The sequence below is a fragment of the Coccinella septempunctata genome, chromosome 7 (assembly GCF_907165205.1).
Source record: "Coccinella septempunctata chromosome 7, icCocSept1.1, whole genome shotgun sequence".
Taxonomy (NCBI): domain Eukaryota; kingdom Metazoa; phylum Arthropoda; class Insecta; order Coleoptera; family Coccinellidae; genus Coccinella; species Coccinella septempunctata.
This window is the reverse complement of record NC_058195.1, coordinates 2,365,890-2,654,247: the sequence shown is the minus strand read 5'-3', so window position 1 is coordinate 2,654,247 and position 288,358 is coordinate 2,365,890. Positions and strand designations below refer to the sequence as shown.

The window sequence follows — 288,358 nt, the reverse complement described above, 5'->3', positions numbered from 1 at the left end:
AGATGAAAGGACTTCATCAAGTCTCGTTTCTACGTCTTTAAATTCTTCACGCAGCTAACAGTGTGTGATCTATGGATGAGCAGTTTATATATATTACTTGATTCTTTATTGACTGTTGGCTCACATTGTCAACTTTTGCCATTTCAAGAAAAAGTGTCATATATCAGTAAATATTACAGATATTCAGCAGAAAGTGAAACCAACAAAATAGTTATGTCTTCGTATTGTTGTTTTATAATGGCATCGATGCTGTTTTTCCATAAAATCAAAGCTACAAGCTACACATCATTAATCAAACACATTCCAACACGAGAAAACGATTCTTTTCGACACCAGCCGACACTGTATCATTAATTATCGCATAACCGGCAAAAGCTGCGATATCTTCAGATCGGATTTAATGTCACACATTCCTCGCGTATTACAAAAGATCATCAAAACAGAGCTAATGAGAATGGTTTCCTGTCTTTGGCTCCGAGAAGTTGGCCTTTATTTTAGATGTCGTGCAATAAATTACCCACCTTGGAGATTTTATAAATGTGTGTGATTCAATAAGAACACGGGCCACTGTTTTGCAATCTTTCGGTGGTCTTCTTTATTGAAATGCTACTCGGATGCTGGATAACTCCCAAAATTAGGTATGATGTTGCATGAAAGTTTCAACAATAGGCGTTTAAGTTACAGGGATAAGGATTTGAGTGATTCTGACAAGTAATAAGGAAGTAGTAACGAAAAGTGGCTGATAAAATATACTAAGTGACATAGAATATAATATTGAAAAAAAATTTAAACAAGAATATCAGAAAATAACATTTTCAACGTTACGCCTCATTAAAGTGTATGCTCACATATACACATCGATATCATCAAACGAAATATAAGCAAGAACTGCCGAATATGGCTACAAATTTTATCAATTAACCTCAGATATTTCCAGTTTCTCATCAAGATGCAATTCCGGGGATTATAAATGAAAATTATCCACGAGAGACCTGTTACTGACAAATCTTCACGATATCTCACATAAATAAGATTTCGGTTGATAATGGTAACAAGTTTCTGTATATTTAATTAAGCTTTCAGCATCGGTAGCAAGGATTATTCACTGACCATAAGTTCGCCGGAATTATGGAGATCCCAAATTGAATATCTGCTCGCTCCTGACTTTTTCAATGATACCCATATAAAGACTCAATTAAATGATTATTTAGCTGTGCTTAAAACTGAAAACCGTTATGTAAACATCAAGGAAAGAATGAACACTCGAATGGACCTACTAGAATCATTTAATTTTCAATCATACAGAGTGAGCAAAAATAATTCAAAACGTCATTGATTGAGATATCGTTTACAGAAGTATTGATTGATTTACTTCAAATATCGAAGAAAGTAGTTATTCATCCTATCTGTGTAATCTTTCAACCAAATACATTTTCATCTCATTTTTATCAAGGATATCATGAACTATTCGAATAGAAACTGTAGAGGATGAACTGTAGCTCAAAGGTAAATAGTTACAGAGTTCAACTCCTTCTATGTTGTTCGATATTTTGGAATGTTTCTTGAACGCACTCATTACTGTTGTGTACGACATACATGGGGACTGTTTTCTAATTGCCATCCAATTAATTGGAAACGAATTCGATACTATAAATGACACTAGTGGATACTGCTCTACTAGTAATCAACTCGATAAATTTTAAAACATTATAATATCGACTTCAACCGTGCATATTCAAGCGATCGGTGATTTATTTTATTGGTTGAGGTGCAAGAATTCATCTTGATAAATGATACTGACTGGAGTATAAACTGGGACATGAAAAAACGATTAGGAACTCATAAAACTGAATTTAAGTCTTGTATAAAAATATTAAGACTTATGTTCACATTCCCACAGCTTTTCAAGAAAAAGGTGAGATTTGTTCTTGTTGCAAGATTGATATCGGTGTGAAAAGGTCAACAGATACAAGTTAATGATGAGTATTTGGATAACCTTCGTGTGATATTATCGAAATTAGATTCTACATACCTATAGCTCTCAAAATCTTGTGTTTAAACGGATGTTTTTTATGTGAATTGAACAATATAGAAGACACAATCAATTTGTACCTCATCAAAAACTAAACCAGAAAATAAGAGATCAAATATTATTTTGTGAAATCAACAATATTCGATCCTTAGTAGTAGTGTATTGGATATATCTTCATCATCTGTTGTGATAAATGTGACCACTCGTATATAAAATTTGAATATTCATAATTTCTCTACATGGTATCAACGATAGAATTTATGATAAAATAAATAATCTTGTTTCATCACACAGGCCAATAGATATGTAAATTTGGCCGTATTTATCCTTCAAACGGTTTGAGGTGAGATATTTCTTGATATGAAGGAGTTTCTCACTTATAACTTCTTCTTGATTCACATTAATCTTCCTCATCAGAAAGAAGGAGAACCCAGACTTAGTCTGTATTTGAAAGCTGTCAGATTTCATTATGCCACCCTGTATATACCAACAGTAGGTTCATTCACGTTTGCACTCGTAGAATTTTCAAGACACGCTCGGTTGTAATTTTGAGCGGTTAAAAACCTCTAACGATATATTGAAATTGATCTTTTGTATTTGCATTTATTATAATAAATCCGAAAGATAAATGCGAACTGAATAACACCTGCTGATGAGGAAGTGCTCCCAATGGCGCTGCTGGATGGATTTTTGAAAATTCCAAGGATCATAATATTATCGATCGTTGTTAACAGTAATGACAATATTCCATCATTTTACAAGGCTTCCTTGTTTCTAGAAGACGCAATCTGTTGGAAGCGATATTTCGCTTCGGGAAAAGATATATCAGGGAGGTATCCAGTGAATTTGAACTCAGACCAGTGAGAATATTTAAATGTCGAACCTGACCTTCTATTCTAACCAAAATTTTTATTTGAAATTCTCATTCATTCATTGCTGAATCTCGTTACCGAGAATAAATCTACAAGAAGACTCAAAAACCAGACTATCAGAGCAATCAAACTGATAATTTCTTAGGGCTACTTGTGACTGTGAGCCCTCCTGTGACTGAAAAGACCCAACCGTGACCTACAGATCCTTCCACACTCCAGGCATGCATGGTCACCAACCAGATCTGGCCGCTGCTGTATTCTTCTCGAGTCTCCATTATATCTGTGGACCAAAGACCTCCACTGTGATCTGTTCAACACTAGTTGTTCCCAGTTATGATTGGTATCAACTGATTTTAGGGATTGATGCAGTATATCCTTGAACCGCTTATACTGGCCTCCTGGTTTCCGAGCTCCCTCTGTGTCAGAGCTACTCTGAGGACTCCTGTGTCGTGCATCCTCAGAATGTGGCCGCTCCATCTGAGTCGGGCCCTCGTTACTTGAGTCTCGATTGTTATACAACTCGCGCGCTGCAAGACTTCTGCATTTGAAAGTTTGTGGAACCATCTAATGTGCACTATTTGTCTTAGATGACGTTGTTGCGTTTGTTCAAGCTGTTTAATATGTCGCCTGTAGGGCGTCCAGCTTTCGCTTCCGTATAGAAGCGTTAGGGGGACCACTGCTTTGTAAACAGCTGTCTTGGTCTTCAGATTGAGGTCGTGATTTTGAAACACTTTGTCCTTTAGCTTCCAGAATGCCCGTAATGCTGAATTGATACGGTTGTGTATTTCCGTGTCCAGGTTAGCCCTGTATTGTATTGTTGTATTTAGATTCTGAAAGATCAATTATTTCTGTAATAACTCTGGAAATTTCATTTCCAACCGTTTGCAACCGTTTGGCAAATCATCGTAGATCCAAATGGTATACATATTCTAAGAGAACAACTCTTTTATAGTGGCAAACCTTGAAATTTTATCGATCTCTGTGCAACTGCTAGGTCTTGACCAATATTTAAATGACACCTATTGGAGATTTTTGGAAGGTCATCTTTCGACAAGCCTATCTCCCATAAAAAAAGTCGTAGATCTAAATGTGATACATATTCTAAAAGAGCAACTCTGTAATAGTACATTTTCTTCTTTCTCCTCTAAAAGAGCAACTCTGTAATAGTACATTTTTCTTCTTTCTCCTTTCAACATTCGGTTGGATTCTTGCAGTTTGGGGCCGGGCCGGTCCTGCTTCAACCCCTTCGCGCCGTCAGATCCATCACAAATCCACACGTCAACCGCCACTGCCTCACTATCGGCGAAATCCTGTTCCCGAGGCCGATTCAGATCTCCGAGCGATGAATTCGATTAAGTTTGCATTTAATCAGGGTATAAACAAACGTCAATTAGAACTGAATCCAAACCCGGATAGCATCCGGACTCTCCGGCTTCATAAATAAACCCTAGGCTGAAATTTTACGTACTCGGTATCATCAGTCGTTGCGTAACGGCAAATTATAATAATGTTTTTCGCTCCCGGTTCTCCTAAATCGCATTATGAGAGGCAGCAGTCGTTTGTGTCAACGCGCGCTCAGCGAGCAGCCCGAGCGCAAAACGCTGCGGGAATAATTAATTCAGTCACCACTTCTGACTGGTATAATTTCATTTCCTTATGGGAAGACGGAAACTCAGTCGGTGTTTTCAGTTCACTTTCAAAGGGGTAATCTTAAACGAAGTTAACTCTAAGGGGTTATAAGTGGCGGCTTGAAATGTTTGTAACTTCGGAAATCTCTTTGAAATGTTCCATTTCCGATATTTTCGATAACTGTGTGATACTCAAAGAAGTTCAATCTAACAAATAGAACTTAATTTTATCCCACATTTTTCTTCTTTATACAGGGCGTCAATTCAAAAACTTGCCAGGCCAATTATGTGGCGACAAGGATGTTTTCAGAGAAAATGCTGAAACAGGCCAATTTTTACTCGAAGGGGGACATATTTTGACCAGAATTGTAAGCTGAAATCTCCTCAACCCTAGGTGTAGGAGCTATCACCTCTAAATTCTCAATAGGGTATAGGGGGTGAGCTATACCTCAATTGAAAGATCACTTGACCCTCTAGATGAATACTATGTTTCGCAGATTATTATTGAGTCCTTGAAGTAGGTACAGAGGGTGACAATGGATGTTTTCAAAGAAAAAGCCGAAACAGGTCAATTTTTAAAGGGATCGGGACATATTTTAAACAAAATTGAAAGCCAAAATCTTCTCAATCTTAGGTGTAGGCGCATTCACCCCTAAATTCTTCATAGGGAAAAGAGGGTGAGCTAAACCACAACTGGAAGACAATATGTCCCTCTAAATAATACTATTGCCTTCCAATTGAAGTATAGCTCACCCTCTATTCCCTATTAAGAACTTCAATCCCTACACCTAAGATCGAGGAGATGTTCCCTTATTTTCTCTGAAAACATCCTTGTCGAGTTATAATTGACCTGGCAAGTTTTCAAATTTTCAGCCCCTGTAACTTCAAGGACTCAATAAGAATTTATAAACCATAGTGTTCATGTAGAGGGTCAAGTGATCTTTCAATCGAGGTATAGCTCACCCCCTATTCCCTGTTGAGAATTTAGGGGTGATAGCCCCTACACCTAGGGTTGAGGAGATTTCGGCTCACAATTCTGCTCAAACTGTCCCCCTACGAATATAAATTGACCTGTTCCGGCATTTTCTGTGAAAACATCCTTGTCTCGACGTAATTGGACTGGCAAGTTTTCAAAGTGTCACCCTGTATATATAATGGATCCATCAGACGGGGAGAACGGGTTTTCTTCACTGGGGTTTTTCCCTAAACTCTTATATCATATGCAAAATTGTATGGTACCCGGTAATGCTAGCCCCTGCTCAAACTGTATCTCCTACAAATGCTACAATTTCTGTTCCATCATTTGTCGGCCAATTCCAGTCACTTTTTCGACAAAGCAGCACTTCCATACCCAACAACACGTGACTTCGGATTTTTTTCCAAACCCAAAAGCAACAATAGCATCTGTTCAGTCACGAAAAGTAACTGACGAATCAATTACCAGGGTACTCTCAACCCACCATTCTATATCAATCAGATCAATATCGCAGCAACATTCTTCGATTAGCGGTTTCGACATGAAACTTTTACCTCTTCGATTCTTCATAAACGATCGTCAGTCATCATAATATCCTAAGTGATTATCTAGTTTAGGAATCTGTTCGATAACCGTAGAGCTTCGTTCTTATGGAGCACAGACGCACGACCATATAAAATTTGAACAATTGAGCGGACGTACCGAAAGAACAAGTATCAACTTTCACCGCACACATATCTAACCGCCCTGGCCGTTTATTTTTTACCTGTCCATGCCGTATTAGAAGCACGGCGCGTGCTGAAGAAAGGACTAATTATTTTTAATGGTCTTTTATGTAACGTGATACAGTTTTGCCGGATGGTTGTATTCCGTCCTGCAGAGATCATTGGGTCTTGTACTCCTCACATCGTCATAATTGTACACTTAGGAATGAGAGAGAATCGGCGATTACTGACATCGGAATTTCAGACTGAATCGAAAGCATTAAATGAAAAAATTTCCACCATTGAATTTTGAGGAAAAATTGGTCTCTTTCTATGAAAAGAGGCCATGCTCATAGGCAACAAGTCTCTTTCTATGAAAATAGGAGGAGACTTGTTGCTTATAGGCAACAAAAACAGGAAGAGGCTTTTTCCTTATAGTCAACAAGTCACTTTCTAAGAAAATAGGAAGAGACTTGTTCCTTATAGGCAACAGGTCTCTTTCTATGAAAATAAGAAGTCTCTTCCTATGAAAACAGGAAGAGCCTTGTTCCTTATAGGCAACAAGTCTCTTTCTATGAAAATAGGAGGAGACTTGTTGCTTATAGGCAACAAGTCCCTTTCTATGAAAACAGGAAGAGGCTTTTTCCTTATAGGCAACAAGTCACTTTCTAAGAAAATAGGAAGAGACTTGTTCCTTATAGGCAACAGGTCTCTTTCTATGAAAATAAGAAGTCTTTCCTATGAAAACAGGAAGAGCCTTGTTCCTTATAGGCAACAAGTCTCTTTCTATGAAAACAGGAAGAGGTTTTTTCCTTATAGGCAAAAAGTCATTTTCTAAAAAAATTTGAAGAGACTTGTTCCTTATAGGCAACAGGTCTCTTTCTATGAAAAAAAGAAACTTATTGCTCATAGGCAACAAGTCTCTTCCTATGAAAACAGGAAGAGCTTTGTTCCCTATAGGCAACAAGTCTCTTTCTATGAAAATAAGAGACTTGTTACTCATAGGCAACAAGCCTTTCTATGAAAATAGGAGGAGACTTGTTGCTTATAGGCAACTTCTCTTTCTATAAAAATGGAAAGAGGCTTGTTGCTTTTAAGCAACAGCATTTCTACGGAAATGGAAAGAGATTTGTTGCTTTTAGACCACTTCTCTCTCTATGAAAATAGGAGAGACTTGTTACTCATAGACAACTTCTCTTTCTATGATAATATGAAGAGACTTATAGGCAACTTCTCTTTATAAGTAAATGAAAAGAGACTTTTGTTGCTTATAGGCAACAAGAGACTTGTTGCTTATAGGGAACAAGTCTCTTTTTATGGAAATAGGAAGAGACTTGTTGCTTATAGGTCTCTTTTATTTATATGAAAATAGGAAAAGAATTTTTGCTTATAGGCAGCAGACCACCTCCTGAAGGTCGTGATTATTCATCAGAATTCCCAGAAAAATTCTCACGATGATCCTTTATTCGAAGCCGTCGTGGGCGGTGTCCCTATGGACAGAACAAGGCAAACTCGCGGCAGAATTATACGATGATACAGAATAATGACAAACACGTCGACGTAGGAGTCGGATAAGTGTGATGCTCTTTTCTTTCATTCACGGATAACATGATCGTTATTGCATCGGATTTATGTAAAGTTTATGTGAATCCCTCGGAGTTCTGGAGATATATCAGGTCCCAGATACGATATCGCTAAAGGTTATTGGGTAGATAAAACGCGAGAAGACCTTTGGTGTCTTTTTATTTATTTTGCCCGATGAAGACCCCAATGAGTCATCGCGAAATTGTTGGGCAACGCGAACACTGGGCGGAGGTCGTAATGATAATTTACCTGAAACATATTTTTTGGTGCCACGACGTTAATATTTGTGACCTTTCATGATATTAATGGGGATCCAGAGGTATTCGGTAATTTTGGGAATTACCACATTGATAGTTGGTCATTTCTTCATTCAATTTAATGATCTTGAAATTTTGTGATTAACCAGCAAAATTCTAAGGGGATCTCGAGAACTATAGCAGCTAGAAGAAAATGGATGACACATTTACCATCTCTTTTTCACAGAAACAAAGTATGACCAGATGAGAATGAGAATATTTTGACCATTTCTCATTGGACTTGCTCTCCAAATTCCGAGTCCATCAACAAATAAGCGGTATTCATCAAACAACCGTATCCAAGCCGAGCGAAACATAAATTATTCATCAACAAGAAACGGTAGATTATTAATATACAGGTATAACATTTCGTAAATTAAACGATTATCTTATTTCGAGTACCTACTCGAATTTCTCAAGTGCACAATCAAGATCCGATCTTATCCAAGATGAACAACAACCAGTTGCGACGTTGAAAGTCGCCAATTAAAAACGCAACTTATCCCCGTCCCGACGATCTTTTGTTTTGATCGCCAACGCCGAAAAATCGACCGATAATTCCTCGTTACATCGGTAATTACATCCAGGGAATAATCAATGAAAATTATAGGTGACAGTTAACACCCAATTAAATCGGATTTCTTGGTCCGTGTTCAGCGGCCATTCTTCATCATTTCCTGGGCGATTTGTCAATTTAATGCGCCAGTTTGATTGAAACGGGCACGCCGTATAATTCGGCGATACGTTGGGCAATAAAAATCACGAAAGATGTCCGGAGGGGTTCGAGAAATCACTCACGTTTTCTTATCGAAGAAAATCGCTCATTACACGTGGTTGAAGATACGGGAGAAATGGCCCTATAATTGGTATCGATGCGTAATTACTCAAAAACGACATGCGAAAGTTGATTTATGGATTGTTTGTTACCCCCACGGTCGGCGTTTTCAAGCTACTCTGTGTAAGACAACATCCGATTGCTACAACATAAAAAAGCGTTCATCTAAGACTCAAAAAACAAGGTTGACCTCGAAAAACATCCCTTGAAGGATAAAGGCAATACTATATTTTGGAAAATATACATTATTTTCAACATTAAGAGTTGACACTTAAAGTAAACAGCGCCTGGCTACTAGTCATTGATGAGACGACTTTTAAACCAATTGGAAATGGGGGAGGTGAATGAATTTCGGAATAAATCTACAAAAGAACAAAAAAAAAGGTGTGAACCGACTTATACTTTTTTAGGGCTAATTGCAACTGTGTGCCCTTCTGTGACTGAAGAGACCCAACCGTGACCTACAGATCCTTCCACACTCCGGGCATGGATAGTCACCAACCAGATCTGGCCACCGCTGTATTCTTCTCGAGTCTCTATTATAACAGTGGACCAGAGACCTCCACTGTGATCTGTCAAACGCAAGTTGTTCCCAGTTATGATTGGCATTAACTGATTTTAGGGATTGATGCAGTATATCCTTGAACCGATTATACTGGCCTCCTGGTTTCCGAGCTCCCTCTGTGAATTCTTCGTACAGAGCCATTTTGGGGAGGCTTGTGTCTTACATCCTCAGAATATGGCCGCTCCATCTGAGTCGGGCTCTCGTTACTCAAGTTTCAGTTGTTGTACAACTCGCGCGTTGCAAGACTTCTGCATTTGAAACTTTGTGGAACCATCTGATGTGCATTATTTGTCTTAGATGACGTTGTTGCGTTTGTCCAAGCTGTTTAATATGTCGCCTATAGGGCGTCCAGCTTTCGCTTCCGTAAAGAAGCGTTAAGAGGACCACTGCTTTGTAAATAGATGTCTTAGTCTTCAGATTGAAGTCGTGATTTTGAAACACTCTGTCTTTTAGCTTCCAGTATGCCTGTGATGCCGTTGTGTCTAGGTTAGCCCCAGTCTTTTTAAATTAGGGACTATTTTACAGTTTAAAAAGTGGCATTGTTTGATGACAGGCATCAAAACACGCTCACTATGGAAATCCTTCAAGGAACGAATATAACCTTCACATTTTCCGCGAAATATTGGTCAGCAATGATATACTGAACAGATTATTATTCCATTGGAAATAATTCCTCAACGCTCCAAGGAAATGACATGACACCGGTATGAAATTTTATCTCTTTATGAATTCCTCCTTTACTTTTTCAATTATCGACGCCAGATGCGATCTTTTATTGCCACCATTATAATAACCGACGATAATCAATAAACGATATTAATGTTATCGTAAATCAAACGATCTTGTATAACCCCACATACCGATGTTATAATTTTTATTGTCCGTGTCCGAGATCTGCGCACGGTATAATGAGATACATAGATACTGAAACGGCTAAGAGGTTGATAAGGCCCCACCTTTCCTGTGTGTGTGTTCATAGAGAGGCTGGCGAGGAATTTGCGAAAGGTCAAATGTTTCCTCGATTCATTGTAATTCATACGAGCGAGATGTGCTCATAAATGGTATTGAAATTTCATTGAAATCGATCCTTCGGTGTGTGCATAGGGCGCATAGAGTGTGGATATAATTGGTTAATTCGATTTCAGATAATTGAAATAGTTACTTTTGAAAAAATCGTGATGAGATCAGGGGAGGAAGTTGCTTTAATTGGATTATTCAGTTTTTTCTATGCTTCAATAGGTACGCATTCACAGACCCTATAGCAAACTATAATTTCAGAAATTAAACTTTCGCTACGATTCATTTTATTGATGCACAGCTAAATTTTTCTATGAGAATTATAACTGATAACGTATTCAATGTTTATTAGTTCTTTTAAACATTGTACTGCCCCATATTCGTAGGAACTTCGCTAGCAGCTCAGAGAATCTACAGATAATGCTGGACACCTATAAACATATCTACGAAGCTTTAGGCCTTATACTCAATATCGACAGAACCAAAATCCTGGTAAGTCCGCCAGAAAGCCTTCGAACAGATATCAGCCTGGAGAATGAAACTCTGGAACAGGTCGAGCAGTTCAAATACTTGGGAAGCTTCATAAACACTAGGGCTAACGCAGACACGGAAATACAAAACCGTATCAATTCGGCAACACGGGCGTTCTGCAGCTAAAGGACAGAGTGTTTCAAAATCACGACCTCAATCTGAAGACCAAGCCAGCTGTTTACAAAGCAGTGGTCCTCCCAACGCTTCTTTACGGAAGCGAATGCTGGACGCCCTACAGGCGACATATCAAACAGCTTGAACAAACGCAACAACGTCATCTAAGACAGATAATGCACATCAGATGGTTCCACAAAGTTTCGAATGCTGAAGTCTTGCAACGCGCGAGTTGTACAACAATTGATACTCAAGTAACGAGGGCCCAATTCAGATGGAGCGGCTATATTCTGAGGATGCAAGACACAAGACTCCCCAAAATAGCTCTGTATGGCGAATTCACAGAGGGAGCCCGGAAACCAGGAGGCCAGTATAAGCGGTTTAAGGATGTACTACATCAGTTCCTTAAATCAGTTAATGCCAATCATAACTGGAACAACTAGCGTTAGATTTTCCTAGGAAGATCAAAACCAGGAACTCTATTCGAGGGATCACCAAACAATTCTTGGTTGAAAATAGTGCAGGTACTCCATTCAGACTGCCAAATGTCCTTGTCCCTCAAATTCGAATCAAGGAAAGAGTTGTACCATGAGGGTTTACGCGACTTCAGTCTGGGAATCTTATATTGTGAAATATAGGACAGAATTGGAAATGAGTCGGGAAAGGAGTGGAATGTATTCCAAGAATTTATAACTGCTATATGTCTTCGAATATGGGATGGTACAATGTTTGAAAGATGTGGTAACCATTGAATAGGTGAAGATCTAATAGTTCCAGTAACAATTCTTCTAGAAAGATTCAGCTGAGCATAAATTTTTTGCCCCTAGGTACTATTAACCCAAACAGGGCAACAATATTCGACAATCGAAGAGACCAAAGCTAGGGCTGCTGTTCAAAGAGTTGTTGCATCAGCACCCCATGAAGTACAAGCTAGTTTATGCACGATATTATTCCTATTATGCGTGGAATCCTCGTGTGAGAGACGATAAAAGATGGTAGTCTGCTTTTTTCAAACAGTTTCTGGACAATCCAAGAGAAGGTATCAGAAATATCATCACTTTCGTAGGAAGAAGATTCCGGGTCTTGAACAAAAAGCAGCCCAACCCAAAACAACTGTAACGTTTCATCATGTCCAACAAAAACATGATTGGTTTCGACTCCGACGATTCTACACGGGACACTAACGCCAACCGCACTTCGTTTTTCATGTCAAGGTATCTAACAGTACCTTTTTTTTCCTCTGCAACATTGTGCATGATCCTCTTTGTCAACACGACGGAGTGAGGAAACCCAACAGACCAAACGGATTGCAAGTCACTCCGATCGGCTTTCCCCAATTGCGTACAGACCAACACCTTCACCTGGAAGCTGCGAGGAAGAATCGGTAGCAGAGAAAAAAAACGCCGATACGTACGACGAAAGTTACGCGGGTAATCAGACCGCGTCTGTAGAAATTTCGGGCGATGCCAGATCAACTAGATCGGATCTTTCCATTTTTTTTTTCGTCGATGATGTTAGGACACCGATTCTCTAATGGCTATCTTCGGGCGTTGTTTGGGTTTCGTCATAATCGAAAAACCTCCCGAATTGATATCGGAATAGAAAGTACGGGCATTTTTGCGGTTTCGTCAGCGTGGGTCGCGCTGCCGTATCGAGAATTTGATGATTGATGGGTGGTCGATTGAGATGTGTATCGGATTTGCCGGAGGTGAATTCAGTGGTTTTTTTCTGGGTAGCTGATTTGAGAGGTTCGAATTCTGATAGTCTGACTCATCAATTAGCCGAATTAATGATGAAATAATACCTTCATTGATCTCCACCTTTTTCTATTAGAAGTGACTAGCAATGGAGTTCAATTATTTTGTCTAAATTCATGATTATTTATTTCTCTATTCTCTGTACGATGCAGATTTAAGATTGAACGGAAGCCATGTGGCACGTTTTTCTTCCACATGAAATCAGGAAACAAGGAGCCTTCCTATCTATATAAAGGACTGAGGGGGCAGTCTTGGAGAATATCCTACATATCAATAGATCATGAGAAAGTTGGAACGCCTATCACGCAAGCAGAAGGAAGAATAATATAGGAAAACCCATAAGACAACTGAAGATACTACTCGAAGATCATAGAAGTGCACATCTGCACTCTGCGTACTTGAAGGTTGAAGGTTTGGTATGAAAATAAAGGTTTTCGAATACGCTGAATCTATTGCGACCAATTTTGAAAGCCTATCTCCCTCCGTTTAGATTTTCATCTTGGAAATGGCATTTTTCGAAATTTGCAAATTTCAATCTGCGATATCTCCTGTTATATTCGTCTGATCGAATTGGGATTTCCGGTTATATAATCAGCGTTGCCTAGGCTTTCATCCTAGCAAAAAAACTCGATCTCGAAAATCTCGATTTTTTTGGGTCAAAAATGAGCAAGGGTTAGACCCCCCTAAAATGACCTATTTGCTACTCTGTCTGAAAATCAGGATGTTCTATTACTGTCTTAGGATATGGAATACATAGAATTTGTTTTGAAGATTCGAGAAAACCGAGCAGTTCATGATTCGAAAGAGAATTGCACTCCAGAGAGCTCTTGGAAGTCAACTCGAAAATGAAAAGTGGAAAAACAAAAAAAATTATTTTCTCCTAAACAGTGTCAGATATTGGGAAGTTCGGTATGAAAATATAGGTTTTCGAACACGCTGAATCTATGGCGAGTAATTTCGAAAGCCTATCTCTGTTCGTTTAGATTTTCATTTTGGAAATGGCAATTTTTCAAAAATCGCAATTTTCAATCTGCGATATCTCCTGCTATATTCGTCTGATCAAATTGGGATTTCCGGTTATATAATCAGCGTTGCCTAGGCTTCCACCCTAGCACAAAAACTCGATTTCGAAAATCTCGATTTTTTGGGTCAAAAATGAGCAAGGGGTTAGACCCCCCTAAAATGACCTATTTGCTACTCTGTCTGAAAATCAGTATGTTCTATCACTGTCCTAGGATATGGAGTGCATAGTATTTGTTTTGAAGATTCTAGAGAACCAAACAGTCGATGATTCAATAGAGAATTACACTCCAGAGAGCTCTTCGAAGTCAACTTGAAAATGAAAAGTGGAAAAACAAAAAAAATTATTTTCTCCTAAACAGTGTCAGATATTGGGAATTTTGGTATGAAAATATAGGTTTTCGAACACGCTGAATCTATTGCGAGCAATTTCGAAAGCCTATCTCCGTTCGTTTAGATTTTCATCTTAGAAATGGCAATTTTTCAAAAATCGCAATTTTCAATCTGCGATTTCTCCTGTTATATTCGTCTGATCCAATTGGGATTTCCGGTTATATAATCAGCGTTGCCTAGGCTTCTATCCTAGCACAAAAACTCGATTTCGAAAATCTCGATTTTTTGGGTCAAAAACGAGCAAGGGGTTAGACCCCCCTAAAATGACCTATTTGCTACTCTGTCTGAAAATCAGTATGTTCTATCACTGTCCTAGGATATGAAGTGCATAGTATTTGTTTTGAAGATTCTAGAAAACCAAACAGTTGATGATTCAATAGAGAATTGCATTCCAGAGAGCTCTTCGAAGTCAACTCGAAAATGAAAAGTGGAAAAACAAAAAAAATTTTTTTCTCCTAAACCGTGTCATATATTGAGAATTTTGGTATGAAAATATAGGTTTTCGAACACGCTGAATCTATTGCGAGCAATTTCGAAAGCCTATCTCCTTTCGTTAAGATTTTCATCTGAGAAATGGCAATTTTTCAAAAATCGCAATTTTCAATCTGCGATTTCTCCTGTTATATTCCTCTGATCCAATTGGGATTTCCGGTTATATTATCAGCGTTGCCTAGGCTTCCTCCCTAGCACAAAAACTCGATTTCGAAAATCTCGATTTTTTGGGTCAAAAATGAGCAAGGGGTTAGACCCCCCTAAAATGACCTATTTGCTACTCTGTCTGAAAATCAGGATGTTCTATCACTGTCTCAGGATATGGAGTGCATAGTATTTGTTTTGAAGATTCTAGAGAACCAAACAGTCGATGATTCAATAGAGAATTGCACTCCAGAGAGCTCTTCGAAGTCAACTCGAAAATGAAAAGTGGAAAAACAAAAAAAATTATTTTCTCCTAAACAGGGCTAGATATTTGAAATTTTGGTATGAAAATATAGGTTTACGAACACGCTAAATCTATTGCGAGCAATTTCGAAATCCCATCTCCCCTCGTTTAGATTTTCATCTTGGAAATGGCATTTTTCAAAAATTGCAATTTTCAATCTGCGATATCTCCTGTTATATTCGTCTGATCCAATTGTGATTTCCGGTTATATAATCAGCATTGCCAATGCTTTCACCTTGCTCAAAAATTCGATTTCGAAAATCTTGCTTTCAGACAGAACATCTTTCTATAATTAAAAAATTGAAATGAATAATTGGTTTTCACCAGGCTCACTAATCATTATTGAAGCCACCTCTACCGCTACATGGGGCATACATTAATGTAAATTAATACATGTCATTTCAGAAAAACAATAATTTTACCCTGAAGTCTCCTCTATCCATTCACATATGCACATTACGCAGAAGATTTGTCTTCCAATTAATCTAACCAGAAGATGATAAACCTCTCAGTCCATAAGTTATGAAACCAAATGGCCTAAGTACATGTTAAGTCCGAGAAATCTCATTATCTGACGATATTAAATGAGATGCAAAGTATGTGTTGAAATTCCGCAAAACGGAAAAGATATTTCCACACACATCGCGGCGAAACTTGTAATTACCATTCATCAAAGACGGCAGGGTGTTTAGGTCCGTTATTATATTAACATAAAGAGGTCGCTTCTGGCGACCAAGCACGCAGGAGAAACACAAACCAGCAGCCTTCATAAATGTATCGATCTGATCCATCATTGTTAGAGTATTCCTCTCTTTTGAGAGCCTGAAATCTGGGAAATGATGCTGTCGAATTTTTCAGAAGTTAAAGTTCACAAACTTTAACTTCTAGCTTTTCAAGAAAAACCCCTAAAAACGAATTCTGCCCACCCTGTACACATTCAACCCCAACACTTTTATGTCACTCAGTTTGGTGGTCCATTTTCCATTACAAAGTAGGATATAAGAGATCCTGAACATATTTATATGACTTATACACAGTTTCTTCTGTAGACAGTGTATAACTTTCATTACCATTTTACAATGATGGTTACAATCTTCAGTAACATATCAACGGTACAAGTCTACCATCAACTAGATTTATTGAATCATTATCTGAATATAGCCCGAATCTTTGTATTTAACATATTTTACTCGCTTACATAGTATCGCAGGATACCTCAGGCCAAATACTGTCTTAGTCTCTGGCCATAAAATGAGGATAAACCCATCCTAAACCAGCACGCGAACTCCAGGACAGGATGTTTGCATGTTTTCCGCTTTCTATCCTGAGCATGAAAGAAAATTTGAAGTACTTAATCAATGACAGTTTATCATATTTGATTCATTGAATGGGCGTACATTTCACCAATCGTTCGATGTGCAATCTTGACCACGATCCAAGATCAAGATCTATTCAAATGAAGAAGAAGAGGCTTCGCAAAAGAAAGAAATAAAAAATAACATATTCAAGTACAAAAAGAAAGCAAGACTTGGAAATTTAACAAAAATTTCAATAATTCAATACTGTCCTGAACACTCAAACGTTTTCAAATGAAAAATTACTAAAATTCTCTGTGAAATATACTTACTTATACACTATCTTTATACAAAATAGTCGATTCAAACATATTTCATCCAGAAGGAAATATATAGTGTTACTGTGGTTTAAATCACAATAATGGACCAGGATTCAGCTGAGAAAAAGTCGCTCAAACCTTGAGAGACTACTCTGATTGAACCTACGATGCCCCTACGGTCTGCCATAATATTAAACGTAACTAGATTGTTGGTGTATTTCCTATAATAAAAATGATTTCAGTGGAATAGCTGCGCAAAATATACGACTGGACGTAATTCTCTCATTACCATGGCCCAAAGGAAAACCAGAGCAGATGTTCAGCATCATAAACATTCCAAGACAGTTGTTTCGTAGTTGTTTCTTAGAACATCCTCAATTGAAGTCGCAAAACAACGCATGGAGTAAATTATCACCGTTTATCGTCACTCAAGGAACAGCGCCAATGAATTGCTCGAATTGAATGAACAGAAAGAATTGCTAGCTTATTCTACAATGAAAATTTCTATCACGAACTTTTACCTGCGGTTTGTTTCTGCCTCAATTAAAGAACAGATTCCTTTTTTCGATATTAGTAATCTTCCTGAATTAATCTATTGATTTCAAACAATATGATTTGATAGGTGACTACTAGACGCTTGATTGTCTATTTTTTAAGCCACTCGCTTGCTTAGTCAACAACTAATTAGATCTATAGATATCTGAAACAGTGGCGATTTCAGGAGTGATTTAGAGGGGAGAAGCAACCCTTCTAATGATATATCTCGAAATTCCATCAAGCTCGGAGCAACTGTTCGATCTAGAGGAAGTTTCAACTGAATCCAACATTTCGGGATCATCTTTAGAGGAATTAATCTTCCAGGAAAATTATCATAGATCTGAACGTGATACATATTCTGAAAGAGCAACTCTTCTAGTAGAAAATCTCAGAACTTAATCCATTTCGGTACAACTGTTGGGTCTTGAGGAATTTTTAACTGAACCAAACTTTTTGAGATTCTTTCGAAGGTCATCTTTAAAATAATTTATTTTCCAGGAAAATTATCTTAGATCTGAACGTGATACAAATTTTGAAAGAGCAATTCTTCTAATAAAAAATCTGAGATTATTTATCCATTTCGGCACAACCGTTGGGTCTTGAGGAAAATTAAACTGAACCAAACTTTTTGGGAAATTTTCGAAGGTCACCTTTAGAGGAATTAATCTTTCAGGAAAATGATCATAGATCTTAACGTGATACATATTCTGAAAGAGCAACTCTTCTAGTCAAAAACCTGAGAACTTCATCCATTTCGGTACAACCGTTCAGTCTTGAGGAAGTTTTAACTGAACCAAACTTTTTGGGATTCTTTCGAAGGTCATCTTTAGAATAATTTATTTTCCAGGAAAATTATCCTAGATCTGAACGTGATACATATTATGAAAGAGCAACTCTTCTTGTAAAAAATCTGAGTACTTCATCCATTTCGGCACAACCGTTCGATCTTGAGGAAGTATTAAATGAACCAACTAACCAACCAACTTTTTGGGAAATTTTCGAAGGTCACCTTTAGAGGAATTAATCTTCCAGGAAAATTATCATAGATCTGAACGTGATACATATTCTGAAAGAGCAACTCTTCTAGTAAAAAATCTGAGAACTTCATTCATTTCGGTACAACAATTCAGTCTTGAGGAAGTTTCAACTGAACCAAACTCTTTGGGATTCTTTCGAAGGTCATCTTTAGAGTAATGTATCTTCCATGAAAATTATCGTAGATCTAAATGTGATACATGTTCTATTTTGTGTTTTAACCGCTTTTCAGTCCATTTTAAAGACGAACAGTTATGCGGAATACCATCGTGACCCCCGCAAACACAACTCGTACTTTTCACTAAATCCTGACGCAACCTCCTAGACCCAGCCGGCCATAATTCCATCCTGAAATGATCCACATTCCCGTACGTGCAGAAATGCAAATGAGGTCGTAATTATGGACCGCTCAGTCACGATATACGCAGAGATATGGGCTGGAAGCTTTATTAGAGACGGTTTAGAGCCAGTGTGGTGGTCTCAAAGTTGGAACAATGACTGATACGCCCGGTACACCCTGTCAGACAAGATTTGCTTTCTAACAAACGGGCGAGGCCGCTCAGCCTACGCAATAACTACTTGGTACCTCTTTGCGGCGCAAGCCGACCACTAGCTACCATTGTGGCCGACCTGCTACCACTTAATACAATAGCCTTCGTGCTGATTACCTTTCTTCGTCAATTTTTTCGCCCGGCTCATTGTTTGGGCCGTTTGCCCTCAAATGCTGGGCGTGCTGTTGGCTCGCGGGCATGTTCAAATCACGACCTAATGGTTTACGTGAGGTTTATTTATAATGCGATAATTTCAATTAAATTGAGGAAATTGAAATCGATATCGATAAACGACGGAAAATTGGCGTTGGCTGTAATGGAATATTATTTGCCAACGGTGCTCTGCTTCTCGTGTCTTTACGACTCTCGATAATGGAGATTAGGTACTATTTGTTGCCTCCGAATTGGTACATCCTGATGGTTGAAATATAGCAACAATAGCCTGGAAATTCGTTGGATTATTGATATTCGTTTCCTTCGTGAATAGCCAACAGATCCAGAAAGTCTGTAGTTTAGTCAGGTGCGACCTATTGTGTCGCTCATCAGAGCTGTTTTCACAACTGCGTCATCTACAGCTTGCTCTCCAGCTCAAGAAGGCTAAGTCCTTATTACTCCTATAATTTCCTCCTCCAAGATATCTCTGGCGCAGGCTTGCAATGACCAGGCATTCCGTAAGCCACAGAATTAGCATTCGTTAGTTTCTAATGAGCCCATTTCCATCATATGCTTCCTAAGGCGACCATATCCTGTGAGTAAGCCATTGAGGAGGCGTACCTCACTCAGCTGAGTTACAAAAACTTCCTGGATCTCGCAGTTTCAAAACTCCGAAGGAACTTCCATTCCTGGAAGATTTCTCCAGAGTGTGTCTCTTTGGTGGCTTCTTCATTCTCTTGAAACTATTTCTTATAGGTCCATTTTCCGTTATCATAGAAAGGCTCAGGGCCTGTAAGTGGCGTTTTTGCTCGTTTCCTTCGATTCCAGAGTCACCATCAGGATACCAGACTAAAGGGTCTTGTTGTTCTTGCCTATTTCATCAACTTTTCTTGGGCACACCCATATCAGTTTTGAGTAGATGACATTATTATTATTATTATTTGAAACCAGGTTGTTTTGGCTTAGTTAGCTACCATGTAGATCTTTTATTTTCTTCCCTACTCATTCATAAGAACTGGAACCCAAGGAGTTCGTCAATGGTGTTGATAAAACCTTTGGGACCTTGGCTGTTACCTCGTGAGTATCCAGGACCGATTTCCCCATATGAATGGTTCTAAGGCCAGCCAGATGTGGACACTTGCATACCATGTGTTCAGCTGTTTCTGCTTCTGGTGCACAGAGACTACAAATCTCATCTGTTGACTTTCCCATACGGTACAAATAATATTTGTACCTACAGTGCCCTGTCAGTAGTCCCTCCATCACCCAAAGCTCTGCTCGTGACAGCTGTTTTTGCAAGTTCATCGACTTTCTCATTTCCTTCAACACCACAGTGCCCTGGTACCCATAGTAGAGCCACTTTGTTGTCTCTGGCCAGTTGCTTTATGGTATTGAGGCACTCCCATGTCAGCAGACATAACTGGCAGTGTGATTTCAGGGTCCTCAGTAGATGACATAGCAGTTCTCTGCTTTGATAATGGTTTGCGAACCATCTGCCTATCATTTAATGCTTTTATTTTTAAATTTTGTGTTTTCTCATTCTTTTCAATCACATTCGCACCGTTTAGAATGAAAAATATCACCTTGAAGCAGGAAGACTTTCGAAATTTGAAATATTCATAAACTGGCAACGCCCGCTTATTGTTCTGCGTAACTGAAAACAAGAAATGAAAAAATAAAAAAATAAATTCAAATCAATGCGAATATAATTTCAATCGCTGAATATCCATCAGCACCCTGCTGGGGAGGAAAATGAATATCTCTGTTTGAAATTCTTTTCCACACTTGAAAATGACTCTTATTGCACCTTTTTTTCTTCCTGATTCCACATTTCAGAATAATTCATCGAACACTCCTCCAACTGTCAAAGTAACATATTCACTAGCTAGGACATAAATATTATAAATTTGTCCCCGAAGGAATGTCAAAAATCTGCTTTGTTACGAGAACCAAGCTACGTACGATGAATATTTCATGTGACTCATTCTAGAACACCAAACGGTCAATAAATCATAACCAAGGAATGAAAATTCGCATTGAATACTCAAAATGTTCAACTCAAACAGACTTCCTTCCAACTAATCAATTTCTGACTGTATAAATCAGTGGAGAGACATTTCCAATGCACTGGATTCCAAAAGGTACCTTGTATGTCAGGTATTGTGATCTACCGTACCTTGTACTGTCATGGGTCTTGTTTTATCAGACGATAGATAAATGCGTAAACTTTTAAAGAATTGAAAATGTCGGTGGATTTATAACTTTATCCAACCTGTGATATTTCCATTAGGTTTCTGTCGTTCTATTCATTGCAATTTGCATAATGATCATTATTCAGGATCAATTTTGCTCGATAATGTGTGAGTATGGCAATTAGGATCATATACGTGATCCAACAGTGATAAATATTGATACTGTGCTGACTATTTGGTACTTTGGCACTACGCACTCGATTTTTGAGTACTTCACTCAAAGAATATATTCCTAATCCTGCCAGTAGACCATTGAAGTCATAGCATCAGTGAGTTAGATCTACCTGCCTGTCTCCTGATCCACTTCCAAGGTATTTGTACGTTCCATATTGTTTTGTATCATTATTTTATTTGTATCGTGGAATGTAATCTCAAGGAAAAAGTTTTTTATGGTCCTCATATTCATATTTTAAGATTTGGCATATCCAGAATGATGAAACAAGGCTTCATGGACAAAATTGAATTAGGTTATCAATGAATCAGTTGAGAAACTCTTGGTAAGAGATTTTGGAAGTTTTATTTCTCTTTAAATACTATTGAACCATGAAAAGGCGTTGTTCGTACAGTATACTACGTACATAAACTAATCCTCATCTGTCAGTTGTCAAACTGTCTTTCCTAAAGGTTGGTAACACCTCACAAATTGCGGAAAGATGTGAAAAAAGTCAAGCAGCTCCTAATAAGTTCGAATCGACAATAGTTGATAAATCTAGGAGCGATGATGAGCAATAAGAAGTCAATACTGAATGCTCTTCTACTTCTTGTCTCTATAAATTGTCACCCGTTGCTTCTGTACAAATTGTCAATTTCATCGGCGGTGCAGTCACACCGGTGAAAGTCAATTAATAATAAATTAGCCAGGAAGCGGTAGTGTGAGTTTAAAAAGCATACGGTAATTAAGGAAGCCTTCCACGTAAATTGGCTCACAATATTCAGTACTAATGAGAGGATTTCAACTTTGCGACCGTGAAAATTCCGTACGCTTGATTTTACACACATCGGTCGCTCATCGAATATCGAGCAAAGATGATACGAAATGAGTTTTTTATGGATAAGAACCGGAACGAAAGTTCATCGAGAGATGCGACTATGCTCTCTGGATATTTCGATATCGAAATTACGCTCTCAAATTCGATTTTTATGCTCCAAGTGACGGTGTGCAGATGTTTATACGTATGGTTTGTGAGAGGATGCAGAGGTATAGGCTGGGTAATTTTCAAGAAAGTTATTTCGGTTGGAATCAACAGAGCAGTCCAATTAGGCGTGAAAACTCTAACTTCCTGAGCGAAGATTTTAGAGGAGGAAGATAGGAAACGCCCTTATAGGAGGATGTATTGATATCTGGTTAGCCTAGACCAGTTCCATGCAAAAAAAATATTGCGTTACCATAGCAAAGAACAATAACTCATTAGAAGTGTCATGTGAAGTTTGAGGTCATAAAAGTAAACCAGAGTTACTCAATAAATTAAAAGAAAGAAGAATGAGTATCGAGCCATCATTAAGTACCTGTATTTAAAAGGGTTAAGAGGTAAGCAGTTTACGAAGATATGCTCAATAGCCTTGGTGATCAATGTCCTTCGTATGCGACCGTGAAAAATTGGACTGCAAGCTTCAAAAGATGTAAATTGCAGGTTCGATGTAATAAATGTGTCCAATTTAGAGGAGGATATGACGAGTAACAAAATATTTTGACATTAAAATTTTTTTTGGTTCTATAGAAGGCTAAGAATTTTTCACTAAAGAGATTCTGCTCTTTTCGAATCTTTAGAACCGAATTATGTGTCATAAACACCACTATTTCAAGGGATCCTTTATAGGTGTAAAACTTTAAGCGTGCATTCAAATTTAACGTAATCTATTGGAGTGTATTGAACTCACAGAATGTGAAAATGACAAATTTTCTTCGTCTACCACCTTCTCACGGTGTTCCATACACTTAATTATAAATTCATAACGAGACCGATTCCCATACCGGATTCACAAGCACAAACCCATAATCATACAGCGATAAAATTTCTTAGCGGTGACAAAAAATGCTTCCCAAACAAGGCAGTCCAACCTCAAATAGCCAAAGAGCGACCGTTCCAGTGTCACTCCATAAAACGGTATCAATTATAGCAGACAATAAAACCATCATTAGGTGTTAGAGTCGTGTTCTCATGCTCATTAGCAATGGACTTATCCTCATAAGCAACACTTCCATTCGCTAACAATGAACATTATAATCATAATAAATAGTTAACTTTCTATTTTCCGGTACCTGTACACCATTGGTCTATTCTTAGTTAAGCAGCAGGTAAGTTTGCAGTGGGGAGGTATCATAAGTGTCTGTATTCGCTAAATGTTGAGCGTGTGTGGGAGGCTTCAATTTCAAGTGAAGATGGTAGGGAAGACCAAGGAGAAAGGACGTGTGATTATTCAATTATTGAAGGTTTCGCCTCTATTGGTTTCATTCTTGGCGTTGGGATGGCATGGTGACAAATCTGACGTTTTTCAATGGTCTCCACAATTTGGTAAAAGATGATAAAGTACTAATTTATGAGTTCAATCATCCTACAGTGATTCTGCGATTAATTTTAACGTCTCAAATTGGCTGTTGAGAGGTTCAGTGAGTGGTTGTCAAATATAATTTGTGAGATACTTGAGTATCTTATATTGGGATAAGTAGGTATAATGAATATCAATAAGTCTGACTTTGCTGAAGTAGCAGGTTGGTTCTTTGAGCATGAGGAGGCTTCATACGAGGATATACTGAAAAATTCTCAGCCTGCTATAGAACCAAACAAAATTTAAATGTCGAAATATTTTATTACTCAACATATTCTCCTCTCAACAGCGAACCTCCAACGTCTCTAGACGTTTCTTCTTGCTCTGCAAACCAGACCTCCACAGCTTTTATTACCTCCTCGTTGAAAGAAAATTTACGACCTTTTAAACTTTTTTTCAGTTGAGGAAAGAGATGATAGTCGGTTGGAGCCAAATCTAGTGAATAAGGGGGATGTTAAGGGTAATTCAAACGAATTTTTGCATGGCAGCATGCAAACCTTTGGATAGCATTTTGCAGCAATTTTTCTCATACCCAAATTGACGTGAACTATATATGATGATACCATTCTTATTAAATATTCAGTGCTTCAGATATCCGTTGTCCGTGTAATGAACTGCATCGATATTTTCGGGGACTGACACAGAAACTGGCATTCTCGATCGGTCATCATCTTCAATGAAAAATTTACCTCTTTTGAAGTCCAATTTTTCACGGTCGCATACGAAGGACATTGATCACCAAGGGTATTGAGCATATCTTCGTGAATCTGCTTACCTCTTAACCCTTCTAAATACAGGTACTTGATGATGGCTCGATTTTCACAAATTCGGTGGATATCTTCTTCCTTTTAATTTATTGCGTAACTCTGGTTTACTTTTTTGACCTCAAACTTCACACTGACACTTCTAATGAGATATTGTTCGTTGCTATGGTAACGCAATATTTTTTTTATGCAAAGAACTGGTCTAGGCTAACTAGATATCAATACATCCTATTAAAGTAGCGTAACTTGTTAGCTTGTTTCCGTTAGGTTTACAAAAAAATGTTTAATGCATCAACAAACACCTATTGGTGAATGAAAGGGCAGAAGGAAGAAACAGGTGATTTCCTGACGTAACTCTTCTGTCGATTGGCCAAAATCATACCCGTGTTTGGAAATTACTACCAGAAAGATTGATCTCCCTCGTAAACGAGGAATTTGTCCTCTTATAAAAGCGCTCAGCATCTTCAAGAGGAGTAAATATATCTTGGACGAACAAGCAATGAAATAAAATTCATGTTTCGCAATAAATATCAATCGTCGGTTTATGGAGTGTCAAACATAAAATTTCTACCGGACAAGCCTCTTTTCGGAGAGCCGAAGCGCGCACGACCCACGTCGTAAAATAAAAAGGATACCCTCCTTATGCGAAATCAAAAAACGATATCCTTATCGCGCTATAAAATCTTTCGTTTTGCGACTTGGAAAAAAAATTGCTCGAACTTCGTTAAACTTCACTCAAAACGGAATGTCATAAAATCGCATTTTAATTAATCTAGGTCGGACTGGTTCATTAAATGTTACTACACGAAAATCTCCATTTTACCTTTTTTTTCCATCGGGTATACATAATGAAGACATAAGTTGTGGCTCGCAAACAAGACAGCTTCCTTCTGTACAATAAATTTGAGATATTCCGCCGATAAGAAGTTGCGCAACTTTCCAGAGTTATTATGTGTAATAACGAAATTATACGTATCATAATTACCCCCTTCACTTCTGAAAAATTGGACGAATTTCAACTTTTTCTTATAAATCAATGACAGTCGTGTTGTAATTGAGGTGAACTTCCCTTCAAAGTCCTACCAACGATGTATCTGCGGGTATGATTGATGTCAAAGTGATACGTGATGAAATGAAAGGAATGAAGTCAAAAGGTGAAATGATTGGTGGAATTTTATCCAAGGAAACTGTTTTTGAAAAGGCTTCAATGTGTTTTATTCACCCAATCGAATTCACATCAATTCTCTACCGAAATCGAATCGTACATGTTTTCAAGTATACGTCGCACCAGCAATTCCGAATGGTAAACAAATTTATACCCTACAGGTGGTCCAAAACGATCCTCATTAAATAATAAAATGAGACGGAGGGCAATTATAGAGAGAAACGCTTCAACACACTGTCCAACAGAACCGATCGGCTTTTTGCCAACACTATTAACAGTTACACGGCTACTTAGGATGGAAATAAATCATATAATTATATCAATTATCGAAGTTAGAATAACTAATAGTAGGATTCTTTGCAGAATCCAATTCTCCGTCGGGGTTTTATTCAGCTCAGCTGGTTTTCACTTTTGTTGGTCTTTCCTGGCTTAAATCAGATTTATCTACTCAAAGATTGTCGTGGATTTCATGTGTTTCTTCATCTGCTTGATGAAAATTGCGGAAATTTAGAAATTCATATCACTCCGAACACATGCATCTTCAAAAAACATAAATATCCTTGTCGTTTGGATAGCAGTTTATTCAGGCATGAATATTTTATTTGTACATTGGAACCTTGTGTTGGAATTCACGAACAAATCAAAGATACATCGCTTCTGTTTGGGAGAAAATCAAAGTAATAAACCAATTTTAACTGGTCAGCTTTTCCAAAGCTTAACCACACCCTCAATCAAGCCGCCTTCGTTCAGACAGAACTCTGAAAACATAGCCACACAACCGTCCTGTTTTTAATTATTATATCCAGCGATCCCCATTTAAATGAAGCCCGTAAACAACCCCGACACAGGCGTGTACCGTTCTTTCTCTATCTCAATTCTAAGCCGCGTCTTGTGCTCACTGGACCAACAAAACACCATCGAACAGCTCAGATAGCTTATCTCAGAAATTACGACAGCAGCGACTTAATAGATGCTAGCACGCGAATACAAGGAAAATCTTGGCGTTACACAAAAGAGAAAAGCGGGCGAGAATTGAAAAATATCTGAAATTGCAAGATGTTAGGAATGTCTGTCATGAGGACAGTGTCGGTACCACGTCCTGGATCCATCTCCTAGAGCCTTTTGAAATACACCCTCATTTATGATAAGAAATACCAAATAAGTATGCTTGAATTGCTCAATGATTCCGGTATTCGTAGTGTAGAAATTCGCTCACCAATAGCCAACAAAATCAACATCTGCCGTATTCACCATCCGGAAGAACTTAGGTCTCATCCTACTCGAGATTTGGTTCCAATGGAGATTGTGAGTGCGAAAGAGACAGGGAAAGATACAGAAGATTGTTTAGAGCAAAAGGCAGACAGAATTTGCTACTTAAAGTTTTTGAGAGCAAGAGCATCTTCATCTCCCACAACTAACTAGATTTAGATTTTTGGGAGGGTTATATTTCATTGTGACCTCAAGCTCTATTTTGCCCTTCCCTCAGTTATTCTTCAAGTTTTGCTTCGCTTGCATTCTGTAAGAAGGTAGTGCGGAGTTTCTTAATATTCCTCATAAAAACCCTGCATCAGTCAGTTTATGACATGCCTATTCCCATGAGGTGGCAGCATCCTATGGCTTTTCAGAATTGTTTAGCCCTTGAAGATGGCGCCAAAGTGTCTTACTTCTATTTACTCTCATCTGTGCAACTCTTCTATTCAAGACAGACTTATTCAATTGATTTTCATGGTGCGTGCAATGGAAATAAAAAAGTTAACCTTGACTGCCTCAAATTCATTGGTTCGTGATTACTTTCTTCAAAATTGTACACTCCTGAATTTGTTGCACTACTTGTAGAAGTATAGTCTTTTAAAGCAGAAGTATCGTAAATGACTCTCGTATAGTTTATTAATCCAAATTCTTGGAAACAGTTGGATTGTCAGTTGAGGAAAACTCTGCCTTGCAAATGAGTAAACTAACTGTGAACTTCTTTTCCTATGCTAAGCACCTGCCTCATACAGTTCCTCCCTAAATAGGATAGAATACTGAAATTCTACCTGCTGAATCTAAGAATTACCTCCATGTCATCTCAAGTGGAATCTCTCGATAAAATCAACCTGAAGATAGATGAGAGGATCAATTCAGAAACCATGAAGGTCTTCCCTTATCATGAGGAATTTGATCTCAAAGAAAAAATGGTATACAATATCTGATTTATTAGTATAATCACCTGATTTTTAAACATAGACTGTTTTTTCTTGAAAGCTTTGAGGAGATATAAACTCTATGAATTCTGGAGGAGTATTTTAACAGTTATAAGTAGTTGGCACTGGAAATGAACTGCATGTTTAATCTTTCTGAATGAAAATGTAGCTTTTCCCAATCTCCATAGTCTATAGGTTATTACATGAAAGCTAAGGCTGAAAAACTCGTTTTTGTCTAAGTGTATCGAGTGAGTCCTTACACATTTTGATCTCCTCTTGTTCTGTACCTGAAGAATAAACCTAACGATCAGTTATTCTTAAGGCTAAGGAATGAGTAATCAAAACCAACTAATGGAGGAAAACCAGATCTAGTCTGTTACGCCACTGCGGCTTAATCTGCACAAGTATGTAATAAATCGTTCATCCGAGCATAGTGGGTGAACCTAGTCGCAGAGATCAGTTCCTGCTTGACCACTATACGCCGCTTCACCTAACTAGAGCAGTTCCACACACTTGGTCATTCCTACCATACACTCCCGGCTTAATTATTGCGGAGTCAGTAGAAGGATATAAATAAAATTCGAATTTCTTCGAAAACCTCACTGATCTATCATCGTTACCGGACGTGGAACATCGAAGTATGGCGAGTGGGATGATGAGCAACATTTATTCTAATAAACGGCGGCTTGTAGATTTATTTGAGACTGACAGAGTCGACTGAGGGACTGGAGAACTGGTTGAGGGGTTTTGGAATTTTTGTCGATCATCAGAGCGGTCCTATAGGCCATATGTTATCCTCGTCAGCTTGTGATGGACGATATGAAGAATTATGGCCTTGAGAAACTTTGATTACGTGCAGAAGCTGTTGAGGAATGTCTGGTTTTGATCTAGATCTTTTCAGGTGATACTCGTATTTTACAATATTGATAACTTGTAAAGTTTACTCTGGTGCTAACTCAGTTAGGGCTAAAAAACTTAATCTCCGAGATATTCTTTGGTTTTTGCCCATAACATCTGAACTAGGCGGTTTTGGACCAATAGGTCCATTGTAGCGTGGTTACCTCGGAGAAAACTTATCTCGAGCGCCAGCTATTCTTTTCACTAGGAAGAATAGCAAACCTACCAGAGTAGCTGCTAGTCGGAGACAGAGTTCGCTGTTATCTAGGGTGGTAGCAATAACGAAGTAGTCAAAATCAAATTATGTACTAGTTTATTCACACCTTCGGAAACTGATTATATGTACAACAGAGATATGTGTAGGTATGAAATATGAGCGAATCTATCATCAAACACACATTCGGGAAATTCTATCCGGTCACAAGCACTTTATAAAGTTTATACCGGGTACAGTAAAAAATCAAAGGTTGTTCAATAAAATGCGCCAACCAGAACTAACGAAATTAATACTAAGGATGACCTCGCGAAGTGAAATGACTTGCTATACGGTATCGGGATGTAATTGTATTTCTCCAGAATGAAAGGAACACAACCAGGGCGGATCTATTCGAGACTTTCATTCGCTACGCCAAGGGCTATAACGCTCCATGACTGATAGCGAAGAAAAGGTCTATTTTTTAGCGCATCTACGGGATTTCACTGACGACGAGCGGTATCTCTTATTCTCTTCCCCAAGGGCTTACGCGCCATGACTGATAGAAAAGAAGAGATTTCGGATTCCACACTTATGACGCGGACAGGGGGGGTTGACGGGACTTTCCCTTCAGTACCCCAAGGGCTTACGCGCCATGACTGAGAGCGAAGGGAAAAGTCAGACTCGCGAAACAGGGTAAAGTACGACAAAATATAACAGAAAGCGATACAGTACAGCAGTGTCAAAGAAGTAATCGGTGTAGGTCTAATTAAGAAACTGAACGGTAAAGACGGGGACCTACCTCCTTTGTTTCAGGCACTCGCGGAATGCGAAGAAAAACAACGTTAAACACAGATAAACGTTTTTTTTTTTTTACATATACTCTGCCTATCGGAATGAATGTACTGAATATTTGAGAATTAAATATTTTCAAAGGCGGATATATGAAATGAAAGGAATGCACTTAAATGAACTCCAATTTTCCTCGGAAAACTGGGATTCATTAAATCATTTTCAATGTTGAACAGCAAAGAAGTAGACTTCGGTACCAGAAAATGCAACGACAGGGATAGAAGGTTCCTGCTACAAGGTGGACAACTTTAAAAAGCTCTTTCAGAGCAGTGCCATAGTAGTTTTTGATGACACCAACAAGATGAATTAGCGATAGTGATGCTGAAGGATGAAATGACAACCAAGGAGATCTAAATAGAGCAGGCTGATGTTGTGATCGACTAAACTGCTGTCTCGGTTGACAATAAGCATAACAGTGTTCTCTTAGGGTCAGCTAAATGCTTGGGGGGTTTCAGAGGAAACCCTTAACTAGTAGAAGAGTGGAAAGGGTGCTCCACGACTTGAATAATTATATTTTGGGTGAAAAATCGCTCAGTTTATCATGTTGGACCAAAAACCAAGAAAAATTCGAAAATTATACTCGATCAGCTCGTTTTGAGAGGCAAGAAAACTCAATTTTTTTTTCTTCAACATCGAAAAGGGAGAAGAATGATCTCATCGAATTGTAACCGGAGTTCAAATGCGGATTTGAATATGTATAGTTCATGACAAATTATTGATTAGTAGCGTGACAAATTCATCAACCGCCTGTTCCCAAGAAAACCTTGTAACTCTTATTCATAACTGTCATGACACTAGGAATTTTCATGTTTTTCCTTACACTGTCAAGGATTAGGATCCTAGATCTGAAAACTAAGAAAGCGTATCGACTATTGACTGTAGATTGGGTTTTACAGCTACCGGATTCCTTCAATCGAATTTCCAGAAGTACAATTCCATCACCAATTTTTATTGGAACAAGGATGCTTTAATAAACGCTCTGTAATCAATCAATCTGATCTGCGTTGGAATATTAGGATCGAATTCATGAGATGAAGTCATCAGTACTACGATAACGAACAAGAAAATGCATCGCGTTGTTGGAATATTCATCGCATGTCGGATGTGTGTATTAATTAAAAATTCTATGTGTAAATTAGAATGCAATTAATGCACTGGTGCTCGTTAGCCGATTGATCGTCAGTTGTCCTATCGATAAAAATGGGTGATGGGGTTTTTTCCACAGGGTTTATCCCATATATTCATTATGATATTCACATACCTGATTTTAGTGGCATATCTGTGAAATAGGTGTACAAATTCATCGAAACGGGAAGATCTCATGAATTATTCATTTCGGTATTTAAAGATGGGAATATTGGAATAGATTATTCAGGTTGAATTTTGTTATTAAAAGTCAACCTTTCGACCTTACTGCCTGACCAGAGTCGAACATCTTCATTTCCATACGTATTGGATGATAATGTCAATGACATGGATTTTGATGATTTTCCGAAATAGAAGTAGTTTGGCAAAACGTTGAGGTCTGCTAGAATCAGTCTTACCGCTTTCAAGAGTGGAATATTTCGTTAAAAAATCAATAGGGATGATATATACCTACAAACCATTCCACTGTGTAGATTTTCATCTTTGAATTGGCGTTTTTCGAAAACTGCAAATTTCCATCTGCGATATCTCCTGTTATATTCGTCTGATCCGATTCGGATTTCCGGTTCTGTAATCAGGGTCGCCAAGGCTTCAATCCTAGCACAGAAACCCGATTTCGAAAATCTCGTTTATTTTGGGTCAAAAATGAGCAAGGGGTTAGACCCCCCTAAAATGACCTATTTGCTACTCTGTCTGAAAATCAGGATGTTCTATCACTGTCTTAGGATATGGAGTGCATAGTATTTGTTTTGAAGATTCTAGAAAACCAAACAGTTGATGATTCAATAGAGAATTGCACTCCAGAGAGCTCTTCGAAGTCAACTCGAAAATGAAAAGTGGAAAAACAAAAAAAATTATTTTCTCCTGAACAATGTCAGATATTGGGAAGTTTGGTATGAAAATATAGGTTTTCGAACACGCTGAATCTATGGCGAGTAATTTCGAAAGCCTATCTCCGTTCGTTTAGATTTTCATCTTGGAAATGGCAATTTTTCAAAAATCGCAATTTTCAATCTGCGATATCTCCTGTTATATTCGTCTGATCAAATTGGGGTTTCCGGTTATATAATCAGCGTTGCCTAGGCTTCCACCCTAGTACAAAAACTCGATTTCGAAAATCTCGATTTTTTGGGTCAAAAATGAGCAAGGGGTTAGACCCCCCTAAAATGACCTATTTGCTACTCTGTCTGAAAATCAGGATGTTCTATCACTGTCTTAGGATATGGAGTGCATAGTATTTGTTTTTAAGATTCTAGAAAACCAAACAGTTGATGATTCAATAGAGAATTATACTCTAGAGAGCTCTTCGAAGTCAACTCGAAAATGAAAAGTGGAAAAACAAAAAAGATTATTTTCTCCTAAACAGTGTCAGATATTGGGAAGTTTGGTATGAAAATATAGGTTTTCGAACACGCTGAATCTATTGCGAGCAATTTCGAAAGCCTATCTCCTCTCGTTAAGATTTTCATCTCAGAAATGGCAATTTTTCAAAAATCGCAATTTTCAATGTGCGATATCTCCTGTTATATTCGTCTGATCCAATTGGGTTTTCCGGTTTTATAATCAGCATTGCCAAGGCTTCCACCTGAGCATAAAAAGTCGATTTCGAAAATCTCGATTTTTTGGGTTAAAAATGAGCAAGGGGTTAGACCCCCCTAAAATGACTTATTTGCTACTCTGTCTAAAAATCAGGATGTTCAATTATTGTCCACGGATATTGAGTGCATAGAATTTGTTTTGAAGATTCTAGAAAACCAAACAGTTGATGATTCAATAGAGAATTGCACTCCAGAGAGCTCTTCGAAGTCAACTCGAAAATGAAAAGTGGAAAAACAAAAAAAATTATTTTCTCCTAAACAGTTTCAGATAGTGGGAAGTTTGGTATGAAAATATAGGTTTTCGAACACGCTGAATCTATGGCGAGTAATTTCGAAAGCCTATCTCCTTTCGTTCAGATTTTCATCTTGGAAATGTCAATTTTTCAAAAATCGCAATTTTTAATCTGCGATATCTCCTGTTATATTCGTCTGATCAAATTGGGATTTCCGGTTATATAATCAGCGTTGCCTAGGCTTCCACTCTAGTACAGAAACTCGATTTCGAAAATCTCGATTTTTTTGGTCAAAAATGAGCAAGGGGTTAGACCCCCCTAAAATGACCTATTTGCTACTCTGTCTGAAAATCAGGATGTTCTATCACTGTCTTAGGATATGGAGTGCATAGTATTTGTTTTGAAGATTCTAGAAAACCAAACAGTTGATGATTCAATAGAGAATTGCACTCCAGAGAGCTCTTCGAAGTCAACTCGAAAATGAAAAGTGGAAAAACAAAAAAAAATATTTTCTCCTAAACAGTGTCAGATATTGGGAATTTTGGTATGAAAATATAGGTTTTCGAACACGCTGAATCTATGGCGGGTAATTTCGAAAGCCTATCTCCTTTCGTTTAGATTTTCATCTCAGAAATGGCAATTTTTCAAAAATCGCGATTTTCAATCTGCGATATCTCCTGTTATATTCGTCTGATCAAATTGGGATTTCCGGTTGTATAATCAGCGTTGCCTAGGCTTCCACCCTAGTACAAAAACTCGATTTCAAAAATCTCGATTTTTTGGGTCAAAAATGAGCAAGGGGTTAGACCCCCCTAAAATGACCTATTTGCTACTCTGTCTGAAAATCAGGATGTTCTATCACTGTCTTAGGATATGGAGTGCATAGTATTTGTTTTGAAGATTCTAGAAAACCAAACAGTTGATGATTCAATAGAGAATTGCACTCAAGAGAGCTCTTCGAAGTCAACTCGAAAATGAAAAGTGGAAAAACAAGAAAACTTATTTTCTCCTAAACAGTGTCAGATATTGGGAATTTTGGTATGAAAATATAGGTTTTCGAACACGATGAATCTATTGCGAGCAATTTCGAAAGCCTATCTCCTTTCGTTAAGATTTTCATCTTAGAAATGGCAATTTTTCAAAAATCGCAATTTTCAATCTGCGATATCTCCTGTTATATTCGTATGATCCAATTGGGATTTCCGGTTTTATAATTAGCATTGCCAAGGCTTCCACCCGAGCATAAACACTCGATTCCGAAAATCTCGATTTTTTGGGTCGAAAATGAGCAAGGGGTTAGACCCCCCTGAAATGACCTATTTGCTACTCTCACTTAAAATCAGGATGTTCTATTACTGTCCTCGGATATTGAGTGCATAGAATTTGTTTTGATGATTCTAGAAAACCAAACAGTTGATGATTCAATAGAGAATTGCACTCCAGAGAGCTCTTCGAAGTCAACTCGAAAATGAAAAGTGGAAAAACAAAAAAAATTATTTTCTCCTAAACAGTGTCAGATATTGGGAAGTTTGGTATGAAAATATAGGTTTTCGAACACGCTGAATCTATGGTGAGTAATTTCGAAAGCCTATCTACTTTCGTTAAGATTTTCATCTTAGAAATGTCAATTTTTCAAAAATCGCAATTTTCAATCTGCGATATCTCCTGTTATATTCGTCTGATCCAATTGGGTTTTCCGGTTTTATAATCAGCATTGCCAAGGCTTCCACCCTAGCACAAAAACTCGATTTCGAAAATCTCGTTTTTTTGGGTCAAAAATGAGCAAGGGGTTAGACCCCCTAAAATGACCTATTTGCTACTCTGTCTGAAAATCAGGATGTTCTATCACTGTCTTAGGATATGGAGTGCATAGAATTTGTTTTGAAGATTCTAGAAAACCAAACAGTTGATGATTCGATATAGAATTGCACTCCAGAGAGCTCTTCGAAGTCAACTCGAAAATGAAAAGTGGAAAAACAAAAAAAATTATTTTCTCCTAAACAGTGTCAGATATTGGGAATTTCGGTATGAAAATATAGGTTTTCGAACACGCTGAATCCATTGCGAGCATTTCGGGAATCCCATCTCTCTTCGTTTAAATTTTCATCTCGGAAATGTCGTATAGACAACATTCTATCCATTATATTTAGTAACGCCATTCTGTCATCTTGTTGCTCATTCGAATGGGATGATCTTAGGAACCCTCCTATATTACGCAACTCCATGCTGAAATTCCAGTTTTCCTCCATCGAAGATAGAACGATCGGCGAAAAAATCTCAAACCTCTGCATCACAGCGACATTGAGTCAGACGGATCCTCTGCATCGCAGCTTCCGCAGTCTATATTTAATCAGCGGCAAACGCCCATTCAAGGATCCAGAACAAGGTTTCCGAAGAAGTCCGGCATAAATTAATACGGATAGGCCGATAATAACAATCGGTAATCAGCGAGAACAATAAAATTATAATAATATTAGAATAATCGTATTCAAAAACACGGTTCTAATGTCCGAGCCACGCAAATACTGCTGCCGCCGTATTGACGTACGTCTGTATTCTGGTTTTTCAGACTATTTTATGGGCGGTAATATACAGGACCTGTCGTTCACGTAACGAACTGGTTGAATGATTCGGTGCACATTTTTAGAATTGATAAACACACAAATTTTCGATGAATTTTGTCTATATATTTTGGTCTACACCAGGCTAGTCATCATCAGGCTACTCCCTCATGGACATTCCAAAACTCAGGAGGGCTGCATATTTAACCCCTGTTGAGATGACACTGACAGTTTAAAATCAACATGAAACTGTTAGTTGGAGTTGGGAATATCTCTCAAAGGATTTTATCGAATTATTCAAATATATATACACTGCGCAAAAAAATTAACGCACATTATGGAAATCTCAAATTTATTCTACAACTGAAGGTGTTCTCAATGATAATTATTTTTATCAGAATTATGCATACATATGTTATCCACTTTCAACGGTTTTCTTCAATACAGATGTTTTTTTCCAGCAGGAATAAAAAAAGATTATATTATCAGATTTTGAATGTATTGGCTCCATTCTAAAATCAGTTGTTCTCGATCAATTCTAGTGATCAATAGTTTTTCTTTCGTTTGATTTTCTACACTCGATGGCTATGCAACGCGAAACACGCAATTTGACCCAAGAGGAATGTGCCCAAGCGGTAGTTTTGCGAGAAGAAGGGTGGACATACACAAGAATTGCAGAAAGGTTTGGACTTTCCCATACAAGTGTGCCCAGAATGATGCAACGATTCAGGGAGACAGGTGTGAATGTCCGAAGACCAGGACAGGGTAGACCACGGGTAACAACTGCCATTCAAGAACGTTACTTGAGAGTTTCTTCGTTGAGACATTGGTTTGCCTCCTTCAAATGCAGCTTGAGCAAACTCATGAGGTGCAAATTAGCACTCAGACAATAGGAAATTGCCTCAGAGAATATGATTTAAGGCCTCGTGTCGCGGCAAGAGGCCCAGCTCTTACCCCAGCCCATCGAAAGCGCGTTTGGATTTTGCGAGAGAGCATATCCATTGGGAAGAGGCCGATAGGGAAAGAGTTCTCTTCAAAGATGAGTCTAGATTCTACCTCTACCATTGTGATCGACGTTTCCTTGTATACAGACGTCCACATGAGAGATATGCTCAGTGCAATTTCCTAAATACTACTGGTTTCGGGGGAGGATCGATTATGGTATGGGGTGGAATATCTTTGACTGCTCGCACAGACCTAGTGGTCGTTGATAATGGAGCTATGAATGCTGATAAGTATATAAGGAACATTCTTGAAGAGCATGTAGTGCCATTTGCCCCATACATTGGTGAAAATTTCATTTTTATGGACGATAATGCCAGACCCCATCGTGCGCGCATCGTTCAGGAGTACCTCGAAGAGGTTGAAGTCTCTCGAATGGAATGGCCAGCAAAAAGTCCAGATCTCAATCAGATTGAGCAGGTTTGGGACAACCTCAATAGAAGGCTGAGAAGTTCAGAAAATCATCCAGCTACTCTTAATGACTTAGGAATCCAACTCGGAGAAATCTGGGAAGGATTAGATCAGAACATTTTAAGATCACTCATTTTGAGTATGAACCGTCGTTGCCGAGCTGTAATTAACTGAAGGGGTGAAAATACCAAGTATTAAATCACTTATCAGCATTTCAGTATTTTGAAAATTGTTCATTTCTCTTCTTTCACATAAGATTCGGTGAAATCCTGAATTTTTCTTCCATTTAATGTGTCTTGTATCTTTCAAAACCTTCCCGAGAGAACATAAAAAATAAGTTATAAAGTCAATGTAGAGTTAACTTTCATTAAAATTGAGATTTTCAGAATGTGCGTTAATTTTTTTGCGCAGTGTATATGTAAAAGTCAAGGACTCTGTGTTCCTATATATGGGTCACTTATTTCTGATTTGTTTCAATGTAGGATTTCTTCCACAAAACGAAGAGTTTGCTGTTGAAAACGATAATTTAAGATGCCGAAATTGAACCAGAAATAGAAAAATCGGCGAGGTTCAACTCAGTCGAACAACATCAGTAACAGCGACGTAGAATCTAACCTAGCCACCTCTGAAGATGTTAATCTCCGCCAATACCCAAATCTCGCCTACCAGAGAGACACATAAAAAATCGATAAATCAAACTCGTGAAGCAACGAGCGAACTACTCCATATCCCATTTTCGACACACCCAAAACCGAATCTAATTACCCGCCCGTTGGCACATCCTGCTGGTCGGTAGCAGCGCCGCCGTCCAAGACTGCCTTCACCAGGAACTGACCACAGCCCCGCCAACACTATCACCGCTGCGAAACAAAACCTAAACGGTATCAACTCGGTTCATCCGCAAAACACTTTCGATCTCTAAAACGTCAGATCTGGAGCAGTGTCTTGTGTACTCTTAGCCGGTGATCATCAGTCGCTTTTCGACCGCTGTTGTGAACGCACGCTCAGCCTGCTACGTACCTGCCTCGTTCACGTGCACGTCATTTACGTAACCCCAGACTGATAACCGCAAGTTCGATGGTGATAAGGTTTCGCTCTTGGTCGAACGTTGAAGTCTCCGCAGTTTCGCGCCTTAACCGGCATCCATATCTCCTCGAATTTACACTGCAACTTCGCTAAATGACCGTACGCGACAGTATAAGTGATCATCCCATAAATAATTCCCTTTGACAGTGCGAAATCTTGTATTTCCCAAGACGCTGGACCTTTAAAACCTCGACCTGTGCATAAAAGTGAACCACTATTACATGAGCTGAAATATCATCTTGGAGGCGTGGTGTTGTTGAACCTGTGAACTTGTTAACGGATCATATCCAGATAAACAGACTCTTGTAGTGTGTCTTACCGAGACTCGTTCAGGTCTTGACATAAGTGCTTCAATTAGAAGGTGTTTCGTTCCTTGTCGAGAGTACAAAAAGGATTATTGACTGATGTGGTTTGAAACTGTCGCAATCGATTTCTGTGCCTTGTATTGTGCCGGAGAGATTTCGGTCCAGATGAGATTCCAAGAGTGCCCAAAGTAGCTCTTCTGTGAAATCAGATAAAGGTGAGTCAGCTCAACCATTTCAACCCACAAAACTGAGATAACCTGAAGAATTTACTTGCAAACGAAGTTTATGAAAAGAGATGAAAATTCTTATAAGATACCCTCTTTGACTGCCAATTTCAAAATCAATTTCGAAGATACCCTAAGTTGCATTTTCACTCGGACTGAAGTTAGCTCTCGAAATCATTTTCTTTCGACCCAGTTCTGTAGCAAACCGCAAAATAATCTCCATCTCTGCGTATTTTCGAACCACATCAAAATTGCGTACTTTCATCATGAACTTGATAAGAAGTGAATTGGGATCGAAATCAAATTGATCAAACTTTCGTTCTTCTCACTTTCGACATAATGATAGGAAAAATGCTGTGAAATGTTACACAAAAGAAATCATTTAATGCTTGATTTGGCGCACGATTGACGGTTTATCGATAGATGCTCTTGAAAAAACGGTATTGAAATGATTTCACGCACCAATAATGCCGAAGAATATGCATCAGTATGTAAAAAGCGATTGGGTACGCAATAAACAATTTATTGTTCTTTGGGAAATGCCAGCAGATTTATTGGTCTTCGTCTTATTCAATGTTGATTTTCGCGTTCTACCAAGCGTTGAAGTCACCAAGAGTTCTTCATTTACCATGCGGGAAAATTCCCAAAATGCTAAGCGATTCTTAGATGTATAAACACTGATCGGAAAATACAATGATATCACTAGGTACATCTCACGCACAAGCATCCTGTTCTTAACATTTGTGTCAACTATAAACATCCGTAGCGCACATAAATAAAAATGGCAATTGTCATTAAAATTCACTGATTCATTTTTTTATATCCTGTTGTCACATTGATCACAGTTAAGTGGTCAGTCTTTTCATGTTTGAAGATCATTGGAGTGATCAGCGATCGAAATAAGTATTGATTTATGGTACTGAAAGGAACTGTAAGTTATAGCTCATGTTGTTGTGGTTTCTGCGAGCGGTCAAAAACACTGGGCTCATTTTCAATGATCAGTTGCAACTTATCTCGAAAATCATTGAAAATTTCCCGTATAAAATGCAAGGATTCAAGATTTTTTCATTAATTTGAGTATTTTCGATATTCACAATACTGTTTTTCATTGGTCCATAAAATAAGGATGCAATTGCAGAAAAATGTTCAATTTCTATTAGTGGCATATTCTCTATCTATTATCCTAGGTTAAATCTGTTGTTAATTTCAACGTAATTCATTTTTAAATGGTGTTTTTTTGATATGCCTCTTCATTTCGCATGATATGATCATAATAATATTCAATATTTTACTATGAACCTCGTTATTCTCTATTTATTATAAGTATTGCAAATTAGTTTTTTTTTCTAATATTGTATGGATTGTTTTTGAGCCAGATTTAAAAAAAAAGTGGTGGGTACTGAAAATGTTAATTCGAAAAATATTTTGCGAACTTGGGAAATGAAAGCAGTTGAGGATTCTTTTTCATTTGAATGATCATTCCTTCATAAACAAGGATTCATGAATCATTTTCTCTACTTCTGAGGATTTCCATCTATAGTATTGTATTTTTTCGAAAATTTCTTCTTGACTTTTATTGAGTGGGTACCATAACTTGGGGTTGAGTAAAACCCTATAGATATGCTCTGGATCAAATTTAAAAACGAAGAGTGTATCCGACATCTTATTTAAGAAGCCACCTATGTAATAATTCGTTTTGAAAAAAATGTCAGATTGCGCAGCTCTTAATTGTCGACGTCTTTTACGTAATAGCATCGATGATTTTTAACGAGAGTTCAATCTTCCACGTTATCCGTTTAAGCATATCGCCATGTTTCGACAGAAGTTACATAAGTCTTCTTCCTCTAAAACGGTCCATTTAGGTGATTCTGTCAAACCGTAGATGAACTGCATCCTGTCGACAGTTAGGCAAATTGAGTATTCTCAGGAGAAACTTGAAATTCATCTAAATCCGTTCAAATTTCCGGTTTTGACATCACGTGAAGACATAAAACAACCAAGAAGAATGGTGATCGAGAATTTTATTACCTTGCGAAGTTTTTGTGGAATCCTATTGGAAATTTCGCAATTGCATATAATGATCATGACCTATGAACGATTTGTGCATAGTTTACGTTTTTATGTCATGAAAATCAGACACTCATCATTTCATAAAATAGCATTACCTGCGCATTCGCCACTTTGTGACATTTTTCAAGAATTTCTTAGGAATATGTTCTATGATGCAATGTTAAGCACAACTTTGAAAATTTGAGAAAATGGGGAAATGGAGGAATAAATCTATTAACCCAAACGGGGTTAAATATTCAGACACCCAAAAAGCCAAAGCTAGGGCTGCCGTTCGAAGAACAGTTCATCAGCATCCCATGAAGTACCAGTTAGTTTATGCAGGATATTATTCCTAGTTTTCAACTTCAGACGTAAATTTTCCAAATATGCTTTGAAATTCAGCGAGGAATCCTGCTTAAACCCTAGATATTTTGGATTGAAGTTATGTTCCAAAATGTTCCTGCTTAGATCCAGATGTGTTTCAGATCTTCAATGTTATCATTTTGAAGAAACTTTTGGAATGATCCAGTCCTTCACAATTTAGCCTGATTGTTCTTCTTTCTGTTTTATTATTCTTTTGAAATTGTTTTCTGCAATATGTGCATTTTCCTAGTCTTAGGGAAACCAGGCTCAAAATACGTTGTTGTTTCCTTCGTCAATCATATGACATCTTTCAAACGATGACAGGACATCTCAGTGCTTCTTCCTGATAGCAGTAACATCTTTATTCGTTGGTTTACATCCATGTTGAAGGCTTAATCTTTGAGTTGTCATATACGTAGAAACTGGAATACCTTTATTGATCTGACAACAGATGTACAAGAAGCTCTTGATACAACCCAGGGAACCTTTATTGGTGAAACGTTCAGGATATGACTGGGTGTCTCTCGTAGCCAACCAAATTCCACCAACAGCCTTCATTTTCCCCAAATATGGAAGAAGACATTCTCCACACTCCAAACCATCCTCTCCATCCACAAGGTTCCGGACATACCGACACGCCGAAGGATTATTAATCCGATCCGCCGTACAGAACATGACGTCAGCACCGAAGAGATGATACTAGACATCGTCGACCTTATCAGAAATCTCGTTAACAGCCATAACGGACCCTGTGAACCTGACAAAGCGACCAACGAAGAGTGAATTCGGTCTTAATTAAAAACAATCAGCCCGCGATGGTAACCGTTTGAAGTCGTGATGTTGGCAATATTGTAATAAAGATGGCGTAAGCGAGGCGCGCGAACACGACGGTCGTAGTAGGCCGATCTATGAATTGAACGCGTGTCGGTTCATTAGGGACGTCACGTGCCACCTCTGACCTCTCTCGAATCGCTGGTACACGGCGTGGTTCGGCTCATTGTTCAGGAATTGCAGATGGTTACGAGTCTACGTGCCGTCATACCAGCGCAGATGGTTTTTTCTGGTCGACCGTGTCTGTTTTGACCCCAGGTCTAGGGTACTTATGGCTCTTGTTGTTGCGAGACTTGTTAAAATAATGATTTTCACTTTTTTTCCACTCTACCTACTGAAAGGTTTGTCACCTCTAGAAGAGTTTCAGACGCTGGTGTGCTCCACAGTATGTCAGTTCAGTAAGACAAAGCCTTCTGGTAGTTGTAGATGTTTGGAACGGTCCATTCAGAAGCGAAATGGTGGTAACATTTCACAGTCCTAGTGTTGCCGGCGGATCTGGAAGCAGATGGTTTATAGTTTGCTGAGTGGGCTACATTTCACTTCGACCTTAAGTCTATTCTGCCCTCCACCAGAGCTGTTTTCAAAACTGCATCATCTAGAGCTCGCCTTCCAGCTCAAAAGTTTCAATGAACTCCAGTGTCTGAGAGGCGTTTTCTCCTCTACCTTACAGAATATACACTCGTCAGTTTCTGCAAGTCCCATTCTCCTAATATGCTTTCCAATTTTCTGTGGGGAAGCCAGTGAGGAGGCTCAACTTATTCTTGCTCAGCTCCAAATACTTTTGGAGTTTTAAAACTCTGGACGAAGGATACAGTAGGACATTTCTGGTCTCTCCATTCTCCAGAAATTATTTGGTACCTATAGGTTCATTTTCCTTCACCACAGAAAGGCTTTGGGCCAGTAGGTGTCGAATATGTTGGCCTTCTGGTTCCTTTGATTCCAGAGTGACCATACTGAAGAGACCTTGTTATTCTTGACTATTTCATTAAGTTTCCTTTGACATTCCCATATCAGCTTTGAGTGGATCACATGGAAGATCAGTGCTCTGGTAGTAGCTTGTCTATCAGAATGGACCACATTCTTGATAGTTTCTTGATGTCCAGGTATATGTCTACGCATCTTTTGATTGCAAGTATTTCTGCCAGCGCCAACCTCTGTCGTGGTTTTGAATAATCTGTATACCATTCAATGGAATCAGATGCCTAGTGAAAAAAGTGGAATGTAATTTGTAAACATGTGCTGAATCGACAGCTACTCTAAGAAGATGTACTGAGTCCTTCAAGGAAATCTGCCGGTTTCCCATTTTGATGTGATTCTATTTTTATGCATCTACTCCACTGATTCATCTATCTGAGCACAAATGAATAAACATGGAAAGCTTTTCTCTGGGAAGTTGATGATCTCAATCCAGAGAAGGTATTTGAATAGATATGGTAGGAAGGAAGCTAAAGAACACTCGCTTTCAAAAGCTAAAACTCGTGGAACTGTTGCTATTTTCAACCAAGTTTATGCTGTCATCAACTGAAGAACTCTCTAGGTACTTACAATAATCTCTAAGTTCCCGAATAGCTTGATGTGACTTTTTCTATCTAACAAACAACTGCCCTGGATCTTGCCTGGACTTGGTGTTCGTTGTTTTCTTTGCTCTCTCTGACCAGATCCATCAGATTGATAAAACTCCTCATGTTCTTGATGGTGATATATCATTCTCTTCATCAGTAGAGCATGTAGTCTTAGACTATGTGTGGAGAAAAATGCTATTGAACATCACATTGTTCCAGTGGCTTCTACAGAAATTTCTAGGACAGATCTTGATATCTACTAGAAGGTGTTTGACAACGTGTTCCACATAAGTTAACCTAATCAAGATTTAACATCTGAAGGGTTGAAAGTTCTTTAGTAGGAGGAAGAGACATGTTAGCGTTGAGGAGGTGGCTGTGAAGACAGCTCTCAGGGTCTAGGAACAGTTACAATGGAGCCATACCTTCTTAGAAAATCGTGTTTCGATTTTGAAAACCGGAAATTCTCACTCCTTCGAAGCTTAAAACTCGTGTGATCGTGTCGTTCGTGCCATAAAAAAATCCTCCATCGCTCCGTAAAAACCGTGGAGCGTTCACATGGTCTCCGACCGCGAGCAGAGTGAGTTATTCCATATTTTCACATCGGGTTTTATTACGCAAAAACGCGCGTACAATTTTTTCGTAGGAATGAACCAATTACACCGTTTTCGTCATGGGAAGAATTACTGGCATAGAAATTCTCGGAGTATCTGGAATTGTGATGCATGTCTTTCCTGATTGAGAAGATGGTTATCTCGGGCTCTGGAAGATAATTGAGGAATTAGTTTCTCCACATTAGATGCAGGAGATTGATTGATTTCTAAACGCTCTTAGCTGCTCTGTTCGGAGAAGAGCGACAATTATTGTTTTTTCCTCGGAAATTGTTATATCGCTGAGTGGTTCACGGGAAATGACAACAAGAATCGAATTCTGACATCTACGAAAAATCGAGTGACATTTCACAGAATTAAATTATTTTCTATCGATGATCAGAGAAAATTATCTGAACTTTGACCATCGATGTCAGTTCGTTAACGTCAGTTTTGACGGAAGTATGAAAATGAAGAAGTTATGGTGCATTTTCGCATAAAAGCATAAGGAACATCTTGTAATGTCTGCATAGTGGATCAGGTAAGCGTGTATTCACTGTGACATGTTCGATACAATTTTGGTCTGGAGGAGCAAAAAATGTCTTCTACATTTAGTTTTATCTTGGAAATTCCGGACACTTTTCCAATTAGCAACAGCCAAATTGAAAGAGCCATTACATAGTCCAGCAAGAGGTTTTAATTTTCAAGCCGCTACCACCATTAAGCGGTAAACACAATGGCTAATTGTTCTTGAATTCTTCAGAGGACAAATTGCGAATCTGGAGTTTGCTTAATCAACACTTTATTCTCTCAAACAATATATGTTCCCGCAATTGTTGAATACGTTCATTTATAACGTAATAACCAGCAGATGATGATGTTGGCTCATTTGTTGGGTCTTCAACACTTTATCTCCGCGTTAAGGGAGCCATAGATCAAAAGAACTGTATTGTCTTGAGGTTATTGTGAAGCTTTTGAACTGAGGAATCAAATACAATGAGTAAAATGAAAGTGTAATGTTGAAATTTGCTCGTAGATTCAAATGAAAGTGAATCAAACACTTTTAGTGTTCAAAAATCGATCTCAAAACCAGATTAGTTGGGTCTGCACAATCTCGACGTGTATGGTGCCCTTAAGGCCCTACTTTTTGTGGGCAGTATTAGGTAAATGAAGGTCAATTAACGCACAGCGTGTTCACAACAGCGCCGTATTCAGGGTCACACTAGTGTGTTTCTTGTAGTACGGTAACAGTACGCGTTGTCGACGCATTATTGTTACAAAATAAATCATTGTCTCTTCTCGCGGATGGCCTTTAATTGGATCACATCATTTATTGTTGATTCCCAGAGACGATCTTGATCTAGTTACACTTCTGTTGGGTCAGTAGATGTGATGGGTTGGGACATATATGAATAATTCATTCGAGAATTTTTTTATATTGATGGCGATCGATGATTTCATTCATCGCGTTTACTTGATAATGTATTTATCACTTCGAGCTGATGCTATAGAAAGGAATGAAGTTTATTCTTGATATAATTCTAGCGTCTTTAGGTTCTATATTCTTCATTTAATTTAATTCACTGTCCATTATACGATAATGAAGTGTGATTTTCGCATTCAATAATATATTCAGCTATCACTATAATTGAGGATCTTCCCAAATACTATGATCGAGATTTGAATTGCAAATTCGAAATTTTTAACGATAATAATTATTAATATTGTCCTCCACTCTATCATCAAGGAAGAGCAACGAATTTGAATAGTGAATTTCATGCTAAACATTCGAATACGTAGGTTGCTCTGATATTTCACTGAATATGCAACAAGTAAAAGTCAAATTTCTTGGCTAAATCCGTAGAATAATTGAATTATATGCTTCAGATCCAGACCGATTGTCATCCTCTCCGTCGTGCTAGAAAAAAATAGACGAAAATGTTACACTTTCTATATAATTACGTGTTGACATGTCCTGTCCCGTGTAAGAAATAACTGTCGTTTAATTTGAACCGTGAAATTAAGCGAAAGTGCATTGTATTATTATTAATTTTTTGTTTGATGTACGTAAGATCTCCGAGGCGGATGTTGTCCTTCATGGTGACGTGACAGACATGAAGATTTGAATAATTTATTCATAGAAGAACGAACTTGATGGTACTCTATTGTTTCATCCCAACTCGGGAATTGTTCCTTTATTGATTGTGATGAAAACTGTGGAAAGCATCGAAGATTTCGTGATCCCTAGATGATCCTAAAAATCCACCGAAATTTCTGGAGAAATATGATTTTTAATTATGATTTGGTGAAAGAAGAACAAGTAATTACAATCTCATGAATCTGTAGTTCAATCCTACTCCTGAGCACAGAAGGTTTTTATTGAATCGTCGTTCATTGTGAATTAAGAATCTGGAGAATATTTCTTTGCCCCATTTTTATGGATAATGAAGTCTTCAAACTTTTCAAGCACAATATTTCGAATAAGGAGGGAAGAAATCACTTGATATTCTGCATCTTTGAACACAAACTGATCAAGTTGAACAAATCGAAGAAAAAATTTATTTCTTACAAGACAATTTGACGAATCGAAACTTTCAATTCCATTCATATTACTATGTCGAACACAAGCTGTATCTAAAAGTGTTCGCATTCTTCGTTTCGTTATTATTGATGTAACCCATAATGAAGTATATTGGATGATTGAACGACTTCATTTGTTATTCTCGAGTATACTCTTGGCAAGAAAGACGTTCACGATTTTTTAAGCGTGGTATTTCAAGAGGATGATATAACAATGCTGTGATGAGTATTATGACTCGTGAAACGAAAAGTAATACTATAAGTGATGGGGAAATCTACTATTCGGATGATGACGGACCCTGATGGCGTGATTTTGAACCATTAAGACCATAATGAAGTTGAGGGAATCGGAATCTGAAAAACTACGGGTATTTTGAAACAAAAATTTTGATGTTGATGATGACTGAAGAAAATTCTTGACCCTTACTCTTATAAGAAGTGTGGAAGTCCGTGTTAGAGGATGTATTGATATCTAGTTAGCCTAGACCAATTCTATGCATGAAAAATATATTGCATTACCATAGCAACTCATTAGAAGTGTCAGTGTGAACTTTGAGGTCAAAAAAGTAAACCAGGGTTACGGAATAAATTGCAGGAAAGAAGATGTCCACCGAAATTTTGAAAATCGAAAAATTGGAGTATCGAGTCATCATCAAGTATACCAGTATTTAAAAGGGTTAAGAGCTAAGCAGATTTACGAAGATACCCTTAATACCCTTGGTGATCAATGTCATTCGTATGTGACCGTGAAAAATTAGACTGGAAGCTTCAAAAGACGTAAATTTTCCATTGAAGATGATGGCCGATCGGGAAGGACAGTTTCTGTGTCAGTCCCCGAAAATATCGATGCAATTCATGACATGATTTTATCAGACCGTCGAATTGAGCTAAAACGGATATCTGAAGCACTGAATATTTCATACGAACGCGTTCATCATATAGTTCACGTCAATGTGGACATGAGAAAAATTGCTGCAAAAGGGATCCCCAAATGTTTGAATGTTGACGAAAAGCGTGCAAGGGTAGAAGCATGGCGTTCAATCTGTGCTCGATTTGAAAACGATGTAGACTTCTTAAACAGAATTGTTACTATGGATGAGACTTGGGTACATTTTTACGATCCAGAAACAAAGTAACAATCGATGGAATGGCGACACTCTGGTTCTCCAAGACCTAAGAAGAATCGTGTTCAAAAATCTGCTGAAGAAGTTATTGCTTCAGTTTTTTTGGGATTGCCATGGAGTAATCATGATTGATTTTTTAGATAAGGATATAACAATATTCGGAGATTACTATTCGACATTACTGACCACTTCTCGAGAAAAAATTGAAGAGAAAAGACGCGGAAAGCTATCTGAAGGTGTTTTGTTTTTGGAGGACAACGCCCCTGCACACTAATCTTATGTTGCCATGTAAAAAATTCGTGATTTAGGGTTTGGATTAGTAGAACACCCCCCTCGTTAACCAGATTTGGCTCCATCCAACCATCATCCCTTTCCTCAACTGAAAAAAAGTTTAAAAGTCGTAAATTTTCTTCTAATGAGGAGGTAATCAAAGCTGTGGAGGTCTGGTTTGTAGAGAAAGAAGAAACATTTTTTTGAAAGGTCTAGAGACGTTGCAGGTTCGCTGTAATAAATGTTTCCAATTAAGAGGAGAATATGTTGAGTAATAAAATATTTTGACATTGAAATTTTGTTTGGTTCTATAGTAGGCTGAGATATTTTCAATATATCCTCGTATAATCGTATAGATTTGTCACTTCCCTAAGTTTTCAGCAAGCACATACAATCTAGTCGGTCTAAAATTCCTCGTAACGACAAAGCAAACTTCGCAATTTCCTTAGAAAACGCTGTTCCCTTTTCGCCTCAATAATGATTAATGCTTTCGCATTTTCTCTCATTAATAAAACCCCAGGTCGGCACGTGAACTTCGAAATGACACAAACACACAAAAAGATCCTAATCCTGACCCAAATATTCCCGCAACGTCGTTTTGAATAAAATTGCAGTCGTTTAAAAACGCCATCAAGAGGCAACAATAGAAGATGCCAGTCCAGTTCCCATACAGTTAAGTAATTCACTTTTCATATTCCCATGCACGGTCGTAACAACGTTTTTAAGCGAATCTGTACACAAATAGGACTATGCATATAATTAGAATGTATTAAGATAAGAGGGACGTGAAAAATTAGCAAACAGAATAATGCAATAATGCTATCTTAATAGCTGTCATCTCTTGGGGTACGAAATTGTGACAGCGGGCGTCTATCAAAGTCAGACTACCGGCCTGTCTGTATTTTTCGGCATTGGTGTTGTGAAATCCATAGGTGTCAGTCGGTCCTTCTTTCACAGCATTGTTGCTCGGCTTCCAAAGATCGTAGATAGAGGTTTTGATTGATCGATTCAATTTCGAGCCTGTGCGATGCGTTGTTCTGTCTTTGAAACATCTGGGCTGTCAGGAACTTCCTCAAAATCTAATTTTGTATGGAACAAACTAACAAATACGAGGATATATTGAAAAATTCTTGGTCACGAAACTTCTTAGGTCTTGGAGAACCAGAGTGTCCATCGATTGTTGCTTTGTTTCTGGATCGTAGAAATGTACCCAAGTCTCATCCATAGTAACAATTCGGTTTAAGCAGTCTACATCGTTTTCAAATCGAGCACAGATCGAACGCGATGCTCCTACCTTTACACGAACTGCATCGATATTTTCGGGGACTGACACAGAAACTGGCCTTCCCGATCGGTCATCATCTTCAATGGAAAATTTATCTCTTTTGAAGCTTGCAGTCCAATTTTTCACGGTCGCATACGAAGGACATTGATCACCAAGGGTATTAAGCATATCTTCGTAAAAATCTGCTTACTTCTTAACCCTTTTGAATATAGGTACTTGAAGATGGCTCGATACTCCAATTTTTCGATTTTCACAATTTCAGTGAACATCTTCTTTCTTTTGATTTATTGCGTAACTCTGGTTTACTTTTTTGACCTCAAACTTCACACTGACACTTCTGATGAGTTATTGTTCGTTGCTATGGTAACGCAATATTTTTTTTATGCATGGAACTGGTCTAGGCTAACTAGATATCAATACATCTTCGTATATGAAGACAAGAATTTGTCGACTTCAGTTTCATTTTATAAAAATTTGAAACAATCTGATAATTCTTTCTTTCTTCATTGATAAAGTGACGATCATATTCATTGTGAACGGAGAGACTATACACAATGAGAATCCTATAAGGGGGAAAGCTATGATTCTGTCTGATTATGGACATACTAATCACTTGATTTCATACTTGAAAGATTGACTGAAATGGAATGCGTGAAAACTGTGATGATATGCGTGCTCAATTGTTTCATTACCGCTATCTGTAGAGCGTATCAGGTTAATTACAGTTGGCAATATGCTTCACCAAGTGGAAAAATGCTTTAATTCGGTATCATCCTCAAACGAAGTGCTAATTACATTGTTTGATGCACTGTTGATAATATCGTAGCGCTTGAATACATTCTCAAAGAGGAGAAATACATTTCATGTCGTGATTCTGGAGGTTAATCTTACACATCTTAATGCACTCCTAGAGAGTTGTAGCACCCTCATAATAACCCTACCTGTATTCATTAAATTGTTTCCTAAAAATTTGGACAAAATCTGAATAAATGCGTGAGCTTATTCATTGTAAAGAACATAATTTATGCTTTACTGGTTTCGAAACGAAATTCCCCAACATCAGTGGATGAAATTTGAAAGACATCGATACTCAGATGAAGTGGATAACTCCATGGTTAACCTAGTCGAAACCATCAATCATTAATCTATCATTATTCAATTAAACCCATATAATAAATTCACCGAAGTGAAAATATTTACGCTGATTTACATATAATTTTTAATGACCTTCATCCAGTAGTTTACGAGACCACTTTCGACATTTATGTCACCAAGAAGCGGTTCTTTCATATTCAGTGGTTATAACTGGTCCGGAAATGGAATTTTCGCTGCATAAATATATAGAAGCGCCTAGAAGAACAATTTTTTAGTACGCTAGATGACCAGAGAACTGCGTTGGATGATTACCATTCGACTCTTAATGATTCAACCATTGGTTAAGTGAACAGACCTCTTGGTGACCAATAAAACATATTTATGGTCGAATTGCTGATGGCTACTTGTAGTATTCGAAAAACTGAATAAACGTCTACCACTTCCTCTGCTAAAATCGCCATCAAGGCCAGTTAGTGTCATATTGAAGATACACACCTATTTTAATAGGTCAGCTAGACAGCTTTGAGAGTATGATAAATTTTCAACCGTTTTCTGTTGATATTCTGCGAAATAATTACAGGGAATCTTGCTGATTATTCGAAACCATGTAATTTCAATAATAATTCATTATGAATACAGTATGTACGATGATAATATCAGGAAATTACTATTAGATTCCAACGTAGCTATCATTTTCTATTGTCATGATAAAGTTGTATATCGATTTGTATAACATTCTTTGACTGTTCATTCATTTATGTGAAATCTCGTTATATGGAGATGTGGAGCGGTAAAATACTAGAAAATTTTTTCAATTAGACACCCCTTCATTCTCGAAAAACTGGAGTTTGGTGAGTTATAAATCAGAGGCGACTGTGGGATACATTTCCTTCCATAGAACTTCAACAGCAGAACGATAACTTTCAGTCACAGAACATCAACCTCAAAAATTCTTACTCGACGACGAATTTTTTTGAACTCACCCTTCTTTACGTAGTAGTTCAGTAGTTTTTGGGTGAAATATTCCTTTTTTCTGCCATTTAAATTCGGAAGGGGACTGGAGCAAGGTGACTATTCGAAAGAAATGGAAAATTTTCGTGGAAGCCAACCATCAGAATTGACCAGAACCAAGACAAAATGTTTCCACGTAACACTCGAGGCAGAAATTTCTCCTCATGACCATCTCGAATAATGAATATTATAACAAAAAAGGTTGCTTGTTTCGACTTATCTACGGTCATGATCTCCATGGACCTCCAGAAGGATGTGAGCTCCTCTTCGACGAAATTAAATTAAACCACCTACGAAGATCACGATTCCACATTTAGAGGTCCCTAATTGCGATATTAAAGAAAGCTGAATTGCCCGGTTCGGGAATGCGCCATCTGTGTTATGTAGATTTCGGGTTTAAACGGTCGTTTTGTTATAAAGATGGGAAATTCTTGGACTGACCATCTTCGTTGGCCCCTAGTAGGTGGGGAGAGACCTAATTTATGGTTTCTGATGTGTATAAATCATCCTTATCAGAAGGAGAGGTCAGTGAAGGTTAACAGATTATTACTAGAAGAGTTGCTCTTTCAGAAGGTATATCACATTGAGCTGTAAGATGATTTTGCTGGAAGATACCTTACTGACACAGCATCGTGCTAAAAAACGAAATTCTTCGAAGACAATCCATAAAATTCAGTTGGTGTCTGTACTAGGATGTATTGATATCTAGTTAGCCTAGACCAGTTACATGCATAAAAAAAATATTGCGTTACCAAAGCAACGAACAAAAACTCATTAGAAGAGTCAGTGTGAAGTTTGAGGTCAAAAGGGTAAACCAGAGTTACGCAATGAATTAAAAGAAAGAAGATGTCCACCGATATTGTGAAAATCGAAAAATTGGAGTATCGAGTTATCATCAAGTACCTGTATTTAAAAGTGTTAAGAGATAAGCAGATTTACGAAGATATGCTTAATACCCTTGGTGATCAATGTCCTTCGTATGCGACCGTGAAAAATTGGACTGCAAGCTTCAAAAGAAGTAAATTTTCCATTGAAGATGATGACCGATCGGTAAGGCCAGTTTCTGTGTCAGTACCCGAAAATATCGATGCAGTTCATGACATGATTTTATCAGACCGTCGAATTGGGCTAAAAACGGATATCTGAAGCACTGAATATTTCATACAAACGCGTTCATCATATAGTTCACGTCAATTTGGACATGAGAAAAATTGCTGCAAAATGGATTCCCAAATGTTTGAATGTTGACCAAAAGCGTGCAAGGATAGAAGCATCGCGTTCGATCTGTGCTCGATTTGAAAACGATGTAGAATTCTTAAACCGAACCGTTACTATGGATGAGTCTTGGGTACATTTTTACGATCCAGAAACAAAGCAACAATCGATGGAATGGCGACACTCTGGTTCTTCAAGACCTAAGAAGTTTCAATAATCTGCTGGAAAGGTTTTTGCTTCAGTTTTTTGGGATTGTCATGGAGTAATTATGATTCAATTTTTGGATAAGGGTAGAACAATAACCAGAGATTACTATTCGACATTACTGACCACTCAACAGGAAAAAATTAGAAAGAAAAGAAGCGGAAAGCTATCCTAAGGTGTTTTGTTTTCGCAGAACAAAGCCCCTGCACACAAATCTCATGTTGCCATGCAAAAAATTCGTGATTTAGGGTTTGAATTACTTGAACAGCTCCTTATTCAGCAGATATGGCTACATCCGACTATCATCTCTTTCCCCAATTGAAAAAAAGTTTAAAAGGTCGTAGATTTCCTTCCATCGAGGAGGTAATAAAAGCTGTGGAGGTCTGGTTTGCAGAGCAAGAAGAAACATTTTTTTTGAATGGTCGAGAGACGTTGCAGGTCCGCTGTAATAAATGTATCCAATTAAGAGGAGAATATGTTGAGTAATAAAATATTTTGACATTGAAATTATAACATTTGTTTCGGATATATCGATGTTGGTTAAAGAAAGAAACTCAACAGACTTCAAGACTCTCTGAGGAGAAAACTGCAATGCTATTGGTGTCATAATGAAGATGAAAAGTAATTTTTGCTAGGTGAAATCGTAAGCGATCTTTCCATGCCAATATTCTAGGATAAATCATTCGACCCATACAAATTTAAATTGGAAACTAGAAAAGACCTCGTCCTACATCCTCCAAGTCATGTGTACTGCCCTATATCAACATCGAATCGGAACTTCAAGGTGTTACTAGCACGATCCAATTTAATGTTATCGCTGCTCCATTAGAGTTTCATTGCATTTACATATACCACCCAGGCGGTCTAGGAAACTTATTTGGTAAGTAATTCACAATCAATCTCGCAGGAATCATTAGCTGAGGCCGCGTAATGAGACGTTATTGGCCACGATACAGATCCAATTGACAATTATCTGGAAACGGTAGCAGATGGTGCCTCCGGTCTTCTTCAGCACGTTAATTAATGGGATCTGCATTTCAGCGAGGTTGGATAAGGATAAGGAATGCCTACACCAATATGTTACAGTTGGATTGGTCTTCCGTCCATCCATCTTCGGTTTTTTCACGGCAGCTAGGGGAAAATTTGCCGAGGACGCAAAAATTCAGCTTCGTTAGTGTGATCTGGGAAAATTGTTGGGATTCTGTTCGTCGCTCTTCGCGGAAGAATTAGCTGGAAGGCCCGATTCAGCTCTGTGTTTAATGAGGGGGTTTTTTCGTGAGCCATTTCAGACTAGAAGTGATGCGACATCGTTGTGTTTTATGAGCTGTGTTGTTATACAGGGTGTCCCAGGATTAATGAGATGAAATAGGTTCAGAACCTCGAAATAGGACCCAGGAGTATGTCTGAAAACGCTCCGTTGGAGAGTTACGTTACTTCAAAGATGCAGACTAGGCGAAAAATTTTTGTAGCATCAGTATTTTAGGAAATGAATCACTTTCAGTGGAAAATTTCGAAAAAATTGGTCAACTTTGGGGAGCTGTAGCAGCCAGAAAAAGAAAATTAAACACATGCTGATTTTTTCCATGATAGATGGATCTTTTTCTAATGGAAAATTCTATCTTTCATTCATCTACTGCGAACAGTTTAGATTTCATGATTTTTTCTGCGAAGGTCCAAATTTTCCAATTTTTCATCGACCATAACTTGAAAAATAAATTTTTAAAAAAATATCTGTTCGCATATTCGTCATCTTCGCCCTCGAATTAGTCGACAGTATAAATTTGGTTTCGATCGGAGACCAAAAATTTTTTTCGAAAAAATCGCAAATTTTCCATACATGTATGGAAAATTTGAAAAATTTTCGATCTTCCCAATTTTCACCAAAACTGGATTATTTACTAAATCCAGGGCGTAGATCACGAATATGCAAACAGAATTTTGCTGAAAGCATTAGTTTTCAAGTTATGGTGGATGGAAAGTTCGAAATTTTGGACCTTCGCGAAAAAAATCACAAAATCTGAACTGTTCGTGATAAGTGAATAAAAGTTGCATTTTTTCATTCGCAAAAGATCAACCTACCACCAAAAAAATCAACATATGTCCAGTGTCCCTTTTCTGGCTACTACACCTTCTCAAAGTTGACCAATTTTTTCGAAATTTTTCACTAAAAGTGATTTATTTCCTGAAATACTGATCCTAGGAAGAATCTAATTGAATATTCGTGATCTACGACCTCGAATTGATCAAAAAAGGGCCTGAATCGATATAGGTCGAAAAATAAAAAAAAATCGAATATTTCGTCTGCTACTTGTGTTTACCCGCGTTCCACCACTGAAATTAGTCCGAAAAAACAATTATTCATTTAGCTATACCGACCTGGGTCATTCTACTGACTAATTCTAGGTCGTAGATCAGGAATATGCAATTAGATTTTTTCTAGGATCAGTAATTTGGGAAATAAACCACTCTGCAGTTTTTACTTTTCTGTATCTTTTCTTTACTTATATGTGTGCTCATAGGGGCGGCAAAATCTTAAGCTGACGCAGGCAGCCTATACCCTAGGAACGGCCCAATTCTAAATAGGACCAAAATGAATGAAATTAGGTAAAAATAGAGGAGCACCCAAAACTAATTTTCCCTAACTACGATATGTGTAACTGTACCCATTTTCCTACCATGAATAACTTCCCAACCTTCACCTGACAATTGATATTACACCCGAATGACTAGGAAAAAATCCACTTCCATTGTTCCGTTTCACCGTATGGAAGAGCAGGCGTTGAATTCAATTACATCGAAACTAATACGACAAATCTCACATATTCATGAACGTATTGACAATGTAATATTTGTTTGACTAGGGAGCGCGTGCATAGTAATGGGTTCATTCAAAATTATTCAAATTTCGAAGAGTGGGCCCGAGATGAGCAACATTCAGATTTCGAAAGTGCTATGGTACGTTGAAAGAATAAATTCAATTCGATATTAAGTGAGATGCTTTCGTTGTTTGATAGTTGCGTAAGGTCACTCCTACATGGGAGAATGCAGAACGAATCTGCTATTTTTATATCAGTTTTTGCCGATCTGATCGCTCTTCTAACTACATTACTGCCCCCTTATTGTATCTGCAAAGATTCACTTCTAGGGCAGGACTAAATATGATTAACCTTCGATATTTACAGGACAAATAAATGTCTAACTCGAATTTGCACTACTTATTCTGATATTTAAGAGTATTATATCGAAATTATCATAGCCTCTTCAGGTGGGTTCATCAAATTCAGTTGTTGAATGAGAATTGATAAAAAACAATGAGCAAATCATACTCCATCCATTCCTTGCATCAACTGAAGAACTGCCATTTGAAAAACTCAACTTACCCCAACTTCTGTGTGTTATTTCTTATTAAAATTCTTCCGAGCTTCATAAATTCAATTACTCTTATGGATTTTATGTAAGTTTCTTCTTCTGATAGGATGTCAAATTTCAAGTTGAAACTGTGTCCTATAATCTGAAAAATAACGATTTCCTAAAATTCAATGATTTTTCCCAGAAAAGCAATGGTTGAAGCAGAAGAATCAGAATTGAATAATCATGTAAAAGAATCGAATGAATTACGAAAGACTACCGTACTGACATTTGAGCTGTCACAGACCACACGTAAATCCGATAAATCTCTGTGGTCGCAATCTATTATTTCCAATATTTCATACCCGAAACTTAAAAAACCCGAAACAATGCTGAATGCCAACAAAGGACAAATAATTTCCGTATAAACAAATATAGACATAGATCAATTACGACCTGTCGAGTGGTGAAAGCCACTTTATGCACAGAATGGATTAAACCGTCTATGTTTCGCGTAAAAACCGAAGCTTTGTGTCTTCCGAACAAAGAACGCTAGGTGCTAATAATGTTAATATATCGGAGGTCTTTATTCGGTAATTGATAAATAGTTTCGTCTTCTATGACTTAAGACGTCCATCCGTCTTCATTGTGTTGATTGATGAAAGCCCGAGGCTTCTTGAAAACGGCAATGTGTTTCGGCTCGATGGTACACGTTTGTGGGAGGTATGAAAGTGGAGCGAAATGCGTTCCTAGCTCGTAGATAATTCGTTCATAATTCAGGAGATGTGAGAAATGAGCGTGGAAATTGCTCGGAATCGAATATCAATTCCTGCTTTGTACACCATTAATTTCACGATTCGTTCAACACTTCTATCTTCATCGTCAGCCCCACTTTTTGTTGGTATTAAACGTGGTTCTACTCTGTGAAATGTTATATAACTATTCTTTTCGAAATGGTTCATGCTTAGAAATGTTTAGCACTGGGTTTAACACAGCTAGGACCAAAAATAAGTGAAAATTCCAATAATTTCCAAAGAACCTTGAAATCTCGACATTTCATAGAGCTCTGTACAACCTGTCTTTCGGAAACGAAGACTTTTTCTCTTAAAATTACTGAAGGAATCTCCTCTTTTCGTTGGTACCTGCAATTTAGGAACATCCTGTATATTGACCCAAATTTGCACTCCAATATCCACTAACTGGATTGATGTGGCCATCGAGTTTACGAAAATTAGGATGCTTCACCAAGTGATTCGGTATATTATGGTGATTATTATTCATATTATAATAATATAGTAGACATAATCGAAATTTAAATAATTTCTTTTTTGTAGGTGAGAATCAGGCTAGGAGAGTATCAAAGTGAGTGAGTATTGAAAGCAGAATTTCGTATCTACTGAAAGTTTTATGTAGAATGTTCTATATGAGAATATCCTTCCTCCAGAATTGAATGAATTTGAAGTTATGGTCTCTAAATACTCATAAAATGGGTAAACAGCTAGAGATAGAATCGATTGAATTAAAGTTGAGGTTAGATGTTCAGTGGTTAGTAAGGTGCAAATGATACAAACAATAAATTCGATTCAACGAACATAGTCGAAAGTTATCAGCAACAAGAAGAAAAAAAGTATCAGTAGAAGTCCACTGTTTTATGCGAAAATCACCAAGCATCATTTTTTTCGTTGTTGGACGTTGTTTAATTATTTATACACTATTTCCATCGCCATTTGGGGAGAAATTGAAAAGAATCAGCTAGTGGTCAAATATTTTGAACAAGAAATGTTATATCGTCGGATAACTCTCCCAAAAGCACAATCAGTACAATAATTTCGTGAATCGTTTGGACAAAAATTCATCCACGTGGTTAACTGATGGATATAAATCAAAAAAGGGCATCGGCATTGGCATATATGGACCTCAACTGAGAGCCTCTAAAGCTCTGGGAAGTGAACCCTCTATTTTACAGACCGAGACACTGGCTGTTTACGTATGCACTCAGGAGTGTCTTAAAATGAACCTCAAAGAGGTGGTGCATATCTATATCACCACGGACAGCCAGGTCACGCTAAGGTCAATGGAATCACACTGTCAGAGATCTCTGCTGACATGGGAGTGCCGAAATACCATAAAGCAACTGGTCAGAGGCAACAAAGTGACTCTACTATGGGTACCAGGACATTGTGATGTTGAAGGAAATGAAAAAGCCGATGAACTTGCAAAAATAGCATCAAGGTTAACACCTGCTGAACCTTAGCCTTTTTGTGGGCTTGGAAAAAATCAATATAAGGCAGCGGTCCAAGAATGGGAGTTGAACAACAGAATAACCCTCTGGAGAAACACTTCTGGACTTACTCAGTCAAAGAAATTTGTGATGATTTCACCGACCTACACCAGAAAACTGTTAAAGTGGTGGGTCTGCTGTCAAATCATTTGTACCGTATGGGAGAGTCAGCAGATTAGATTTGTAGGCTCTGTGGAGCAGAAGCAGAAACAGCTGAACACATGGTATGCAAGTGTCCAAAACTAGCTTGCCTAAGAACCATTTATATGGGGAAACAAGTCCTGGTTACTCATGAGGTGACAGCCAAGGACCCTAAGGATGTTGTCGGTTTTATCTACACTATTGACGACCTCCATGGGTTCCTATGAATGAGTAGGGTAGAAAACAAAAGATCTACATGGTCGCTAACCGAGCCACAACGATCCCGGTTCAAATAATAATAATAATAAAAGCACAACCAAGTTGCTGAATTCATGGGAGCTCAATGTGGTCGATTTTCACCATTGCCTAACTCCAGATCCACTAGAGACGATCCGCTCTCAAAGCGTTGAGAATTTATTGGCATAAGTTGACGTTACGAGTAGAACAGCTCGAAGATATCATGTTCCCTGTCACATTTCGCAGATAGCCAATAACGCCTGAACGACATAAATATAATTTCACATAAACCGCGAAAGACGTTGTACAACGCACCTCTCCGATCTGCATTCATCTCACATACACACACACTCCAGCGTATAATCGGCAAATGTAATTGAGATATTCAATCGGAAATATCACGACGTCATAAAGCAGCCAAAGACATATCTGATTGCGACTGAAATCATAAAAATCTCATCGGAATTAATCTCATTCTAGACACGCAGCGCAGCTTTTCTATCTTGGAGTTTGCTTATTAAGCTAATGGCCTATAAAAGTCGTTAAGGCAGCCAGGTCGATAATATAGGTAGCTGCGGCTGTTAGTCCGTATACTGCCGATATATTTACGATGGTGATTGGCACCTCGGTCCGCTCTTGATCGACTATTCCGGCCGACTAGATGTTTCTAACTTTCCCTGTATGTTTTCGAAGAATGATACGCTTGTTCCAGTGTACCAACTATGGCCGCGTAGATTGTACTATTTAAATCACCTGTGTCTTGTTGCGAGGTTATAGGGTACGCATTGGGCTCTTGAAACACCCAATCTGCTCTGCAGAAATCCGTTCAGAGGCGTGCCTGAGGGTTTGTTTTGCGCCTAGAAAAGTTGACCTTCGAAAAATTCCCAAAAAGTTGGGTTCAGTTAAAACTACCTCAAGACCGAACGGTTACGCCGAGATAAATGAAATTCTCAAATTTCATACTAGAGGAGTTGCTCTTTCAGAATATGTATCACATTTAAATCCACGATAATTTTCCTGGAAGATAAATCACTCTAAAGGTGACCTTCGAAAATTTCCCAAAAAGTTTGGTTCAGTTAATACTTCCTCAAGATCGAACGGTTGTGCCGAAATGGATGAAATACTCAGATTTTTTACTAGAAGAGTTGCTCTTTCAGAATATGTATCACGTTCAGATCTACGATAATTTTCCTGAAAGATTAATTCCTCTAAAGGCGACCTTCGAAAATTTCCCAAAAAGTTTGGTTCAGTTTATACTTCCTCAAGATCGAACGGTTGTGCCGAAATGGATAAAGTATTCAGATATTTCACTAGAAGAGTTGCTCTTTCAGAATATGTATCACGTTCAGATCTATGATAATTTTCCTGGGAGATTAATTCCTCTAAATGTGACCTTCGAAAATTTTCCAAAAAGTTTGGTTCAGTTAATACTTCCTCAAGATCGAACGGTTGTGCCGAAATGGATGAAATTCTCAGATTTTTCACTAGAAGAGTTGCTCTTTCAGAATATGTATCACGTTCAGATCTACGATAATTTTTTCGGAAGATTAATTCCTCTAAAGGTGACCTTCGAACATTTCCCAAAAAGTTTGGTTCAGTTAAAACTTCCTCAAGACCGAACGGTTACGCCGAGATAGATGAAATTTTCAAATTTCATACTAGAAGAGTTTCTCGTTTGGAATATGTGTCACATTTGAATCCACGATAATTTTCCTGGAAGATAAATCACTCTGAAGGTGATCTTTGAAAAATTCCCAAAAAGTTGGGTTCAGTTAGAACTTCCTCAAGATCGAACGGTTGGACCGAGATAGATGAAACTTTGACATTTGTCACTAGAAGGTTTGCTCTTTGGGAATACGTGTAACACTTGTATCTACGATGTCTTTTCTGTCATCGTCAACATCATCAACACAGAAAGCGGACCTAAGGACATACTACCACACTACCTGCGCTCTTAATTGTTCAACATCTATTAACTTTAGCATAAACATTCTATTTTATTTGATAGATGAAGCTCAAATGCCTTACTTCACTTTTTGAACGTTATTCTTAGGGACAAAGAGTGTTGAACATTCTACAGAAAAAACAGTACAATAGCTCTTGACTTCAAGTCAAACAATACCGTGTGAAGCACCTAACTCAAAGATCCATTTCGCCTCAGTGCCAGATAAATGCGACATCGTCAAATTCCATTGGTCGATCGAAAAAACCGGAGCATTTCTCTGACAACTCACTCCGGAAAAGGAACTGCCATCCACGTCCATATCCAAGGCATCGATAGCGACCGGATCGTAAAAATGCATCAGCGACTCGTCTGAAATATTCTTCTCGGCGCAATATAGTCGACGCGGAGATGAACCGCGTTTCCTGAAAACCGGAGCAAATGTTTCATCGCCGATCCCGGCAGTACGTCATCTCAGAACACGGTCCGGGTAGCCCTACATGGCTCAGAGTGTTTATGGAGTGTGAAAAATATCATAAATTAAAATTTCCGATCACCGGCTTGTCTGAGACGACCACAATCGGCGTAATCTCGCATGAATGATGAATCTAACAGAGCAGCGTGTTCAAGTTTAGTTAGTATAGTGAGGAAGTGCTGCAAAGGGATGTAAGAACAAGAGCCACAACTGTCTCACAAGATCATCTATACTTCATTCAAATTTATTTTAGCAGTCGGTTGGCCATGAAATAATTTTCTCAAGTTTTTATAACTAGAACGAAGTTAGGTTGGCACTCATGAAATGTCGTTAACGTCATAACGCCGTTGCCACAACTAATATCAATTTTTATTACGAAAATGCCGAAAGTGATTGAAAAAAGAGACAGGGTTTCAGGAAGTGCTATTTTGAATTCAGGTCCGCTCATTCAAATAGTTATACCCTGATATTCTAAAATCCACAATACGTCAGACGGTAGCGAACATATTTAATGTGAGAGAATTTATATAATGTTTCATCTGAATCTAAACGACTTATATTTCAGCTGGATATTTCCACAATCAGAAATATTGTGAATGAAGAGGATGACGGAGAATTTCCTTCTATTGGGAGACCCAAAAGTGGTGGCATTTGAGAATTTTATGTTTGAGTGAATTAATGCGAAAAATTAACTACAGGATTTTCGAAATGTCATCGGAGAATAAGTTCCCTAAAATGGATTTTTCTATTTTCCATTTGACTTGCCCTATACAATGTAAAAATCTTAAGGTACTAATAAATACCTAATTATTATTATTTCATCAATGTATTAAGATGAATAGCCACAAATACGCGCAAGTTGCCCTGTTACTTGTTTATTCATGTGAAATTTTTGTTCAACGGTAAAGTTGCATCTTAACTTAAAAACTTCCTTCAATTCCTTTTACTTATATTGATGTTAGATGATTTTTGTTGAAGAATTTAACATTCTTGTAATTATCTGTTAATTCCTTCGGGAGATACCCATTCCCAACCACTGCAATATATGCATTGCATCTTCGGGTTAATATTTTTGAAATCTACAAATGATGTAAGCCAAAGAAGATAACGAACATTAACTCTCCTCCAGCTAGTGCATATTATGATATTGTACTGATCTATTGTATTTTCCATGCGAATAACTGGATTTGGTATGCCTTCTATCAGTTTGTATAAACTTCAATTATGTTCGTCACATAGGCTCCTTACAAAATCCATGATTTCGAATGTGCTAGACTTTTCATCGAATCATGTCAAAAAGAAACGATACTGCAGTTACTGAGTGATTCATAGACACTTCATGTTGTTGACAGTTGACAGTTGAACGAAAAGTGAAATTCCTAAGAGATTGTCAGTAGGTCGTAAGAAAATGCCCCAAACCCACTGATCTACCTTCCATCGCATCCTGCGCCGTTCTTCATCAAACAACCGCCATTAATCATTAGCTTTCAATAGTGCATCCACCTTGGGCGCCATTTTTCCCGTCCAATTTCCTAGTAACGTCCCGACGATAGCGAAATAAAAATTACATAATGCGAGAGTATTATCATATGAACAATGATCCCAGTACTGCCCATAATCGAGTTGACGCCTAAATCAAATGTTAATTTAAACAGTCTAGGATGTCACATTTCAAACGCAGTTCGAATTACATTAACATATAATATGTTGTTATTCTTATTTAATAACAATGCCGAGGTGTGATACAGCCCTAACCGAGTCATGGCCTACTCGTCCTCCACGGGACAGGGGTATAACCCGTCGATGACATTTGTCGATCTCTCGATGTGGGTAATTTGCGCATAATTTTTGTATTCTGTGAACGAACGAAACAATGAGGATTTTTTCGCGGGTGGAATTGAGAAATCGCCGGTTGTACCTACATCGGGATTTTTGCAGGCGTCAAGAATGCGAGTAATTAGTATCAGTATAAAATCGATTCCGATGGAGATTAAGTGGCAGTAATTGCATGACTGGCCTCAGACTGGGTTGATGTGGAAGGTAGGGCGTAAAATTGCTACGTACACTTCGCTATCTCGGGAATTCCAACTGGGATCATCGATAGTGGACTGGGAGAAGCAAAACTTATATACTATGAGCAGAAAGAAATTTGAAAGGTGCATAAAAGGTCTGAAGGTGCTAAGAAAATCGAAACACTGCCAAAGGATCTGTTTAAGGACGATGAAAATCGTCAATTATGAAGAGGGCATCATTTGAATTGCATATTCGTAGACATTTTCCTGTGAAGGCTCTAACGGTACTGCAAAACCCTATACCCAGAAAAGAATAAAAGGAATCCAGAAGTCCTAGACCTTATCTTGAATAAAACATTCACCCCTCACTGAGAACCCTTGGATCTTACAGCCAGGTTCCTCTGCTGACCTAGGAATGCCTCTTTACCATAAGCAACTGACCAAAACCGTTTGAAGACTTGGAGAAAGTTATTCAAAGCTAAAGAACCTTTTGGAGGGGTTGAAAAAGAACATTACAGGCCGGCTTCTCAGCATTGGTAAAGCACAATAAGACCATCCTCTGGATACACCTAGACTCTTCCATCACAAAGATTCGTCATCCTATATCAAGAAACTTCTGCAGCCATCAAGAGCTGAGTTTCACTTCATAATGAGACCGCTGACAAATGACATGGGCATGGGCAATATGCCAACTCTTAAGCTACGTTTTCAAGGACATCGTCAGGTATGTGAACACCTTTAGACCCTAAAAAAGACCCAGTTGGAACGTCCACATTCTGAAGGGAGTAGGAGCTGTTAACCACAATCAGAAAAAATATGGTTTACCATCTTATATAAGAAAGCAAGCCTGATGGCAGCTTCTCTGAGTCTAAGCCCACATTGAATCATATTACAGGTATAAATCACCCTTGAAACTGATACATATATCCCAATTAATAAAACTCCTGATCCGTTAGAATAATCAGTACAGTTCATTGAGAATCCTGAAGGGGGCAGAATGAAGACAAGCCCAATGAAAAGTATTTATTGCACTTCGAATCTTGCAGTCTTTTCCAAATACTTTTCATGTAGCAGTGGTTATAAAAAATCTGAACAATAAATCTTCCTAATACATTTCTTATCTCGAAATTCTTGCTTCTGGATTCAAGGAGCGAAATAGAGCGATATTTCAAAAGCCACTTAATAGGCAGTCATCACTTCGTTCTTCTATTCTAGACAATATATCCCCAGGTTACTCGTTCTGTATCTAAAAACCGAGCTCAGCATACATAATTCATCGTATGTCAAATATAATAAGGATGGTATGTTAAATTCAAATTGATGCTGCCTACTATCTTCCATTGTATATGTAAATAATGGTTAGATTTCCATGTTTGAAAACACTTTTATTATCATTTTAATGACGGGATCCTAGGGGAAGTAACAAGCTGGAGCCAGGGCATTATCTCTAAATGGATCGTTATTTGATCGCATAGTCGAGTGACATTTGTTTGATTGATATTTGATCATTCTGGGATGATGGAGAAGAGATCTAATAGGATAAAGTATTCAGAAATACCACAGGAGCAATGACCACTCTCCGATTTGTCTTTCGGAATTGATCTGCATCAATTCTAGATTTGTTTTGAATCTCCAATTTTGTGCCGAAGAAGCTTCGTTGAGAGAATTCGACTGTGGAAGTTCGATTCAGACCTCAAAAACAGTTATTTCCACTTCTGAATCGCAGTCGTGTGCACAACACACTTGTTATCCGACTTCGGCCAGTATATCGTATAAAAGAAGTAGAGTTCTAATCGGAAATGACAGCTTTACAAGAAGGAAATTCCGTAGAGAGACAAACGGCTTAATTTATGTCGACTGTGAGTCGTTTTTGTGAACTACCAAACGGTCTATTGAACACGAAGCAAGAAACAGAGACCTCTTGATTACGCAGCATCCAGCCTTCGTTGACCACGAGATATTTCCGAGCATAAAGAACAATTTTGGTTCTTCTTTGACTAACTAATCCTCTGAATACCAATATGCCCAACAGGATAGTCTTTCACGGTCCCAGAAAATCATTCAAACAAGAAGGATCGTGTTCAAAAACTAACAACATAACGGGCACCTCATAATTTAAAAGCGTCGATCAATTTCTTGTCCGAAGCACCCATACAATGGGCCTTTATCTTAGCAGCAGCACCTGTCGTGAGATGCGTTCTCGATTACTATACAGGTTCTCTTCCTTATAATCTTGAGCAAACAAATCTCGGATTAACTCGTTACTTTTATACGAATCGATTACGTGTAAAACACGCCGATCGCATAGTCCAATTTCACGCAGTGAAATTGCGGCCTACTCCATCCATCTCGATTATTATTTATTCGGAATTTTTCTAGAGCCGACATGATGGCACGACGTGCTCTATAATTTCAGCTAATAGATCATGACTTCTTGGGTTTTAAGCGAGAAGTTATAGACTTTCGTGCGGGCTTGAGGTTGGAAAGGAAAAATTTATGTTGGATTGATGTTTCTGTCACAAGAATGGCTATTCGAAGAGGCTTCATCGCAAGAAGTCACGATGCAGATAAAAAATGGTACTGGAGATGAGTCTGACCCATTCGAATAACTCCCAGAACTCCTGTTTATTCCACAAAAGTGAAAAAAAAAGGGAAAAGGTTATCCACCAGTCAACAAGCTTCATAAATACTAGGGCTAACCTTGACACGGAAATACAGAACCGTATCAATGCGGCATCACGGCCATTCTAGAAGCTAAAGGATAGAGTGTTTCAAAATCACGACCTCAATCTGAAGACCAAGACAGCTGTTTACGGAAGCGAAAGCTGGACGCCCTACAGGCGACATGTTAAACAGCTTGAACAAACGTAACAACGTTATTTAAGACAAATAATGCACATCAGATGGTTCCACAAAGTCTCGAATGCAGAAGTCTTGCAGCGCGCGAGTTGTACAACAATTGAGACTCAAGTAACGAGGGCCCGACTCAGATGGAGCGGCCACATTCTGAGGATGCAAGACACAAGACTCCCCAAAATAGCTCTATATGGCGAATTCACTGAGGGAGCCCGGAAACCAGGAGGCCAGTATAAGCGGTTTAAGGATACACTACATCAATCCCTAAAATCAGTTAATGCCAATCATAACTGGGAACAACTAGCGTTAGACAGGTCACTGGTTGGTGACTATCCATGCCCGAAGTGTGGTAGGATATGTAGGTCACGGTTGGGTCTCTACAGTCACAGGAGAGCATACAGTCGCAATTAGCCCTGAAAAATTATAAGTCTGTTCGCACCTCTTTTTTATTTTTTTTTCCTTTTTCTTTTTGTTTTTTCCCTTTTTTCGTCTTTTTGTAGATTCATTCCCGGAAACGGGATATAGCAAATGAATGAAATGAAAGTCAACAAAGTTTTATACTCAATAAAATAATGTAATAATAAGGATAATTAGGAAACAAGTTTCTTCTGAAGGTACTAAGGAGATTACAAGTTTTTTTTAGCGTATATGGACCTAAACTGGGAATCTCTAAAGCCCTGGGAAGTGTCTTGAAATGAACCTCAAAGGGGCGCATATCTATATCATACAGCCAAGCCACGCTGAGGTCCCTTGAATCACACTGTCAGAGATCTATGCTGACTTGGGAGTGCCCTTATACCATGAAGCAACTGGCCACAGACAACATAGTGACTCTACTATAGGTAGCAAAGCTTTTTGATGTTGAAGGAAATGAGAAAGCCGATGAACTCGCGAAAAGAGCATCAAGGTTAACACCTGCTGGACCTGAGCCCTTCTGTGAGCTTGGAAAATACCAATCTAAGGCGGCAGTCCAACAATGGGAGTTGAACAACAGGATAACCCTCTGGAGAAACACTCCTGGAGTTACTCAGTCGAAGAAATTCGTGATGATTTCACCGACCTACACCAGAAAACTGCTAAAGCTGTCACGAGCTGAGCTTCGGGTGATGGTTGGACTGCTGAGAGGACACTGTCGGTACAAATATCATTTGTACCGTATGGAAAAGTCAGCAGATGAGATTTGTAGTCTCTGTGGTCCAGAGCTGGCGAACATATGAACCACTCATATGGGGAAACCGGTCCTGGATACTCACGAGGTAACTTCCAAGGCCCTTAAGGATGTTGTCGGTAAAATTAACACCTGCAAGGAAGGTGTAGCTTCAAAATAACTCAAAAAGGAGTTTGGGTCATGGTAGAAACGACTGAATATAACACCAAACCTCGGCCAAGTTCACCGTCCGCAAAAAGCTCATTTGCCATAATCACCACGGAAAAAACGCAGGCGAACATCCCGATAATTTCACGGTTTCTGAATGCGCCTAACGGCCAGACCTATCAGCGCGGTTTCTACGACGAAAAAACGAGAAAACGAAGACCAGAGTACCCCAGGCAAAGAGATCGTTGCGCGGGACGCTAAAAACAGACCAAACGTTCGACTAAAATCAATCGAAAGCCGTTTTCTCCGGGCGCTGCTGTCACCGCATCTTATCTCTCGGAGAAATATTCAATCTTCTCCTTTTTTCCGGTACAGTTAACCAACCGCCTTCCCTCGTCCTCCGGTCTAACGACTTCGATTCCTTCTGTCGCCGAGCGGCCGTTAGACAGAAACAAAAGACGTTCGCAATAAATATAATCGATAGAGAACTAGATCATAGATTTAGTATCTGGTCGTGGTGGACGTACGTTGGTTTCTCTTTCGTTAGGATGCGTAGAAATGCGACTGAAAGTGGAGCGTTCGGCTCCTTTACGCATTGCCGATGAGCTTCTTCCTCCTCGTTGCATCACGCCAGATCGAGTTTGCTCCAGTTTCTCGGATTTTTCATCGGCCGCTGGACCGCGGTCGTACGTGGGTTCACTTTCTTTCCCATGTTGGTTTACGTAAGGAATTTTTTCGATCGGGTCCATCTGCGTCTTCCTTGATGCCCGAAAAGACTATGAGGAAGTCGAAGACCCTATTTCTTCCATTCCGAAGAGCCTTCTAAGGCCTTCTCTTCTCGAAACAGTCGTCACATGTAGTGATGAAAGATCAGGTGACCCATCACAGGAAGTCCATGCAGGTTCTAGATTCTAGAACCTCTAGCCCTTAAGATCGATTGTGCCCTGCAGAGTTTACAGCTCTCCATCCAATTCCAGAGTTTTAAGGTACTCCAGTATCTGGGATAGCTTCCATGCCCAAAACATGTTTTGCGTTGGCTTGCATTGGAGGAATATTCTGTCACTAGGTAATCTGGAGTTAATTTTGCTCTCCACTGAATCTGCACTCATCAGTTTCAATTAGACTAATCGTCCTTAAGTACCTCATTAGGTCCCAATACCGTATAAGGTATCCATCGAGGAAGTGCAGAATATTCTTGCTACAACCTACATACTTCTTCGACTTTGACTGGAAGAAGTTTGTGCTCGTTTTCTGGCAAATGTATAGTCTGTTGTTATGTTCTGTTATGTTATGTTCTGTATGTTACTGCCAAATTCGTTTGTTTTTCGTCGACACTCCTATAACCTATAAAAGATTGGTGGCGTGTCAACATAGTGGTTTGATCGCAGCCTGACTATCAGAATCAGCTACCCCACATTTCCCAATGTTTCTGTCTAGGTTTATTTCCACAGATCTTTATATTCAATAGCAGGAAAGACACTGAGAGACGAACCATAGCAGGAAAGACATTCGGAAACAGAGAGGAACGACACAATCAAGATAACAATCAAGGACATAGTTAGATGAGGAAGAAAGAGTAGAAGATACTGGAACGAACATATGGAGAGAATAGAAGCTAACATATGTATACAGTAAAGCATGGTAAACCACCAGGCAGGCGTCCCCTAGCAAGACCAGCCAAACGATAGAGAGACTGCTGGCAGTCTACTTTCTGGAAAAACCAAACTCGAACAGGTCATCAGGTCTCCAGGAAGCTTATTTTCCTTATCGTCTTTAGCCAGGGAGGCTCAGGCTCTCTGATTCCTTATTCTCTCATCACTCTTACATTCTTTGGATATTCTTAGGTTGGCCTCATAGGCTAATCTATTCACCACAAGATGAAGAGATCTGTGAAGGTTTCCTGTGCCCTAGTTGGGCATGTTCTCCTATCTCCAGTGATGCAAACACAGGCTAACATTTGTAGTCTATCAAGGGTTTTTCTCGTACTGTATTATTTTGCCTATTTGGGACACATACCCAAATTCAACCAGCCAGATTTCTCCACGTTGTCAAGGTAGCTATCCCAAAGAGGGTAGATGGTAAATCAAATTCTCTCTCTCTACATGGCCCAAATCAGATTAGGACTTGAACACTCTGTTTTTTGGACCTCAATAGTGATAGCAACCCTTGAGCACCACCCAGGAAAGATCAGTGCATCATATTCCATATTCATTTCGATATTCAGGGTCCTGCCCTGTTCAAGCTTCCAAGAACGCCAGATCCGTCGAAGCTCGTGATCAGATATACAGAGTGCGAATAATACTTCGATGGACATATCACGATACCATTCCGTTTTCGGATCGCAGCCCATACTGAATCATAGAAGTACGACGAAGGAACTCTGGCTTAGACTGCCATCCATCTCCAGAGGAATTTCCTCGATTGGACGCAGACCAGGAACACCCATTACGACACGTTAAAAATCCCAAATTAATTGCATCCTGCACGTAAGCGATTTAATTCTAAATACGGGGTTGGACCGAACATGCTGCTACCAGACGGTGCGGCAAATGGGAGATGTGACCTTTTATGGCGGAGTTAATTATAATTTTTGAATGCCATATTTAATAAAACCGCTCTTACGTTAACCGCGCGCGGACGATGGACGCGGACGGGTCGTACATGCGGAATGGGATCTTCTAGATTGACAGGGATGGGCTGGCGCACACGAATTCCTCAAACCAGCGACTTATCACGACCTTAGTCCAAATAGCCGTCACGTTTCTTGCCTAAATTCGTATTTCTTCAACCTGTCATATATCACAACTCAGAACATTGTTTTTGACTAATTGGATGTCGTAGTTTACGAATCTGCAATTAGTTTTTTTCTAAGTTCAGTTGTTTGGGAAATAAATCACTTTGAGTGGAAAATTTCGAAAAAATTGGTCAACTTTGAGAAGCTGTAGCAGCCAGAATAGAGGCACTGGACATATATTGATTTTTTGGTGATAGACTGATTCTTTGCAAATATAAAAATCCAACTTTCATTCACCTACCGTGAACAATTAAGATTTTATGATTTTTCCGCGAAGGTCCAAAATTTCGGATTTTCCATCGGCCATAACTTGAAGAATAATCTATTCAGGAAAATTCTGTTTGCATATTCGTAATCTACGCCCTCGATTTAGTCAGTGGTGCAATTTTGATGGCGATCGGAGAAAATTGATTTTTCCTGGAAAATTTCCATACATATGTATGGAAAAATTGCGATTTTTTTGAAAAATATTTTTTGTCTTCGATCGAGAACCAAATTCATACTGTAGGCTAATTCGAGGGCGTAGATAACGAATATGCAAACCGATATTTTTTAAAAAATTTATTTTTCAAGTAATAGTCGATGGAAAATTCGAAATTTTGGACCTTCGCGGAAAAAATCATAAAATCTGGACTGTTCGCCGTAGTTGAATGAAAATTGGATTTCGCTATTCGCAGAGGATCAATCTATCACCAAAATAATCAATATAGGTCCAGTTCTTTTTTTCCGGCTGCTACAGCTCCTCAAATCTGACTGATCTCAGAGAAAATCTACCAATAGCATATTCGTGATCTACGACCTCGAATTAGTAAAATTCATGAAAGATTGAGCGGCCATGCCGACCCTGCACTTTTCCTCATAACACAGGAGGCATTAATAATAGATTATCCACTTAAACGCTGTATTAAATACCTGAATGGGTGCTGGATGAATACCTGGCATTATGTCAGTGACACCTAGGTGGAATGATATTCTAAATTCAATGCATTTGTAATTACCGCCTGGGCGAATTTATAGGGAAACTGGCCAGATGAAAACAGTTATGTTGGTATGATGGATATCCGTGCAAATGATACCATATTGTGATTTTTCTGTATCAAGTTCAATGGGCCTTCTTATGCCCATGGCAAATCAATACGTCTGTGGGTAGAGAAGATTAACGATTACTGAAGATGGTTTTAGTTGTCACCCTGTATGGGTGTTTTCTGTGTGACAAAAATTCGTGAGTGAGATGAACGATTTCAGAGGAATACATCCATGTCTTAAAACAGTTGGATCTAGAAACTCATCTGTGCAATAATGCCGAATAGATATTTTTCTAATTTACGGTCGTGTTTTAACAATCTAATCAATCAGAGATCGTTAAGGCGGCTTCAGTCGAGGACTAGAGTTGATAGAATGGGTCGGGCAAACCGGTTTCATGTTTTACAATTCTCATTATCAGTTTCATTCATTCAGTAGTAGGGAACAATAAGTGGAATTTGCTTTTTATTATGCTGTGTCGTAAAATGCAATTGGGGATAGAAATTGAGTTTTCGATTATGTAATCGTGGAGAACATACTGAGAACCACTTGTTTCGGTGATAAGAAATACGTTCACACGTAGGCTTATTGTAATTCCAAAGGCTGCACAATATTTTCACTTGTTACTTTCATCAGTTTTTCATGTCTTCATTCAATAAATGTATTTGATAACTGAAAGTTTTATTTTCTGGTTGAATGGGTCTCCAAAAACTTACACGATTCAGCTTAATGATTTTCTTCTCTTCTTCTTTTTTGTTCTTCGTCCATAATTAGAGGTTTTTCGTAACTTTTGAGAAATTTCAAGGATTTGAGAGACAAATGGTACTCTATTTCGTATTCACAGCTTCGAAATACATATAGGCAGTTGCATTTCGCAAAATAAACAGGTTACTTCTTTCTTCTTTTGCGTCAGTGTTATTATTCTTCGAGAAAGAATCTTTATCTAGTTATAACTGTTTATTTACTTGTATATGTTACCGGCAATTTGTATAATTTAGGTATTCTATACAATGTCTAGGCAATGTATAGAATGCCTGGGTCATCTAGGCAATGTATGAAATAATACGAATGTGTTTGTCCATTTCATACTTTACCCAGGCATTGTATACAATTCCTAGGCATTATATAGAATGCCTGCTGGTTTGCTGGGAATGTATGAAATGAAATGATTTAGGTGTGAATTCATTGTCTTATCAGAATGGGTATGTCCTATTATGTTTTGGGATATGTAATTGTAATTATTTTATGTTTGAAACATTTTTTTTTTCATTTCCTCTTTTAATGGGAGAGTGGAGAGATAGAAATCCTTTCTGAACACACCTTATTAGGTTGTCAGATCCTAGATGATATCTTTAATATTCACTCTTTAATTAAAATGATAATCAGAGACACTTCTTGATCCCTCTTCAATGGGATCTCACTTTGAACACATTGCCTGCTAGGCGTTGAGTCTTCTATAGAATGCCTTGGCAATGTCTGTAACGAATAATATTTCACACATTGTCTGACCTTTTCAGGCATTGTATATAATGCCTCGGCATTGTATAGAGTGCCTCGACATTGTATAGAATGCCTAGGCATTGTATAGAATGCCTCGGGATTGTATATAATGCCTCGGCATTGTATATAATACCGAGGCATTGTATATAATGCCGAGGCATTGTATATAATGCCGAGGCATTGTATATAATGCCGAGGCATTGTATATAATGCCGAGGCATTGTATATAATGCCGAGGCATTGTATAGAGTGCCTCGGCATTGTATAGAATGCCGGATTTTACAGATACTGTTAGTTCGTTGGAACTCTGGAGCTATATATGACGCAATCAGTTGCGTCAAATTTCGCCAAGCACATCCTGCGGCCGCATACTGCAGAGCACCGAGCGTCATCTTCGACCGCCCATAGAAAAAACGCCCGTTACCCGTTCCTGGTCGCGGCCGTAATATGAAAATGTTGTAAGAGATAAACAAATTGCAAGCGGAAGTGCGAAGCGTGATTTGTTAGCATCTGACCTCGAGGAGCGCGGCAGGACTTACGGCTCTAATAAAGCGAAGGAACGGTTGCACATGACAGGAAGGCGAGCAGATTGAACGGGCCGGGCGGGGTACGCCCAGGCCCCCATCACGAACGGACACGAATACCGCGGGTGCACTGGACCGCGCGCTACATCGCCCCGAACCGTCGGGGTTGCCATGTGGATGGATAATTCTCGTTGGGAAACGATTTACTTGGTTGGTTCCTTGTCAGCTTGGGTGTCTGGAGATGTTTCAAATGCACCGTGCTCTTCACAGCTTTTCTTCACAAGATCATACTATACAGGGTGTTTTCCAAGGTGAGGCTTTTGGTTGACAGAAGATAGAAGTCATAAAGATAGGTCATTTCACCGAAAATTGTCTCTATTTCGATGAATCACAAGTACATGAGTGTGGAAGGTGACTCCGGCATAGAAAAAACGAAACGAAACATGACTTGACAATGTACATCCGAGTTTATCCGATTAGTTGCATCAGGTCACTTGAAAAATTGTATTATCCTGTGACTCGGTGTGAATACAGTGTAAAAAATGGGTACAGTTTATTGAAAGTGCTATTATTGTTACCCTATTTCACCCCATTTTTAAGACGATCGTTGAAGGGTTGAACTGGAAGAAGATTGTGATGACCATTGTGTGAGACTTCGTGAATAGTTTAGACTAATTTTATTGGTGAGATTTTGTACTGATATTCTACTTTCTTACACTTGGTCCTGAGGTTTTTTGGTGGTTGAGTCAGTCATAACGAGATAGGTTTCTTCCCATAATTCAGATTACAAATAATCTAGAGTTGCCTTAGGATCTACTTCAGTAATCGTTCCGAATTTTGTTCTGTATAGGTTATTTAGGGTGAAGCGCTTGATTTTGACCAGTTCTGCCTTCTCCAGAAGAAAATAAACCTTTAAATACACCCTGTATAGCTAGTCAAGTTTGATCTCGAGCTCTATTCGGTCATTCTCTGGGTACTAGCCATGTAGAACCAAGTTTCAAATCATAAAAAAAGAATTCGTATCCAGAAAAATTTACTAAATTCGATTAACTGATCAGGGCCATATCAGAACTATGTAAAATAGTTGGTGGTTTCGAATACCATGAAGGATAAAAGACTTAGAACTCCCTCCAAACAAAAAAATCATGGGCTCACATAATTTGAACAAAAAAAGGTCAGAACCACTTAGGACATTCAGATCTCTACCTTCTAACCTAACCTAACTGTGGGCTTACACGCTTTGAATGATTGACGAAAAGGAAACCCTTTAGGAAAATTCTGCAAGAATGCTCAACATAATCGAGTCTCTGAATCAGGATGATTTTTGGTACATGGTTGCAAATTGGTGAATGCGTCAGGGTCAAATCTGTTGTGGATTTGGGTACAGGAAAAATGTATTTGGCATCTGTGATCTGTAACAACGATGAGAAACTCTGGCATGAGCAGCTTAATGTCACTCTCATCGGTACAAAACAAGTATTGAAAAGTACGAGCTTCTACCTCTAATCCAAATCTCGAATTGGTTTCACATTTTCATTATTGATACTTCTTTGTCATTGTATCAAGATTTTGATGTCTTATTAGATCAAAAGAAAAATATCATGCTTGGACATTCAAAATTAGATATTTCCTCAGCACTTATATTCGAAGTATAATGCCCTTGTTCAGTTTTCAGTAGGATGAGGAACTATTTATTTCAGAATTTACATAACTGGAATGAAAACTACTTCTGTGTAAGAAAATCCCAACAAACGTTTCAATTTTCCACCAAATTTCATTTAAAATCTAGGGTCAAAACCCAATCATTCACAAATTGCAAATCATACAACTTCTCGCATATTTTTCTTAAGATAACGACAAAGTTTTGTTTGTTGCCCATTCCCAATTGTATCAACAAGATTGAATCCACAAAATTAAGCAATCTATAACTAGGTACTGTCATGGAAACCAAGTAATCAGTAATAAATGCAGAGCCAGTGGAGATCCACATAATTTTCTGTGGCCGTGGGCGATGAAACTTGCGCAACACACAAGTAGTCTTACACTTACGGACGTGTCCGTAAGTGGACAAAAATAACCTACGCCTCCAGGCCTGATCAAATTAATTTGTATAATTGATAGAAATTGGACATTTCACAAGCTTCCAATTCCTCAATAGGGAGCATTATAATTGAACGAAAACTACCTAAACTGGCCGGTGATTGTTTTGCAATTAAAACTGGAGCAGATTCTAGACCTGGCGAGGAAATAATTAATTACCCGATTATATAATGATAAATTATACGACTGTTCTCGCTTGTCGAAGATGGATCCATCTATCTTGGTATTTTTGCTTGCGTTTTCCTGCTATATCTAACTGAGGAATGAAGGCATTAAGGTAATGATTTTATACCAGGTTATCCCGAAAAAGGAACACATGGAATGTTGATGAACAATCGTGGTATGCTTCTTATGATGTAAATATGAATAGATAGCCGAAATAATTGGTCTAGGCTCAAATACCTACAATTTTTCCTGCTATTCTACACGCTTTTCAAAATCTTCGATATTCCTCACATAAAAATTCCATTTATTCACGTTTTTTTGTTTGGGAACTTTGAATAGTTTGTGAATTAATAATTTCCTTCAACACAGGGAAGTGATAAATTATAGGTAACCTCATGATTTATCGATAGGATCTGTGAATCTGTGAATAACTATCTTCTACGCCCACCGTCTATTTTGTGGAACGCCCACATCGAGATCTTCTCCGTTTTGCGTCCATTCATCAATATACAGAGAGTCCAAACATCGTCTTCTAAAGGTTATCGTTCATTCGACATGAAATTTAAATCGGTTCTAAGCGTCATAAGTCACATCAAAGGTTGTAAAATGCCTAAATATCAATTGATTTTCCATCGGCCCACACGAAACCGATCCACATGTACGAAGATTGAGGTTATGTTACGGAGGATGAATGACGGCCCAACTGACACAAGAACAAATGAAGGTTCAAACATGACAAATTGACGGCCAGGCCGCCTATAATAACGTTTCATTATCAATTTCGCTGAATTATCGATTTCGGAATTCGAAAATTGCGGTGTGGGTGTTAAGATGTTGATTTAATGATGGGGAAGATGTTCTTGAGATCCAGGAAACGGAGAAGATGATTTATCACTCTTACGTTAGAGTAAATTTCTGCTGCAAACCGATTATGCTCCACCTTATGAGCAGGAGTCGTTCAAGTTTTGAAAAAGTTAGTTGAGACGAAGTTCATAACTCTGGAATTTAAAAATTACTCAACTCAAGGCTATCATCACAGGCTCCTGTCATAAATTCAATAGTCGTTTGAAAGAATCATGGCAGTTTGCGATAATATTGTACATAACCTTTTGATCTTTTACTTGAAAGTAGTTTTGCTACCTTCAACATCAATTGAATCATCATATAATGAGCCAAAGTATCATCCTCTTGTGGCTTGACGTCTCTACTATATGGAGCAATCCATGAAGATCCTGTAGAGTACCCCTACCAAATTTTGAGTTGATCTTCGAAGTCGTGCAGAACACACAACACCCATCACCGATAACTTCCACATTCCCAGATCGCAAGAAATCACGAAAATTAATACAACATTTACTGTTGGCAGAAGTGATAGGAAACCCGTTATGTCAGCGAATAATAACCATAATAATCACCCCGCGACTACGTGTTCTTGTTTATACCACTTTAGGTTTACATTTAATTAAGATTTTATCGTCATTATTATCCGTAAAAACGGCCAATGGTGTAATTGACGGTGAAGCGTCTCGATCTATATTACACTCTGTCTAATACGAGCACATATTCGTATAACAGCGCTGGAATAACGCAGAGAGCATATTGGAAATAGAACTATTCGGTTAATTACTGTTATTAAGGGGTTATAGAGTGCACTTCATCTCGTTTGATCACATGGTATATGCGAAACGATTCTATACCGTCCAGCGGAGGCGTAATCAATTACTGGCCCTAGTTTGGCGATTCAAAATTCAATAAGATCAGTCGACAGAAGAGTCTTAAGATGCCCGGAAATCCACCTTCCATGGTATCTTTCGATAAAATCTCCGTTAGGCTAATTACAGCGACGGTTCATGGTCAAACCTAGGAGTACAGAAATTCAGATGATTCCTAACAGGTTATGGGCCCAGGAAATTGGATTCAATCAACATGAATTTAAGATTTTACCGTCTCTACAACTTGATGGTGCTGAAAGGCTCGTGCACTTGCTTGAGTAGTCATTGATGGCTCAGAAACATAGGAGAAGCCATTGAAAATGAGTTGAGATTGAGGCTAAAAAACGCCCAACAAGAACCGAGGGATCTGTAAAGCCCTTTGGAGTGGAACATATGTTACATTCTGAATGGAACTTAACAGGTCGAAATCAGGACGTCGAAAGAAAGCCACTCCATCGAATAAGAGTAGATGCCGACCACGGTTTCTGTTTATTTCGATCCAATGTTTCATGAGGATGATCGTGTTGAGATTGTTGGAGCTCCTGGAGGCTGAATTCGAAGAGTCCACCACTGCAAACCAGGCCCGGCCAATTTACCCGACCTCTCGAACAAGGCAAAGAGATGCACATTCTATGCTTCCGAAAAGCAATTACTCGGCCGAGCTAGCCGTCAGATAGGCGGCGTACGCTGAAAAATGACGACTTATTATTACATCACGAAAAGGTCAACCTCAAGGCGCGGTTCGTCGTGAATCTTGTGATACTTTTCGGCGTTAGGCTGCCGTTAATTAGGAGTTCTGGAGCGCGAGGTATGCAGAAACTGACCTTTAGACACTCGGAGTCGCACACGACGAGAAAACGCTTTGATTTAGTGGCAGTTGATGGCAGGAAAGGGGTCAAGCTCCACGAACGGGGCTTCTCGACGCTGAAAACAATCATTGGAGTCGGTTTCTCAAAGATATGATATCATAATATTTATGTCGGCTTGCTCGAGGACGATCGCTGATGGCTATTGGCGCAGCCGTGGATTCGAAGTCTTCCATATCGGTGTAATGATCTAACCTCAGACTTTTACACAGTATTATAGGTACTATGTTGAGAAAAGCTGACTGGAGTAGTTGTTATTCAGGAGACTTGGATCTAAAGAGCACGATGAGACAGTATTTTTTTTTGAATACTCATGAAAATTGTGGTAGCAAGGTTATCATCAATCGTACATTGTCATTTGTTTCTTTCCCTTCGCTCTCTTCCTCTTCTCTTGCTCAATTTGTGTCCCAGCAATACATTTATGTACGTAGTAGAAGGGGAGGCGACGATGCCAAATCGGGATATACTCGATCGACCTGGTGGATTTTGAAGATTATGAGGATATATTGAAACATCCTTAGCCTACTATAAAACTGAACAAAATTTCAATGTCAAAATACTTTATTACTCAACATATTCTCCTCTTAATTGGATACATTTGGTACAGCGAACCTGCAACGTCTCTAGACCTTTCAAAACAAATGTTTTTTCTTGCTCTGCAAACCAGACCTCCACAACTTTTATTACTTCCTCGTTGGAAAAATATTTTCGCCTTTTTAAACATCTTTTCAGTTGAGGAAAGAGATGATAGTCGGATGGAGTCAAATCTGGCGAATAAGGGGGGTGTTCTAGTAATTCTAAACCCTAAATCACGAATTTTTGGCATGGCAACATGAGATTTGTGTGCAGGGGCGTTGTCCTGCAAAAACAAAACACCTTTAGATTGCTGTCCGCCTCTTTTCTCTTTCATTTTTTACCGTAGAGTGGTCAGCAATGTCGAATACAATCTTTGGTTATTGTTCTACCCTTATCCAAAAAATCAATCATGATTACTCCATGGCAATCCCAAAAAACTGAAGCAAGAACTTTTCCAGCATATTTTTGGACACGAAACTTCTTAGGTCTTGGAGCACCAGAGTGTCGTCATTTCATCGATTGTTGCTTTGTTTCTGGATCGTAAAAATGTACCCAAGTCTCATACATAGTAACAATTCGGTTTAAGAAGTCTACATCGTTTTCAAATCGAGCACAGATTGAACGTGATGCTTCTACCCTTTCACGCTTTTGGTCAACATTCAAACATTTGGGGATCCATTTTGCAGCAATTTTTTTCATGTCCAAATTGACGTGAACTATATGATGAACACGTTCGTATGAAATATTCAGTGCTTCAGATATCCGTTTTAGCCCAATTCGACGGTCTGATAAAATCATGTCATGAACTGCATCGATATTTTCGGGGACTGACACAGAAACTGGCCTTCCCGATCGGTCATCATCTTCAACTCTACTCTAGTATAGGCTAACTAGATATCAATATATCCTCGTATTCTGAAGAAAAAACTTTTCTAATGATAAAAAATCTCAAAATTTCATTGACCTCAGTGCAACCTTTCGGTCTTGACAAACTTTCAGCTGACCCTATCTTTTTCCGAGTGAAAATATTGAATTTCCTGTGAAACATCGAGAGTTAGACCAACAGAAACGAGTGATCCTGAAGCAGTTCTCAGGTTCGCCGGAAAAAATCAAGAATTCAAGGCGTTGCTTCAATGAATCGACAACACACAAGACCCATGAGTCCCTCATTCCCAATCAGTAAAGCTCGGCGGTCTGAAAAAACCGAACCACGCTCTTCACACAATCAAGTCTCGGACAAATCCCAATCCGACGTTTTTCTCAAGCGGGCCCCGTCCACCATCCGAACCCTCGTTAACCAACCACCTGACCGGTATACTTAATGGTCCTGCCGGTACTCCGAAACGGGGTAACCCACCAAATTCGACTCGTAATCGCCCCATAAGACGATAATTTAATTCTGACCTCGGGACCATATCGTTGTATGATGTCTTGTTCGCGATTTTTTTACTGCCGTAGCGCCGGGCGCAAACATCCTCGGCATCACGAAGAACAAGACCGTCCCGGTCATCTGTGGTCGCTCACAGAGCGCTGTCTCCGTCGGTGATCTCTCAGAAGCAGTTAATTAAAATTCGGGAATTCAGCTGTTAAATGTTATTATTTCAGGGAACTTGCAACTATGTGAACGATGCCGTGAACGTTCTGTGATCGAAACGTCTTGTGTATTCATGATTTCAGCTTTGATAAAAAGCGGCATGCCAACATGAAATCAATAATGAAATGAACGTCTCTTGCAGTGTTATTATGGGCTGAATAATAATTGAATCTCGCTTTGTTAACTAGAAGACCGTGCAGTACGCGGTACCGTCTCTATCTTCCTCTGCATCGAACCTGTTCTTCTTCTTTCCCGCCGGACGTGTGTTATCTGTGCGCCCGCGATCAGGGATATGATTCCAACATCATCATCGACGTCTAACGATGATTTCTTATAGCACGAAATCGAAGTGATTTATTCGTCAGGTTGGCGAATATAATTTAGGGCGTAAAAAAGGTACCGCCTTCATTTTCGTCGAGGTACGAGTTGTGCCGCTCTGTCAAGGTCGAGTAAAGAACGAAACCATGGGCATCTGCTCTTCCTGATTGTATTTGGAATGCTGATGGTTACTTTTGGAGTGGAACAGCTTTCTAGATAGAATCATAAGACATAACCTAACTAAAATTATTCGACAACTTAACCTAACCTAACCTAACCTAACCTAACCTAACCTAACTAAAATTATTCGACAACTTTTGAAAGCCTTTTACAAGCTTGCTGACAGGATGAAATTGGTGCTGAACGAGTTACCGACCGAGTCGAAAACCGTTCGAAACGCGTCTTCGGTAAATTGGCATACCCATGACCAAATCTGAGTGACGCATTTGTTTCTAACTCCTGCAACGCCATGCCAAGTCGATTGTTATTCCGTAAAATCTAACAGCTCGGTCGAGCAAACCGTCTCATTAGACAAAATGAGCGAACGGCCAGCGTCAACTGAAATATATACACGGTGGAAGTCACAAATCAGCATTAGTTTCAGTTAATGGTCAACGGGCACTTGTAACACGCAGAGAAAGTGGTTCGATTTACATCAAATAGCGGCATCTCATATGTTATAGATCCATCTATATTTCAATGGTGAGAAAGTAGAGCTGCGCTGAAGAGATAAGAGAGCAGCGGTGCGTATTTGGGCATGCGACAAGAGCCAGTGAATAGAAGTCGTTCAGCTTCCGGACTTGGAAAATATTTAATTAGCGGCTATTTGAGTTTCGGAACAAGGCGGCTTTGCTAAGCGGCCACCGGAAGATTTGAGGAATTATTGGTTGGATTTTATCGACCAGAATACGGGGTCGCCAAGGTTTTGAAAAATATAAGGGAAATCCCTTGCAAAAGTGCCCAAAATGGCATGGTACGTTATGAATTTTGGTGCTCAGCTGTATGAGAAGGCTCTCATACTCCCTTGCCTCCTCTGACGAGCCGCCCTAGTTGTCAAGGTCCTGAAGCGTTTCTCCCACAGATGTTCCATAAGAATCCAATCGCCTTCCATATATTCCCTCATCTAATCATAGATTTCCGAGCATAGATGCACTGGAAACCTTGAACGTCAATAAATCACAGATTCTTTCTCGTGATTGATATCGCTGGAGCCCAGATGGGAAGTAAGCGATTCCTCGAAAATCTCGAGAGATAGAGAAATGAACGAAAAGCTATCTAACATCGACTCCTACCATTTCAGACCGTGTTACAACAGGTCGTTAGATGAACATTCCTGGCACGAAATCAGACCGCTTGCCAACTAGGGTTCGAATAGGAGACATTCCTCTTCTAATTAAATTGAATTGTCCACATCTTCTCGCTCGTTCGAGATGCTGCTCACAGCCTGAGAGTACGGCCATAAGGCGGAAGGCAATCTTGCCAATGGTGAAATATCTCCGACCAATCAGTGGGTGGCAATGATAAAATTAAGTTGACTCAAATTGAGCGGTACCTTCTTAAGGGAAAAGGTAATCTGACTGGTGTTGCCCGTTTTGGAAAGGTATCTAGTTTCTCTGGAGAGAACGCTTTTAAGGCCTGAATTGTTAATTCGTACTTTGATTGAAGAGTTTTTATGCCAGCTGTGCTACATGTGTGGCGAAAACTCTATCACGAGTTCCTTAAAAATGGTGAAGAGTCAAGAAAATCTGTAGACTTCATATAAATCTCCTAGATCATCCCTTCATTCTCCTTAAACTTAGATTTTTTTTTATGTGAATATGAAGCTTCGTTAACTCCCTTTCTGACGCATTCAGTGTATGTACTTTGAAGTTAGTATAAGGAAATCCGGAGGGATGCATTTTCGACCCAGTATTTCTTCATAGAAAACTCCAGCATTTCAACGTCATTTTTAGTAAACATTGTGTATAAACACCACACTTCTCTTGTAGGACTGTGTACCTGCTACCTATAATCTGCAATGTCTGGTCCAAAATCTGTATCCTCTGTGTTTTAAAGCGGTTTTCACGTTGTTGACTTAACCTATCTGCAACTTTGGAATGCTCCGGCGCAGCCCATAAACAACTGAATTCGAATAGAAACGGAGTAAATGTCCAGAGAGACATTTTACTCTATTGCATCTAATTGGGTGGATTTGAATGCAGCGACGGCATGAAGACCGTTTCTTCGAGGATTCCAGATAAATGAGAAGATTACCATATAGAGCGCGCGCAGACAACAATCTGCGCCTTTCTGTTCACCAAATGTCATCCGGCACATGTGTGGGCGTAGAATCGAGGTCCGTGTTTTGTTACTTATCTAAAAATTGCCGGAGCGTGTGTACGGATAGTTCATGTGTGCAATTGTTTCCTCTATTTGCGGATTATTAATGGCGGACGTTTAATGGAAATCGAGAACGGTTCTGTGAGATATGTCTGGTCGGTGTAACAATGGAATGGGAGACGCCCAGTATTATCGGTCGGTTTGATATCTAGATGCTATAGAGATTCAGATAGGAAGGCATGGAAATGCTCAATCTGAAACCATCGATTGCAAACCATGGTCAATGATCAGTTGGTGCGTATTCTCACAGAGTTTTGGAGGAATAACGTCTTCAGATGAAATACGAAAGATGTTGATCACCAAGGATATTAAGCATATCTTCGTAAATCTGCTTACCTCTCAACCCTTTTAAATACAGGTACTTGATGATGGCTCGATAGCCCAGTTTTTCGATTTTCACAATTTCGGTGGACTTCTTTCTTTCAATTTATTGCGTTACTCTGACAACTCTAATGAGTTTCCTAAGTATCGCTTCCCATCATGGAAAATTCTTCTTCGGAGCCTATTTCTCTTCCCACTCACCTTGTTGAATGTCAAGCTCGGAGAATACCGCGCTCTAGTACTGGAACTAAACAGCCATATTGCCAGTAATCAGGTCACGATGACAGGAAACTGTCAACCAGTTGCAGCATCCGATACTCCATATAAGTAACCAGTTGAAAACCACAACGTACACTCCAATAGAAAAGTTAATAAGACGCTCCGTACAGAAGATTCATGGTGCATAGGTAATTATTTCCTGTTTTTAACTTGTCAACCTACTTCATCCAATTTTATTGTGGCAAAAATGGTCTGGCAGACCAATTATGTTAACCAGATGTCTCGGAAGTCACTGTTCTGCCCATTAAAGATGGAAATATAGTCTTTTCGTCGTTATGGGGGTATAAAATATGCACGGACGTATATACGAGTCTGTTGAAAGGTAATGGGTAACAGTTGGTGTATGAAAAAAGTCTTCTGAAATCGTAAATAACTGTGTTTACGCCGATTTCTCAGAAGATTTCTTGGGAAATCAACCGCGGGGAAATATGACTCGATTATTAACATATAAAGTCTCATCATGAGATGGTCCAAGGATCAGTGGTGTACTTGATCCATTTGCCCTCATAACAGGTTAACAAATCCCTGCAAGTTTCACAAAAATGAGTTATTTTCCCAAGGATTCACGAAATATTCTTACTTTCAGTGTTCAAATTAGAATTTTCTTCCATTTTTTTTAGCGCAAGATGAAACAGCCACCATTGCACAATTCCCATCGACTTATTCATACCCAACTACTTCCATGCCCATACAGATTGATAAAACGCAAACCTACACGTCTCATTAATATTAATAAATTCACCCAACGACGAAAATTAAGTATCACTTCTATGCAAAGCGCGGCTTGGCGTTGGTCAAAGTTCAGATGAAGATGAGACATCTGCGATGACGATGAACTAAACCTGACGGCACAAGTGAGCCATGCACGTGCCGTATAATTATTCAAATCCATTTATTGATGAGGCACCCGCGACAATTTGAATAATTACCAGCGGATTGTTCTGTGTGCACGCAGAGATTTATCTGCCATTGTTTGATGAGATGGAAATGTGTTGATTCTGGACATTGGAGCGAAAAGTTCTGGATGATACCTCACAGTTTCTAGAAAGGGATTTTGTACAAGAGTTACCAGATTCGAACATAACCCATTTAACCTTCGATCTCCACATAAACGAATAAATGAAGCCTCAAACTGAGTTTGATGATTCTTGATGGCTGATGGTGACTAGCTTCAAAACAGAGAGGACTTAATTGCCGAAACTTCACAAGCGAGTAAAGTGACGCAAAACGCATCTGATGTTGCATTTCCGAAGAGCTAGTTAAGATTCTTACATAGGTAATGAGTATACTAGAAATAGTTTGAAAAAACAAGGCATAAAACACAAAATTACAGAAAAACTAGCTAAATCTGTACACTACACATCTGTGGATCTTTTAAACAGAGTTCAATTCACCCATTTTAACCGTAGATTCTTGAGATCAAAACAAACTCTTTTTTCTTCTACCATTTTTTCCGGTTCAGCGCTGATAAAAAGATATATACTTCATTCAATTTTATTTTAGCAGTCGGTTGGCCATGGAAATTTGACACATTTCACTCTGTGTAGTACGAAAATGTGGGGTTATGAAGCTTGTCGAAACATTTTTGGGTTTTAAATCAACGCTATGTTGCCCGTTCTACGTAAAAGTTTCTGTTATTACGTATTTTATAACAATGTCGAATCTCTTCGGAAAATATGTGACGAACATAACTGAAGTTTATACAAACTGATTGAAGGCATACCAAATCCAGTTATTCACATGGAAAATACAAGTGATCAGTATAATATCATAATATGCACTAGCTTGAGGAGAGTTAATGTTCGTTATCTTCTTTGGCTAAAGTTTGAATAGGTTACATCAGTTGTAGATTTCAAATATATTAACCCGAAGATGAAATGCATGTGATGCAGTGGTTGGGAATGGGTATCGCTCGAAGGAATGAACAGAGAATTACAAGAATGTTAAATTCTTCAACAAAAATCATCTTGCATCAATATAAGTTAAAGGAATTGAAGGAAGTTTCAAGTCAAGATGAACTTCATCTTTGAACAAAAATTTCACATGAATAAACAATTAACAGGACAACTGGCGCGTATTTGTGGCTGTTCATCTTAATACATTGATATAATGATAATAATTAGGTATTTATTAGTACCTTAAGACATTTACATTGTATAGGACAAGTCAAATGAAAAATAGAAAAATCCATTTTAGGGAACTTATTCTCCGATGACATTTATCGAAAATCATTGTAGTAAACTTTTCGCATTAATTCACTCAAATATGAAATTCTTAAATGCCACCACTTTTTTGGGTCTCCCAATAGAAGGAAATTCTTTGTCATCCTCTTCATTCACAAACTTTCTGATTGTGGAAATATTCAGCTGAAATATAAGTCGTTCAGATTCAGATAAAACATTATATAAATTCTCTTACATTGAATATGTTCGCTACCGTCTGACGTATTGGATTTTAGAATATCAGGGTATAACTATTTGAATGAGCGGACCTGAATTCTAAATAGCACTTCCTGAAACCCTGTCTCTTTTTTCAATCACTTTTGGCTTTGGCATTTTCGTAATATTAGTTGATATAAGTTGTGGCAACGGAGTTATGACATTAACGACATTTCATGAGTGCCAACCTTACTCCGTTCTAGTTACAAAAACTTGAGAAAATTATTTCATGGCCAACCGACTGCTAAAATAAATCTGAATGAAGTATAGTCATTTTAAACTTTCATAATCAGCTGTGCCAGCCTAGGAAACACAAAATTACCTCCATAATAACTAGCCAAATCTGTGACACTACACATTTATGGATCTGAAATAGAGTTGTATTCAGCCAAAGTACACAATTTTCCAAATTTCACAGATACTTTTTAATTTTTGAATTACTCGAAAACGGCGCATTATACGAGAAAATATGAAGAATACTTTTATTTTACAAAACGTTCATATATTCAATAGATATCGTCCAACTTAGTGCAAGAGTTGGGTTCTTTGAATTTTTGGCATTTTTATGTTACGTAATGGTCATAATAAGAGTACTGGAAGACGTGGGTGATATTTGGTGTTCGAAAAGGATTCATCAAATAAATGAAAAACTATATTCCGAAACTCATTTAATTCGATCAAACCGTTTGTGAGATAGACCTAAAAATAACATTTTTTATGGTTTTTCAACAGCCTGTATCTTTTGAACCGAGCCGATTCGAAAAAAATGCTAAGGGAAAAAAGTGTTTCTTTTGACCTCAAGAATCTACTGTTAAAATATTCGTACGAGTCGAATACAGTTGTAGTAGGGATATCACATCGCACAAATATAAATTTAAAAGAAGAGATGTTAAAACTGATTCTTGTGTATACAATTTCCTCATTGGCTTCAAGAGATGCTCTCAAATAATTCCAGTGCAGCTCATCAACCTATCGATCTACAACCGTCGAAAGAGGCAATAAAAAAGAAACTAGCCGTCCCAATGCTCCAACCCGGACCGATCCAGATCTCAGGGGCCATAATTCAGAAAAGCGGCGTGAACAAACTTTATCTTTATCTCTGTCGTTAGCGCTATTTCTCAAAAAGGCAAGAGTGAAAGGCTCGTATGCACAGCCGCCTACGGATTTCTCGTCAAAAGGCACGTGGAATGAGCTCTATATAAGAGATGTCATTATTACAGTGATCGAAATCATACTTTATCGCATAATCGTTAGACTGGCGTGGCTTTCTTTGCCCGGAGTCAAATGTATTTGGACGAGCGGACCTCTACGAGGCACGAGTCGACGTCGGGGTATTTTTTGCCGCCAAAATGCACGAATTCCTCGGGCTGTACCTTGAATTATTCGATGTCATTACGAAACGACCGCAGCTCGGTCAGAATTCGGAGCATCCGGAGATTGCGTCTTTGACTCTGCAGCCAGGAGATCGAAACAGACCAGCTTCGAGAAGATGAGAGTTGATCTTACGGGAACAGTTCACGAAAATTTTCTAAATCATCGAAAATTGACCGATATTCTTCGTGGACTAGCTCGTCGATCACTGGGCCATTTCAAATCGCAATTATATATACAGATCTGCCAATTAAGAGCCGCTATTTGTGAAACTGCCGCACCCAATGAGGGCCTATAAATCTATTGACGATTACTTCTGACGTAAGTGTATCACTTTCTCGTTTTAATTGCCTATTCCGATGTTTATTAGATATTTTTACGGATCCTTGTATTTCGAGAGAGGAGACGCTCAAAATGGTTTAATGAGTATACTTGATAGTGCTTGGGCGTTGCTTATACCTGTATCGTTTCCTTGTTTTCAATTTCGCAAGGTTGTTTTGGATCGGATTCTTCTGAGAAGAAGAACATACTTTACTAACTTGTTATCAAGCCAAAAAAAGTGTAGGTATTTTCGGTGAAACCTAAAGTACAATAGTATTAGAAGATAGGGCATCCGATTGTGAAAAGTTTGACAAATACGTGGATGTATTGATATCTAGTTAGCCTAGACCAGTTCCACGCATAAGAGAAATATTGAGTTACCATAGCAACGAACAATAACTCATTAGAAGTGTCAGTGTGAAGTTTGAGGTCAAAAAAGTAAACCAGAGTTACGCAATAAATCAAAAGAGAGAAGATGTCCACCGCAATTGTGAAAATCGAAAAATTGGAGTATCGAGCCATCATCACGTACCGGTATTTAAAAGGGTTAAGAGGTAAGCAGATTTACGAAGGTCTGCTTAATACCCTTGGTGATCAATGTCCTTCTTATGCGTTCGTGAAAAATTGGACTGCAAGCTCCAAAAGAGGTAAATTTTCCATTGAAGATGATGACCGATCGGAAAGGCCAGTTTCTGTGTCAGTCCCCGAAAATTTCGATGAAGTTGACAGTTTCGATGACATGATTTTATCAGACCGTCGAATTGGGCTGAAACGGATATCTGAAGCACTGAATATTTCATCTGAACGCGTTTATCATATAGTTCACGTCAATTTGGACATGAGAAGAATTGCTGCAAAATGGATCCCCAAATGTTTGAATGTTGACTAGAAGCGTGCAAGGGTAGAAGCATCGCGTTCGATATGTGCCCGATTGTAGACGATGTAGACTTCTTAAACCGAATTGTTACTATGGATGAGACATGGGTACATTTCTAAGATCCAGAAACAAAGCAAAAATCGATGGAATGGCGACACTCTCCAAGACCTAAGAAGTTTCGTGTCCAAAAATCTGCTGGAAAAGTTCTTGCTTCAGTTTTTTGTGATTGCCATGGAGTAATCATGATTGATTTTTAGGATAAGTGTAGAACAATAACTGGAGATTACTATTCGACATTACTGACCACTCTACGGGAAAAAATTAGAGAGAAAAGACGTTGAAAGATATCCAAAGGTGTTTTGTTTGTGCAGGACCAAGCCCCTGCACAGAAATCTCATGTTGCCATTCAAAAACTTCGTGATTTAGGGTTTGAATTACTAGAACACCCTCCTTATTCAGATTTGGATCATCTCTTTCCTCAACTCAAAAAAAAGTTTAAAAGGTCGTAAATTTCCTTCAAACGCGAAGGTAATAGAAGCTGTGGAGTTCTGTTTTGCAGAGCTAGGTAGTGGGCTAAGATTTTTTCAATACATCCTCGTAAATGAATTACTGTCAGTAATCAAACACTTGGGAAGAATAAATCCAGTTTGGTTCAGAACACATCAACACTAAACACTAAAAAATTCCAATCCGAATAGTTGAAAACCTGCTCTCTTATGTTATTCCTATCAACAACCATTTAAGCTATCAGCATACAAACCTCAATTTCCATATTGGCTCATAAAAAAACCGCTGAATGATATCCAACACCTAATTAAGCAGAAGCTACAACCCAAAGGTGTTCAACGACCAGATACATCAGTCAAACATTCCAAGATGCCGACAATGTACCATCCATGAATCCAAGAATGTCACAGTATACGTACATATGACTGTTTAGACATATAAAAGCGTTGTACCGAAGACTTGGAGTGTTGTTATCTCCCGACATTATGTCCTTCTTGTCACGTAAAAGAGATATTTTCGAGCCATGACGTTTTATTTTATCCCTATGCCGACTTCCAGCTCTTCTGATAAGGTTCTTATGGGAATAACAATTGTGAAGATAATGTTTTATTGTCTTTTTGTCTTAGTTTTCACCGCGGCAATGTCTGTGAACGTATTAAGAAGTGGATTAACATAGAAATAGCTCAATTTCTCGAGTGATCGTGAAATAAATAAATTTCCACACGGAGAGTGTCGTGAATTCTTGTCGATTCCCACCACAAGTGGTAGAAGAAGAAGAGAAGCTGATCTGGGGTTTTTCGTGTTCTTAGGTTACAGTTTCATACCTCTCGCGTCATAATCCCTACTTTTCAATTGGCATAACTGCCATATTTCTAAAATTTTCGATTTGATCATTTCCAGAACCAAAAAAATCTATAAATTCCCCTTGATACTTCATGTTGGGCAGCCTATGTTTAGCAATTGTTGTTGATGTTCGGTATATTCAACATAAATGGTCCAATATTATACTCGGGCTTGTCCATCCTCAAACTAACCAGAGGTTAATAAAGCAATTTCCGCTAACACATCCATACCCATACCGTCATTGTCTCTCACTACCATCCATGTCATATTTCAGCACCACAAGGCAAACAGCGTTCCTACAGGTACCTCACAATACCGCAATGTATGATATTAGCCAGTTAATAATTCATCGACATTACACGGTTACATTGTTCTATGACTCTGACCGGTCACAGAACTCTTCAATTAAGTAGAAGCTGTAATTACGAATGCCAGGAGGCATCGGTACTTTATTATTGCCTGGATGGGCTGATTTGTGAGTGAAGTGGTCGGTGCTGTGATAAGAAAGACGCTTACTGTTGCGTCCGACGATGTACTTCCCCTACTCACTCGGGGTCATAGAATAAAGATGTAATTTACGATTCTTCTTCTATCGATTGGACTGGTAGATAAGGAGCCCAGGTGTGTGTGGTGATTGCTTGGTCGTAATGGCAGTATCTTCCACATTTCTGCACAAAATGAAGTGAAAGGTTGGCGATGGTCCAATAGAAGAAGAGAGAGGGAAAATAACCAATATTATCCACTGTTCATGAGTTAGTTTGATTACCAAGTAATAACACAAAAAATATTCAGAACAATCCAAAACTATTGGCTTGTTTCAACATCAATTACAAATGTGTCTGTCCAACCTAACCTCTATCTTTGACAACTAACTAACCTATATATCACAGACGGACGCCATTCATTATTCGCGATATAAATGTCAGTAAACCACAGAAGTAATCCATTATACCGTCGCGTTTGGGCAATATTGCCGAAACGAGACTAGGAAAAAGTCAGATCGAAGCAAGGTACGATGTCTAATAACGAAAATAATGGCCGCGGGGAACGATAAAAAGGCCGAAACAATGCGTGCCTAATGGGTAAAGATGCCAGTACGAGATAGAGGACGCGAGCCTTGTTATTAATTAGTAACAATGAAAAAGAAGGCTATTTATTGAAGGAAAGCGGCTCGGCGGAGGTTTTGTGATACGCCTACCACGATCCACGTACGATCTCATGAATTGAGGCAGATTTTCGAACGAGTAAGCCGCCCGAAGTCAGATGGGTTTGACTAATTGCAGTCGATTTATTATCTTGCAGATGAAGTGTGTTTTGTCTTCGGGGATTGATGGTTGTTACGCAAGGTTATTGTGATCTTTCTTTGATTATTTTCGGCTTCTATGACTGGCAGACGAGGTTCCTTTGCGATGCCGAAATATTTGTTATGACTGTTTAGTATCTAGTACCAAATACTTCCAGTGAAACGCTCATGACGAATATACTGTACAGAAATATCGAAAAATATGGAAGATGATCGTTTTTTATGGAAATAAATACTTCTGCAGAAGACGTGATTTAAAAACTTCCATCAAACAAAATCTTCTCGAGATATGAACGATAAAAGGCATAATAACACTATAATAAACTGAATAACAAAAGCCATAACTGTCAGTATAAAAATAAATGGCTATCAAAGAAGTTCGATGTGTCTCCCTAAAGAATATCTTTGGTTAATTACTCGAAAATCATGAAAAAATCCTTGAAGAATCACTGTCTCAGGCTTTAGAAATCAATAACACAGCAACACTTTAAACTTCTGAAGTTAGTCGCAAATAGCAGTTCGAGAATTCGAGAGAGAAAGAGAAATCTAGAAATTAAGTAATATCTGGAATCACTATAGGGTGAAGTTTACCTTCACCCACCTGAAGATACTATTGCAAGAGCGAAACACGTGTCGGGGGTTCAAAAACTCATTTTGTGAATATCGTATGATCTGTTTCAAGTTAAATTCTCATGATTGTTGTGCGTGAAACACCAGATATATCGAACAATTTCCTAGTACTCAAGGACGAATCCATTGCTACATGACCTAAGACAGCCACGTCCCTCGCTTCGTCTCTTTCATGCACTATATCGACCCGGGTCGTTTTTATTTATATTATCATTATCATTTATTTTCATTTCACGAATATGCCATTAGATTTTTCCTAGGATTAGTAGGTATTTTAGGAAATAACTCACTTTTAGGGAAAAATTTCGAAAAAATTGGTCGACTTTGAGGAGCTGTAGCAGCCAGAAAAGAGGCACTAGACATATGCTGATTTTTTCGGTGATAGGTTGATCCTTTGCGAATGATAAAATCGAACTTTCATCCTTCTAGCGCAAACAATTCAGATTTCATGATTTTTTCCGCGAAGGTCCAAAATTTCGAATTTCTATCGACTATAACTTGAAAAATTAATTTTTAAAAAAATATCTGTTTAAATATTCGTTATCTACGCTCTCGAATTAATCGACAGTATAAATTTGGTTTCGATCGAAGGCAAAAAATATTTTTTTAAAAAATCGCAATTTTTTCCTTACATATGTATGGAAATTTTCTCGAAAAATCAATTTTCCCCGATCGCCATCAAAATTGAACCACTGACTAAATCGAGGGCGTAGATTACGAATATAGAAGCAGAATTTTGGTGAATACTTTATTTTTCAAGTTATGGTCGATGGAATATTTGAAATTTTTGACCTTCGCTGAAAAAAAAATTTCGAATTTTCCATCAACTATAACTTGAAAACTAATCCTTTCAGCGAAATTCTGTTTGCATATTCGTGATCTACGCCCTCGATTCAGTGAATAAACAAGTTTTGGTGGAAATTGGGAAGATCAAAAAATTTTCAAATTTTTCCATACATATGCATGGAAAAATTGCGATTTTTACGAAAAATATTTTTGGTCTCCGATCGAAATCAAATTTATACTGTCGACTAATTCGAGGGCGTAGATAACGAATATGCAAACAGATATTTTTTAAAAAATTTATTTTTCGAGTTATGGTCTATGAAAGATTGGAAAACTTGGACCTTCGCGGAAAAAATCATGAAATCTAAACTGTTCGCGGTAGATGAATGAAAATTGGAATTTTCTATTCTTAAAAGTTCTATCTATCCCGAAAAAAATCAGCATATGTCCAGTTCTCTTTTTCTGGCAGCTACAGTTCCTCAAAGTTGACCTATGATTGATCCATTACTACATGACCTAAGAGAGCCACGTCACTCGCTTCGTCTCCTTCATGCACCCTCTTTCTGTTCCCAACTGACGCAGTAGCGTCAAATTTTCATTTTCAAGTCGGATAATCGGATTGTTAAGTTTTCCTTGGACTACACTGTATAATAACTTGTTCTCGACCGCTTCATCGCCGGTAATATATTCATTACAAGCGGCCACAATGGCGACAAATCCCTCTCTCAGCCCGACCAACTACATCACACCATTTTTCAAGCTATCGGCGTCGCCTAGCGCAAAACACCGAAACAATCAAGACCAATCGACGCATTCGTAGAAAAACAGTTTTCTTACGGCCGTATCGGGGTACATCGTACGGCTATTAGCATGTTAGTTCTATTTAGCGTGTTATCTACGGATCGGAGAGCAGAGCTACGTGCTCCTAACGGAATATGGACAATTTGTCCATGTAGGTCTGGCCTGGTCACGACTTCTCTATCGGCCGTCCGAGCCACCAGCGCTGGGTGTGGGTGCCTGACAGGACAATTTATCCGCTACTTCCGCGTATAGATCGGCTTTCGCATTGCAACTGGAGCTCAACGCTTGACCGACGACGCGGACGGGATGAGGTGTCGAAGAACCTATGCTGGTTTTTGCCCTCTTTCGAGGACCGACGTGAAAAGCGTTGCATGTCGTTCCAAACGGAGCTGGCCACGTTTATCGCCGGATTCGACTCCGTTGGATTTTTTCTGTGGAATCTGCATGCGGAGCCGTCTTATCAAGTTAATTCAGTCATTGCTGAATCTCGTTACCGAGAATAAATCTACGAAAAGACTACTTACTTATTTACTTAGGGCTACTTACGACTGTTTGCCCTCCTGTGACTGAAGAGACCCAACAGTGACCCACAAATCCTTTCACACTCCGGGCATGGATAGTCACCAACCAGATCTGGCCGCCGCTGTATTCTTCTCGAGTCTCCATTATAACTGTGTACCAAAGACCTCCACTGTGACCTGTCTAACGCTAGTTGTTCCCTGTTATGATTGGCATCAACTGATTTTAGGGATTGATGCAGTTTATCCTTGAACCGCTTATACTGGCCTTCTGGTTTCCGAGCTCCCTCTGTGAATTCGCCGTACAGAGCTATTCTGGGTAGTCTTGTGTCTTGCATCCTCAGAATGTGGCCGCTCCATCTGAGTCGGGCTCTCGTTACTTGAGTCTCAATTGTTGTACAACTCGCGCGCTGCAAGACTTCTGCATTCGAGACTTTGTGGAACCATCTGATGTGCATTATTTGTCTTAGATGACGTTGTTGCGTTTGTTCAAGCTGTTTAATGTGTCGCCTGTAGGGCGTCCAGCTTTCGCTTCCGTAAAGAAGCTTTGGGATGACCACTGCTTTGTAAACAGCTCTCATCAAGTTAGGGGTTATCCAGTGCGGAGAAAATGTATTTAAATCCTTACATAAGTCTGCGTCTGTATGTTTTATGTGTGTGTAACGCTCCCTATGGTACATACGCTGAAGGAGGCAATTTTGAAGTGACCAAAGCTGAGGCAAAAACTATTGGGAGATGTTGGCATTCTGTTCACATAGTGAGAACCATTCATAAATTTCAGGATGGTTTTAGGCCTGTACATACAGTTTCCGAATCTGTTTTGAATTGAGTTGTGAATTTTAGGTCAATCTGACATATATACGGGGTGAGTCTTTGACTCGTACAAATATTTTAACAGTAGATACTTAGGGTCAAAAGAAACACTTTCTTCCCTTAGCATTTCTTCCGAATCGGCACGGTTTGAAAAATACAGGCTGTTAAAACCATAAAAAATGTTACTTTTAGTTCTATCTCACAAGCAGTTTTATCGAATGAAATGAATTTCGGAATAGAGCTTTTAATTTATTTCATGAATATTTTTCAAACACAAGATATCACCTACGTCTACCAGTTTTCTCATTATAACCATTACGTACTATAAAAATACCGAAAATTGCCGATGTAACCAAGAGCAGTGTAAGTTTCTAGACGTCTCTCTACCAGATTGAAGGTTCAGATAAGAATAAGGACTATCGTAATGAAAAACATCAACCAAATAATAAATAAAAGGCGCGGAATATAAAGAGAGAACCATTAATCAAGTGAGGAAAGAAACAAACAGACTCTTCAACTTTTTTTATGTCAATAGGGAAATTAAGTTCCGTTTCTTCCTTCGCAAAAACCGAGCAATTCTTTGGTCCTTCATCAAGTCGATCACGAAGAAATGTAAAATGCAGATTGGTACTCTGGAAAAATTGCTCGGTAAAAATACCTGTACTAATTCCAAATCTCGTACACATGGTGCGTGGGCTCTGCTAACCGGTAAAAGCAAGCGGTTAGACAGTTCAACTAATGTTTTTAATGTCTTCGGTTGCTTGTTGTTTTTATTCCTCTAGAATTAATGGAAGTTTGCCGCTTTATCGACCGTTGAGATCTCCGGGTATTAGCTCTATTGTTCGTTGGCGCATTTTTCACGCAATCCGTTTCTCTGGCTAGAATTGCGTGTGCTTTTGGTTCGGATACATCCTTCCTCTAATCATTCATATTGGTCAACACAAGATATCATAAGTATCCAAATAGGCAACGGAATTCTAAGGTTATCTTCTGTCTGTCTTATCTTCTATGGCTGATTAAAAGCTGAAGTTTCAGCACCAGTGAGTAAATTTGCAAACACGACAACATTTAACGTCTAGTTCTCCCAGGTATGATTATCCCAAAAAAATCGTGGTCACCTTTAAACAGCGGAGCCATCTTCTATCTACGGATCAAACCATATGAAGAAATATCAATAAAACTACTCCAATACATAAATTGCCAAGCTCGAAACAATCCATCAGGTAGGGAGATTGTAGTCCGATACCAGCAAGACGTGAAGCAACGTAGCTCATCGTAGCGACAGCGAAAAAATGCGCTAAACTAGATAAATGAAACTGATATAATCCAGTTATCCATCATTTACGTACAAGGAAGTCTCCGGTCAGGCTGGCCGTTGAAAAAAATGAAGTGGGGAAAATTGATACGACAAAAGAGTTGCAAAAAGCTGGACGGACAGATCTCGGAGCGCATCAAATCGAACTGCAAATTAACGATTCGAACGTGTTTCAGGATGTTTTCCTACATAACCGTTTCCAGATAATTAAATTCTGAACGTCTGCTATCTTTTTGCCGGCCGACTTATACATAACTTTGATAACAATATCGTAAAGAAGATCATAAGAGATCGTTTGTAATCTGTGATTGAAGCTGGTTCTGGCTGTGAGGTTTTTCTATGGTTATTGGCGATGGGACGCTCGAGATAGCTATGAATAGCGCCTTCATCCTCTGGTGATCTTGACTCAGCGGTTCTGAAACATTCGAACGGAGTTCTTCTTCTTCAGAACAGTATGGGTTATGCTCATCGTTGTCAGAAAGAATTATATTTGATAACCCTTTTTCGAGAGACACTTACCAGTGACGAAATGGCCAAGAAAAAAAGCCTAGAAAAACCTCCAGTAAGATGCTGGTCAGAAAGAAAGACTGAGAGGTTGGAACTCCCATTGCAACTTTGATTTTCACGAGAATTTTCTAAGACCAAGGATCTAGCCTCCTAGATACTGGAGTTCATAACAACTCTAGTGGATTTGGAGAGCCAATTATGGTACCAAAACAGCTCAGATGTGGAGGCCACAATGCAGCTCTGGACACTTGCATACCACGTATTCAGCTGTTCCTGTTTCTGATCCACAGAGCCTACAAATCTCATCTGCTGACTCTCTCCCATACAGGTGACAGTGGCCTGTCAGCAGTCCCAACATTACCCGAAGCTCAGCTCGTGACAGCTTTAGCAGTTTTCTGGTGTAGGTCAGTGAAATCATCAAAAATAACTTTGACTGAGTAAATCCAGGAGTGTTTCTCCAGAGGGTTATTCTGTTGCACATTGTTGCACTTATATTGGTATTTACTAAGCCCACAGAAAGGCTCAGGTCCAGCAGATGTCAACCTTGATGTTTTTTAGCCAGTTCATCGGCTTTCTGATTTCCCTCAACACCACAATGCCCTGATCCCCATGGCAGAGTCACTTTGTTTTCTCTGGCCAGTTGTTTTATGGTATTGAGGCGCCCATGTCAGCAGAGATCTCTGGCTGTGTGATTCCAGGGACCTCAGCGAGGCCTGGATGTCCGTGGTGATATAGATATGCGCCCATTTGAGGTTCCATTTAAGACATCCCTGAGCGCATACGTAAACAACCAGTGTCTCGGTCTGTAAAATAGAGGGTTCACTTCCCAGGGCTTTAGATATGCTCAGTTTAGGTCCGATGGTTTTGCCAAGAGGTTTAAGTCCAATTGATTAAATATCCTCATATGTCCAACCCAGTTTCCAGCATTCCATGGATATTTTTATTGCTTCTAGTAGGCTTCATTTGCTCACATGTAGGTGTAGGAGAGGCAGATCAGGTACAAGTACAAACTCTCAGAATAGTCTTCAACAGACTGAACTGGGATGTTGTGACTCTTCCAGAACGTTGTTTTTCAGCCAGTCAGCGAAAAACCTCTGTCAAATCCATCATCAAACGATGAATGGTGAACGGAGGTCACTGAAACAAAACCAGCGTGTTCCACGAAGTAATGCAAACCAAAACAGTTGGTACCTTTGCCAGTTCCGCCAACTGCGCGATCTCGAACCTCATCAAAGGCGCAAAACCGCAAAATTCCTTCCGACAAATTAACAACCTCCACCTACCTCGGTCGACACTGGGAAGAATTCAAACAGTTCTTCCCCGGTGCGCGAGAAACTTACGGCGTCCCTGTCCTATTCCGTACCGCTGGGACTCTGAAAAAATGACAATTAGAAGGCGTAACATTGGTTATTGGTTCTTCTCAAGATTTACAAGTTCGATGCCGAGCCAGGAATGGACACGATGGGTTGTTGGATGTTCTTTTACGGTTAGCACGTCAATTAGAGGATATAATCTACGATTCCACACGTTTCACCGTGTATACGCGACGGTATTCGGAGCGGACATGAAATTAGAATGGAGGTTTCGTTGGGGAAAATATAGATTATGCCATTTGTTAGGAATCCCTGGATAAGTGGGTTTGGATGTGAAAAATTATATCTTATTCTTCGTTGATGGCTCTCAGCTAGTCAAATATGTTATGCTTAACACTGAATTGCACTAGATAAGTAAAAACGTTGAACGTTCATTAGTAGAAACTGTTTCACGATATCTTTTGTCTTGAAGATATAAGAAAATTTTGCGCCATAACTTCTTTACTCTCAACATGTCTTATAATGTCTGGTTTCTTGTTTCAGGTCCCCCATTTGGAACTCCCATGAGTTTGGTGGAAACGGGCCTTCCTTGGCTCAGATACCTCCCGCCTCTACCGATCACCCTACCCCTGACAATGAGAGAAAAAGATTCATCGCCGCGCAAGATGCTGGTTGCCTCCGGAGGCCACAGCTCCCCAAAGCAAGCAGCCACCTACCCTCTATCCGTCAGAGTTCCTCCAGGCGACGATATGCCCTTCGACCTCTCCAGAAACACCAGATCTCCAGGACCTCACATGTCCCCTGCCGGCAGACCGCCACCAGGTCCGCAAGAGAACGAAGAACAACCCCTGGACCTCCGGATGGACCACAAGAAATCCCTGCTGATGTCCAGGAGGCAGGTGGAGGACGAGAACAGAAATCTGATATCGCCCACACCTAGCGAGAACAGCATGAAAGATGAAATCGTTGTGGAAGACAGGAAGAGTCCAGTTCCCAACAATTTACCCAAACAGTTCTCCCCACAGATGTCTGGGTATCCAGCGATGCTGTTTCCTCCCCAGCCCATTCATCCCATGATGTTGGAGGCTATTTATCGGGTACAGGGTGGTGAGAAACTACCCCGCCTATCACTGCCGTATTCTAATTCGTCCCCAGGGTACCCACAGAGGTTTCCATTTCTAAGTCCAAACATGTTGAGTCCTCCTGTGAACCAAGTTCCTTTCGATCTGATGAGAAACGCCCCGCAACCACAAACTCCTAAAGTGTTCGATACCAATGGTGGTAAGCTCAAAGACAGATACGCTTGTAAGTTCTGCGGTAAGGTGTTTCCAAGATCGGCCAATCTCACTAGACATTTAAGAACCCACACTGGAGAACAGCCTTATAAATGTAGATATTGTGAGAGGTCATTCAGCATATCCAGCAATCTCCAAAGACATGTTAGGAATATCCACAATAAAGAAAAACCTTTCAAATGTCCCCTGTGCGAGAGATGCTTCGGACAACAGACGAACTTAGATAGACACCTGAAGAAACACGAAGCTGATGGTCCAACCATCCTAGACGAACGTAATATGCAGAGGAGGCAGTTGAATAGGAACCTAAGCGAGGAATCTTGCTTCGAAGAGATAAGATCCTTCATGGGAAAAGTGACGGATGGTAGGTTGCTCCAACATTTTCAACCAAACACCAAGTTGCCCAATTTCCCACTCAACCAATCACCAAAAGTCTTCAATGTTGCTGCCAATGGGTTTGAAGAAAACGCAACATCGCCCGATGAGACCAAAAGAGATTCATCGTATTTCTCCGATAAGGACAACTTCTCCTCCAGCTCTTCCACGGGATCAGAGTCTCCTTGTGCGAAAGAGGAGGAACAGACTGTGAAAAGTGACGATCGGAGTAGTGAAGAAAAGGATGAGAACTGCAATGATAAGAACAACAATACATGATGCAAGTGATCTGAATTGTGCCGTTTCTAGTGAGTTCCATCTAAAGCTCAGTCGGTGGATTTTATAATATTTATTTTTCTTCATATTGAAAGATAGATACTGATGATGAGCATTGACATTTAAATGTTGTTCAAGACATAGTCCTTCCTTTTAACCCAGATTACAGTGAGTTATGCTTCGGATCTGAGTCATTTCCTGCGAAAATGAAGAGTTATTGAAAACTGCCAAGGTTCTGGTAGATTGGACGTGAATCTTTTAAGAGCATCACGTCAATTCTAATAGCTTTTGAGTTATGTGTGATTCAATTACACTCAGATCTCGAGAATATCTTGAATTGCTCGGATATCATGCGTTTCCCATGGATATTTTGCCACGGATGTGAGGGAAAGTCATAAAATTGATTTATATCCTTGTTGTGAGAATGTCGTTGTGGGTTCTTATTGGTTATTAATGATTTTATAATGAATTTACTATGGGACATGTCGATGATTTATGGAAAAATGCAATTGTGGGTCGAAATTCAGAGCATGAAGTTCTAAAAAATTCCTGTTTGAACTGAAGTCGTTTGCTATTCGATTCAACTCAACGATCTGTCTGATTACGTCCTACCTAGATCATACCAATAGTCCCATTGGCTACTAGGCACTATTTGAAAACGAATTTCCAATTTTTGCATCAAAATTGATTGTAGGAACTCAAAACAATAACTGATTCAGTCAAGTATCAGAAGAGCAAACAAAAAAAACTTGCCTTAAACTGAAAAATTCATCAAACCATCCAGATATAAGCTTGATTTCTCATAAATGAAAATTTGGTGGACAAGACTCACAACTTTTGGAATAATCACAAAACTCCTGAACCACAACTCATGTGGAAGAGTGCACCTAATTGATTTCTATATCAATGGATGTAATGTGTCTGAAAATCCAATTTTTTAAGATCAATAATTGAAATTTGGGTGACCTTCCAGGATTACAGGCTGGCTCTACTAGATCGTTCCTCTACGTCACAACGTCAATAATTGGATCTCCAAAAATGAGGTCAACAGCACAAAAACTTCTACGCTTTTGCTACCATCAATAATGCCACACCAATTTTTTACCACGCTCGAATCTTCCGTACTCCAGATTCGTCATCTACAAGGTCCTCAACGATTTCAAACTTTTTTCCAAGTCGCCCATACCTTCAAAAAAACCCCACAAGGTGTTTGTGGCACGTTTCTAGCGAAAGTCGAAAATTTCAATTATGGTGTGCTTTGGCCCGAAACGGGAATTTATTTTCATGTAAAAAATAATGTAGATACGATTACATTTCGTCTATCTCATCTCTAACGCTCGCTTAAATTATATGGTAGTTTTTTTTCGGTTTTATTAGCCTTGATGAGACTTGAATGGTACTTGGGCTGAATCTGGTGGAGTTTTAATGTCCATTCCATAAGTTTCAATAAAATCTATTTAAGGGTTTCATCAAATCCCTCATATGAGCGTAATTTCCTGAAGGAAAACCTCTATCTGATGTAGTTTCGCAAATCGGAGATTTCCAGCATTACCATTGTATCCTCGAATTGATATAAAATTCACGTTTATGAAAGGAAACTGAACGAGAACTGGCAATAATTATAATTCATATGATTTGAACTCGATTTATTACATCCTTTGTTTATCCGCTTCATTAGCTCAATATAGAGGTCGCGTCCAGTCTCTTCAAGTGCAGTTTCACTTATAGAAGAAATTGTGCTTAATATGTTGGCTCGAATCGCAATTAAACGAGAAATTAACACACTTATGTGGAAATAATCCGTTTCCTGCGTTTTTTTGGAGAAATTCAGACAGCATTTTCCCACGAATCTTAACGTTACTCAAGAGCAATAAAAATTTGCATGAACATGATGTCAAAAGCATGATGTTTCGAAAGGAATGTCTGTCATTTTGGACTACTGAGTTTCTTGAAGCCATTCGACAATATGTTTCAGTTCTAGGACCAACCTCACCAAGATAATGATTCGAAATCCAAGAAAATACTGATAAGATTCAAGAAAAGTAGTTATCATTGAAAATTGACATCCATATGACCCAAAAATTGATCCAATCGACTCATCATGGCTTTGAATATCTTATTTAGGATTATTAACTTCTCGAGTTTAAAACAATGGACAGAGAGAGCAACTGCCACCAAACTCAGTTGTTCCCTCTCAACACCAGGAGTTTGTAACTCTCAGGTTACCCAATAATGAGCAACGAAAGCTGTTTTTTTCCTTATAGTGTATAAATGTTTCCCTACCAAATTTGTTGTTTGTGGTTTTTTAAACCTACATAAGCACATACTTCATACAATATTTACAAACGAAGCTTGGCCTTTAGAAATACTAACACACTTTCGACAATAGTATCTTAAACATTAGGTACCTGCATATGTCATCTCTCCGTTCTTCTCCTTTCTTCATCTTCATTCCATTTTGAACTCAATCTCTCTCCTCTTCTTGTCACACTTACTACCTCAATTCATTCTTAAATGGGTTTCTTTAAATCTACTCTTCATTTTTGCATTCTTCACTTCAACTTGTTCTTCTATTTCTATATCTATCCTTTTTTTCTCTTCTCTCTTCATTTCATTCTGCTCACCATCAACAGATGATCGAAATTCAAAAAAATTTGCATGAACATGATGTCAGAGGCATAATGTTTCGAAAGGAATGCCTGTCATTTTGGACTACTGAGTTTCTTGAAGCCATTTGACAATGTGTTTCAGTTCTTGGACCAACCTCGCCAAGATAATGATTCGAAATCCAAGAAAATACTGATTAGCTTCAAGAAAAGTAGTTATCATTGAAAATTGACATCCATATGACCCAAAAATTGATCCAATCGACTCATCATGGCTTTGAATATCTTATTTAGGATTATTAACTTCTCGAGTTTAAAACAATGGACAGAGAGGGCAACTGCCACCAATACTCAGTTGTTCCCTCTCAATATCAGGAATTTGTAAATCTCAGGTTACCCAATAATGAGCAAAGAAAGCTGTTTTTTTCCTTATAGTGTATAAATGTTTCCCTACCAAATTTGTTGTTTGTGGTTTTTTAAACCTACATAAGCACATACTTCATACAATATTTACAAACGAAGCTTGGCCTTTAGAAATACTAACACACTTTCGACAATAGTATCTTAAACATTAGGTACCTGCATATGTCATCTCTCCGTTCTTCTCCTTTCTTCATCTTCATTCCATTTTGAACTCAATCTCTCTCCTCTTCTTGTCACACTTACTACCTCAATTCATTCTTAAATGGGTTTCTTTAAATCTACTCTTCATTTTTGCATTCTTCACTTCAACTTGTTCTTCTATTTCTATATATATCCTTTTTTTTTTCTCTTCTCTCTTCATTTCATTCTGCTCACCATCAACAGATGATCGAAATTCAAAAAACTTTGCATGAACATGATGTCAGAGGCATAATGTTTCGAAAGGAATGCCTGTCATTTTGGACTACTGAGTTTCTTGAAGCCATTTGACAAAGTGTTCCAGTTCTTGGACCAACCTCACCAAGATAATGATTCGAAATCCAAGAAAATACTGATTAGCTTCAAGAAAAGTAGTTTTCACTGAAAATTGACATCCATATGACCTAAAAATTGATCCAATCGACTCATCATGGCTTTGAATATCTTATTCAGGACTATTAACTTCTCGAGTTTAAAGCAATGGACAGAGAAGGCAACTGCCACCAAACTAAGTTGTTCCCTCTCAACACCAGGAGTTTGTAAATCTCAGGTCACCCAATAATGAGCAATATAGTGTATAAATGTTTCCCTACCAAAGTGATTTGGTAAATTTTCATGTTTTTCAAGACTTTCAACAAGAATAACGGTATTTCTTCGAAGTAGCTTCTCGCCTAGTCTCTTCTACCTTTCTTCCTACATTTGCATACGTTTTCATATGGGAAACGCATTTCTAGCGGAAATAATTTCGCAGCTTTTCCCGAACGAATCCAACGTCGCAAAAATTCTCTCTTTGTGTAAGCCAGTCTCACACATATAACTTGCGTTCGCAAAAACCGAAAGCCATAACTCATACGTGGCAGTATATTGTGAGGAATATTTGATATCCGTTCCCAACGAAGATACAGATCTCTCTTCTAGCGGCACGGTGTCTAGGTCATAACTTGTCACGAGTAAAAAGCGGAACTTTGTATTTATACGCAATTACTTATACTTTATTAGGGTATAGTATGTGATGAAGTGTCGGTTGTAGGGACAGTCTGTGACGGACTGATCTCTGTATAGATGGATTAGGGCCCGTTTTGACGTGTTTATGGAGCTACAAAATCGAAATGCGTTTTTCAAGTTGTCTGAAGATGTGTCAGGATTTTCATTAGGAACTGGATTAATTAATGTTCTCCAGTTTTTCACGCCTGTTTGAAGGTAGAAAAAGTTGAAGTCTAGAAAAAGGTATGGTTGAAAGCCAAATCATAAATATTCTGTCTAGGGTAAATGCCAGAGTGAATAATCTTGATATTAGGTACAGGGTGAGTCCTTGACTCGTAGAAATATTTTAACGGTAGATTCTTGGGGTCAAAAGAACCACTTTTTTCCTATACCATTTTTTCCCATTCGGCCTTGATAAAAAGATATAGCCATTTTAAGTTTTCTCAATTAGTTAAGCCACCCCTGAAAAAGCAAAATTATTTTCAGAATAACTAGCTAAATCTGTGACACTACAAATCTGTGGATCTTTCAAACAGGGTTGTACTCAGCCAAAGTGCCCAATTTTCGAGATTTCACAGATACTTTTTTATTTTTGAACATCAATTCACTCGAAAACAGCGAATTATACGAGAAAATATGCAGAATACTTTTATTTCACAAAACGTTCAAATATTCATTAGATAGCGTCCAACTTAGCTTCAAGAGTTGGGTTCTTTGAATTTTTGGAATTTTTATGGTACGTAATGGTCCTATTCAGAAACCTGGAAGACGTGGGTCATATCTTGTGTTCGATAAAGATTCATCAAAGAAATTAAAAAGTATATTCCGATATTCATTTCATTCGATCAAACCGATTATGTGAAAAAACCAAAAATCACATTTTTATGGTTTTTCAACAGCCTGTATCTTTCAAACCGAGCCGATTTGGAAAAAATGGTAAGGGAAAAAAGTGTTTCTTCAGACCCCAAGAATCTACTGGTAAAATATTTGTACAAGTCGAAGATTCGCCCTGTATAATATCCAGATTTGTTAATTTGGCCTAAATTTTCATTCTAGGCCAGCTATTATACCAGGTGTTTTTAAAGGTGAAGCGTTTTCGACAGAAGGTAGAAGTCAACGAAATAAATCATTTAACCAAGAATTGTCCCTATAAAATATTCAAGATGGCTGAGCTACAACCCCTAGAATTTCGACAGAATTTCGAGTGAGAGACTGTGAAATGTGACTCCAGCATCGAAAAAACATACGGCTTGACAATGACTGGTTCAGTACTTCCAAGCTCTATATTGTAATCAGGGAATTTTCAGAATTTTCATGTTGTTGTTCCTAAAATGCCACAGTTATCTGAATTTTTGAACCACCTTGTGAAAATACTCAGTTGGCTTATTTGTTGCATGTGATATGAGTTGTTGAAAGCTTCGATATGCTGATAGTCTTTCATTATTATATTTCGATCAATTTGATTTCAAGACTGTTCTGACCTGCGGATGCAGCGCCGAATGAAACGCTGCGTTTCCAACGAAATAGGAAGTAGAGATGAAAAAGTAGAATAAGCGCGACCATATCGGGTTTTAATAAATCTAAAGTGTTAGGAAACCGCTCCGCTAATTAACAATATTAACATCGGAAATTAAATGTCCCTTACCGTTCTACGACGGTCGTAATGCCTCTAATTGCGTCCAACATCAGCTTACAAATTATCCCGGCTGGAATTATTCGGAATCAGAAGTTGATTACCGCTTTAATTCCCCGTAAAAATGGACTTTTTACATAGGTTTCAATACAGCGGTAGCGTAACCGATTCTCACCTCTAGGCTCATCAAGTTGGCTAGATGGCCAACGGTTGTCGTAAAAAGATCATCTATAAAACATCGAAGGCGCGTTCGTCGAGAGAAGTTGAAGGTTTTGTTCGATTTCATTCTACGTGATGCTGATGTTTCCTTCGGTGAAGTTTCGTGGAAATTCATCAAAACTTGATTTTTCAGTTTCATCTCTTAATGTGCGAAAAAAGAGTTGTTTTATCATTTCAAATGGTTCTACGGCTAAAATTGATACTTATGGCAGAAATGGACGGATTTTTAACTCATCCAACACAGAAATAATTAGAATAGTAGAATTACCGATGATGCTATTCCATTGTCGAGATCAGATTACGATATATAGGTTAAGTCTTTGACACTTACAAATATTTTATCAGTAGATTCTTGAGGTCAAATGAAATACTTTTTTTCTATACCATTTTTTCTGATTCGGCCCTGATAAAAAAATTTAACGATTTCAAGTTTTCATAATGAGCTGTGCCATACCTGGAAAAACGAAATGACCTTCAGAATAACTGGTTAGATTTGTGACGCTGCACATCTGTGGACCTTTTGAACAGAGTTGTATTCAGCCAAAGTACCCAATTTTTCAAATTTCACATATACTTCTCAATTTTTGAACATCAGATTACTCGAAAACGGCGCATTATACGAGAAAATATAAGGAATACTTTTATTTCACAATACTTTCAAATATTCATTAGATAACATCCAATTTAGTTTCAAAAGTTGGGTTCTTTGAATTTTTGGTATTTTTATGGTACGTAACGGTCATAATGGGAAAATTGGAAGACGTGGGTGATATCTTGTATTCGAAAAAGATTCATCAAATAAATGAAAAACTATATTCCAAAATTCATTCCATTCGATGAAACCGTTCGTGAGATAGAACAAAAAATAAAAAATTTTTATGGTTTTTCAACAGTCTGTATCTTTTAAACCGAGCCGACTCGGCAAAAATGGTAAAGGAAGAAAGTGTATCTTTTGACCTCTAGAATCCACTGTCAAAATATTTGTACGAGTCAAAGACTCCCCCTGTATAGGTTAGCGTAAATTTGACGGAAATTAAGTTGATAACGAACGCAGAGCGCTGTGGGGCACACCAGTTCGATCAATAAATTTCACTCGAAAATGTTGTCGGTAGCTCCTATAGTTTCACATATAAGCTATAGGGTCTTTTTCGGCGGACACCCTGTACATATGTGACCATGGCCGACTAATCCTCGATCTTCATGGCGTAAACCGCCGTCAGTTACAAACTAATACGCAAAACTAGATCGAATGCGTTCTTGCCGCCTCTGAAAAGTGCTCGAGAAAGTGTACGATGAGACCCTAATCAATTAAGTTACCGATTAATAACCATCGGATGCAGGAACTGACGAATTGAATCATCATCCGATTTCTAATTAGTAGGTGTACCTGTTTCGGTGGATCCAATCCCGGCTAATTAAATTCAAATAGCTCGTAGCGCTTGGAACGTTTAAAGGAGCCCTAGGGCTGACATTTTTCCATCAATCAAAATTATCGACAATTCGGTGATTTCACCAGAAAGGAACTAACTTTCTCTGGTGCGTTTTGACGGCAGATTCAGTTTCAAAAACGCAGGTGTCCTTTCTTATGTAAGGATCGCTGTGACATGATCCGACATGCTTGACAGGAATATCGAGAGTTAAATCCTTCATTAAGATTTCAGATCCTTTTCTATTTCGTTTTGTCATCTTTCGTTTGACCTGTCATGTTCATCGCCTTTTTATTTCTTTACATAACACATGATCAAAATATTCATATACGAGAAAAGCTTTGCCATTAGAACTACCACCTTTCCAAGATTCTTTTCTTGAACTTATCTCGCTCTTATTTTCCTTCCTCTCTTCTCCTTTCTTCATCTTCATTTCATTTGCTGCTTAGTCCTTTTTCTCTTCTTGTCACACTTATACTACCTCTTTTCTTGAATTGGTTGTTTGTGATTTTTTAAATATATATTATGTAGCTAGTAAATATACTAGCTACATAAGTACATGAATCATACAATATTTACAAACGAAGCTTTGCCTCCACAAATACTTACACTCTTTCGAAAATGGTTTCTTGAACATTAGGTACCTGCATATGTCATATCTCCGTTCTTCTCCTTTCTTCAACTCCATTCCATTTTGAACTCAATCTCTCTCCTCTTCTTGTCACACTTACTACCTCAATTTATTCTTAAATGGTTTTCTTTCAATCTAGTCTTCATTTATGCATGCTTCACTTCAACTTGTTTTTCTATTTCTACATCTATCCTCTCTTCTTCTTCTATTCTCTCTTCATTTCATTCTCCTCATCATCAACAGATGATCGAAACTCAAAAACTCATGCATTTACTGGTTTTTTGTGCTTTTGTGTTATTGTTTCTTTTTGGTCGCATTAGAGTGTGAGTGATATGTTTAAACCTTGTATAGATTTCATATTCATCCTTTTCCTTCGCATTTCTTATTCATTTATGCATGCTTCACTTCAACTTGTTTTTCTATTTCTACATCTATCCTCTCTTCTTTTTCTATTCTCTCTTCATTTCATTCTCCTCATCATCAACAGATGATCGAAACTCAAAAACTCATGCATTTACTGATTTTTTGTGCTTTTGTGTTATTGTTTCTTTTTGGTCGCATTAGAATGTGAGTGATTTGTTTGAACCTTGTATAGATTTCATATTCACCATTTTCCTTCGCATTTCTTATTCCTCCATTTCTTCTGAAAAACTATTTCTTCGCTTTTTGTTGCTTCTCCTTCATTATTGCACCATTAATCCCATACTCTTTTCAATTTTATGTGCCTTTGAAGTCTATTCAGCTCCTAATTCTTCGTTCTAACCCAATGACTCACTTTTAATTTTGTGAATTGCAAAAATAATCAATTCAATTTTGGCCAACGATTTGTGCAATTGCTACCTCACATCTTTCTGCTGTTATTCTCCTTATTAAATTTATGTCTATATGTATAATCTTCCCTTTATACAGGGTGTGGCGTAATGAATGGATAATATGGTGCCTGCGGGTAGAGGACCTTATGGCGGTTCAGAAAAATATATTTTATATTCGGTAAAAGTCCCTTCATTTTCGAGATATTGGAGATTTTCGAAAATTCAAGAAAATCACACCCTTCGCCACTCGTTTTGCAGGCAAGACTCCAAATGAAGGAATTTTTTCAAACTGTTTTTTGGATAGTATTCTTGAATAGATGCGCTATCGAATGTAAATTATTATTTTTGGGGTGCATGAATAGTTTTCCATAAAAAAAAGATCTAATTCAAATTTTCCGTTTTGCTCATTTCTTTTCTTAAGTTCAACCCAGCGTGGTGTGAAAAATAATATGGTAACCTCAGTGCCAAAGCATGAGAAAACATGCCCGTTTCACTGAGATTCTGAAATGGTATAACTCACTCTATTTCCACCATTAAAAACAAAATAAATTTCTATTACAAAGAGTCAGACAGAGTTTGATGTAAGCCTTTTTCTTCATTTTTAGCAACTGAAATGGGACTTGCAAGCAGAATAAAGCAATTATTCATAAGAAGTTGTAAAGCATCTAGTAGAGCTTCTGATGCTCACTTTGAACACTTTTTGTAGAACTCGATTCAATTAAACGATATTTTAAAATTGGTTTTTTTCTCTCGTATTCTTTCATTACTTAGCCCTATTAATATAAAGTTAATAGTTTTTAAGCTAATTTCAAGTAACGAAGTGAATTTGAGCTTTTTTGTAATTGAGAAAAAAAGCTAAAAATTAATTCCTATTACATTGAGTCAAGACCTTTGTTACAAACATGCTGAAATTTAATTCATAACTTGAAATTAACTTGAAAATATTGATTTCACAAAGTTGGGCTTCAATATCGTTTCATTGAATAAAGTTTCACAAATGATGTTTGAATTGGCCACCATAAGTTCTGATACATGCTCTATAGTCTACACTTTCTAATGAATCACAGCTTTATTGCATATCAACAATTTTAAAATAAGTATCGTTTCATTGAATTGAATTTCACAAAAGATGCTCTAAGAGGCCACCATGAGCTTCAGTTCATGCTCTATACCTTCGTTTTTTCCTTCATTGGCTCTCAGGTAACCATATTATTTTTTAACCACTATAGGTTGAACTTATGAAAAAAAAAATAAGCAAAACGGAAAAGTTGAGTTAGATCTTTTTTTCATGAAGAACTATTTATGCGCCTCAAAAATAATGAATTACATTAGATAGATCATCTATCTGGAAATACTATCCAAAAAACAGTTTGAAAAATTCCTTCATTTGGAGTCTTGCCTGCAAAACGAGTGGCGAAGGATATAATTCTCTTGAATTTTCGAAAATCTCAAATATCTCGAAAACCAAGGCTCTTTTACTAAACATAAAATATATTTTTCTGAACCGCCATAAAGTCCTCTACCCGCAGGCTCCATGTTATCCATTCATTACGCCACACCCTGTATATTCATTTCACACTTCTCTTTCCTTCATTATTTTCTCTTGATGATTCTTTTCTTGATGTTGACTTTTCATTCTTTTTTCCAATTCTTTCAACTTCACTCTGCCCTCTGCTGGAAAACGAGGGAACTTCACAGATAGACGTGGAATCAACCAGATATGAATGCATCCGCTGCACCAAATATATTCACCTTCACTTCATCAATGCACACATATACATATTAATTTAGTGCATTTTCTTGGTCACAACTTGTTCAATCGTGAAATTCCTGATAACCTATCAGGAAGTCGTAAATTCAGGTCCGGATTATCAGATCCGCATCATTACCTATATCAGATCAAGATCGTCTCAGTCTCTCAACACTTTCGCTCATAATCAATAATGAGCTCCCATCTGCGAAAAATGTCCTCCGAGCCCGATTTAGGTGTCCACGAACGGAACCATAAAATGCAGAATGATCCGTCGCGATTTCGAGAAAAATGGCGTACTAGCCTGGATCTAGGTGTAATTAGAAATTTCACGACCGAGCTCCAGTTAATAAACTGCAATAATAAAGAAGTGACTGCCTTGGACGTGATTGAAACTATGCGACCGTTCCTGAAGGCGTTGATTTTATTTGCGGTAGCACTTCGGATTACCGATTTAGGTTAGTGTTGCGTTAAAAATTAACATACATCATTAACGCGGCGTGATGGGTTGGTTTCCTGTTAGTTTGAGTGCCGCATTTCAGCCTAGGCGGATCAAGGAATGTCCAACAAGATTCTCTTGAGGCATTCTTATAGGCGGGAGCTTAGAACTTGGAACCAAACGTTAATTGCTTTTAGCTCATATTCTGTTCCACAACTATGTTTGTGTCGCTTATCTTGTTTTCTATCGATAAAACAGTTTTATATCGTTTGAGCAATTATTATCATCCTCAGAGTGATGTAAATCTCAAACAACCGAATCATCTTCTGTGCCAACAACACATGAATGAGACGTTATTCCTGACCATACTCTACGACGGCAATGGTCTTCAAGAGGTCACCATGAGTGCCACTTGTAAGTCATAAAAGCTCAAGTGGACCAGTTTCTTGAAGATAGAGGAAGTGGGTGGAACTAACTGTGCTGCAGCCTTAAGGCTGTAGTTAAATATTGATTCAGTCCGTTTTCAGTAACTCGAATAATAGTAAATATGACTGCAATTTTGTACAGGAGGGTTCCACATGACTGAAGCCTCATATTTCAATGAAATTTCTACTGGCTGTCCTAGAAAGGATGGATTATCCTGGAACACCTCATAGAGTAGCTATTGGACGCTCTGAAGAAAGTCCTTTCCATTTTTTAATGTGAATTTTCAGTTACAATCCTCCTCTACTTCATTGTCTCAAATCTACAATCATTCGTAGCTTGCAATATTGCAAATTGCCTGAAGATTTAAAAGTTACCGTGCAAGGTTGCTAAAATGGCTGGTTAGTGTACCTACATCTGCTAGGTATGGATAATTTCATTCGTTCAGAAGCGTTGAATCAATTAATGACTCATCAGAAATGAAAGATATGTTTGTATTGTAATTTATTCGCCATAAATAATCACCGTTAATATTTTCATCTTTGTCATAACCGATGATACCTTCTTAGATGTTGAATCTGATGAACATTCCAACAGTTTAATGGTTTATTCCTCACCTTGGAGGAAATAACAAGTGCGCTTTTCGTAGATTCAAGAAATTTTCTCTTCTCCTCCTTCTATAGTATAATAACTCATTTATATTATCCTTATTTTACATTTTATCCAACATTTCAACTTCAACAACAATACTTTCAATCTTCTCTATTTTTCTCTCTCCTAATTTCTATTCTCTATATCTTAATCTTTTCTCTTTTGATAATTTTTACACATTTTCCATTTATACTTTCACTATTATTCATTTCTTTCAAAAATCTTTACATTCATTGTAATAAGCTCATCCTTCTTCTTCGGCCTCCCAGTTTTCTATCGTATTTAATTCCTTGTGATACTGTGATACTTTCCAATTTAAATTGATCTACTTTTGTCCTGAAAATAACACATGAATCTCTTTTCTTTCACCTTGCTTGTAGAATATGTGAAAAATTGGGCATAACAAATATTCTTTCATCTGTGAGGTTTCAAATTCCATCTTTTAATGAATTATTTATTGACGTTTCAATGTTTCTTGACTTCAACTGATTATTCTTGAGTGTACGACATGAACTTGACATATTTAGATCTCTAACTTGGACAAAACCGTGTGAAATTACCTAATCACCATTCTATCGCAGCTCGGGAATTTGATCGTGTAAAGTTACAACTAATCTGACTTCAATTAGGCCCAAATGAATGTGAAACGAAGAACAGAAGGAATCCACTCGAATTAGTGGCTATATTGAAAAACTGGTACCTACATCTAGATGTGAATTAAATTATCAACTGGAGGTTTGTTCTTCGGCGGTGGCTCTGGACATAAAGTCATTTTCCCAGGTGTATAAATATCCACTTAATTCGACCAATATTACATTGCTATAACCCATAATTTATAAACCATTTGGATGTTAATGCAATGTCATCGCGGTTAACTGTAAGATCGTCTTTACTTAATTCTAGTGTATCTGGTGTTGGCAGTTCCCACAAGTGGAGCTATGAGGAATCCTGTTGATAAATTGGTTCGTTATGGATTTCTCGGTTTCCAGTTTTTTCTCGGGATCTTGATCGCTGAGATTTAATGGTCATTAGGTAGAGGAAAATGTTTACTTCCCATCTATCAACATTGCGCATAGATCACATTGGGATATATTCTTCAAGACGTTATCAAAATATGGGTTGCCAAGTAGATGTCTTTCAGCTCGATTTCTAGATCTGAAGGAATTATTCCTCTTTTTATTTTATGTCCAGAAAATAACATAGCTATAATAACAATTTTTATGGACTTTCTCCTTGTTTAATTCTACAAAAATCTCTCCAATACCTTGTTTTCTACTTCACTACTAATCTTTGACAACGAATTCCTTCAAACTCCTGTTATACCATCTTACTCTTAGAAATTGATTTTTCTCTATACTTCATATCATCTCATAATTTCTTTTTATATTTTTCTGATCAAACTCTCTTTATATCTACCCGAAAGGATTTATTTCTATTTTATTATTTAATTCTATAAAAACTTTCTAATTTACGAAAATAACCTTCAGAAAATACGATATTTGTTCCTCTGCTTCTACATTCTATTATGTTTTCGTTAATAACAAGTAATAACTTTCTTAGCTCTATTTTTTTTTCTAGTAAATACTTACCTAAATACTAAAAACATATTCTCTCTACACTATTCGCTCTTTATTTACTGTTCCCAATGATTAAAACATATTTGAATGATTGTTATTTTCTTCAGTATATCTCTCTATAGTTTTCTACTATACTTTTTAATAAGCTCTTCTTCCTTTCAATCTTCTCTACGTAACTATCTTTTCTTATTTCTTCTGAAAACCTTTTTACTCAATCTTGCGAATATCCTTCTTCAGTTCTTTTCCAAATTATCCTGTTGTTTATGTCTATAGACATTTATTAAGCCACTATGATGAACTCCAAAGATATCTTTTTCTCATTTAGAATACTTTCTATTATTTGCATCAAAATTTTTCAGATCTGATCTTCAGTTTTGTTTCTTGCACTACTGTTCATATATGAGATGTTCTCCTTAATTAATAAAAATGCTTATTACTTCGACATTTAAGAAGGTCTTGATATTTTCATACGTAGAAAGCATATTCCCCATGTACACGAAGACATTCTCCAATTAAAAACTCGCCGAGATGACATAAACAAAAACAAGAGACCTACACCCAAAATGTTAATTGGTAACCTCGCCTCATGAAAAACCAGTAGCATTTTGGAACATCGACAGATTAACTTGACGTGTCAACTGCCACTTTATCGCTGGTAATTAATCACCCATGCTGATGCCTTAAAAGAGGAAGAATTCCTTTTTTCATATACACGGTCATCAATTTGACTGATTAAAAATCGCATAAACTGCAAGAGAAGACGGGTGTTTATGGGATATACAGCTCCATTTGATGAAGAATCAGATGTAAAATAACGGTTTCACGAATAATTTCAAATAGATTCTTCAATCCAAGGAACCAATTCTTGTGATTGCTCCTTCAAAGTAAAAGTTGCGGCCAATATCAGTCACAGTCGAAGATCTATAAGAATGTTGCAGGCCCCAGCATTAAAATTCCTTCAATCGTTACCGATTTGCCATCATTCACGTACACAGAACCGGGGGCGACAACTAAAAACTATACGAAGCATTAAATAATAGACTATCTTGCAATCAGCGGTGAAACGCGCTTTCGTTATTAGTTCACAACGTTGCCGCCAGGGTGGGCGTTGGCCTCGGAGCACTTCGTTAGCCTGTTCGTAGCTTCTTGAAATTACATGGGGAGTGAAGCGAGAACAAAGCCTAAGCTGGAGAAAACTCACAGGATTTGAAGACATAATTGGGGTTACTATGATATGGCATAAGCTTAGGGGGGACTCTGGGGATGCAGCCCCCCTGAAGATGCCAACAATTCAAGTTATTACCTAGTGCAAAACTCTCACCAAATCTCATTATCGATTGGATCAAATTCTGGACGGAACCATCCACCTCGAAGACACAAATACGTGGTTGGGAGAAAAGACAAGTACCCCTCTACCTTGTGGCCACGATAAATCCCATCGACACAAGAATATCGCCCGATAAGAAACTCGGAATCGGCCTCACCAATAATGTGATATGCGATTCTAACGCCCTCCATTATCTGCCTCGTAAAACTCCGAGTTTGTTACCGACATTATCTCCTGGAATAACACAGGTTGGCAGCAGAGTCAATCACTCTTCTACCTACAGTAATACCGAAACAATACTTCATCATCTACTCTCTATCGCGGTTAGCCATGGTGGGACGTTGGCGAATAACGAACCTTGTTTATGTCATCTGATTCTAGTGGAATATACGTCGTTCGTAGCTTTGCCTGTGGTGTTTCATGTTTCAGGATTGCTTTCGTCAAACATGTTCATATCTGGGCAAGGAGATCTCTGCCCTAAGGTTGATTCGCGAATGAGAGAAATTTAATAAGCTTGGAAGGGTCAATGACGATTGCCAAGGGTGTTAAATTGCTTTCAACCTAGGGGAATGGATATTGACCAAGTCGTTCGTGAACTTTTTGGATTATCGTCATCGACCTTCACTACAATCTCATATAAAGTCTCTCATGCATCTTCAATTCTCACATGGATCAAGGTGCACAGAGATCACGTTGGAAATAGCAGGATCATGAGTATTAATGGCCGGAAAAATGTACTCAGTCACCTAGGAGTAAATTATTGGACCACTAATTAATCTTATGTGTACTTTCGTCTTTTTGGTAGATATGATGTCGCCAATAGAATTTAAGGAAGAAGGGCGACAGGCATTTTTGCTTGACCTTGAGCGTCATGACCCTAAATATATTAAAGATAATTCCAAACATTCTAGATGTGCCAAATTTCAGCTTGAAACAGTTCAAACACCTCTTGTCCCATGTAAATTTTTGAAATCTCTTCTTCTCTCCTGCTTTCTCCTTGGTTCTCGTTTTTTATCTAACTTCGTCCTTCCATTCCTCTTTAAATTCAATAAGACGAAACTGTAAAATGTGTTCCATCCATTCTGATGAAAGTTCCATAGGCAACCTCTTCCATTTTTTACTATAGTCAGTTAGTAGTTATAACCCTCAGCGATTGTGATGAGGAATCTAAATCAACCAACTAGCTTTCTTGTGATGTTAATTTCCGTACAAACTTATTCTTCTCCTTCCAAAGCCATAAGATGGTATCATCTCAACACTTCAGTGACCATTTGTCTTCATGTCGCTTCCGAAAACATCCCACATTCAATCTCCTGGCATAATGAGTAGAAAGCGTAGTAACAAGCAGTTTTACTTACACTTTATCCTCGAAATCACGTCTGTGCTCCAAAAACATCGATAGTAACATCAAAGACGCCGACAAAACACGTGAATCTCGACGGGTCAACACATCATAACCTCTCTTAACTGATAAACGCCTCCAAATTCACAAAGTTCAACTGTCGAAACCGCTAAAGGTCCACGGATAATTGACGTTCACGACGAGAACAACAAAAAAGTGTTAAAAATGAGGCATTCGAGGTGAGCGAATCAGATAAAAGATGCCGTTGTTGGTACATGAAGAAGAGCTGCGTGGAAGATCAAAGGGAACATGCCGTAATTGTACCGACATGGGAGATGATGTCTCCTGACTCTCTCGTCTTGTTTCGTACCTAGATCTCACCGTATATGGTCAATTTCAAGACGCAAATTTGAACTCTTCCTCAGCTATGAACTCAGATATCAAAGACTGAAGAAATCAATGGTTAAGTTCCTTCAAATATCCAAATTTATTGCCTATAAAACACAGTTGAAAACGCCAGTATCGCAGGACAGTTTATTCCGGAAAAATATGTGGATAATTCCATTTTGAAATGTGTTGTCTTATCGGAATGAGATAAGGACGATCTTCCCAGTAGATTAGCAAGAGTGGAATGAATATCTTCAATTGGAGATCTGCTGATTGTACCAACTTACATTACTAGTATACTAGACCCCATCTAAGAACATTAATCTACTTGAAAATGATTTACTGTAAGTCACCGTCGGATATTGGTAGAAATGAAGGGTAGATTCTTCGCAGTAGAAGCTTGTCCAAAAGGTATCCCCGCTGTTTTACAAGAATCTGTTGATGTTTATCGAAAGCCATTATTCAAAACTTTTTAATAACAGCGCTGTATAACTTGCATTGCGGCAATACTTCCATGAATGCAATCTTGATGTGATTTACAGCTGAAGTACTAGAAATACGTGTTTCTTGTGGTTGTATATGACTTCCGATCATCCATCAAAAGAGGATGTTTTCATTTCCGATATGTGAACATGCAAAAAGCAAATAGCTCAATAACAAAGAAGAAAAATGACAGAAAAACATAAAATTGTGTGAATACAAAAATTGGCATCAGACGTATAGGATTTCGTCACTTCTCTCTCCATTTTGTAACATTCGAATTTAGCGCTGACCGTTCAGTTTTTCAACCTGACTATCTCCCCGACATCTACGCTATTATAAAAAATAAAACCATAAAGATAAATCTGAGTTGCTGGTTACATATTACACAGACCATGTATAGTATTTGAACGGTGGGCGTCAGTGTAATGGCTATTTCCTTATGGTGGAGATTTGCATTTTCAAACAAAAAGCGACGAAAAAACCACTTTACGACCCTATCGGGAAAATTGCTTACAACAATGGCAATGTCGAATACATGAATGAATCAGTATAGGGGCGTTTTATTGATCTGCAGGCACACCCTGAGATCTTATCTTACATCTACTGTTAACTGTGCGATATCTCAAAAATCCCATAACAAAATGTCACTTCATATTCCAGTCACAATATGAAACAATATAAAATATTAATTCGATTCAAAGAAGAAGATCTGGTCTTCTTTTAGTTCATCCAAAAGATCAGGAAAAACAAGTTAAATTTTTTCAGAAAAATATGCCCATTCGTATGTGAAATATGACCTTTCAGCGATTGGAATGCAATAAAATAGGTTTTTGTGAGATTTGAAGATGTCAAGGAGAATTTGTTCCATATTCAGAATAGACAATTTCAAATATAGACCAAGAAGATTCCTAGAATCTCATTTAACTATATTACCATAACTCGATTACTCCCCAAAGATGTTCTCACATAAATTTCAAAATATAATGCAAACTAATGATGAAAGAACTTGTGTTTTCCAGCATGGGATAAATAATCAAATTGAAATTTGCCATCTTATGTAGTGAATAATATACCTCTTTCAAGTCCATCCATTTCAAAGCAAAGTTGTTGATTATCAACAACGAATAATTTTATTTGCGCCATCTTATCTGAGCAGATATGAAAGATAGGTGCTTTTTTAACGAAACACCCTGTGAAACACAAAATTACTAGCAGGAATAGCTGCTGGTTCCTTTTTTCTTCGAGAATGTTATTGCAGATCGAAAAATCTACCAGAATTTCAAAAAATCAAATTTCTCAATTGGTATTTAATAATTTCACTAATTTGATTGAATTTATTACATTAAACTGAGGCAGTTTCCATTTTCTCTTCATTAGTTCTTGATTATTTAACGTTACTCAGTTTCTGTACAACCTAATTGAACCAGGAGATGACACAGAAGTCCGATATTCAATGACTATCAGTATTTTGTATTTGATTGTTCCTTACTTATTTCAAATATGTAATGAAGCGTCTTGCCTATTTTCATCTTCTGTCGACAGTGCTCTCGTCCAAAAACTATTTTCGATTATTCACAACCAAAGTTGATCATCATAATTCCTTTCCCGTGAAATTTTTGAACGACAGCATTCTCAACGATATTTCTAAGAGCACCTCCTGAACAAACTGGACAGATTTGCACATTGTCTAACATATTTTTAAGATGAATCCTTGTCTAACATTCATTTCTTATTTTAATGAAGTGTACTACGTTGTTCCTATATTTTTTTTCGAATTTTATGCAGAAGTGCAATTTCTTCTTGAGTTACCTTCGATTGTCTCATGTCGAACACGAGTGAGATAGTGACTTTTGTAAATTATTGATACTTGTACAATTGTTAGGAAATAGAAATTCTTGTAAAGACTTCTCGCCATAAATAAAACGAAATATTTTTAGAGATTTTTTTAGTCACATATGGTTACCAAGTTTTGAGTAAATTGTGTAGAGAGCTCGATGACGCTCTTTTAGTCATGTAATAAAAAATTGTAAATATAGGGAGAGACGAAATTGGTAATGATGATAGTTTGTTACAAATAAAGATGCAATATTTAATCTGTATATTTTCTGTTTTATATAATTCGAATAAACATCAATAATATTTAGTAATTTGGCTGTTTTCATTTCCTTCCAACTGAGTTGAAGTATTGAGCAAATCACATGCAAGATATGAATTTCATTTTGCAACTTTGTACAAGTTTCCTCTTGAAGAAAGTGAGATGTCTCTAGTGAGAAGTCATTCATTCATCATTCATTCATTCATAGCTGAATCCTGTTACCGGGAATAAACCTACAAAAAGAAGAAGAAAAAAAAAAAAAATTTGAACAGACTTGTAACTTCTTAGTGAGAAGTAGGTAAGTATCAGAAGACCAAAATGCTACGAATATTCCTTAATTTCGTTATCAAAGGGATCAAGAACTATTTGAAAATATTATGCCACACACAAATATGAGATGAGAACTCATTATTTAACTGAATCAACTGATACTCTGGACACCAGATGCCTGTTGTCGGACATAGCTTGTTTTCATCCCAGAGATGCCCAAACAAAATTGATTTTTTTATCATTAAATTGAAATGGTAAACGAATCCAGTATTTGCGTATAAGGTCTATTCGAAGGTGAGTTTTCGTGGCAGAAGGCAAACCTCATCAATATGAAGCCTTCTACCAAAATCACCTGTGTGTAAAATATATATCATTTTAAGAGTAGAGAAACCAGGATCAATTGCAAAATCAATGATCTACGAAATACCTGCTTATATGTTTGAGTTGATACCAAAATTTGCGTGTATCGTGAAAGGGAAGTCAACAGTGTAGAAGAATTGAGATGGAAGGGAGAAGATTAGGTAAGTTTCCTGGAGTTTGAAGTAACTGGGGATGAAAGAACACCCAAAAATAATCAGTCTCGCATTCTCGCATAACAATATACGTGACATTCTCTGAATCAGGATTCGACATAGTCTCATTTCTCTGTTTATCACACAATCCGCCATTTTAGATGAAACGTTATGATTTGTGAAGTCGAAATGAGAGAAAGCGTCATTACAGTTTATCTGCATTGAACCGTTTACTCGTCACTAATCAATAATTGATCATAAAATAATTAATTATATAAATCTTCTCTCTCTCTGACGATTCTGGTCTCTGTAACACAGCGAGAAGGAAAAGTCCTCCTCATCATCGAAGAGAGAATGTTGTCGCTAAACCAGGGCGATACGCCGTGTAAACAAACAGTGGAACAACGCACTCATATCCCTTCGAATAAAAAAAAAGATACCGAGTAAAAGTTGCCTTGGTCAATGAGTGGACGCCTACGATGAAAGCGAAGACTGAATTTCCGAAATAATATTCCAGATCGTACTGACAAGTGCTCCATAAATTTTATGCCCGCTTTAATGTTGGAGATTTATAACGATTATTGTACGCCGCTGATGACCAGTGGCTTGTTGGAAGTTAAAGCGGATTTAGTGGAAAAGAAAGTGATTTACGTTGAAGATCTGATGATAAATTTGTCCATTTTTTTAGTGGAATGGAAGGACAAAACAATGTGAAATGCACTCACGTGAAGTCAGGGTCACCCATCCAGGTAACAAACCAGCCCAAAGCTTCGTTGCTCCAGGAGAAAAACGGAGGGTGTTGATTCTTCCAAAATTATCCTTTGGTCCATCTATCGTCATCAACCCTAGACTAATCTTCTTCAGATACAAATTACGAGGGTTGGTATGATGTTTTTTCCACAACGTATTGTACGACGATGAAATGTAATTCCAAGAAACATATTGGAACATTTTTCTAATGAATTCATCAAGAGTCATTCAGTTTTCTATGTCACTTGGTATCGAATATATCCTCGTTTTGACTTGATTGCTGACACAGATGTGCTCTATTCGTTTTTATCCGTCGACCGTCGTCTTCAATTTCAGCCAGATTGCAAGCGACCCTGCCCATCTAGAAGATTTGCCATATCACAGCGAGCACAGCCTACTTGATTTGAATTTATTACGGTGTGGTAGGTGTTGTAACTGGAATCTATAAGTTTACTCAAGGTGATACACTTTTCTCGATATGATATTCTTTGCTAGGATTCTTGATTCTCTATGAAACTCTCGTAGTTTTTCTAAAGATTGGCGCGTTGATAGAAGGTGGTTTGGCCTTAACATTTAAGAAAATCGCTTCTTATGTATACAATTAGTTGGATGTTTTATGGCATTTCTCGCCATTTTTTCGATTCCGCTTCCTGAGAATGATAAAAGAACGATGGCTGGCGTTTCTCTATCGGTAAAGTTGATTAACTGGTCACCTTCGGACGGTTGTTCTGGTTTTGTCGAACGATATCTGGTTCATTACTTCTAATGGAGGAAAACCTTTGAATTCATCGTGAAATTTCATTCGATCATTTCCAAATTCCCAAAGATATGCTTATTCCAACCATTCCGAACCTAAATTCGAAATACGCAAGATGTACTCTACAGGGTGACTCTTAACTTCTACATATATTTTATGAAATAATGGGAAGAACCCAAGTTCAATGAATATTTGACCATTTTCGAAAACTTGGTTGGGTACTTTGCAACTCTGTTTAAAAGATCCACAGAAATGATATATTGAAAAATTCTCAGCTTACTATAGAACCACACAAAATTTCGATGTCAAAATTTTTTATTACTCAACATATTCTCCTCTTCATTGGACACATTTATTACAGCGAACCTGCAACGTCTTTAGATCTTTCAAAAAAAATGTTTCTTATTGCTCTGCAAACCAAACCTCCACAGCTTTTATTACCTCCTCGTTAGAAGAAAATTCACGACCTGTTAAACTATTTTTCAGATGAGGCAAGAGATGATAGTCGGATGGAGCCAAATCTGGTAAATACAGGGGATTTTTTTGCATGGCAACATGAGATTTGATTGCAGGGGTGTTGTCCTGCAAAAACAAAACACCTTTGGATAGCTTTTCGAGTCTTTTCTCGCCAATTTTTTTCCGTAGATTGGACAGTATTGTCGAATAGTACCTACTCTCCGGTTATTGTTCTACCCTTATCCAAAAAATCAATCATGATCACACCATGGTAATCCCAAAAAACTGAAGCAAGAGCTTTTCCCGTAGATTTTTGGACACGAAACTTCTTATGTCTTGGAAAACCAGAGTGTCGCCATTCCATCGATTGTTGCTCTGTTTCTGGATCGTTGAAATGTACTCAAGTCTCATCCATAGTAACAATTCGGTTTAAGAAGTCTACATCGTTTTCAAATCGAGCACAGATCGAACGCGATGCTTTTAACCCTTGCACGGTTTGGGTTAACATTCAAACATTTTGGGATCCATTTTGCAGCAATTTTTCTCATGTCGAAATTGACGTGAACTTTATGATGAACGCATTCGTATGAAATATTCAGTGCTTCAGATATCCGGTTCAGCCCAATTCGACGGTCTGATAAAATCATGTCATGAACTGCATCGATATTTTCGGGGACTGACACAGAAACTGGCCTTCCCGATCGGTCATCATCTTCAATGGAAAATTTACCTCTTTTGAAGCTTGCAGTCCAATTTTTCACGGTAGCATACGAAGGACCTTGATCACCAAGGGTATTCAGCATCTTTGTAAGTCTGCTTACCTCTTAACCCTTTTAGAAACATGTACTTGATGATGGCTCGATACTCCAATTTTTCGATTTTCATAATTTCGGTGGACATCTTCTTTCTTTTAATTCATTGCGTAACTCTGGTATACCTTTTCGACCTCAAACTTCACACTGACACTTCTAATGATTTATTGTTCGTTGCTATGGTAACGCAATACATGGTCTATGGTGTCATAGATTTAGCTTGTTATTCTAAAGGGAATTTTGTTGTTATTTCGGTGTTATATGCTTGTGAACAACGTTTGAACGTACAGAAAATATCATTCATCTCGAAAATGAAAATCAAGAGAAGAATATTCAATATTCAACGCCAAGTTTAGTGTTCAGTCAATCCAGAACTTTACATCACGTTTCATCCAAAAGGCGCATTCCTCAATGAACATCTGACGTTTTCTAAGAAACCTCTCAATGAATTTCGTGTGCGGGCGTCATCGGAGAAGAAATTATAATGCTCGTCATATTGATACACAGATTATGAAAGACGATATTTTGCATGTAATCATACCCTCAAAAATTCATGCAGCGACGTGTGTGATCTATGATTTTGGGAGGGATCCATGACGATTATGGAGAAGCCTTAGCTATGTTGGAATTCGGATATTCGATAGGGTTTGCTTACTTACACTATAACGTACGAAATCTTCACCCACGGAGGTCCCACCCACAATGTAAACAGTTTTTTTAACGAGTGTTTGAGCGGATTTGTTCACACGCTCAGAGAGTGTTCAGTGAACTAGTAGATACCTGAATTTGGCAAAAAAAATGCAAATGAAAAACTAGGTGTTCATATTCTGATTGTTGATCAACTGCGAAAAATCTTTCGATGAAAGTTGAGCCCTCTTCATTTCAACACTGTATATCCTCGAATCTTATCCATTATCCAAGCGTAAAATTCAGATCTACTCGAAACAATCATGATATATTTCTCCATGAAGGTCGGCTATATTTCGGTTATAAAAAAATGTAATATACTTTACATACAATCTCAAGGATGCCTTCTTTCCTTGCGTCTTAGAAACCTAATAGAGAATACGATACTTCATGACGACATTTGTTGTTTTTTGCGATTCTTTCAGTCATTCGATATGGATTCGTGGACAATAGATATGGCCTCCTCCTTGCAGTTTCATAAACTACAAGGTGACGCATATTTAGATATCTGATAACGTTTAGATTTTCTGACAAACCTGACCAAATTGTACCTGATTTTATATTCCTATTTTTGTAGAGTACTCGTATTTTGAAATTTCTGAAGAGCTCATATTGTTAGTCGATTATAATGCAGGGCTCAAATTTCGAGAAATAAATCTATTTTCCTTCCTTAATTTTTTGTGCTAATTGACCACTGCAATTCTTGGCAACTACCAATGATGAAAACACCTGAGAATCAACCAGAATCACTAAGCTCATAAAAAACGACGCAACCGTAAAAATAGAACAATTGCAATATGGAGTATGATGAGAATTGGTCAAGAAATTCTTGTGAATGAATGTGAAAAAAACTGTTCCTTAGGAAAATGAACGAATACATCAAGTCCTCGGTGTATTTACAGAGATGCTCACAAGAAGAGGAACAATGCTTATAAGATGTGTGGTATGGATGCCCACTTTGTTAAAGCAGCAATTTAAACTTTATTTCCTTGATAAGATCTCACTACTTATCTGGTTGTTGCTCAGTCATGGGCATTTAAGCTCACATGTTATCCGTAGGAGGGCCATTTGTATATGTTTTATCGCTATCGAAGGTATTCCAGCTAATTAGATGCGGTAAAAAGATTTAATAGGACCTGACGCAAAGTTTCCTCTTCAATTCCTAAGTCAACTAATTTGGATGTGATTTATTTTCTGAGGGATAAGTTCTAAACGACTAATTTTTCTTCAATTCAAGCAGCACGTATAAAATCATCTCAATATAAAACAATAATTACGAAACAGTTTTCCGTGAATTACTGTAGCTTTTGTGAGGCTGTTGTACGAGTCTCTAGCATTGTATAATTATTATGCGATCTGATTTGCATACAGCGAGATGTTGGACTCGTGTACGAATCGATCCAATCAGTTCTCATTTACTTTTCGATAATATGCCACTTCGAGTTACACGAATATTTCACGAACTTTCATTGTTTCCCGTCTCGGAGATGAAAATCTGTCTGTTCGAGATGTATCATTGCTACTTTTCGTTTATCTTTGTGTTCTAGATTGCAGTATATATTCCGAAACGTTTCTGAGAGGTTATGTAATGGATAGTTCACGGCCTGAACGAAATGATTGCTTACAACATTGGCCTCACTGATACTTATGTATATCAAAGTAAACGTATCCAAATTATCATCTAAAAGTGGCGTTAATGCAATGGGAATTTGGGAAAAAGCCCCAAAAAGATGGGGTCAGTTGAAACTTTCTCAAGACCGAACGGTTATGCCGAAATGAATAAAATTCTCAGGTTTATTACTAGGGGAGTTGCTCTTTCAGAATATGTATCACATTTAGATCTGCGATAATTTTCCTGGAAGAAAAACTACTCGAAAGTTGACCATCGAAAAATTCCCAGAAAGATGGGGTCAGTTGAAACTTTCTACAGACCGAACGGTTGTGCAGAAATGGATGAAATTCTCAGATTTATTACTAGAAGAGCTACTCTTTTTGAATATGTATCACATTTAGATCTGCGATAATTTTCCTGGAAGAAAAACGACTCTAAAGTTGACCTTCGAAGAATTTCCAAAAAGGGCAGGTAACTTAAAAATTTGTCAAGACCAAACGGTTGCACTGAGATCCATGAAACTTTCAGAGGTTATTCTTAAATAGTTCCTCGAACTATATAAAAATCGGGAGTTGTCTGAGAAGACTAGTTTTTGCGTAGTCAAGTCTCAAACTTGGTCTCATCAAAATCTTCAAAAAAGTGATCGAGAATTTTAATTCGTGAACCTACGATTCGAAACAGCGAAAAGCTTATACCAGCAGTTCTCTCATGAAGAACATGGAATTTCCCAAAATCTCTCATTAAACCAGATTGATCCTCGTGGACATTCTGCTGAAATATGACTGCACGTAGATACGTAAATCCCCCACGATGTCCAACTCGCAGACATCACGTTTGTATGCTTAATGACATGAATTCGACAATAAAACTCCAGATATTAAGTGGACAACATTTCTTGTACATGCTTCTCAATTAGTTAAAATTGGCCTCGGATACTTCTTGTACTTTCCCTTGGGATATTCTTCCGAGCACGTCCTTCCAAACTCCGCCACTGCAAGGAATCTTTCTAAGCTCTCTTCTCCCTCGGCACTTTTTCCAAGACATACAAACTATTTACGAGAGCTCCTGTTGATCGTTTATGCAAAACCATCCCGGCAGTTTGCTCCAATAATCCCATAAAACAGCCAGTCGTCTCGTATATGCTACAGTGTGGGTGGCAAGTCCAGTCAGCCAACCACACCCCAACAAATCCTGACAGTAACTAACATGAGGGGCTCTGCGTAACATTTCGACTTGCAAAAATATCAGCTTATATATTAGAGAATGCCCACGATGATGTGCCGGCCTTATATGGGAGCCGGGACTTATTTAAATTGACACCCAGTGATAAATCTATCCTTGCCAGAAAGGCAATGTAATATGCCCGAGAAGCTATGTTGATATATGTAATATTTCATAAAGTTGAAATAGCCGAAGATAAGTTACGGAGAACGGTATTCTCTGTCGGTGTTTACTTATTGAGATGTAATAGATTAGTTGCGGACGTATTTGGAAGTTTTCTTTGTTTCGCTTCATTAGCTTTGTTAAGTTATTATTCATTTCATCTCCAGAACGCATTCTGTCTTTGTGCAATCTGCAGGATGAAAAATGATGTGTTGAGGCTTATTTGGAATGCAAACTTTGCTCACTCAGATGCAGTTTCGCCTAAACATACGTGGTGTCCCACAGTGAGACGCCTAATGTTATACTTTTACAGATAACGGATTGTTCTGAAAATTTGGGACAACCTGTTTATTATAAATTTTTTCGCTTCTCTATCCCCATCTGAACATTTTTGTCTGGTACTTTCCTATCCCTATTCCTGATACTATAGAAGATAATAAAGGTTTTGCTTGATTTTGATGGTTCAATAAAGCATTGCACTCCAGAGAGCTCTTCGAAGTCAATTCGAAAATGAAAAATGGAAAAAAAAATATTTTCTCCTAAACAGTGTCAGATATTCAAAAGTTTGGTATGGAAATATAGGTTTTCGAACACGCTGAATCTATTGCGAGCAATTTAGGAAGCCTATCTCCCTTCGTTTAGATTTTCATCTTGGAAATGGCATTTTTCAAAAATTGCAATTTTCAATCTGCGATATCCCCTGTTATATTCGTCTGATGCAATTGGGATTTCCGGTTATATAATAAGCGTTGCCTAGGCTTCCACCCTAACACAAAAACTCGATTTCGAAAATTTCGATTTTTTGGGTCAAAAATGAGCAAGGGGTTAGACCCCCCTAAAATGACCTATTTGCTACTCTGTCTGAAAATCAGGATGTTCTATTACTGTCCACGTATATGGAGTACATAGAATTTGTTTTGAAGATTCCAGAAAACCAAACAGTTGATGATTCAATAGAGAATTGCACTCCAGAGAGCTCTTCAAAGTCAACTCGAAAATGAAAAGTGGAATAACAAAAAAAATTATTTTCTTATGAACAGGACCAGATATGTGAAATTTTGGAATGAAAATATAGGTTTTCGAACACGCTGAATCTATTGCGAGCAATTTCGAAAGCCTATCTTCCTTCGTTTAGATTTTCATCTAGTAAATGGCATTTTTCAAAAATTGCAATTTTCAATCTGCGATATCTCCTGTTATATTCGTCTGATCCAATTGGGATTTCCAGTTTTATAATCAGCATTGCCAAGGCTTCCACCCTAGCATAAAAACTCAATTTCGAAAATCTCGATTTTTTGGGTCAAAAATGAGCAAGGGGTTAGACCCCCCTAAAATGACCTATTTGCTACTCTGTCTAAAAATCAGGATGTTCTATCACTGTCTTAGGATATGGAGTGCATAGAATTCGTTTTGAAGATTCTAGAAAACCAAACAGTTGATGATTCAATAAAGAATTGCACTCCAGAGCGCTCTTCGAAGTCAACTCGAAAATGAAAAGTGGAAAAACAAAAAAAGTTATTTTCTCCTAAACAGGGCCAGATATTTGAAATTTCGGTATGGAAATATAGGTTTTCGAACACGCTGAATCTATTGCGAGCAATTTTGAAAGCCTTTCTCCCTTCGTTTAGATTTTCATCTCGGAAATGGCAATTTTTCAAAAATCGCAAGTTTCAATATGCGATATCTCCTGTTATATTCGTCTGATCCAATTGGGATTTCCAGTTTTATAATCAACATTGCCAGGGCTTCCACCCTAGCATAAAAACTCGATTTTGAAAATCTCGATTTTTTTGGTCAAAAATGAGCAAGGGGTTAGACCCCCCTGAAATGACCTATTTGCTCCTCTGCCTGATAATCACGGTGTCCTACTACTGTTCTAGAATATGGACTATATGATACTCAGTTTCTTGAATCTAGCAAACCAAACAGTTGATGATTCAGTAGAGAATTGCACTCCAGAAAGCTCTTCGAAGTCAACTGGAAAATGAAAAGTGGAAAAACAAAAAAAATTATTTTCTCCTAAATAGGGCCAGATATTGGAAATTTTGGTATGGAAATATGGTTTTTCGAACACGCTGAATCTATTGCGAGAAATTTCGAAAGCCTATCTCCTCTCGTTTAGATTTTCATCTTGGAAATGGCATTTTCCAAAAAGTGCAAATTTCACTTGAGAATTCGTCAAGACCGAACGGTTATGTCGAACAGAATAAAATTCTCAGATTTATTACAAGACGAGTTGCTCTTTCAGAATATTAATCATATTCAAATCTACGACAATTTTTCTGGAAGAAAAACTACTCGCAAGTTGACCATCGAAAAATTCCCAAAATGATGGGGGTCAGTTGAAACTTCCTCAAGATCGAACGGTTGTGCCGAAATGGATGAAATTTTCAGATTTATTACTAGACGAATTGCTCTTTCAGAATATGTATCATGTTTGAAGCTGCGATAATTTTCCTGGAAGAATCGCGATCTTGGAATGCCTTCTTTAACCCTCCTTCATTTCAGGAACAATCAATTTATTCTCAAAGCAAGCGTGACACCAAACTACTCGTCTACATTGTCTACAATAGCCCAATCATCACATTCAATAGACTCAATTGTGTCAGAAACCAAAACGACATAAAATCTGTGCAGTCCTTACAAGAAATCGAAAAGAGTAAGGGACCTCAAATGGAGCCTTGAGGTACACCAATTGATATTTTCCTGGAGGACCACACACACACATGACTACATTATCAAAGTGACATTATGTCAGCCCCCATTCAGATATTTCGTGTCTTTTAGAATGCCTTCTTTATCCATTTCAGAAAGAATCAATTTGTTATCTCTGGTCACTGTGATGGAATTCCTATCAGCCTTGACGCCTTTCAAGTTTCTGCAGCTTCTAAAGGTGAACCATACCAATTCGTCGTTCTTCCTTGAACCATTCGCTCTGCCGTTGTCGAAAACATCCCGAAGACTGCTTATTAAAAGATAATAGGGAACGTTCTCGTTTAATAAACACGAGGTTTTCCAGCCTCCTAATTTCACACTCAATCCCCCCGTTGCACCTGATGCCGTTAGGCACGATCTACGTCGCAACAGACAATTGATTGGCTCGATATTATTAAAAGACGGCCGAGATTATCTAATTTCAGAAGTAAAAGTATCATTAATTTATTGATGGAGTTTTTTCGTGCGTGCTACGACCTTGCCCCGCCTAGCAATATTGACACAGTTGTTACTGATGATAATTATACTCAATATTATTATCTCGACGGTGAAGATTTTTTGAAACAGAACGCCTCTCTCTTCGCCTATTATTATTCATTCGTCTTTGTTTCAATGGTACGATTGCGACGATGCATTGGTGCGTAAAAACGATCCTGCTGGAGAGAAGAGGAAAATTTTTGCTTTATATCACTTGAAATTCGTTGTGAAATTGACTGACACTATAGGAGAGGGATGAAATCAAGTCATCTGGAAGAGATGGTGCAATATTCCTTATAAATTAGGTTGTCAACAACAAAAACAGCTGTTCGTTATCAGAAAAACAAATTTTTTGTATTTTTCGAAATATATCGACTCGGGTCATTGTGTTGACTAATTCGAGGTCGTAGATTACGAATATGCAATTAAATTTCTCCTAGGATCAATATTTCAGGAAATAAATCACTTCTAGTGAAAAATTTCGAAAAAATTGGTCAAATTTGAGGAGCTCCAGCTGCCAGAAAAGAGGTACTGGACATATCCTGATTATTTTGGTAATAGATTCATTCTTTGCGAATGAAAAAATCCAACTTTCATTTACCTACCACAAATAGTTCAGATTTTATGATTTTTTACGCGAAGGTCCAAAATTTCGAATTTTTCATCGACCATAACTCGAAAACTAATCCTTTGAGGAAAATTCTGTTTGCATATTCGTGATCTACGCCCTCGATTTAACAAATACACGAGGAAATTGGGAAGATCGAAAATTTTTCCAAATTTTCCATACATATATGTATGGAAAAATTGCGATTTTTTCGAAAAAAATTTTTGGTCTCCGATCAAAACCAAATTTATACTGTCGATTCATTCGAGGGCGAAGATAACGAATATGCAAACAGATATTTTTAAAAAAAAATATTTATCGAGTTATGTTCGATGAAAAATTGGAATATTTGGACCTTCGCGAAAAAAATCATGAAATCTAAACTGTTTGCGGTAGATGACTGACAATTAGAATTTTCTATTTGCAAGAGATCCATCTATCACCAAAAAAATCAGTATATGTCTTATTTTCTTTTTTTGGCTGCTACAGCTCCTCAAAGTACTTCTTCCAGAAAGTGGAGAAAACGATAAAAAAACAGCAGAATGTCCTTAGATATTTTTTTCCGTTGAAACTAAACAGCGAAAAAGTGAAAATAGTAACGATAATACCATGTGGAGCATAATGAAACACCTTGTTGGATTGTTACTACAATTTATTTAATTATTCAGATGGCCTGAAATTATGGCTGTTTGAATCTTAATGAGCATTGTTTAAAGTGTTTTGTACTATTGTTTCCATACCGAGAACTGGGCGACTGTCACCTGAACTTGAATTATTCAACAGTTTTATGCCTAATTGCGTTCTGAGTAATGAATCGTCAACTATAAGTTCTTAATCTGTCTCTTCGAAAGATTTGTGGATTTTTTGAGGTACAAACGTGATCAAATTCGATATTAGTCGACGAATGAGGTAAAATGATTGGGAAATTAGATTCTGTTCGAAGTTTGCAATCCTGGAGTTTCTTGCATACAAATAGGAAATCCTTTTTATAATATTTCATCAATTTTGTTTTGTTGGATTGAATCTCAAAAATGTCAGAACTTTTCTTCCGTAAATACCTTAAATATCAAACCTCTTTGTGTTTTCTCTCACCTCCAATAAATATTTGAAGAAACAAATCTGTTTGAATTTGCTCCTTTCCCCAAATGGACCAATCCTAATCTCCATCTGCATAGAACTGGCTCACGTCTAATGCTACCAGGCTTTAAAACTATCCTCTTACTAATGAATACATTATATATCTACGTAGATTTTCCTTAATGCGTCTTATAATGAGTTTTATTGACGAATAACCTGCAGTGAATGAAATTCCTCAGTCACGATTCGAATCAATTTAATTGATTGTCTTAGATGTTATTTCGTCAATGCCTAGTAATGATGTTCACTGATGGGTACCTTCCACGGCTCGCATACAATTCAATCACTTCTGGTTCGCTTCCTATGTTTATAGGTTATTATACCTGTATACCATACATTGTGGGGATGTCATATGAACCATATCACAACATCACAAGCGATAGAAACTCATTTTCTCTGTGAGGTTTACATTCTGAGATAAATTCGTTAATTTTTCTCTTGAAAATGTCATTTGCTTCACCCTGAAGGTGTTAAGGAAACGTCATATGGCCATGTGCTAAATATAGAATTGTTAAAGAGTGTCTGGGTTAAATTTTACTGGAGTTTTGGTGCTCTATTTCTTCTTAGTCATGAGGTATAACATTTTCAAGCTGAACCTCAGGAAGTATAAGTGTCTTCATGTATAAATCTTCATTTGAATATCGTTTATTTTAATCCATTGACAGCAACATCCAATTTTTACCCATCTGTTGGCATTGGCTCCCTGCAGTTCCTCAAATTTTCACATCATGTTCTCCAGCATGAATATTTAAATCTCATAAAGTGGAATTTTATTCATCGCCCCATGTTATGAAACATGAAACGAATTCATTCATATTTTAACACCTCCGTACCATTCATGAATGAGCAGAATTCCACGTGATTTATTTACCTCACCAAGCCACACAGATGCACTGGAAATTTCAGAATGGGTGATGATTTAATGAAAAAATACATGTTTAGGATACCGATCTAGGATCAACAAAACAATAATTCACGGACGTTACAACTATATTCAGTTGGATTAGTATGCTAAGTTATTTCGAGGAGTTTATTGAGATATTTCTCCACCCACTGTTTCACCAATTAAAATTCTACGTACTCCACTTCATTCTTCTGGTGTTAGAGCTCACAAATTAGTACTGTAGGCGTTAAACAGTCATTACTGCTCTCTAGTAGTGGAGTGCGCTTCCCCCAAATTGAATTATTCTCGCATCAACTTAGTGTTGAATTTATAGTGTACTATCTACCCACCCATTCCTGGTTCACTTGTCGGTATCGAATAGTATCGGGGCTATCATTCGTATATTTTACGATAGACGGTGGAGATTAATTTTACCATTTGTGGGTTAAAGACAATTCCCTTATTTATTGCGATGTATAAAATTCGCATAGGAATTGGTTATGCAACGCCAGACTAAGACCATCTCGAAAACCGCAAGCGGCATATAACGATGTCGAGTATTCCAAGAAATAGTTTCCTTTCAGAAATCTATGTTTTATGGGGTGTTGCCGAGGTATGTTGTTGACCAAGCTACCTCCAAAGGTCTATCTGCATTCTTGGGTAGTGAAGGCATCGGAAGATGGATGCTGTTGGAGACAAGGAATTGTTTGTCTGGAGATAAACAGAAAATAAGAGTTCCTGGAAGACGTTGACTATTCAACATTTTCAAGGAGTAAAGCCTATATTCCATATTGGGGGTGGGTCTTTGAATCGTATAAATATTTAAAGAGTAGATTCTTGAGGTCAAAAAGAACACTTGTTTCCTGTACCATTTTTTCCGATTCGGCTCTGATAAAAAGATATGGCCATTTTACATTTTCATAATGAGCTACACATCTGTAGATCTTCCAAAAAGAGTTGCATTCGGTCAAAGTACCTAATTTTCGAATTTCAAAGATATTTTTGACTTTTTGAATATCAAATATTGTTCAAATATTCATTAGATAGCATACAACTCAGTTTTAAGAATTGGGTTCTTTGATTTTTTTTATGGTACGTACCTAATGGTCATAATGAGAAAAATTGAAGACGTGGGTGATATCTTGTGATCGAAAAAGATTCGTCGAATGAATGAAAAACTATATTCCGAAATTCATTTCATTCGATAAAACCGTTTGTGAGATAGAACTAAAAACAACAGTGTTTTAAGGTTTTTCAACAGCCTGTATCTTCTAAACCCAGCCGATTCGAAAAAAATGGTAAAGGAAAAAAGTGTCCCTTTTGACCTCAAGAACCTACTGTTAAAAAATTTGTACGAGTCCAAAGAGTCACCCTGTATAGTCCACAGCCCTTAGATATTTGTATTGTTATGCCCCAACCTTAGGACCTCATTAAACATTTTCCATTCTTGTTTTACTTTCTCTGAAACCCCTCGATCCATTATCCAATAACGACCGCATGGATTTGAGGTAAATGCAGAAAGAACGGCGTTACATAAAGTTGATTCTTGTGCATCAGATAAAGATTATAATGTGTAACAGCATTGTAATGTATTCAAATGACCATCGTTCGGTAGCCATATCGGCAATCTAAGATCATCTGGGGTCCCTGGAATACAAGATACTCCACTTTACCATAAGCTACCGTTCAGATAACGTGGACATTAAAGCCATTCAGGCTCATAGGACGTTTATTTTGTCCACCTGCACATACACGCCGGCCGAGGTAGAAAAATAAACTGCGAAGGTTGATGCTTAGAACAGGATATGGAGAAACGATTATATTATAACTCGCGAAATTGTCGAATACGACAATTCAGAATTGGTTTCGGGATCACTGTCCCTCACCAGTACAGTGCAGTGTTAAACATAAAGTAAGTCAAGTCTGTTCTGTGGTGTTAAACACCTCAACCGGAGGATATTGTCTTCAAGCTGAATTGGGGATGAGGGAGCTGTGAACACGATTAAATTGAACACCACGTTGTTACCAGTATTTCCTCGAGTTCATCGAATCCTGCAGAAACGTAATCATATCGATACCCTTCGGACAAGATTGGCTACAAGCCATTTCAATCAAGAGACCACATCCCATCGCCAAATAAAGGAATAGAGAACACGGCAAAGCACAGTCACATCGTCCGTTACGAGAATGATGAATACGCTCAGTTGGCCGGGCGAAATAAAGTACGCTTACAACATTCCTCATCTGTATTATCGGTATTACATCTAATAATAAACAGGTGTTTCCTTTTTTCCAATAATCCCGAGGCACTCGAACACGAAGACCGAGCTGACCTGACCCTGCCTGCATCCTATAGCGAACACTGCATCTTCAATGTACCACGCCCAGTAAGGGCTTCCGCAATCCGTGCTTGGTACAGGGGTGGACTGTGACCAAAGGATAGGTATACGTTTTCGAATTTCTAAGGAAAAAGTCTCCGGGGAACAGGAAATATTTGAAGAGGTAGTCCAAAAGCCTCTCCTCAAGTTCTCAAGATGCTCTCAGTGAGTATCGAATGTGGGACACTCTGTACAAGGTTAATTATATAGCTGAGAGTATACACTCTCAATTGGTATGATCTACTCATGATTCTTTGTACTCTCATTAATACAGTCTCATATTCATTCATCGTGCTCGATATACATGTTAGTTTTCAAGCCTTCTGCACTTCTCGAAATCAACGATTAGTGGTTTCCCTCATTAGTATTCTCCTTTTGTAACTCTTGTAATTTATCATTTGTATCTCCTATTTTTCGATTCATACATTTCTCTGAGTATTGTGATTTTCGGTTCATTCAATTGCCATTCGTTAAAAAAACAATGTCAGTCACATAGCATTACGGCTACGTCTTCAGTATCATGCAGCCCTGATGAAATTTTCGTCCACTAGGAGATCTTTTTCTTCTTATCTTTGAATTCTTCAATTGACCGACCAGCGTAAGGTCTGTTTTTTGGCTTAAGTTCTTAGTAACTCTGCATAAACTCAATTCAATGACTTCTGAAGTCTACCATGAATAAAGTGGTGAAGTCAGAACCTTTCCAAAGACTCGACACTACCCAAAGGCCTCCGTTCTATGACCAGAAAAATCCCTTGGCAGATGCGATATAACCTTCATCCTTCACTTGTTCTCCAAGACGGTCAACACCATCCACAGGCACCCCCAAGTAACAACAACCAATAATTTCGCTTATCTGCGATACGATCCTGATTCCACAGATCCGCCTCGTGCTTTTATTTTAATATAACTTTCGAGCAGATGTGGGATCACAAATCAAATGACTTCTTGCCGCGAGTTGCATGCGCGCTCGGCGTCCACAGAAATAACCATATATTTCTAAATCTTCCTCTATAACCTCCGCTGTGATTTAGGCGAGCATTGTTGAGGTAGCTGCGAATTTAGTTGAAAATCGTGACTTTCGCATCCTCCTTGCGTTAGTCTTGCCGTTCAGATCTTGGGGAAGATAGGGTTTATGATGAAGGGGCTTTGCGGTGTATCTGTGTATCGCGAGTTTTGCGAGTTATGGTTTACCGATTTTCGCATACATCTATAGCTGTGTTGAGCATGAGCTTCCTTCCTGGTTCACTTGGGTTAGAGAATGGTTTCAGGTTTATGGATGAGTTCAAACTAAGTCTCTGTATATTTGAACCAAGCTGTAGAATGATGAGCCAAGTTGAAAACAAAAATAGTCCAAGAAACACCTAGTTTGCATTTTTTCTTCAATTGCAAGAAATTTCGTTTCTTACGAGACAAATACATTTTCAAAGAAAAATTTCCATAGTCTTATAAAAACAGGAATCATTTCGAATTCTCATTCAGTATCTACTAGCAAGACAATGAACCTATTATCGGTCAAGACCATAAAGAGAACTAGTATTTCTCGACCACCAATACATCATCGATTGTCAAGGAATCTTCATATAATCCATAAATCTCAATCAGTTAATGGTCTACGCCTCGTAGAAGAATTGCCAACAAAGAAATCGATGTATACTCAGACTGCAAATCATCTCGGAATATAAGAAATTCCCAGTGCAAAAGAAATCGGAATGCATAACAATGCAATATATCATCACAATCTGGTAATTACATGTATCGAGATGGAGGGTTTCAGGTGTAAAAAGCTACTGTCCTTGTTTTTCCAAAACCAGAGATTCTACGGTGTTGCTAATGGCTGTTGAGTCACCGGCGACCTATCCAAGGTTGACGTGGATTCTGCACCTTTTAACTGTCATCTTCGGCTCTTGATTGCTTCTCCGAAATGAATTTTTTCTGGTTATAATACAAGTGATTATGAAGCAGGTGAAAGGTACTCCTTAGAAGGATGGTTTTTTTCCATTTCATTACAGACATTACTCAGAGGTATTTTCTTATTTGTTTTGTCTTCCTTCAATCAATTCCTGACTTCTCCTGATATCTTCCGAAATCTGAACTTTAAATTCTTCAAAATTTGTTAGATTGAAGGAAATAATATTGTCGTCGAAAAAAATTATTGTACTTACATCAAGAGAATGTTTACTTCAATTCAATCAAGTCTTGATTTCCTCTGACAGCTATAACCAGTTGAATTCAATGTTAATCATCTCTCTGATTTTCCTTATATTTAATGAAAATTGATGAAATTATTGAATTTTTGAATTCAACACAGTGTACTTTTCTGTGGCAACATTGGTAACATAAAGACCTCGTAGAGTTCTACGGTAGAGACTTTCAAACAGAATTTCTTCACATGGACCTACTATGAACCTTAACATTCCAAAAATAGGATCAGCCCTAGTATGGTTATCCTTTTTATACCATACTGCTTCGAAATAGCAGTGAAGAACTTTCAATTATGTATATGACTTTGTTATACACAAAACATGTTCCATTATCACAGTAGCATCTTCTTGTTATTGAAGTCAAACCCTTCAATTACAACCTTTAAGGAAAAATGCTAAAAAAATACCTTGTGATTTATTCATCACTTATAAGTTAAACCACAATAATGTATATTCCTTTCTGCCTTGAAGATATGGACAGAATATTGACGAAAAATACGAAATAATTTTTATTGACCTAACAGATTCATTATTATCACAGTTATGTAGTTAATAAATAAAACCTCCGTCCATAATAATAAATAACATAAATATTTTCGTTGGACTGCAGGCCATTTCAGTAGATTTCAGTCCATTTTACAGGTTCCAAATTCCATTTCTGCGACATTTCTCCGTTGCAGTCCTGCATAACTAGAGCATCTGTAGATTTGGATGTATCAGGAACATCCAAGCATTTTTGGTTCGTCAAATGTCTCAATTCCTTTGTCTGGAATGAAAATAGATGATGCTTGCACTAATATAACCATTTTTAACAGAATAAATTCAATATTTGATTGAATTGTGAAGTGACGTTTCAACTTTCTAGCCTATAGCTCGAATATTTTGCAATCTCAATGATATCCACCTATAAGAAAAAGTAGATGGAGAAGGGGAAATCGAAGAAGAAAGCATATGGCGTGAATGAGCTTGTAACCAACTGACGAGTGAAGATTCTCTTAAGAAGGTGGGAAACTCCTTTTCATATGATAACAGAGTGCCAGGCCATTTTAAAAAGCAAAATGCATAAACTGATTGGCTAACCAGAACTAGAAGAAGGTCGACCATGAGTACCTACTTCAATATATACAGAGGGGTTCATCATTAACATCCAGCTTCAAGTGATTCCAATGAGGAACTTTATGAAATATATGGCCAGAGATGACTCAATGGCGGACGATAGCTATCGCTATGGCTGAGCCACACATGAAACCGTCACAGGGGTTACCAGGAGAATAGACATGATACTGAAGCCATGATTTTACACCAAGAATTGGCAATAAAATAGCTTAAAACTGTTAAGGTGAAAAACAATGATCCTCATTACAATCACCATCCAGATTCTGTATTGGTAAATGATCTATTAGGATGACACAGTTCTCACGTTCAGGAAAACAACTCAAACTAGACCTGACCTCAAAATGCTGAATAAAGATGAGAACAGAGCACTATTCATCGACGTGGAGATCAAAAATAACATCACACATTGGAAAGATTTTGATTCACAAAGATATCGAAGGACAAACCTGTAGACAATGGAAGTTTTTTTCCACCAGAGTACTCTGGAAGGGTTTGGGGTTAGTTATCTCTCTGGTTTGGTGTGTATTTCATACACCTGTAGTATGTATGGAATTCAAAGTCTCACCTTTTTCCCATAAGTCCATTTTTGCCTGGTTGCCCCATTGCACGCCATGATCCTCACCTTAGCAGATCCAGTTTTGTTAGCCTCCGGGGCATCCAAGCAGATAGAGTCATCTGTCATGATGAAACCTTCCTTCGTCATAACAAACATCTCCAGCGTCACGTTTTTACGCAAGCAAGGCTCCACTGTGGCAAGTCCCACGGGCTGATTAGAAATCCCCCTCGTATCTGGTTTTATCAGACAGAGATCTGTTGCTACGTTCCGGATTTGCCCAAAGAATCTATCACGGGAAGGAAAGAAATTTTGAGGCCAAACGTTCTCCAGGTACCACCGAAAACTCTTGCATTTTAAGCTCTGTTTCAGTTGAATCCTACTGGTTACGTTTTGCTCTGTTTTAACCGCGTTGGAGGCCTCGTTGAATCTGAAATAGAAATCCCCCCATTCATCCAACCAAACCAGAGCAACCCTCGCCAAATTTGCGTATAAAGTCTTCCCGATCCCACCAGGGAAAGTGTATGGTGAGGCCTTACGAAAAACGTGACCCACACGAGAACAAGGAGCTATTTGAACCTTTCCACCACACATCCAAATCCTGAAGGAAAGTTCCAGATTCTCCCCTCCCCAAATAGTCATACCCTCATCATAAGACCCCATTTCGTAAAAATACCGTCTGTCTATGGCGAACAGACCACCCGCCATGGCTGGAGTGTCGAAGGGTAAGGTAGGATCCAACTTTCTCTTATCCAACTGATGACCACCCAAAGTGTACCATCTGAATTGAAGGTTCCAATTGAAGGCTCCCCAGTGAAGCTCGAAGCTCTTCACGTAGGCGAAGGTTTGATCGTTTATTATGTCTATTATTGGACAAACAATGACTGATCTGTCATCTCTTATGACTGTGAGTAGCGGTTCCAACCATCCTCTGGTACATTCGCAGTGGGCGTCTAGGAAGGTCAATACATCTCCAGTTGCTTCTGCTGCTCCTTTCAGTCTTGCTTTGATGAGGCCTACTCGTTTTGGAGTTCTGAGTAGCTTTGTGGGCACAGGAAGTGTCGCTATGTAATCTTCTAGAGGTGTCTTCAGGAACTCTGAAATTGATTGTATTATGAGTATAAGATGCATAGCAGGAGGAATGAGTCAACGACAGTTTTGCAATATTATTGTACTAAAAGGAGGAAATAAGGAACAGTCAAATTACCTCTTTGACTAGCATCGTCCACTAAAATAATTTCTTGAAGCAATTGCTTAGGCGATCTGTTGATGACACTCCACACAGTGCGCATTAGGGTAGACCATGCTTCATTGTGGAAGACGATGATGATACTGGTTTTTGGGCAGTCTTTACACTCTCTGAATATATGAGCACACCTGAAATTCCAAGGAAATGGTGAGGATTTTCAAAGATCTCTTCCTTTACGTTCTAAGTCTCAATAAGGTGTGCATATACCGTCGAATATGAGGACTCTAACTGGGGAAATGCTTGATATTATAGTTGATAATATGTATATGGCATATGTGTAAGAATTTCTTGAGTATCGAAGAAATTTCTAATACTCACTTCTTCCTTCGCATATCTGGCAAGCTCCTGTTCAACGGAATACTGTCACTAACTAATAAATTAAACTTATTGATATTGTACAACTGTTGGCTTCGTATCAAGTCTTTGGGTTCAACGAAAACTGGATTGCCGTTTTTACCAGCGTCTCTTTTTGGATTGAAGAAATTCGTGTTGATGATCTCGTAAGTTGCATTTGGAACGTTCTTAAGGTCATTTCCAACATAGTGGCCAACGACAACTTTAATGCCATGCCTATCGACGTATTCCTCCTGGTTCTCTCTGTAAATGGCAGAATATTGGATGAAAAATGATAAGGTTTAATTAAGATTATAAAAAAATGTTTTGCTACCTTTAATCCGCTTTGTGAATTATATAACGATGATAGCTAAAAGAGCTTCGAACTCTAATGAATTGAATTTGAGTTTATTTCTTCATTCTGAGCCTTTCTTTCAATATTTTCTATTATTAATATATTTTGACAAGGCTCACCTGAAGATATGTTTGGGATGAATCTCTTCTTTCTTTTCCTCCACAAAGTTTCTTCTCCTATTTACATCGGAAATGATCACAACAGCCAAAATAATCAAGATTACCGTCAGGATAACTCTCGATAATTTTTTTGATATCCTTGGTAGCATATTCTGCGACAGCTTCACATTCCAAAGACCTGAAATAAATCGCAAATCTCATTTTTGAAACAAATCTTGTAAATGTTTATATCCAGACTTTGTTATCTTCTTATAGTACGTTTCTACTGCGATATTACTAAAAGAGATAACAGTTGAATTGCAAATTGCGATATTTTGGAAATATCCCTACTTCAAGACAGAGGCGGGGTTTTTAGTACCCGCTTGAATTTTTGATTATCGATCTATAAGAAGGCGTAATAATATTTATTTTTTCAGGCTCAAATGGTTCATTTTTTAAAGCTATGTATTAATGGAGCGTTACCTATGATGGTGCTTTCAACATGCATGAAGCCATCATTTGAAAAAATTCTAAATAAATAGACAGATAACCCATTGCCCCCTTCTTGGATACAGTTATGTATAGAACAAGCGATTTCAATTTTGTTACGGAATAGAAGTTCCGCTATCTGAAACAGATAAGTGCCTAGCATAAATTGGTTCAAGGAAGTGAATTTTGTGGCAACTTCTCTACTTAATTCTTTTGTATATAGGATTAAAGTTTATTGGAGTTTTTTATTTCCTTTCCTACATCGATTAGGTACTCTCTTGGATTGAAAATCCATTCTAAAGAATTATTGGTGTTTTTAATGGAGTTTTCGTAATTAAAATTCATAATTTCCTTGAATTCTGATGTTGATACCTAAACAATATAACGATATCGTCATAAACGAATGGGAATTAAGAGGATTTAAACTATAGAAACGCTAGAAAGAGAAAATGATTATGGTACTAAATCTAAAATAAGCTCCCAACGTCATCGCAATTTTCTTTGATGGTTTGAGTAAGTAAAAATGAGGTGGTCCATTTTACATGCTTAAGAAAACATTCTGGTTAAGGGTAGTAGAATCGAGAGATAAAGAAAAAGGATAGGAAGGTAGATTATGATCATGTGAATTATGAAATATTGCGAAAATATGAGTAATTTTAACTATATATTGGCGCTCTGACATTAAGCTTTCCTTGGATTTGCCGCGTTAAGAGAAGCATATTTGTCATTTCCATGGAAATGGTCAGTTTCATTTGATTGCGGATCTTTTCATTTCAGGGCCTATAATTCATATAAAAATTGGACAAACGTTCAAATAACAAAATATATTGGACAGATAGAATGTGAAATATTAAGTCGCCTTTAAAAACATAAACTGCCTAATCGCATAAATGTTGATATTCATCAAAAACAAAACATATTGTTGCTCATATTGCTTTCAGAGCATACATATTGCTGTATTTTATCAGTTAAAATAAAGAAAATGTACTGTTCCTCGTATAAATAATGATTTAATCAACAAAAAACAAAAACTCACGAAGCTATTTGTTTTCGTTTCGGAATGCAGATACCACAAAACCTTGACTTAACACCTACATGACTTTTACAAGCACAAACACCGTTCCTAACTGACGGTCTCATGCCCATTGGGAGAACACTGAGGTACGAAGAGACTGAAACGGTTCTGTAGCTGGTAGACGAATGACCATGAACCCATCGTTGACTTGCTCGCGCCTCTATTTCTATTCTGTACATCTTTTGCCCGCCGTAGGTGAAATTTCGGACCTGTTGATTTCTCGGAAGGGAATTCGTCTATGAGTGTAGGTCAGTGATGGGCAATCTTAGATACACGTGCCTCATTCTCCGGACAATAGGGATAGAAATGGCTTGTTTCAGTCAAATAAGGACTAAGACGGAATCGCAATCGATGAAAATTATCGAAATTTGTCTCAAAGTATTGCATGAAATAGCATTTTTAGCGGATCTCACAAGCGGTTGACCATTTGAAGTTATAAGCAACAAATTTTAATCATTTTTGAAGAAATTCTATCAGAGTCATTCCATTTATAAAGGAAAGCTCATTTCGAATAAGCTACACCACGAAAAAAGCATTTTCGATGAAGAAAAACTTTCAAAGATTCATTCTTGTACTCCAAAGCAGAAATCATGGTGAAAATCAGCTGTGATTTTTGCGATTTGATTGTGATTAATTCGTGTCGTAGGTGAGGAATGAAACAACTATAATATAATTAAAGATTCAATATATTGATAGATATTTCCTGTTTGAGACCAGGATCAGCTATAACATAGAATAATCTACAGGAGTTTCATATTTTGTACATATTATACATATAAATGGAAGTATTAAAAGATGCATTGGATAAGTATTAAAAAAACAGAGCATACACAATATGGTGATATGATGAATATTTTGATATCAAATCTCAAAAATTTCATTTATCTTATATATTTTCACATTTTGGCATGAAGTCTCAATGGCAGCTTTAATTTACCCCTTCTCGTTTTTATGTGTCAAGAATTACGTATCAAATGCTAATCTAGGGTTATACATAGTCAATTCTTCTGACCAGCATAAACCTCTTAAAACTGGCTGCAAATATTTTATAAATATCGGATCCATGCTTGATAATTGAAACAGCAGAAATGGTGCTCTATCAACAACGTACACATATCAGATATCAATATTTAAGACTAGCACAACTGGTTCGACAAAGCACAACGTTTTCGAATTTTCAAACATCGAAACCATAATAAATTAACCTTAGGATAGGCGACCAAATGAAGCAAAATCAAATGTTATTTATTGTCTATTGAAAATTTTGATTTTTTCCCTTCAATTTCACCATAAAACAATTTTATTTTTCATATATCGAAATATCTATGAAGCAACACTTATATTCATATAAATATTCATATCCGAAGTGGTTCGAACAAATAAAACTTTCAACGAACAAACAAATAAACAAGGAGTGAAAAAAGAGCACAGCCTTGTGGAAAATGAAAAGTTTGAAAAAATTAATTTTCTATTTGGTCAAGATTAAATTTATTTACAAGTAACATAAATAAAAAGCGATTTCAATCAGTAAAATAACTATTTATATGGTTATATTACAGCCCCAAGTCCTTCGAGGAATACCGTAACAGTATAAATATAACTTTTGTACAACCTTACATTAGTTTGGTGATTCATCGGAGAAGACTTGAACATAGGGCAGCTTTGACTGAGTGCATGAACACTTGATTGGTAATCAAATAACGTGGTTATGGTTAATATTTTAGATTTCTATTTTACATTAAATAAAAATAAACAATAATATAGAATTTTTCGAAACTACATGTATTTTAGTGATGTTCCTAATTCAATATTAATAATAAGAAAAATATACAATAAGAATTAACGATTATGTATGAGTATTTGGAAATTTATGAAATGATGATTGTGGAAAAACAGTCTTATCAGTTGAAAGTTCATATGTGCCGGTTGGTTAGTTCATAAACTCTTTTAATTGCTATTTTTATTCAAACTACAGCCAGGAACTAATACATCCATATCACGTTCAAGTTTCTAGGAAATAAAACAGATTCAGTACCGCTATTCCATAAATTTCCTCCAGTTTAACAAGAAATAACTTTCACTTAGCATATTTCTTACATTCCAAATTCACAAGATCCATTATATAAACAGCTGGATCGAAATTTTAAAAACAAAGTTCAATTATATGTGAACGAAACATTTTCACATCGAGTTCTCTATAATTTTCCTTCTATAATACAAATTGGTTCAAAATGGGCAGTAAACCGTAGCTGGTTGCAAATTCTTGGCACATTAGTTCATAAAAACCAAGGCACAATCCTAAAAAGCTCCCCCCCTCGAAAAAAAAACAAGTTAGTGTACGTGACGTACACCAAGTCAAACGCATCCACTGTTCTGTGTTCGGAGTGAAATTTAGAAATCGCTTTTTCAGTTTCAAAGTCGTGAACACCTAACACTAACTGTTGAAATCCTTCGAAACAAAACGATACAAGTTGGAATGAATGATTAAATAATATAACCTTATATTAAAACAAAAGTAAAACGTGAATTGAGTTATAGTATTATTATAATGTAAGCACAGCCTATTTGTAAATTAAATTTACCGCAGTCATAACTGTCAATTATTATTATTATTAACATTATTCAGAAGTGAAAACAATCTTATGAGATTTTGGCGCCCTAATAACGTCGATAACGATTTTCTAATTAGTGAACACCGTTCGATTAAAATTCTATGAATTAGAGCTCGGATTTTTAAAACGACATCGATAAAAAGGACCTCTTCATTGTTTCATGGATACATTTGATTCTACTAAAGTATATTATCACATGTTTTAGATGCATCTGTTCAGAAGGGTTTTTAGGATCACTTTGGGTTTTTGAAGTAGCGCAATACGATATAGCCTAAACTACGGAAAATCACGAAGAACATAAACAGTACTAGGGTGTTCGCCCATAGTGGTAAATGTGTTCCCTGAGCTTCTAAAATGGCAGTGACTGGTATGTGGTCAGATACGTTACATATTGGAAATTTGGATTGTTGGGCACATCTGAAACAAAGTTCAGGATGAGAAAACACAACTACAAGAGTAAAACAAGCCTATAAAGAAGGAGAACGTCAACTTACAGTATTGGTAGCCCTTCGCCGAACTCGATGATCTGCATATTTTGATAAGCGTAGTGGACCATAGAGAGGTATCTCATCCACGTCAACCACACTGGTATATTGGTGGCCAAATACCCACCAAACAGTTGCGTTGCCAACGTGTAAAGAGCGCTGACTGTTATGCTAACCTGCATATCCATGCAGCATGCGCCTATGAAGAATCCCACGCTTTGAGCTACAATGGTGTTGAGCAGAAGGAACGCCAGCAGTGTGAAGAACACAAATGGGGAATGAAAACCTACAAACAACCAAAATATGTTAAAGATAGATATTCAACGAATTGGGAGATGATCAAATTACGACTTACCTAACATAGGATACGATATAAAGTGATATATTGCAGGTAACGTTATTGTTAATGGTAACTCTCCAATCATCTTGGCGATGTAATAGGCTGATAATCTGTAAGCACCTGATCTCCTTTCTTTGTTGATGACTTCTCGTTCGGGAGGAACTAAAAATGAAACAAGTATCTGTTAAAGAACAGCCAAACACAAATGCATTTGTGGAAATACACCTGCGTATCTCCCAGAAAAAACATTTTAGAGCTGAAATTGTTACGTATTCTTGAAGAGCAACTCTTCTAGCAATATATCTAGAAATTTCATGAACCTAAGTTGAATTTTTTAGTCTTGACGAATTTTCACAAAAAGTAACTATGACTCTTAAGGGTAGTTAAGGTAGTAGAAGAGTCATAGTTACAAAAAGTAACTATGATTCTTAAAGGTAGTAGAAGACTCATAGTTATAAAAAGTAACTATGACTCTTCGACTACCTTAACTACCCTTAAAAGTCATAGTTACTTTTTATAACTATGACTCTAAGAGGTAGTTAACGTAGTAGAAGTGTCATAGTTACTTTTGACTATGATACAAAAAGGAACTGTGATATTCAATTTTATTATAATGTTTTAAGGCAAATCGTCCCGTGAAAGTGAATATTTTATTTCTGAGAATTTCATCCATTTCGGCACAACCGTTCGGTCTTGAGGAAGTTTCAACTGACCCCATCTTTTTGGGAATTTTTCGATGGTCAACGTTCGAATAGTTGATCCAAATGTGATACATATTCTGATGGAGCAACTCGTCTAGTTACAAATCTGAGAGTTTCATCCATTTTGGCACAACCGTTCGGCCTTGAGGAAGTTTCAACTGAACCAAACTCTTTGGGAAACTTTCGAAGGTCACCTTTAGAGGAATTAATCTTCCAGGAAAATTATCATAGATCTGAACGTGATACATATTCTGAAAAAGAAACTCTTCTAGTGAAAAATCTGAGTACTTCGTCCATTTCGGCACAACCGTTCGATCTTGAGGAAGTTTTAACTGAACCAAACTTTTTGGGAAATTTTCGAAGGTCACCTTTAGAGGAATTAATCTTCCAGGAAAATTATCACAGATCTGAACGTGATACATATTGTGAAAGAGCAACTCTTCTAGTAAAAAATTTAAGTACTTAATCCATTTCGGCACAACCGTTTGATCTTGAGGAAGTATTAACTGAACCAAACTTTTTGGGAAATTTTCGAAGGTCACCTTTAGAGGAATTAATCTTCCAGGAAAATTATCGTAGATCTTAAAGTGATACATATTTGGAAAGAGCAATTCTTTTAATGAAAAATCTGAGAACTTCATCCATTTCGGCACAACCGTTCGGTCTTGAAGAAAATTTAACTGAACCAAACTTTTTGGGAAATTTCCGAAGGTCAGCTTTAGAGGAATTAATCTTCCAGGAAAATTAGCATAGATCTGAACGTGATACATATTCTGAAAGAGCAACTCTTCTAGTAAAAAATCTGAGTACTTCATCCATTTTGGCACAACCGTTCGGCCTTGAGGAAGTTTCAACTGAACCCAACTTTTTGGGGATTTTTCAAAAGTCAGCTTTCGAGTCACGCATCTTCCAGAAAAGTCATTGTAGATCCAAGTGTGATACATATTCTGGAAGAACAACTCTTCTAGTAATGAATCTGATAAGTTCACCCATCTCGACACAACCGTTCGGTCTTGAAGAAGTTTTAACTGACCCCATTTTTTTGGTAATTTTTCGATGGTCAACTCACGAGTAGTTTTTCTTTCAGGAAATTTATTGTAGATCTAAAGGTGATACATACTCTCAAAAGACAACTCCTCTAGTAAAAAATCTGAGAATTTTATCCATTTTGGCACAACCGTTCGGTCTTGAAGTTTCAGCTGAACCCAACTTTCTGGGAATTTTTCGAAAGTCGCGTATCTTTCAGAAAAGTCATTGTAGATCCAAATATGATACATACTCTGGAAGAGCAACTCTTTTAGTAATAAATGACGAAATTTCGTGCACCTCCGTTGTATCGTTTGGTCTTGACGAATTTTTAAGTGACCGCATCTTTTTCGAAGGTCATCTTTCGACACTCTTATCTCTCAGAAAAACACACCAGCCTACTTACACGAACTGAGTGCTCCGAAATGCGCGAACAGCATCCAGTACGTGGTCGAGAAAAACATCCATCCCTGAATATCGTGCAGGCATTCCTCCCTCCTCTGCAGCTGGAACCAAAGTAATCCTGCCATAATCCCTAAACCTATAGTCTGCACCCAGTTCAGCTTCGACAGCATCCGCGGCCGTGCCTCGTGGAAATTTCTTTGTACTAAGACCTTGAGTTGAGTCCAGAAGCTGGTGGGCCAGGCGAAGTAGCAGTCTGACTCGCTGGTGTCCGAACTTGCCGAAGAAGAAGCGTGGGAGTGAGTATCCAGCCATAACCTCCTAACGTCCGGCTCCATTGAGTTTATGGTATCTTCTGTAATGAAAATAAGAACGTGAGATAACAAAGCAACCACTACGAAAGAATTTGTTGATCTTAAGAGCCTTCAACTGATCAAAATGGGGATCAAGTGGTTAAGAAGATCTGACGTTTATGTATATTAACTTCAAATGTTCTACTCGTGTATTCTTTTAAGAAACAGTGAAGCAGCTTACGTTCAAGGGCAGGGTATGGTCCATTCGATATTAATTTATTGCTATGGTCATTCAATTTGTCGTTGATATAAGAACAGTTATGACATCGAAGCTCAGGAGGGTAATCATTACTATTTCTCAATTCCCTTGCCGCAGTCGTAATCCTTTGTCTCGTTTCCGAAGACCCTTTCACCTGTTCCACTGGAAAAAAGTAAAAGTTGATTAGAAATACGAGATCCATAACATGAGATGTTTATGAGTTTTCAAGTGCTGATTGATAGGGAAAATGTATAGCATCGACTGCATGCTTATTATCAGTTTCAATCAATTGAATACACTGCGCAAAAAAATTAACGCACATTCTCGCACATCTCAATTTTAATGAAAGTTAACTCTACATTGACTTTATAACTTATTTTTTATGTTCTCTCGGGAAGGTTTTGAACGAAACAAGACACATTAAATGGAAGAAAAATTCAGGATTCCACCGAATCTAATGTAAAAGAAGAGAAATGAACAATTTTCAAAATACTGAAATGCTGATAAGTGGTTTAATACTGTAATATTTCTACCCCTTGCTTTAACTACAGCTCGGCAACGACGGTTCATACTCAAAATGAGTGATCTTAAAATGTTCTGATCTAATCCTTCCCAGATTTCTCCGTGTTGGATTCCTAAGTCATTAAGAGTAGCTGGATGATTTTCTGAACTTCTCACCCTTCTATTGAGGTTGTCCCAAACCTGCTCAATCGGATTGATATCTGGACTTCTTGCTAGCCTTTCCATTCGAGAGACTTCAACCTCTTCAAGGTACTCCTGAACGATGCGCGCACGATGGGGTCTGGTATTATCGTCCATAAAAATGAAATTTTCACCAATGTATGGGGCAAATGGCACTACATGCTCTTCAAGGATGTTCCTTATATACATATCAGCATTCATAGCTCCATTATCAACGACCACTAGGTCTGTGCGAGCAGTCAAAGATATTCCACCCCATACCATAATCGATCCTCCCCCGAAACCAGTAGTATTCAGGAAATTGCACTGAGCATATCTTTCATGTGGACGTCTGTATACAAGGAAAAGTCGATCACAATGGTAGAGGCATAATCTAGACTCATCTGTGAAGAGAACTCTTTCCCAATCGGCCTCATCCCAATGGATGTGCTCTCTCGCAAAATCCAAACGCGCCTTTCGATGGGCTGGGGTAAGAGCTGGGCCTCTTGCCGCGACACGAGGCCTTAAATCATATCCTCTGAGGCGATTTCTTATTGTCTGAGTGCTAATTTGCACGCATGAGTTTGCTCAAGCTGAATTTGAAGGAGGCAAGCGGTTGCAAACCGTTGTCTCAACGAAGAAACTCTCAAGTAACGTTCTTGAATGGCAGTTGTTACCCGTGGTCTACCCTGTCTTCGGAATTTCATACTTGTCTCCCTGAATCGCTGCAACATTCTGGACACACTTGTATGGGAAACTCCAAACCTTTCTGCAATTCTTGTGTATGTCCACCCTTCTTCTCGCAAAACTACAGCTTGTGCACATTCCTCTTGGGTCAAATTGCGTGTTTCGCGTTACATAGCGATCGAGTGTAGAAAATCAAACGAAAGAAAAACTATTGATCACTAGAATTGATCGAGAACAACTGATTCTAGAATGGAGCCTATACATTCAAAATCCTATTATATTAATCTGAAAATGAAGCATACTCACATATGAAGTCTGCAGGATTATAATGCGGCATTATGTGCATACCAATACTACTGAAGAAATCCACTACTTTGGAAGTATCACCGAAGTATGCAGTTTGTCCGTTACACAAAAGAAGAAGTTTATCACATAAATGAAAAATCTGGGAAGACGGCTGGTGAAGGGTTATCACAACTGTTTTTCCTTCGTTAACCGCGTATTTCTTTAGGGTCTGTATTAAACTATGAGCTGCGTGAGAATCTAATCCAGAGGTAGGTTCCTGAAAGAAGATTCTAAGTAGAAAAACATCATTGTATCATATTCGAGGCAAACTTACGTCGAGTAGCATGAGCGAGGGGTTGGTCAGCAATTCGCAAGCGATATTTGCTCTCTTCTTCTCCCCACCACTCAGGCCCCTTTTGAGGTAGTCTCCAATAATGGTATCCTGACAGTGCTGCAGCTCCAACACGTCAATAATGTGATCCACATACTGCATCTTCTGCGAATGGCTCATGGTGTCCGGTAACCTGAGTCTGGCGGTGTATTCCAAGGTCTGCCTGAGGGTGAGATCCGGGAAGAAGATGTCCTGCTGCAGGACGTAGCAGATCTTCCGTTTCCACCTCTTGCACATCGGGTCCCTGTTGAGGAAAATCTGGCCGGCGTCGAGCTTGAGACGTCCGCTGAGGCAGTTGAGCAGGGTCGTCTTGCCGCACCCTGATGGTCCCATGACAGCGAGGATCTGACCCGGTCGCACCAAACCGTCGACATCGTGGAGGATTTTTCGGCCGCCGGTGGCAATGCTGATGCCTCTGAAGGCGAGGTGCACTGGCAGGGGACGGTGGTCGGTGATGAGGCATGGAAAATGGATTGTCGTGTCATTTGGTCTGGAAAGAAGAAATAACATTTACACACATAGAATGTACAAGATGAACAGCCAAAGAGTAGGCTTTTATAGAAACTTCAAAAGCATTTTTTCAAGGAGAAAAGGAAGCACATTGTTCCTGAGCAACTATTCTAAAACTTCATGGACTTCAGTGCATTCGTCTTGACGGTCTTGACGAATTTTTAAGTGACACCATCTGTTTTGGAATTTTTCGAAGGTCATCTTTCTCGCGTATCTCCCAGAAAAATCATCGTAGAGCTAAAATTGATGCCAATTCTTCAAGAGCAACTTTTCTTGTAATGAATCTCTGAATTTTATTGACCTTGGTTCAACCGTTTGGTCTTGACGGATTTTTAAGTTGGGCTTTTTGGGAATTTCTCGATTGTCAACTTTCAACACGCGTATCTCCCAGAAAAATAATCGTAGAGCTGAAAGTGATTCAAATTCTGAGAAAATAACTCTTCTAGTAATAACCTTCGAGATTTAAAGAAACTAAGTGCGTTCGTTTGGTCTTGACGAGTTTTTAAGTGACACCATCTGTTTTGGAATTTTTCGAAGGTCATCTTTCTCGCGTATCTCCCAGAAAAACCATCGCAGGGCCAAAATTGATGGCAATTCTTAAAGAGCAACTCTTCTTGTAATGCATCCCTGAATTTTATTGACCTTGGTTCAATCGTTTGGTCTTGGCGGATTTTTAAGTTGGGCTTTTCGGGAATTTTTCGATGGTCAACTTTCAACAAGCGTATCTCCCAGAAAAATCATCGTAGAGCTAAAAGTGATTCATATTCTGAAAGATTGACTCTTCTAGTGATAATCCTCGAAATTTCATGGACCTCAGTCAAAGAGTTTGGTCTTGGAAAATTTTTAAGTGACCTCACCAACAATGCTAGGCACCAGCGCATTCGGCAATTTGTTCCACCCTACTGGGGGGGGGTTTGATATCTAGTTTTCCATGAACAAAAATAGCTCCTCAGAGGTCAAACAAAGGGAAAATCTAAAAAAGTCGAATCTCATCCATATTAAAACACCCTAACCGTCCAAACTCATCACGAATGTAGCCATTTCTGCACCTCAATAAAACTTTCACCAACACTCCCTCTCGTATACAACGGATTTATCACCTACGAGAACCATCAGAAGCGAACGCAGGAAACTTATGAATATCTGATCTTCGTTACAAATTCAAGGGAGGATATTCGAGTTTCGGAAGCAATAAGCATCCCTGGGGTTGTAGGGTGTAGGAATCCCACTCCCACGTCAGATGACTGTGGGGTGAACAACTCCAGGCGAACTTCCACGACCTCTGCACCCCCAACATATCAGGGACAACGCTACCTACCCTAACGTAGCTAATTCCATATGCATGCGAAATGCACCAAATTTAGTTGGAGGATGTCGGATATCTCCGAGGGATGCTGTTCTTGATGGAAAGAGGAGTTGAACATTCATTGAGGACTCTTTGCTTGAGGTTTGGTTCCTCCTGTGAAATAATCGAAGTTGTACATTGAAAAAAATGGGTTGGGTTTCTTGTATTTTATGGTCGAGTCAGCCCACATGATTCTAAAGGCTATTGACTCAGATCTTCTTTGTCCTCAAGTTTTTTTGACTCCCCAGAGAGGGGATGGTCATCAACACTGAAATCACCAATCATAAAACATCGAAAGCCTTTTCTACATGATTCATTAGATGGACCTTTGCACTCCACGCATTTCAGCTGCACTTTTCCCCCAATTAAAGAAGAAAAATAAGAACTCCTGACTTCCAGTTGGTACATTCTTCATTTCTGATGGTTTAATTCGATCTCAATCAGCTAAACCACCTTCCTCTCTCCTCTTATTTCCGTATGAACTCGAGCGAAACCATTTCAAGCAACGTGTTGCACACACACTTGCATAATTTCGTCCATTTAATCAAAACAAAACAAACAGAGGGACCTGACGAGTTCATGACCCCACGCCAGTGGGCAAACCTCCATGTTCATTCATTATTCAGAGCAGTCTGTTGATGGTAGAGGGCACAACGGAAGGATAATTACCAGGGAACTTGAACGTGGAGAACGGCAAACTTAGTTTCAAGTTCGTTGGCGCCACATAAAATGGAATATTTCAGCAAAGTTCAAACAAGATAATACACAATTCAACAGGGAAGTTTAGAGTGTCTTTCACCTCTGCTGCGAAAGTCATGAACTTATTCGGACATGTTTGATGTAATTCCACGTGAATTAATGGTGTCCAGAGTTCGAATGCAATCAAGGATATCGAATTAGATATCAAATGAGTATCATCCATTACACGCAAATAGAATACGATGAACAGAGTATCCCAAATTGCTTGATTTTGGCTGTTTCTGGTACTCTTTTTTTAATTCGTACAAATATTTTAAAAGTAGATTCTTGAGGTTAAAAGAAACACATTTTTCCCTCACCATTATTCCCAAATCGGCTCGGTTTAAAAGATACAGGCTGTTGAAAAACCATAAAAAATGATATTTTTAGGTCTATCTCACAAACGGTTTGATCGAATGAAATGAATTTCGGAATATAGTTTTTCATTTATTTGATGAATCTTTTTCGAACACAAGATATTACCCACGTCCTCTAGTTTTCTCATTATGACCTTTACTTACCATAAAAATACCAAAAATTCAAAGAACCTAACTCTTGAAATAAAACTAGATTCTATCTAATGAATATTTAGACGTTTTGTAAAAGTGTTCTTCATATTTACTCGTATAATGCGCAGTTTTCGAGTAATTTGTTGTTCAAAAATAAAAAATATCTGTGAAATTCTGAAAATTGCGTACTTTGGCTGAATACAACTCTGTTTAAAAGAACCACAGATGTGTAGTGTCACAGGTTCAGCTAGTTATACTGAAGGTTATTATGTTTTTCCTGGGGTGACACACCTCATTATGAAAACTCAAAATGGCTATATCTTTTTATCAGGGCCGAATTGGAAAAAATGATAAGGAAAAAAAGTTTTTCTTTTGACCTCAAGTTGAAATATTTATACGAGTCAAACACTCACCCTGTATACAGGGTGAGTTTTTCGATCGAATGGGTTTCGTAACGATTCAACAATTCTCAAAGAATTCAAATTCAGTTATTTCTTCCGCGATGTATACAGCATCGTGGTCCAAGTGACCGACCTCACGTAGTCTCTACTCCAAATCTTCATCAATGAATTTCTCCCGCTAAAACGTCCCAATCTCCGATAATAACATATTACAAACTCCTTCCTGTTTTACAGGCCAAACATCAAAACACGACGGTCTACGAGCGAAATGATGCGGTAAAATAAAAATGGTAATATTACATAGATATAATAGAAATTCTTTAACGGTATCTATATATACCGTTCGATTGAGCTATTTATCACAACTTGTTTTTATATGCCGAAATCTCTCTTGCATTCTAGGAACGGATATCGGAACGTTTCACTGCATCAGATGGATCGTGGTGAACTTTTGGAATGTTGCAATCTGTTGACATCCGAAATTTTTTATGATGCCGCTCTCGAATGGACTTATCCATAAATTTATGCGTGATGCATTTCGGGTTTCTTGTTAGAATGAATGGAATTGGTGTTTCTCCTTTTGGCGGTCAACTTCAACATCTGATAGAAATTCAATGATTTGGATGAAGCCGTTAGGTTGGCTATCTGAAGTTTCATCAATAACTAGGAAGAAACATTTGGGTTATCATTTGAACCTCAGCTCGATGACCTCACTATTAAACGCATATAGTGCAACTTAAATTTTCGAATAAACTTAAACAAGGAGTCCGTTTCTCACTAACTCCACATTTAATTCTTATTAGTGGACCATTTCTTCAGTATAATTGAAGATAAACTCATCAAATTTTAAGACCAGACGGCTTTGCAAAGTTTTGAGCTGAAATTCTGGGACATCCTGTGTATTTGTATTACCTTACTGATATTCTGAATGCTTAGAAATTAATTCTCAACAGAAAACACCCCAACAATCTTTATGAAACCCAGCAGAGGATTGGATCTTTATTTAATTATTAATTTCACTGCAATACGAATTTTCTAAAAATTGTGTTTCTGCGTGCTAGTCACAATTTGGCCCAAATTTCTATTATTTTCAAATTTCCAACTAAGAATATCAAAATTCTGAGGTGAAACATTTCTTAAATCCAATGAATTTATGACAATTCAATGCAATTCTTTTTCAAATCTTTTCTCCTACAGAATATTAAGTGAAATTAGTTATTTTTCTGTTATTTATTGAAATAAATTTTGGAAAATATTCACGAGCAACTTTGTACTTGACAACACTGAAACTCCAGTGATTAAAAATTGAAAAAAAAAGTTGAACACAGGAAAACAACGGAATTCACAATTTTACAAAACAATGATCACTTTTTCTGTATCCTGAGTCCCAACAAGAGAATTTTGATAAGTCTTCCAAGGGAAAAAACTACAATTAAACGAATTGCACCAAAAATCGAGCAATGAGGTTTCATATTGTATATTTCAAACTTTTAAGACAAAGACAAATATCAGTCGAAAGAATTATTCCATCACATCAAAAATATAAAAAAGTTCCGAAAAAACATGCACAAATTCAAGGATGACAAACCCTCACATAATAAGAGATTAAACAGATTTCTAGATTCGAATTGAAAGTTTTTTCTAAAACTATTTTTTCGCAAAGAAAAAGAAACAAAAATGATTAAAATAAAAATTTAAATAATAAATAATTCAGACAATATTTTCCATTTCATCAAATTATAAGCCAAAAAAAATATTTAAAAATGGAAACGTGTCGAACCATTGTTACATTTTGACCAAGGTGAAGTGGTAAGATTATGCAAAATTACGCACGGATCGTGAAGCCTGATCAGCACGTCGTCGTCGAGACCCTTACGCACACCACTCAACATGACGGGGCGAATCGGTAGACGTCACAACGTCGCAAAAACTGGTCACCCTTTCCGGCCCGTCCAACCCCGTACTACGCGACGCGCTAAGAACACTGGTCGCGCATCACAGACCGCGTTCGTATCGAGCCAGGAGACGTTCTTACTTACGCACCGACTTGTCGACGTCGGACAGTGCGTGGCAAATTGGAAGCCGCGCTATCGGTTCCTCAGATTATATATATTTTTTCCGACTACACCGTCCCGAATTCGGAGTTAACCCAGTAACCCACTGCAGGGTTCAAAGACCTCTCTTCGCGCTGTGTTTCGGGTATTTCGGGCATCGGTGCGTGAGCCTCCTTAGGCCTACAGCACACGCAGGTCGGTTTTGTTGCGTATGCACTTCAGTTGCCTGAACTATGACAGTTTGGGTGCACGAAAGGGATATTCGGGACTTACTTGAGCGTGTCAGATTGATATAAAGGGCGGTAGGGTAAAAATTGGACCTATAAACAGGGTGTTTCAAAAAAAGCTGACCCCGTCTCTAAGATGGGTAGAAAACTGAAAAATAATTGGGGTTTGCTCGGTAAAACATTTTCGTAACGCCATATTTATTCGTGATAAGGGGCGTCGAAGAAAAAAAATTATAGGTACACATTTTTTATGATCTTGCCAGTAGTTTTACTGGCAACGTTGTTATGAAAATTAATACGAATATGTTTTGGAAGCTGCTACATCCCATGAATCTGATTCTCATAGAGGGCTGAGAAGTATTAGACGCAACTTTTTTAAGGTTAGACTTATTTGTCAAAATTTCAAGTAAGTAATAGTAAAAAAAAAGATCATTGTACATCTTCAAGCGTCAAATTAAGATATTTGTGGTTAATTACTTGTTGAAACGTATACGTTCTCTTAATCTGACAATTTGAACGTTACAAAAATGTGTGGGAGGACGCCAAACTTAGAAAAAAAAAGTCAGGTATACATTCTCGGTGGATTTTTTTCCTATTCTTAAGCTAATTATTCAAGAATAACGAAAAAAATATAATCTTACAGTTTCAGCAAGCCGAAACAATAAAAATTGGCCATAAAGGTCACAAAAATCAGTTTTTTTGAATTATTTCCTCCCCTGGGCTTCAAATCGTTTTCGCATTCATTATAAAAATTGTAGAGCATAAAATTTTCTACAAATTTCGTACAAAGCAATTTTTTCTACGTTCGAACGTTTTTGAGATATATGTCGATGAATGTACATCAGACTGGGTTTCTATCTTGACCTTGGGTTTTCGCATGTGTGGCTAAGCTCCTCGCTCTTATCGCCCTCTAACTAGAAAACGCTTAAGAGTATGTAAAATTGGTTCAGACAAAAGTTGTAGATTTTTATTACCCACAACTTTCATAATGAATAAAAAATCGATTAGATATATTGAAAAAAAAGCATTTTCAAACTGTCAGATTGAAAAAAAACCTGATTTATGTCAGATTAAGGGTTCAACACGTCTGCAACACCGAGTTTAACAACGTGTATGAAAATTTGACACGCTAAAAAAATTTTTTACCTTTATGTCAGTATTAAAAAAAATTCTCGATGAAAGAAATACATGCATGGATTTTGAAACACAGATGGCTCTGCCACCCGAAGAGAAATGGTCTCCATTTCGGCAATACGTCCGCATTCTGTTTCAAGACGTTTAACGGCAAGAAATTCAGAACATGTTCGGTGGAAGTAAAACGAAAGCCAATTTTCCCACCACCATAAATTTTCGTGCGTAAATTTCTCCACCGCTACGTGACAAAATCCCGTAATAACGAACGCGTGTTGGGCTTTTAGTACCGAAAACAGGTAGGAAGTCGGCACTGTTGCCACATCTATGGAACTAAAAGTCTTGCGGACTTCGCAATCCGTTTGGTTTACAGAGCAGAGAGAAAACTCAATTTTTGCACTTGAATCAAATTTTTAGTGATGCTGTACACAACTCGTAAAGAGGTGTATATGTTTGTGAATCACACACTCTCAGAATATGGTCCTCCTATAACATAATGGCCAGAGTACAAGATATCTTTGGCCTCTCAAACATGAGAACTGTAACACTATCTATATAGAGACCTGCCACAGATCTCGTTTGTACGTGTCTAATGCACGAATAGTGGAAGCACATATCTTGTTGTCTTAAACAACGCAACCATGACAGTTTTTGAGTAGAGCGTTTCGTATATCCTGAACCAGGATGGACTGAAACTTTTGCAATGTGTTGAATCATGAGTGTTCCAACAATGGAGTCTTAACAAGTTTGATATTTGATTTGGAAATAGGAACAGATCCTATAGCCCCAATTCTCAACAGGAATAATTCAATAAAGGTTAACAATAGAAGAAGTGTCCAATGTCCAGTGAAATTTCATTAAACAACGTAAATTTTTGCCTACGACACTTCAAATCGGTCTGTTTTCAATCGATTATGCCAAATCAAACACACAAAACAAATGTGATTAAGGAAAGCTATAATTTTACCTCTGGCACTTCATTTTGGTCCTCCAGATCCTTAATAACCCATAAAACAAAAAATCCTCAAGAAACCATATCAGGAATTACCGGAATCGCGATCTGGCAACGCCGCCCGGCGAAACCGTGTGACGGCAGCTTTAGCAAGTCACGTAGCGGTAGTTCATACGCACTCACGCGCCCGCAGGCGAACCCATTGTGCGTGCCGCGGCTTCGAACCTAACTGTTATCGCGAACAATGGATCAATCCCACATTCTAATGAATTTTTACGACACACTTTGGCCGCTTTGGAAACGCACTTCCTCCGAGGCGATCTTACGGACCGTTGCGTAACGGAGCAATGTGGATTGAATCGCCAAAAATTCATGGGAAATTCGGAAAGGGAATCGATTCGAAAGGCTCTGGACGCTTTCCAAGGTGACGATTATTTTCGAACGGGTTCAACACACTTGAAATGTATACGATGTGTGTAAGGGAGATGTTTTATTCATGACGGACAATTAGGAAAGTTGGTTTCGTATCGGACGATTGGAATCGGAAATGGTGTTGGGTTTTCCTATGGAAATCTTCAAATTACCTATATTTTACGATTTCTGGGGATTATGCAAGTAAACAAAACTCTCCTTCGTATCATAATGAAGTAATTTTGAATGATTCCATCAGTTCAGCTTCATTTCAGCTTCTCATGAAGGGGTTGAAGTTGCGCGACCAGCGCTTTCGCCATTCTGCAACTTTTCATTTTCGCAAATTTTTATTTTGTCAGGGAGATCGCTCAGTTGAAATTTTTGAGAGAAGATTGATCTGGAGCATTTTCATTACGATATCGGATGAAAATTATTCTGTTTGTGAATGTTTTTGATAGGGAGAACTTGTATTTATTCAGTGAAGGATTCCAGAAATTCCCCCATCATTGTTAGATTTCGATAAACAGAAACAAACGCATATTTGCAGCTTCGATGTAGTCGATATTCATCAAAGTTCGATTTTCAATTCAACATGTCAGAGGAATATCAACAAATTCACAGGAAATCAACACTGTTCAGGCCTCTTGAATGACTATTTTTCAACTCAAAAATGATCATATTATTTTAACAAAGATGGGTTTTCAAACCATGTGTTTTTTAAAATCTTCAGGTTTAGAAGATAAACTGGTAAACTATTATTTCTCTTTGCAGGGTTCTCATCCAGTGAATGGTCTTTCATGGGAAATGTTTTTTGATTGTTAAAAACTTCTTTCCCCTTCTTTTTACCATGATGGTTGACGAAGCCAGAAAAAAAGTAAGAAAAACGAAAAGAGTATTGAATTTTATATTTCTCATTAAATAATTTCGAAATTTGTAACCTATCTCAAAAAAGAATCGGCCACCGAATGAATTCCTTCGAAACCAACCTGAAATTAATTTTTTGTGTACCTAATTGTTCACCAAGTGGTCTGTAGTCTCTTCAATGGAATCTTCAGGTTTAGAAGATAAACCGGTTAACTATTATTTCTCTTTGCAGGGTTCTCATCGAGTGAATGGCCTTTCATGAGAAACGTTTTTGATTGTTAAAAACTTCTTGCCCCTTCTTTTTACCATGATGGTTGACGAAGCCAGAAAAAATAATGAAAAACGAGGAGGGTATTGAATTTTATATTTCTCATTAAATAATTTCGAAAGTTTTAACTCCTCTCAAAAAAGAATCGGTCACCGAATGAATTCCTGGAAACCACCCTGAAATTTATATTTTCTGCAACTCTTTACCAAGTGGTCTATAGTCTCTTCTTCTGCGCCACACTAACTTCTCAGACTATCAACAAAATCCCATCTGAAGAGAATGCCAGAATGCCATGGCCAGTCCTAAGTCAATTTATCGTACACCAAATTTTTCTAGGAAGATCAAATCCAGTGACATTTTTCGAAGGATCAATTATCAAACCTTCATAGAAGAGATTACACGAATTCCATTCTGATTGCCAAAATTCTTTGTGACCTTTATTCTATTAAAGAAAATCATTAGTCCATAAAGGCTTACGAGATTTCAATCTGGCACTTCTAGAATCTGGTATATATGATAAAATTGGGAATAAATTTGGGAATTAATAGAATTTATTATTATCCCAAAACTTCGGCAAATATGAGATGGTACGATGTTTGAAAGAACAGGTAATCAATGCAGAGTGTAGATTTGATAGTTCCACTAACAATCCTCATAGAATCATTGAGTAGGGTATCGATTTTATTGACGTGAGAACTGTTGAACCAAACAGAACTCAGCAGCAGAAAAAACTAAGGCTAAAGCTGCCGTACGAAGTGTGATGGCATCAGCACCCCATGAAGAACCAGCTAATTTCTGAAGTGAATGCGAAAATATACAAAGGGTTATGCCAAGTTAGTTTTTGTTCAAAGACCAATGCTGCTTTAGCTTTCTTCCTTCTTATTCCACACCGATTCTTAGTGTACGTCAGGGGATATCTAAAGAACCAAAAACAGTACGATAAAACTTCTTCCATTGCGACACGAGGTGGAAACAAACGATCCAACCCAGCATCCAAATTCGGTCCAGCTGGCAAGGATCAATGCACTTTGGCGGAAAGTATTACCGAATTCGCTTGCCAATAAAAACACTTGACATTTGATCCATGAAATTATGCAGTGCAATTTGGGCAGAACAATCGAAGGCAAGTCCAGGAACGTTGAACCCGCTGTCAGGCGACATGTGTTCCGCAAGATCCATCGTACTCTGTCCTGTCGCCACCCCTGAGATCTCGGATTGTTGTCATTCGGATACGTTGACTCCGCGAAGTCAAGGAACTTTTTATACGCTCCCAGTAATTGAGATATTGCACATACCTAATTTAAATTACGGTGCAACGCACGACTTCTGGACTTTTCCGAGAGAAACTAAGAGTCACGGACAAAGAACGCCATTGAGATGGGGATCATTCGATCCTGGGAATCGGAATTCTAAGTGACATAATGCGAGATAAATTTAAATGGGCGTTAATTTATTCAGATGCGATGCAATGTGTTCAACTTATAGGACGGTTTAATTAATTCCATATTTTACGTAGTAACAGCAACGGGAAATGGAGGAGAGAGTGATTTCAATGTATTTCGACGAATTATGAAATGTTGTGAAGTGAAGATTTACGAAAAAAATTGCTCCAATGTGAACTGCCCGTGAAAAGAGATTGTTTCTTAAGGATAAATTGGGTTATTATGCTCCATTGTGTCTGAAATTGCGATAAAACTTTCACAATTCACATCTTGAGGCAGCTTTGGCCTTAGTTTTTTCTGCTGCTGAGTACTGTTGCTCTGTTTGCTTCAATGATTCTATAAGGTTTTATTTTAGATTGAAACCTCTTAAGCCTTTATGGACTAATGATTTCCTTTCTTCAAATAATTATCACAAAGAATTTTGACAATCAGAATGGAAATATTGTAATCTCTTCAATAAAGGTTTGATTATTGATCCTTCAAAAAAAGCCCCTGCATTGGATCTTTCTAGAAAAAGTTGGTGTACGCTAAATCGACTTAGGACTGGCCATGGTCGGTGTTATAGCATGCTCTTTAGATGGAATGCTGTTGATAGTCCGAGATGTGAGTGTGGAGCAGAAGAAGAGACTATAGACCACTTGGTAAAGAGTTTCAGAAAATGTAAATTTCAAGGTGGTTTCGAAGGAATTTATTCAGTGACCGATTCTTCTTTGAGATGGGTACAGATTTCAAAATTATCAAATGGGAAATATAAAATTCAATACCTCTCTTGTGTTTTCTTTTTTGTTTTCAGATCATTCTCACATAGTCAACCATCATGGTAGAAGGAAGTCTCTGGATTTTGTCTTATGAAGAAGATGTCCTTCAATATAATAATTCTTTACACAAATTCATTATCATTACAATTATACGGACAGACAGAGAGTTTTTCTGAGGTTTTTATCTCCGTTTTCATGTATCATACGAGGATATGTATGGTAACCACATTTTTCCTCTGCTTACACTGCGATCTGGAACGAGGAACAGGTTCTAGTATCTGTCTCTTGTTGCCACTTTAACAACCCGATATTTTTACGTGCTCACAAAATCTCTGACCCCATGGGAAAAAAACCAATCATTGTATATCGACAGGCGTCTCATGGGACCTTATTTCATTTCAAAATTGTCTCCCCAATACCAGGACACGCGAGCAAGTCTACAATAAAATCCAAACGAGTTCCACGCACCGAAAATATTGCGTGCCGTTAAAATAAACGCGGGATTTCCCAACGGAGTTCCTTGTCTCGACAAAACATCTCTATAGTATACTCCGAAACAGTAATTTCGTCAAACGAAGCTTGTAAAATTTATCTGTTTATCGCAACCTGAAAGTATAATAACGACAGCCGGTCAATTGGAGCTGACAACGTTATTAGTTCGTGTTTTGTTTGTATGCGACAATGCGTCCTCACAAAACAACGGATCCGTTTCCGAAAGAGAGATACGAAAATAGAGATAAATAGGGTATTGAGTTCAACGTTCGAAGGCGTTCAGAACTGACGGTTTTGGATGCATTCAGGTGGGGGGAAATTACCGTTAAACTATATAGATGTTTCATGGCATCTATGATTCTGGAAGGACATGGAAATTGGCCATTATATGGCATCGTTTACTCGATGTTCTAGATTCGAAGGAGTTTAACTGATCGGCGTATACGCCACTTTGCAACCTTGCGAATTTTTGCAGAATATTTGGAGAATATTGTATAAATTAAACTTCTACAGATGGAGAACGATCGGGTTCTTCAGATGTTCCTCCTCCCTCGCAGTTTGGGATCAAAAATATTGATGCTGAGGACTTAACGAACCAGAATTACGAGGATATATTGAAAAATAATCTGCCTACTATAGAACCAAACCAAATTTCAATGTTAAAATATTTAATTACTCAACATATTCTCCTCTTAACTGGACACATTTATTACAGCGAACCTGCAGCGTCTCTAGACCTTTCAAAAAAAATGTTTCTTCTTGCTCTGCAAACCAGACCTCCACAGCTTTTATTACCTCGTCGTTGGAAGAAAATCTACCACCTTTTAAACTTGTTTTCAGTCGAGGAAAGAGATGATAGTCAGATGGAACCAAATCTGGTGAATAAGGGGGGTGTTCCAGTAATTCAAAACCTAAATCAAGAATTTTTTGCATTGCAACATGAGATTTGTGTGCACCGACGTTGTCCTGCAAAAACAAAACACCTATGAATAGCTCTTCGCGTCTTTTCTCTTTAATTTTTTCCATAGAGTGGTCAGTAATGTTGAATGGTAATCTCTGGTTATTGTTCTACTCTTATCCAAAAAATTAATCATGATTATTTCATGGCAATCCCAAAAAACTGAAGTGAGAAGTTTTCCAGCAGATTTTTGGACACGAAACTTCTTAGGTCTTGGAGAACCATAGTGTCGCCATTCCATCGATTGTTGCTTTGTTTCTGGATCGTAGAAATGTACCCAAGTTTCAGCCATAGTAACAATTCGGTTTAAGAAGTCTACATCGTTTTCAAATAGAGCACAGATCGAACACCATGCTTCTACCCTTGCACGCTTTTGGCCAACATTCATAAATTTGGGGATCCATTTTGCAGCAATTTTTCTCATGTTCAAATTGACGCGAACTATATGATGAACAAGTTCGTATGAAATATTTAGTGCTTCAAATATCCGTTTCAGCACAATTCGACGGTCTGATAAAATCATGTCATGAACTGCATCGACATTTTCGGGGACTGACACAGAAACTGGCTTTTCCGATCGGTCATCATCTTCAATGGAAAATTCATCTCTTTTGAAGCTTGCAGTCCTATTTCTCACGGTCGTATACGAAGGACATTGATCACCAAGGGTATTAATCATATCTTCGTGAATCTGCTTACCTCTTAACCCTCTTAAATACAGGTACTTGATGATGGCTCTATACTCCAATTTCTCAATTTTCACAATTTCGGTGGACATCTTCTTTCTTTTAATTTATTGCGTAACTCTGGTTTACTTTTTTGAACTTAAACTTCACACTGACACTTCTGATGAGTTATTGTTCGTTGCTATGGTAACGCAATATTTTTTTCATGCATGGAACTGGTCTAGGCTAACTAGATATCAATGTATCCTCGTAAAGGAAGAAGCTTTACTCCAAGATAGCGAAAAAAGTATTTTTATCTCTATATCATACTTTTTCATTTCCTTCACTCTTTGAACTTTATTTTCTAGCGTCTTAACTCCTCAAATTCAAAAATTAGGTAGAGTTCTGAAATCATTGTAACAATAGTACTTAATGCCATGAAACATATCGAAGAAAAGATGACCCGAATGCAGAAAGCTACATAAATGCTCAATATCCATCAATGCTGTACTTTCTAACATCGGAGTCCATCAAAATCGACACCAATCAAGAATGAACAAATCCGATGGATCATCAAACATTGCAAATTACACGTTCGAGGATAATTCTCACATCGGAAGAGGTAATGAATCCTCCCGAACGTTTAACCCATTACCCGATGCTCAAGTCCGAGCAGACTCGTATTTATTTCTGTATGACTTTCACCACCGGGCATGACGTTTACGCAACTTCAAATCGCTGAAATCGACACTTGATATATCCATCATAAGTCCACGCATGATGCAACAACGGCTTGGGTTTGTTTATATTTCAGATAAACGATGCATAAATGTGGGAAGTGGTCCGTGTTTATTTTTAATTTGACTGCTAGGAAATTCGATAGCTGTTCGCGTGGGATGTTGCTGAAGATTTGTCGGTTCCGGTCCGTACGATTCTAGAAGATGAAGAAGAATGAATTTGGTTCGGTTATATTCAGTTCCTTCATAGTGGGTTCAGTAAATTCGAATTTCCCTATAGAAAAACTGCATTCATTGAGATATGAACTCGAATATACTCTACTCGTTAAATAGTACAAAATATATCGACCTTGGTCATTTTGTTGACTAATTTGAGATCGTAGATCAAGAATATGCAATTATATTTTCTGTAGGATCAGTATTTTAGGAAATAAATCACTTTTAGTGGAGAATTTCGAAAAAAATTGGTAAAATCTGAGGAGCTGTAGCAGCCAGAAAAAGAGAATCAGACATATGCTGATTTTTTTAATGTTAGATGGATCTTTTGCTAATCGATAATTTCAATTTTCATTCATCTACCAGTAACAGTTTAGATTTCATGATTTTTTCCGCGAAGGTCCAAATTTTCAAATTTTTCAACGGCCATAACTTGAAAAATAATTTATTTTTTAAATATCTGTTTGTATATTCGTTATCTACGCCCTCGAATTAGTCGACGGTATGAATTTGGTGTCGATCGGAGACAAAAAATATTTTTCAAAAAATCGCAATTTTTCCATACATATGTATGGAAAATTCGAAAAATTTTCGATTTTTTCAATTTCTACCGAAATTGGAGTTTTTACTAAATCGAGGGCGTAGATCACGAATATGCAAACAGAATTTTGCTGAAAGGATTGGTTCTCAAGTTATGGTCTATGAAAAATTCGAAATTTTGGACCATCGCGGAAAAAATCATTAAATCTAAACTGTTCGCCGTAGGTGAATGAAAGATGGATTTTTTCATTCGCAAAGGATCAATCTATCACCAAAAAAACCAGCATACGTCCAGTGCCTCCTCTCTGGCTACTATAGCTTCTCAAAGTTCAACAATATTTTCGAAATTTTTCACTAAATATGACTTATTTCCTAAAATACGGATCCCAGGAGAAATCTAATTACATATTTGTAATCTACGACATCGAATAAGTCGAAAATATTACCGGGAACGATATAGTTAGAAGAAAAATTTTTTTCAGATTCAGAATAATTTTGTCTTCTACTTGTGTTTACCCGCGCTCCACCACAAGTCCAAACAAAAAATTATTCATTTAGCTATGTCGACTCATGGTCATTTTACTGACTAATTCGAGGTCGTAGATCAGGAATATACAGTTAGTTTTTTTCTAGGATCAGTATTTTGGGAAATAAATCTCTATGCAGTTTTTACTTTTCTGTGTCTTTTCTTTAATTATATATGTAGGCATAAGTGCGGCAAAATCTAGGAACGGACCTGTATAAAAACACTCTTAAACTTATGAAATTCCGACGTTTCTATATATTCAACCTTCTTTGGAGCTCTGAAACGATACAATTGAGAAATCATAAAAAGGTGTGATTCAGATCGTATAACATTGGTTGATATCTATATCTACGAGTGCTATATGTCATACTTAATTCCTATAGCAGCATCCATGCCTTGCCGTTTTTCAATTGCGAACAATTCAAAACGAAAATCCTCGAGAAAAATACAAATTAACATCTTTCAGATTGAGAAGGGCTATCACTGAAAGAACTCTCAAATAAATAAATTGTGCTGCGTTGAAATATTTCTAAATATACAGCTGAATAGTTCAACGAACTCCATTCAAAATAGTGAGGATTTAAAAACGTGATACTATGTATGCTCTTTTTTTCTTTACCGAATCTCTCCAGTCAAAATATTCGTGAACCTAAAAATATTCGGGACGACAGTCTGTGTTTGACAGATGTTGAACATAATGACTACCGAAACTGGTAATGAATACAACACGTGCGAGACCATTAAGTACGTTCATATTCTGTACAAAGGGTATTGTCCTTTAAGTTTGACAGGGTATTATTAGGTTTCTATAGTCCCCTACATGGTATGATGCACCAGAGGCGTAGAATTTTACAAGAAGTAAACGAGCTCACGAGTATGGGTATCATAGTACGAAGTTTTTGATTTATTCAAGTATCAGAACTATTGAGGAACAAGCTAGTTTTGACGATTTTTTTTAAAGAATTTGTGGGATGATGGTTTCCAGAAATTATGAAAGAAGAACCTGTCACAAAATATTTCTAGAGACTTTTCAGCATCCACTGTTAAAATTTCAATTGGGGAACTCGAAAATTTGTTTCAAAAGGAACTCAGAAGCATCATAAAGTATTCTTTGGCGTAAACCTAAAAAGAAAAGACCAAAGATCATGAATCTCTGATACAAACACTGAAAAATCCTACTTCGACTTCAATCAATCAATTCTGTATGATGAGTGTAGGACTAATAAATGTTACTTCTTCACGTGGTCATCAAGTTTTATAAATCTTCGTAAATTACAACCAAATTCGACCTGAATCGTTTCGTTCTTTTACGTGAACTCAGGATTTAAAGCATCAAATGACCGTATACACACCAATGGAGTCTGTTATTGAAAGTTTCACAACATTACCAAATAATAAAGACAGATGCGCCATAAAAAACGTTATTCTTAACTGTAAAATTCGAATTTATTCTTCACTTGGTCACCTGGAGGTTGATCAAGAGGAGAAGGATAAAAGAAAGAGAGGCCGATCAGTATCGTAGCAAATTGCATACTACTAACTCCTATTCGGACATGATTTAAATTACAGTTGTTCATTTGATCAAATTGTGAATTCCAGAAAAAAGTTTTCGTTCTTTCCGTACCTACCACTCAATTTTATTAGTAAAAGGTTCATTTGAAATTGAGTCGGAGTAGATCACAGCAGAATTACAGTATCCCTTGAATCGATAACAGCTTGCAGCAGTTCCCGATGACATTTGCATTTTTGCAAAAAGGTGAATGCGCCAATAACTGCAATATGGGTAGTAAAATTTCGCATTTTTAGATTTTTCCCGGATAACTGACGTTGCATGAAAAATTAGGAAGGGATAGGGAAGTTTCTCAATTGTATGGGCGTTTTCAAGACAAATTCAGATGATTGCCGCGAGAATCTGTGACAAAATTTCGAGACATCCTGTATAATACCAGTGATAGTAAAACGAAAATCGATAGTACTCGTTGAGTGCATCATACCACCCCCTCATCAACTTGCGAACCAATCCACCCACCCCAATGAGCCACAATCAGCGTTGACATCTGACCAAGAAATGTGCAATTTCGGCGTACATGACAATTAAACAGCCGGCTAACCGAAGAGGGTCGTTGAACCTGTTCGATCTATATTTAAGGAATGAACCATGCATCGATTCAACCCCGGCTCAAGTGACATCTTGCAGAAGAGCAAAGCGAGTGGTCGTTGACACCGGCTTTCAGCGGAGGTATATCTGTCTGAAATATGGCCCGCAAAAACCCCAAGGAACGCCGCTTTGAAGTCGGTTTTTATCTGATATTCTTCGGAGACGTGTATGGAGTAGTTCACCCTCCAAATGGGTATAGAGTTTGGGGATTGGGGAGTTGAAAAGTAAGGCCCCTCATTGATTGTTTTGTCTCAATTTTTTTGGTGAAGGTGGGATCTTTGTCCCCCAAAAAACAGTATCTACATTCGACAGAAAATCATTGAATTGTATGTCATCTTTCAGTTTCCAGTTGCTCGATTCAGTTGGGAAAGCTACATTTTCATTAACTTGAAAGAAATACTCAACATCTCTCTGATTACGATTGCAGCACAAATTTTCAGGTCAAATCAGATTGTTAGAACGTAAAATAATAACTGATCCAAAATTCTTCAACAACAATTCAAACAATGAGCCTAAATCCATTGAGATATAGAGGAGTAAACATTTAGTTTCCCACGAACAAACATTTGACTGACAAGAATCGGAAACTTACTGAACTTCCTTCATTTTGTGGAGCAGTCTACCTATATCAAATCATCATAGGTAAAAACGAACGAAATTTCATGAAACTATCCCTCTTACAAAAAAAACTGGTTGCCTCATACGCCTTATCGGCATTTCACGAAACGAATACTGGCAAGATGTAATGGATTTATCGAAATTAATTGGGTCTGCCAAAGAATACGAGCAGTCAATAAATTCGTACAGCAAAACCATATGTTGATTGGAGTATTTAGACTGGAAACATCCATCATCGTTGATGCTGGTGCAAAATAACTTGCCAGTTGCAAAACAACTATCCGCAGAGTAGAGTACCGCATTAATGTGCTTTTCAGATAATAAATCAATTAGAGCATTTTTATTTATAACAACTAACGGGTTCAATACACTCCTCGTACGACATGTTTTCTGGGAAGTTTGAATAAATACCTCCAAGAGCATTGGCATCAGCGAGTAATATAAGTCTCAGCGAAGGAAAAGAGGAAAATTATCCACATTCTGTTTCAGTTATTTCTAGTCCCTAAAAAAAAACAGGCAGAGAAAAATCATATTTGATAGACAATCAGACAACAACAAAAATGATTTTTCTACATCGGTGTTCAAAAGAATGATAATTAAGGTTGAAAACTTAGAAAAAGAAGAGTATAACTATGTCAAAATGAATGATGACATGTATTAACAGTTAATTCTTGAGGACAAAAGAAACACTTTTTTCCTTTACCGTTTTAACCGAATAGGTTCTGTTGAGAGTCCATAAAAAAATTATTTTTAGTTCTATCTCACAAACTCTTTCATCGAACGAAATGAATTTCGGAATATAGTTTTTCATTTATCTGATGAATCTTTTTCGGAAACAAGATATCACCCACCTCTTCCAGTTTTATCATTATTACCATTACGTACCATGAAAATATCAAAAATTCAAAGAATCTAACTCTTGAAACTAAGTTGGACGATGATGACAACTTGAACGTTTGGTAAAATTAAAGTATTCTTCATATTTTCTCGTATGATGCTCCGTTTTCGAGTAATTTGATGTTCAGAAATAAAAAATATCTGTGAAATTCGAAAAATTGTATAATTTGACCCAATGCAACCCTTTTTAAAAGATCCACAGCTGTATAGTGATACAGATTTAGCTAGTTATTCTGGAAGTAATTCTGGCACAGCTCATCATGAAAACTTGAAATGGCTATATCTTTTTATTAGGTCCTAATCGGAAAAAATTGTAAAGGAAAAAATTGTTTCTTTTAACCTCAAGAATCCACTGTTAAAATATTTGTACGAGCCAAAGACTCACCCTGTATATGCCTGCCAACATTTTCGACGTCTTCCATGCATATTTCCCGAGTTAAACGAACTTATAATCCGGAAAAACGTGATCATATAGGTCAGCAGATGTTGATCCATGTTATAATATCCCAGTGCTGGCGGTTTACCGAAAGTTTGATATAAATTCAACATCGAATCACTTCTCACATCGCGAACGCATACACACCAGTGGGCGATCATTTCCCGGGTCAAAAAACTGATTCTTTCCAACACTCGTTCCAGATTCAACGTTTATATGTTTTGAATTTGCTGCCAAATTTCCCGGCAGAATTATAATTATTTGTTCATAGTAATAAAGTTGTACGTGGCGGAAGGCTATGATTGAATAATATCAGTGTGTAATACCACCGGGACTATATTTCATCTAGGAGGATTCGAATCTGGCAGAGGATCTCGGTGTTAATGAGACAATTTTAACGTCTGATATGATTTACGATCAGTTTTGATGCGTCCGCATTGAACTTCGGTGTATCGGTGAAATAACCATGAGTTTTATGTTCTAGCATATGGGCGATTGGAATAATTATTGTTGGTTCGATAGTGAACTTGAAGTGACGACCTTAATCCTGGTTCGAAAACTAGGTGAATTGCAGATTACCACAATGATTCAGACTATGGTGGTCGGTTATGTCAGAGTGGATGATTTAGCTGCGTCCAGTCATCTGACATTCCATAAATAGTGAAGTGCTCGGAAGAATACTGCAAAATTCTCAAACTAGTATAGGTCAGGAGAGTTACCATGCCATTTGAAGAACTCAACTATCCTCCACCCTCCCATCAAAGGGAGATAATCATAAATAGGGCGTGAAATAGATGAACTTTCAAAACTGGTGAAAACTGTGGTGAAATTTCTGTCATCATTCATATTTCTCTGTGGAATTGGTTGAGGCAGTCAGCTCAATTGATTAACTTTGATGTTGATTCAGCAGAAATATCATAATATTGATGTACCATCAATTTCAATTAGCTCATGCTAATGGAGGTGATACGAAATTCAATTTGCTCCTATTCCAAGGAACTGCTATTTACATTTGAGACCATACCAAATGGAAGTTCATTTACACAGCATAGGAAAACGAATGAATACTAATTAAAACCTGAGAATCAGAAAGTGTTCAGTCGAATATGTATCATACTGAACATTTAGAAATAGAGTTTTGCATTTCTGAAACAGTTCACACAGATTTTCTGTTTATAACTGATATTCGAAGGAAAACTATTCACGAAATTGATTTGATTTCAAAAAAGGACGTCATTTAACTCCTTTCTTTCAACTACTGAGAATTGGATGTAGTTTTGAGGATCTTTACAAGTTCTCTATTCAAATGGTAGCGATAGTGGATCATTCTGTGAAAAAAACGATTTGAATGATTCGAATGTCTGAAAATTCCAAGATTTCCTTGGTTAATTTTGTGCGTACTGGAAATGAGGAATACGAAGCAAACTGCAATTTATCAAAACGCTGTACCACGACTTTAATGGAGTGTCAATTTGGTGAAGTGATTTATAACGAGATTATAATTCAATTAGAGATGGAATGCAGATGCAGTGAAATGAATTATCAGACAACAATTTTTATAGTAAATGGAGTGCTTCTGTCACATTTATGCTTCCGGAAGATTATTCTTGCTCTGACGTTTCAGAACACAGAAATGGGAGAATTCTATGAAAAACAAGGATCAAATATACATACGGGGACTCCGGAGTTCATACAGTGACCAAAAAATGGCATGATTTTTACCTAGGTGTCACAAATATCAAACTTACTTGAGAAGTTTCATAGTCAAAAGTTTGGTCGTCAGGATAGTCCAATATTTAGAAAAATCCATACCTGAAAAAGAAAATTCATTCAGTACAAGTCACTATTTGCACCCTATAATGATCAAACACCTTGTATAGTAATAAATGAAGCTTATGGCACAATTCTTCGCGGAAAACATTTTTTAGAATCGGAAAAAAGGCTCTAAATTCTAAATATTAATTCTACGCATCACATTTTTCACGTGAATATCGATCAACCCTCACAACGATACGAAACCGAACTGTTTGACCGTTACAAAGAACACGCACGTGAAAAATAACCATTCTGTGTGCTCTTCCAACGGGTTTGTCATAAATTGCCACCATTCGTGAAGACAGCTGGGGAGTGCCAGTAGGATTTGGGTCAGTTATATATCCGTTATTCTCCGAGAGTCGTTAGGAAATGAAATATCAAAGAAGCTATTGATTCCTGAGACCGGGCAACGAACACCAAAAAAAAACCTGGTTTGTTGAAGCTAAAATTGATTAAGATGTAGTAGACGAAGCGAGGGTTCGGGGCACAAAGCAAATGTCAAAGTTCAACACGAAATGAACGGTTTGTTATGAAAGTACAAATTGAAGGGCTTTGATGCTTAGAAACTGATGAATATTACAGATTTATCGGACAAATTCGTAGATGCTGACTCTTAACGAACTATTAGGTGAATTTAAAGATAATAATATAGATTACTACCATTATAAAATGTGTCATATCTTCCAAATTATCCTTCATAAAGGAATAACAATTCTTCCACACTCATTCGACGAAAATTTCAATGATGGTGCCCTCTGAAAATGTCATTTCCAATAGAATTCCTTGGAGTATCATGTATCGTGAAAGTTTAGGTAAAATGAAAAATTTGTGCGTCATTTATAATGAAAATCTGTCGTGAAAGCCTGTTCCCGAAATCGACAACAGCGGTTTCTCGATGCGTCAATATTTTCTAGTCGTTTTGATATCCATATCCAGGTTAAACGGTCGTGTATACTGATCCAGAAAAAAAAAACGGTGTAGCAATTCGCATTATTTCATACATGCAATAAGAATATTACATGAAATTTAATATGCTAATAGGGCATTGTTTCATGTGACGTATACCTTTGTGTTCGTTATTCGCTATTTAAGACAAAAATTCGATGAATAAATGAGTGTTTTCAATGAAGCACCTCGGGAATAGAGTTATATCATGGTAGGCTGGTTAAAGGGTAACGTTGGGTGTGACTGTAATTAATTATTGATTGATTCTCTCTCCAGTGACACGTGGGATAAAACAGAGTGATTGCATAACGAAAATTTTGCTTAATCTAAGCTTTTTTGTTAACCTTAAATCTTAAATGGTATTTCACGTTTCGTTGAATTGTCGTGGAAATAATTCGAAAAATACAAAAATATATGTGTTCATTACCAACAATTATCCACAGATCATGAATATTCAAAATTGGAGTTGAGATTATTGAATCTAGATGAGATCTGAAACATCGGCGCATTCGGCAATTTGTAACTCAAAATGACATTTTTATAGTTTCGAGTCTAGTGGGCTTTGGAATCTTATTCATCGATATTTTGTGCTCACCTATGATTCTTAGCTTCTGCTTACCATTCTCCAGGTGAACTGTCAAGTAAGCGTTCTGCATTATTGAGATTATCAGAAATTATAAAGAAGGTTTTTCGAAAAAGGATTCATTATCGGATCTTAGCGAAAACTTGGGAGAAAGTAGCAGGCAGGTGAAGAAATTGATTTGTTCAACGTTTTAGATTCCTCAGGAGTCATGACAACGTCTAAAAAAACAGTCAATTTCATTGTACCTACATTATTCAGAAAAAGTTGCAAAATGGTGAATGCGTCGGGTCATCACACACTAATATATTCGACATTCTCGTGATTTGAAATCAGAAAGTTGAAAAAATCTCATAAATTTGAGGAGAAATGAGATCCAATAAGGGAGCAGATAGCCCAAATCGAGGAAATCTGATTACAGTGTGATGCAATTGAAATGAGAAGAATAGGTTTCCAGTTGAACATAAAAATTAGATCAATTCTGCTCTGAAGCATTTGAAATAAAACTGCGTGTACATAATCCCATATATTTCGAAGAAAACTGCTGTGTATACGCTATTTTTCCTCAATAACCCCTTCAGGAAAATAGTGAAAATAAAAAAGAAGAACCATATTTTTTGTTAATCTTCGGAAGGAGCATTCACAAGAAATTTTATGCCAAACACACAGCTTAATTTCTACCACAGAATCACCCCTTACAGTTTTCCGGTGTTATTCAGATAAACATCAATACAGTATGAATGTTTCGACCAGCATTCAACAATCGTCTTCAGTGATCATTGTGAGCCAAAGAAGGTTACTTTACACATTTAGTAACTTGCTCTTTTTTCGAATTCTACGGTTGAAAATGAGAGGATGACAACTGGTTAACGCTTGTCGAAAAGTTCAAAGGAATAATCCAAAATGAAATAACCCAATATATCCTGCAATAATATTAAACCTAACTACCTAACAAAATGAAGTCGTTTCAACACACATTCCATCAGATTAATCAGAACAGCATCAATATTTCATTCAGGACTCACAACATACAACGTCGAACAATAATTTCAGTCAGATCTTTTAATTCTCCTCAGGTGCACTCACGGAAATGCTTGGCAGTCATACAGCAGATTTATGCGGACAACCAATCATATGCGCTCAGAAATTTCGGCAATTTGTCGACGTCAGCGATTGTCACAACTTTTCAACATAATCAACATGAGATGTTGTCCCCTGCCTAATTACCTTGCGCGGTGGTCCTATATCTTAACTCGGAGATGCGCATTCGTAACGTGTACATCTTTACGAGACAGTTATCCCCGATGATCTCTAACATCAGAGAAATTTGAATTGAATACGAATGAAGTTCCACGTACTTCCTATTATACGACCAGGAGATAAGTAGAAACGTTGTTATTAAGAGATTATACAGATAGGTGCTGTTAATGCTCGAATGTGTGGCAAGCGTTGTTGCCGCTTCTACGTCGTTTTTTTCCTGAATCGTTGACAGATGTAGGTCTTGGGTTAGGTTTCGTTCTACTTAAACATAAACTCGATTACTCGTTTCTCTGTGTAGATCCGTATGGATTCTGGAAAGTTGAAGGGAGCTTCAACAACGTTACGCGTTCAGATTCGAAAGAAACTGGGATTGAAGACATTGAGATTTGAATGCTCGATTGTTAAAGCAATTTTGGAGCCTTTCAGAGTATTTTATTGGTTCAAAGGTAGATTCTGTACCCAAAATCTGAGGCAACTGTCAACTATTTGAACCTCTAATGCTTGTATCTCAAACCTATTTTTCTCGAAGGTTTCCTTATCATTTAAAAAGCCCATTGAATGAATTTGTTTGGGATAAAATTTCCAGAGATCATTACGTCTTTCATTCACTGTTGGATTATGTACATGGGCAGTCTTTGCTAAGTGAGGAATATGAAAATAGTGAATCTACAAAACATCACAGGAAAGACTGTGAAACTACGCAGAAGGCATCGGCATAAAAGACGTTTGAAACGTCTGGATAAATTCAGTGGGAGATGAGAAAACTTTTGAACATAACAGTAATGTCAACAGGTGATTGAATTAAGTCTGGGGAAACCATGCAAAAATAATTATAATTCTCTCGATATCTCACTTTGGATTCAGGATAATCTTCCATGGGGAAAAACCACTTGGAACAACAGTTTCACACAGATTTCAAGTCACAATTCACTCCTGTAGCAACGCTTCGCTAAACTCACGCACTCACTCGACTCCTCATCGAATATTAGCAGAAATCTTTAAAATCCAGATATCCTCGCCCAACTTGGCAACGTGCCTGGCAAGATGGCGCCGTCCTTAGTCCTCCGGTTTACTGACTGAGTGAGAAGTGGGCCGTAGAGCGGGGTCGGTGACCGGACGAGAAAGTTAGTGTACGTTGTACGTTTCCAGATACCCATGACATTTATTCGCGAACGCCGATCAGGGATGTGCTTTGGGAGTATCGTATCGACGCGACGCTCGTTGTTCGCGAACTGGATCGACAGATGGTCGAGCTGACCGAGGGAATCCTCTCGTTTTTTGCGGAGGGAGGGAATGGAGTAGGAGTTTGAGGCCGCAGGCTGCCTTGAAGGCTCATAAATTATTTTTTTCTGTGGTTCTGAGTCGAACCTGTCAACACATAAACTGACATACTTCATCTCATCTCGAATATGTAACCATTTCATATAAGAGTTACCAAATTCAAATATAACCCATTTTTTGACCTAATTTTCTCTTACGAGGGGTCTACACCGTTTCGGTGGTCCGTTGCAAAAGCGAAAAGATATATATTACGTCAGAAAACATTAATTAATAGGGGGTTTTCATTAGAATTAAATTCAATCAGTTCATTATCTCGGAAAGTCAGACATTTTTCCATTAAAGAATAAATGTTCATTCATGTTATTGACTTTCCGAGGTAAAGTAACTCCTTCAATGTAATTCCACATGAAAAAATTTCTCGAAAAGCCTCTCGATTAGCTACAATTCCAAATATGCCGATATTGAAAGCACACATCTGTAAAGTGCTGCCATCCTTTAGACGGTAGTGAAAGCTATTGTAATATTCGCAACTTCTACTGATCGTTCTAGAGTTCTGGCATCACCCCATATTTTGGTAGTATGGAAGAATAAGTGCAAGCTGTTAAGCTTATGAAACTGTTCGTATTAAAAGTGCTACTGTCTCTCTACCACACTTTCACACCGTGCAAGACTCTGCAGATATGAAACAGTTGCTGTCAATAATTGTGAGACATTTCTAGTTTGAACATGGACTAAGGATTAGGTTATGCATATGAAACAATCCAGACTTGCTACCGTCCTTATCTGATTCGCTGACGGACTACTGAAATCGATAAGGGATTATCCTCAACATCATCAGCTCGGTCTCCTGGCCATCTGCTCGCGGTCGGAACAAAAGAGACCGCAGACTACCCAGCCACCTCGATCGACGATAAAGGAAGGAACAAACGATTCATTTGCGTGAGAGTCCGCTTGTGGATATTCTTACCTGGCCGGATATCAGGCAGCTGTTGCACTTCGACGAAGCACTAAAACAAAGGGAAATCGCATGATGTCCCTCCTCATTGCGGAGACTTTTATTTCTCCGAGGGGTATTCGATTGCAATTCGGAACGAGAGACCGGCTAATGGCTATATGAGGAAGCTGTTGCAGATATTTTACGTCGCATAGATGTCAGATAGCGCTCATATGGATATTTTCCTGGATTGCCGAGTAATTGGCTGAGATTTTCAACAACGCTTTCAGTTAATGGAGTGAACGCGTGTCTTGGTAATAAGAAAAACATAGGAAGAAACGAAATGAAACCAAATGATGAGGAAAAACTCGTCACAACACTCTCTAAGCTTGCATATGACAGGTTTCTACAGACAGCTACCGTGGAAACCGCCAACAGATCATAGATGGCGCTATCGCCTGAATAGGCCATGAAGGAACCATTCGGATTCTATCATATGGGCGTCACAACGCCAGTCGTGGTGTGTATAAGGTAGGAACTAGTAGAGTCAGCCTCACTGATCGTTTCTTCAGCTATTTCCAGAATGAGACGCATGTATCCCCAAGAGAAGTGGACGCCCAAGATCTACCACTAGTGCAAAATCGGTTTCTGACTTTGAGTACTTGTCGAGATATGCATATGCAACAGCAGCTTACAACGATTGAAACAGTCGCCATCTTTCTATGTTTCCATGTTTCCTTTTTTCTCTTCTTGGAATTGTTGATAAGTCGTATCACTGTCAAGGTTACTCGTTGGATTTTCGAAACCTAAATTCAACCACCCATTGATTTCTCCTATAATCAACGTAGATTCAAACTGATAGCCAGACCACCAATAAGAAAAGTGCTCCTATAACGTATATTCCATGAGGAGTAAGAAACCTCAAATCTACGTTGCATAAGAAACCATTAAACAACCTGTCACTGTAGCAAGCAATATTACTGCAAAAAAGAAGATTGAGGATGGAAGAAAACCTTGAAGTTGATGGAGAAGAGGTTGAATGGGAAAATGAAGCAACATACCTAGGAGTGAAGCTTGACAGAGGACTAACATGGAAAAACCACATCAAATGTGCAGTTGATAAAACAAAAGCCGCAATGAGTAGTGAATTTTAATCTACATTATGGATTAATTTCGAGAAGGTTTCCGCTGGCTCAAAATCATATGGTACTTGGATTGGAATGGACCAAAGAGCTCGTGAATTGGGACGATCAAAGGAGCTCACAGATGGACGATTTTGGGATGGTCAGCGTGCTGGGGTATGGCCCCATCTTCTGGAGCCCAGAAATAGCAAATTCCCCATTCGTTCCGGGGTGGTATAGTTACTGTTCGGGGAGACATTTGTTTCAATGGACGTAAAGAATCTTTGGTCCTTGATGCTACAGTGAATCAGCAAGTTATTGACAATATTAGTCCTTTATTTTATGCTGCTATTGGGGAAATATTCTTATCTGGCAAAAATTGTCGATGAAACTCTGGTAATTCATGTTATGGCGTATTTGGCCCTGCCTCCTTGATCGCCAGACCTCAATCCCATTGCGAAGGCGTTGCCAAGCTGTGGTTGATGTTCGGGAAAGCCATACTTTTCAAGAACTTGAGATGATTCTGTACTATAGATACTAAAGATAGATTTTCACCTGAAACTGTGAAACTAATAAGGAAATGAGTAAAAGTGAGGTTAGATAAGTGGGCAAACATTCAGATTTCTTATCTAAACCTCCTCAACTCTCGTAGAGCTGTATATTCGTGTAGAAAAACAAGAATACAACAATAATAATCTCCATATGAGTGAATCAGAGAAACCACCATCAAATCTGCCCGATCAAGACTGACTTACAGCAACGAGAGTATCCACTTCCACCTTCACCAACGTTTCTTCGGGCAGCAGGTCCGAGATGCGTGATGCCAATGTTAAAATTTCGGTAATTCGATAGCGGTCTGTCAACTTTATTGCGTTCCCCAGTACCGTTCAACGGAGGTTACGACGAAGACAGCTATGCGTGCTGGTCGTGGATCGACCAGGGGCCGCAGGAGTGCCCACAAAGGGCCCCTTCGCCGTAGAGGAGGCAAAAAAGCGGTCGACCGCAACGCCTTGCACCTAAATTGCCCTGATGAATGGCGGTCCTGCTGAAATTCGGTCGAAGACTCCTGGACTTTTTGCCTCGTGGGGCATCCACCTCGAAGTCGAGGTTGCCATCCATTGAAGAAGACAGATTGATGCAGTTGGTGCTCATCGAGTATGTACAGGGTGTCCCAGGTTTAATGGAAATAAGTCGTTGATTTCACGCTACTTTAACCAAAATTGCAACGAAGTTTAATGCAAAATACTCTCAACAACCCTTAGGTTAGGGTAGGTAGATTCGGATATGCCTCAGGATTTCGTCCTCAGACTCTTCTCGGGTCTACTTCCCCTCAGAATGTTATGAATTGTGTCCATAGATGGCCAAACGACGATAAATAGAAAATATGATTCAATTGATGGTGGAAAACCCTTACAAGATTGAAAAGCATCATTGTATCGTCTAGAATTCTCAACGTAACAGACCTAGAATCAACGTCGCTTAACTTCTGTTCTATATAGTATACAGGGTGACAATTTGAACACATGCCAGTCCAATTATGTCACGACAAGGATGATTTCAGAGAAAATACCGGAACAGGTCAGTTTCTATTCGTAAGGGGACATATTTTGAGCAGAATTGTAAGCCGAAATGTTCTCAACCCTAGGTGTAGAGGCTATCACCCCTAAATTCTCAATGGGGAATAGGGGGGAAGCTATACCTCAATTGAAAGATCACTTGATCCTCTACATGAATACTATGGTTTGCAAATTTTTATGGAGTCCTTGAAGTAGTTACAGGGGTTGACAATTTGAAAACTTGCCAGGCCAATTATGTCTCGACAAGGATGTTTTCAGAGAAAATGTCGAAACAGGTCAATTTTTATTCGGAGGGGGGCATGTTTCTAGTAGAATTGTGAGTCAAAATCTCCTCAAACCTAGGTGTAAGGGCCATCACCCCTAAATTCTTCATAGGGAATAGAGGCTGAGCTATACCTCAATTAGAAGACAATAGTGTGATGTAGATGGACATATTGTCTTCAAATTGACGTTTAGCTCAGCCTCTATTCCCTATGAAGAATTTAGGGGTGATAGCCCCTACACCAAGGTTTGAGGAGATTTCGTCTTACAATTTTGCTCAAAATATGTCCCCCTCCGTCTAAAAATGAACCTGTTCCGGTATTTTCTTTGAAAACATCCTTGTCAATACTTAATTGGCCTGGCCAAGTTTTCAAATTGTCACCTCCTGTAACTCCTTCAAGGAATCAATAAAAATTTGCAAACCATAGTATTCATGTAGAGGGACAAGTGATCATTCAATTGAGTTTTAGCTCAACCACTATTCCCTATTAAGAATTTAGGGGTGATAGCACCTACACCTAGGGTTGAGCAGATTTCGGCTTACAATTCTGCTCAAAATATGTCCCCCTCAAAATAAAAATTGACCCGTTCGGCATTTTCTCTGAAAACATCCTTGTCGCGACATAATTGGCCTGGCAAGTTTTTAAATTGTCACCCTGTACATCAAAACCCTAGTAAATATCGTTATTTCATTATCAGTGAATAGTTAAGTCAATCCCTTCCTCAGCATCTCAACATTCCTCATTCAAAAGAGCATTTCATTCTTGATTAACGATGTGCACATCGCTTTTGAAGTGTGTTTATCCAAATGATCGTGGAATATAATCGTTATATTCATTTCTTGGAAGTAGCTAAATTGAGTTCCCTCTCACACCAACTGGCGTGTGCTTACATTTCAATCAATTCCTCAATTTCCCGGGGATATTTTTAGTAGGGAGGTGTTACACCTGCGTACCAAGTTATAAGCTTTGAGAACATATCAACAGAGGATGTCCGTTCATAAACCATCTACTCATGTGTTATGACTCACTTTCCATATGAATCGGCCAAGTGCTGGAACTGAGAAAGATCAAGAAGAAAGTTCAACAATGAGAGCGATTCGATCATAGCTATTCTGGAGATACCAGGATATATTGAAAAATTCTCAGCTTATCATAGAACCAAACAAAATAATCTCCGGTTATTGTTCTACCCTTATCCAAAAAATCAATCATGATTACTCCATCCATGGCAATCCCAAAAAACTGAAGCAAGAACTTTTCCAGCAGAGTTTTGGACACGAATCTTCTTAGGTCTTGGAGAACTAGAATGTCGCCATTCCATCAATTGTTTCTGGATCATAGAAATGTACCCAAGTCTCATCCATAGTAACAATGCGGTTCAAGAAGTCTACATCGTTTTCAAATCGAGCACAGATCGAACGCGGTGCTTCTACCCTTGCACGCTTTTGGTCAACATTCAAACATTTGGGGATCCATTATGCAGCAATTTTTCTCATGTCCAAATTGACGTGAACTATATGATGAACGCGTTCGTATGAAATATTCAGTGCTTCAGATATCCGTTTTAGCCCAATTCGACGGTCTGATAAAATCATTCCATGAACTGCATCGATATTTTCGGAGACTGACACAGGAACTGGCCTTCCCGATCGGTCATCATCTTCAATGAAAAATTTACCGCTTTTGAAGCTTGCAGTCCAATTTTTCACGGTCGCATACGAAGGACATTGATCACCAAGGGTATCGAGCATACCTTGGTAAATCTGCTTACCTCTTAACCCTTTTAAATACAGGTACTTGATGATGGCTCAATACTCCAATTTTTCTATTTTCGCAATTTCGGTGGACATCTTCTTTCTCTTAATTTATTGCGTAACTCAGGTTTACTTTTTTGACCTCAAACTTCACACTGACACTTCTAATGAGTTATTGTTCGTTGCTATGGTAACGCAATATTTTTTTATGCATGGAACTGGTCTAGGCTAACCAGATATCAATACATCCTCGTAATAGCACGAAGAATCCCCAGTTCTGTTGATTCGATAAAGTTTTTTGTAGCTCAGAAATGAAAATTATAACCCCTGTTGTTGTGATATAATTTTCTGAACGTTTTTCCATTGAAATTGTGAAAAATCGCCCTGGGAGGCGTTTTGGAAGTTGGACCAATCCTGTCCAACTGTTTTTGCACTGGGAAAATTCAGTGTTTCCTCGTATTTCACCCGACCTAAGCGGCATACTTCGAGAGTAGGTACCACAGAGATCTCTCGGCTGGATATCGTATATGGCATCCCTATTAGAAAACGAATAAAAAATGGAATCTCTCCGGAGTTCGATGGACGGTTGATTGCGGGACGTTGCCAAACCAACACAAGTCGGTTTTTGCGCGATTTTATCGAATGTCGAGGTGAGAGTGGAGATGCGCAAGCGGCGAACGAGTACCGGACGGTCCGAAAGTGGGCCACAGGATTGGGTCATCGAAACCACCTAGTGCTCATTCGTCGGCCTCATATTCGAGTATTGGGAAGAAAGTGAGAGTTTTTTCAGTATACATACAACTAGGTTTTTTCAGTAGCTGAAGTCCCGAGCAACGTCTGAGGCAAAATCTTCATTATACTACCTAGTCCTTGAACTCAGCCTGTACTCATTTCCAAACATATCATATATCTCGAAAAATTCATCATTTTCACTGTGCAGCTACTTATCTTTCCTTTCGAGCTAATTGAGAGTAATTATATCCTATTATATCTCACCAGAAAAAGACTGATTAACCCTTACAGCACATATTATCACGAAATGAGGAATATCTTATTGCAATTTAACTTGCATGCTGTCATGTTTGACCTATAACGATATAACAATAATTCATGCGATATACGCAACAAAGCAACGTAGAATCTACTCAAAATATCGGCTTTCAAGACTCAATTTATGGCTTGGGTTGAAACAATTTCAGTGAAAATCCAACATGATATAGGAAGTAAAGTACAGTTTCATTCTTGAAAAGTTGATCTGGGCAGATGCTTGAGTTTTGGTGACGTTATAGTAATAATCCTGACACCTGTCCGCTCACTTAGATCAGTTGAATCCATTTAGAACTGACGAGGAGGTTGGAAAAATAGGGATCTGCAAGAATTGTGTCAAAAAATGTCGAAGATTTACGAAGATATGATTAATACCCTTAGTGATCAATGTCCTTCGTATGCGACCGTGAAAAATTGGACTGCAAGCTTCAGAGGAGGTAAATTTTCCATTAAAGATGATAAGGTGTTACTATTGATGAGACTTGGGTACATTTCTACGATCTAGAAACACAGCCAAAATCGATGGAATGGCGACACTCTGGTTCTTCAAGACCTGAAAAGTTTCGTGTCCAAAAATCTGCTGGAAAAGTTCTTGCTTCAGTTTTTTGGGATTGCCATGGAGCAATCATGATTGATTTTTTGTGGATAAGGGTAGAACAAAAACCCGAGATCACTATTCGACATTACTGACCACTCTACGGGAACAAATTTAAGAGAAAAGACGCGGAAAGCTATCCAAAGATGTTTTGTTTTTGCAGGACAACGCCCCTGTACACAATTCTCACGTTGCCATGAAAAAAATTCGTGATTTAGGGTTTGAATTACTAGAACACCCCCCTTATTCACCAGTTTTGGCTCCATCCGACTATCATCTCTTTCCCCAACTGAAAAAAAGTTTAAAAGGTTCTAGATTTTCTTCCAACGAGGAAGTAATAAAAGCTGTGGAGGTCTGATTTGCAGAGCAAAAAGAAACATTTTTTTTGAAAGGTCTAGAGACGTTGCGCGTTGCAGGTTCGCTGTAATAAATTAAGAGGAGAATATGTTGAGTAATAAAATATTTTGACATAGAAATTTTGGTTGGTTCTATAGTAGGCTAAGGATTTTTCAATATATCCTTGTATTGGCTTTTGATAGTAAATTTGTAGGTCAACGATCATCCCCTAATCAGGGAATTACTCGCATTATTGTGGAAATCTATTCAATAATATCCTTTCTGGCGTTAGATTCCTCATGATAAGTAGGATACCCCAAATTATATCCAAAATCGGCCAGCTCAGAAAGGTATCATTATGAACAACATTTCCATCACAAACTTCACGCTCCTAAGATTGAAAATATTCGAATATGTTGAAAATGAATTCGGTTGAGAAACGGATTCCACCGCATCTTATTGAACAGACAAAATAGCCCTCCATACGAGAATTTCATTATTGGTACGTGTGAAAATTGTTCCTATCCTCTCCATACACTCGAAGTTATATAAACAACATTCTATTTATGTGGACAGTCAATTACCTCGGTCTGGAAAACAACTCGAATGTATGTACCATTCGAAAGAGTTATGCCGCTGAACGTGGAAAATGGGTCTATGGAAGCATATTTTATCACTCGAAAATTTCCACGAATAAATCCAATCGGAAAGATTAACATACATATGAGAAAAGTATGAATTATTAATGAGTATACTGTATAACACATTCCCTCTGGAGTAAATTGAAATGGAATAGACTGAATCGAAACGAGTTTCAAAAAATAGTTTCATTTGAAATACAATACGAAGAGTTGATAAGCTCATTTACCACTATTTTAACGGTTATATCTAGGTACCTACGTGAAGCTGAAAGATATAATCTTCTGAACTGATTGCCAAAATCACCATCAATCAATGATAATAATAATTTCTGCTATTTAGGTGAAAGTATATATAGTTATATCATATTCACTGAATCTTCTCCTGTGAATTGCCCTACTTTATGACGGATACAAATTGGTACTTCAAAATACGAGATACTGTTTGTAACCACGTCATATGACGCCTTATTTAGGATAGACGATCTTTCTCTTTTGATGAAAGTTACCTACAGCATACCGGTATTGATCAACTAAACGTATCGAAGGTTTTGAGAGGAGCGAAACTCTTCAAACATTCCTGCACATCTATTTGGGATAGGGGTGACCACTTAAGAAGGTCTTTTCAACATAGGGTGAGTGTTTGACTCGTAAAAATATTTTAACACATCCTTTATAGTGGGACAACACGTCTTGCTCACAGAGAATACTCCTGGTGGTATCTGAAGATAAATATCACAGAATTCTTGTGATTTTTGATCGATTTTGACAATAGTTTTGACCATAAATGATGATTGAATCAGATAAAAATTTGGACGTTTAGAACCTAAGGTTTTCACAAGGTTGTTAGTGCAAAACCCGATTCAAATCTACAACAAACATACAGTATCCAATACATTTTCATACAGAATGCTCAGGTAACCGCCTGCTCGTAAATCCGCCGAGCATAACTCATTTTAATGTGCATATAATGGCGAATATGAAAGTTTCCTGGAAAAACGATAAATTTCATTAGACCAGTGACAATTGTGGGTGTTAAACAATCAAGCCGATAATAAGGTTAGCCAGATCTGCATCACAGTAATTGAATTTAATAGTCTGCGTACTTTGAAATTCAATAACTGTTCATTATGCATAAATCATACGTGTTCGAGAGAAGCAAGCGGCAGTTCATCATGGTATATTAGATCTTCTGGCTAATTAGCATGAGAATGTGTTTTCTCATCTCGAGGAACTGGGTTAGGAGGCTGGTAAATTCTATTTGTTTCACGAATGATCATATCCCAACCACCATTTAACTTTAAAATAAAAAATTTTGAATTTTGTGGAATATATTTCGAACAAGATGGATTTTTTATTGTCGAATTACTCACTTCAAATCCATTTGGACATGACCTCGAGGTGAACTCGCTGAAACTTATGACTGTCAATATTCTCGAGCGCAAAGAACCAAATAATCACAGAAACTAATTTTTTCTACATACGAGACTTATACAATACACTTCTTATCTCCTGGTGTTGACCTAGTTGCGTGTGAGGTTATGAAAATTTTATTTCTTCACATTCCGAGTTGAATAAAACTTATAAAAGATATCAATTTTAGTCGCTGAGTTCACTGAACTCCGTGAATATATTTTTAATTCATCTCTGGATTTGTAATGAGTGTTTTTAACCTCGTGTTGAGACAGAATAACATGTAGTTGATTCATTTCGTCATAATCTTTCATGTGGCATATCAGGAAAACACAGAATCGTCGAAATCACATAAATGAACTCTCAAGAATTCAAATCTACAACCATTAATCCAAGTCTTAGATAGATCAACGATTAAAGTTACATGGATTCATCAGCAATGTTAACTGGGATGAAATAAGAAAATATCAAACTTCTCTCCTACTCCAGTATATCCACCATTCCTCTGCTGGCACTCAAATTCACACTTTAAATAAAAGAATTCCACCCTTCCCAAAATATCCAAGTCACCACTGACAGGGAGCAATGCACTCATAAAGGCACATAGCCAAACTTACCCCCTCCACCCTCAACTCCTCCCTTCCTACAAAAGCAATCCCTATATTTCCTCAAGAAGATTAGCCATATGTTTTCCAATTCTATCGAATATTTACGAATAAATAATCATTCTGAACGACAGACATGGGGTGACCTCGAAATTCTATGGTGCCTAATATTGAGAGTGTCCTTGGTATTTGAACTTTGGAACTCTATCGACCTAGACGTTTCGATTTTCGATATTGTCAACATTGAAGCTTCTCGATAATGATGATAGTGTGCGTTCTTGACATTTCGAATTTATTCTCATATCATTATTTTGGCGATGTTTCTCATCCCTGTAATCCTCAATCGAATTCTCTGTGCATGACAATCTTGATAGTACATTATTCGCGATATAACCACTTATATTATTCTGTTCATAACATGGTCTAAGTGTAAGAATGAATTAATGTTCTATAGCAAATCGATTCAGATAGTAATATTTCTTGATATTCATATACAGGCTGTTGAGAATCCATAAAAGAATGTTATTGATAAGCACTCATTTTCTACTGAGTGAAAACTGACATCTTGAGGTGAATCAGCCTGGATATCGTCAAATTAAAGGCAAAAGTACGCTATCACAAATATTGAACCGAAACCTTTCAGTATAATCAAAACTAGAGGTCACTCCATCAGAGTTCAGAACTACCCAGATCCGAATCCAAAAAACTTTTCCATCATCCATAAAACACCTTAATGACGAAAGTTTGATCGAATTAGAGAGGAAAATCCACTAGTTCAGAGACCTCCAAAGTTTGCGGATAAATGAGCATAGGCTTGCAGGAGGGAATTTCAATTTAGATATTGTTCTTCGGCATTATTATTCCTCGGTAGCTCGCAGGTTGAATTCAATCACTGGATTAGCTGCATGGAAAGAAATTGCTCAGAAGCAGGCCCTTAGCCGAGTGGAATAAATTGAAACAAGCTAACTGGATTTGTATGTTCAGACTGGACTATTGATTTTCAGTAGTTTTTTATTTATAAGCTCCCCAACACCTTCAACAGTTATAAATGTGCTGGATTTTCGAATTTTTCATCATAATCATAATCTGATACCCAGGATAAAAGGTTGCCAAAAAATCAAGTTGCACTATGGCTTAAATGCAAGAGACATCTCGGTAAATTGATCATTTGATGAGATGATGAACAGACTGCTGCAAAAATTAACAAAACTCGAAATACATCGATTAGTCTCAATTCATTATAAGCTACTAATTTATAACCGACATTTTACCTTCATTGAAGTTGATTGCGATGCCATAACAGGTCATCATGTTGACGGACAGTCCGTTTTATCGCCATAACAACCGTTAATGCCACAAACTGCCGATCAATGGATGTTAATCCGATCGTTAACTGACAAAAACTCCGACAAAATTCGTCCCCACTGTCGTATACCATTTCCTGGACGTGGACGGCAAATTTGATGAGGATCGCATCGGATAGAAGGGGTTAGTTTGTGCCTAAATGAGGCGAGCCGTAACCATGACCCTGCGACCGACGCGTCACTGTATATTTGGGAGTAATGATCATTTTTCAGTCTGTTTGTTTCCATAATTGGAGTTCAACGAACCCGATGTTCGGCTGGTTTTGGGTCCCAGGAAACAGAGGGTGTTTTGAACGGAGGGTGGTGGAAACGGTCTTAGTTTCGTTACTGAAGGAAACGTAAAATGTCAGTGATTCCATTGGTAGCTGCTTTCAAAATCGTTTAACGTTAAGCCTACCTTGAATTAAGTCGATGCAAACGGGCATCAATCAATCAAAGCCTACATATAGTTACAGGGAGTCCGCCACAAAAAGACCCTGTAACTTACGAGAATGTATTGATATCTAGTTAGCCTAGACCAGTTCCATGCATAAAAAAAATATTGCATTACTATAGCAACGAACAATAACTCATTAGAAGTATCAGTGTGAAGTTTGAGGTCAAAAAAGTAAACCAGAGTTACGCAATAAATTAAAAGAAAGAAGATGTCCACCGAAATTGTAAAAATCTGAAGATTGGAGTATCTAGCCATCATCAAGTACCTGTATTCAAAAGGGTTAAGAGGTAAGCAGTTTTACGAAGATATGCTCAACACCCTTTGTGTATGCGATTATATATCCTCGAGCGAATCTATATGAGCTACTGAAAAAATTTTCGAGTAAAATTTGTCTTCATCTATAGTTCCGCATATAAGGTATAGGGTATTTTTCTAGCGAACACCCTGTACATCAGATGAAGTTTACGATTATAGGTCGACCTGATCCAAGCCATAAATTCCTCTAGATCGATAAACAGGACGAAGGCAGCATTTAATTTTGTAAGGCACTTCCGGAAATTGGTGAAAACAAATTAGTTTGTTTGGTAGGCGGTTTTATACGCCCCATTTCCCCATAGAAAACGGAAGTAGACGAAATTGGATGAACGTTCGTTGGGCTAAAGTCTACAGAAACTATCGATTTGTTAGAATAACAGGGTTAATGTTCTCTAACGAGGATTAGTGGCGGACAGACAACGTCGAAGTTATAATGAAGATTATCTTATGCTTTAGTGTACAAGGTTTTTTCAACTCAGCCAAAATTACTCGCGATAGTTTTGTCTAATTGAAAATACCCATATCTTTGTTCATCATCCAACTCTCTAACTACACCCACATTTCCGTCAACAAAATCTGACATTGATCATCTTCAAGAAAGCGATAAGACATATCTGAGTTTTCTCGATGGGTTAAATCCGTATCGTTATTTGTGCGCCACAAGTGTTGATTATTCTTGTTGTCATCAGAGGTCAACACTCGTATCTATGAGAATATTTTATACCGAGAAGTCCACATTCGATTGGGAACTTTAAAACATTGAATACCGATAAAATTATTGGAGTTATATCATTAGTAATGACACAGCTAGGAAGTCGTGATTAAGCTGGGCTCGTAAAGAGCAACAAATTGCGAATAGAGAAGAGACTGTGATGTCTGAGTCGATCGAGAAATCAACTAGATACTCTAATCAAGTGATTAAGTCTATCTGATGGACTTATACATTGAAATTAATTGGATAGCTTGCTGGAGTGAACTTGCTTGGATGCTATTAGCTATTTCAATTAGATATGTGTGAATAGGTTGGCGGTGAGAAGACTTCAGGATGTACCCTAACAGCAATTAGAGATCTCGATGAAGAGGAGAAACATCTGAAGGATGAGGTAGATCAATTTTCCCAACAAAATATTTCAGTTCATCGAAATTCAATCCAGTGAATAGTAGAGCCATAAGTTTATATGAATTTCAGCCCGAAGGAACAGGTTAAAGCATATGAATACATGAAGAAGATTCTGTCCAAACAGAGAGAATAATCCATAAAGTTTTTCAACTGAACCATCATCCCCAAAATCGGAGCCTATCGCGAAATTGATCCTATAAATCAATCAGTATAGCGTTAATTTGTTGGTTTCCACCACTCTCGCGTTTCCAGGCTAATTGGTTTTCTATAAACGGGAAGCTATTTCAGTAAATCAAGAGCTCAACATCCAATTATAATTTCCCTAGACGTGCTGTTGAAGGAAATGCCGCCGTATGTTGTTTACTTACAGATCAGTTCGACATCGTACGACCTCTCTTACACTGAACACCTAGAGACTACTAATGAAAAACACCTTTGTGTCGTATCCATTTTCTGAACACGCTGAATCTATTGAGGGCAAGTTGACCATCGAAAACTTCCCAAAAAGATGGGGTCAGTTGAAACTTCCTCAAGATCGAACGGTTGTGTCGAAATGGATGAAATTCTCAGATTTATCACTAGACGAGTTGCTCTTTCAGAATATGTATCATGTGCAGATCTACGACAATTTTCCTGGAAGAAAAACTACTCCGCAAGTTGACCATCAAAAAATTCAAAAAAAGATGGGGTCAGTTGAAACTTTCTCAAGACCGAAAGTTGACTTTCGAAAAGACGTAAAATATGACCCTTCTACTACCTTAACAACCCTCAAGAGTCAAAGTTACTATGACTCTTCTACTACCTTAACTACCTTTAAGAGTCATAGTTACTTTTTGTAACGCCAGGGTGGATGAAAAGTCTCCTAAATTGGTCCAGATATTTGAAATTTTGGTATGAAAATATAGATTTTCGAACACGCTGAATCTATTGTGAGTAATTTCGAAAGCCTATCCCCCTTCTTTCAGATTTTCATCCTGGAAATGGCATTTTTCAAAATTTCAATTTTCAATCTGCGATATCTCCTGTTATATTCGTCTGATCGAATTGGGATTTCCGGTTTCATAATCAGCATTGACAAGGCTTCCTTCCTAGCGCAAAAACTCGATTTCGAAAATCTCGATTTTTTGGGTCAAAAATGAGCAAGGGGTTAGACCCCCCTAAAACGACCTATTTGCTCCTCTGCCTGGAAATCAGGATGTTCTATTACTGTCCTCGGATTTGGAGTGCATAGAATTTGTTTTGAAGATCCTAATAAACCAAACAGTTGATGATTCGATCGAGAATTGCACTCCAGAGAGCTCTTCGAAGTCAACTCGAAAATGAAAAGTGGAAAAACAAAAAAATATATTTTCTCCTAAACAGGGCCAGATATTTGAAATTTTGGTATGGAAATATAGGTTTTCGAACACGCTGGGTCTATTGCGAGCAATTTCGAAAGCCTATCTCCCTTTGTTCAGATTTTCATCCTAGAAATGGCAATTTTTCAAAAAACGCAATTTTCAATCTGCGATATCTCCTGATATATTCGTCTGATCCAATTAGGATTTCCGGTTATATAATCAGCGTTGCCTAGGCTTCCACCCTAGCATAAAAACTCGATTTCGAAAATTTTGATTTTTTGGGTCAAAAATGAGCAAGGGGTTAGACCCCCCTAAAATGACATATTTGCTACTCTGTCTGTAAATCAGGATGTTCTATCACTGTCTTAGGATATGGAGTGCATAGTATTTGTTTTGAAGATTCTAGAAAACCAAACAGTTGATGATTCAATAGAGAATTGCACCCCAGAGAGATCTTCGAAGTCAACTCGAAAATGAAAAGTGAAAAAACAAAAAAATATATTTTCTCCTAAACAGGGCCAGATATTTGAAATTTTGGTATGGAAATATAGGTTTTCGAACACGCTGGGTCTATTGCGAGCAATTTCGAAAGCCTATCTCCCTTCGTTCAGATTTTCATCCTAGAAATGGCAATTTTTCAAAAATCGCAATTTTCAATCTGCGATATCTCCTGATATATTCGTCTGATCCAATTAGGATTTCCGGTTATATAATCAGCGTTGCCTAGGCTTCCACCCTAGCATAAAAACTCGATTTCGAAAATTTTGATTTTTTGGGTCAAAAATGAGCAAGGGGTTAGACCCCCCTGAAACGACCTATTTGCTCCTCTGCCTGAAAATCAGGATGTTCTATTACTGTCCTCGGATTTGGAGTGCATAGAATTTGTTTTGAAGATCCTAGAAAACTAAACAGTTGATGATTCGATAGAGAATTGCACTCCAGAGAGCTCTTCGAAGTCAACTCGAAAATGAAAAGTGGAAAAACAAAAAAAATTATTTTCTTCCAAACTGGTCCGGATATTTGAAATGTTGGTATGGGGATATAGGTTTTCGAACACGCTGAATCTATTGCGAGCAATTTCGAAAGCCTATCTCCCTCCGTTGAGATTTTCATCTAGGAAATGGCATTTTTCAAAAACTTCAAATTTCACTTGAGAATTCGTCAAGACCGAACGGTTATGCCGAGATGTTAAAAATTCTCAGATTTGGTACTATAAGAGGTGCTCTTTTAGAATATGTATCACTTTTAGATCTATGATAATTTTCCTGGAAGATAACTTCCTCAAGAAAAATTCCCAAAAAGTTAGGTTCAGCCAAAACTTCCTCAAGATCGAACGGTTATGCCGAGATGCATGAAATTCTCAGATCTGTTACTAGAAGAGTTGTTCTTTCATAATTTGTATCACGTTTAGATCATGAACAGTCTTTCCAGAAATGTCATTTCGAAGGACCATTTCCACGTCTCCACCTCTCTTCTTTTTTAATCTCCATCAGATTTCTGAGAAACTAGACTATTCTAATAACCACGATCGAAGAATTCTACAAAGTCTGCCATATGTCATTAGACCAGAACAACATACGGTCTAGAAAAAAGGCCACAAGTCCCACTTTTTTTCTGATCAGAAGATGCCAGATATTTCTTGACAGCTCCTTATATTCGCAGAGGTTAACAACATCGTAATTCGTTATCCATAAATTATGTGCCGCCTTTTTTCAAGTTTGCATGTATGAATACCAAACACGTAATACAAGAATAATAAGAAGCCAGTGAAAAACAATGGTGATTTTTTCGACTGACATTGATTGTATACTCTTCTCGTGAGTTGTGTAATATTTGTAGGCTTTGTTATCCTCGTTTCTTAAAAATAGTTCAATTGTTTTCGTTGGAAGGTGAGTTGTGGTCCCATAATTTTAAAAAGTGTCATCTGGTCCTCATGGAGTTGTCCTTAACAGTTAGTTCATTTCTTAATCTAAGAACGCTCCCTAGTTCAGAACACTCGGCACTTCTATTTTGCAACCAATCTGGTACGAATGGTGATTTTTCCATCGTGGAATGCTTTCGAAATCGGCTGCAATCAGTGGAAAGGCATAGATTCCCGAACGTATAATTTGAAACTAGAATTTTTCGTCGATCGAACAATGAGAATTAGATATACCGTTGCTTTGAATGCCGTCAAGGCCTGCTTTCAGAAAATCACGGATCGAACAATGGTCTAGGAAGGATGTCAAGGTCGCTCAAGGTGTGATCTAATAATGTTATTATGGCTATTCGGGTTCATCGGCCTCAACCAGCACGTTTTAGCTCCTTTTTTACATATTTTGTAATTGATTGAACTACGCCGATAGTTGATTGAAATGCCGGTTTACTTTTTGCTCTGCCTATTGATTTTACACAATGTTTTGATCCATTTTCTAAGTGGTTATCGTTATTCTTTCGCCGTTTTTGTAATTGGGTCTTGGTTTAGTTTAAAATCCGAAAAATATAGTCGTTTTACTAAGTTTCTATATAGGTTATGAATATCACAACACCGTCAACTCCACTTATATCCGAACCTACATATTCAAGCTTTCAAGAATGAGCCAATGGGGCCGCCACTGGTGACATATCTTGGTCAGTGCAGGTAGGTAAAACGCCGTTAATAAGTTCACTTACAGATCCTAATAAAGTAAGGCATACATGTTATTAGCATCAACAGGCTGTCCGTGAACAAACCAGTCTTGAAATGTCACACACCATGGCAGATTCCATGCACATCTTTCTGTCAAATCATAAATTCATTTTATCTTTTAGCTAGCATCAACGCTGATAATACTGAATCAAGTTAAATGAGGTAAAGCTACCCCTGGTCTGGGTTATCATTGAGATCAACAGAAGATTATGTAGAAAATATGAAACCGCCATATTAGAAATAGGTAAAACTAGATAACCAGTCATAAAACCAACACATTCTCGTGTTTTGCTTGTGAACAAGACGAGACGGGTGTTCTATATTGCCTTCAATGTTTGTATCACAGCGCCTTGTCAATATGTACCGAAAAAACACGAGCGGATAGGACCTAACCTCACATAACCCAAATTCCTCTGAACCATCGATCGACTGTTAGAAGGCACTGGTGGGGGAACAACCGTTATATTTTCAGTCGGGTTGTGAATAAGCCTCCAGAGAAATCATTCTTGCTTTGAAATTTATGGAACAACGGTAGCAGTTCTGTGTCTAGGCGGCGTGGGAGGATGTTTAATGGCGGGTATCTGGAATGAACTCTGCTTTATTCAACGAAGCATGTACTTGGATAGGTAGGAACAATTAAAATTGCTCGGGAGTTGAATGGTCTTGTTTTAGGGTATCTCTTTCGAGGTATTTCAATCACGAAACTGAAGATTAGTGGATTTGGCAGATTTCATCTGGAAATTATGGCTCTGATATGGATCTTACCACGATACAACACAACATAAACAGTTTCCTTTGACGTAGTGTCTGTGTGTTTATGATGCTTCTCTATGGACATTCCTAACCTAACCTAACATGTCATTGTGAGACCAATAATCACTCATGGAGCAACAGTCTGGCATCTCAACTCAGAGCAGATCGAAAAGAACCCTTAACAAAGTATAACTAAGGGTTAGTCTGTGTCTCTACTAGTGAAGCAATGAGAACACGTTGTTCAGAAGAACTATAAGTAGATGTTGAAGGCTATATCTGACAGAAGGCACCTGAATCAACTCCAAACTACAAAACAGAAGCTAAACTTGATGCAAAATCAAAAATGAAGACGCGACTCCAGAGGCATTCGACCTCTATGCAGAATTGACCTCATTCTTTTGTGCGTCCAAAACGAATTGAAAGAGCGATAATGTGAGGGCCCTACCCGAATTCGACTCGGATATTCAAATTAGGGTCAAGTTTAACGACGGCCAAATTTGACTGTTTCGTCATAATGGATTGTTTCCGGAAGAAAACTTTTAAGAGTCACTTGACCAAATGCAACCGTCCGTTTAAGTGTGTCCCTGAAGTAGGCCGGGAGGTTGTTCATGCAGGTCACACTAATTTTTCCTTTATTTACCACTCAGGATCGTTTCGGGTCAGGTTACATTGATTCAGAATGCGAAAATTGACTTTATTGCAATCGATAGTTCTCAGCTCAAGCTCCCAGGCTACTCTGAGAGACCATTTGTAGGTATTTAGCACCATATTTTGGCATGTGACTTCTCTGGCACTAGGTGTGGGCACAAACAGAGCTTTTGATCCGTCCATCTTGAAACAGCAACAGCCAGACTGAATCCAAGAAGTAGGTCCAACTGAATAGACACTCAACCTTTCAAATTTCACTTATGTCCATAGTCTCCGTGGCATTCTGAAGGCACAATCTTAGGAAAACTGCAGGTTTTTGGGCTGACAAGCAAGCATTACCAAAATATTGTTGAGGATTCCGATCAACTTCTCCAAAACCATATTCGTTTCTTTCTTTCAAGATCTTGAAATGATTTGTAAATAAGATCAAGAAAAGAAGTAATTTCAGAATTTCAAGACAAGACAAGAAATGTTATGGCAATACCAAGATTTCTTGTCAAGAAAACAAGGAATCTACACTAGTACCCACAACTATACTGCATTGGTGAATGCTACTGCTTTTTCCTGCTACTGCCGCATTAGCAGCGAAGGTTACAGATTCAGATTTATCATTTTCACTCGCATTAGTCAAAGTAGCTTTAGTTTAACGCATCATTTCATATTCTTACTAAAACTAACGTTTCTCTCTATTGCTTGATAGTGAGTATTCTGAGTCAGAATCATGGCTCAGTAGACGTTTAGTTTACTGAAGAGTCAATGTCACTTATGGTAAAATAAGACTACCACTTTGTGATAATCAAGAGTAGGTATAGAAAGAAGTTGCTATTCAGTTCGAAGCCGATTGGAAAGGTGATGACGTAGAAGGTGACAAAGTCAAGTACAATTGGCAGAACTGGGCTTTTAGCAGTGGCGTATCGATAGGTAGAAGTGATAGGTAAAGTTAAAAAGAAGATAATTTGAAATAACTTCAACTTCTGTGCCAAAACATGATATTATTTAAATTGCACTGCCTCCTAGAGAGGGGCAATGAATAAAAGCCTGAAACTTCGTCAATAAGAGTTGATTTTACAGCAAGGCAAGGAACCCTGTCAGCTGACATAGCGGAACTTATCCAAGCGTCCGGAGAGAAAGCCAACACCATTAATTCCTCCCAAAAAGTAGCCGATAACAGATCGATATCGTAAACAACGACTAAAACAGCCGCAGATCAGCGTAAAATAATCCGCCCATCTCTAAGCGAAACTCAATCGCGTTAATTTATCGGCCACTTTCTAAAACGATACTAGGAAAAAGGCAGAGACCAGTTCGCTAGCGATAAAAAAGTCACTGAACCGTGCAGAATTGATGCAGCGGGAACAGCCAGATGTAAATATCTTCGCTAAAATTCGACCCAGTTTGCAAAATCTCGAAACGCTGCCGGTCAACGAACCTCGAGGCTGGCGAAACGATATGGCGCTGAAAATTTAGGTCCATGATGTTGATACAATACGTAATTTTTATTTATTCGGCATTGTTAGCGAGCTAGGGGGTCAAATTGCACATTTATCAAGTCTTAATTAATCTGGTGCTGTTTTCGGAGCAACAGCCATTATGTTTCCTCTAATTGATGGACCAGTAGCTGGATGTAACGATTCAATCCACTATTTAATAGATGAGAGCTTTGTGTCAAAACGTTCTGCTCCGCAATTAAATAAACCTTAAATGACAGCCGGGAAACGACAACCAGGAACTGTACTCTACAGAGAATGGGATGTTTTGGAAGAAAGTTACAAAAATTTCCATTAAAACAAAGAAGGTTCAATTAGCGACAAGATCAAAAGTCATCTGCAAGGATGGAACTACAGAATAAGAAGATCACCACATTCTATTTTTGAGTGACGAGCATCTCTACCACAAAAACGATTGCTTTTAAATTTTCTGTGAAAAAGAGGTATCTACGCATACCACGTGGTTATCCATGGCGAAATGAAGAAGATGCTGAAGGTTAAACTATTCCGATTTTGATTTCATGTCATTCGATAAAACCGTTTGTGAGATAGAACTAAAAATAACATTTTTTATGGTTTTTCAACAGCCTGTATCTTTTGAACCGAGCTGATCAGGAAAAAATGGTAAAGGAAAAAAGTTTTTCTTTCGACCTTCAGAATCTACTGTTAAAATATTTGTATGAGTCAAAGACTCACTCTTTATAATATAGAGGCGTGTTTGAAGTGAAATTTTACAAAGATTGGAGAAATGCTCCATTTTTAACAAATGAAAACTTGTTCAACTGCAGAGATAGGAAGAGGATATTTCATCAAAACAGGATACCATGAAACGAGAAGACCAATTTATGCTGCTGTTGAGCGTTTCGTTGAACTTCCCAATATTAGAAGATGTTCAAGATCACCGATGACTTGTGAGAAGATATTTTTCACAGATTCATAGTATTATGAATTCTTGCTCTCGAAAATCATGAAGAAATGTACCAAAATAAATGTTTCCTCTATTCTTCAATGCTGATGTGACTTTCGAAATGACAATTATGAAAATTCCTCAAGGAATATTGTTGAAAGTTCGATTATGATAGTATTGGGTGGGATATATAAATTATCTCTTGGAATTTCAATTCACAGAAGGCTGCATATTGCTCATAGATATTACTGCTAGTGAGAAATGGACCTATAGCTAGTCTACCTGAACCATTTAATGAATAACAAGATACACGCCTCCATATTTAAATAATGTAAAAAAATGATTAGTGTAAAAAATTACTCACAAATAATTCGAGTGAATAATACTGCCGGTAACACAAGTCTTCCAACAAGACCTGATTTGGCCCTTTCAGTATCTGATAACACGACGCACTGACGTACAATACGAAATACAGTATCTTTCTAATGTATTACAGCCGTATTTGACATTGAACTGGAAACAATACTCCTAAAATACACGGAAAATTGAAATTTTTATCAGTGGAGGTGCATGACCGCATTCGGATGATACGGATATTTCGGAGTTTAGATTTGGGCTGTTTACTTTCGAGAATTCTTTATTGTTCGACGATCTTTGAGATTAGTACGTCTACGAATCTTGATTTTCGTGAGAGAAAGAGGTGTTTGCTCATATTATCAATGCGTCTCAACAACTTGTGTTTGCTCTGATTGATAAGATATTTTTTTATTATGTTTATTCAATATTCAAAATGTACCAATCACAGGCTGTTGTCTATGTTTTAATATAAAGTCGTGGACTGGCGTTATGTCAACCTGACCTTAACCATTCAAAAAATTGATTGATCGTTATTGAATCTCTGTATCTAGCTCAAAGTATTGACAATGGATCATGACGTTGCGTTGATTCACAAACAAGCAAATATGCTATCAAAAACAGACGCCCAATCATGAAAAATTTTCTATCTAAACCATTCTCAAATGTCAGTTTATCGAATGGAGACTTTCTTTTAGTATATTTTTGATATGGAACATAATTACCATTATTTCTGGACAACATACTAAAATTAACCTTTGATAATTCTTGTCCCAAAATTTTCTATACAAACCATTACATTTTCGACTACTACATTCTCACAAATTTCATTAGAATAAATATGATGAACCAAAAAGACACTTTCAAAACAGTTATACAAAAACTTTCAATCATTTTACCTGTTAGAAGACCGCAAGATCATGTTATTTACCTGAAAAAAAAAATACGAGTTTCAATCAGTGATATTCAAAAAAGATTGTTGGATTGGTTGTATACATTTTTGGTCAACAAAAAATAATGAATAGCTGAATCATGTGAATAGCACTCTTAAGAAAGTGATCCTTCTCAAACACTTCCAAAGCTAGATTTACAATTTATACCCTGATAAGATGAATGTGTCAAGTCATTACGATATTACATCATAAACATGTAATATACAGAAAATTTGAATACGTATGAAAATAAATTCACAACTGATGAAGAATGAATTATATTATAACAGACAATTAATAATAAGAATGGAATGAGAAAACTACGAATAGTCAAAATATTTGGTCATGGATAGTGCAAATTCAGTCGAAATGAAGAAAATGTAAAGAGTAATTAATAGTTAACACCCTGTTGAATCGGGAAACATAGCACTTGAGTGGTTAGTTGAATTTGTCCGGATTAGGTGTAAAGCAACCAGTTCTATGTGCTAATTATCAAAGACAAAAGGTAAACACAAGTGAATATCGTTTAGCAAAAGCGCTTAGTCTAACACCATTCTCATCTTTAATTCATACATCGGATTAGTCAGCCGATCAGCGATATTTCTTAAAAGAAAAGAAATCCTCAAGAATAAAACGAAACCATCAAAAATATGTATATTTTTGATCATCAAAAGATTCAGTAAAGAGGAAATCAATGAAATACAGAAAGACGATGGAGGAAAAACTGTTAAAAGAATAGTATTCATAATTCACAAGCATATACCTTACACAAGCTCTAGTTTCAATAAGTAATAAAACAAAAATTATGAATATTGCATAATTTCATCGCCTGTTTGCCTCCACAAAATATGACATCACAGGTATTGGAAGAACTATCAGATAGGCCAAAAATTCGGAATTCGTAAATATAACAGCATGGTGCCTTCAAGAAATTCAGAATCTTACATTTTAATTAGCGGAATATTAAGTAGTCTGCCCAAAGGAAGATAAGATCTTCTTCCATAAGTCTAACAACGTGAATTTGCCTCATTTTTCTCATTTTTTATTAGTATCTTGATTTATAGAGACCTATGTAAGCAAGGCAACGTACCTGCGTAAAAATCCCATATTTCAACGAAGGCCAGGCAGAGAAAAAAAAAACGACAATCACATTCGTTATAATTTCATCGTTAAAAACGTTCTCTCACATACGGATAATTATCAAAAATATGGCTCGGATTCAATTAGGGAAAATGGAATTAACATTTCCTCAATAATGCAAGTCTGGCGTAAAGGCAAATTAATATCTTGAAGAAAAATTAATTGGTTTGACTTCATGTTAACAATGAAAAACGAGTTTTTCTGGTTGACACCATCGTTTAATTAGACCCACTTTTAAATGTATTTACGAAGGTAAAATTGGTAAATGATAAGTTCGTTAATATTGTGATGGGTGATCTTATAAATCAAGTTCGGGATATTGAGTTGAATTATTTGAGTTGAAAGGATAATTATTGTATTAATCAGGATATCAATTTGTTGGATGGAATTGATAAATTGGAGGCGGATTTTATCAATCAAATAGCTGTGTGTTCTAGAATATGGGTTTTGTTGTTCTATTCTTTCATACGAGGATGTATTGATATCTAGTTAGCCTAGACCAGTTCCATGCATGAAATAAATATTGCGTTACCATAGCAACGAAGAATAACTCACTAGAAGTGTCAGTGTGAAGTTTGATGTCAAAAAAGTAGCGTGCAAGGATAGAAGCATCGCGTTCGATCTGTGCTCGATTTGAAAACGATGTAGACTTCTTAAACAGAATTATTACTATGGATGAGACTTGGGTGCATTTCTACGATCCAGAAACAAAGCAACAATCGATGGAATGGCGACACACTGATGGTTCTCCAAGACCTACGAAGTTTCGTGTCCAAAAATCTGCTGGAAAAGTTCTTGCTTCAGTTTTTTTGGGATTGCCATGGAGTAATCATGATTGATTTTTTGGATAAGGGTAGAACAATAACCGGAGATTACTATTCGACATTACTGACCACTCTACGGAAAATAATTAAAGAGAAAAGACGCGGAAAGCTATCCAAAGGTGTTTTGTTTTTGCAGGACAACGCCCCTGCACACAAATCTCATGTTGCCATGCAATAAATTCGTGATTTAGGGTTTGAATTACTAGAACACCCCCCTTATTCACCAGGTTTGGCTCCATCCGACTATCATCTCTTTTCTCAACTGAAATAAGTTTAAAAACTCGTAAATTTTCTTCCAACGAGGAGGTAATAAAAGCTGTGGAGGTCTGGTTTGCAGAGCAAGAAGAAACATTTTTTTGAAAGGTCTAGAGACGTTGCAGCTTCGCTGTAATAAATGTAGCCAATTAAGTGGAGAATATGTTGAGTAATAAAATATTTTGACATTGAAATTTTGTTTGGTTCTATAATAGGCTAAGAATTTTTGATATATCCTCGTATAAAGACAATAGTTTTGGCATTCGACAGAAATATATTGAGGTGGTAATGAAGAACCAGAGAAAGCACAATCTAACCTTTTCTCCTACCTACTCGCAAGATACCGGTTCAATGGGTGCGATCATAGATTAGCATGATGTAAGATCGCATACAACAGAGAAATGCATTCATAATGGTTGCAATGGCAGCTTTTTATCATTACCGACTTCCTAGTCTATGGGCGGCATGCACATAAACGCCGATCCTGTCCTACTGACCCCATTTTCTCGTTCATATTTTCAATGTTAATATTCAGTTTCCCCTAGATTTCATTGGAGTAGGATGTTGGAGGCAGAAAATTTTCAAATGGCCACGTTCTCTCTTTTCTATTTACGAGACCAGTGCAGTTTCACGTCTTATGGAGAAGTAGGCCTTTAATTTTTCTTGTTTATGAGTGAGAAGTGGAAAATGCTGCTGTGTGTCGTCGACCTTTTACTTGGTCGACTGGCTTTATGTCCCTCTTAATAGTCTGAACTGTATCTGTTCGGTGATATTGAATTTTCAGTAGAATTCATGCAGGCATTGCAGACTTGAGTTCAATAACGAAAATTAATTAGAATGCAGAGTGTTTACTGAAGTGGAGAGGTAATTCCTCCACTAATTAATTCATGAAATATATCAGGTCAAATATGCAGCGTTTCTGAGATATGAGATGAGCAAAATTTATGTTTCCAACCTATAAGGAGAAGATTTCTTCATTACCTTTTCTGGTGGAGAATGATAATGCGTTTATTTCTTCTCTTCCTTCTTGTAGGTCCCGTTGCACCCAAAAATAACATATGCATGGTTGCCACAAGGAGTTCTGATTGCCCAGAGGAGTCTTTCAAATTCACTGTATTATTAGGTCTACGAAAATGAACTGATTTTTCATTATAATAAATGTATCGTTTGGTTTGCTGAAACCACAAATATTTCACGGTTTTCCTCTGTCTTACTTTGTGTTCCTTGGCCTTATATGCGGAAATTGATCAGCTGATAATACCCAACTCTCTTGATTTTGTTGTTGCGAAATTGGGATTCCTTTTAATCAGCTGCGTTTTGGAAAATAGATTGTTCATTCAAAGAACCCTCTGAATATCTGAAGTAAGAATCTAGGAAAACCGATGTGACCTTGCATGATTCCCTATAAGGCAATTAGGTTGTGATTTATAAGGTGTAGCTGTTGAATCTTTACGTTTTTTGAAAGATGCTTCACGTGTTTCCAAAATTTTTATTGTTTGATAGGTGTTAACAGTCGGAACTTCAGGATCCTGTGAGTATTTGAATATGAAAAACTGTTGGTTCACGCTATCTACCCATTCAGAAAAGGATGCTAAACAAAACTACTAGTGGAAGAGATGTTTTTATCATTTATACAGAATATTTTTTCATGAGAATCGTACTGAATCAAAAACTAATGAAACATAGAAACTCTGTCATTAAATACGTTTATTCCTCATAGGATTCTTCGACTATAGTGTATTTTCGTCTCTCCAAATCAAATGATTCACACTCCCACCATATCCCATCCATTCCGTTGACAGTTCCACGTAAGTTCCAAACGACCCATTACCTAATTCTCGGAACTTTCAGCATACATATAAACAAAAGTTTTATGGTTCACACTTTCGCTTTCCGTCCAAATCCGAACTGGCATTCTCCTCTCCATAACGTCGATCTATTTTTGTGCACACCGGAGGCCCAGCGTGCTCATCATAACACCTCGGTCTGATTGCTGGCCTGTCGCTCGTAGGGACCGACATTGTTGCACTTATGTCTTCGAGAAGATGCGGAGGCTGCGTGTGACGTGTGCTCCGGAACTCTCCGGAGATTCCGGGAATTCCGGCAGCTGTTTCGGATCGCCATTGTTTCCGAGGCATATGCTGAGCACACTCATCGGTTTGGTATTCGAAATGATGGAAATTTGGGTCTGGAGTTGAAAACTAGGAATAATATCCTGCATAAACTAGCTCTGGTCTTTGCGGCTGCTGAATATTGTTGCCCCGTTTGGGTTAAAAGTGCTCATGTGCAAGAAATTAATGCACAACTAGATCTTTCTAAGATAATTATAACTGGAACAATTAGATCTTCACTTATTCAATGGTTATCAATTCTTTGAAACATTGTACCGCCTCATATTCGTAGATAGACTGCAGTTATGCATCCTTGGAATGAATTTTACTCCTTTCCCTACTAATTTCAAGTTTTGTCCTATATACGAGGATATATTGAAAAATTCTTAGCCTTCTATAAAACCAAACAAAATTTCAATGTCAAAATACTTTATTACTCAACATATTCTCCTCTTAATTGGATACATTTATTACAGCGAACCTGCAACGTCTCTAGACCTTTCAAAAAAAATGGTTTTTTTTGCTCTGCAAACCAGACCTCCAAAGCTTTCATAACCTCCCCGTTGGAAGAAAATTTACGACCTTTTAAACTTTTTTTCAGTTGAGGAAACAGATGATAGTCAGATGGAGCCAAATCTGGTGAATATGAGGGGTGTTCTAGTAATTCAAACCCTAAATCACGAATTTCTTGCATGCAACATGAGATTTGTGTGCAGGGGTGTTGTCCTGCAAAAAGAAACACCTTTGGATAGCTTTCCGCGTCTTTTCTCCTTAATTTTTTCCCGTGGAGTGGTCAGTAATGTCAAATAGTAGTCTCCGGTTAATGTTCTACCCTTATCCCAAAAAATCAATCATGATTACTCCATGGCAATCCCAAAAAGCTGAAGCAAGAACTTTTCCAGCAGATTTTTGGACACGAAACTTCTTAGGTCTTGGAGAACCAGAGTGTCTCCATTCCATCGATTGTTGCTTTGTTTCTGGATCGTAGAAATATACCCAAGTCTCATCCATAGTAACAATCAGGTTTAAGAAGTCTACATCGTTTTGGAATCGAGCACAGATCGAACGCGATGCTTCTATCCTTGCACGCTACTTTTTTGACATCAAACTTCACACTGACACTTCTGAGTTATTGTTCGTTGCTATAGTAACGCAATATTTATTTTATACATGGAACTGGTCTAGGCTAACTAGATATCAATACATCCTCGTATTCATAATTTCTCGTATAATGCGTCGTTTTCCAATAATTTTAAGTTTAACAATTAACAAGTATCTTTGAAATTTGAAAAATTGGGTACATTGGCTGAATACAACTCTCCTTAAAAGATCCAGAGGTGGCACAGCTCATTATGAGAATTTAAAACGGCTATAACTTTCTATCAGGGCTGAATCGAAAAAAATGGTAAAGAAAAAAAGTGTTTCTTTCGACTTCAAGAATCTACTGTTGTAATATTTGTACGAGTCAAAGACCTACCCTGTATTGAGATGTTCCAGAGACACAACACTTTTTTGTCGAGTGAAAATCAAAATATACGAATTCCACTTGAATATTAAGACCAGCGGCTGATAAACAAGCGAATTCACTTCTTGCAAGCTCAGGATGCAGCCTCCTGAAGGAGATATGGTGATAGCTGTAGATAAAGGGGAAATTCTTGTCCCTCAATGCTTTTCTTTGATCCTGAATTTTCAAGTATGGACGACATAAATTGGATGTGAGATGTTTGGACTGTTAATTCCAGTCTGAACCTTGAAATGCTCAGTTTCAAGCAGAATTCCATAAAAAAAGGTGTTGCACATCGAATCAACCGCATCAGAAATGCATTCCTCGCATCGCTAAGCGCGAACGATTAAAATTTCAAACTGCAAACAAAGAATGACTCACAAAAGAAAAGATATTATCTGTCGGAATGAAACGAGTAGTCCAGAGGACTCTTCTTGGTGTCAAAGTTCTGGACCTCCTGTATGAATATTATTAGATAAGCCATTGACCTCTGTTTATATTTCTAAGCGCGTCACAGAGGGGAATATACACATATCCGTGACATCTACCAGTTTAATAAACTTAAGTGCCCATCGTAAAGAAGCAGAATTTGAAATGCACCAACTGCATAAACAGACGCTGGCGATTATCTCTATTTACCGGTTTGTTTAGTTTAGGCAATAATAATTTTTATGTTTCTAAGCCGGGGAGGGTTATCCGTAAGAAAATTGCCAACACTGCCGACCGGTTCAAGGTCGGATAATTTGGGAATATTTTCGCAAGTATGTGCGATGTCCGATCCACAGCAGAGGCAATAATTCGACGATGCATCATGGTAGCTTGGCATTAAACTGTACGCCATACCTTAATGCTGAAAATATTACCGAAAGAATCGCTATTTTCTAAATTTCTATTCGGAATTTCATCAAGCTCGGTACAACCGTTCGATCTTGGCGAATTTTTAACTGATCCCATCATTTTCGTCAATTTTCGACACTCGTATCTCCCAGAAAAATCACCGTAGATCCAAATGTCATACATATTCTGAAAGAGAAACTCTTCTAGTAATAAATCTGAGAATTTCATCCATTTTGACAGAACCGTTCGGTCATCCATTTCGACAGAACCGTTCGCTCATATTTTTCAGGATTTTACGAAGGTCAACTTTTGACACTCGTATCTCCCAGAAAAATCATCGTAGATCCAAATGTGATACATATTCTGAAAGGGCAACTCTTCAAGTGACAAATCTCAAAATTTCATAGGTTTCGATGCAAACGTTCGGTCTTGACGAATTTTCTACTGACCTCATCTAGATCTACGAATAAGCCTCTGTATACGGACGATATATGGTTATTTCACTGCATCCCATTAGCGATTCACAATTGTCCAGAATCTGGGTATTCCATGAAAGCCTTGAATCTAAAAAAAAAACTGTCCCTGTCGAAGGTTCTGTGGTAATTTGCCCTCTATGACCGTCTAGTCGTGGACGCGACGCCATCACAGTCGACCGTATAAAATTGCAATAGTAAAAATAATGAAACCATGAATTCTATAGCACAATGCCGAGCTGTCTCGCTCGAAATTTGCACATAGGTGTGAAAAAATTGCCAAAATGTCTAACCTTGAGGTGACTCTCCGGCTTATGGCTGTTTTTGTACAAATTACCTGACCCGATTCAGGATATGAACCGCGTAAAAATGAGTTGTTACAGTGGGCGACATAGATAAGGTAACGATGTTATAATGTAGGTGCATTCACAGTCATTAAGCTGAAATGAATGCGTTCAGAATCGTAATAATTAATGGAATTAGATAGATGTATTCTTAGACTTAGGAGCTCTATTCGGAATTGTGAAAATCGAAAAATTGGAATATCGAGCCATCATCCAGTACCTGTATTTAAAAGGGTTAAGAGGTAAGCAGATTTACGAAGATATGCTTAATACCCTTGGTGGACAAATATTATTAGATAGCGGCCAACTTAGTTTCAAGAGATGGACTAAAAATAACATTTGTTTCATGGTGTTTCAACAGCTTCTATCTTCTAAACCCAGGCGATTGGGAAAAAATTGTTTAAGATAGAAGTGTTTCTTTTGACCTCAAAAATTTACTGTTAAAATATTCGTACGAGTAAAGGACAGACACTTAATCTTTGAATGAGGATGAAAAAATTGCATTTTAGCATGCTTTTGAATCCTCACTTGTTAAACCGTGGCTGAAGGAGAAATACAGTTTAAAAAAAGACATCAGTAAGGATGAATCAACATGTAACATTTGAGACTTTTCACCATAAATTCCACGCATCAAGCTTGACATATATCCTTCAAGGATTGAAGGAAATCCGAACGGAATATTCCGTTTGAAACCTACCTGCAATTCCAGCTCAGTTTCATCAACCTCAAACCCATAAACCCCGTCCTAGAATTGCATTTGTTGTTATAACTGACCTGCAAAATATCATCCGTCCAGTACTGGCCTCGGAATAAATTTCGGCCGATAAATTATTCATAACTCACGTCTGAATTCGTCGTATACAAGCTCTCCGCCAAATAACATAAAAATCCGAATTGACCATCCGAGCACCTGTACCTACTTTTACAAGAGTGCAATCAAGGTTTCTCCTTGGCCTAACGCGACGTTTCAAAAAGCGGAGATTTTGGTGCATTTCGTACAGATTCGGCAATGATCTGAATACCTTAATGGTGCGAAATATGCGTCATCAATTTATACGCCTCACATGCCCCAACAGGAAATCCATATGGTGCACCAGAAATCGGTAATGTAAACGAGTCCGAAAAACCCCAGTATCCATTCGGTTAGCCAATTCGAAATGGTGAGGTCATTTTGACATTGGTCGACTTTTACGTGACACTCTATATGCATCGAACTGACTGGACATTCATTTTTCTTAATCATATTTTAATGGAACGTGATTATATCAGGTTGCTTGCTTGGACGGAATTTTTAATCATTTCGGTTCAAAATACATATAATCCTGCATTTTTTGAGAGGAGCTCTTTGTAAATTTGACATTTAAAAATGTCTCGAGCAGATGGCTCCATCACAACTGGACATATCCCAATAACCAGGACACTCAATCAGCCCTCTATGGTTCTGCATGGCTCTGAATCCCTTGTCTCATAGGTTGAATGGTAGCAGAACTACTTGGATGAAGCTGAATTATCTCCTTTACATGGTCGATTTGAAACTTTCTGCAAATAGAGAGGCAAAACAGAAGATGGAACCTTCAAATTCAAGGTGCAGAAATTGACGCATTAAAAAGAGATACGTACAAGTCCCTAGGGATCAAAAGGGCTAAAAGAATCAATCAGAGACAGATGAAGGAAGAATCAGCGTGAAAGTTCACTAGAAGATTGAGAAGTATGATGGAAACTGGTCTCAACAGCAAGAATCCGATCAATACCAACGCTTGCTCAGCACTGAGCTACTCATTGGGTATCATCGCTTAGACCATCACTCATTTAGCAGCCCTACAAAGAAAAATACTAAGAATGCTGACGAAACATCATAAATATCAGCCTAAAAGCTCGATAGAACGAATAGAGTTGCCCAGACATCTTGGAGGTCGAAGAATTGTTTATTTGTTCAACCGTATGTCTCAGGAAATTGAGGGTATTCGGAAATATTTCATGAATAAAGCTGCTTCATCAGAACTCCATCAAGAAGAGTGTGATTCTGATGATTATACTCCATTAGCTGCAACAGGATCACATCGAAATGGTCGAACACTCTGCAGAAAGCAAGATGCAGAAACTGACTGGCAAACCTTTACATGGGAGACACCAGAACGAGGTCAACCATGATGACGACATATCTGACTTTCAGCAAGTTTTTTCCAAAGACAGAAGGCTTTATCATTGCCAGCAAAGATCCCAACAAGGAAATATGTCGCCAAAGATAACTCAGTGGCGAATGTTAGATGTCGTTATGGCTGTGCGACACATGAAACCATCCAGAACCTCACCGGGGGATGCCAGAAGTTCGCAGGCACGGTGTACAAGGATAGAAGGATGCAGTTGCCAAGATTTCACACGAAGAATTGGCTATAGAATACCAAAACCTGAGGTCAAAAAGGATCCTCATTACAATTACCATCAAGATTCTGTATTGGAAGATGATCATCACAAGCTCTACTAAGATCCCACGGTTCTAACATACGGGTTGTTTCATCAACAGTCCTGCCACCGAAAAAACTACCAGAGAGTACCAGAAAGAACATGGAAAAGAACACTTCGACAGGAAGTTCGTGGAGATCAGGAACCCAACCAAGGAGACGAGGAGGAGGCAGAACCCTATCGACATCAGGAAGCCAAGGAGCAGCCTGGACACGACCACCACCACAAGCTCCAAAAATTCGATATTTCGATCATGGTATAAGTGAATGTTCCTCTGGAGAGGAGTGTGAAAGCTGCAAGGCTGGAATGATGATAATCTCAGCAAGAATATGCTATGAGTATCCGAGCTTATGATGAATGCCTCACATTGGAGGAAGTCTCAGAAGGCTAAAGACCAATGGGACTGGCGAAGCTGTCACAGCTTCCCAGAAAAACAGGTTATAATCACTATAGATAACCATCCTTTCAGATTCTGTAAAAGGTGGAGGGAACATCATCTCTTGCCAAAGATGTTGTCCCAAGGAGGGAAACAAATCCTTTCTTCGAGAAACAGCACTGATTTTCCACCACCACAAGCTCGAAAATGCTCCAAAAATTCGATATTTTGATCCTGGGATAAGTGAATGTTCCTCTGGAGAGGAGTGTGAAAGCTGCAAGGCAGAAATCATGATAATCTCAGCAAGAATATGCTATGAGTATCCGAGCTTATGATGAATGCCTCACATTGGCGAAATTCTCAGAAGGCTAAAGACCAATTGGACTGGCGAAGCTGTCACAGCTACCCAGAAACGCAGGTTAGGATCGCCATAGATAACCATCCTTTCAGATTCTTTGAAAGATGGGAACATCATCTCTTGTCGAAGGTGTTATCCCAAGAAGGGAAACAAATCCTTTCTTCGAGGAACAGCACTGATTTGCCATCACCACAAGCTCGAAAAGGCTCCAAAAATTCGATATTTTGATCCTGGGATAAGTGAATGTTCCTCTGGGGAGGAGTGTGAAAGCTGCAAGGCTGAAATCATGATAATCTCAGCAAGAATATGCTATGAGTATCTGAGCTTATGATGAATGCCTAATATTGGCGAAAGTTTCAAAAGGCTAAACATCAATTGGACTGGCGAAGCTGTCACAGCTTCCCAGAAAAACAGGTTATAATCACTATAGATAACCATCCTTTCAGATTCTGTAAAAGATGGAGGGAACATCATCTCTTTTCAAAGGTGTTTTACCAAGAACAGCACTGATTCCCTTCCTGCCAATGCGTCGAACATGAAGACCGCCAACTAACCTCTCTCGACAAAACAACATCTGGCCAGCGCTCTCGTTGATAACGTCAAGACCCCCATCTTTCATCTAGTTCATCCAATTATTCAGCCAATTACCGGATCTAGACCTTTGGAGACACGGCCAAGTGGAGTATATACGGGCATAGACAACCTATGAAATATGAATGCACCAAGGAGGCAACGTGTGAAACGCATCAGGGGACAATGGATTTAGTGTATTCACCCCGCAGTGTGCGGTGAATGGCAATGAGCCTTGGGATAGGTCGGGATCCTTACGTGAGAGAAATTACTAAATAATTCCAGAATACGGTCCCTTGACTCGACTTTTATACTAGGAAATTCAATTCAAGGTTTTCCTTGCCATTGCCCCGCATGCGAGTATTTAACATTTTTACAACGTGGTAACTGTTTCTGTTTCTTTCCGTCCGTTTCTCTCTTTTCCTTTATTAACATTTTATCACGATGGTGGCCGTTCTTAGGGGAATGCAAATCGCGGTCGGAAGATTTTTATTTTTCCGTTTAAGTGGTCGGAAAAGACGTCTGGGTGGTGCTTTAATTTATGCGGTGTTATCGGGGGTTGGAGGGAGCCTAACATGGAATTTCCACAGTCCTAGCGGGAAATGCAACGACAATTATTTCGCTATTGAGTCACGGTATAATTATCCTTAGAGTTTAAGATCGAAAAATGGTAATGGTGTGAGAGGTGAATGATTCCCATCGATAAAAAAGTAGGAGACGTCATCTCCAATCACCTTCGATTCATTTCCTTCTTAATTCCTCACCTTAAAAGGATATATCACTTCGAATACAAGTTTTGTAGTTTATCACGACATTATTCAGGACTAGAATGAGCGAGATTTGTATATTGTTCAACATTATTTCTCATTTTACAGGGTGAGTCTTTAACTCGTACAAATATTTCAACAGTAGATTCTTGAGGTCGAGAGAATCTGATAAAAAGATATAGCCATTTTGAGTTTTGATAATGAGCTATGCCGTCCCTGGACAAACAAAATTCCCTTCGGAATAACTAGCTAAATCTGTGACACTATACATCTGTGGATCTTTTAAACAGATTTGTATTCAGCCAAAGTACCCAATTTCACAAATTTAACAGATTTTTTTTTATTTTTGAACATCAAATTACTCACGGCGCATTATACGAGAAAATATGAAGAACACTTTAATTTTACAAAACGTTCAAATATGCATTAGATAGCGTCCAACTTAGTTTCAAGAGTTTGGTTCTTTGAATTTTTGGTACTTTTATGGTACGTAATGGTCATAATGAGAAAACTGGAAGACGTGGGTGATATCTTGTGTTCGAAAAATATTCATCAAATGAACGAAACACTAAATTCCGAAATTCACTTCATTCGATAAAACCGTTTGTGAGATAGAACTAAAAATAACATTTTTTATTGTTTCTAAACAGCCTGTATATTTTTAACCGAGCCGAATCCAGGTGTTGCAAAGTTAATTGTTCATAGCTTGATTCATTTCGAACAATAAAGGTAACTTGTTACTTCTTGTTAAAATAAATGTTTTTTTTATTAAGCATCAGGTATGTAGCAGCAGGAATTATCTTCGAACTGGTTTCAAAGATAAAATTGCTTCTATCTTTGGGTGGATGTATCTAAATCACACCTAAAATTTCTCGCAACCAATTCATTCACACCCCGTATATGCCATTCCCCATCGTATCTAAATCCATCCTTGAGCGATGCCACCTCCAGCACACAAATATCTTTACTGCCGAGCCATTATAATATTTCGAATTTAGTCTGTGCATTTTATGGGGAACTATCATAATGAAAAATCCACCAATGTTTTTCAGACGACTTTCAAAATAAATTCCATATGCTTGCATCCTGTTTTTTACGCGATCGCTCGTTAAACATAGTTATAAAATGTAATTGCTATGCAACAAAAAATATACCGTGTTATTTTTAGAAATTTCGAGAGTGCAATAGGTCTGTTATTATTTGCAATTGGATATCTCTACCTTCCCGAAGTGTATTATGATACATTTTTAATTGGTTGGAGGTTTGGTTCACTTATAAATTGTCTACATTGTGTTGCACAGTACCTGTTGTTGGAAATTGGAATATTCGACTGATTTGGTTGATGATTTTACCTGCAAAAAACAGAACTTATCAATATACAAATTGGGATAGAAACAGTAGACAAAAGTGTACTATTTTAGTAATGCTCTTTTTGAATATTCTGCATCTGGCACTCTATATTTCCAGTTATGAGAAATTCTGAAGGAAATATGACAGAGATTTTCTGAATAATTTGAGGATAAAGGTTCTTGCATTTGAAATAGGAAACTGACTGATATATTCATCTTGTCCTTTCAAATAGAGCTCAATAAATTCATCTGATACACACATATCCAAGAAGGTATGCCAATTTTTCAAACTGCAGAACCTGAGCTTTCGTGAGGTAAATCTCGCTGAATATTTCTTCCCTGACGTCTGTTGAATCTGCAGCGTTTTGAGTGTATTCAAGGAATTCATGAAACGCAATTTTTCCACATTCGTATCCTTTTGTGCATCAGTTATTTTCCATATTCCAAGGTGAAACATCCGCAGAAGCATTAAGTGCATCTACCATTCTCGGCAAGATGACTTTTCTTGTCTTTGTACGAAATTTCTTGAAACATTCAAGACCACAATCGTTTTAATATCCTAGGAGTGGTATCAGCAACTCTCGTTACGATTTCATGGCAACAATTATTTGAATATAAACCGTAGGAATATTTTTGCATTTTTACCCGTTTTATCTTCAACGATCAAGGGGAATACGCAAGTTAGCCTTGACTCCAGACCACGCAGGAAATTCTGTACATAGTACGTTGAAATTCTGCTTACTTGCACTTGCCCCCAACTGGTTTCTCTTAGGTCTGATTACCGAGAAAGAAGTGGGAAGTTCGTGAAAGGCTCCAGCATAAGAAGGAAACGATGTGTTCTCATTTTTACGGTCACATAGGAAGGCTCACGATGACACATTTGCCGAGAAGTGCCTTCCAACTGACCGCGATGATGTCATGGTAACTATGACTACGTGTTCGTACCGTTTGGATCCATTTTTAATGGCAATTTATGGAATTCAAATACTGAAAGCCATAGACAGCAATTTTCACCAAAAATCCCCTATACAAAACATTGTTAAGATAGTTAATTCAAAAAAGATAGTTAATGAAAAAAAAATAATACGACCCTAGATCTTGTTGCTACACTGTTCACTCTTCCGTTCTTCCTAAAATTGGTTCCACATGACTCAAAAAGTCCCGAACATTTCAATGATGATGATGAGGAGGAATTTCATCTAGAAAAGAGTGTAATATCAAAAATAGAGTAAGACTTTATGATCTCCACTCCGATTTAGTTGAAATCCTTGTTGGTGGTCAAGGTGGTACCTAGTCAAGCCAAATGCTACTTTTTTGATTGATTCTCTCCATATACCAAAGACCAAATGATCGGTCAGTGAAAAATGGATAAAGATTTCCAGAGATCTCACATATCAGTTGTGGTCATTGTTTCCCAATTGAAAGATCCAAATCACCGATATGGGATGAATAATGGAATCACCACAAATATAATCAAATAGTGATAAGGACGCACGCTGTCTGGGAGATAAAATTACTATTCGCTCTTGAAAAAAAAACAATTCATGACTACCAAATTATCGTGTCTTAGTCAAGGACATCTGTTTTGCTAGGACCACGAACCAGACGCTATCCGTTTCATGCTATAAAATTTTGAGAACCGTGAAATTACAGCCATAATTTCGTGAATCACATGCACCAAATATAAGTCTGGGTAAAACGACTGAAAACATCGGAGAATATTAATTCGTATGAATTGTATGCAATAAAAACTCTGATGATGAGTACTACATTTCGGTGTAACATTCACGAAACGCAATACCTAGATCTGAGATAATTTCATTCGTTCGGGAAATACCTCCTAAAATTTTCACTTCTTCAGAATCATTATTATTTGCCCTCAGTTTGTAGTGTCTTTTTGTTACTTTTTTCATTCTTTTCACAGTTTTTAAAACTGTTCTCGAATTTTTTTAGGCAGAAAAGTGCAGTGTGGACAAAATTTGATAGGATTTAATGTTAGCTCTGTAACTGAAAGACAGCTAAGGAGAAATGGAAGGCATATTTTCGATCTGGTTTGTCGGAAGTTGGCAATGGACAAAGTCATAACGCTCTATCTACTTTTGTTATCAAGTTATGAGTAAATGTCCTAATAATATCGAAAAAACAAACATGACATTTTACTGTCACTTTTTATGTAGGATTGTTCTCTCTTTTAGTCCTTTTATTACCTCAACTTTAATTCTTTTCATGATGATGAACTGCAAAAATCTTTGACTAGGCTACGTTTTTCCCTATCTAGTCTAGAAGTAGCAGAAACAGCCAAAATCAGGCAATTTGGAACACCCTGAATAAAACGTCAATTGTGCATCTATTGCAAGCCATTTCGAAAACCTATCTCCCTTCGTTTAGATTTTTATCTTGGAAATGGCATTTTTCAAAAATTGCAATTTTCAATCTGCGATATCTCCTGTTATATTCCTCTGATCCAATTGGGATTTCCGGTTTTATAATCAGCGTTGCCTAGGCTTCCACCCTAGCATAAAAACTCGATTTCGAAAATCTCGATTTTTTGGGTCAAAAATGAGCAAGGGGTTAGACCCCCCTAAAATGACCCATTTGCTACTCTGTCTGAAAATCAGGAAGTTCTATCACTGTCTTAGGATAAGGAGTGCATAGTATTTGTTTTGAAGATTCTAGAAAACCAAACAGTTGATGATTCAATAGAGAATTGCACCCCAGAGAGCTCTTCGAAGTCAACTCGAAAATGAAAAGTGAAAAAACAAAAAAATATATTTTCTCCTAAACAGGGCCAGATATTTGAAATTTTGGTTTGGAAATATAGGTTTTCGAACACGCTGGATCTATTGCGAGCAATTTCGAAATCCTATCTCCCTTTTTTCAGATTTTGATCCTAGAAATGGCAATTTTTCAAAAATCGCAATACCTAGATCTGAGATAATTTCATTCGTTCGGGAAATACCTCCTAAAATTTTCACTTCTTCAGAATCATTATTATTTGCCCTCAGTTTGTAGTGTCTTTTTGTTACTTTTTTCATTCTTTTCACAGTTTTTAAAACTGTTCTCGAATTTTTTTAGGCAGAAAAGTGCAGTGTGGACAAAATTTGATAGGATTTAATGTTAGCTCTGTAACTGAAAGACAGCTTAGGAGAAATGGAAGGCACATTTTCGATCTGGTTTGTCGGAAGTTGGCAATGGACAAAGCCATAACGCTCTATCTACTTTTGTTATCAAGTTATGAGTAAATGTCCTGATAATATCGAAAAAACAAACATTACATTTTACTGTCACTTTTTATGTAGGATTGTTCTCTCTTTTAGTCCTTTTATTACTTCAACTTTAATTCTTTTCAATGATGATGAACTGCAAAAATCTTTGACTAGGCTACGTTTTTCCCTATCTAGTCTAGAAGAAGCAGAAACACCCAAAATCAGGCAATTTGGAACACCCTGAATAAAACGTCAATTGTGGACCGAAATTGTTATTTCATATTTGGTTACCGAGTTGTTCAAGGTCCTCTTCTTTCTGTGCCATATCTCATTCACTAATAACCACTCCTGCAACGAACGTTAATCAATAAATGCAGTATTCCCATATCATTACTCCTCATCCTCTAGAGATTCCTATGTAGATCTCCCGGACATAAAGTATCATTTATAAATGGTTTCGTTCTGCCTCATATTACCTGAAGTAATAGTTAAGACTGCAAGTATTACTCACGATGCATTTAACTTAGACAAGGACGCCGCTAAAAGCCACTGAAGAGAAGATACAAAACAAACGAATTATACCTGGATACAGAACCAATTACATTATTATGGTGGTGTCTGTTTCAATTTGGTTCGACCTCATTTTCATTGAACTATGAAAGAACAAAGAGGCAATTATAACTCGGAGAAACAAATTCGAAATGGATGCATCCAAGTATTCGCCAGCAGTTTACTGCGTTCATAGACCGAATAATAGGATGCGATACTCTTATACAGGTATGAAAACGCAATTTACATAAACACCATCGCTTACTGGTGCCGCCTGGATGGATGCTTCATTATGATACGACTAAAGGCTTTCTAGGGATTCATCCACCGGTTACATCAAGGTAGATTTGTCGAAGAAAATCTGCATGTTGGATATTTTTGCCACCAGACTCATCAAAGGGATCCAGAAGATTCGTATTTTCTCCAGAAACCAGTAGATCCACTTGACGGATAGATTCATCATGTGGTAGGTCCAAATGAACCAGGAGATACGCAAGTCTGGTAGACTCCTTTGATCAAGCAGAAAAGCAGATTAAAGAATAGATTCTTCAGTCATGAAGAATTCTTTTAAGATAGATGAGTGACTCATTAGATTTATGTCTGCCAGGAACCAGATACACGTTGGGGTAGATGAGCAAGAACCAGCAGTGGGTGGGTAGATGCTTTTTGAGAAAGATCAGAGCAAATCTGTATATTGGCTCATTCAATTCGACTTTCAGAAAATGGTTCTTCTTGCTCTGCAAACCAGACCCCTACAGCTTTTATTACCTCATCGTTGGAAGAAAATTTACGACCTTTTAAACTTTTTTTCAGTTGAGGAAAGAGATGTCTTTTCTCTTGAATAATTGCCCGTAGAGTGGTCAGTAATGTCGAATAGTAATCTCCGGTTATTGTTCTGCCTTTATCCAAAAAATCAATCATGATTACTCCATGGCAATCCCAGAGCACTGAAGCAAGAACTTTTCCAGCAGATTTTTGGACACGAAACTTCTTAGGTCTTGGAGAACCAGAGTGTCGCCATTCCATCGATTGTTGCTTCGTTTCTGGATCGTAGAAATGTACCCGAGTCTCATCCATAGTAACAATTCGGTTTGAGAAGTTTACATCGTTTTCAAATCGAGCACAGATCGAACGCGATGCTTCTACCCTTGCACGCTTTTGGTCAACATTCAAACATTTGGGGATCCATTTTGCAGCAATTCTTCTCATGTTCAAATTGACGTGAACTATATGATGAACGCGTTCGTATGAAATATTCAGTGCTTCAGATATCCGTTTTAGCCCAATTCGACGGTCTGATAAAATCATGTCATGAACTGCATCGATATTTTCGGGGACTGACACAGAAACTGGCCTTCCCGATCGGTCATCATCTTCAATGGAAAATTTACCTCTTCTGAAGCTTGTAGTCCAATTTTTCATGCTCGAAGGACATTGATCACCAAGGGTATTAAGCATATCTTCATAGAAATGAAAGAAATAAGTTAAATTTGCATCAAATAAGTCTATGAAAACGGACATCTGTGGCTTCTTGATCAGGACTACTCAAAATTGGAATCTTTCGAAGACTTTTCTCCTTCTGAATTAGATTTGGAATGGATCAAGGTCAAATAATCTTGCGTCCTTGTGTTAATTTGCAGGGTTTTCGAATCGAATTCAACGCCTAGTGAGAATAATGATGAAACACTGATACGGCTCGACCATATGATCACCTGAAACTCGTTCTTTCTCCATTCAGACCCTACAAATCACAATATGTTAATCGTGCAAGATGGCGGTCACCCATTGAGTACCGTACTGAATGAACTGGCATAGAAAAAACCCGCACCATCATAACGAGATCCACCATTCGAGCTAAGGTCGTGCCCTTGACCCTCGTCAAGGAAATGGGAGTGGTGAACTCCACTCCAACCTCACGTAAAGCAGAGACGTGAAGACGTGCCCATAGGTTTTCGCGGATCTGTCATACATTCGTTTCCGGTTTGGGCGGGCGTGAGGTATATCCGTTGAATTTTCAGACGACCATCTTACCTCGATGTGGAAAACTCGAGTTTTTGAACATTTTCAATTTTCGGTTGGCTCATTTCAAAGCCACACTGTACTCGTGAATTTTAGACTAGGATTGGGCTCATCTGCATCATGCATTCATCAGGAATATCAGTTTCAAATATTCTACATATCCTTCAAGACAACTGATCTGATATACTCTTGAATGGTCCCATTAATACTGCAAGGTCTGAGTCTGGAAGTCCCCATGAAGACAACTATGAGAGATCTCAGTGTGGAAGGTCTAGAAATAGCCCTATGTAAGTAGCGCAGTCTGGGTCGGCTGCACCAATAATCAAGAACCTTTGGCTTTATCCTTGTCCAGGGGGTTAGAACCCCTAAAATGACGTATTTGCTACTTTGTCTGAAAATCAGGATGTTCTATTGCTGTCTAGGATATGGAGTGCATATAATTTGTTTTGAAGATCCTAGAAAACCAAACAGTTGATGATTCGATATAGAATTGCACTCCAGAGAGTTCTTCGAAGTCAACTCGAAAATGAAAAGTGAAAAAACAAAAAAATATATTTTCTCCAAAACAGGGCCAGATATGTGAAATTTTGGTACGAAAATATCGGTTTTCGAACACGCTGCATCTATTGCAAGCAATTTCGAAAGCCTATCTCCCTTCGTTTAGATTTTTATCTTGGAAATGGCATTTTTCAAAAATTGCAATTTTCAATCTGCCATATCTCCTGTTATATTCCTCTGATCCAATTGGGATTTCCGGTTATATAATCAGCGTTGCCTAGGCTTCCACCCTAGCATAAAAACTCGATTTCAAAAATTTTGATTTTTGGGGTCAAAAATGAGCAAGGGGTTAGACCCCCCTAAAATGACCTATTTGCTACTCTGTCTGAAAATCAGGATGTTCTATCACTGTCTTAGGATATGGAGTGCATAGTATTTGTTTTGAGGATTCTAGAAAACCAAACAGTTGATGATTCAATAGAGAATTGCACCCCAGAGAGCTCTTCGAAGTCAACTCGAAAATGAAAAGTGAAAAAACAAAAAAATATATTTTCTCCTAAACAGGGCCAGATATTTGAAATTTTGGTATGGAAATATAGGTTTTCGAACACGCTGGATCTATTGCGAGAAATTTCGAAAGCCTATCTCCCTTCGTTCAGATTTTCATCCTAGAAATGGCAATTTTTCAAAAATCGCAATTTTCAATCTGCGATATCTCCTGATATATTCGTCTGATCCAATTAGGATTTCCGGTTATATAATCAGCGTTGCCTAGGCTTCCACCCTAGCATTAGAACTCGATTTCAAAAATTTTGATTTTTTGGGTCAAAAATGAGCAAGGGGTTAGACCCCCCTAAAATGACCCATTTGCTACTCTGTCTGAAAATCAGGATGTTCTATCACTGTCTTAGGATATGGAGTGCATAGTATTTGTTTTGAAGATTTTAGAAAACCAAACAGTTGATGATTCAATAGAGAATTGCACCCCAGAGAGCTCTTCGAAGTCAACTCGAAAATGAAAAGTGAAAAAACAAAAAAATATATTTTCGCCTAAACAGGGCCAGATATTTGAAATTTTGGTATGGAAATATAGGTTTTCGAACACGCTGGATCTATTGCGAGCAATTTCGAAAGCCTATCTCCCTTCGTTTAGATTTTCATCCTAGAAATGGCAATTTTTCAAAAATCGCAATTTTCAATCTGCGATATCTCCTGATATATTCGTCTGATCCAATTAGGATTTCCGATTATATAATCAGCGTTGCCTATGCTTCCACCCTAGCATAAAAACTCGATTTCGAAAATTTTGATTTTTTGGGTCAAAAATGAGCAAGGGGTTAGACCCCCCTAAAATGACATATTTGCTACTCTGTCTGAAAATCAGGAGGTTCTATCACTGTCTTAGGATATGGAGTGCATAGAATTTGTTTTGAAGATTCTAGAAAACCAAACAGTTGATGATTCAATTGAGAATTGCTCCCCAGAGAGCTCTTCGAAGTCAACTCGAAAATGAAAAGTGAAAAAACAAAAAAATATATTTTCGCCTAAACAGGGCCAGATATTTGAAATTTTGGTATGGAAATATAGGTTTTCGAACACGCTGGATCTATTGCGAGCAATTTCGAAAGCCTATCTCCCTTCGTTCAGATTTTCATCCTAGAAATGGCAATTTTTCAAAAATCGCAATTTTCAATCTGCGATATCTCCTGATATATTCGTCTGATCCAATTAGGATTTCCGGTTATATAATCAGCGTTGCCTAGGCTTCCACCCTAGCATTAGAACTCGATTTCAAAAATTTTGATTTTTTGGGTCAAAAATGAGCAAGGGGTTAGACCCCCCTAAAATGACCCATTTGCTACTCTGTCTGAAAATCAGGATGTTCTATCACTGTCTTAGGATATGGAGTGCATAGTATTTGTTTTGAAGATTTTAGAAAACCAAACAGTTGATGATTCAATAGAGAATTGCACCCCAGAGAGCTCTTCGAAGTCAACTCGAAAATGAAAAATGAAAAAACAAAAAAATATATTTTCGCCTAAACAGGGCCAGATATTTGAAATTTTGGTATGGAAATATAGGTTTTCGAACACGCTGGATCTATTGCGAGCAATTTCGAAAGCCTATCTCTCTTCGTTTAGATTATCATCCTAGAAATGGCAATTTTTCAAAAATCGCAATTTTCAATCTGCGATATCTCCTGATATATTCGTCTGATCCAATTAGGATTTCCGATTATATAATCAGCGTTGCCTAGGCTTCCACCCTAGCATAAAAACTCGATTTCGAAAGTTTTGATTTTTTGGGTCAAAAATGAGCAAGGGGTTAGACCCCCCTAAAATGACATATTTGCTACTCTGTCTGAAAATCAGGAGGTTCTATCACTGTCTTAGGATATGGAGTGCATAGAATTTGTTTTGAAGATTCTAGAAAACCAAACAGTTGATGATTCAATAGAGAATTGCTCCCCAGAGAGCTCTTCGAAGTCAACTCGAAAATGAAAAGTGAAAAAAAAAAAAAAATTTATTTTCGCCTAAACAGGGCCAGATATTTGAAATTTTGGTATGGAAATATAGGTTTTCGAACACGCTGGATCTATTGCGAGCAATTTCGAAAGCCTATCTCCCTTCGTTCAGATTTTCATCCTAGAAATGGCAATTTTTCAAAAATCGCAATTTTCAATCTGCGATATCTCCTGATATATTCGTCTGATCCAATTAGGATTTCCGGTTATATAATCAGCGTTGCCTAGGCTTCCACCCTAGCATAAAAACTCGATTTCGAAAATTTTGATTTTTTGGGTCAAAAATGAGCAAGGGGTTAGACCCCCCTAAAAAGACATATTTGCTACTCTGTCTGAAAATCAGGATGTTCTATCACTGTCTTAGGATATGGAGTGCATAGTATTTGTTTTGAAGATTCTAGAAAACCAAACAGTTGATGATTCAATGGAGAATTGCACCCCAGAGAGCTCTTCGAAGTCAACTCGAAAATGAAAAATGAAAAAACAAAAAAATATATTTTCGCCTAAACAGGGCCAGATATTTGAAATTTTGGTATGGAAATATAGGTTTTCGAACACGCTGGATCTATTGCGAGCAATTTCGAAAGCCTATCTCTCTTCGTTTAGATTATCATCCTAGAAATGGCAATTTTTCAAAAATCGCAATTTTCAATCTGCGATATCTCCTGATATATTCGTCTGATCCAATTAGGATTTCCGGTTATATAATCAGCGTTGCCTAGGCTTCCACCCTAGCATAAAAACTCGATTTCGAAAATTTTGATTTTTTGGGTCAAAAATGAGCAAGGGGTTAGACCCCCCTAAAATGACATATTTGCTACTCTGTCTGAAAATCAGGAGGTTCTATCACTGTCTTAGGATATGGAGTGCATAGAATTTGTTTTGAAGATTCTAGAAAACCAAACAGTTGATAATTCAATAGAGAATTGCTCCCCAGAGAGCTCTTCGAAGTCAACTCGAAAATGAAAAGTGAAAAAACAAAAAAATATATTTTCGCCTAAACAGGGCCAGATATTTGAAATTTTGGTATGGAAATATAGGTTTTCGAACAAGCTGGATCTATTGCGAGCGATTTCGAAAGCCTATCTCCCTTCGTTTAGATTTTCATCCTAGAAATGGCAATTTTTCAAAAATCGCAGTTTTCAATCTGCGATATCTCCTGATATATTCGTCTGATCCAATTGGGATTTCCGGTTATATAATCAGCGTTGCCTAGGCTTCCACCCTAGCATAAAAACTCGATTTCGAAAATTTTGATTTTTTTGGTCAAAAATGAGCAAGGGGTTAGACCCCCCTGAAATGACATATTTGCTACTCTGTCTGAAAATCAGGATGTTCTATCACTGTCTTAGGATATGGAGTGCATAGTATTTGTTTTGAAGATTCTAGAAAAATAAACAGTTGATGATTCAATAGAGAATTGCACTCCACAGAGCTCTTCGAAGTCAACTCGAAAATGAAAAATGGAAAAACAAAAAAAATTATTTTCTCCTAAACAGGACCAAATATTTGAAATTTTGGTATGAAAATATAGGTTTTCGAACACGCTGAATCTATTGCGAGAAATTTCAAAAGCCCATCTCATTTTGTTCAGATTTTCATCTTGGAAATGGTATTCTTCAAAAATTGCAATTTTCAATCTGCGATATCTCCTGTTATATTCGTCTGATCGAATTGGGATTTCCGATTTTATAATCAGCATTGCAAAGGCTTCCACCCTAGCACAAAAACTCGATATCGAAAATTTTAATTTTTTTTGTCAAAATATGGATCATTCCCAGCTGGTATTAGCTCAGTGCTCTCGAAATCGAAAGTTACAAGCAGAAGAATATGTCACGACTTGATTCATTCAGTGCGAATTGTTGGACAAACAATGGTATCAAGTTATGGTGAATCAGAACGGGTTATTAGTCCATAAGATATTCACGATGTGCTAATGAATTAGACAAGTAGGAAAAAAGTACCGTGGGTTTTGCGATTAGTCCGATTAATAAAGAATTTTTAAAGCGTCATAAATTTCCCATGGGATGTCCAGCGAAGGTCATTCGACCATGAAAATTTATATCTTCGATATCACATTATGCTTGGATATGACAACGGAAATTGTCTTCTACGCAGATAGCTGGTCGATAAACCTCAAATGAATTTATTCGAAATTTGGTGATGTTAAATTGAGAAAAAAATCGAAAATGAAAAGCAACAGTTGACTATCCCATTCTTTTCATCAATGATCTTGTGGAACTATTTCTAGAAAAACCCACGAGAGTCTCTGATAAACTTAGTGATGCCCACGAGAGTCTCGTTTTTGAGAGACTCATTTTTGAGAGTCTGGTTTTCGAGAGTGCCGTTTTCGAGAAACTCGTTTTCGGGAGACTCGCATTCGAGAGTATCGTCTGTTTTCGATAGTCTCGTTTTCGAGAGTCTCGTTTTTGAGAGTGTCGTTTTGGAGAGTCTCGTTTTAGAGAGTCTCGCTTTCAAGAGTGTCGTTTGTTTTCGAGAGTCTCGTTTTAGAGAGTGTCACTTTCAAGAGTGCCGTTTGTTTTCGAGAGTCTCGTTTTAGAGAGTGTCACTTTCAAGAGTGCCGTTTGTTTTCGAGAGTCTCGTTTTTGAGAGTGTTGTTTGCAATAGTCTTGTATTAGAGAGTCTCGTTTTTGAGAGTGTCGTTTTGGAGAGTCTCGTTTTAGAGAGCCTCGCTTTCAAGAGTGTCGTTTATTTTCGAGAGTCTCGTTTTAGAGAGTTGTCACTTTCAAGAGTGCCGTTTGTTTTCGAAAGTCTCGTTTTTGAGAGTCTCGCTTTCAAGAGTGTCGTTTGTTTTCGAGAGTCTCGTTTTAGAGAGTATCGCTTTCAAGAGTGCCGTCTGTTTTCGAGAATCTCGTTTTTGAGAGTCTGGTTTTCGATAGTGCCGTTTTCGAGAGACTCGTTTTCGAGAGACTCGCATTCGAGAGTATCGTCTGTTTTCGATAGTCTCGTTTTCGAGAGTCTCGTTTTTGAGAGTGTTGTTTGCAATAGTCTTGTATTAGAGAGTCACGTTTTTGAGAGTGTCACTTTCAAGAGTGCCGTTTGTTTTCGAGAGTCTCGCTTTTGAGAGTATCGTTCGTTTTCGAGAGTCTCGTTTTTGAGAGTCTCGTTTTAGAGAGTGTCTCTTTCAAGAGTGCCGTTTGTTTTCGAGAGTCTCGCTTTCGAGAGTATCGTTTGTTTTCGAGAGTCTCGTTTTCGAGAGTGTCGTTTTCGAGAGTGTCGTTTTCGAGAGTCTCGTTTTCGAGAGTCTCGTTTTTGAGAGTCTCGTTTTAGAGAGTGTCTCTTTCAAGAGTGCCGTTTGTTTTCGAGAGTCTCGCTTTCGAGAGTATCGTTTGTTTTCGAGAGTCTCGTTTTCGAGAGTGTCGTTTTCGAAAGTCTCGTTTTTGAGAGTCTCGTTTTAGAGAGTGTCTCTTTCAAGAGTGCCGTTTGTTTTCGAGAGTCTCGCTTTTGAGAGTATCGTTCGTTTTCGAGAGTCTCCTTTTTGAGAGTCTCGTTTTAGAGAGTGTCTCTTTCAAGAGTGCCGTTTGTTTTCGAGAGTCTCGCTTTCGAGAGTATCGTTTGTTTTCGAGAGTCTCGTTTTCGAGAGTGTCGTTTTCGAGAGTCTCGTTTTCGAGAGTCTCGTTTTTGAGAGTCTCGTTTTAGAGAGTGTCTCTTTCAAGAGTGCCGTTTGTTTTCGAGAGTCTCGCTTTCGAGAGTATCGTTTGTTTTCGAGAGTCTCGTTTTCGAGAGTGTCGTTTTCGAGAGTCTCGTTTTTGAGAGTCTCGTTTTAGAGAGTGTTTCTTTCAAGAGTGCCGTTTGTTTTCGAGAGTCTCGCTTTCGAGAGTATCGTTTGTTTTCGAGAGTCTCGTTTTCGAGAGTGTCGTTTTCGAGAGTCTCGTTTTCGAGAGTCTCGCTTTCGAGAGTGTCGTTTGTTTTCGATAGTCTCGTTTTTGAGATTGTTGTTTTCGAGAGTCACGTCTCGAAAACAAGAAACGAGACTGAATATTTCATCGAGTCTTCGCAATCTAGTTGGTCTCGTGGGCATCACTAGGTAAACTGTTCATCAAACACGAATGAATCAATGAAAAACCTGAATGAACTCGGTCCTAATGATGCAGAGGAGAATGTCCCAATAACAAACATTATCAGCCATCCCCCCGGGTGGTCTTACGACAATCCGTACCGATGGGGAAACTTTTTCGCAACATATCGGTCATGAAAACTATAATTTCGATAGAGTGGCATCAATCATAGCCGAGACGCGTCATAAAACAAGTCCCCGATCTGGAAACGTGCTGATTATCGGAGGATGAACGAGATTAATGAGATCTCACAGCATAGGGGAAGCATCAATCAAGGGATAAAAAGTTGCAGGATGACCATCGGTCGTTCGTCGATGTTACAATGAAAATGATATGTTTTTAATAGAGTTATATAACAAACGATATAATTGCTCTCTTGACATGAAAGCAAACTCCGTTCAACAAATACATTCGGAGTCATTGTTCTGATGCAGTAAAACACCTTTCGTGATAAAGGCGACATTGACATTGACTGTTTTCGAGGGATTTATGTCTGGGTTTAGCACACTCGGAAGAGAAGTCATAAAATGTCATTGGTTAATTTATTTGTCTTCTTATATCGGAGAATTCCGAAGTATCCAACGAAGGAATCGGCGACAACTTTTATTTATCGGTGAAATGTGGTCGACATTTCATCTTGAAGATAGGTTCTGTTTTCTGGCTTGAAAAAAGACGATATTGGCGTCCAATTATAAAACAGAAAACTGTAATCAAACAGTTTTCTGTATTGACAGTACGTTTTCAGCGCCATCTCCATGTCAAATGTGGCAAACGCGGACCAAACTGTAGTCGGTTTTTAGTACTAGTGATATGAGTAGGTTTCCTGTCTTTCTCCTCTATATTCTCTGATGTCAATGATAGAAAGAGCATTTTATTCACCGTTTGTTGAAATTGGGCCTATTACTTGCAATGTAAAGACATGCAATTCATAAAACATATTGAGACTTGATGTTGGTTTACGGATTTGATATGCAAAATAGGACTTGGAAAAGAGGTTTTCAACTGAACAACATCCGAAAAGAGATCACCAAGACGGTTTATGGACTGAAAAATCTACCATGACTGTTATAAAGTGTTATAACATGACTAGGTCTTTCAGAAAATTCCCACTGTGTACCTGGCGTATCATCTTCGATCAAACTGGTACACAGGATACATCATACGTCCATAATCCTCGTACAGTAGCTTAATTATAATACGAGAATCCAGCATCCATTTCGAGTTCTCATTTTGCCCAAAGGGGACCTATACGTTCGAATGAAAGCGAAATTGAAGTTACAAATTGAAAACACGCAATGGACCAAAATGATTCACTGCCGATTATTAATGGTCTATCTCGTGTTTCTTGCCCATCCAGAGGTATATTTCATTTCTGCGTCATCTTGTATGGGGGACGGTCGAAAAATCGGGATTCTCAAGGTCATTAGGTGTTGATACACGTGAAGATACTGAATATGGGGCCATTAAGAGTTGATCGGCAATAAAATATGAGGAATTCTATCGGCTGAAAGCTTTTGGGCCAACTCTGGAACATTGGAATACTTGTGTTCTTTTATTATCGAAACATCACCTCGAAAAAGTGGCTAATATGTAAAAAAAAATGATGGATTGTTAATCAAATGAAATTGCTCTTTAAGTAAAGACTATACGAAGACCATTCAGATTGTTTTTGGCTCCTATTCAAACGTAAAATAGTACATTTTATAGATACCCCACTGATTAAATGAAGCCTGTCATACTTACCTGAGAGACGTTCGTGAAAGGAATTCGTATAATGACCTACTCATTAGTAATAGTATTCATCGTATTTCATGATTAGGCCTTAATGATTTCCGCTGTGATACTGCATTCTGAAACATTTATAACTATAATGGCGGCCAGGACAAAATAGGCCTAGTGGATTATTTATGTAATTGCTGCTTGCCTGTGATTTTAAGAGCCTACCAGTCAGTTTTTCATCTCAACAATGTATCCAGGCATTAACCTAGATTTGAAATTTCTCCGAAGATGAAGACTGAGTTCTTGCGAACTAATTATATTTTATACCATTTCCTTGACCCTCCAACATGACCAATGCTAATTCATTGTTTCATTTAAGGCACCAAAACGTTATTTATTGTTTTTTCAATTCGCTTCTGCTTCGCTATCTTTGCGCAGAAGACTTGGACTCTAGTTGGTCGACCCTGGTATGGGCCAGTGCCGAATTTGCAACCACAATCTGGCTTTAATTTCCTTCAACAACGAGTGCGATGAGGCGCAGGTAAAATTTCATTTTTTTATTTCATAGCTATGCAATAAAACTGGGATCATCGAATGGTTAGAGTGTAGGGTGTTCGACAGGATCTAGAATGGCACTCGTGAACAACATCTGCGAAGGTTTCGATCATTTTTTTTGGATACATTGTACACGTGTAACTTATACATGGCCGACTGGGCCATCAATCTTGGCAATGGGACTAATTTTGATGATCGTTGAAGCGTTATGTTCGCACAAAAAAGATTTGACAGAAATTCTCGATGACTGGGAGGTTGTTCTGTTTATTTCATTCAAAAAGGGAGAATTTGAACTTCATTCAACCTCTTTACATGTACTAGAGAAGAACAATATAATTTATTTGTTGGAAAACTAACAACAAACGAGACAATTGTCCAAAAACTAACAAAAATTGGCATCCGGATGCAAAAGAGAGTAGGCAAATAGTTCTGAAAACTGTGGATGACGTTATAACTCAAAAGATTTGAGCTGTTTCGAATTTTTGAAGCCCATAGACTCATACGATGTTTTCCTCATAATAATTCACTTCTTGTATGAATACAAAATATTATAATTCGTGTGAATACTGGTCTGGATAGGCAGCACACTGGAGAACGTAATATTCAGCTGAATGTTTCCCATTATGTCTGATTACGAATTCTCATAGCCTTCCCCTGGAAATATGAATATGTACAACACCACATCGAATTCCATATTGTCTGCAAAAATCCTTAAAATGATTCACTCTTCCCTTAATTGGGAGCGGTGCCTTATAAACAGCAGATCGTAGTCGGTTCTGCTCGACAAAAAACATGTTTCTCCTCTCAATATAACCTTACGCTAGGTCAGTTTTATTTATCAGATTGAGTCGTTTATGCAAGAACGCAACAAGAATTGCAAAAACTGATTAAAACGATAAGTGTTTCAAGTATCTTGTGTCATGTTTATGTATTTAATGAACGCCGAATGTAAATACCTGCATGGTTCATTGTAGCTTTTGATGCATCGAGAGGATTATGGTATCATTTTCCCAACTTTGATAAAGCGCATTCCACATTTCTCGGTATTTTCGAAACGATGATGTTTTCACAATGGTCCAGGTTCGTCAGCGGTTTTTTGACGCTCGAGGAAAATTACCTAAGAACAGAATGATACTTATCGTGGTCCACAAGATCTTGCCTTGTATTTTCGCCGTTGGTAACTAGTACCTACCAATATCTTGCATTGGTGAATGCTGCTACCTTTTTCCTTTTACTGACGCTAGTGAATATTCTGAGTCAGAATCGTAGCCAAATGGCTCAGCAGACGTTCTGTTTACTGAAGAGTCAATGCCACTTTTAGTAAAATAAGACTACCACTTTGCGATAAGCAAGAGTAGGTATAAAAAGAAGATGCTATTCGTTTCAACGCCGATTGGAAGGGTGATGACGTAGAAGGTGGCAGTGTCAAGTTCAGTTGACAGAACCGAGTCCGTTAGCAGTGGCGTATCGATGGATAACAGTAAAAGATAAAGTTAAAAAGAAGATAATTCAAAATAACTACAATTATATGATAGTTAGGCCAATGCACGCCTGTGTTACGTGGCGTGTGGAGATATCAAAGGGAGACCAGCATTTTCGATCTCTTTTTGAGAGTTCTTTCTACATTTTCTTGGTAATAATAACCTCACTCAACTAAACTGGGTAAGAGTGCAAAAATTCTTGTCTTGTCGATCCCTATATGGGAGCACCCTTGATTGGTTGAATCGTTAAGTGAAATAAAAAGTTTTGAGATGAAAATGAGCTCGAAACGCGCCACTACCCGTCTAAAATTTGCAGACAAATTACGCATCCACTTAGAATCTATTCGTCCCAAATCAATTGACAGATTAACCCGGCAGATCTAACAGGCCACGGACAATAATTGGCGTCCGTATGCCGATTCTACGCCAACTTTCATGAAATAACGGAATAATCGTGGTGGACAAATAGATTTATTATTCGCCAATGTCAATCTGCGAAAGATGGCCGTTTGCACGTCCTAGTCAACTCGCGTGCGTGTACGTACATTTATTGATCGATGACCGTGATGATCAATAAGCAGCCTTGATGGGTAAATTGACTATCGTAGAAATGTGTGTCAGTTTTTTCGCCGATACCGAAAGTTTCGTCCCTCGTTGACGGATGACAGATGACAGATGATGAAAGTTGGAAGAGGTTAGAAATGTTAGAAAATAGGGGTATAAGCTCAATGGTTAACCAATCATCATAAAAGCTAATCAACTGATCAACCATAGAGTCAAAGCTGATTGGAGAAAACCACAAGGCAGATTGAAGAATACCTAATTAGCGGGAGTATAAGCCCTTCCCTGGAGGTTCATAGAGTGGCCTAATGGGCTAATCTATCAGCCACAAGATGAAAAGGTGTGAGATCTGTGTCCAGTGTAGAGCACCTAACACTGGACTAATTGGTTTCCTCTCATGATGAGAAGTGAGAAGAGATTTGACAATCTTAAACCATCCTTTGTGCTTCATTTAGAGGTCTTTTTTATCAGAGAATCTCTCAAAGAAGATGCACAGCGCAACAAAACCTTACCGAGCCTAGTTTAGCCAATCTTTCTGGCTCCCACATTACCGACAACCTTCATCGTTCATGTGTGCCAAACTGATGGATAAAAGTTTTACTTATACAAATTAAACTTCTCCAAATGCTTGTTGACAATTTCCCATATTTAAATTGAAGCTTTCTTGGGAACCAAACCAACGTTTGGTATGGTTTATGGACGGACGAAGACTCCAAGATAAACATCATCAATTGGAAATAGGTCTCTCCAATCGATAATGAGCTTCTCAATCACGTGTCAACGCGTAATCGCTCAATTTGATCTAGCCAATTGTCCTTCTGCCTAGACGACAACGACGTGCTGTCTGAATAACAGGAAACTAGCGGCTGACAAGCGATTTCTCCTGGGACGATTTTTTTTTAGGTTTAAGTCGCATCGATTGAGTATCAATCACACGCAAAGATGTTTCCAGCATTCTTACATAAAGGTTCAGCTTCAAGACTTGCAGTAAGATTTTGAAAAACGAAATTGTTATTGTTTCTATATATTTTCTATATATTGTCTCGGTTTAAAAGATACAGGCTATTGAAAAACCATAAAAAAATGTTTTTTCTTAGTTCTATCGCGAAAAATGGTATAGGAAAAAAGTGTTCCTTTTGACCTCAAGTATCTACTGTTGAATTATTAGCACGAGTCAAAGACTCACTCTGTACACCCATGTAGATTTAGGAAATCGCTCTAAATCGTCCATTCAACCTATAACGTCGATTTCGAACAAAAGTCGACATTTCAATTGTTAATGTTTGATAAGAATAAATTTTCCTCGTGAGGTTGTCGACCCATCTGAACGAAGTGGTTAATTTATGGATTAGTGGACACTTTAACGTTCCAAAAATTCATCCGACGAAAAGTGTGCAGTGAATTTTTATCGATTCCGTATTTACCTCTTCGGGCATTGCAGATATCCGAAAATACCACCTGTCATTGACACCCATCGGTTTCTGTCAGTTACGTCGAATGTGTGCCGTTGATGGCTATCACGCACAGTTGGGTTTCTCCGGTTGTCTAATACGATTTTAATTATTTTATATTTGGCGTGGGATCTACCTGGAATTTTTTTTTAATTTTGCCTAATTGAACGCCTACCTATACGTGTATTCATTTCGTTGAGACGAACTGTAAATTAGTGTATTGGACAGTTAACGAATGGATTTGACGTATCGAATTGACGCTAAAGAAATCCTTGTACATCGTCTATCTCTTTGTTTTTCTTCCAGGTCAGGTGAATTCTTTAAATTTAAATTATTCCAGACTCGTTAAATATATTATAAGGAAAAATTCGGTTTATTTTTTCTAGTTGAAGCAAATAGTACTGCTTGTACTCTAGATGCACACAAGTAAGACACTGAAACACTGTTGTCAACTTGGGAATCATTGAAGTGCTATGAAGAAACATATCACAAATGGTTTTTCCATATAATAAATTGGAAATTGGTATTAGGTTCTTTAACATTCAGTTTATTCATCGAGCATACTTGCTTATCTACAGTATTCAATTTTCCGTATACTTACGTACTATGATACAAGTAACTAGGTACGACCACAGAGCTACTGGAACGTCTAGACACCTACCTGCAAATAGAAAATGAGCATGAGGGAACACATAAAGTTTCTAAAAACTCTGAAATAAAAAAAATTGGCAGAACCTTCGTGATATTCGACTGTTTACCAAAAAGCTTGAAAATAAAACCCGGCCATAAACAAATAAACGTTGCCATAAAATTGATCCAGAGATATCGAAAGAGCTTCTTCATCAGAAATTAGAAAGTATACATGGCTCCTGCGTGGTTTTTAAAATACTGTAACTGCCACACTCCTACTTAGTTTGTACAGTCCGTAATCTATACCCATTATCTTCGGAGACCCTAATAAAAACATCCGAAACGAAAGAAATACAATGTTGTGCTAAAGACCTCAACACATAGTCGTGTAACGAAGGATGTGCATATACCTTTATAAATGTCCCTAGGCGGCAGCAGGGCAACGAAGAACGGTTGCTGCAAATGGTCGTTAATATCACTCTCACTCTCCGGCGGTGTTGCCATTCTGTTTGTTTTCTAACCGGCCTCTCTCTTAAAATCTCCACACGAATAGGTTTCCTGACGAACGCTTTGAGGCAAGTTGGGCACTAGATGACTAACAATGAGAACAGATTTCAAACAATCAAAATCCAGTCTGGTGGAAGCTGGCAAATGCAAATTCTGATCACCTGATGAGGGAGTAACCCATCTTTGCAACCTTATGCAAAAAATGCTTTAAAGCCATCCCAGATACTCAAGTTCCTTATAATTCTGATATTGGAGCACAAGCTGAAGATGTCAAAGTGGCATGAACAGCTTTGAAGGCGTGGCACTGCATTGCAATACCCTTGAAATCTGGCTTTCCTTATTTCGAAGCTTTCCCAGGCTTTCACCAAATTTTCCCAGGCAATTTCCTTGCCATGTCAGCAGATATCTTAATCTAACTACGTTTGCCTTTGGCAGCATTCGCAACTGGTTGGGCTTTAGGTAATAAGAATTAATTTCCTACTACTGGGTCAAGTTTTTCGAAAGCTTCTGGTGGACCTTTTGTTTAAATTGAATAGGTACTTCCAGTGATGAGATTTGAAGCAGAAAACAAGATAATCCGAGAGCAACTACATGTATGTAATATCTATGTACATATCTGGCCTTCGGTTGACAAATGACATATTTCAAAGATAGACCTAGGTCGCGTGGAATGTGCTGTGACCGGAACAAAACGCTACATCGCGAGAAAAAATTCTCGAAAAAGCATTATGACAGACCGATCATAAGCCAACATCATTTCAATATTTGTAACTCCGCCGTATCATTATCAATACCATTACAGCAACAAGTAGACCTTATCTAAATCCACAATTAGACTATCGAGCTCTTGAAGGTCAGCGTATATTTCCTATTTCCAAATCCTCCGGCAACACTTATGAATGGGAAAAATTACATAACATAGATCCTTATGTTCGATTGGCCGCGAAAGTGATACTTTGTTACCAAGCGAGCTAATTCGAAAAGTTTGCAGTCTCTGTGTAGTTTGCCAGAGAAATAACGGAAGCCTAGACTGAACCAAACGCTTCTGCAAATGTTAGACTCATTTCTATATTTCCCCAAACATTAAGATATAATTTCTGAAGCCTCCATGGGTGTTGCCTAGGAGGCGCAGAGGGTGGCAACTGCCTCCTGACAAAGGCTTTATCCTTTCAGTATCAGTCATCAGACGATAATCACAAATGTGCTTCTAAGGAGAATTTCCTTTTGGCCCAATGGCAGGCCACGCCCAAATGCCTCTTCTTGGTCCTTTCATCGATAGTTAGCATTGTGCCATTTGGTGCCATCGAAATCATTCCAGGGAACAGAATTTGGCGCATCTACTTCCCAGTTATTGTCAGACGCCGTATCCCGAAGGAAGCCTTCAATTCCTGGAATACATACACTCATAACTAACGCAATGAGTCAGACCAAACTAATAGCAGTAATAGCCTATCAAACTAACGTAACGTCTACGTCCTACCCAGAGTACGCGTAGCAATTTTTCACGCTATTTATGTTATCTGGCATCATATGGCAACGCAGCGCAAATATCCTTGTGCAGAACTCCTCCTCTCTTTTCACTTTCAGCGGCCGTTGACCCAGAGCAACGTCTCCCCCCACCCTGCCGCCCATCCGTCCAACGCTCCTGCTTGGCACACATCAGGCAATGCGAAAACGCGATGCAGCGGGCGCGCGCTGCTGTGCTGCTTCGCCAAATATAACGGCCTGCAGGTTCTTCTACTCTCCATTCTGCGGACACAGACGACGGTCGTCTTTCTCCGCGTCGTCGATCCTTCTCTGTGGTCCGTGCACGATGCACCGAGCAGGACGTTGCGCGACCTCCTCGGCCAGTTTGGCGATCGGGTGATCTATTTGGCCTGATGGTGTAACGGTAGCCTCCCGAGAAGTGGGACATTTAAATTTATTGAAATACATACGAATCAGATCCGATTCCATTGATTGTGTCGAGATTGAGGCGGCCGACCGGGCCCGTCGAGCGGCAAAAAATCGCCGATGACGTTTGTTGAACTCCGTGACTCGTTCTTTTTCTTCCCTCGTACCGGCCAGCTGTTCAGACGCGGCGGACGCTCAACGGATTTGGTCGCCATGGGGGCTATGAAAGTTTGACAGTTTGTGTTCGGCATCTGAACCTTAGCTCTTCTATGGTTTGACAAAGATGGTGGAGATATACATGGTTTTCACGTCCTTGACTACTCTACTTCCTTCTGACCCGAGTTCTGACCCTAGGGATAGTGAGGAGGGTTCCCTCCACTGAGACTTAAAGGTCTATTGTGTCCCCCATGAGAGCTGTTGTCACAAACGCCTACGCACTTATCGCTAGCATCTCAGAGGATCTACAGATAATGTTGGACACCTATAAACATATATACGAAGCTTTGGGCCTTAGACTTAATATTGACAAAACCAAAATCCTGATTCGCCCGCCAGAAAGCCTTCAAACAGATATCAGCCTGGATGATGAAACTCTTGAACAGGTCGAGCAGTTCAAATACTTGGGAAGCTTCATAAATACTAGGGCTAACCTGGACACAACCATATCAATTCGGCATCACGGGCATTCTGGGAGCTAAAGGACAGAGTATTTCAAAATAACGACCTCAATCTGAAGACCAAGACAGCTGTTTACAAAGCAGTAGTCCTCCCACCGCTTCTTTACGGAAGCGAAAGCTGGACGCCCTACAGGCGACACATTGAACAGCTTGATCAAACGCAACAACGTCATCTAAGACAAATAATGCACATCAGAGGGTTTCACAAAGTCTCAAATGCAGAAGTCTTGCAGGGCGCGAGTTTTACAACAATTGAGACTAAAGTAACGAGAGCCCCACTCAGATGAAGCGGCCATATTCGGAGGATGCAAGACACAAGACTTCCCAAAATAGCTCTGTATGGCGAATTCACAGAGGGAGCTCGGAAACCAGGAGGCCAGAAAAAGCGGTTTAAGGATATACTGCATCAATCCCTAAAATCAGTTAATGCCAATCATAACTGGGAACAACTAGTGTTAGACAGATCCCAGTGGAGGTCTATGGTGCACAGTTATAATGGAGACTCGAGAAGAATACAGCGGCGGCCAGATTTGGTAGGTGACTCTATCCATGCCCGGAGTGTGAAAGGATCTGTGGATCGCGGCTTGATCTGTTCAGTCACAGGAGGGCACACAGTCGCAAGTAGCCCTAGAAAACTAGGGTTTGATAGCTCCGATGTTGTAATGTCAGAAACTGCCCCATCTACAGCTTGCCATCCAGCTCCAGAGTTCCAATGAACTCCAGAATCTGAGAGGACTTTAAGGCGTCTAAGTCCTCATTCGTCCTATAATTTTCCTTGCGCAGGCTTGAAATGGTGAGGCAACAATGTCCTGTGAATAAGCCAGTAAGGAGTACCTAACTAATTCTTACTCAGTCCAAATACTTCTTGGATGTGGCAGTTTCGAAGTCCCGAAGGTATTCTTTGAAATGATCCATTCTTGGAGTCGTCCAGAGTCTTTCTCCAGAAACACTTTCCTCTAGGTGCATTATCCTATACTAAAGCAAGGCTCTGGGCCAGTAGATGAGGTTTGTGTTCTCTTTCTGTCGCTGTGTTGATCCACTCTTTCCCTTCGATTCCAGACTTTATTCTTCTTGCCTATTTCATTAAGTAGTCTTAGGGTTTGATTATCATCGATTGAAATGTGAGAAAAACCTAACAGTAAGAAGAAAAGGAAGTCTTAATAATGGGTTTGACCTCCATGATGTCTTTTGCACTCAGAAACACTTCAGGGGATACACTACTGATAAGAAGATCGATTTCCTCTCGAGGTTTTCACTTCCAGGCTGTGGATTCATCATGTTATTCCATTCCTAGTTCAACCGTTCTCTGCACCAAGCTAGTCGATCACTCTAGTGCTTAGGAGAGACAGGCAGGACAAACTAAGACGGTATTCACAAGAACAACAAAACCTCGCATACAATCATTTAAAACATGAGCGAATCCCCAAGGTTCTCAATTAGCTTTTCGAAATCAGTTTTGCCCACGTATGGTCCCTGTTATCTAATCTTTATTTTACCAAATTTATCGCTCCAAACAAAGCGCCAAAAATAAATGAATTAATAGCAGATCAAACATTCTCTGAATCTCGCTCCGGATAGATACCAGTATGAAAATATTTGATTTTTATGAAGAAAAGCAGACTCATTTTCAAGATCAATATGCAGTCTGGACCATTATTCAAGTATTTCAATGCGAAAATGATCAGTTGATATGACAAAAAAAGTTTCACTCAGTTAAACAATTCACAAGTTTCATTTGGTAGACGAACTGATACTTCTTTTTCATTTTGTTCAATTTCCTTTTTTATTTTTATTTCATCCTAATGTCAGCCTAATATTTATAAAAAAATTTAACGATCTACAGCTTCCGACAAATGATAACCTTCATGGAAATATAGGTTATGGTGATGACATAATGATACACATAATAAGGTGCATTTCGTCTCTGCGTCGGATCCAAATCATTCGAAGAAATGTTTCCTCATCAAGATCCAACAACGTCTCATTAGTTCACTTGGAAAGTTTCCAAAAGGGGGTTTGGGGGGTGACTGGAGTTAATGAACTCCTTCATCTCTCGGGCTTCTTGATGGGACACAAAAAGAAAAGGTGCTTTCTAACGAAAAACATCCACGGGCCGTTTCCAATTATAGCTCGGAAATGAGAGGATGATACGGAAACGGAGATGCTGGACTCGTTGTTCGGTCTCGGAGGATACTTTCAGGGGGATAAATGAAGAAGAGATGAAATTCTGGTTGCTATGAAGTCTCGGAATCGAGTTAGAAAGCTGAATATTATGTCCTCACGCTTGGATACACCGTAACTCGAAAGAATTCTTTGACACTATGGCTAGGCAGCTGTCCAAGCTCTTTTTGTTGTGGTGGGTTTTCGGTCAACTTCTTTCTTTGGTCTGGAGCCTTCTAGTGTCTTGAACCTACAAGAAGGAGGAGGAAAAACCCAAAGTTCTTGAGGTACTCCAACACCATCTAAGGAGTATCTGGTGGACACAATAGACCAAAAAGTTCATTAAAACTGAGTGTTTTCTATGCATACTTAGTCGACTAGTCTACGTATAGGACTGTTCTTTCTTCAATTGCTGCTTCGAAAAAGTCCTCAAGCTTGTTGAGTGTATGTATTTTCAGGCTCTTCTTCATATGTGAATGGTTATGAGCTTTAATGAGTTTCATCCTGTCTGAAACAGTCACAATCAGTGGAGAAACATCACATCGCCTTCCTGCAGCGAGGGGGGTAAATTTATATGTTTTTGCTGCTCGTATTCCGCGAATCCCAACTCGAGTGGATGAGTTTACACTTGGTCCACTCCGAAGATGCTGCGGATGTTTCAATGGCAAACGCCTCGCTAATGGACGCGATTCAAATCGCTTATTTTTAATTTTCTATTCCTGCCTCCGGTGTGTGTTGAACAACCTCAAAACCTGCGGAGAACTATCGGATATCGGCGTTGATTTCGAATTGGTGAGAAAGGAAACTCGGCGATACTATGCCGCGCGAATTTTTAGCTCGTAACGGTCGTCGGGCAGCTTTCTCAATCCGGCAGGATTTATTGTGGGCTGGTACCAAGTCCTCACCCACGCACCATTTCTATATAAACAAATTCTTTCGAAGTTTGGTGCATTCCGGGCGACTTACTTTGTTGGAAATGGGTTCGCAGCTCTCGGATCTTCCCCACTGTTTTGTCGGCCGAGTTACGGGCGCCAATGTTGAGGCAGAAAGGGGTATTTTGTTGCAGTTTCGTATAGGCGAACCTATACCACATTCCTGGTCGTTTCCTCATTAGTCATAGCGAGCTGGGCCAAGTCCAAATGGAATTCAACCGGACTGGGCAATTAATGAATGGGAGGTTCTTTTAAAATAAGTCCAAGAAGTGATGAATTGGTCCTAATTTTGTTCTTTTTTTTCGACTGAAAGAAAGATGGACACGAAATATTCGGTTGGTAATTATCCCCCACCCTACTCAGTTGCACCTATTTGAATTTAAGACCAAACTACCCACAGTCCTGGCCACCAAAAAGACCATACCCATATCCCATCAACAAACTGATCGAATACTTCGTGTTTTTGTTAATGATAAAAGCAGTAGTTTCAAAACTTCAACTGGTGGACTTCAATAAAGTCTCACATCTAACAAAAAAATATTCCTGCAGGTGGTACACGAGATGAGAAGTTATTCCCGTCACTTTAACAGGAAACCTTCGCACCTTCTGCTATTCTCACCAAGTGTAGTATATGCATGGAATACTAATAACTTTACGTGTTCTCAAAGGGGACTTATACAATCTCGACGTTGTCAACTACTAAAGGAATCTCGAGTTTTATCTGGTATGCTTTATTAAAAACTGGAATAAGTTGAAAATCAATATTTCTTTTTTAACCAATGAGCGATTGATGGAATTCGATTGGTATATGTCTTGTACCTTCTATGTAGAGGTTCCCTGAGAATTTGTTCTTTTAAGGATTGAGAGCAATCGCAAAGAGATTCATAATATTCATTTCTACACAATAAATGAATTGATTCTTAACGTATACCCTCATTTCCTATGAGAATATAAACAAATAGTACCTACTACGGGGAAAGAATAATATTTTATTTAGTACAGACTTTATATCCTGCAATCCTACAATAAAAGTACATCGAAGAATGGAGCTTTAATGGCATGTATTTTGGAAACTTTATCTGTGTTTACGTGTTCAAGCCCTGATAAAGACGAAACATTGCTGAAATTTTCGAAATACATCGAAAAATTGAACTGTACTCGATATTTCCAATGTATTTCATGTTTTATCCCTAATAATGTCTGAATATACTGAAGAAACATCGTCAACTACTGACTGTTGTTTCCAATTGAGCCCCCAATACTATATGACCATCAAAATTATTGGAGGTCAGATATCTGTATTCAAAAATATATATTATATTGGATGCGAACGATGTCATTATTGGTTGATATTTAAACTGCACGCAATACAACTACTAAACACTCATACATATTGATTCAACAAGAAACAAGAATAGTATAACACAAAAACACAGAAGTGTGAGAATCTGAATGAAGGTTATGTTGGCATTTCAAGGTATTTTCGGAATGATCAAAGGAGTCACCTAATTCGTTATTTTCATAAGGTTGTCGCTCTGATAACGACACTGAAGGCCTAATAACTTATCGACAAGTTTTTCGTATCGCTGAATTTTTTTCCCACCACCTAGTTACGTAGGACCACAATCTGATGCGAAAAATTCCAATAATAGTGCCCGCATTCCTGTTTGGTTCAGCAGAAACGATCGTGTTCCCCGTTGACCAAAATGTGGTCGCCAAATTCTATCTGACGGCCAGAATGAGGAACAACGAAAGAACAGTTATAACTTTTTAATTATGCTTGCGTCCAGTGTGCCTTGAATTTCAATTGGGATGGGCAGAGAAGAGGGTATACACGCACCATAGCTCCTCACCAAAAGGTGAAGTTGCTACTCCGATAGTTTATCATTGTCTGTGGACTCTCATCAGCAACAAGGTCACAAAAGTCAGGAGCGTACGGTACACTTTTTGTACATTTGAAAAGTGATGAATATCCCCGAAATATTTGGTGGGATATTGGTCCACTTTGACTTCATGACAAAGGAGGTTGAAGATCAGTTTTTTCATTCCAATTTCATGGTTTTGCAAGAAGTGAAAACACACAATAATCATCCCTGAAAATCTTTGTAATTGACCTTTTTGTCATCTTCAAACACTTGATGTACCTTGCAAACTCCATTGAGGAATTTGTTGTAAATGTTATAGACTAGTTATCGAGACACAAGGTGTAAAAGATGAGAATCCTAATGTTCGTAGTCTTATAGGTAGTGAGAAACGACACCCAATACGTCCCTGTTGAATTTCTATTTAGCTCAGTACGTATACGGGGAATTTCATGGTTTAAGTGTGAGATGCGTGCATCTACGAATCCTATTTGAAAGGTCGATGAACCGCTCAAAGTTATTAGGTACCTCAAGTTCGTCGCCATGGTCTAGTCTAATCAAGTTTGCTTTTATGCCGTCCCAGAGATGTGTGGAGGCTGAACCTCTTCTGTGTTGTCTATCTGAATCCCAGAGTTTGGAATGTTTCGAAACGACCGATAGTGTTCTTTCCGGATTGATATCTGTGTTATGTAACGAAACTAGCTAGAAACGTAGGCTTATCTTGAAATGGGTGGGTTGAAAATGAACTATAGTTTCTCAACAACTATCCAGTGTCTTCTTGGAAGTATATGAAATTTCCAAATTTCAAAAAATTCGACAGTATGAGTATGAATTTCAACGCGAGCTGATAATTCTGTATCACTAGAAGGACTATAGGCCTACAGAACATTTTTGCAACTATCATTTACACTCACACTGATATAAAATTCAAGGAAACATTAATCACACATTGCCTATCGATTTAAATGACCCAAACTTTGTAATACCTACGTTGAATTAAATCTGTTCAGCTCGAAACATAATTTGGATGAATTTGAAAAAACCTACCTGGCTATCGCTTCCATCAGAATATCGACAGGGAATTCCATGACCATCGAATTATTATGGACTCACAGAACTGTCAGAAAGGCTCCTAATGCAGTGACAACACTTTCAAACACTCTAACTACTAGTCACACCGAATGCCCGAATGTCTTATGTTTTCAACGATCTACCAACAACAAGCTATCTACGAAAATGAGAATAGTCCCGCATTGAGCCCGACTTCCCCCAATAAGAAACCAATTTCGTCAAAATATTTCCTTGAAACACCCCAATTACATAACACGACTGTAGTTGAGTTAATTCTGGTTTATTGGATAAGATATTGGGCTTGTAGAGTTTGAGAATACGAAGGGAGTGGGTAATTTTACGAAACCCTACTACATGTATAGAATCATAAAAAATGTTTCCCTTTACCACATATGCATTGTCACCCAATTAAATTTGATTGTACGTTTCTAAATAATTGATTTCAAGACCTTTTCATTTTCTATGAAGTGTCCCAGTTGAAGAAAAGGAGAAAATGATGCATTTTCGAAATGTTCTGAGGGCACAGAAATGATCTGTTTATAAAAAACTGCATTTCGGTGACTAGAAAGATAACCTACATACAGTTTTTCGAATTTTGGACCATTTCTGCTGAAAAATATAAATGAATCCGAAACGGACAATCTGAGACCCATAAAACTGCATATGTACAGGGTGAGTCTTTGTCTCGTGCAAATATTTCAACAGTAGATTCTTGAGGTCAAACGAAACACTTTTTTCTTTACCATTTTTCCTGAATCGGCTCGGTTAAGGATACAGGCTGTTGAAAAACCATAAAAAAATTATTTTTATATCACACAGAGGGTTTTATCGAATGAAATGAATTTCGGAATATAGTTGTAAAAAAAATATATCTTGTAAAAAAAAGGATTTTTCATATTTTCTCGTATAATGCGCCGTTTTCGGGTAATTTGATGTTCCAAAAATTGGTTACTCCTTCTGAATGCAACTCTGTTTGAAAGATCCACAGATGTGGAGTGTCATAGATTCAGCTTGTTATTGTGAAGTAAATTTTGTGTCTCCAGGATTGATATATAGCTCATTATGAAAACTTAAAATGGCTATATCTCTTTATCAGGGCCGAATCAGAGAAAAAGGTATGGAAAAAAGTGTTTCTTTTGACCTCAAGAGTCTACTGTTTAAATATTTGTAAGAGTCAAAGACTCACGATGTATATATTCGATTTCGTCTTCTCAAGCTCTATCGAAATGTCGAATTGCATAAAGGGTGTCCTATTGAAAAAATAACTTTGTATTGTCACTCTGTACTCAAATGAGTTGGTCCTTTTTTATTTGAAGACTTATGCAGAACAAAATTCACTTGAAAATTTTTTCGGTGGATCCTATAGATTCGCTTATAAGTCTTTCTGTTCTACATGTTGAGTTATTCGAGTAGTGGTCAAACGATCTGCTTGCAACTAATCATGTGTATTTTCAGACACCATAGGCATCGTATTACAGTAATATTTCGATAAATATTCCACAAAATTTCGAGAGATCAATGATTGCAAATTAAACCAACGAAATGTAGCCAAATTTTGATGTAAGCTAAGGCGTTCTCTCCTGGTACATCGTAGCTACGTCCATTAAAAAACGAACTTCGTATAATCCCTCCAAATATCCTATTCATTAGGTACAAATCCGGGTGGACCTTGACCTTCTCGATACCTTCAGTCGTACTCCACACCTGGGACACATATTGTTCATGTCTGAATTCAACTGACGGTAGAAGAAACGTACTCTACATCTCCTTTATTTGCCCAATCCTGTGGGAAAGGCAGGAGCGCTGTGAAAAAACCGCCGAGCGTTCAAGAAATTTCGGCGTACGCCCAACATTGATTTTCTCATCCTTCAGGTTCCCTGAGAGGGTCACGAAAGGTCAATGTGCTGGATGCGACGTATAAATGGGTCAAAATGAAGGCGAGGTGAGCGTAAAGATCCATACAGCGGCAGGAGCTCCTGAAAATTGGTGTGTCCTTAACATCCTACTGAAAAATATCATGAAATTCGTCTAGGTTCAATCGAAATATGATTTTTTGGGGTCAGACTCATTCGCTGTTGTGGAACATGTCTGAAGATGGCTGTCAGTTTTGACAGATAACAAGTAGTCTCCCTTTTCCCCTCATTTTCACGAAGGTAAACGAGATTTTTCAATTTTTGCCAAATTTCTATTGGAATTAACTCACAAAGTCACCCAGCAAGAGTCTACAATTGCTCTGATGTTTTCTACAAGTCTGTGTTGAGCTTGATAGGACCTGGGAAGGAAGTATATCTTTTTAGATCAGTCCTATTATCTACCCAGCTCCTCAGAAGAAACATCCACTTTGGCTTGAGCTAACAATCTTATCTATAATGTCATGTATCGATATCCAGTTAGCCTAGACCAGTTTCATGCCTCAAAATAATATTGCGTTACTATAGCAACGAACAATAACTCTGAAGTGTCAGTGTGAAGTTTGTGGTCAAAAAAGTGAACCAGAATTACGCAATAAATTAAAAGAAAGAAGAAATCTGCTGGAAAAAATCTTGCTTCAGTTTTTGGGATTGCCATGGAGTAATCATGATTGATTTTTTTGGATAAGGATAGAACAACAACCCGAGAGTACTAGTCAACATTACTGACCACTCTACGGGAAAAAATTAAATAGAAAAGACGCGGAAAGCGTTCCAAAGGTGTTTTGTTTTTGCAGGACAACGCCCCTGCACACAAATCTCATGTTGCCATGCAAAAAATTCGTGATTTAGGGTTTGAATTACTAGAACACCCCCCTTATTCACCAGATTTGGCCCCATCGGACTATCTTCTCTTTCCTCAACTGAAAAACTAAGTTTGAAAGGTCTTAAATTTTCTTCCAACGAGGAGGTAATGAAAGCTGTGGTATGGTTTGCAAAGCAAAAAGAAACATTTTTTTGAAAGGTTTAGAGACGTTGCAGGTTCGCTGTAGTAAATGTATCCAATTCAGAGGAGAATATGTTGAGTAATAAAATATTTTGACATTAAAATTTTGTTTGATTTTATAGCTGGCTAAGAATTTTTCAATATATACTTGTATTGAGGTACAAACCTCCAACTTCCATAATTCTGAATTAGATTTTCTGTGTTGTACCTACCACATCATAATTTCATCTCCATGCTCGTTATTTTATATAACAACCCATTACCAATGGATCGAAGTAGCATCAGAGAAATCGATTATGTACTCATTTTCCAGTCTATTATTGTCTGCGAATCCACATCCGAAAGAAAAAGAAATCATTAAGTTGTTTATTGTTGAACATTACAAGTGCCCAGTTTCCCAAGTTTATTTTGTGATGTGTGAACATATCAATTGTGTATGATGATAAAGTGCATCGACCTGAAGCCGCATGTATGTCAGTTTATCGTAATTATGCTCAAACAACTCCCGATTCAAAAGCATATCGCGAGTAAAAGTAAGTAGGTATTTTTTTTTCAGATAAATAAGATTCGCCTCGCACTCGTGAAGATCTGTTTGCTCGGTTCAAACAATCGAGACTATCCTGTATTTGAATTAACAAACTTTCGAAGATAAAGAAGATACGGTCATACTCTGTTTCAAAATGGCCAGCTTTCTAATTAAATCTACAGGGTGAGTCTTTAGCTCGTACAGATATTTCAACAGTAGATTCTACTGTTTAAATATTTGCAAGAGTCAAAGACAGGATTTTCGAACTGAACTACTTCACCCTTTATAACCAATCATACAAGAAAACATTTTTTTCTTACAGAAATCATTAACATAAAATTTCTGAAACCACTTTCGGAAGCCAATGATTTGAAACGTCAAAACCTCTCAACCAGCCAGTTTATATTCATCATATTTCATTATGTTTCCTGGCCACAGTTCTCTAGCCAGTGATTCTCATTTTCGCTCTCTGATAAACAACGAATTTAGCTTCGTCGATGTAGCAGGTAGATGAAGCATAAATCCAGGCTGGAGACATAAAAATGAATTGGGTGTTACTAACTGAAAAAGAACGTTGAAACAAACATATTATACCGTATAAAAATAGAATGCAATGTTTAAGGAGGTCTAAAAATATTGAATTACCTCTTCGGATAACCTTGCTCATCCCTACGGACAATTGTGTGATTAAATCGTTGACTATCGAACAATGCAGAGAAGGGAATATCGAAATATCGATCATAATCAAGATTATTTGATCGAACAGGGGAATCAGTTATGGGAAGTTTATTATTTTCGTTTGATTCCCTGATAACTGATCACACTCATGATTAGGTACATGTTTCCTTCCTGAAAACAAGAACTTGAACCAAAGGCCTTATTTGGAGTCCAGAAAAGCTTCGTTTTCAAGATACAGGGCGTTACATGTTTCCCAAATAAATTGGAGCCAATTTGGTGCTTATAATGGTTTTTATGTAGTGCGAAAATAGATCGCTTCAATTAGGTACGATTTATAATATGACCAAAGTGAAATACTGGTGAAATATAATCTATGAAGATCAAGAATAAAGCATATTTCATACGTGACAGTCATATAGCAATGCATAAGTCCGACCTAATTTCACCTAAACGTTTGGGCGGGAATATATATTACCAACATACTGTCGGAACTTGTAGAATTTCATAATGTTTTGTTTAAAATTAAGACGATGAAATTACTGTGTACTTTCCAACAGAATGATGGACAACAGATGTTTGTATAACCTATTTTCAGGAAAATTCATTAGAGTGAAGTAGACTCCAACGGAGTCATTACGATTTGGACACTCAACAACAGAATATGTTCGAATTCGACACGTAATTATTGTTGTAGTTGAGCTGTAATGAATATTGAGAGTATCTTAATTAGTGAAGACATTTTAACAGTACTCAAGTCTTATTGCGACAGGGTACAAAGTTTAAAATACACATGATTGAAGTCATGCGTAAATCCGATGGTTTGCTTCAGAAAACCAAACTTGGTATTCAATAATGTCATTTTGCTAGCGTTGATCTTTCAGTTTCACGACCAAAGGCAACCTGATACCACCAACCAACTTATGGATGAAACATATTCGAACATAATCAATCATTGTTGTTCATTCAAAGATATTTGGTCTTATACATCAACCGAAATCTTATATGAATTGTTTTTCGTTCCCTATCTCCAGCATTCCTTCAAGAAAAACGATAGACTTGTTGTTATCGCGTCGTTATCTTACGAACGCGTATCAAATATCAAAACATTTCTGGAAATTGACTGGCAGACTGCGGTCACAGGAACAGGAGACTGTCTTCATTGTAGATTTGATGGGAACGGGAAATTTCGCAGAGTTTGCTTTTTGGGAACTTATAAATCATGTAACGCAGACAGGTGTAGAGTCTCGAATATCATGTCGTCAAGTGTAACAGCAGAACATCCATGTCAATGAGTGACATTCGAATAGGGACTTCTCATCGTCATTCTGTCTCAAGAAAGCTTCACTGCTCATCATTCTTTGCATCCCTTGACTAAAGATGCTTTGGTTGTGTAGACATAAGGCGCAGGCTCTATCTCTATCAATCTAAACACTACAACAGAACACCAGCTGTCCAAATTCTTTATCATACTTGTTGAATAAGAAACTGTTTAAAGCTAGTTGATTTCCTTTTTATTCTCTTTCTCTCTCTTTATCTCTATTCTATTTATTTTCTTCTTTAGTAGATCTAGAGTGGTAATATTAGGATGAGTCATGTCCTGGTGGTCTGACCTTCTCTATCAGGAGTAAGTTCCTATTCCAAATTTTCTGAAGCACTTCCACCTTAGACATATTCCAACATGGTCTTCGTTCTCCGGCTTAAAACGTACCGAATCTCCGATGAGCATTCCTAATGTTTATATGAACATTTCTATTTCCGGCTGTGGTAAAAGTTAGATTCCAAGGCGACGCAACTTTTCTAGAAATAGTTTTGGCTCAAAGCTAACCATACATTGCGTGGCAAGTTGGAAGACCTGCCTCATGGTTTTCCCACAATCTTGGCAGACGAACATAAAACGAAGTTGGTAAGTGGCAAATTCTCCATGCTACTATGACACAGTTTATCGCCCGTCGAAGGGTTTTGAAATTTTGGTAAATGTTGAATTCACTCGAATGACCTAGATCTGATGCGTGAATTCCTTTCGATTGAAGCTGAAAGGTTTTGATTTTGCGACTCCAAATTAAGCGATAGGGTGGACTGGTAGAGGATTCTTGTGTGTTGGGCGACGATACTGGCTTATAGCGGTGCGACCATATAGGGGCTTTTTGGAGGTAGACTCACCTTTGCTTAGGGATCGGTCTTGGCATATTCGATTGCCTCTTCTCGTCCTTATTCGGGAGTCTCAAATAGTCTTGGTCTCCCAGCAGAAACAGATCTTTTGATATAATCATCGCAGTCGGATCTGTGCGGAACCCGGCACTTTCACTAAATTTTCGAAAAGCCCGCCAAACGATGGTCTGTCACTCGCGAATGTCAAAAATCTACATTGGTCATGTTCGCGGCTAGCAACGATATCGTCCTCGTCTATCCCGATCGGAGAAACACGTGTAGAGTAGGCTCTGGTGTAATTCATCCGTGCGTCAGTCCGTTCGAACTGAAACTGAACGAAAATGTAAAAGTGGGATGGGATAGCGAAGCCATAGAGCGGCGGCGTGTTGTGTGTGAGAGTCCGCCTTCGCTCATTTTCTCTCTGGACTCTCTGCTCCTGACAGTCAGATGTTTGTACGTCACCTGTTCGTTGTATGGCCATTTTTCTTGGGGATCTATCTTCTTTCCAGCCATTTTTTCATGATCGCTTTTTATTCTATGCGCAACTACAGCTAGGCGATCCTTCAATTTCCCGTCTAAAGCTAATAATGTTAAATTACCTTTTGCTCTTTCTTCAGGGCAACCCATAAGAGCTGTTCCTACAACTGTGCCATCTACAGTTAGGCTCCAGCTTCAGAATCCCAATTTACTCCATCTGAGAGACCTTCAAGGAGCCCCCATTCCTCCTATAACGTTCCCGTCCAAGACATTTCATGAACAAGCTGGCAATGGTGAGGATTCTGCAACCTTCTCTTGCCCACAGAATCTACCATCGTCAGATTCTGATAAGCCCATTCTCATTACATGCTTCCTAAGGTGACAATGTCCTGTGAGGATGCCATTTTCACTCAGATGCACATACTTCTTGGATCTTGCAGTTTCAAGATCCCGAAGGACCTTTTCGGAAAGACCATTCGTGGAAGACTCCTCCAGAGTGTTTCCCTTTTGGTTTCTTCCTTCTCCAGAAACACTTTCTTATAGGTGCATTCTCCTGCACCACAAAAATTCTCTGGGCCACTAAGTGACGTTTCTGCTAACCTCCTAGTGAGTGCGTCTTGGCCTCTTCGTGTTTCCTTTGATTCAAGAGTGACCTGGAAACCAGACTGAAGAGACCTTCTTGTTCTTGTCTATTTCAATGATTTTCCATATCAGCTTTGAGTGGATGACCTAAGAGTTCAGTGCTTCGATAGTGGCTTGACTATCAGAATGGATCACTTTGTCTCATCCTTAATAGTTTCTCCCCAGGTCTACTCATTTTTCGATTGCAAGTATTCTTGCCTGAAAAACACTACATCTGACAATAGGGTACACTTGGCGCTCAGCCTTATGGTGGGTTTTGAACCATCAATATACCATTGGATGCTATTAACTTCGAAATATTGGGTAATGTTTCTTTTTTCATTCTTCCCTTCTACATATAGCATTGTGGCTTTTAATTCTCTCATCACCTTACAAGAAAAGCCAGTTTTCTTTTGGTTTATTTCATTTATTCTTTTTGTATTTTATTCGATGATGTATAATCACAACAATGATTCCATAGTAGTTTTTGCTAGCGACTAGATTGGAGTAGAACATGAGATAAACACGATATCACTATCATTAGACATTTGGAAATACATGATCGATTTCATTGTTTATTGGGAGGTCTACGTTATCACATTTCCTTTAAATCACAGGTTTGCCTACATGTATTTCGCCTATAAAACTGTTGGCAGATAACTTTCAATACGAAAAGTAAAATGAATTGTTGCATGAAATATCCTTAGTGAGCAGTGAACTAATAACTAATCAGAGATCAAATTAATTAATACTGACATATTGTCAGATATTCGAAAGTTTGACATGAAGGTTTTCGAACACGCCGAATCTATTAAATGCCAGCAATGTCGAAAGCCTCTCTTCCTTCATTTAGATTTTCATCTTTGAAATGGCATTTTTCAAAAATTGCTATTTTCAATCTGCTATATCTCCTGTTATATTGCCATGATCCAATTAAGATTTCCAGTTTTATAATCAGCATTGCCAAGGCTTCTTCCATCTTAGCACAAAACTCGATTTTTTCGGTCAAAAATGAGCAGTTGTGATTCTATAGATCTTTCTTTGCAATAACTTATGTAGTCTGAGCCTTTAATAACATTTCAGACCACATATTCACAAAACCCAATCGATTTTTCCAAGAAGTTCCAAAGCAACAAAACTGTCAGCATGATATGTTTGATGTTAGAGGAGCCCCAACATCTTGGCGCCTCAAAAAAACGCCTTACATCTCGAGATGAAAACACCTAACCTCTAGAAAGAGTAAGACAATAGAATTTCCATTAAATATATTTTATTGAATAACACATTCAACATTGATAAATAACTTAATAATGAACAATGAATATTAATGAATGAACTTACAATATCACACTCAAAACATGTAATATATGTTCCTACATTTCATGGAGTCAGTCCAGCTCAACTTGAGAGGGACAAAACAAAGCTTGAAACTGGAATGAAGGAAGTAGGGGCGATGACTTTTTATGATCCCCGACTAGCCAGCAAATCAACGACTATCCTGAAATAAAATTAGTAATCAGTTTTATCACTGCCGAATTACCTTCTACACAAAAATATGAGTTTAGTATAATAAAAATAAATTAAATCAGTCTGAAGATTGCGAGCACCAACAGTTCTTCGAAAAATGCGTATTCAACAGTTTACAGCCTTGCCTTCCCAGGCGAACAGACTGGACTCCGAAAGATTCGATTACATTCGATCTATTTTCAAGGGTATTGGCAAAAGTGTTGAATCCGCATTAACGCTCTTATACTCACTTCAAGAATTTATCTTCTACGTCAGACTTCATTGAAGCAGGATGGGTCAATCTGTATGTTATATAGTGTTGAAGACGTTCCCTCAATTGTTCCACTATACTTGACGCGTTTTTATCACAGCTGAACCTCAGTTTATGGTTAACCACCAAACAGTGTTCATTCATGGCTTTCGTGGTTCGCAAGTTGGTGCCGAAGAATATTACTGGAAACGGAGAACATACGGTAGCGTCGAAAACCATATCCATTTTGGTTTTCATTTTTATATAAAATACCAGCAGAGGACAGGTGAAAAACCTATCGTAGGACAGAATGGATTTCTTGTGGAGTACAACCTTGGTATCGTTCAGAGTTTTGAAGAATGTCTTCGGTTGTCCTGATAAGGTGCTGAAAAAAATTAAGTGCTAGGCAATATGAATAAATAAACAAAACGTTACGCAGATAACGGATGTTTATTTTTATAAATGAGATTTGAAAGCCTGCGATTTGCGTTAAATGAGTTTATCCGAAAATAGTTTTTATTTTTTCTTAGTGTTTTTTATTTATTACACTCGCTAATTGAGAGTGTGTGCCCTACTGTGACTGAAGGGACCCAACTGTGACCTACAGATCCTTCCACACTCCGGTCATGGATAGTAACCAACCAGATCTGGCCGCCGCTGTATTCTTTTCGAGTCTCCGTTATAACTGTGGTCCAAAGACCTCCATAGTGATCTGTCTAACGCTAGTTGTTCTCAGTTATGATTGGCATTAACTGATTTTAGGGATTGATGTAGTGTATCCTTAAACCGCTTATACTGTCCTCCTGGTTTCCGGGCTCCCTCTGTCAATTCGCCATACAGAGCTATTTTAGGGAGTCTTGTGTCTTGCATGCTCAGAATCTGGCCGCTCCATCTGAGTCGGCCCTCGTTACTTGAGTCTCAATTGTCGTACAACTCGCGCCTTGCAACACTTCTGCATTCGAAACTTTGTGGAACCATCTGATATGCATTATCTGTCTTAGATGACGTTGTTGCGTTTGTTTAAGCTGTTTAATATGTCGCCTGACTTGGTCTTCAAATTGAGGTCGTGATTTTGAAATACTCTGACCTTTAGCTTCCAGAATGCCCGTGATGCCGAATTGATACGGTTGTGTATTTTCGTTTTTAGGTTAGCCCTAGTATTTCTGAAGCTTCGCAAGTATTTGAAATGCTCGACCTGTTCTAGAGTTTCATTCTCCAGGCTGATATGTGTTTGAAGGCTTTCTGGCGGACTTACCAGGATTTTGGTTTTGTCGTTTGCAAAACAGTAACAAAATCGTGTTTGTTTAATTTTTAGACGGTTTTATCGCAGACAAATAATACGTTAAACGTTCTCCTAAAGAGTATTATTTTGGCCAATCGCGTATTTACGAATTTACTTGATAGTGAAAGGAGACGAAAAAGAACCTGAAGCACGCAGCACTCCACAGTGAACCCTTCTACTCTCCTTTAGTCTCTCGGCGAATAGTTGTACTTTCGTTGACTGCAAGCCATGTGGTATTGTTTGAGAGTCCTGGATGGGTATAGGATTCTACAGAGTAAGTGAGGCTTGATTCAGTCTTGGTGGGACAGGTGGCGGTTGTGATGATGATTGAAAAATATCCCTCATTGCGGCTTAAAGACACCTCCGGCTGAGATGTGCTGCACTGATGAGGGACAACAATCCCGAAACCGTTTGTGTACAATGTTTCAGCCTCTCTGGGAATTTCTTCGTTGATTCACAAGCATGCATTGGTGGGACGACAATTCTTCAAGGTTCAAATTCCACCTTGTCTTTTGTAAATTGACAGAGTAAAACTTCTAGTGGATACTGTCATACTGGTTTCAAACTGACCGATTTGCACTTCCTTTCTTATGCGTTGGAAGTCACATATTTCACGGATTATGTTTTGCACATATATAAATTAAAAAGAAAAAAAAAAACAAAAATTTAAACATAACAAGGTAAACAAAATGATGATTTTCTTGAGAAACTATCAGTAAAAAGAAGTTATAGGCTTCAAAATCCCATCTTTTCGATAGTGATAGACGTACTTACCAAGCCAACATGATATTCGGGTATAATCCTCCACAAACAATAGATTTGATCAACTCGACGTTTTTAGAGTTAATATTCAAATCCTTATGCTTCAAATCGGTAGTCGTCACAAGTTCCAACGCGAACAGATTCTCCATGAATTCAACCTTCATCTTTTTCAACATCTTCATCACAGTTTTGTTGATATTGTATTCTTTGCAGAATACAGATCGGGTAGCCTTGTCGAACGTCTGATAGAGGTGGAGTGCTTTGTGTAAGAGTAAATGGTCACTCTTCACATTCTCTGCGAATTCAGCCATTTTTGGGTCCAGTTGAGGAATCCTGCTGTTACTTTTCAAGGTGAGATTGAAGGGACTCTTGTAATCCAGGCTGACGGCAATGTTTAGTATGGGTTCCAAACAGCTGAAGATCACGCCCAATAACAGCATTTTACCAAGTTGGGGAGCTATAGGGAGTTTCGCCAGGTAATATCCCAAAGGCGTCAGCGCCTCTTCTTCATCTAAGGCGCCGAGTTCGTTCAGTAAGTGACAGGCGGCTTCAACTATCTTAGCATCTGGTTTATCCAGCATCTTATTGAAGAACACCTTGACTTTTCCCAGCTGTAAAAATTTCATTTGCAGCATCATACTCTCAAGCCTGCACCTCAGAATTTCCGGCCTTTGATATTCGTAGAAAGCCTCGAAACGCGCTCTGGTGTAAAGATGGAAACATTTGCCAGCCATCAAACGACCGGCCCTGCCTTTCCTCTGAATCGCGTTAGCCTTGGAAATAAATCTTGGCTGCAAGTTTTCAGTGTTAGTTTTGGGATCGAAGACTTTGATTTTCGCCCACCCTGAATCAATAACATAAACGACGTCATCGATCGTTATGGAGGTTTCTGCAATGTTCGTTGCGAGTATTATTTTTCGCACGCCACTTGGGGATGGTTCGAATACGAATTTTTGATCCTCCATCGGAATCTCCGAGTGTAAGGCGATGATCATGTATTCCTCCTCGGGCAATTCATAAAAAAGATTGAACAGTCTGTTGATATCGTCGTATCCGGTGACAAAAATTAATATAGCGCCCGGCCCTTCGTTCCTGCAGATATGCATGGTCAATTGGTGAATCAGATCGAGGTTTATCTCTTCGCTGTGGGGTTTCAAGAGCTCCCGACACACTTTTTCCGAATAAGAATTCTCTGCGCGGAGATCCTGAACGTAAGGAACGACATTATGCCTAAATATCATGGTGTTCCTTTCGATGCTGTCTGTTCTTGCCATGGAAGGTGCAAAGGTGAAATTCAATCTCTCCAGGACGTCTTCCAAGTAATATTCTTCGACTGGATGGGAAAAACCTTTGATTTCGACGTGGGTGCAACCGTCGAAATACTCCTTGAAGCGTTTCTCGTTGAGTGTGGCGCTCATTAGGATGACCTTCAAGTCCTTTCTTCTGGTGATGACCTGTTTTACCAGCGTGAGCAGGAAGTCCGAATGGATGTCCCTTTCGTGGATTTCGTCGATGATCAGGTGTGAAATATTGTTCAGCGATGGATCGGACTCCATCAACCTTATGACGATCCCATTCGTGACGAACAAAATGGAACCATATTTTCGAGGAAGGACCCTGGAAAAAATTGACTATTTGATGAAACGAAAGAACTTAAATATCCATTTCAAAAGGGTGAAAAGGGTCTGAATATCCAAAAACGCCGGTAGCCCATTCCCAAATGAAAAAAACCAAAGTATGTCTGCAGATAATGCGAACATAAGAAGGTGGTTGTTTATGCATGAAACAATGAGCCAACCCAGATATAAATGTTCATAATAAAATGAGTTTTATGAATACTGAGGCCAAAAACTGATCAGTCCGATCGATGTAAACACCCCGCTCTGTGTTCGCTGCCAATCTTACGTCAAACTGACGTTAACCTATAAATTTAAACCTGACACCTATCGTGACATGAATTGTCGATGTCTGTCAGGAAATAAGTTCGGTATTTCTATGTTGATTTTGAAAAATGTCCAAAAGTCCACCGTCTCACGCATTTTTCAGGTATTCCAGACCAGCTGCGGGGAAAGGGCTGAAGTTAAATTTATTCGAGATCGACTGGCTTCGTAGAAAGGGCTGTTACCCGCTTGACCTTTAAGATTTTCTCAAAATCTGTCATTTTCGGGAATTTAGAAAGCGCGTTTCTTGGTCTTCGATTCTTTAATCCATCTTCATCAACGTTGAAACCTTTTTCGCGCAATTAACCGTGTTGAAAATTTTCATTCACCTCTCCAAACGAATCTGATAACCAACACTGATTCCCAGTACTTCTCCCCTTTCCCTGGCTACTCTTTCAGCTACGGAAACTGCACTTATCCTTCTGGGCTGTGTGCAGATTATTTTGCACGCCGAACCTTTGTAACTACTGACATAGTCGTCCAGCAAAAACTGAGGTACTTGTGTGGTTTTACCACAGCCCGTTTCTCCACTTATAAGAACCACTTGATTTTCCTGTATCATTTTAACGATTTGATTACGCTTCTGGAACGACGGAAGGTTCTTTCTTTTTTCATACATCTTCATGAAAAGAGGATCTTCGTATCGTTTGTTATTCTCCAGGAATAATTCGTAATCGATGTCTGATTTCTGTTCCAATTTCTCGTGGAAAAAATCCATTTTTTGGTCCATAGTGATCGTCCGCTTCTCGAGAAAGTTCATCTTGAATAAGGAATTCTCCATGCTTTCATAGTTTACATCCGCGATGGGCTGGAGCTTTCTCAAGATTTCATTGACCTCATCCAGTTTTTCGGATGATATATTAATTTTCCCAATCTGAAAAAATTTAAATAAGTTGTTTCAACACCTTTCAACACAAAAAATTCAGTGGCGGCTCGTGCTCATTTGAATCGAGAAAGCTAGGAAGTGAAAAATCCAAGTGAGAAATAGTCATCTGAATAGCTACTCCAGCAGTTCTAGATTTTTATTTTTTATAAAAATTACGATAGGTTAGAAATGAATTCTGCTGCTCAGCTCTATGAGAAGATTTAGCCTACCTCTGACGAGCCGCCCTTGAAAAAATAATTTCAAAATTCTACTAGCTAAGATTTTAAATTGCAGAAAAATCCTCAACACCATAAAACAAGTATTTGAGTGGAAACAAAACTGATTTTGCCATATAACAGGTTAAAGGGTCCACGAAAATCAACTGACAAACAAACATTACCTTGCTGTACTTATTGTACTTACTATTAAAACAACGAAGTTCAAATTCCCTTTTCAGTAGAAAAACACCTGCTTGAGCTTTTTCGCCTTTAAATAATGGTCTAAAGGCTTTCAAAGAACCTTCAAGCATGCTAAAGAGATTGTAAATTCAGTCATTGTGAAATACTTATGAGAAAAGTATAACACACATCCGGTAAAGAAATTCAGAACAAATAATTGATCTAGAAAAAGATCCCACACAAAACATATACATTTTTTTTTACTTCTCCAAAATAATTCTTGTTGTTCCTGGTTGAAGAATTAATTTCAATAATGAAAAATTACTATTTACCGTATTATCAAATTCTCTCAAGACATGAGCTTTCGACATTGAAGATTATTAATCAACTACAAAACTTTTTAGGTAATGCTCTTGTTTTCGAAAAAGTTGTGACCCATTTCAAGAGCTTACAAGCCCTGCAATTAGTTCAAAGATTTCATATTGAATACAACGAGAAGGATTTCAAGTGCTGGCTAAATGATTTAAAGATTATTATATATCTAAGATGCATATAATTTGTAAAGTTTTTCCAGCAGCATTATAAAGCATGTAAATATGTACAAAATATGAAACATCGAAGTAAGGGAGTGTTTAAAATGTATAAATCCAATAGAAAACAATGGAAACAAATAATTCAAATTCATTCCTCCTAACGGTAATGAATTGGAGTCAAAATCTCGAAGCTGTTTGAATTCACTCATTAAACGGATCTCATACAATGAGTGAGATTACTTCCGAAACCTCACATTGAGTATTTTAGGGCCTTCGTAGACTTGGATGATCCTGTTTATGCTTCATAAAGAATAATAATTATAGGAAATCCAATTGAAACAACAATTCTTTAAACTTACTGGTTGACTATCCACTGATGAGGTCACAAAATAAGAACGTGAGAATATAGAAAAAGATGAATCTCTCAGTTCCGTTCTTGCATTTGGCAGACATTGAAATACTTGAGGCAGTCGGAAATTTGATTTTGTATCCTGGGCCTGAAACTAATCATAATCTTATTTTACTGGATATCAGGATTCCTAATGATTCACATGGGAATTGTATTCTCTACACATTGAATGTTGGAGTTGATGATTATCAAATACCCTCCCATGAAAACAATAAGTCCTTTATTCTTACGGTTACTGATTGATTAATCATAAAATGAATTAAAAAGATAATGACTATTCTTGATTGTTATAGCATAATAATAGATGGACTATTCTTCACAAATAAATTCAAAAAACAAGCAACTTTGTATAGCTTAGGATACAAAGTATACAAGACAAGGGCCTTTTCAGAGGTGGACATTCCCAGAGGGGCTAAAACAATAAGTATTCATGGTATATGGAAAACTAAAAATTACATGGCGATTTCCCTGGTAATTTTTCTTCCATTTATACATATTGCTGGTTATATTTTCACGATAAATCGATCAATTCACAGTGAACAAACAATAACGCAAATTACACTACAGATATCTAGCGTTTTATGCACTAAAAAACCGAACTACGATACTGATATGGCAAGAGAATTAAATCCCCGAAATCATCAATCACTAATCTTTGCCCAAGCAGAATCACACTGTCAATTAATCAAGAACTAATCCTCGTTCTGCACAAAAGTTTGGCTATGACAATTGAAAAGACGGGGAACTCCCGAAACAAGTCTACCAATATTACCAACAGTACCATAGAGTCTTTGAACAGTACCAACACAGAATACAGAATAGAACCAACTCTGAACTACAGTGACTTCATAGACTAATAATGACATTATTAGTCTATCAAACATTGTTTAATTGATAAAGTCACTGTACTCTGAACCTGTTTCTAACTCTGTATGCAAAATTCAAAGAGTGAGTTTATTATCTATGGTTACAGTCATCTTCGGATTTCTCTGGCTGCCACCAGAGGGCGTATAGCTCTTTTGTAAGGCGAATTCGTAATCAGAATAGAAATCAGGTGGAAATAAATCTGGGTGAAGACGGAGATGATAATATGAATTAAAAATACTTGGGTTTCAACAAAGAATACACAACCAAACAATTTTGTTAACCTGAAAATACTCCATTTCCTTCCACTGTGAAAGAAAATTTGCAGGTAAAGCCTTCATCGGCGTTTTACACGCCGAAATCTACAAGAACATGGAATTATCAGGTGATAAGTTGTGAAGACATCGAATTCAAAATTCCACAAATCTTTGTCAATGATTAAAAGCGGTGTGTTTTCTAGTTTTATTAACTTAACTTGAATACAGCCATTGGTTCAGCTAATAATGTGAGATTTATACACATTGAGGTATAATAAATACCAAAAACTTTGGGAATCAGTATCAGAGTGTTTCTTCTGCATCTAGGTCTATTTCCTGTCCATCTCCCTCATCCAACTGGCAGTCTTTCATTTCTTCACCAGTCAAAACTTTAATTATTGTCCTAAAAAACACATGAAAATATTTTTACGAACTTGTTAATGGTAATAGCCGCATGCAGGATTGTTTCACTTAAAATTTGATACAGAAAGTACTCATGTACCTGAAAAGCTGCGTTTTCTCATCTTCACCCCTCAAATCCACAACATTGGGGTGCGATATCTGGTATTCAAGGAAGTTATTGAGCTTGTCTTTTAGCGCCCTAATCACGTTAGCTGTGGTATTCTTACATCTGAATTTCAACGAATTTATCTCGATGAACTGCTGACCATTTTCCGTAATCTGTTCGAAGTTGTCTCCGAAAAAAATGATATGGAAAGGATCCACCGGAGTCGCATCGTGTATGTACATGTTACTGCTTTTCACCAGGTTATAATAGATTATCAACGGGCTGTTTACATGCTCGTTAGCTAACACAGATTTGGGGTGAAAATCGACTTTTCTGTTGTTGATGAGACGGAGTATACTGAATGGTCTCCTTTTCCCTTTCGAGCTGAAAATAAATAGAATTGAATCCTGTTAGAGCCCACAGGGCAAGCGTCGTGGGTCAGGTTGTGTCAACAATATCGAAGCAGTTCAATTTATCACTGTTTCCATGAAAAATTGTTGAAAAAATTGGTTATTCTGCAGCTCTACAAAACACGGGCAGAAAGACATAGATATAGATACCTTGTTATCGCTATGTTCGGGTACAATCCAGCGCAGACAACAGCCCTGATCAGGTCAACGTTTTCCGAGTTACAGTTGCATTCCCGGCAGTTGGGTTTGGCGCTCGGCACGAAGCTCAATTGACGGAGATTCTCCATGAAGTCCTTCTTCAATTTCACGAGTTGGGTCATCGTGGACCAACTCAAGAAATATTCCCAACAGAACTTTTTCCGTTCGCTGGCACTCAAACTCTCGAAGGTGCTGATCAATTTGTCCATGAATAGATGGTCGCTCTGGCATCCATTGGCGAATTCTTTACGTTTCTTATCGGCAATCTTCTCTTTGCCGAGAGGAAGGACGAATGGGTCTCTGTAATCCAGGACGACCGCTATGTTCAGTATGGGCTCCAGGCAGTTGAAGAGCGCTCCGAACAAGAGCATCTTACCTATGTGGGGAAGAACAAAGTTACAATTTGAAAGTTTCAGATTAACTATGAGGCTTTGTTGTGAATTGATGATTTGTTACATTTAACTACCATGAAGTGTTGCTGTGAGACGAATGTAATGAAAACAGTCATCTGATTTCACAAAATATTGCGTTAAAACAATTTTAACCTACAAATGTACAGTATATGTTTGTCCCTGATGAACTCAATTCAATTTTCAGTGGATATTTGTAGAGAATATTTTGTTTGGTTTGTCTGGTTTTGATATGAACGAAATCTTACCTATCTGGGGGGTTAGGGGTAGTTTGGCTAAATGATAACCTAAGGGCGTCAAGGATTCATTATCGTCCAGTGCTTCTAAACGTTTAAGAAGGTTCAAGGACGTAGTTACCACGTTAGGATCCGGGGAATCCATCAGTTTCGAGAAGAAATCTTCTATTTTACCCAACTGTAGGATTTTCGCCGTAAGTATGACGTTTTCCAATCGGATCCTTAGAATTTCTGGCAACATGTACGTTTCCAAAGTTTCATATCTGGCCCTACTTATGAGGTGAAAACACACCCCTGGCCTCACTCGACCGGCCCTGCCCTTCCTCTGACTGGCGTTGGCCTTGGACACGTACATAGTTTCCAAAGTTTCCGTGTTGGTGGTCTTGTCGTAAGATTTCACCTTCATCCTACCACAGTCGATGACGAAAACTACGTCGTCTATTGTGATGGAGGTCTCTGCGATGTTGGTGGATATGATTATTTTTCGAACGCCTTTGGGGGGCGCGTTGAACACTTCTCTTTGTTGAACAGTCGGCATTTGCGAATGAAGGGGAATTACTAGAAAGCGATTCTTCGGGAATTTCCCAGACGTTTCTATCATCTTGTGGAGATCGGAGATCTCGGAGAAACCAGGCAGGAAGATTAGCACAGCTCCCTGGTCGTCTTCCTGTTAACAAAGGAAAAAGGGGACAAAAATGATGGTGTTCTAATCTATTAAGCTCAGAACAAAACAAAACAAAGGTTTATTTACTTCATCAGGATGAAGCCAACGAAAAATTCACACCAAAACTCAACGATGTCAAAATAAAAATGTGAAAAATACTAGGTCAAAGTCTGATTTACTGAACATTTTTGCCGATAACCTAACTGTCTGCTTCGATTCAGTTCAGAATTGGTACAGGAGGTTTTCAGGGTTGCTGATCACGTCAAAACTAACAAAATCAAAATGGCAGCCTAAGATGGCGACCGAGTTTCGACTCGTGTCGAAAGAGTCTTGCGTTTAACGAATTATTTAGGTACTTACCTTGACGCAAATGTATCGGAGTAGCTCATATACCAACGTCAGATCCAGTTTCTCACTATTCGGATTCCTCAACTGACTATACACATCTCGATTGTACTCTTTTCGTTCTTTCAGTTGCCTTATGTGTTGATCGATGAAGGAGTAGAATTTATTCAGGTTCGGCAGTTCGCCCTTCTTCGGTTTAAACCTGGAGGCGTCTTCGAACCTATACTTAGTCCGGAGTAGCACATCTTCCAAAAAATACTCTTCAACGGGATACGTGAAACCGGGTATATTTAGGTGGGGACAATCGTTGAAATAACGTGAAAAACTCTCAGCGTTCAGTGTTGCACTCATCAGGACTATTCTGAGATCTTTCCTTCTCGTCATCACCTGTTTCAGGAGGGTTATCAAGAAATCTGATTGGATGTCCCTTTCATGGATTTCGTCTATGATTATATGGGTGTACTCTGAGAGACACGGATCGGCCTGCATCTGCCTCAGAACAACTCCCGTAGTGCAGAACGTTATGGATCCTCTGTTTCTCGGGCATATTCTGGAATTGAACATTTTTTTAATATACAGAGTGATCCAATTCCTTCGTTGGAACTGAGACGACGGTAACAACAAACAACCAAACGCATAGAAGGCTTCACGATTCAACAGAAACACTTTTAATACCTGAGGTACACAATATTTGGAAGAATCATAAAAGGAGCTATGCAATAAATAAAATGAACTCAATTGCAATGCTACTAATATATATTTCAGTATGAACTAGACTGAGCTCACTCTAATATGGGAGTGGAAAAGATAGCTAATGTTTTTACTGTCATCTAAATCTAAGGTTGTAATGTTTGAGTTTGATTTTTTTTTGGAAATTATGAAGCAAAAGCCCGAAAAACAATTCTTCTTTCAGGAACAATCAAGTAAATTTCATATCATTACATTCAATAAAACCTTCAGTTTCGAAAGAGTCTTGCATACATTTTATTCAACTAAAGCCCAATACACATCAAGTATTCAAAAGAATATCCCAATCGAACGGATTTCGAAATACTTCAACTTCCAGCCATTTTTCGTAATTTCTTTTGAAGTAATCGGATAATTCAATAGATGGTTCTGAGTCTTTCTCGAACTCCTTCTCAAAATCATTTTCTGCATAACGAGCGTTGAAGAATTCAGTTTGCTTCTTGAGCATCTCTTCGTCATCGCTGTTAGTCTGGAAGCCACAATTCCAATCTTCCAACAACCTATGCCTCACCGTCTGGAAGACTTTGTTCATTATTTTAATATTGTCTTGACGCCATTTCCTACCCAGAGGTTTCGATAGAATTTTGAGCAGTTTCAAACTGTACACTTCCAACTGTTTATCATTTAATGTTGCAAGTGAATACAGGTTTTTGCAATTGACCTTCATGAAAGATTTTGTTGTTGAGTATTTTCCCTTGATCAGTTTATTGATGATTCTCAATACGTTGACGCATGTCGATAGGTTCCTTTGGTTTCTAGTCTTCTTCAATATACTGAAAAGATCGCTTGTTGTTTCTACATAAGTTTTAAAGACTGAAATAGCGTTACATAATACCATTTCCTGACAAAGGTATTCGAATTGATAAATATGATTGAGTTTAAAATGTTTGAGTAGCAGTAAAAATATACCACTGATGGCTTTATTCATTATTTCCATGTGCTCAAACATGGGGAATTTTCCGATAATCATCAGGGGTGCATAAGTGGAATTTATTGTGGTTTCTTCGTTCCCATCTGAATATTCGTTGAAAACTGGCGATCTCAAAGAGCTCTGGAATATTTGTAACAAGCTTTGTACGTATATTTTCATTTTAGACAACATGTTTTCATAAAAAGTTTCGATTTTTTCATTTCGTGTACAGGCTTTATCAACAACTTGCAATTCTGAAAGTGGGATGTAGAGATGTTTTTTTAGGGAATTTATGCTTTCTGCTGCTACAGTTTCGTTTATTTCTCGATATTTCAGTGACATTATATGAGTGTAGTCTTCCAAATCTTTTCTTGAGACTTTATGCAATAAGGGAGATCTATATGTTTGTGTGTCATTGAAATGATCATTGTTCAATCCACACCTTATCCTTTTAGCCTGTTTCTCCAAGCTCAAATCTTTCAAATCTCCGAAAGACACCATTAAAATTTTCAAAATTAACAGTAATATTTTCTTGATGGGGTATCCTGGTTTTTCCGATGACGCAAATTCCGTCATCATATTGAACAAAACGAATAAAAGGGAATCTTCATCTTCTGAACATAAATTATCTTCAATAAAAATCTCAACATCTTTCTTATGCCTCTTAGATTTTTTCTCGATAAGCATTTGTCCAACAATGAGGGTCAATATATTCAAGATTACCCTAAGCTGAGTTGAATCAGTAAAAGTTCCTTTTTCTATTTCAAGTTTTTCATAGTATTTCGTCGATATTCGTTCCATATGCAATAAAGTTACAAGGAGTGGAAACACACCTAATAAAAAAACGAATTAACATAATATAATCACCACAGTTTGAGCCCAACCTAATCTGACTAGGAGTATTGTGTTTTCCGCAGCGTGCCTGTTGAATTTTTCTGATAAGTTCGTGGAATCAGCGCATCCGAGAGCGATGAAAAGGATGCTCTGAGACGCTCTCAATCTTATATTTTCGTCAGTCGATTCTAGTTGATCCATCAACTTTCGGATGAAGGATTCTTTTTTGGCTTCGCTTAGCGTATCAAATTTGAATGAATAAGCATTGATGTTGGTCAATTCCGAGTAAGACATTAGCTCGTATATGTCGGTCAGGTAATCTTCAACTTCAATATAGGTGAAAAAATTGTAATCATTTTCAGAGAAGTCGTAATCAGACATCATTCACGTTTTTCGCTCTGAAACGAAGAATCAGGAAGGTACCTTTCGATTGATAGGAACTTGCCTTTAAAGATACATACCACACTAAAAAACCTGATTAATTCATATTTGATCCTAAATTTTTTTATTATTATCATTTAGTTATGCTGATTTACCTTGTAAATGTGTCAAATTAAGTAAAAGAAGCTGATTGGGTCGCTATAGATACGATACACAGCAATGCCTGATCTGTGATTTGTCTGTCTAAATAATTCAACTATTCTTTCAAACCTGACAAAAATGGAGCCAACAGTGTGGTTTGTACAGAGTTTTTTGAATCCAAATCAACCTTTGTTGGGTTTTTACTCAAAAAAAATAGGATGCAAGGTTCAACTCATCAAAATAAACCATTCCAGCAAAAATGATGAAATATTTTTCTTCAACTGAATAAAATGGTAGCGACTGAAAAAGATTTCAATACTCACTTCTCGAGACGTATCTGATAGCCGGAACTTGTTCCTAAGGCTTCAGCTCGCTCTTCCGCGACCCTTTCTGCCACTGATATTGCACTAATTCGTCTGGGCTGGGTGCACACTAACTTACACATCGAACCTTTTTTCTTCTCGATGAAGTGGTCTAGAAGGAATTGGGGTACTTGTGTGGTCTTACCGCAACCAGTCTCACCACTGATTAATATAACTTGGTGGGAATCCACCAATTTAATTATATCGTCCTTCACTTTATAACACGGTAGCGTACTTCTACGTTTGAGCATTTGTGAGTACCTTTGATTATCATGTTTTTGTTTCAAATCATCGTATAATATTTGGTCGAGGTTTGAATCTTGGTGCTCCACTTCCATACTGTCAATATGATCCTCCAGTTTACCATTTATATTCTGTAAGAACTCCCTTTTGAATTGCGAATCTCTGATGTTGCTGTAGGAGTTGGACGAACAGTCTACTTGGTCTGGTACGTATTTAAGGACTTCTTTTATTTCGAATTTTTGAGCTCTCGTCAAGGAAACATCACCCATCTGGAAAAATACCAGGTAATAATGATGGGGGTACTTTGTGTTTTATTTTACTTACTGAACTATCAAATTTTTTCTTTTCCTTCTTTCTCAGAGAATTCGGAGGAGATTTTTGTTGAAGTAACGACTTCTTCAGGTTGGACATTTTAGAATGCCATATACCTATAGCTCTTCCTTTCAAATGTGAAGGCCTTGGCGGATTTTTTCCATGATCAATAATGTACTGTTTGGCTAATTCTAAGTGATACTCATCATCGTCATTTCCAAAGCCAGAGCTACCACAATCTCTAGGTGCACCCTTCTCCTGAAATCAATTTTCCACTTCAATATTCCGAAACATAATGAATGTATGAATCAAAGTGTCTAAACACAGTTGATTACTTCTCATACTTACAGAATATCTTTTCATTTTAATATAAATTTTATTAAAATAGGAGTTTCAGATCAGCTGCTTCAGCAAAATTGTTGTTATTCTTGTAAGGTTATGTTATTGATTGAGGTTAAGGTATCTGTCATCCTGTGTATGGTTAGTTGCGGCACTCATATGAATCGAGGCGTTTTCGACCCACAATTTCAAGCACATGGGTATTTTTTGTACTGAAGGGCATTGTATAAAGACTGTTCGATATTTTGAAAATACCGAAACGCAAATATCTTGTTTCGTTGTAAAATACCGTCACGAATGAGACTATCATATATATAGTTAGAAATTATGAAAAAATCTCCAATAGTTGTGCAGATACCAAAATATCGCAAAACATTACCTATTCCTAGCACCATGTAATAAAATCTTCCAATTTGATCGGAGCACTAGTTTCGGAAATTGATGGAAAATAATTTTTGCTGGATGGTTGACTGTTATATTTATGACTTGGAAATGCCTGAATTAATTATGAAGAACAGGAAGTTCAAGAGCATACATAATTTTCGCGATGGTTTTCGTTATTGCTACATCATCACTTACATTTCTAATGTTACTGAGTATGTGTAGTACGCAGTCATAAAACAAAGGTATTAGAAAAAACCCATATCTCATTCCACTGATGAAACATGGGATATTATATGTGCTTCGTTATTAAAAACATCAATCTGATGATAATGGCTGTGTATTAAATGCCCAGATTTGCGATATGACAGGAGTATTTTATGCCATCATAGGCACTGTATATAGAACGAAATGAGTTAACACGGTTAATGGATTCTGAGTGAATATGATGAGATATATGTTGCAGTTGAATCCGTCCAATATCGATAATTGTTCAGAGAGTACTTAGTGAAATTCAATTATGAAATAATGGTTGTAAATTTCATTTATTCATTATATGACAAGTAATGAATATGGGCCTTCATTTGGTTAAACACGATCATTCGGAAATTGCCGGTATAGAATGAATCGAATTTCATGTTGACAAAGAATTGATATACAGCATGTATCGTTAATTCCTTTTGTTCTTTTTTTATTTTTATTTAAAAAATTTTTGACCGATGTTTTATTTCGATTTCTTCCAGTTTTATCAGATGATTTGTGATGACATTAGGTTCTTATTCTCACCTAACTAATCTGGATTAGCGTTTCTGAGACATACAAATACCCAAAACCTATTTCGATTTGAATAATACTCATATTATTCTTCTTTTTTCTCAGGATTTAGTTGAGAAATAACTTCGGGGCATCGTAGAGGACTGAACACAATATGTATAGCACGGCATGGGACATTTCCTGGCATACTAAATCATAATATCAAGGCAGAAGCAGAATGTTTAGTAATTATATACCCTTCGTGGGGTTACACTGCGATCAACCATGATTACATTGGCTTTGCGTCCCATACGGACCGAGGAAAATCAATATTGCACAATGGAAATACGAAAAATATATGGCGTTCCAGAGGACCACACTTTATGGCCACTTCCGAAGAATGTAGCCTGAAGATTGGATGAATTGAATACAATGAATCAGAGATATTTTTGTGACACTGGAATATGGACAGAATGCAGCTGATTAATACTAGTTATATATTATACCTATAGCTTATAAACGTAACTGCAGCTTCGCTGAGCAAACATGAAGAAAAGAGCCTTTCGAAGTGAACTTGAAAACAAAAATTATTTTCTCGAGAAATGTGTGAGATATTTGAATGTTTGATAGGAAAATATAAGTTTAAGAATACTCTGAATCTATTACGAGTAATTCCGAAAGCCTATCTACTTTTGTTCAGATTTTCATCCCTGAAATGGCATTTTTCAAAAATAGCAAATTTCAATCTGCTATATCTCCTGTTATATTCGTCTGATCCAATTGGGATTTTCGGTTTCGTAATCAGCGTTGCCAAGGCTTCCACCCTAGCATAAAAACTCGATTTCGAAAATCTCGATTTTTCGGGTCAAAAATGAGCAAGGGGTTAGACCCCCCTAAAATGACCTATTTGCTCCTCTGCCTGACAATCAGGGTGTCCTACAACTGTCTTAGGATATGGAGTGCATAGAATTCTTTCTGAAGATACTAGAAAACCAAACAGTTGATGATTCAATAGAGAATTGCACTCCAGAGAGCTCTTCGAAGTCAACTCGAAAATGAAAAGTGGAAAAACAAAAAAAATTATTTTCTCCTTCACAGTGTCAGATATTCGAAATTTTGGTATGAAAATATAGGTTTTCGAACACGCTGAATCTATTGCGAGCAATTCCGAAAGCCTATCTCCCCTCGTTTAGATTTTCATCTTGGAAATGGCAATTTTTCAAAAATCGCAATTTTCAATCTGCGATATCTCCTGCTATATTCGTCTGATTCAATTGGGATTTTCGGTTTCGTAATCAGCGTTGCCAAGGCTTCCACCCTAGCACAAAAACTCGATTTCGGAAAACTTGATTTTTTGGGTCAAAAATGAGCAAGGGGTTAGACCCCCCTAAAATGACCTATTTGCTCCTCTGCCTGAAAATCAGGGTGTCTTACAACTGTCTTAGGATATGGAGTGCATAGAATTCTTTCTGAAGATTCTAGAAAACCAAACAGTTGATGATTCAATAGAGAATTGCACTCCAGAGAGCTCTTCGAAGTCAACTCGAAAATGAAAAGTGGAAAAACAAAAAAATTTTTTTTCTCCTAAACAGTGTCAGATATTTGAAATTTTGGTATGGAAATATAGGTTTTTGAACACGCTGAATCTATTGCGAGCAATTTCCAAAGCCTATCTCCCTTCGTTTAGATTTTCATCTTGGAAATGGCAATTTTTCAAAAAGAGCAATTTTCAATCTGCGATATCTCCTGTTATATTCGTCTGATCCAATTGGGATTTTCGGTTTCGTAATCAGCGTTGCCAAGGCTTCCACCCTAGCATAAAAACTCGATTTCGAAAATCTCGATTTTTTGGGTCAAAAATGAGCAAGGGGTTAGACCCCCCTAAAATGACCTATTTGCTCCTCTGCCTGAAAATCAGGGTGTCCTACAACTGTCTTAGGATATGGAGTGCATAGAATTCTCTCTGAAGATTCTAGAAAACCAAACAGTTGATGATTCAATAGAGAATTGCACTCCAGAGAGCACCTTCGAAGTCAACTCGAAAATGAAAAGTGGAAAAACAAAAAAAATTATTTTCTCCTAAACAGTGTCAGATATTCGAAATTTTGGTATGAAAATATAGGTTTTCGAACACGCTGAATCTATTGCGAGCAATTTCGAAAGCCTATCTCCCCTCGTTTAGATTTTCATCTTGGAAATGGCAATTTTTCAAAAATCGCAATTTTCAATCTGCGATATCTCCTGCTATATTCGTCTGATTCAATTGGGATTTTCGGTTTCGTAATCAGCGTTGCCAAGGCTTCCACCCTAGCATAAAAACTCGATTTCGGAAAACTTGATTTTTTGGGTCAAAAATGAGCAAGGGGTTAGACCCCCCTAAAATGACCTATTTGCTCCTCTGCCTGAAAATCAGGGTGTCTTACAACTGTCTTAGGATATGGAGTGCATAGAATTCTTTCTGAAGATTCTAGAAAACCAAACAGTTGATGATTCAATAGAGAATTGCACTCCAGAGAGCTCTTCGAAGTCAACTCGAAAATGAAAAGTGGAAAAACAAAAAAATTTTTTTTCTCCTAAACAGTGTCAGATATTTGAAATTTTGGTATGGAAATATAGGTTTTTGAACACGCTGAATCTATTGCGAGCAATTTCCAAAGCCTATCTCCCTTCGTTTAGATTTTCATCTTGGAAATGGCAATTTTTCAAAAAGAGCAATTTTCAATCTGCGATATCTCCTGTTATATTCGTCTGATCCAATTGGGATTTTCGGTTTCGTAATCAGCGTTGCCAAGGCTTCCACCCTAGCATAAAAACTCGATTTCGAAAATCTCGATTTTTTGGGTCAAAAATGAGCAAGGGGTTAGACCCCCCTAAAATGACCTATTTGCTCCTCTGCCTGAAAATCAGGGTGTCCTACTACTGTCTCAGGATATGGAGTGCATACAATTTGTTTTGAAAATCCTAGAAAACCAAACAGTTGATGATTCAATAGAGAATTGCACTCCAGAGAGCTCTTCGATGTCAACTCGAAAATGAAAAGTGGAAAAACAAAAATAATTATTTTCTCCTAAACGGAAACAGATATTGGAAATTGTGGTATGAAAATATAGGTTTTCGAATATGCCGAATCTATTGCGAGCAATTTCGAGAGCCTTTATCCCTTCGTTCAGATTTTCATCTTGGAAATGGCATTTTTCAAAAAGTGCAAATTTCACTCGATAATTCGTCAAGACCCAACGGTTATGCCGAAATAGATGAAATTCTCAGATTTATTACTAGAAGAGTTGATCTTTCAGAATATGTATCACATTTAGATCTGCGATAATTTTCCTGGAAGAAAAACGACTCGAAAGTTGACCATCGAAAAATTCTCAAAAAGTTGGGTTCAGTTAAAACTTCCCCAAGATCGAACGGTTGCGCTGAGGTGGATGAAATGTCGAGATTCATCATTCGAAAGGTTGCTCTTCAAGAGTATATGTATCACGTTCAAATCTACTATGATTTTTCTGTCAGATCACACCTACCTCGAAAGTTGAAAAATTAAAAAATTAAAAATTTGATTTTCTGGTAAACAGTGTTGTCGAAAATCTCCATTTTCTATTCTCTGAATTGAATTTCCGTTTTTTCAGCTTTTGAGCTAGTTCTCAACAAAAATCAAGATGCCGAAATAGTGGTTCTCGCTTAATTCGGTTGTTTTCTCATAACAGTATTAACGCTAAGCCGTAAATATTCAAATTAATGTTTAATTTGGCGAAAATCACACACATAGGGGACGGGATCGGGACCCGGGACAAAACAGATGAATTTATGCAAATCCAGATCTTGGCCCCATTGTTCGCAAACGTACTGGAAGATATGAATGATCCAGCACCCCTGGGACGGGTAAGAAAGGGTGTATTATGAGCAGACAAAAGCTCCATCGCTCTTCCTCTTGGTCTTGGGCGTTTTACAGTCTGCCAAAGATTGAGGGCGGATAGGTCTCCACCCAGAAGTTGTTATTAATAACAAAGGTGCACTTCAGCGAAATGAAGTCGATACACGTTTTACGCTTTTGACGATGCGATGACGGGGTGCATAAAATGTGCTGAAATTACTCTCAGCGAGGAAGATCTTGCGGGTTGGAATTAAACGAGTTATTATTGAAACAGAGGGCGTTGATCCAGGTTGGAGATTTAACGGTTTAATTTTTTTCATATTCATGAGTCGATGCAGTCCCTGAAGGGTTTCGTCGAGTGCCTCTTCACTGCTGCACAGTTTTGTAGCTGGTGATAACTTCTGAACAAAGACAATGCGTAAACTGAACCTCCTATTGATCCTCTTATTTGATATTGGAAGAAGACACCGACATACGTGATCGTTGCAGTTAAGGCGAAACTTTGTTTTTGACAGAAGGTAGAACTAGATTTTCCATATAAAATATCCAAGATGGCTGAGATACAAACCCTAGAAGTTCGACAAAATTTCATTGAATTTCAAGTACGGGACTGTGGAAGGTTACTTTGGCAACAAATGGTCTAGGGTCGTATTAGGATCTATTTCCGTATTCATTTTCGATTTTTTTTTCAACTTTGTCATTTTGAATGCTTTGTATAGGTGATTTTTGGTGAAGCGCTTTATATTGACCAGCTCTACCTTCTATTGAAACAAGCCTCACCTTCAAATACATTCTGTATACATGATATATACCATTTTTTCGATTTAGCCCTGAGAAAAAGATACAGCCATTCCGAATTTTCATATTGAGCTATGCCACCCCTGGAAAAACCAAATTAACTTCAAAATAACCAGCTAGAAGTCCACATTCCACTTATTTCATTCTTAGTTGCGACTATTATACTGAAGTGGCAACTTCTGAGTTGGATGAAAGGGTTACTTCGAAAAATCAGTGTGTTTAGCTGATGATGAGGTCGTCCAGAATTTCGTTCTCTAAATTTTTCACCCTCCAAACCCCGACCAAAGGTTTCATCTTGTTAAACCTCCAAACCCCTGCTCATCAGCTTGTCATTCAATAATTGCATTCTAATCTCCAACAAGGCGGAGCCCAGAATACAAAGTTGTCCCCAATAAAACTGAAGTTATTTAACGTTTGGTAATAAATTCAAGCTGATCCCATTACCCGAACCCTAGGCCTTCTCTGCAGAATAGGGGGGATGATAATTCATGGCGGACGTCCTGTTGTCTTTTTATTTGAATTGCTTTTTCGAATTTACACTTCGTGTTTAACGAAATGCTTTCATACCCTGGAAGCCGACACAGTTTCTTCGTGAAGATTATATATTTTTCTTTCGAGAATAGATTATGAGTTTCAATTGGAAACCCCAAGGTATTTTCGTGAAAACTCGAAGAGTAGTAGTCATAAAAAAGCATTAAACTTCTTCGACAGATTTCGGAGAACTTGAACATTTCAAAAAACTATTATTAAATGCCATACAGTTTCACGAAAATATTTCCTTGGACATTTCTAAGACCCCGATCTACACCAGCTAATATTGGGAAATTTCAAAGAAATTCTCATCATTACTGGGGTGATTTGCACCAAACGAGCCATGTTACACGAAATTCATCTTCACTTTCGCTTTGTCGAGGCTATACAGATTGATTTTATCGTCACTGAACATGCGATAGCGAAGATATTGAGATCTACTCCCCTTCCCAGCTGGGGAGGGCCAGTCATGCAAGCTTTCTACGATATCCAACGTGGCATTCTGGCATTCGAAGTGACATTTTGTAGAATCTCAGAGTTGACAGCATCTAATTCATTCTTCAGTATTAGAAAAAACCCATCCAATGAATTTAAACGCTGAAGCTACTTGTAAAATCCTGATATGTCACGAATTGGTAATTTTGTTGATATTCTACATTCTGTTGAAATCTATACCTCACCCATGAGAGCAGCATGAGCCTTTAATATCCCTTGCATGTTAACCTTACGAAATAGCTTTATAAGAGAAAATGAATCCTTTTTATTGAAGTCACCTGAGGAAAATTCCAAAGGTTCTAACAAAGTTCTTCATTCATAAGTCAGGGTTAATAACCACCCTTTTCAGAAACTAGCTCTTGTCTGGGAGAAGACTCCACTTCCCACCTGACCCCATCGTTTATTGAGCCCTAGGGATCCCTGCTAATTCTGGTGACACAAGTTCCGCCAAGGAAGACTCATAAAACATTCGAACAATTTTTTCCATAGTCATCCTCAATTAAAACGGGATAGAACAAAGGCGTGGGCATTGGGGGGGAGATTCATTGTCTATCCAACAAAAGGGAAAGGGCTTCAGCCATGAATATTTATGGATTGGTCGCTGAATGCAGCTCACGGAATGAGCACGTTAAGGAATAATTGTTGATTCCCAAAAATACAATATTATATTCTTATAACATCTGGAAATAAGACAGGTTGAGTCTTTGACTCGTACAAATATTTCAACAGTAGATTCTTGAGATCAAAAGAAACACTTCTTTCCTTTACTATTTTTTCCGAATCTGCTCGGTTTAAAAGATACAGGCTGTTGAAAAACCATAAAGAAATGTTATATAGACTGAGAGGTCTGTAGACGAGAACAGTTGAATTGTGAAGAAAAAATGAGCAAGGGAAAATGAGCAGGTAATCAAAAAACAAATAAAGCTCTGGAAAGCTAGTGTTTTGTGTTTGCCTCAAATTTCCACTATTCGAAATCCGGACCTGTACAGTGTTGAAATTCTGCGTGTGACTGTGAACTACAGCCACTGCCATCGGAAACTACGCATCCCCCTTGCATCCAGTATCCCCTGTCATAAATTTTCGAAGCTTTTAATTTTATAATTGCTGCGTAGAATTATTTACATACGTATAGCTATGTCCGTTCTAGAACCTCCTCACCGAGGATCCATGAGGGAAAAGCGATAAAAATTCTAATGAGGGAGCAGTTTTCGTGCTAACCCCTAAAATCACCGATGTAAATGTAACAGTTCTGCATACAGAATTTGGATATGACGCATTATTTTCCCATATTCATGAGTTATTGGAGGTTATCTTTTGTAGGCTCCAAATAGGTATCTGTCATCATGGAATGGTTGAAATGATATAGAGGCAATGATGATTGAATATCGAATTTTAAAACTTTGCAGAACAATTATTCATTTAGAACTACTGATGAGTATAGGTTTGCTAAGCCTGCCGAATTGGTATCACAAGTTTCTGAAAATTTTTATTGCACTACTCAGAAAAGTTGTTTTCCTAACCAACCCTTATGGGATTAAAGCAGTCAAAGCACTTTACGATTTTCATATATCACAAAGTATCACTTGAACATTCATATCCTTTTTTCTCTGTGAATGGCGATCCTGCAAAATCACTGTTCAGCAAATCGAGCTGGATTCACCCATTCACACGTAATAAAAGCCACTTAAAACAAAACGTCAATCCTTTCATCGTTATCAATTCAATCAAGTATCGATTATCCATATACGGCCAAATAAAAGGCATATAATTAATTGGGCGGAATCTGATAGGAACAAATTGCTGGAAATAATAACACATGAGAATATCGGTTTATATTTCGAATGTGTTTGGTCTGGTGCAGCATAAATAGATTAGCTACATGGAAGCATTTCATGCGACTCTGTAATGATAACATGGCGTCGTACCGCACCATTTATGTGAGTGTGTGAGATGAATTCGCATTTGTATCGATTTTGAATTAAAAAAACTCGGCCATGATACGAGTCATTAAACACAACAGATTAACAATAGACGCTTAAAAATACAGAATGGTTGTACCGAGCTCCATGAAATTCAGAGATTTATCACTAGAAGTAGTAACTCTTTCAAAATATGTATCACATTCAGATCTACGATGATTTTTTTGGGAGATACGCTTGTCCAGATTTTCGAAGAATTCTGAAAAAAATGGGAGCCACTAAAAAATTCCTTCGAATATAGAATGAATTGAATTCTGACAGATTGAGGGTTAACACTGCTTCAGAAGTTCCACCTGAACGCTTTTGCACATCTAGGGTAGCATCTGAATGCTTTTCGCAGTCAGAGTTCTTCATGCAGAACGGGGACAGTGGAATTTGGACCTCAGTCTAAAACAATGACCAGAATTAGACACATATATCGGAGACAGACGATCGTCTCCAACCCTGAACGGATTCATTATTCACTGACAACGTGAGAAACCACCCCATGTCATATACGGACGTCAAGGGGAGCAGTAAGCGTCGTTGAACTTCTTGGGGAGGGGGACTTGATTCAACTCCATGCCTCGTCTCTCTGTTCAAACTGCCTTCAAGAAAGAATTATTTCAAGTGTGAAACTGAAGTAATTTTCCGCATTATTCAGTTGATTATATATTTTCTCATTATTCCAGATTTCTGGAGACATGGGAACAAATTCCTTGCCTGCTAAAAAACTTTGTTGAACTTTCTTTAATGTAATCATTATTGCTCTCCACTGGGAGGCAGTAGAAAGATTAGTGAAAGTGTCGGAATCACGCCAGACAAAAAATAACTAAAGCTTCCAAGAGTGATTGAGTAGTGTCTGATGTATAATTTGGTTACAGTCCAGAACGGCAAATAAAATAAATATTGAATATTTGAACGAAAGAGGGGAATAAAAATATGAAAAGATTGGAGTTGAGATTAGAAACTTTTATGTAACCTTATAACTAACACAGCTTTTGTGCTGAATTGACAAAAAAACATTACTATAAATTGAAAGAACGTTTGAAATTCCTTATTTTCTGACCAAATAAGTTTTGTAATAATAGAACAATCATACCACCGTAACGGTTCTCGAAAATATTGACTTGTGTTCATAAACAACCAAAAAATTCAACCCCAGTAGTTCTTTTAGGCTCACTCCATACCTGCTTCGTAAAATTTCATAAAAGTAATATTGGGGGAACTGTCCTTGACTCAGAACTCTCGCATAGTAAATTATTGTCATGCTCATTTGAAAGTACTATAAATCTAACAATCTTCAGACGAAATTTCCGAGAAATGGTAAAGATTTACAAGATGCATATATAATTCTTCCCTTTCTTTATGGACATTTTGCCTTACTCCCTAGATGGTCCGTTTGAACATTCCAGTTTCTTCATAATCCCTCCACAATAGATCAAATAAATATCTGTGTACCTTTTTCGACAATTGCTTTGTGGACCCAAACGTCTAGTAGGTATCTACGGTAACAGGAATGTTTTGAATTTTCTGAGAAATTCTGTAAACTACTCTCTCAGTCATTTCAAACAAGTCCCAACATCAAACAGTCTTATAATACTACAAAAGCAAAATTGAAAATGGTAGGAAAAACCACCCGTTTTAATCATTCTGTTTATAAGAATCTCAATAACTTGTAAATCGCTGAATTACCTACATATTCATAGTGTTGAAATTGCCATCAAATCATCTATCTGAAAATTTTGAAAAAAACTGGCTATTCCATTTGAAAAAAGAAAGTATATTAGGCTATATCAGAACTTGCAGAGGTCAAAAAATATTTTAGGTAGAAAATTTAGTGCCGAACAACAAAACATGCTAATTTTCATCCCCAAATTGTGTGTTGTTAGGTTGTTTTGATGTAATGATCAAAAAAATATGAAGCAAGATGGCCAAATATTCGATAAAAAACAATTCAGTATACAATTCTCTCATTTATTCAATAAAAAAATATTACGTCGATTCAAACATAACGAATATATACATAACACAAAATCAATATCCTGGGATAACTATAGTTCTTTGGCAGGTGGATTAAAATAGTTTAGGCTCCCGATTGGTTACCGTCAGGTTTTCACCGGATGAAAAAGCATCCATCAGATTTTATCCTTACGGTGCTTGCAACGAGCTCTCTAATCTGAACACCTGTAAGAAATTCCATTATATTCATAACTTGGACATTCGGTAAAAACCTGACGGTAAAAATCCGATGGCGAGGAAGGAGCCTTAGACGGTGCACATTCGATCTCTCATCATATCTTGATAGCACTTCTGGACATTCCAGAGACTATCATTAGGAAGGAACTTAATAATATGCCAAGACGCATACCTATCCAACCGACCGTTCGATATTTCGAAAAAAAACTCTTCGGCTGCAGCTTCACCGCTAGCCCTTCTACAGGCATCGTCGTACTGTGTCTTCAGTCTCTCACCGAAAATCGGAAACTGATCGACATCCATTCCGGACATTGCCAACCTAAGACCCGGATTTTCACAAAGCCTCACTGCTCTCTTTTCCCTGGAGATCAGGAGGTCGAACCTAGATGGACAATCGCTGTCTCTGTGGGGATCACTTAGCAACGCCAGTTCTCTCCTAGCGCCATCCACGTAGATCGAAAATTGGTCGTGGGTCTGAATCGTATGCTGCAGGTTCTCGCCGAAATTGAATTTGCCCAAGAATTCTTTCAGTAGGAGCATTTGTAACACTTTCCTCCAGCATGCACCTCTCAATTTGAGGTGTTCCAAGAAGGTTACGCCCTGTCCGTTCAGAGCGTTCGTGTCTGCTCCTTTATGGATAATGTACCTGATGAAGGTGCAAGGGCATGACATGGCAGCAACATGGAGCAGCGTCTGGTCGTGCACGTTCCTCACATTCAATTGAGCACCGTAGTCCATCAGCATGTCCGTCACCACCACCGAATGTTTCACATCCCTGTAGGTTATGTCATTTCTCGTGTAACTTTCCAGTGGCGTCCTTCCAACTGCGTCAGTGGCTCTAGGGTCGGCTCCTGACTCTAAGAGTAGTTTTAAGATGTCTAACCTGATGCCCACTTCGCTGGCACAGAGCATATGAAGGGGAGTTCTTCCCATGTTGTCTTGGGCTTTCAGGTCAGCTCCGTATTGCAACAGGATGTTGATCTGTTCGATGGAATCGTTTCCGTTGAGCGCAGTGAAGATAGGCGTCTCACCGTCGTCATCCTGGATGTTGACATCCGCTCCGTTTTCCAGCAGTATCCTGGAGATGTTTGGATTCCTTGCCAATACCGCATCGTGTAGTGGGGAGACTCCTCTGTGAATGGTGATGTTCAGGAGTGGATTTCTGCTCATGATATATTGCAGAACTTCCACTTTCTCCTTATCCACTGCGATATAAAGTGGGTTAGCACCCATTGCGTCTAGGGTAACGTTTATGTCCTCTACTTTTTCCAGGAAAGTTATTATAAGTTCTGTATCTGCAACCAAAAAATCATCTCATCTCATGCTTTATGTGAAGCTTCTGAACATAGGTTTGAAAGACTATTCTGGGTGATGGGATAAGAAACCCAAAAATTTGTGGAATAAGATGCAACACATGAAAGGTTCAAGTTTCAGATCTGTAACTTCAAAGACAAAAAAGTTATGAGAACTTTTCGGAATCGTCAAAATCTCCATTTTCGTTTTTCTGTGCAATCACTCGTGAAATACTCTGTATATTAAGTTTATTGGAAAAAATTTCGAACCAAAAGGAAATTAAATCACACTAATAGGTAAAATTTTTAGACCCATGAAAATAAAATAGTAAATACGTGTTTATATAATTCTTTTTCTTTTGATAAGATGTTCAAAAATAAAAGAGTAGCTGCCAAACTAGTTGACAGAAATTAAGGGTTCCAACAATGAAATGTACTGCTAATTCTGTGAAGTAAAGAATATTTTTGTGTGACGTTATTGATTATTATCAACTACTATTGAGTTAAATATCGAAGATGGGGAACTATTTTTCTCCCAAACTTCTTCTACTCATCCCAATGTGTTTTCCCTTAGAGGAACAAATAATTTCTGTCAATAAGTTTGGCAACAATAATATTCTACGTCATTTATTTCTTATTACATTGTATTAAATACATAAAATATCTAATCATCTTCTAGAAAAAGATTTATTTCTCTAGGTCTTTCGAAATTTTTCTACTATAATCAGTATGCACGAATTCAAAATAATAAGGCTTTTAAAATCTTCAAAATAATAAAGGTTCTCCATTTGAATTGCAAAAATTGTGGATATTTCAAGTAACCGAAGGTTTAGTACCAAAAACAAATATAACAGTTTCATGAAACGTAAAAGATATCAAAAGTTGGTTCTATTTTTACCGGAATGAAAGTTTAGAAGCCAGAATAGATAATTTTCTCGAATTTTTTTCCAAATATCAGGTATATAATAACATGATTGTATTTTAAATATTGAAACCTTACCGTTGGTATGTCGCATGATCCTACTAAGCGTAGTTTTTCCTTCAGAGTCTCTCCACAACGGGTTGGCACCAAATTCAAGCAGTAGTCTGATGACTTCGTTGTCCCTCTCTGATCGAATTTTGGCCACCAAAATATCAAGGGCTGTTCTCCTTCTCGAATTCATCGTATCCGCTTGAAAATCCCATTCGGCTGCGTGGTTTCTCAAAAAGTCCGCAACTTTTTGAACTGACCAGACATGCACAATGTCGTAAATGATGGACTCTTTTAGCGGTTTGTAGAGACACCTTCTTTCCATGATTACTTTAAAACTGTTTACGTAAAACCGAACGAAAAATTTAAAATAACGAAACTTAGGCTTCCTCAACTTAACAGAGATCGAAGTGTAGCTCACGAAGACCTTGATCTTAACTGAGGCTGCAAGAATCCGTGAAACCTATATAAGTGAACTTTTCGTTACCTGAAACTTACTTACTTACATTGAGATAGTACTGTCCCTACCCTAATTACCCTACCACCCCCTAATCGCTTTCTGAACGTTTTCGGAATCCATTGTGATGAAGTTCCGAGAAACATGAAGTTCGTTAAGCATTTCTACGAGTCAATTTCAGCTGATATTGTCTAATAAAGAAGTGGTAATTAGGCTTTAATCCTAGCACCAAAACTCGATTTCGAAAATCTTGATTTTTTTCTCGAAAATATGCAAGTTAGACTACCCTAAAATGACCTATTTGTTAAAATAGGTCTAAAATCAGGACGCATAAATTGAATGTTTGAAAGTTTATTGCCCCTTAAGTACCACCCCTTTATTCCCTTTTCTGACTGTTGTGGAATTGTATTGTGATACTTCTAAGAAGCATTAGGTTCATTTAGCACTTTAATGAGTCATTTTCTATTGATGCCTTGTATTATATCCCAATCCTCATGTAAATACTGGTAATTTGTGTTGAAAGAACCGAAAAATGCCAGAACTTTCACATTTCCATAGTTTTTTTGGTGGATTATTTTCTATGATTAAAATCGTTCACAATAATCTAACTGTTGTTAATTTTTCTCCCAAGAATCATTACTTTTAGCAAAAAATTATAACAGACCTTATTTGTTCAAAATGAACGAAGCTGCCAAATATTAATTTTTCAATGATATATGGATTAGGGAAAAGATTCTTACCAAAAAATTTTTAGGGGTGGCTCTTCCTACCCCATGGAGTTATAGGAGAACAACAACGAAATTTTTTTCGGTTGTATTTTAGCCCCTGTAGAATGTGCTCAATTCCATTTCTGTCAGCTTCTAGGAAAAAATTATAAAGTGCGTTTCGGAGGCCATCTTGAAGGTGCTAAGTGTACCGGATGTACGCTTAGCACGTTTCAATATTTTGGCACCTAATTCTAGACGTCAAAATAAGTAAAAAGTTATATATAAACATAGGCCCGCAACTGAGCTGTTTTGAAGTAAAAGCAATCTTCGTTTTTCAAAATATTGGCTAGGTACTTACTAGCGCAACAAAATACGATGATTTACAGAAGATATTCGATTTATTTTTTGCTTCTGGTGTTTCACAGAAGAATAAGGTATTTCAAATTCGTGAATAATAACTTTTTCTTAACAACAAAGTGAAATCGGATGCAAAATACTCAATTAAAGTTGGTAAATGTCTCATGAAAAGCAAATGTTTGATTCAAGCTGTGATTTATATAATTAGCAACGTCCTTGTTCAAGAGGCATTTGAATTTATTTCTACGTGTGATATATTCATTCATGATTTTCATTTGTAAACTTGTGAACAGGGTATAAATGAAAAAAAATTGAGAAGTGGTTCCTTGTCAAAGAATAGTGTGGGTCTCACCTATAATTTTTTTTTCTAGCAACCGCTGTTAGATAGGGTAAGGTGGGGTAGTGTTAGAAAAAAACAAACTGAAATTTAGTGACAAAATATTGATATAATCAGCCAGCCTCTGGCATGGATATAAAGTATAACAATCTCTTTTCAATAAAAATTATACAATACCTTATTCTGAACTTCTTAATTCAAATTCACCCTAATTGAATCAGTCGATTGTAACACTCAGTCCCAGACATTGTTGAAGGATAAAGGACACAATGTTAGACCATAAAAATAATGGAAAACTAAGTATAAGAGAAAGATATCTTTGCAATGTCATAAAATGACAAAGCTCTCCATTCCTTACCACTGAGATTGGGACTAACAACATTTTCTATTATCAGAATCGCTTCTGTCATAAATTTTTAACTATAAATATGTGTTTTCGGACAATTTTATTTTATTACATGGAAATAATACAAAAAGATGAAGAAAATTATAGCTAACCGAGGCAAAAAAAAACCTACTGAATTTTTCAACTTTTTAAGAACTACTCAAAGGTCACTTGTAACTAAATATATAATAAATAAAAAAATCTCCATTACTTACCTGAATATAACACGCCTGAAAAGAATATTTAGGGAGAAAGTTCATGGTCGTACAACACCACATGCTAATTTTAATCCCTAAATTGTGATTTGTTTGGTTGTTTTGAGGCAATCATCAAAAAATACAGGGCAGGATTGCCAAATATTCGATAAAAAAACAATTCAGTAATCAAAAATATCTTATTTATTCAATAAAAAAATATCACTTGGTAACAAATATAACGAATATATACAATACACAAAATTAATGATATCTTACAATAATTCTCTTTGGCAGGTGGATTAAAATTGTTAAGGCGAGAAAATAGCCTTATATCACTTGGTAACAAATACAACGAATATATACAATACACAAAATTAATGATATCTTACAATAATTCTCTTTGGCAGGTGGATTAAAATTGTTAAGGCGAGAAAATAGCCTTAAAGTTTTCATCATTTCCGTTTCGCCATATCTTGATATACTACCTCCAGATTCATCAGGCATTCTGTAGGGATGAACTGAATGATGTCACCAGCCGCATAACTGTGCAATCTTCCTTTCGAGATTTCGAAGAAAAAATCTTTGGCTGCAGCTTCCGCCCTGGCTCTTCTACAGCCTTCCTCGTATTTCACCCTAAGCCTCTTGCCGTATATAGGGTATATTGCGAAATTCGTTCTGGACAACGCCGACCTAAGGTCGACATTCTCACAGAGCCTTGTCGCTCGTTTTTCATCAGAGGTCATTAGGTCTAACCGAGAAGGACAAAAGTCTTCTGTGTGGCGATCGCTAAATATGGTCAGTTCAAGTCTGGCCCTAAACACGAATTGATGGAATTCCACGTTGGCGCTGATCAAACGCTCGAGGTTGAGGCCTAAATGGGATTTACCAAAGTGCTTCAAAACGAGTATTTGAAGCACCTTTCTCCAGCATGGACCTCGCGGTTTGAGCAGCTCCAAGAACGTCATGCCCTGCCCGTCGACAGCGTTCGTGTCTGCCCCTTTATGGATAAGGTACTTGACGAAGGTGCAAGGGCCAGACCTAGCAGCAACGTGAAGCAGCGTCTGGTCGAAACTGTTTCTCGCGTTCACACTTGCACCGTACTCGATCAACAACTCCGCCACCATCAACGAATTTTGGTCATCCATGTAGGTTGCATCGTTTCTGATGCAACCCTCTAAAGGCGTCCTTCCCATCGAGTCTGCGGCGTTAGGGTCAGCTCCATAATCCAAGAGGAGTTTCAAGATGTCTATGTTGATCCCGAATTCGTTGGCACAGAGTGCATGAAGGGGAGTCCTTCCAGCGTTGTCCGTGGCCTTGAGGTCGGCGCCATGTCGTAACAGCATGTCGATCTGTTCGATGGAATCATTGCCTTCGAGAGCAGCGAAGATGGGCGTCTCACCATCCACATCCTTGATGTTCACATCTGCTCCGTGCTTAAGCAGTATCCAGGAGATACTGAGATTTTTTGATGTTACTGCCTCGTGCAGTGGGGAGCGTCCTCTGAGGGAGGTTATATTCACAATCAGATTTCTCCGCACTAAATATAGCAGAAGTGTCACATTCTCTTTATCCACCGCCATATAAAGTGCGTTAACACCGACCGCGTCTAGGGTGACGTTGATATCTTCTATTTTGTCCAGGCATCTTATCATGAGTTCCGTATCTGTAACGAAAAAATAATTTAATTCACTGAATGTAACAAAAAATTGTATAATGTAACGTAATAATCCTAACAATTACAATCACGTAGAGCTTCCGAACATAGAGAAGTACTTTTTAGAAAGACGATGACGATGGGAAATGAAGATTTTTGATAAACTACATAAAACATCATGTATCTTTTGAACCATTATTATTAGGACATATTTCCAATACTGACTCCAGCAACTGCACCGAAAGATTGTGAAACACCCCGTGTATCGAGTTTATTGGAAAAATTTTGAACCAAAAGAAAATAGATCAAACTTAAAGAATAGGTAAATCGATTTACAGAATACCCATTAAAATGAATACGTAAAATACGTGTCTAGGATGATTTTTAGGTATGGATATGATGTAATCGGAATAAAACGAGTATTATCAAGTGGACAGCTGCCAAACCAGTTGACAGAAATTTTCAATTTCAACAATGAAATGTACTGCCAAGTCTGTAATGTGAAGGTTTTTCACTTAAATCAGCAATTCTCACAGTTGGTTCCACAAAACTTGGATTGAGCGATCAACAATTTGACAGTCGCTCAATTCCCGAAAACGAAATCACTGAAACCTTTTAATTTCTAAATATATCGAAGAAATAGCCACTGAAAATCTTAGAATGGACGTATAAAGATCATAATTTGATGCGAGAATGATATCCTGAATGCTTACAACTGAATTATCCATTGAAAACAAATTGACGTTTATCAGTCAATCAAGCGTTGATTCTCCGATCAAGTTCTTCGAAACCGGGGGTTAAGAAAACTAACTTCTTTCAATTCGTTCGGCAACAATCATCTACTCCGTCATTTATTGCTTACTACATCCAATTAATAATGAAAATTCTCTGTTAGAATCGAACAAATCAAGGTAATTCCAAGTAACCGGTTTCAAGACAGTTTTAAGAAACGCAAAAGGTTGGTTCCATTATTACTAATAATATAAAAGTTTAAGAATTTTCGATAGTTTTGAAGCCAGAATAAATGTTTCTAATTTTTTGTCTGCCGATCTTTTTCTCGAAATTTATTTTTGAATATGTGTTAAATTACAATTGTGCATTTTGAATATTAAAAACTTACCCTCATTGCGTCGCATAAGCCTGCAGAGTGTCGTTTTCTCGTCGTAGTCCTTCCACAACGGGTCAGCACCCAATTCGAGCAGGAGTTTGATGACTTCGTTGTCCCTCTCTGATCTAGTTTTGCACACCAGAAGATCTAAGGCTGTTCTCCTTCTAGAATTCATAGTATCCACTTGGAAATCCCATTCGGCTGCCTTGTTTCTGAAAAACTGTGCCACTTGGTGTACTGGCCAAATATTCACAATACCATCAATGATGGCATCTTTAAGCGGTTCGTAGTTACAGCTTTTTTCCATGATTATTTTCAAAGTGTTGACGTAAAATCGAACGAACAAATTCAAAATCACTAAAATTCACAGAGATCGAAGAGTAGCTCGCGAAGACCTTGATCTTAACTGAAGCTGTAAGAATTCGTAAACCTATTTATGTGAAATTTCTCAGTTACCTACCTGAAAGTTACGGTGAACCAATGAAATTTTTTTAAATTACTGCCCCCCCCCTAATTACCCTACTACCCCCTTAATCACCTTCTGGGATTGCATTGTGATGAAGTTCCGAGAAACCTGAGGTTCTTTCAAAATTTCAATGAGTCAATTTCAGCCGAAGTTGTCTATTCTACCCAATTCTAATGAAGATAGTGGTAATCAGCGTTGCCAAGGCTTTAATCCTAGCACCAAAACTCGATTCCGAAAATCTTGATTTTTTTCTCGAAAATATGCAAGTTAGACTACCCTAAAATGACCTATTTGTTAAAATAGGTCTAAAATCAGGACGCATAAATTGAATGTTTGAATGTTTATTAAGTACCACCCCTTTATTCCCTTTTCTGACTGTTGTGGACTTGTATTGTGATACTTCCGAGAAGCATTAGGTTCATTTAGAATTTTAATGAGTCAATTGCTGTTGATGCCGTGTATTATATCCTAATCCCCATGTAAATACTGGTAATTTGTGTTGAAAAAACCGAAAAATTCCAGAACTTTCACATTTCGATAGTTTTTGTGGTGGATTATTTTCTAGGATTAAAATCGTTCACAATAATCTAACCGTTGTTAATTTTTCTCCCAAGAATCATTACTTTTAGCAAAAAATTGAAACAGACCTTATTTGTTCAAAATGAACGAAGCTGTCAAAAATTAATTTTTTAATGATATATGGATCAGGAGAAAGATCATAACCGAAATTTTTTAGGGGTGGCACCTACCCCAAGGAATCAAAGGAAAACAATAACGAAAATTTTTTCCGTGGTACTTTAGCCCCCCTTAAAATGTGCTCAATTCCATTCCTGTCACCTTCTAGGAAAAAAGTGTTTTTTGGGGGCCATCTTGAAGGGGCTGAGTGTACAGGATGTTGAAACACTACGTTTCAATATTTTGGGAGCTAATTCTAGACGTCAAAATAAGTAAAAAGTTTCATATAAACATAGGCCCGCAACTGAGATGTTTTGAAGTAAAAGCTATTTTCGTTTTTCAAAATATTGGCTAGGTACTTACTAGCGCAACCAAATACGATGATTTACAGAAGATATTCGATTTATTTTTTGCTTCTGGTGTTTCACAGAAGATTAAGGTATTTCAAATTCGAGAATAATAACTTTTTCTTAACAACAAAGTGAAATCGGATGCAAAATACTCAAGTAAAGTTGGTAAATGTCTCATGAAAAGCAAATGTTTGATGCAAGCTGTGATTTATATAATTAGCAACGTCCTTGTTCAAGAGGCATTTAAATTTATTCCTACGTGTGATATAATCATTCATGATTTTCATTTGTAAACTTGTAAACAGGGTATAAAGGAAAAAAAATTGAGAAGTGGTTCCTTGTCAAAGAATAGTGTGGGTCTCACTTATAATTTTTTTTTTCTAGCAACCGCTGTAAGATAGAGTAAGGTGGGGTAGTGTTAGAAAAAAACAAACTGAAATTTAGTGACAAAATATTGATTTAATCAGCCAGCCTCTGGCATGGATATAAAGTATAACAATCTCTCTTCAATAAAAATTATACAATACCTCATTCTGAACTTCTTAATTCAAATTCAGTCGATTGTAACACTCAGTCCCAGACATTGTTGAAGGATAAAGGACACAATGGTAGACCATAAAAATAATAGAAAACTAAGTATAAGAGAAAGATATCTTTGCAATGTCATAAAATGAAAAAGCTCTACATTCCCTACCACTGAGATAGAGACTAACAACATTTTCTATTATCAGAATCGCTTCTGTCATAAATTTTTAACTATAAATATGTGTTTTCGCACAATTTTATTATATTACATGGAAATAATACAAAAAGATGAAGAAAATTGAAGCTAACCGAGGCAAATTGAATGAAAAAACCTACTGAATTTTTCAACTTTTTAAGAACTACTCAAAGGTCACTTGTAACTAAATATATAATAAATAAAAAAATCTCCATTACTTACCTGAATATAACACGCCTGAAAAGAATATTTAGGGAGAAAGTTCATGGTCGTACAACACCACATGCTAATTTTAATCCCTAAATTGTGATTTGTTTGGTTGTTTTGAAGCAATCATCAAAAAATAAAGGGCAGGATTGCCAAATATTCGATAAAAAAACAATTCAGTAATCAAAAATATCTTATTTATTCAATGAAAAAATATCACTTGGTAACAAATATAACGAATATATACAATACACAAAATTAATGATATCTTACAATAATTCTCTTTGGCAGGTGGATTAAAATTGTTAAGGCGAGAGAATAGCCTTAGAGTTTTCATCGTTTCCGTTTCGCCATATCTTGATATACTACCTCCAGATTCATCAGGCATTCTGTAGGGATGAACTGAATGATGTCACCAGCCGCATAACTGTGCAATCTTCCTTTCGAGATTTCGAAGAAAAAATCTTTGGCTGCAGCTTCCGCCCTGGCTCTTCTACAGCCTTCCTCGTATTTCACCCTAAGCCTCTTGCCGTATATAGGGTATATTGCGAAATTCGTTCTGGACAACGCCGACCTAAGGCCGACATTCTCACAGAGCCTTGTCGCTCGTTTTTCATCAGAGGTCATTAGGTCGAACCGAGAAGGACCAAAGTCTTCTGTGTGGCGATCGCTCAATATGGTCAGTTCAATTCTAGCCCTCACCACGAATTTATGGAATTCCACGTTGGCGTGGATCGAACGCTCGAGGTTGAGGCCTAAATCGGATTTACTAATGAAGTGCTTCAATACGACCATTTGAAGCACCATTCTCCAGCAATGACGTCGCGGTTTGAGCAGCTCCAAGAACGTCATGCCCTGCCCGTTGACAGCGTTCGTGTCCGCCCCTTTATGGACAAGGTACATGACGAAGGTGCAAGGGCCAGACCTAGCAGCAACGTGAAGCAGCGTCTGGTCGGAACTGTTTCTCGCGTTCACACTTGCACCGTACAGGATCAACAACTCCGCCACCATCAACGAATTTTGGAGGTCCATGTAGGTTGCATCGTTTCTGATGCAACCCTCCAAAGGCGTCCTTCCCATCGAGTCTGCGGCGTTAGGGTCGGCTCCATAATCCAAGAGGAGTTTCACGATGTCTATGTTGATCCCGACTTCGCTGGCACAGAGTGCATGAAGGGGAGTCCTTCCAGCGTTGTCCGTGGCCTTGAGGTCGGCGCCATGTCGTAACAGCATGTCGATCTGTTCGATGGAATCATTGCCTTCGAGAGCAGCGAAGATGGGCGTCTCACCATCCACATCCTTGATGTTCACATCTGCTCCGTGCTTAAGCAGTAACCAGGAGATACTGGGATTTTTTGATGTTACTGCCTCGTGCAGCGGGGAGCGTCCTCTGAAAGAGGTTATATTCACAATCAGATTTCTCCGCACTAAATATAGCAGAAGTGTCACATTCTCTTTATACACCGCCATATATAGTGCGTTAACACCGACCGCGTCTAGGGCGACGTTGATATCTTCTATTTTGTCCAGGCATCTTATCATGAGCTTCGTATCTGTAACGAAAAAATAATTTAATTCACTAAATGTAACAAAAAATTGTATAATGTAACGTAATAATCCTAACAATTACAATCACGTAGAGCTTCCGAACATAGAGAAGTACTTTCTTGAAAGACGATGACGATGGGAAAAGAAAATTTTTGATAAACTACATAAAACATCATGTATCTCTTAAACCGTTATTATTAGGACATATTTCGAATACTGACTCCTACAACTGCACCGAAAGACTGCGAAACAGCCCGTATATCAAGTTTATTGGAAAAAATTTTGAACCAAAAGAAAAAAGATCAAACTAACGAAGTTTTTCTTTGAATGTGTGTTAAATTACAATATAATTGCTATTTGAATATTAAAAACTCACTTTTATTGTGTCGCATAAGCCTGCAGAGTGTCGTTTTCCCATCGTAGTCCTTCCACAACGGGTCAGCACCCAATTCGATCAGGAGTTTGATGACTTCGTTGTTCCTCTCTGATCTAGTTTTGCACACCAGAAGATCTAAGGCTGTTCTCCTACTAGAATTCATACTATCCACTTGGAAATCCCATTCGGCTGCCTTGTTTCTGAAAAACTCTGCCACTTTGTGTACTGGCCAATTATTCACAATACCATAAATGATGGCATCTTTAAGCGTTTTGTAGTTACAGCTTTTTTCCATGATCATTTTCAGTGTTGACGTAAAAACGAACGAACCCATTCTAAATCACTAAAATTCACAGAGATCGAAGTGTAGCTCGCGAAGACCTTGATCTTAACTGAAGCTGTAAGAATTCGTAAACCTATTTATGTGAAATTTCTCAGTTACCTGAATGTTACGGTGAACCAATGAAATTTTTGGAAATTATTGCCCCCACCCTAATTACCCTACTACCCCCTTAATCGCTTCCTGGGATTGCATTGTGATGAAGTTCCGAGAAATCTGAGGCTCGTTAAAAATTTCAATGAGTCAATTTCAGCTGAAGTTGTCTATTGAATCCAATTCTAAGGAAGATAGTGGTAATTCGTTTTCATTTATTCATATTTTTCGTTTCGATAATTTCTTCACTATTTTTTGATTTCCTATAGTTTTTTTGGTTGATTATTCTCAATTATTGAAATTGTTTACTATTTTCAATAATCAATCTCCTAGAAATTAAAACCATGTAGCCGCTTATGTCATAGGTTTGAGCGAATATCTTAAAAAAAAAATTCAAAAATCTATAACCAGTAAACCAGTAGAGCTGAACATGGGTTTAAGAGGCATTGATATATATTCATTCTTATGCGTATGTGTGATATATTCTTTCATGTCATTAATTTGTATGAAAAAAAGGGGGTAAATGAATAGTTGCGAAAATATTTAAGGAATGATACATTGTCAAAAAATTGTTTATTTTGTGCAACATATTTTCAATGGCATTTCGGTTTTCTTTCATCAAGAAAACGTAAAACTCACAAAAATGAATTTCAGCGGGCTTTCTATGGTAGCGATAATGCAATTAAAATAATTCTGGTGGTGTTTCCTGATTATTATTGCAAGATGTAGAGTGAGCCACCCCTAAAATTTGTTTCGTAAGACATATTATACCATTGAAAAATTCAGTTTCTGACAGCTTGATTTATTTTGAATGAATACAATTTCTTGTAATTTCCTGCTAAAATAAAATATCTCAATTGTCAAGCTGAATTTTTTGCCAGCAATTCCGAAAGCCCTTCTCATTTTTCATAGTTCATATGTCATTTTTCGAAAATTGCAAATTTCAATCTGCGATATCTCCTGTTGAAATCTTCTGATCCTATTGAGATATCAGCGTTGCCAAGTTTTGCACCTGCTTAGCTCAATAATTCGATTTCGAAAATCTCGATTTTTTGGGCAAGGGGTTAGACCCCCCTAAAATGGCCTATTTGCTCCTGTGTCTGAAAATCAGGGTAACCTATCACTGTCGATTGAAAATACGCCTTGGTTCAATCCAACTGGATCGGTATTTCTTTAAATAGAAAAAAATTTAAAATATCTATAACTCCGAAAGCATTGTTTCGCCAATGAAATCTCGTCTCAAGTCTCTAGCAAACGAGAGTCTAGTGGGTATCACTATCAATATGGTTCATGAAATAAGCCA

At 37.9% G+C, this 288,358-nt stretch overlaps 9 protein-coding genes across 16 annotated transcripts; 1 reads left to right on the top strand and 8 right to left on the bottom strand.

Moving 5' to 3' along the window:
• The first annotated feature begins 37,961 nt into the window (after positions 1-37,961).
• LOC123317124 (histone-lysine N-methyltransferase PRDM16-like) lies at positions 37,962-99,977 on the top strand. Of its 2 annotated transcripts, XM_044903508.1 has the most exons (3): positions 57,356-57,364; positions 57,433-57,460; positions 98,395-99,977. In XM_044903508.1, the coding sequence occupies exons 1-3, from the start codon at positions 57,362-57,364 to the stop codon at positions 99,798-99,800; spliced, it is 1,437 nt and encodes a 478-aa protein (XP_044759443.1). In that variant the 5' UTR covers positions 57,356-57,361; the 3' UTR covers positions 99,801-99,977. The 2 variants fall into 2 exon arrangements, with proteins under 2 accessions (XP_044759444.1, XP_044759443.1); XM_044903509.1 differs by lacking the exons at positions 57,356-57,364; positions 57,433-57,460 and adding an exon at positions 37,962-38,565.
• Positions 99,978-137,326: 37,349 nt separating this feature from the next.
• On the bottom strand, positions 137,327-142,221 carry LOC123316640 (polypeptide N-acetylgalactosaminyltransferase 13-like). 2 transcript variants are annotated; one of them, XM_044902822.1, is made up of 6 exons: positions 142,071-142,221; positions 140,567-140,744; positions 140,078-140,356; positions 139,718-139,887; positions 138,523-139,607; positions 137,327-137,607 (listed from the first exon to the last, which is right to left on the bottom strand). In XM_044902822.1, exons 2-6 carry the CDS (start codon positions 140,713-140,715, stop codon positions 137,458-137,460), a joined length of 1,833 nt encoding a protein of 610 aa, XP_044758757.1. In that variant the 5' UTR covers positions 140,716-140,744; positions 142,071-142,221; the 3' UTR covers positions 137,327-137,457. The 2 variants fall into 2 exon arrangements, with proteins under 2 accessions (XP_044758757.1, XP_044758758.1); XM_044902823.1 differs by having other exon boundaries at positions 142,130-142,218.
• A 556-nt stretch (positions 142,222-142,777) lies between these two features.
• Positions 142,778-246,945, bottom strand: LOC123317427 (ABC transporter G family member 14). Of its 5 annotated transcripts, none has more exons than XM_044903958.1 (9): positions 246,638-246,726; positions 171,873-171,936; positions 150,215-150,761; positions 149,902-150,157; positions 148,210-148,389; positions 147,680-148,030; positions 145,562-145,708; positions 145,216-145,492; positions 142,778-145,138 (listed from the first exon to the last, which is right to left on the bottom strand). In XM_044903958.1, the coding sequence occupies exons 2-9, from the start codon at positions 171,932-171,934 to the stop codon at positions 144,955-144,957; spliced, it is 2,004 nt and encodes a 667-aa protein (XP_044759893.1). In that variant the 5' UTR covers positions 171,935-171,936; positions 246,638-246,726; the 3' UTR covers positions 142,778-144,954. The 5 variants fall into 5 exon arrangements, with proteins under 5 accessions (XP_044759893.1, XP_044759894.1, XP_044759892.1 ...); XM_044903959.1 differs by lacking the exon at positions 246,638-246,726 and adding an exon at positions 201,813-201,857; XM_044903957.1 differs by lacking the exon at positions 246,638-246,726 and adding an exon at positions 175,578-175,843.
• Positions 246,946-248,976: 2,031 nt separating this feature from the next.
• On the bottom strand, positions 248,977-256,418 carry LOC123316251 (ATP-dependent DNA/RNA helicase DHX36-like). 2 transcript variants are annotated; one of them, XM_044902218.1, is made up of 6 exons: positions 256,125-256,418; positions 255,619-255,762; positions 253,793-254,337; positions 251,536-253,140; positions 249,481-249,864; positions 248,977-249,221 (listed from the first exon to the last, which is right to left on the bottom strand). In XM_044902218.1, the coding sequence occupies exons 1-6, from the start codon at positions 256,161-256,163 to the stop codon at positions 249,185-249,187; spliced, it is 2,754 nt and encodes a 917-aa protein (XP_044758153.1). In that variant the 5' UTR covers positions 256,164-256,418; the 3' UTR covers positions 248,977-249,184. The 2 variants fall into 2 exon arrangements, with proteins under 2 accessions (XP_044758153.1, XP_044758154.1); XM_044902219.1 differs by having other exon boundaries at positions 255,619-255,756.
• A 562-nt stretch (positions 256,419-256,980) lies between these two features.
• Positions 256,981-263,978, bottom strand: LOC123316250 (ATP-dependent DNA/RNA helicase DHX36). Its single transcript, XM_044902217.1, has 8 exons — positions 263,839-263,978; positions 263,503-263,748; positions 262,897-263,447; positions 259,576-260,110; positions 258,564-259,218; positions 257,858-258,281; positions 257,292-257,681; positions 256,981-257,192 (listed from the first exon to the last, which is right to left on the bottom strand). Exons 1-8 carry the CDS (start codon positions 263,851-263,853, stop codon positions 257,093-257,095), a joined length of 2,916 nt encoding a protein of 971 aa, XP_044758152.1. The 5' UTR covers positions 263,854-263,978; the 3' UTR covers positions 256,981-257,092.
• LOC123316252 (striatin-interacting protein 1 homolog) lies at positions 260,529-262,651 on the bottom strand. The gene is made up of 3 exons (XM_044902220.1): positions 262,513-262,651; positions 262,102-262,449; positions 260,529-262,050 (listed from the first exon to the last, which is right to left on the bottom strand). The coding sequence occupies exons 2-3, from the start codon at positions 262,433-262,435 to the stop codon at positions 260,570-260,572; spliced, it is 1,815 nt and encodes a 604-aa protein (XP_044758155.1). The 5' UTR covers positions 262,436-262,449; positions 262,513-262,651; the 3' UTR covers positions 260,529-260,569.
• A 10,909-nt stretch (positions 263,979-274,887) lies between the features above and the next one.
• On the bottom strand, positions 274,888-277,405 carry LOC123316701 (ankyrin-1-like). The gene is made up of 2 exons (XM_044902894.1): positions 277,111-277,405; positions 274,888-276,113 (listed from the first exon to the last, which is right to left on the bottom strand). The coding sequence occupies exons 1-2, from the start codon at positions 277,403-277,405 to the stop codon at positions 274,888-274,890; spliced, it is 1,521 nt and encodes a 506-aa protein (XP_044758829.1).
• Positions 277,406-279,972: 2,567 nt separating this feature from the next.
• Positions 279,973-282,589, bottom strand: LOC123316699 (transient receptor potential channel pyrexia-like). The gene is made up of 2 exons (XM_044902891.1): positions 282,295-282,589; positions 279,973-281,183 (listed from the first exon to the last, which is right to left on the bottom strand). The coding sequence occupies exons 1-2, from the start codon at positions 282,587-282,589 to the stop codon at positions 279,973-279,975; spliced, it is 1,506 nt and encodes a 501-aa protein (XP_044758826.1).
• Positions 282,590-285,034: 2,445 nt separating this feature from the next.
• Positions 285,035-287,037, bottom strand: LOC123316694 (putative ankyrin repeat protein RF_0381). Its single transcript, XM_044902886.1, has 2 exons — positions 286,623-287,037; positions 285,035-286,251 (listed from the first exon to the last, which is right to left on the bottom strand). Exons 1-2 carry the CDS (start codon positions 286,954-286,956, stop codon positions 285,035-285,037), a joined length of 1,551 nt encoding a protein of 516 aa, XP_044758821.1. The 5' UTR covers positions 286,957-287,037.
• Between the last annotated feature and the right edge of the window lie 1,321 nt (positions 287,038-288,358).

What these genes read in the sequence shown, in the direction of transcription:
- LOC123316251 (XM_044902218.1), bottom strand. Translation starts at nt 256,163, where the DNA reads ATGTATAAATGGAAGAAAAATTACCAGGGAAATCGCCAT. An exon ending in ATTACCAGGGAAATCGCCAT is followed by an intron (nt 255,763 to 256,124) that starts GTAATTTTTAGT and finishes GATTATGATTAG; the next exon opens with TTTCAGGCCCAGGATACAAA. An exon ending in GTAGAAGATAAATTCTTGAA is followed by an intron (nt 249,222 to 249,480) that starts GTGAGTATAAGA and finishes ATTTTATTTCAG; the next exon opens with GATAGTCGTTGATTTGCTGG.
- LOC123317124 (XM_044903508.1), top strand. An exon ending in CAGGCTAGGAGAGTATCAAA is followed by an intron (nt 57,461 to 98,394) that starts GTGAGTGAGTAT and finishes TTCTTGTTTCAG; the next exon opens with GTCCCCCATTTGGAACTCCC.
- LOC123316250 (XM_044902217.1), bottom strand. An exon ending in AGAAAAAATTTGATAGTTCA is followed by an intron (nt 263,448 to 263,502) that starts GTAAGTAAAATA and finishes GTATTTTTCCAG; the next exon opens with ATGGGTGATGTTTCCTTGAC. An exon ending in TATCAGATACGTCTCGAGAA is followed by an intron (nt 260,111 to 262,896) that starts GTGAGTATTGAA and finishes GTTCAATTCCAG; the next exon opens with AATATGCCCGAGAAACAGAG.
- LOC123316640 (XM_044902822.1), bottom strand. Translation starts at nt 140,715, where the DNA reads ATGCTACCAAGGATATCAAAAAAATTATCGAGAGTTATCCTGACGGTA. An exon ending in CCAGATATGCGAAGGAAGAA is followed by an intron (nt 139,888 to 140,077) that starts GTGAGTATTAGA and finishes TTGGAATTTCAG; the next exon opens with GTGTGCTCATATATTCAGAG. An exon ending in GGACGATGCTAGTCAAAGAG is followed by an intron (nt 139,608 to 139,717) that starts GTAATTTGACTG and finishes AATCAATTTCAG; the next exon opens with AGTTCCTGAAGACACCTCTA.
- LOC123316694 (XM_044902886.1), bottom strand. Translation starts at nt 286,956, where the DNA reads ATGGGTTCGTTCGTTTTTACGTCAACACTGAAAATGATCATGGAAAAA. An exon ending in GCTTATGCGACACAATAAAA is followed by an intron (nt 286,252 to 286,622) that starts GTGAGTTTTTAA and finishes TTTTCGTTACAG; the next exon opens with ATACGAAGCTCATGATAAGA.
- LOC123316699 (XM_044902891.1), bottom strand. Translation starts at nt 282,589, where the DNA reads ATGGAAAAAAGCTGTAACTACGAACCGCTTAAAGATGCCATCATTGAT. An exon ending in GCTTATGCGACGCAATGAGG is followed by an intron (nt 281,184 to 282,294) that starts GTAAGTTTTTAA and finishes TTTTCGTTACAG; the next exon opens with ATACGGAACTCATGATAAGA.
- LOC123316701 (XM_044902894.1), bottom strand. Translation starts at nt 277,405, where the DNA reads ATGGAAAGAAGGTGTCTCTACAAACCGCTAAAAGAGTCCATCATTTAC. An exon ending in GATCATGCGACATACCAACG is followed by an intron (nt 276,114 to 277,110) that starts GTAAGGTTTCAA and finishes TTTTGGTTGCAG; the next exon opens with ATACAGAACTTATAATAACT.
- LOC123317427 (XM_044903955.1), bottom strand. Translation starts at nt 246,747, where the DNA reads ATGATTATATCAAAAGATCTGTTTCTGCTGGGAGACCAAGACTATTTG. An exon ending in TTTCGGAGCACTCAGTTCGT is followed by an intron (nt 145,709 to 147,679) that starts GTAAGTAGGCTG and finishes TTTCATTTTTAG; the next exon opens with TTCCTCCCGAACGAGAAGTC. An exon ending in TATATCGTATCCTATGTTAG is followed by an intron (nt 145,493 to 145,561) that starts GTAAGTCGTAAT and finishes GGTTGTTTGTAG; the next exon opens with GTTTTCATTCCCCATTTGTG.
- LOC123316252 (XM_044902220.1), bottom strand. Translation starts at nt 262,435, where the DNA reads ATGATGTCTGATTACGACTTCTCTGAAAATGATTACAATTTTTTCACC. An exon ending in AATACTCCTAGTCAGATTAG is followed by an intron (nt 262,051 to 262,101) that starts GTTGGGCTCAAA and finishes TTTTTTTATTAG; the next exon opens with GTGTGTTTCCACTCCTTGTA.